This window comes from Corvus moneduloides, chromosome 4 (genome assembly GCF_009650955.1).
Source record: "Corvus moneduloides isolate bCorMon1 chromosome 4, bCorMon1.pri, whole genome shotgun sequence".
Classification (NCBI taxonomy): domain Eukaryota; kingdom Metazoa; phylum Chordata; class Aves; order Passeriformes; family Corvidae; genus Corvus; species Corvus moneduloides.
In genome coordinates, this window is record NC_045479.1 from 60,051,067 (window position 1) to 60,331,653 (window position 280,587).

Sequence of the window (280,587 nt, forward strand, 5' to 3'; positions counted from 1 at the left end):
CCTCACTCTCCCACTGCTCTGTAGTCCTTCTTGATACTCTTGTTACAGCATTAACTTGATACCCCTGTTACTCGTTCTGTTACAGAAGCCTTTCATGAAGTCATCCTGAAGGCTTCAACATGCAAGGTGATTCTAAAAACTATCAAAAACTAAAGTGAAGAGCAAATAATTGTCAGACAAGCACATGAATAGATGGAGATCACCTGCCTGAAAATCAGTGCTGCTCCAGTCAGAAGAAGAGGTAACTGATTATCATTATAGGCACAGAACAAATACACAGGGAATATTTGTTGATATTTGTTCTTCCTATTTACTTTTTTCAGCTTAGATCTGCTCAGTCAAATTCCTCAGTTAGGTTGATACAGCAGTAATTCAGATTTTTTTCTGGGAACTTGTTACAGGTACTGTTGGTGCTCCTCGCTGACAAAGCAAAGTGCAATAAACCCAGCCTGCTGCCCAAGTGGTGGTTAGCTCTGGTGCTACATGGGGCAGGATACAAAGAAGCCCCCAGAGTATTACAGAGTATTTCAACACTAGTCCCTTTCACAGGGTTAAGGTTTTTAGACTGAAGACCCAAAACCAGTCTTTGTGCTCTGAATTACTCTATTTAGCTGGTAAAACAGTGACCACATTTTGCTGCTTGACAAACTGTGGGACAAAATTCCAGCTCATTTCTCTTTTTGCTCAAGCATGAAGTGCATGGTGTACATGCAGGCCTAGAAGAGTGTTCCACTGATCTCTGACATCCCTGTCACAAGATACATTCAGACCAAAATGCCCAGTGATACTCAGAAGAGACCAAAGTTTTCCTGTGTCCTTGGTGAGGTGCTCCTTGGATGTACAGCTGATGAGTGGTGCTGGTGGCCTGTACTTTGCCATGTTAATTACCAATGATAATTACCAATAAATAAAACCTTCACATACCAAAGTCCAAGCCACACTGTGAATAACTGGGGTTACAGCAAACTAGCACTATGGGCAAATTTTTATCTAATTGTCCACTATGGGTACATGTTCATACAGCTTCCAAACTGTCTTTCAAATTAAGCTAAGCCACTCAGACATGTGGCAGCACATTCACCTGCAAACCCTCTCGAGACCCACAGAAAGTTTGGTCTGAATTTCAGTTACAACCAAAGGAACTGATGCAATGCTACTTTTAAGAGGCAATTCCTGCCTCCCTTTGGCTAGGCAGCAATGTGTGCAGCCACGTCATTAGAAAGACAGGACTTGTCATTAAAGACTTCATGCTCCCTTTTTCTCTAAGCCGTAAGTTAGGAGGCAGAAAGAATAATCAACAAGCTGTGCTTAAGGCCAGTAAGCCCAGAATCCTTCTACATAGTAATACAACTCAGTATTCATCACTACCTATATTGCCATTCAGTCTTTAGCATAACTGCATGTATTTCTCCAGAATGCTCAATAAAGCATTCTTAATTATACAGGCTTTCCTGTATATTTTCTAACTGAACTACTACTTACAGTATTTCTTTTTAACCTGTGGGTCGTGTTCTTTGAAATGAATCTGAACTTCAACCTGTTACTGTCATCAGCCACCTGCTGAGCTATCTTCTATTACCCAACAAGTTTTTGTGTTGAAAACACTCTGATTTATGTACTATAATACAACCCCCTTTTTAGTTACACATAAAATCTTGTGAAATCTTTTCTGGGAAGACTGAAATTTTCCTGGCTTGACCCAGTTTAAAAGTATACACATAAAATAAAAATAAAATAATCTTGGCTTGTTTTGTTATATGGCATAAAGACAAAGGGTTTTTAAAAATGTTGTAGTTGGGCTATATCTTGTCATGTTATCTCGTTGTTAAGTGTTTCAAAGATGTGATGTTTTCCATAAAGGCCAAACTCCTGCACACTTATAGTTATGCAAGAATAAAATATTTCCAGATTAATAGGAAAGTATCCAGCACTCATATTCAGAAAGAAAATACAAAAATTCAGATTAGCCATATACTGAAGGCTCAAAAGTCAGAAATGTTAAGATAACAACAATCCAGTATTTGTTGTTTTCTAAAAATATCCCTATTTTTAAGAAAAACTGCTCAAGGTGTGGCATTAACAAACATGAAACCTTGTTCCATTTTTCTTCATGGTATCAGAAATGTTTGAACTCTGCATTGGAAACAGATTGTGCAAGCCATCCCCAGCATGTAGAACCTAGTTTTGAAGCATGAAGAAACAGGTTTTGAATCACCAGGGAAACGGTACTGAAATATCTCTAGGTAAGTACAGATGGGGAAACATTTCATCATGTTCCATAACTCACAGGTCCAGCTGTTTGTGGCACGTGCAGCAGCACTCATATGGAAACCTATTTTCCACGTTTATTTACACAATGCATGTGGCCTGCCATGACAGTCATATCAAGGCAGCATCTACTGGATGCAGAGGAAAAACTATGCAGAAAAGGCACAAGCACCATAAAATTTTGCCCACATATTTCCCAGGCTGCAGCAAGCAGCAGGTTAGAAACATTCCAGTCTTGTCATCATGTTCAGGACACAACTGATAATCACCAGGAAACACACCTAAAGATATGCATGGGTGTAGGTCTGTCCTGGCAGCATTGAGCGGTGCTGCATCTGCACGAAGCACATCAATAGCTCTCATAAATCTTGATTACAGTGGAAACAAAGAGTAACTTCACATCCACGTGGGCTGGTTGGCAATCCACCAACAGCTTTCATGCACTGCTTTGTGTCCCACCCACACAAGAGTCACCAGTTCAGCTGTTCTCCTACTCTGGGGACAGAGTCCCCTCCTCTGGGCGATGAGGAGCTGGCTGCTGTGGGTACTTGTGTCAGCATATGCCACACACAAAGCACTAGGTGGACCTTGCAGTCTGTCCCTGTGCCCCACACGCTCTTCATGTTTATCACTGGACCCAGCGGGTGGCCTGGGATGAGTATCTTCCAGCATGACAGGAGGATGCTGGAAGTGCTGCTGTTCAGACAGAGAAACCATAGCATGGCAGTAAGGCCATGGTCATGGCTGGATGTGACCAGACATTCCCAAAGGCATCCAGTGTCCCATAAGGACCAGGGGTTCAAAGAAGTTCTACAAATGGGTTGAAAAAGAAGCATTAAAATTTTCTTTGGCCCATGCAATACTGGCTGAAGGGGTTGAAGGGAGCCTGGCTCTAATGATTTGCTGTGGGCAGGCTCTTCTGGAGTGGGAATGAGGGCCCTCTGCAGTGGAAAGAGTGGTTTTCCAGCTGCTCCACCTAACCCTGTCAGATGGTGAGGGATGGGTCCCTGGCTGGCAGTCCCACCTCCCTGCTCTGGCTGGGGAGTGGCTCCTTCATCTCATTCTTGGTTGACTTCATGGCAGCCCTTGCACAATCCCTGGAACTACTGCCAGGCATCTCTGTTATGTGAACACCCTCAGCTCTCATGTTCTCAGTTTGAAACAGACTTCAAAGATGCGCTGTTTCTAGTCTTCAAAAGAAAGTTCTATTGCCCCCAGAGGGGAAGCATTCCCTGGCTTCCCTCTTGCCCAGCTTTCCCTTTCCTCCACCGCACTGCTGGCTTTTTGCTCCACTGAAGTGCAGCTGCCCTTGCAGCCTTCGAGCCTTTAACCTCACCCAATCGGCATGAGATAGGAGTAATGTTTCCTCCTTCCGCTCTCACTTCTCCCAGGGCAGGGCCTTAGGCAGAGCAGCAGGGTGCATTGGAAGGTGTCTTTGCTCAGGAGCCCTGCAGAAGGACACCCTGAGATTGCTGCTGGCCTCGGCTCCGCTCCTTTACTGGGGCCAGAAGGACGTGGTGTTTGGGGAAGCCAGGCTGGCAGCTCTGCTTGCAATACAGAACAAATGCTTAAGCTGGAATAGATCAGAGGAACTAACCTGTTTTCTCAACAAAGCCAATTCTTACCCTTTTTATCACAAATCTCCTGAGAGCTGGGTTTCACCCTGCCCTGGGAATTCCAGTTCTGTGGGAGTAAGTAAAGGAGAAATATACACAGATTTTTTAAAATAAAATAAATGAAAAGGAACCTATTTCTAGTTTCACAGCCAGAGAATAAAGCCTGAAAATATGAACCACAGGCAAGGCCAAATGCAAAGCAGTGCCATGGGTGTGTGTACTGGGTAGGTACTGCCTGTGCTGTGTGGCAGCTCCCTGTTCTGGGACCTTCACTAGCACCTCCTCTTGAGAAAGACATACCAGGGTGTAAACAGTTGTGCTCCAAACTCAGTGAATAAACAGAAGCACAAGAGGAAGAAACACAAAATTCCAAAATTTCCAATTTCCGCAATATATGACCTCCCCTTATTTCACCTATGAAATACAGTGTTGGGAGCATGTCCCTCTGTCTCTTATCTTTAAACTCTGGGCCTGTCAACAGACAGACAGCGTCAGTGATCCCTGCAGTGGAAACCTCTCTGAAAGGGAGCTCTGACAGTCTCAGATCTGCTCTCCCTGGAAGCTCTTCTGGGCTCACCTCTTCAAAGTGCAGGAGGAACACACCATCTGCCTGCTGGATCAGAGGAAGAGTGTATGAGATTTAATTAAGATGATTTTGCCCTCCAGACAGGCTGTTTAAAAATTAATTTTAGTTCTCCTACCCCTTCTCTTAAACTCGTAAACTAGAGGGAGCAACGCACCCTGAAATATTGATTCTGCCTCTCAGATGGCAGTGACCTACATCCATGTGTGCTTAGCCCATGAGCTGATGCCCAGGACTGCTGCTGTCCCATCACTCCGGAGACTGGAGGAATCATCAAGGTGCTGGTTTGGATTAGAGGCAGTGTTTGACATTAATCCTTTAATTTCTTTCAAATGCACCATGATTCATTATCTCAGGCAGGATCCCATATCAGGTGCATTAGGAAAGCTTTGTGAGAGGCAAGCTGAGGTTTTTTGATCAAAGCCATGCCCTAGGCAACATGAGAGTTCTTCCCAGCCTACTACAGCTGGTTTCTGTAAAGGCAGACAGCACCGGTTTGAGTGCTGGAATTGACTGGAAGGAAAGTTAGATGTGTTTAATTTTTTTTCCCAATAATTTTTTTTCCCCTCAGCTTATCAGTCATGTCAGTCCTACTCAAAAAGGAATAACTAAAGGCCAAATTCAATTAATCTTTGATTTGCACCTGCAAAGCTTACATCATCCTCACTTCAGGCTTCCTAAGCCTGGCAGATGAGTACTCAGCTAGGGAAATGTCAGCCTGGAAGAGATAAAGTCATGAAACTCTTGGGAAATGCCATGGTTACGGAGCCCTGCCCACAGCAGTGGTGCTCCACTTAAGTAACTCAGGGTGCAAACAGTGGGGAAAAGAATTTGGGAAGGAATTTAGCGTTTGTGAATCATTTTGACTTCAAATCTCAGCCAATTAAATATGACACAGTGTATTGCATAGTCAGTACTCCCAAGAGCAACTAAGCACCTTAAAATTATATTCACATAAAACAGAACTCTTAAGTGCCTTCACAATGTTAGGGGCCATGAATACAGTCACTATTTTATGTGTTGTGCCTGAAAGTAATGGCAATTTCTTAGCCCACTAATGGCAAAGGTATTTGCACATGTCATCATTGGAACTCACTCACTATCAATAATCTTACACTAAATTACTGTGAAGGAAGCAAGCCTGGATTGGGAGCAAACCTTGGCAATGCTATGCTGATAGGAGTCTGCAAACTCAGCAGTAACGTGGGTTCTTTCAAGTTCCTCTCTAATAATCTAATCAGTGTCATTAAGGAAACCTTTTCAGAACAGCTGAGTGACTGCTGACTGGTGACTCTAAGCTTTATGGTTCAAACATTTGCTTTGTTTTGGCTCCAATGCTCAACAGGGTGTTCAACTCAGGACCACTTTTCTTTCCTGCCAGAAGTCCACTAGACTGGAGTTCTAGCAGCACTTTCCAAACAGCATTCCTGAGGCTTAGCATTACACGTGGAACAGGAAACCCGAGCCTCTAAGACTGCACAAAAGCTTGTGTATTTGTGCCTGAATCTGGAGCTCAGCCAGCTGCAGGACCATTTGATTGAGTTAAAAGAAGCAAGACATAGAAGATGAAGAGCCCTCCCATGTCTGGAGTATTCCTGAATGATCATTTCTGGTGAAACTCTCAGCCTGTAAGCTGTCCATGGCACGCAGCAGAGCTCTTACCTGAGCCACTGTGGGTGAGGACTCATCTTCAAGGGCAACAAAGTGAATGGTTTCTGCTCATACACGCCTCATTCTTCAAGAGAGTGTGTAGCCATGCCTCTTCTGCCTCTACCCACAAGAAATCAAAAAAAACATTGAAAAAACTGTGGCAGTCAGATGGGATTAAAGCACAAACCCAGATAGATTATAGCCAGTCTAAGACCTGTTTGGGCAGGTGGGTGCAGACAGAAGAGGTCTTCTGGCCATGCTCTGGGCTGGCATGGCAGGAGCCTGCTCTGGTCTGGAGGCAGCCCAGCGCTGCATTTCTTGCAGCCCAGCATTGTGTTCTGCCTGTGGCACTGCAGGGCAGCTCCTGAGGGAAGAAGTGAGTGCCTTTCAGGGTGGGCAACGCTGACTAAAAGTGCTTTCATGGGTGCTGGGGCAGGGCAGCTCAGGTCTGTCTGTACTTGCTCCCAACAAACTCAGGAAAAGAGCTGGAGAGACTCGTCCTTCATGGCTCCAGGTTTTCAGTCCTCCAAGCTCACAGTAGCTCACAGTAGCTCTTCTGTGCAGCAGAGTTCAGCAGGGTGGCTGTGCTGTCCATGAAAGCACAGGGTGCTGCAGTCCTGTTGACTCCAGCAGAATGGGAGTTCCCACTTTCCTGCTGGCCAGGAGAGACTGGCTTGGCACCACTTAACCCAAGCCATAGATGCCATCAAACAACACCCTGTGCCAAGCAGCATTTTCTGCTGGAGTATCCCAGCACCCATTGGAAGTAAAACCTGTCCTGGCTTCATCAGAGTCTGAATTTGTCTACTTCCAGCTTCTGCATCCTAGTTATGTCTCTTACAGCAGCATAGGGCTCTGAATTAGCAAAGTAAACACACATCTCCAAGCACAGCTTTAAACAAACTGAACCAAAACGCTTTGAACATGGCCCTACACTCACAGCAGGCTAGGCAGGTATTTGGTGATACAGCCCTAAACTCTGTCCTAGGTAAGAACATGTTTGGGCCCACCTGTTTTGTCTTTAAGGTGCCCCTGAGAACTCCGGACTCCCCTGGAAATTTGGACAGGAAAAATAGGAGTGAAAGTCAAGAGAGTGAGAACATTTTTTTAGGAAATAATCCTTTTTTGGAGGGGAAGGGATTGGGAAGGTTGGGGTTCATGCTGGTGCAATAAGCTCTGGTTTCCCACAGGGGCTCAGAGGGGCAGAGGAGCACCTTGATGGTGGCCCAGCCCTCACAAGATCAGACCGATTAAGGGAACATCTATCAGGATCATTCTTTAGAAACAGACATTTTTTAATACCTTTAAAACTGATGTTGTCACTGGGGTTTTTTTCCTGGTTGTTAATTAAATCCTCTGCCAGACAGAAGCAGTTTTCAGACCATGACTTGAAAGAGAAATGGAACCTCCCTTCAGAAGTCCCTGGAAAGAAGTCCTTGCAAAGGAAGTGCATTCATTCTCCCAGGCCGGATTACCTTGCCTCCACTTTCATCTTGGCATGAAATACATTAATCACTCTTTTTTTCACCCATAATAATTTAAGCAGGAGTCTAATAAACAGAGTTCTCATCCTCTGATGCTCAGCAATGAGCCACATGGCACATACATAAGGGAACATCAGCGATTAGACAGGAGTTGAATTCTCTGTAACATGATTACTGTATAAAAATAGGCCAGCAAGAGACTGCAACAGCACCTCATTGTATGCTCATTTTGCACTAGCAAGGATATGGGGATTTTCAGAGTTTTGTTTCTGTGGCTGCCATTTCATACTGCTTATAAAGGGATTTTGGTTGAATAGCAGAGCTCAGACAAGGCATGTTGTTATTTAAGAACAGATTATATGTATGGGTCACCTAGAAACACTCCAAAGGACACTATAAAATGCAATTGTGTGCTTCTGATGAAAATTGTGGGCTAGGATTAAAAGAGTATTATTTGTTTTTCACAAGTATGAGCTGTCTAAGTTTCAAATCAACCTGGTTTTGCAGGTTTAAAGTGATGCTGGGAAGTGTTTGCTCAGTGCAGGAATGTCCTGCTCCTGTGAGTGTACATCCAACAGACCCCAGCTTTACCAACACCAGTTGTTGCACCTTAGTACCTTGCATTAGTACCTTGCCAGCCGCTGCATTTTAGTCGTGCAGACATTACTCCTTAAGACTTTTCCTCAAAGTGTTTGTATCTATAAAAAAAGCAAATGTATTAGACAGCACCCACCACCCCATTCCCTCTTTTCCAGCACTTGCTATCAAAGGCACCACCCCGGATGTCTCAGTGCTGCACCCATCCCAGTGGGGACAGAAAGTGAGACAAAAGGGTGGGAAGGAAGACTTAGTGCAACCCATACAATAAAGATAGAGATCTCCGAACACACCAGCACAGCAAACACCCACTGACAGAGAAGTATCTCATAAACCTGATGTATTTTTAGCACACTGTGGCTATGATTGAGGAGAAGAACATTTTACCTGAGAACAAGAATATTGGAATTACTGAATGCAATATTTTTGGTTGCTTTAAATATTAAATAAATTTGGTTTGCTTCAGTATCGCATCATTTAAGGTAACAATCATTTCTAATTCCCAAAGACCCAAGTCTTTATGAAAAGTATTATGAATTTGATCTCTTTGAAATGAAACTCTAAAACCCAACAAATATGAACTCTCTTTCAAAGGCATTTCAATCTAAATAACTTTAATTTTCAAATTTTTTTTCATGCTAGAGTTGATAAATAAATAAGTGGTTTTGGGTTTTTGTTTGTGTTATCCTAGAAATGCTGTGTCTTTGTACGTCTGATGACAAGAGAAGAAAACTAATTACTATTGCACAGTTACTTTATTTCCAAGATTGGTTTCATTATTGTCTTTTTCCGATATCTGGCTCCTCCCATGGGCTCTCCTGTACTGTTTTTTTCCAGACCTCATCCCAGCCTGGTGTCTCACTGGGAGCCCAGTCCCAGGACCCAGCTGGCTCCTTACTCCTGCATCAGCCACCATCACAATCTCTTTCTCCCTTTTTTAATTACCTGTTTAAAACCAGATTGTTCAGACACATCAGACTTGCATTGAGTCAGTGCAGTATTTTTGAAAAGTCAATGTTACCCTCTCAGAGATGGTATCACTTACATTAGGTTAAAGACACTAATTTAAAAAATACAAAGCAGGTGCAACAGAATGAACTATAATCAGAAATAAGCCATACAGAGACAACAGTAACATGTTCTTCCAGTTATTCCCCATCTAATAGAAAATTTCACCCATGGGAAGTCCTTGAACACCTTTGCTCAGAATACTTCCTGAGTCCTTTTAGCTCCTATGATGCAAGTCTTGCTGTTCCCTCTCTTCTGGGAATACCACACCCTTGGGCAGAGGGCTATGGCACTTCACATCAAACACACGGCACCAATCCTCCTCATCAGAAAGCAGGAATGCTCTACAAGGAGTGGACACCAAAGCATTTCTTGTCAAAAAAGGTGAAACTGAAGTGCAACCTCAGCTTTCAGCTCACCTTCCCCAGTACCAAAAGCCTGGTCTGATGCATGAACCCCAGCCTGGTCCTACAGCCCGCCCAGAGACCCCCAAAAATTAATTTCTCGTTGCTCATGTCCCAGACTTCACGCTCTGCCAGTGCTCTCCCTCTGAGTGGGTGCAATGACTGGAAGGGAGGCACAGGGGACCGGGCTGCAGTCATCCATAAGAATCTAGTTCTCAAGTGACCACCATCTCCACTGGCTCCCCAACTGCATAATCCAAGTCCTGTGCCACACAGTACCTCACCATCCCCTGCCACACAGCTGGAAAGGGGCTGGACACAAGCCAGCTCTGTGTCAAGGCAGCTAAGGAGCCAACTATTGCCCTCATACTCCCTAAGAAAAAACTCACTCCTCTGCTAGGCCATCGTGAGCACTCGCTTGTTGGTATATGTGACATTGATGCTCTATGCACAACTGTATCTTACAAAAACCCTAACAACAACCTTTGGGAGTGATGCTGCTGAGGCACCTGATGTTGCACTGCTGACACAGTCCTCTGGCTCGCTGCTGGCACAGTCCTCTGGCTCACTGCTTGGTGTAGTTCCCTCGCAGACAGCCCCAGCAAGGGGTGGCAGCTCTTGTCACCTTTGTGTTGTCAATCAGGTACACACCAAGTGGGTGGCACGAGAGATGAGAAACCTCACAGCAGCCTTTGATGCCAGCCTGATCTAGGAATGAAATACTTGTTTTAACTTGAAAACACACAGCATCCACCCCAAGCTTTCCTGCTCCATCACAAAAATGAAGGTTGGGAAAGGACTCTCAGAGCACATGCAGGCAGGTCCTGACTGCTTTGTGAATGACTCATAAGGAACACTGTAAACTGAAAGTAAATGCAACATGTTTTATTTGAGGTTGGAATAAATTACAACTGTAAAGCATATTTTATTGCTTTATAAATTGTCTGCTCTTAAAAGGCATTAATGTCAAACATAAACAAAACAAAGACACATTTGATTAACAGTTCAGTTCTCCTAAGCTTCATGAACAGCTCAGTAGGGGGATTTCTTTATGATTGGCTCAGAAATTTGACTTTGACATGCATTATCACCATTCATAAGTTTGAGTGGACTGCAGATGTGTTCATTTGCCTTTAAGATATAATTTTTCCCTGAATATCCCATTTAATACCCAGGTCCTTCATTCCCTACTCAAATACAAATCCCACTGCTTTTGAAAAATTCCTTAAAAATATGTGGGGCTTTCTGTCCCAGCAGAAGGAGGACTTCCAAGTCCAAACCAGGAATGAGTCTGGCCCCCCGAACTAAATGAAAAACAAACTCTTCCCACATTAAAATACTGAAATCCCATGCACAAAAAATGTGTCCTTCCATTCTGAAGATTCTTGCAAAAACTCTTTGCATTATCTGAACAAACTGATGTGAAGAATTCGTATTTTTGTCATACAGATACTACCTGCCTGAGGCAAGTATGAATTTTGCTCATCACCTGTACTCCTCTAGGTGCAAACAGACCCAGGCAATCCAGTCTGCCCTGAGCCCTGAGGGATGAGAGGGTGCTCACAGGGCTGGGTGTGCTCAGCACAGGGCAGTACCCAGCCCTGAATGCACAGACACCATGACAGGGTCTGGTTAGGTCCAGATAGGTATGACAGGCAGAAAGGAGGCCAAAAAGTCACTTCCTCAGCCTCCTGGGGAGGCACAGCTCCTGAACACCAAAAAGGGAATGAATATTCATAAGCAGCTCTCATTGCACTACAAAAAGCTTCCACCAAGGTATCCTGTTCCACTTTGACCCTCTTGCACTGCCAGGGCCATGTGCTCCCCATGCCCTGGCTCCAGAACAGTGTCTCCTTGAGCTATTCCTGAGCAGGCAGCACACACCTCTGCTAGGCTGGGCCCAAAGCAGCACAAAATGAGCTGGACTATGCCCTGTAAAACTCTCCAGAAACAGAAACAGAGACTGCAGGTTCAATTAGCCCTTGGAACAACAGAGAAAATCTGCAGAAAATATCTCCAGGGCTGTTTCTCTTCCTGCCACAAAACTAACTTGAAAAATAATGAGCCACTAGTACAGAAATTCCTTCTAAAACCAGCTCAGTATCATGCAGAAAGTTCCTGTTTTGAAAAGTGTTTCTTCTCATTGCAGCCTCTAACGTTCTTGCCATGCCTACAGGAACATGAATAGCTGAGTGAGATGCTAGGGTATTTTACAGTATACAGCTGAATAGGAATGGTTGTCTATTACTGGATCCAAGAAATGTATGTTAAACTTCAAAGAAAATACTATTAGATTGATCCTGATGTGATTTCAGTTTTCATCAAAATTTCATCAGTAACATATATTTTTGTATGTTTTATGCATAATTTCATTTAAAAAAACAGTGAACAAACTTTCTTCTACTAAACATGATTTATTCAGAAGAGATTTGTTTTGTGCCATGAGGGATAAGGACAGGGGCAGAGCTTTGGTGGGATATCTGGAGCTGTGCCAAACTGGGCCAATTCTTCACAACTTTTCAGTATCCCACTCATTCAGGGAGTGGACAACCTGGTTTAGTTCCCAGCCACATGTTAAAGTGCTTAATGGAGGGGTGGGGAACAGCAATGCCCCTTCCTCCACCTCAGGTCCTGGCTTGGGAAAGGCTTGTGGGAAGGTGGCTTTGTGGCTGCCTTGCGCTAGCAGGATGCACTGCAGCTGGGACAAGGGCATGTGCATGGTGTGCCTTGATTCACCACATCTTAGAGAAACATCACTCAGAAACCTGCAAGCTTTTACACCCATCAGTCATCTTGGTTATGCTCACTGAGAACAGATTCTTGGGCTGGTTTCTTTTTTTCCTTAGCAGTTCTGAATTGTGCTTGAAGATGAGAAGGGGGAAAGCCTCGCCTTCAGGGAGAGGGATGAGCAGAGACATTTGCAAATTAAAATGCATGCACATGTCAGCCACCCCAGCAGTGGCCTCCAGTCTGCGCTTTACAACACAACATCTTATTATCTCGAACCTTCAGTTTCAGCCCTTTCAAAGGTTCCGAGGAGGCATTCCTTTCTATATCAGTGAGATGTCTCAGGGGGCTCTACAGACAAAAACTAATGAAAGGAACAAAATGTTGTCACCAGGGTAAGTTACAGGGTTACATTCAAGCCACAGACTGTGGAGGGAGCAGACTTACTCCATTTACTGGTGCAAATGCCATACCAAGCAGCAAGCTGGGCACACTGACAAGTAATATGGGCTAATTGTTAGTGCACTTGACTGGGATTTGGCAGATAGATTAATTCGCCTTCCTCTTGTTCTTGAAGTAATCAGAAAAAGGAAAGAGTTTATATTAACTTCAGGGTGCTCAAACATTTCCAGCTCAGCAAATACCCCTAAAATATTTCTCCTCTCCAAACAGCTCTTAGTAGCTTATGCACTACCTCTCTCAGACTAAGAACAGACAAATCTTCTAAGGAATCACTCTTCTGGGAAAAAAAAAAAAAAAACCAACAAACTTCAGGATTGCTACATCCAGGCTAAGGCTCATTTACCCATCTGCAAAGCCTCTCACCCCTCCTGATCTTCACTCCTGAGCTGCTTATTTGCTGTGCACTTACAGCCATAGAGAACAGGAGCTCTTAAATACATTCACATTTTTATTTCTAATTCTCCAGCTTTTTCATCCAGCAAAGCACTCAGGCCAACACTGTCTCAGGCAGTTCTGTTAAAGCACCTTCTGACTGATTGGGGACCACATTCCTACTGAACTGAACAGCTGATGGGACAATCAGTGAGTGCATCTGAAAGCAAGGCTGTTAACCAGTGCATTTGCTCATGGGGAGGGCAGTGTTCAGCCACTCCACCAAAATATGGCAGGCATATTAATTAGTGGTTACCAAATGCTCTAACTTTTCACAGACTTTTGTAAGTGCTGAGCATTTCAACTGGCAGGACAGCCATGCCTGAATATTCAGTGTATTGTTAGAAACTGACATTTCCTTCTCCTACAGTCCTTCCCATCACAAAGTGTCTCATGGAACAAACAAATGTCTATATTGTGATTATGCCAATGGAGAAACTGGGTCAGACATGGATGCCAGCTGGATCAGACCCATAGAGCAGATGAATGATTTAGTCAAGTGAAAACTAAGTCACTTGATGCCAGGCCCAGTGCTCCATCCACACCACCAGAGGTTACTGAATAAGGGACATAAATAATCCCCCGAAGGAACTGACGTATCATGAAGGGCAAAGAGCCTCTGAAGCCACATGTAATGGCATAAAGCACAAGTATATTACATGTTTAGCTCTGTTCCTACTTCTCTGTCATGAGGGCAGTGGGTTGCTCAGACAGTTGTCTTGTGGTCAGCCTATTTCGTTATTTCCTGTGGAAATGCAGGTAAAGGCGTGTATACTGTTCAGTAGTAGAACAGAAGTCTTGCTTTACATGGGCTGAGAGAATGTTTCTTATACCCAAATGAGGTTTTTGCACACATCTGCATACTCACCCAGATACTGTCCCTGCCGTGCTCCATGCCTGAGTGTCATGCCCGGTTGCTCTGCGTAGCAGGCATGTCATACGCACACAGTGACCTGGTACAAGAGCACATTCTGCAGGCCAAGTCTCAGGCAAAAATTCACCTACAAAACCTAAGTGTGTTGGTCATTTCTTGCAGTGAATTGGGCTTTCACTAGGAATTAACATAAGATGTAATGACTAATCTTATACTCTGTGCACTTGCTTATTTTCTTTTCACAGTTCAACCACCTTCCTCCTTAATACTAAAACACTAAACTCTTACATAGCATTCAGAGCATTATTTTCTGCTGGCTGTGTTTTGCTATGCTCTAAGCCTCTGTCACAATGCATGCAAAGGATAATGGCTGAATTTGTAATGCTTTTAACTAAAAAAATACTTTTAAAAACATAAACCATAAATTATTTATTCCTCTTTGTCCATTGTTTTAAGCACTGAATCTTCTCCCAGGATTTTACACAGTTCATTCAGTCTCTGCTGCATTTTAGGAACTCCTGCAAGCTGGGATTCCAGTCTCTGTTTTTCCTCACTCAGTGATAAACGGATAGCGGTGTCCAACTGCTCAAAACGCCAGCCGCCTTGTCCATCAAACTGCAGCAAGTGAGTGTGGTACTTCCTGCAGTAGAAATTAAAGCATTAGTAATGGCTCAGGTGATAAATGGTTCATTTTTGCATGCAAATTTGGATGGATGTGTCTCTTTTCAAAGGTGCCTTTCAGGAATTTGAGAGTTGTCCAGTTCTGGATCACTGGGTAAGAATTTTTTTTCAATGACTCATCATCCCAGGACACTCTTTCCTAAGGGATTTGGGTATTTCAAAGCCTGTCACCAGGACTGCCCCAGGCTAGTAGTGAAATTCAGCAGGTGCCAGCTGGAAGCAACAGCAGTGGTGTGGGCTCCCAGCCGGGCAGTCATCGCCTCAGCAGCCCACATGGCCGGGCTCAGAGCCCCTCACCTGCAGGGATACTGGCAGGAGTGGACAGCAGGGCCATGGAAAGTCCACTCATCACCTGCTGTCCCTGGCCAAGGTGGTGGCCTCCCTCTTACTGCCTCCCTCTTAGAAACATTGTGGCTACAGTTGCCTTCTCTACAACTCCATCAGATGCCTTTTTCCCTGGGGAGCTAGAACAGCAGCATTAGACAAGGTTAATTTCTCCCTCGGGAGTTCTAGTACCAGTTTATTTTATTTACATCCCTTTCTGATAGATGTTTTACCTCCTTAACAGCAAATACCGTGAGGCAGGCATGATGCACCTGATTCTATTGATAAAACCCAAGTTTGTTCAAATTACACCTCAGTTTGTTCCCCTGCATCTTACAAGGTTGACTAAAGGTAACTTTATTCCTAAAACATGGTTCAGTTTGCAAGGGGCCAAAAGAAAAAAAGTCTGTGTAGGAGTCACAGATCTTTCAGTGAGTATCAGGGTGTGTGCACTGAAAATATTCCAAGGTGTACATGTGGAGTTTGTCAAGACCTGACAGAACATTTTTCAGGAGGTGCCAGAGGAGAGCAGAGAGTTCCCTCAGAGCTGCTGGTATGACTGTGTCATTTATCACTATAAACTATAGAAGGTAAAATGCATCATAAAACACTCATTATAAATCCCATCCAGGGAATGTGGCAGTTTTAATAAACTCAATGACTTATGACATGGGACTGGAAAGAGACTCATCTCCAGACTTATATTCACCACTTCTTGCATATTATCCTTTGTGATACCAAATGCTTAACCCATCCTTCTGTTTTTTGCCCACCACACCCCCAAAATATCAAGAAGCTAAATGCAGCAGGTAGAGGACACAACTGAAGTTAAACAAACATACATAGTATTCCCATGGAAGAACAAAGTACAGTTTAACCACTTGCCATGTTTCCCATCTTCTGCCTGCACTGGTAAACTTCCCCAAGACACACCACGTATCTTGTCACCTTTAGAGAATAACCTGGTGATACCTGTTGTGGCTGTGGCATAATTAATTACCTCTTAGACATCTGCATATTAATAACTGAAACATGTTAAAAAAATAAGAGGGATGAATAAATACCTTTCAAAGAACGAAAAAAATCCATGCTAAATTAATTTACATCACTATTGTTGTAGACAATTTATCTTAGAAACTGCAGTAGATACTGACTAAGCAACAGCCCCAGTACAAAGGATAAAGGCCAATCCACTGCTTTTCAGAGAGCTAAAAGCAAGGACCATATAAAGCCCTGAATATACTTACCAAAGAGAAGGTCTGTGTGTTATGGAAAGCAGGGATATCCCAGCAGCTTTTGCAGCTTGGAATATCTTTCCTTCGACATCAATGCTTACAGCACTTGTACATTCATCCAGCAATGCATATTTTGGCCTTTCAAAAGCAGATAAAAACATCACTCGTCCAGGTTTTGGACATTATTCCCATGTACAAGGTTTAATTGAAAGAACAACAGGAAGTAGAGAGCTATTTTTGCCAGACAGCTGTCTCTTATTTACAGCTGGAAGCTGGCTAGCAACAACATAAAGTTTCCATGCATTATTCAGGTGCAAAGACAACTTCCAGGAAACATGGGGTTTATTTCCTGGCCCATTTGAGTACACAGTGATCTAACTTCTATGTCCTTCTATGTCCTGACCTAATATTATTTTGTGCTCTCATCAAGTTATGCAGTCACTAAAGCTGACTTGAAGCTTCCTATCCACTCCTATATAAGGACCGGGCTGCCTTTGTGTGCTTGCAGTCTCCAAAATGAAAAGGCTAAGGAGCTTGGCTTTCAAACTCCAAGAGCTTCTTGCAACAGTCCATCAGACTTTGGCAACATTTGTAGGAGGAAAGATGTTTGTGCCTGAGATGTTAAAGAAAGAAATATCTAAAAAAGATAATGCTATGTTGCCAAAAGCAAAGAAGCATTACCCAAACTAAAGGGAGCGAGCCTGTGTGAATAAAGAAGATTTATGCAGGTCCTATGCTAGACAGTGTTGCATATTGCATGCAGATTATAGTCTACTACTGCTCAAACTGTATCAGAAAACCTGCAAAATTCTTTCTCATTTTCAAATGCTACTTAAGGAACGAATCATAACACACTTACTTGTGGTAAAACATCCGGGCCATGCCCATCCTTTGTTTTTCTCCTCCCGATAAGACATCTTTCCAATCCATGATGGCATCCCAGCCTTTTTAAAAAAATGCAAACAAAATGAGTCAGGACAATATAAGTTTATGAAGGAAATGCAGCTTCACTTGCAACATCTCTGCAATCTATAACCAAAATCATAAAGATCATTTCCACTGCAGAAGAGACAGCTCAGGCTTCTGAACTACATCTTCTGAAATATCTCAACACTTATCCACTGGCAATTAATTGGAAAAATGTCCGTTATATCATGACAATTTTGAAAGTAGAATTTAGACTTCATGGTCATATAGATATTGTAAAAAAAATTGACTTACCATCTCTTTGAAAAAACCTCTTTGACCTGTATATAACTAGCAATTTTATTTTGTCATATTTGCTTCATGGAACAATTATCTATTTTTTCTTGAAAGGCAAGAGTGGAAATTTAAAAGCAAATTAAAATAAATAAAGTATAAAAAATAAAGAGCATGTCAGACTGCACTCACTACTGTAGGCAAAGAAAACTGTCATCAAACCCAACAGAAACACAACTACAGACACAGGGATGTATCTGTGTGCACAGACAGGCAGCAAAACTGAAATCAGACAGAAGAATATTCTCTAAAAATTTCCTACTACCTTGTATTTAAAAATAATCCACAACTGTTATAACATGGGGTATCCTCATTTAATATTCTGCATGGCAGAAAACTGATTTATTTCTTTATCACTTTCAGGTACATGCAACAGGAGCATGAGGCCTTTCATCTGTGAGCTTACAGCAGACTGGTGCTCTGTGAGTACTCAGGCATGATTCATTCCTACTACTGAAAAACTTAAAGTAACAAATTACCTTACCGAAAGTAAGTTTTCAGTCAAACAACCCATATGGATAGAGTAGCAAAATAGACAAGTTTTCAAAAAAAAGAGTGTGGAAGTAGCAAAATGTCTGATAGGACATTTTTCTCAACAGATCTTCTATTCATGAGACAAGCAGCCAAAGCAGGACTGAGAGGAAGAGAACATTTTTTCAGATCAGCCCCAGAAATACTCTAAAAAGTTAATAACACAACCAAAACCCCCTTTTCTGCCACTGCCAAAATTAAAATAAATATTTGCCAGAAAAGACCATAAATGAGATAAAGCAAGGAGGGTGGGCTGTGTTATTTCTGATACCTACACAAATGTGAGACAATGGGGTGCAGGAGGCTGGGTACTGCTCTAACCTGTGCTTGGTGCTATACCAGGGCTTGGCAGGACTGAACAAAACATCAGTGAAACATCTGATGAGGGGCTGTGTGACCAAAAACAGGAATTGATAATGACAGAGACTAAATTTCAAGAATTTGCTCTACATAAAGTTAGAAAATACAATTTAATGATTTTTAAAAAATAAATATTAATAAAGTTAGATTTAAAAACCAGGCATATGCGAGAAAGACATCACTTTTAGTGATCCAATAGTTCTCCCCTATTTTCCTTCCATTCTTGTTTAAGGATGCCAGTGGGTGCCCTCCCAGGAGCACATACAGTGCTTTCTATCAGCAGGCTCTCAGCAAAGATGGAGCTGTGTAGTGATTAACTGAATCACCATTTGGATAAACTCTGGTAAAGGGAACAGATACACACAGAGATACACACAGGCTGCTTTTGCTGAGCAGTCCCAGTGCTGGGACCTCACAGAGAGCTGGAGTGCTGTTCCACCAACAACCTGAGCTTCTAAAAAGCACTGTAAAACACCTGGAATGCTCCCTTTTGGCAAAGGGTTCTAGCAAGGGATGGGAACAGCTCTTCACAAAAGCCATAGAAACAACTATGCTTCTGAAGACAACATACAAGCTGCTGCTTATGTTCTGTTATTTTCAAGCTGAGAATACAGATGAGCTCCAGGACCTGGATCTGAGCTAGGGTGTGGGTGGGTGTGCATGTGTGCACATGTACCCGGAGAAGCAGTGCCTGCATTCATACAGTTTCTTCCTGATCAGCTGGTTTACAAAGGCTTATTAAAAGACAAAAAGGGAATGTAGTTCAAGAAGAAGCATCCTCTTGTCAGCAAAATAATTCTATTATTTTCTCTAAAGGGCTAAGATTTAACCTCTGTTTACCAGGATACAATGGTCATCTCTGTGGTTGCTTCAACTTACATTCTAACTGAACATGACATGTGCATCTTGTCTCTTCCTGCCTAACACTCTCCCTGAACTCTCCTATTTTCCACTTGGAATGCCTCAAACAACAGATAAGGAAGGATGCAATTTTATATTGCCCCTTTAAAAAATTCTTTTCTAATGTCTAAATAATTTTGTCCAAACACTTAGGCATTGTAACTCACACTAAACTGACTCCCCCTGTCTGTGAACAATAGTGCACCTACTTGTCTCCTGTTTCTTCCTGCTGACATGGCACAGGTCAGTGAAGGTACTTAGTATTCTGGAAATATCAGCCAAGTCAGTGGCTTAGGTCACCCATAACTACATTCACTTCACAAATGAAGAAATGAAATGGCTCACCCATGAATGCAGCACAAATCTCTCAGTAGGTGCAAACATAATCCTGGCTTTCAGAGTCCAAATTCCTTGCCCACCTTCTTGTTATGGCTTTTGCAGCCAGTAAGACAAAGAGCATGTTTAATGTGCTGGGGCACAGTAACAGCAGCAGAAATACATACGGCTGCCGGCAAAAACTAGTGATGGCCTCAGGATAGCAGCATTGCATTTTCTTGCTTGGCTTCTTTCATAATTCCTTTAATCTCAGTTTTCTGAAGGAAAATGCAAGCTGTATTTGGCAACAAAAAATGGGTTACTCCTGGGATCTGTAGCCCTCCGTATCCTTCATTCTTGTGAATCGTTGCATTTTCATGCAAGACTGAGCATTCAGCTGCCATGAAAAGATTAAAAAGTTCCTTTTTCAGATCTGCATTCCAATGCACCTTATCAGACATGGACTGAAGGACAGGATAAAGGCTAACACAGCAGACCACAGCCAGAGAGTCCACCCCTGCCAAGCTTTCAGGCATGGAAGCCTCTTTCACAGCATATGCAAAGAGAGCCCGGTGCTTTGCAGGATGAATATGCAAGGACAACCCGGAGCTGAGCAAGGAACAAAGAGACCATCAATTGCATGAGCCCCAGCTCAGCATGACACTGCAGGGATTTGTGTCTCTGGATTTCAGAGCCACTGGAAAAGCTGGCAGAGCTCTCCAGAGTTCCTGATGGTACCAGTAACAAAAGCAAATCCAGGGCTAAAGCGATCAGATGAAAATCTCAGAGAGAGGAAATGGGCTTGTCCATCTGTTTATATGTGGCCTAGCACAGATTCACAGAGCAAGACCCAAAGATACGACAAATGCACAAAATAATGAGGAATAATTACAATGTGGGGTGCTGAGACACCGTAAACAGGTTGAACTTGCTCAGTAATGTCATCAGCCCCAACCAGACAGGCCCGGTCACGCGTGCACTGCGCAGCTACACGTCCTTGTGGCTCCTCTCGTGTGACTGGCTGTCGGCAGCCCAGGGCTGCACCTCGACTGACACTTGCTAAATATACACAGATTTTCAAAGCAGGTCAGAAGGAACTACTTTATGTATATGTACTGCGTATCTCCATGCTTTTAGCTCCCATTTCTGGACATGCTTTTTCATCACACATGTTGAATGCAACCTTCATTTTGTATGAAATTATGGTTCTGGTAGAGCTAACAACTTTGCAGATGCTAATGGGGGCACCTTTCAGATAATAAAAAGGTGAGTAACAAAACAGCATTCCTCTAATGCCCAGCTGGTGAGAAAAACATTTGTGTGGGCCTCAGTGGGAAGGGAGCTCTGCCTCCAGCAGCAAGGGGGGCTAATGCCAACAGCCCCTGGCACAGGGTTCTTTGAGGGTTTGGGCTAAGGACCATCCAGAACAGTGGTTCTTGGGAGGGGGATTGTTGTTTTGGTGGATTTGATATATTCTGTTGATACCTACTGCAAAATGTTTCATGAGGGTAACACGGAAGCTAAATACCAAACTGGGCTATTTATTTTATTTACTTGTAACTGGGTCAAACCTTAATGCTAGAAAAAGAGAGGAATTTCTATCATTGGCAGCAACAGAAACAACATCAGACATAATACTTGGAATGTGGTGACCCTTGTACTGATGCAATGTGGAAGTAACTCAGCCAAAAACAATAACATCACGCCGGAACAAATAATTTGAGTCAAAGTTGTGCACTTCTGGCTTCATCTGGCTTTTTCATAACTGCCCACAAGGAGCAGAACACAAAACTACAAAGCATCAGATTATACACACACTACATTCGTGATCAATTAAAGCACAAGAGGTTTACATGGGATTTTTCATTATTTCAGAAAGAAAAAAGTTCAATTTTTAATAAAAATAATTTTAGTTTAAAAATATGATTTTTAAGATTTTGAAAAAGAATAAAATAAAAATTGGAATTAAAAAATACTAGTCTATGTGTAAACAAAAAAATTCAACAGTTCACTTTCAGCAAGTATTTCTCTGTCTTGCTGGTTCAAAAAACCTCAGAGCATGAGTTTTTGTCCTAGACCAGGGGCAGCTTTAAAAAATATCTAAGCATATGAAATCCATGTAACGTGTCAGATCATATGTCAGAGATTTCCTGCCTTGGCACTTGTCTCCGCAAATGCCCAAGAAGAACAGGGAACAAGTAAGTATATTATGGTCCTAAAAACTTCCTGGTATGTGCTAATCTCTCTCCCTGTTTTCCGGCTTTGCCCAGCTCTGTTGCTTTAGATTACAAAGCATATAAGTCACATTTTTCCCAAACATTTGTTTGTGCAAACTTTTGCACAGTCTGCCCTTATCCTGAGCTTCAATATAGCACCAGTGAACATTAACAGTGTCCTCTAGACTTTGTAATAGATTGTGTGTGTTGTGCACATACAGTCAGACAGGCAGAAGAGCGAGAACAGGGTCAGCAATAAATACTTTCTTTGGCACGGAAAGCAGCGCAAGACTGATCCAAACCTGGGGTTTTGGCTTGGCAACACAGAACAGTGACTGTAGCCAAGGCATCTCGTACGTGGGGCACAGGGACTGCCCCATCACCAGTTACACGATCCAGCTGCAGGGTCAGAAACCACAACCGTGAGCACTCAGAGACTGCTGGGGAGGTGCCTTTGGCCGCCAAGGGTCGTGTGTTGTGCAGTCCAACCACAAGTACCAGCACACAATGAATGCACACACCCCACAGTGACTTCTTGCCACTGACAATTTAACTGCTCCTCCTCTTCCAGCTGCCCATTCCAACATTCCTGCTTGTTCTTCTGCAATCTGGGCACCTCACTTAGTGAAGTAAGTGACTCAGGAATACTAACAAGAATACTAACAGGAATAGTGTCAGTGTAGGAAGGAGAGGCCTTCTCTGCAATTGTTCTGGTCACTGAGTTTAGCTCTGCCCACTTTTTCTTCTGTTATACGATCAGATCTGAATAATAACATGAATCAGAATGATGGCAGATTCTTATTTTCTATTGCAACAGTAATTATTACATTCTTAACAAAGAAGCATTAACCCATGGTGGAGAAGTATCTTTAGGTATACAATCGCCCTTGTAAATGATTACTACTTCCCACTCTAAAATGCGTAGAAAAGACTCAGGAGTGTCCATGCATACTTTAAAAATAAAAGACACCTTCTGCCTCTCTAACAGAACAACAGGCAGCCATCCAGGAATGGGAATTTAAACATTGTACTGGGATTCCCAATGGCTGAAGCACTACTCTCTGTTGTCAGAATGATCCTGAGAGTCACCAAGCACACACATTACAAGGCAATGCACCCAAAGTACCTGATCAAAAAGAAGCACTTACAGCTGGCACAGAAAGGCAGGGTATATTCAGCACACCCTGTAATGGGGTCTGAAGATCCTTTTTCTTCTCTCTACATGTTACCAACTTTGTCCTATGTCTGTTTTAAAAGCATAATTATGGGGAGGAAATTGAAACTAGAGATTAGTGTCTGATAGGAACAAAAGGATAAAAATTATTGCAGTGCTTAGGGAAAAAAGCCATGAAATGCTCCAGTTCCTTAGACACAAAAGAAGCCTTTAGCATCTTGACATTTATAGTGCCAGTATATATATATATACACACAGTCTCCTACTCTGAGAACAAACAATGCTGAGAACACACGGCAACGTAAACAGCAAGAAGTAGATGGCAACACTCTACTGCCAGCCAGTGTCACATGGTTATTTTTAACTTGCTCACTCTGGTAGGGTGGTCTCAGACACTCTTTCTCATGGCACATACTCCTGCTGATCCCACAAACTATGGAGGTGAAAGCAGATCTGACTCTCTCCTCATTCACATGCTTTCAAGTTGATGTAGTCAGTGACATTACAATGTTTTAAGATGGGTTACAGTTCTTATGAAAATCAAGGAAGGTCATTGATCCCACAATACCAGGAAAAGACTGGCCATCACAAGATAATGAGGATGTTCAGCTTGGGCATGGATTTACTGGGGAAGAGAGGAGCACTGAGCTCTTCTCCCTCTGTTAACATCAGAAGCAAAAATCGTGGCTGTGCAGCTCCCACAGCCACAAAGGTCTGGATCCAGTCTTGTCAGTTCAGTTAGTAAAGGTCAGTCACACTAAGACACACATGCAAGGAATGGATTTTACAAAATGTTTTTTACAAAAATACGCGATTTACCTCCTTCTCTTTGAACTATGTGGTACAGATGAACCATATGCAGAATAGACTCCAGATCTTGATCCTGGTAGCCTTTCTCATGCATGTCTTCCACTGAGTCTGGATAGATGACTTGATCTCGTAGTGTTCCAATGGACATGTAGGGCCTGAGGAACAACACACAGAAACTGGTAATCTGAGGCTGGCTTCAAGTGAGCACATCTTGCTGACGCTCTATGAACAGAGTATACTGCTTTATACTGTGTTGCTAAAACTGGATTTATCCAGTGAGTACATTGTGGTGAACATTTTTCTAAACTTACCTTAAGGACAATGTATTGTTTCCATAGCAGCTGATTACAGGGTAACAACAAGGGTAGATTTAGCATGGAAACACAACGACAGATTAGGCAGAGTAAATATCCACTTCATAGCCCATTTGGAGTGCTTTCACTTGGAATTAGCAGAGCTATCCTGTATTCAAGCTTTGGTACTCTAAGAGATTTTAAAATTGATTTAAACACTCACATGTTGAAATCAAGTTGTAACAAAAAGATTGCAGCTCAAACTGGTAAAGAATTCCATGGTGCAGCAGGAGACACACAAGTCAGACAGGAGAGCACTGAAAACCCTCTTTGCACTGAAAACCTTCTTTCTCTACTATTCTGGAGTGCAGAATTGGGACCGAGCATAACTTAGGTGGCTCTGGAAGCCAGTGTACCACTTCTGAATTGCAAAGTAGCACACATTAAAGGGGCTGGTCACCTTAAACCTCCCAGCACCAGCCTCCCTTTACCAAGTACAAGTCTGCTCTGTATGTGAAGCAGCTTCTTGATCACCATATTTCCAGACCAGGTAATACCATCTGTCTTACTAAAACAAGCTGTCTCTAATTTGAAGCCAGAGTCCCCAGTCATGGTTGTGTCCCTGGAAAGGCTATGGACAATTGCCACAATATCATGAGCTGTGCCCAGCCTCTGGTACAGCCCAGGCCTCAAAAATCCTCCTAGTCTCAAAACAAAGTAAACTGAAAGAACAGTTTCACAGCTCTCTAAAAGATATCAGGCCGTTCAGGTTAAGATAGCAAAGGCAACCTAAGACACATCTATTTCACCATTTATTTTGCTGGTCTAAGGATTTCTTGTGAAGAACAAATATCCATCCTATCTCACAGACACTGCTGATAGCTCTTGAACACTGGAAACACCACAGGAATAGTCTGTGGGATTTTGAGCTTGGAAGGGAAAGCCAGAGCCAAAGAACAGTCAGGCTCCAGACTTTTTTCTGTTTTCTGTGCCAGGAGTTCCACTAAGTCCCTCTGGGTTCATCTGCTAAAACAATGCTAGTCTTATTAAAGCTGTAGTGCCAGGGGATGATGATAGAGAGGAGCAGTCAAAACTGGGCCAGCAATGAGGAGGCTTCCAGGCAGCTTTCTCTTGCCACTAGGAACTGCTTCCAACAGCTTCACATTGTATTAAAAAGTGGTCAGTTTTCTTCCCTAAAAAGCTCTGGGCATGCATGGTGGGAAGGTCTCAGCCATGCAGAGGCTTTGCCAGGCAGAGAAGTGTAATACCTCAGATTTCTCCCCTTCTCTTGGAGGTGTCTGCAGAAGGGTGGATCTATCCATTGTTATTCTGAGAGTCCCTAAAATACACCACAGAGTAATGTGAAGGAACTCACAGAGAAACAAATAAAGAATTACAGAACTAAAGCTGCCATATAAACTAAAATTCATATGCAAGCTGGCATCAGCTGCATTGGTTTTAGTGCTGCAAACATCCATGGTGAACTGTCTGTACCCGCCCATAGTTAAACTACTTTTACCACCAGCTGGGTGAGGATGGGAATGGCAGGGGATCTGAACTCTTTGCAAATATTTGGTCATCTCTGTGTTGTGGTGAGCACCCGGATGGAGCAAAACCAGAACCACAAGTCAAATACAAGCACTGCTTGCTCCTCTTTGCTCACTGTTCTGCTGTCTGCTTATTGTGGCAATAGTATTGCTCTGGGCTGCTGCATGAACACTTGCACCAAGTGCAGTGAACCACTTACATTAATTGGGGCATTGCAAAATCTTAACTCTAAACATTAAGTAACTTCATGAAGTAATGAGATATTACATATCCACGACGCTCTCCATCTTAAATCCCAAAGGGCTTGACTTCTTGCATGTGTAGAATCACTTCACTTGCTCCAGACTGCTGCCACCTCTGGGACAGAAGAGCAACTTCAGCCGGGCTTAGAAAGTTTAAAATCAGTGGGTGAGACTGTGTAATTTAGGTGAAGCTGCAGGTAAGGGCAAGGAGGACAGAGTTACCTATCATATAATTTGTCTGGGGTTTAATACCTTACTCTTGTGAAGTATGATCCTGTGATGACTAGCAGCTCTGAGATTTAACCTACGGCAAAACAGGGAAAGCAATGCTCAAACACACTGTGCCAGGACATTTGGTGCCATGCTGTTTACTGAGTCACCAGCCCTGCTTCCTGGCACAGCCGGATTTTCCTTGTGGCCTCCCATCTAAACACACCGGTACTACCAAGCATGCCTCGCTCCACCTAGTTTGTAAAAATTACAGAAAAGCCCAGCCTGCAGTGGAATAACAAACCCCACCAATTCCTAACTAGCAGAAAGAAAGAATAGCTTATTGGTTACAGGTCTGTTCCAGGAGGTGAGCGAGCATGCTCTGCTCCCCTCATCTCATAAAAAGTCACTCATGTCCCTGAGGGGACACTTCATCTTTCTTGGCATGGGATATCTCACTTGGGGCTCCAAATCTTGACAACAAAGAGAGGCACCTCTATGGTTGATTTATTCCATTCATTTAAGGGTGGGGATGGATTGCTACCTGGGGGTGTCTTTTCCCTTGATGGGGGCACAGCCCAGGCAACTAACTAAGATAATTAATTTCTAAAGTGCTGAAGTTAGATGAGATCTCATCTAACTCATACTCTCATAATCTTATACTAAACCAGAATTTTCTAGTCATGCCTTGAAGACAATAACCTCCTTATGCATCATGGGTGCCACAAAGTTAAACACATTAAAACCTCAGGTGTTCTTGTAACTGGGGTTACATAGGCTTAGCAGGTCACTAAGCAATAAGCAGTATGGGTAACTGGATACAGCAACACTGAAATTTTGGCTTTGCCAGTAAGCTCCTTGTTAAAATACTGTTGTCATTAATTTTTTAGCAGTTTGAACAACAAAAAGTCTTTTTGTCCTAAAGTAATACTTGAGTTTAACTGGACTTAATTGATTTCTGATGGAGTTTTTCCTTTCAGCCACAGTGTCTGGGTTCCAGCCTCAAAGAAAGCACTCTTATAGACTCTGAAAGCAACTCCTCTGCCATGCTGAGGTAATGTCTTTGGTGGTAATAGCTCTACAATTGTTTTCTTTCTTTCTCTGCTTTCTGAAAAAAGATTTCTATGCCATTTTTGTGTTACTGGATTTAAGACCATTAATCCTTTTGTAAAGCTTTGGTATCAAGCCTCCAAAAGCTAAGAAAACTTATTCATTCTTGCCTGTTTTTCTGGGATATGAAGGCATTTATTGGATGAGATACTTTCAGTTCTCATAAACTGATAGTTTTGCAGTCAGTTTGACAGCTTTACCGCATGACCAATTTTAGCTTGGTGCACTTAGCACTTCACCTTGCAGCATTGTGACTTCATTCTGCTAGAAACAAGCTTATGGCTTCCTCCTTCCAGTGCAGGCTTTAAAGAAAGATAGTATCAAGAATCTGCCATCTGAAGCCTGTGGTATGGACAATTCCCCAGGGTCCTTGTGACACATGACATTGTGTACAATCCTGGCATAATAATTGAGAAAACACAGGGGGAGGACAAGCTAGTGCTGCTGATGCTACAGTTTCTTCACTGCAGTCAGCTCTGGGAAGAGAAAAGGGGGCAGATGCTACAGAACATTCTGCAGGACATACCAGCCCTTGCGTTTCCAAACAGAGGACTTATGTGCTGGAGATGTTTGCATGGAGAAAAGGCTATCACGCAATTCAAAGGGACTGTAGATCACTGCACATGGTAGCCAGGCTGTACTGACATCTAGTAATTCTCTGATGTCTTGAAGAGCAGAGGACTTCACACTTTGGGGTAGCAAGTTAAGTGAGACAACTTGCTCAGATGTCAAGAAATTTCTGTTCCAAAACCAGAACAAGCCATATCCACTTGAAATATTTCCAGTGCTTCCTGAATGCATTCAAAGGTGTTTTCATCTTCCGTGCAAAATAAATTGTGCTGACAGAACTGATACTCTGTCCTGACATCCATAATTTTGTTTTAAAGAATTACAGCAAGCAATCAATGTGGAATCTGAGAGTCTGTAAAGCAATCTGAATGGTCACAGTCTTAACTACAAGCACCCTGGAATAACAAAGTGACCAAAAATAAACCATAATTAGGTGTCTGGCATCAGAAGTTAAAGGGTATTAGTTCAATGTAAGTACCCAAGGAACTGCCTTCAGGTACGGTCTAAAGCTCACCTTTAGAGGTTTATTATTAACATTTAAATTAACATTTCCTCCATGGCAGGTAAAATCTAAAAATGTGTGGCTTGTGGTTCTGAGACCCATCTGCATGGCCTCGACTGAGCGATTAATACCTGATTTGCCATTTGCTGTCCAAGTGTGTTTGCAGTTATTATTGCAATATTATTCTCACAGATATGCAAAGTTATGTGGAGGAATTATGTACAAGCAACTATAAACACTTGCCTGACCCACATAAAAGCATCTGTCTCTGGCTGACAAGATGCATCTCTAATACATCCAAGTGGGAGAGAAAAAGGGGAACACTACACCTGGGATTCTCCTTTTCAGATGAATTGCAGCTTGGATTTTCAAAGGAGATTGGATGGCTTCAGAATGTAATTCAGCATGCTTTATTTGACAACTAAAATAAAATGTATTTCAAATTTAGGCATCTCTATTTAAAAAGGTGATACTGGAGCCCAAGCCCCAGCCATGGGGATACCTTCCTAAGAAGCTTGAAAGACCTTAAGAAGTCAGTGCTTGCGCTGAAGAATCTCCAGTTCAGAAAGTCAAATGTTGTCTAATTCCTTGGAAGGTTCAGCACAGCATGGAATATTAGAGCAACAGTTTTAAGTCCAACACAAAACCCTGCAGCTACTAGAGATGCAAGAGGAGGACCTGTATGACAAGTTTATGGTTAGCATAGCTCTTCCAAGAACTGGGTTCAGGTTTAGTTCTTCTCAGCTTGCAGCACATCAGATTGCTATTTTTCTAGGCTAGTGTCCTGGCTAAAAAGGAGTCAAACAGAAGGCACCTTCTAATCTTCCCACTGAAGCAAGGAAACTACCGTTAAGAGGCAAGAACCACGTGTCCAAAGAGAGTGTTATTGGAAAGAGCCTAATTATATACTATACTAGTCAGAGTCCTCAACCGGAAGAAGGGAGACTTTAGTACCAGTCTTTTTTTCCCCAATGCTCTTTAAGGTAAAATCCAGTAACTATCCTTATCCTTCAGTAGCACTGTAAGAATACTTAAAGGGGATTCCAATCTTATTTAGGTGCCTGCTCTCAGGAGAGACAAATGGGTTTAACATTTAGCTCTCAGTTTGGCACCTAAGCTGCAGTAAGTGGCAGAAGATCAGACATACTTTTATACTTAGAGATTCCTACAGGTTAACTCTAGGTGGCTCCCTTTACCTACAACATAAATATTTTGGATCATTTTTCAAAAGCTCGACATCTCTGCCCGACCATCTAGGAGATCCCCCCATATTTGAATTCTCCATCACCTTGCTTGCCAAGACTGTAATTTTAGGAGGCGCTCTACTTTGTCTGGAATCACCTCAGCAAAACTCCAGTTATTGCAATGCTCCTGATTTAGATTAATAGTAAAAACTCCAGTTTTCACCAACAGTAATGCTTGATCAACGGTGATCAACAAGAAACAACAGCTTCCACCAATTAAAGTAACTGAATTCCTAGTAATTCTTCGATGACATTAATAAAATAAACAGAAAAAAAAAGATGGCACCACCACTACAAATTTGAGAAAATAAAATGTCTTGAATGAAAGTGAATTAAGTTCTTTTTCAGTAGTGTTGTATCCACTACTCTCACACAGAAGGTGCTATCATCAAAGAGTTAAAAAATAATAAATAATAGCTATCAAAATTTTAAAAAACACAGCAGGCTGTTTATTACATTGTGTCTAGTTCAAGGGATTTTAGGGCCAGCTAAAGTTTCAGTAACCCTTCTAAATATATAAATAATTGATCTGTCTTTAAACTACCCTACACTGAACTTTGCTCTCCACTCATACAGAACTAGCCAGAAACATCCTCTAAATATTTCAGATAGATCAGTTACCTGAGTGGAAAATCCTACCAGAGCACTAAAGACCATAATGCCAAGGAACATAGTTAACAGGAAATGAAATTCACAGTATGAAAGGCTGAATTCTCAATGCATATAATTAGAATCTGGTATCAAAGGCTGAAAAAAATTACATTAATCACTCTGTGGCTTTTTTTTTTTTTTGTGAAAAAGCTGTGCACATTTCTGCAAGAAAACAATCTGGGAGCACACAATAACCAGAAAGGTAAAAGAAGCCTTTAAATTAAAGTGCTATTCATACTCAGGTATCATCTCATCTCTTGATTTTTCACTATTACCAAGATCATGTATAGACAGAATATTACTGGAACTGGCCAGATGGCAAAAAATGTTCGAGGTGAACAATTCGCATAATTATTCAGTTCAGTCTGTTTGTATCTTGTGATCGGCAGAGAAAACACAAAAACACATGTATAATTAAAATCAGACTCCAAACGATTGCTACAAAATTTTAGCAGCTAATGCATTCTGAAATAATTATACCACATGCAATGAATCAATCAAATGAAGGGAAAATACTCTCCTTTTCTTAAACTTCCAGTGTTTGCACACCCAGTCTTTTCATACCTCTGGCAGTACTGATGATAAAAGGATTATCTGGATGGATGATCATGAAGATCAATGAATTGAAGAAAGAACAATGAGCTGTTCTGGATAAGGTTCTAGCCTGCCAGTCCCACCAGGCATACTCTAGCCTAAGAGGTGTTTCTGAGTTTTACCACAGCAATGTAACACAACGAGCAAGTTTCCCCCTTTTAGAATGATCCCAAGTTGTTCATAGTTTTGTAGATGAGAAGTGACAACTTATTTCACAGAGAAGAGGAAGTGTAGACAGCAAAGCCTCTAGAGCAAAGGCTGGTTTTGCTTTGGGTTTCTACAGTGCTTAGTTGTCCATGGCCTAACTTTTTCCATACACAAGTATTCATAGAGCAATAGTGTGTCTGCAGTGAAACACCTGCCAACAAGTGAGAAGCCACACACTGCACTGACTTCCTTCTCTAATCTGCTGTGAAACACTGCATTACACAGGACAGAACGTGACAGAATAGAGACACACCATGTATATGGATACATGGAACATTATTACAGACATTTTATAAGCATTATTGGTATGTGACGCCACTCTGCAAGGGAGCTGTAGTAATAAGCAGAAACAAAGATTGATATGGAATAATTAATGCAAAATGTTAGCCAAATAACCAAGCCTGGGAAAGCCTTCCCTCTTGGGGAGGCCACATTCCCATCTAAGCTAGGTAGGTGCACACATGATGAACTGAACAAAAAATCCCACCTGCTACATTCTCCCACAAGAGATGACATAATTATTGGCATAAGAACAATGAAGTGAAAAATCCAGTATTGTGGGGACTACTCAGCATTGTCAGCAGGAGAGATTCATCTCACCTAGAAGTTACTTATGTAAGTCTGAGTTAGTTACCCCTGGCCATCTTTGTAGTCAATGGTGTCCTCTACTGAACTGGGCCTAGTACACAGGACAAGCAGCTGCAGTGATTCCAGCTGGAAGACTGTTGTGCATTATGGAGTTGGTGATCTGTGGAACAGTTGCCTTGAGTGGGCCTGTGCTATACTTTGCTGCACTGTGTTAAGTTCTGCTGCACCCAGAGCTTGGCCTTCAGGCCTGTGCTGCACTGCACTTATCTCCTGGGTGCAGGATAAACTTTGTCAGCTAATCTTCATAGAGGAGCCTGCAAGCAGCTCCCACCTGGCACCAGCAATTACACTGCCAGCGTGTCCTTGTCTTTATCTTGGAGTGAAGCAGCATGTTCTCATGGCAACATCCTTTGGTCTGACAGTAGAAGTGACAAATGGCATTGTTTACTTCTAAGAGAATCCTACCAGAGCACTCAACACTACAGTGCCAAGGAACCTTAGCACAGATGGGACCAAGTGTAGCATATGCTGCACTGACTAGGTCTGTCTGATGCTGCACAATGCTGGGCTCCTAGCATCTGATGGGATTCAAGTACCACAGAACTGATGAAGGGACTGGATCATCTCTCCTATGAGGAAAGAGACCTGAGGGTGTTCAGCCTGGAGAAGAGAAGGCTCAAGGGGATCTTATCAACTTATATAAATACCTGAAGGGAGGGTGAAAAGCGGACAGAGCTGGGCTCTTTTCACTGGTGTCAAGTGACAGGATCAGAGCAAATGGGCACAAACTGAAACAGGAGATGCCATATGAGCATCTGGAATCAATTTTTCACTGTTACGGTGATCAAGCACTGAAACAAGTTTCCCATAGAGAGGCTGGAGAGTCTATCCTTGGACATATTCAAAATCTGGACATGGTCTTGGGCAAACAGGTTTAGCCTACAGGCAGTCAAACACAGAACTAGAAACTAAGAAATGTGTCAGAGTGAGCAGACCATGGAGAAGCTTGGAGAAGGATGAATGACCTTGGAGCTGGACACAGTTCTGAAGTTCTGGAGCCCAGGACACAGGGGCAGGCAAATGGCAAAGCCTAAAGGGCATGGGAAGAACTACTACCTTCTTTTGAAGGAGGAGGTGTTGGCTATGTCTACTACCTGGATTTTTTAAAACATAGAGCACTGTAATGGAGCTTCTGATTGAAAACTATAGTAGGAAGGAGAAAGGACTTATTCCCAGGGAAGTTGATACCAGTTGTTATTAGAGCTTTCAGCTGTCCTTGCCTTACAAAAGCCAGCATCCTTTCAGTCTTTTCATATTAAGCTTTTTATGTCAGGGAGATTTTGTAGTTTATGCTTCCCAGTGCTTCCCACTGTTAGGTAACCAAATCGTTTCTCATTACTTGATATGCATAAGGCATTTGAAAATGTGCTTTATGACGCTCCTGGGTAAAATATTATTGAAATAGTAAACAGCTGTCATTCTGTTCATCTGTCAAAGATCCTTTGCTGCACAGTTGCAAGGCAGGTGCATTAAGCTGGAGGTAACTGCTCAAGCTGAACAGAGTTCTAATGGGAGCTTAGCGAAGAAACTAGGTCATGTAAATGCAACCACCAGATTACTCCCTAAAATGCAACTTTGTCTGTACCACTGCTAAACTACACAGAGTTCTCAGTTAATCCCTGGGTGAATTTGTTCCCCTGGCACTGCTACTAAAACTAAATTTTAAAGGCAAAAGAAGTTGTGGATACCCCATCCCTCTAAATGTTCAAGGCCAGGCTGGACAGGCCTTTGTGCAACCTCGTCTAGTGGAAGGTGTCCCTGCCCATGGCAGGGGTTTGGAAGTAGATGGTCTTAAAGGTCCCTTTTAACCCAAGGCATGCTATGATTCTATGAGCTGCTTGTATCAGCAAAATGAACCTGACACAGATCAAATAGATTGTCATTGTTTTGCAGGATAGATCCTATGAGTACCAGCCATGTATTCAGTTCTTATAATCTATTAATGACTTGGTAATTATGTTTGTCAAGCCTGACAATGTACTTTAAAAAAGTTCAAAGCTTATTTTTCCTAGTTTTTAAATGAAGTTCCATAAACAGTTTGGCACATACATGGATGCCTGGAGGAAAAGTTGAGTATGTATCAACATATCTCAGTTCCTCACCCACATTTAGTCTTCTTGGTATCTCCCATAGCCACAGCTTGCTCCAGACATGCCCCAGTCTGAAGGCACTGAGGGATCAAAACCCCAAAGAATGCTGAAGTCCTTCACAAATACCAGTTTAGCAGTAGCCCTTAAATGTGGGATTTATGTAAATACGTTTTAAACCCAAACTAAATCCCAATGCAGCAAGTTGACTACATACTTCAATCTGGAATTTATGCAACACTTTCCTTAATAACAGAAAATACCTGTAAACTATGCTTTAATCAGCTGACTCTTGTGTCTGGGCAGTAGAGAAGACACCTGGCATGGCTCGGGGGGAAAAGCAACTAACACACAAAACCATTTCCCACCTCTGACTATCAGCATTGGTCAATTTTGTACATGATGTCCTACCAAGAGGTACTGCCATTACTTGTGAGCAGTCAGCACACAGACCTAATAATAAACATTCAAACTTTACAGCTGTGAGTGAGCCTTCAGAGGAAATGGAGAGGTTTCACAGAGATCCTGGCAGGCAAAGCTTCAGCCAACCTACAGGGCAGCAAGGCAAGAACTTTTCTGTTCTAGCTGAGGAAAGATGGAACTTTCATCAATCAGGAAGGATAAGTGCAAGCATTTCTATAGGAATGCCAAAAAGATGAAATGGAAGAAGCTGTGCCCTGGCCAAGGGGAGAGCCTGACAGCCCTATCAGATGCAAGGCCACAGTTTCTAACAAACAGCAGAACTGAGGTAAGCTGTCTGGAACGGATTAATCTCAAAAGAGGAAAAATAAGATACAAAGTAGCAGGCAATTTTTAAAGCATAACTATATCAAAATAGTATGCAAACTATTGCACACAGTAAGAAGTGTGTTGTGTTACGTTTTCTGTTAATGCTTATCTACCAAAGACCTTTTTCTCATCTGTCAGATAAGTGGTGAACTTTGAAAATAAACACATTGAAAAGGAGCATCATGAACTTGGTAACAGCAAGTCTGACAGACAGATCCAGTGTGCCAGGGAGCAGGTATCTGTAGGGCATGATATGAACCAATGGCAAAGTATCGAAGGAACAAGTCCATGTGGTGCTGCACTATGAGCAAAATGCTGAAGGGCAATGACAATTGCTGGTGCACTGTTGGCATGTGCAATTAGAGTCCAGCTTAACTCCAGCTGACTCAACTAGAAGGATCATAGTTAAAGACAAAGCAGTATTAGCTGACAACAAATTAGGATGTGCAGAATACAACATAGGACAGAGACATCTGAGCCAATCTAAGTGAGATGAGGCAACAGAACTCGTATAGGCATATTTGCACAGCAGTTCATTCAGGCTACTTCTGCAGCAAACCACACACTAATGAGAAAATAGTCTGATACAGAAGAACCATGTAGACACATACTCCATTTGCACAAACTTCCATATGTCATATAGGTTATCTGAAAGTGAAAAACAGCAATTCTGCAAGATTAAATTGTTTACATAATCAAGAACTGTTTCAGGATGAGAGTGGCCACTACTAACTACTCCATGCTTAAGACAACATTTGAGTTGCACTATAATCTTCAAATTTTCATGTGCTTGTAATGTAAAAATTACTTTTATTTCATCACTTTATTATTTATATCACTTAGAACTGGAACATTCTTGCTTGGTTTCATCCACATGATGAATATCCTTGGACTACCTGAGGCAAATCACATCAGACATTTGGATTACTCGATAGATCTAAGGAGAAGAAAAATACCTCTGTAGCTGATGCAATTTTTTTTTAGTATCCAAGGATATTTTTAGAATACAAAAGGAAAAATGCCAGACAGGAAAAGACTTGTAAATGAACTCCAGATAAAATACCAGAAATAAAGCAGATGTATGTGAAACCAAAAAGCCTAGGAGGGCCAGATAAACCTTTAAACTGTTCCATTTCATACTATCCTAGCATTAACAAGAAGGCAGCAAGATATAGGTATATAAATTTTAAATTACAAAGAACAAACAACACTTAATACCAGTTTATCTTTGATTGCCTCCCTTTTAGGATTTGATAACCCTGGTGTTGAAAGAAAGAAATGTTAGAGATCTACTTGAATGAGCAATAGCAGGAGAGAGAGAGAATACAGAACTGGACCATTGCTGTGACTGCTGAGAAATTGGCTAGGTCTTCTACTAGAATGGCACACACAGTAACAGAGAAACTATGCATGCTACTGGAGAAACACACCTCTCCCAAAAATACAATAAAAACAATCTGGAGAGAAAAACCAGTGACAATGGATGAGGAGAAAGTAGTACAATGTATTACTCCAGGCTCTATAGGAATCAGTCCTCAAGAAAGACAGAGAAAATGCTGATGGACATTTTAGATATGTGCTGTGCTAGGAAGACTCATGATCAAAGGTTATGGAACCAACAGAGACTGCATGAGACATGCCTCCATGCAAATAAGACAATATGACACAGCAGGCAGAAAATTATTAACAATTTAGCTCAATAACCCAGTGGTAATTAGAGCTTTACTGCAGCTTTATGGTGTAGAGATATTGAGGAATATTCCTGTGCTGTTGTCAAGGTAACCTGCAAGTATGTAGGTGTGAAATTTTGCTGGCATTTATATCAAACTAAGGAAATGAGCGCCAACATGTGCAGAATCGGTTTCCTTACAACTGAAAAAGCTGAGAATTTTCATTGGAGAGCAAGAAAAGCTGGAGTAAATGCTAGGAGGAATTATGTGCTAGAGCTCTTTAATTCCATGGAGATGGAGTCTCCTCCCAAGTTTAAGACCAACAGAGTAGAAACAGGGCACAGTCTGGAGAAATAGGCTACTTTCAGATAGGCTATGAGAGGCTAATTCCCAAGTGCTTCAGATAAATCTCGTGGTATATCTTTAGCATGTTAGCATATCTTTACTCATGTTACCCACTACATACTTTTGTTAATTATTTATTATTTAAAATGATGTTTCTGGATTCTGATTGGAATCGTGATTCCTTACCAACTAGAGTGCCACAAGTATTTATTTTTTCATTCATGCTACATTCTTGGCCAGCTGATTAAAAGAGCAATGCAAAGAGGTGGTTAACACAAATGAATTTTACTTTGCAAAAGAGGGACAGAAAGAAGTAGAAGAATGGGTAAGAACATATACTCTGCCAGTTACTCAGTCTCCAATGAGATCTGACAACTTGTTGAGGTGTGACCAGTTCCTAGCACTGATACAACAAGCTGCTTCAGGCACCAAATGATGCTGGATTGCTTAAAGGCTCTTAAAGCTTCCCTCTCTTCTGCCTGCCCTCTCTTCTGCCCACTCTCCTCTTGGACAGGCCTATCAGGGACAGTGGCAGAGCCCCTGAAATTCCTGAACTTTTCTCCAAAAGGGCATTTTTTTCTCCCCAAAAGGACAGTTTGTCCTATCAGCATCCACCAGAACTATGACTGATTATAGACAAATTCTGCAAGGCCTAGCCCTATATAAGGGGAGACAAAATGCCCTCACAGTGATTCACAGCAAAAGATAAAAAAAGCAGTATAATTATGCTAAGTAATCTAGAAACCCAAAAAGACAGCGATTCTTAAGGCTCTGTTTTAAAGCCTACAAACCACTAAGTAATGCTAACTACAAAGCACTTGCAGTGTGGATGAAATTTGGAGTATACAATGAGCTAATTCACATTTTAATTAATCAGTTATGTGTGTAGCTTTTGAACTCGACAAAGACACATGATTTCCCACACATTTCTGGAATACAATGCTGGAACATTAAAAAACAGAAATGAAAAAATAATCTTTTCAGTGAGCTCCTATTTACTGTGGAGTATTTTGTTACTCAGTAGTCACTGTATTCTCCACCATTCATGTGTGCAGATGAGGCTTCCCACGTTTGACTCAAAATGGGCTGATGCAGAATTAAATTCAGCCACAGGAATGCAGATGCTTCAATGGTAACTGTGTCCACTAATGGAAAGCCGTCTTCTATGTCTTAGACCAGAGATGTAACGTATACACATAAACACAGGGATGTCATCCTAACTTGCTGCTCTGATAGACATCCACCAATTCAAGAGCCTTCTGCTGTCCCACAGTTTTTACCTATCCACCAAACAAAAGAGTGAGGAAGGCTGATGCCAGGTTGATCCCAACCCACCACCTCCCAGACCCTGTCAGATGGAACATGTTCCAGAACATTTTCCAGATTGACAGGAATAATTTTCACTAAAGTTATGATGAAATATAAACATGATGAAATGTAGGCAGGGCACTCTACTTTTCAGTCTAGAATTCACAGAATTTTATCTAAGAAAAATAAACAAACAGAAGGTAATCCTGATAAAGCAGCAATTTTCACAGGGTTAATAAGCAAAATTAGCACCAGCAGGACCTTACAAAACAAACCTCTTTAATTTGGGGACTTCCGGACAGTTAACAAACCACTACAAAAATCCTAAATATATACTAGAGCCAGGGACAGACAAAAACCTCCAAGTGAATGTGTGATTTATTTAGGCCACAAATAAATGAACTGTTAAAACACTCACAGGTAGATTACAGGTAAAAAAAAAAAAAGCCTGGACCACATAAGACAATCCACACAAAAGCCCTAAAACTTTTGCAGAAGAGTCCTCTCAGTCACTAGTCACTCACTGTTGTCCCATTTACCCAGACACAGCTCTGTCCCTTGGGAAGGGAATCACAGAGCTCAAGAAGAGCCACAGAGCTGAGCTAAGAAAATGTCCCTTGGATTCTGCAAGGACATTGCAGCAGGACCCTTCCTCTTGGGGACTCTACTAGGATGGACTGCATGTGCCAGTCCCTACATGGCTTTGGTCAAGAGGGCTGCAAGATGTCAGGTGAATTCTGACCAAAACTTTTTGAAATGTTTCAAAGAAGAGGTCTGCTGGACAAACTTTTCCAGCACTGCAAAGTTAGAGGAAGCAGCTAACAAAGAACCATGTTTATGGAAAGGAAAACTCAGCAGATGTGATTCAATCCCCTCCACCAGCACCTTGGCAAATACACGTGAATGCAAGGTGAGTCTGTATGCTTTCACAGAATAAAGGGAACAAAAGTAAAGGGAAAGGGGTGTAAGCAAGCCAGCCACAGATGTTGATCTAAGTAGGGGGCTGGGATCACACAGAGGAAGGACAAGGCTGAAACTCAAGATTTTCTTCAAGAAAAAAATCCAGATTAGCTTTTGTTCTGAGTAAACCCATTTTAAGGATGTTCCACAGAATGCGTATTCTGAAATAATGTTTTGAAAAACATTTAATAAAGTGTTTTGCTCAAAACTCCTGAATAAAACTCTTGAGTGAATCAGAAAAATGACATTGGCTAGCAATAAATTACACAGATATTTGAAAAAATTATAGAGCAGTATTCTTTGCTACCTTCACCTGCAGCAAGCAAAATCTACTGATCAGTTACATTTTCCATTCATCTTAATAGCTTGTACCTTTTAAACAAGGCTACAAACTGTTATCATGAATACTTCTTTTGCACATGGGAAGAAATGAACTACAGGAAGCAAAGATTCAGCGTTTGACTTTGCTTTTGCAAAACAACATAGTTAGATGTCTCTAAGGAAATATTCTACAACCAATTGCACAAGAGTATGTACTGAGAGTCCAACAGCATGTCAGAGTATAAAGAAAGCACAACAAAGCCAAGCTTCCATTAGTGAAACGTGCACATATTACTAAAAAGGCAATCTGCAGTTACTGTTGGATTGCATTGTGCTCTTGCAGTGTGAAAGTTAAGTTTTGGTTACTTCAACACTTAAGAATCAAACCACTCTCACTTGTCTTGACCCTTGGTTTTAAAGGAAATCAGATTTGAGATATACTAGGTCTATTTAAAATTTCTTTCAGAGTCCAGTCTGTTCCCATGATCCCAACTATTCAAGTCTTTAGCCATCTGAGGAACACACACATGTGAGCCCTTTCCAATGACTAATGATGTTGCATCACCAATGAGAAAAGATCTCTTTTTTTTTAACACACTTCACACAGCTGAGGTTGTGCTTACCACCTTTTAACTTGGGTGTACACATCACAGATTAAAAACGTGAGAAGGGTCAAAATTCACGTAACCAGGTAGGAGGCATCACCTTCAGCAAGACACATACCTTTGTGGTATATAAAACATGTGTTGTGGAGGAGGCTTGTAGAGAACTCCTTCATAGACAGGCCACAAACCACTTAAAATTCTGAAGAGCGAACTCTTTCCACAGCCATTAGGTCCAGTGATTAAAAGATTCATCCCCTCCTCGACCTGCAAAGGAGGTGAAAATGCAATGATGTTACTATGCAGCCTATGTGGCACAAGAGAGTCTAAGACCCCTAAGAGGGAGTTACATAAGCATTTATATAAAATTATCTACCAATTTCATTGATTAGCTACATGTATTCATGCAACTATTCTGAAAACAGCAGCATTAGATAAAATATGTGGGCTGAGATAATGAAAATAATTTCTATTATGTCTGAGTATCTCTATAAACTAATGCTTACATTAATATATAATAGTAATGCTTATAATAATATATTATGTTATTATATACATGTAATGTAATACGTAATATGATTATATTACAGCATCAATAAATCACAGTCAGAATCAATTGTTCTAAGGCAGATTAGGTCCAAAGGTGCTAACAGTGTATCAAGCAGTACTGTGCCTATCTGTGATATTAATTGCAGGTATGGGAGGCCAATCAAGTGATTTGGAAAATTTATTTCACATTGCCCCTTCCCACTTAATTACCTATGTTAACCTGGCTGTGATGCCAAGTGATTTTTTTTTATTCATTTGACCATTACCCTGTGTATATATGAGCGTAGATTTATGCATAATCACAATGTCATTATCTATGTTTTACAAAAATATACTGACTTCTATATTTTCTTTGTTTCTGTCTCTCAAGACAAATGAATAAATATAAACGTCTGCTTGATCATAGAGTTGTAATTTTACAAATCTGAAATTCCTACACTGAAGTTGTTGCAAGTTTGCCATAGCTAGGACCCTTTCCTCCTAGTTTCTAATTCAGAGGAAAAGAAACACCTTGCTTTAGCTAAATTAAAAGATCTGCTGGAATTGTTCAATTTATTTCTGATAACTTCAACTCTTTTTAAAAAGAACGACATCTGCACTGGAACATCAGATCAGGATACATATGGGAGTAATTCAGTAAAGGTCAGTCATTAAAATTGTGAACAAGTACCAAGAGGTGTCTGGAACAGGTTTTTAAAAACAATACAAGTTTCTACTGAGTAAACGCTCCCCTATTGGGCTTGTGAACTATGCTGTAAGCTGTTAGTCAGCACGGCTCTTTGTGGTGATCAAGCAAAACTATGGATTTGATTTTTTTCACTGTTGCTGTGCCTCAGACTTTCAAAGAAGACTTTGTGAGTAAAGCACCCCAATTTGATTGAAATTAACTAAAGATGGATGCATACTCCCATACACACCTTTAAAAATCTCAGGTTGGCTTTTCACCTGGCAACAGCAACAGAAATCCTCCCTTCTCTTTCTCTGAGCAAACTACGTATGTCTGCCTCTATTGAGCTACTATGCCTACCTTTCTGGACTTCCCCTTTTATCCATATGCTCCTCCAAGTACTTAACATAAGGTATATGAATTCTGTGCTGTTTATGTTAATGTGATGGCAACAATCAGAAGATTCTTGCATATCATCTTACTTTGAAGTTTAGTCTGGAAACCACCACATCGCCATTCGGAGTAATTATAGGAACATTTTCACAAATAATTCCTTGATCAACATCAATTACTTTCCCTAGAAAGAAAAAAAATAAAAATTCGAGTTTGTGAAACCTTTTATTAACCAATCATTTGTGACAGCCTCTGTGCACAACTGAGTATATTTTCAAGTAAGGACTAGTGTTTGAAACTACTCTTTTATGTGCTCCAGGTTCCCCTAGTGGAAAATCTGTATAATAAATCTTAGCTAGTCCAAAAGACACCGTTAACAGTAGGCAAGAATGTGCAATGAATCCTAAATTAGATCCTAAACACAATGCACAGCATGCATCATAAATATGTGATGCACGATAAAGATGTGTTCATTCAAATTCTACCTGTATTTTCTGTATTCTGTTTTAAATAGCTGTTTAATACCAAGCAGTAAAAAAGTTCAAGGACACCCTTAGCCACAGGCAGACCAGTTAAACTTATTTTGAGGATTTAATTAGGAATCACTACCAGCTCTGAAAGTCAGAGTACCTTTCAGTCTCCTCCAGCAACGAAAGCAAAGGAGCAAACATTTAATGGCTTGCTTCCATCTCTTTTTAAAGCCACAGACACTGTAAACGTGCCTTGTATTTGGAGAAACTCATGTACATTTCAGTCAGGTAGGTACACTTGGCATTTGGATTTCTGGAAAATTAAATATACAATCTCTATTGGACATTTGGGTACTCTGCAACACAAGGACTTTGAATTTAACTGTCCTGGAAACAGTAAAAGAATAAAACTAACTAACTTCTCAGTCACCTGTTAATGGCCTTGTCTAACAGAATCTGACTAGCTGGATTCCTAGAAAAATATTAGAAATTACCTTTATAGACAAGATGCAAAGGAAAGACATTTTTCTTTGTATTAGAAAGCTGTTTATTTATAATTTAAACCAATCTGAACAAAGAAAAATGTAACAAAGGCCAAGTTAGTTAGTTAATTATAAAAGGCTTGCATTTCCTTAAGTTAGGGTTAGTCTTACATTTTTCATTTAGAGGTACTTTGTTCAATTGCTTTCAACTTTGCCAAACTATAACAACCCGGGCAGAAATTTTTATGCCAAGTATCAGTCCAAGCACTCTTTTATCCTAAAAGCAATTTTACTTAAAACAATTCTGTGGTGTACAGCATGAGATTATGGGGGAAAAAGTGTTTTTCTGTTAAAAACAAATTACTTTGATACAGTGGAGAGGTTGTAGTTAAAATAAATCTATGATAAAATATACTCAGCTAGTAAGAATTAAGTGAACTTAATTCTCATTTCCTAATCCTAACTTCACAGCATTTGATTGCAACTTTACCATGCTTTTAAAGTATATTTATGTGTAATCACAAACACAATTGGACAGTATTTGTACAAGATGTACAAAATTCTATTTAATTTTTAGAATTCTGAATTATTAGATACACTATAAGGCAGTATTATTATCTGTAAAATACTATTATCATTCTCATATTTTCACACTATTACTGACAACAGTAAATGCAAGGCACAAAACAGACATTGCTTAGTTACAAAGACATACTGGATGATTCAAAAGGAAATTATTATTATGTGTTCAAAGAGCCATTGGGGAAGCTGAATATTAAGATTTTTCTTCTCTAACAATACAGACACATACACGTATGTGAGCACGTGTACTTTTATCCACACACAATCCACTCTTCAGGGATTACTGAAGTATCATGACCCAAAGAAAGGAGGAAAACCAGTATTACAATAGGACTTGTCATAAAATAATGTGGAGCCTGTGGCCTAGATTCATCTGGCCTAAATTCTTCTTAAATCCTTGTGCTCAATGCTTGGTCTTGGCTAGATGCCTCTGAGAGCTACAACTACTCAAGAGCAAATGCTAGTCACCATGGCTTAGGAGGAATTCAGACTGGATGAAAAGTGTGACTGTAGTAGAATGAAATCTTGGGAAAAGGTTGCAGAGAAAAGAGGAGTGGGGTTTAGATATAGTAGACCTAAAGGGAACATGAAGAGCACACTTGCATATCTGAACTGTATTTGGTTTCGATTTTAAACACAGTTATCTAAAAAGACCCCCCAAATTACTTTGTTGCTCCAGGAACTACAAACCTTTTCTCATGTACATAACAAAATGCAACAGTTATAAAATGCCATTTCTTTTAACATCACCCAAGTATTACCAAGATCTACAAGATTAAGACATCAGCTATTTCCACACCTATCCACCATGCTGCATCAGACTTTGTTATGATGAACCTTGTCAGAAGACCTTTGAGAAATATGAGCTGAAGGGCAGCACTGTTGAAATCACTGCAAGAAGTTATGTCACAAAGAGCCCTTTGGGGCCTGTAACTCTACTGACGCTTAACTTTTCAAAAGCTAAAGGGAGAGAATGAGGCTTTTCAACACCACAGACGGCAGCAGCAGAAATGGTATGTTGGGAAAATGAAGAAAAACCCATTGCAAAAGCTGCCTTTAAGTACCTCAGAGAGAAGATGGATGCGAGAGGCAGAGAGGTGGCACGTAATGGAGCACAATAAGAAACAGATGTACAGAGAAAATGCTCCAGGGAGGGTGGAGACAGAAAGACAGTGGCACCAGAAAGACACAGGATGGGGTCAGGAGGGAAAAAGTATATATTGATCAAATCATTTGGGAGGTGAGGAGAAGGGTAAAGTTGTCATTTTCAGTTGAGATTCCCACTAAATTATGAAAAAATAAGCACAAGCTGATCTTTAATAATGGAAAACACAGTATTTTTGGGACAAACTACTGAACCAATCTGTCTTTTTCCTCCTATCTCAAACAAAATAATGTGATGGTTAAAGATGAAAATGCTACAGTCTCAGCTTTCTGAAAAAAATGAACTATCTGAGGAAAACAGGCACTGTCAGTGTAAAAATACTAAGATCACCATCACAAATAATAGTTTAGTTGAAATGCCTTTTCATTGAAAGTTTTTACAGAAAACATTTGAGCCTTTTTGTGTATTGGAAAAGCACACCATAAGGGCAGAGTCATAAGGCAGCAGGGGGTTAAAATAGAAGGCAACATGGTCTCTGGGGCATTAAGGCTGAGAGGATGATTAGTTAAAGAAAAAACCCTCTTTCACCTCCCGTCTCACGGCACCGTGCCTCCCCCACCACCCCTGGGAAATTCATACAAATATGAATTAATTACCTTTGATTTCTAAGGGCCCATCAATGTGCAACTCTGCTTTATCTTCACTCCTGCTGTTGTTTACAGACCCTTGAATAACAGCAGTTCTTTTGTAGATACCTCTTTTCACCTCCTCAAAGACTGAGAACATGTTGTAGACACGGGCAGTGTAGCCTGCTAGCTCAGTGACCTGAGAAACAACAAGCGCCTCATTTCAGTTATACTTCACAAATTCTACAAATGAAATGTCTGGCCAAAGATCAACATGAGCAACAATGTATCCTTCAACACCTATCGATTTGCATTTCTCGAAATTCTGTGCTAACCCATATGCCACCTGTAGCTCCTACCAACCAGCAGGAAGGACAGCTTGAATCAAGACCATGTAAGCTATGATAGCTCCAATAAATGAAGAGGCTGTAGAGACTGCTCATATCTGTAAAGTCTTCAATGAGCAGAGAACAGCTACTAACACATCTGAAAACAAAAAGCCTGGTACACAAGAAACAAAATCTCTGCATTTTCCAGCAAAAACAGAAGTCCAGAGAAGTGAGAAAAAAAAAGGCATCTACAATTATTTATGTTTACTTGCTTGTATTCCTGAAACCTCCTGTGGGAGAAGTGTGCTTTTTCTGTGTAAAAAGAGCGCACCAGGCCACCCTAATCTAAAATACAGTACAAACCAGAAATGAGTCTTCTATCAACTGCATGCTAAATCTGACACCTTAGAATAGAACTGAGCATTTTTAAGACAGTGAGAGCTCTTGGAAGGCTTTCTCAATTTTTTTTTTTGGTCCATTTGTCACAATTTTCACCTGGTGAATACAGAAACAACAGATCCCTGGACCTTGTAACTTCCTATTCATGGGCTATTCAAGAGCTCCTATTCAAGAGCTCCCAAAGAATCGCCTCCATCGGCTGGTAGCAAAGAATTAAGCCAAGGCCTTTTATTTTAAATATGTTACTAGATGGTTTTAAAAGGATACATTTTTTATACAAAATGCAGAGAGGACAAGAATAGCAACAAAATTAGATCAAGATTATAAAACCCTTGGCTTGCTGTGGTTAAATACATACACCCCATGACAGAGTTCACTCACTACGGTGTATATAATTCCAAGATTATTGGAAAGAATTGGAAATAATTCTGCAATTCTTCTGTAAGTTTCACTGTTTGTGCCAGACTCAGAAGTGAGTGCCAGTTCTGGCCACATGGGCATCATTTCACTGGAAGATGATGGAGAGAATCCAGCATGTGATAAATGAAAACTTGAACCAACTGCGCCCCTGGAGAACCATAACTTGAAGTAAGCTTCTCTACCATGACACTAGAAACTCTCTTTGTTCAAACACTAAATACTACCACCTAAACTATTGACTGCAAAGAAAAGTTGAGCCCACCTCATCTGCACAGTGAATTACATTGACTTGAAGGAGGCTGCCTTGGTGGATGAGGTGGGCAGGAACTGGAAATGCACCACCACTTGACGTGGGTTGAAGTACACTGTCCTTTGGAAACTGCCTGAATCATGAAATGAGAATGACAATGTGGTTGGAGTACTGTAGTGTCTCTTGAAGAGAAGCATAAATATAAAATTAAGATGGAAATTCATAGAACTGGTCCTTGGTCTCATGCTGTCTGGATTAGTATCTTACCATGTTATAAACAAAGTGAGTTTGTTCAGTTCCTCTTCTACTGCTTTGTGGGTACTTTTTTTGCCAAAAAATAAACCCATGGTTTTTCTAAGTCCTCATGTACATTATATGAATTACTTAAATGCTGAAAACAAAATAGAAATTACATCAGTGTATAACAGGTTATCTGGCAGTATCTTGAGAGCAGAGACCAAGCAGGGGAATGCTAAAGGAGCATAGGTCAAAAATCACAGCCCATTAGAAGGACTCCTTCTGAAAACAGCTGACTCTGGCTTTGTCAAAGTCTGTATCTCAAGGCGACAAAGTACCCCTCCTCTTCCAATTTACCAAGCTGTAGCTATTATGGCTGGATTCCAAACAACAGAATCCATAGTCTTTGATTAGCTGCCTAGCTAATGTGTCCCTCCTCCCACTGCACTGGGAAAAGGGGTTCCCACCAAAGGGACGAGCAAACACCAATTTAAAAATGAAGAACAAACATTCAGAAGGAAATGTTGAGGAGATTAACAGCAGTGCCTCACTTTTCTTTGGCTTAACAGCTGGCATTTAAAGAAATCCACAAGAGAGAAAACAGATCAAAGCCCAACTCTACTGGAATTTGGGTAAGAACCTGAAACAACATCTCTTGATCTTCCAGATGAACATTCTGTACTTCTAGACTATTTGTAGTCCAAGGTGAACTTTCTCCTGCTAAAAATTCTCTATTTTGCAAAATTACTTATAATTTAACAGGTTCACAAATACTGAAAACAGCCTTATAGTTTAAGTGGCCTGGAAATAAGTATTCAACTCTCCTTGTTTTTCATATGGGAACAGGTTGCCCAGAGAGGTGGAGATACCCCATCCCTGGAAACATTCAAGGCCAGGTTAGATGGGACTCTGAGCAGTCCAGCATAGTTGAAGATGTCCCTGCTTATGGCGGGGGGGGTTAGACTAGAAGAACTTTAAAGACCCTTACAATTAAACTATTCTATTATTTTATGGCACTTACAACAGAAGAGTCCCAGTACATTGAAGGCAGACAGCCTGAATTCAGGTCTGTGCTCCAAACAGAAGAGGAATTTGAACTTTTATCACTCACATTCCAGGAACTTCTATCACTCTCTGATGACACCTGAACACAAGTATTAAAAATGACATCTGCATGTTGCATCATACAGGCACCCATGCACTTTAGACTCTTTGTCGACTTAACCCTAAACATTAAACTACCAGTTCAAAAATCTTCATGGATTTAGTTGCAATAGAATTTGCCTTTAAAAACTGCACTACTTTTTAAAGTATTTGATATTAAATGTAAGTTGTTTTTCTTTTTTGTCCTTCTGTTTCATGCACGCAGAATGTACAGTACCTCTTTGTATGAAGACATAATCCTTTCAATAGCATCTGCTCCAGAGATCAGCAAGTTTCGTGATGTAGTAAAAGCTTCTGTCCTTTCACTAACCATTGCCTGTTTCTGGCCATCTTCCAACTCTGAAAGTAAAAAAAAAGTTTTGTTAAAATATTCTGCTGAAAATTATCTCTACAAATTAAATTATTATTAGAATGTGAGCTATTACAGAGCAGCTTTGTTCTTTTTTTAAGAAAAGTTAACTCTATGAAGACAACTTTTCAAAAAGAACAGGTGAATGTAACTACCATAGCTTGGTAAAAAAGAATAAGTGGGAGCATATGGAATCCATTTTGTTAGGCAAAACATGTTATTATTTTATCTATTTTTACATGGATCACTTTTCCTTTTAATATATCATCATACAACATAAATTTTTCAAAACATGAAAGAAGTGAAACCTAAACAATGATCTGAAACAGATTTTTAGCATAATTTTAAACATTTTTGTAGCTATTAATTTTCAGCCTTACTTATTTACTGACTTCATGTAAAAGGAACCATTCACATTTGTGTAAATAGGGCAACACAATTATATTTCTATAAGAAAGCAGTAAGCTTTTTAAGTATCAAAGGCATGGTTTCAGTAGGATACCTCTCCCTCACAATGAAGTTTCTCTCTTCATCTGACCTCAAAACAAAGTTGTGATGCTTTATTTATGACACTGCACCCTGTTAACAAGAATACTCCTGCTCCAAAGAAAGAAGTTGTCTCATAAGAATGTCAGCAGCATAAGGCAAGGAGAAAACAGCAGCAGAAATTATAGAAGATAACGTGAGATATAAGTATATTTAACATATCTACATATACCATCTTTCTACCATGGGACCTATAGATTCAACTTGCAAGGTTTGGTTCTTGAAGGAAACAAGATTTTAAAAGAAGCAGCTGACTATTTTGAGGCTAAATGTTGTTTCAGTGTTAATAATTGCAACTACAAACTACTGGTGTAGTAAACCACTCTTAAAGATTTTCCACATAAAAGATTTACAATGAAAGATCTCAAGGGTTTTCTTCATCACATAATTTTATATGTATTTCTATATATTGCTAAATCTTTTGCGGAATGGGATCTGGATATTATTTTTTTCCTGAAGTTTTTTTAAAGTTTCGTTTTAAAACTAAGCTGATGCGAGGAATCACGCTAGGCAGAGTAACAGGTGGATACTGTGTCAACTCCCGTACTAGCAATTGTTACTAACATCCATGTTTCCACAGTACTAATGATCAAGAAAATCCAGGAGGAATTCCCTGCAGGTGTAATGCCACTAAATTTCATGGGCTAAGTCAAGCCATGCAAGAGTAGAGCAAACAGTATTTTTTTACTCTCACCTCCCTGACAAGATCAGATTCTAGAAATCTGGTGTGTGAGAATCTACAGGCAGCACCAAAGCCAGATGTGTCTTTCTGTCTTTATTAGGTAAATCTAAATGCTATTTTGTTTTCATTTACACATCCATAAAGGTATTCCTACATAACTAGATCACTGAAATACACTGTATTACAGTGAAATACACTGGGTAATTAATGAAAAACTTTTAAAAATTACTACATCATAACTTTTCATATATATGCGTGTGTGTGTGTATACACACACATACAACATCTATGTTATTTTTTCTGGTTTTAATAATGACTTTTTTTCATTTCAGTTCTATATCAGCACACTGTCAACTAGCTGTATGCAATCTTGCTGAGACACAATGAGAGACATGCTCTAAAAAAAAATACAGAAAAGCTCTCACAAAGGAAAGATTAAAAAATTCTTGCTCATGTTGCTCTCATTTTAAAAAGTTATTTCCACTTCAAGAAGAATAAATTTAGTGAATAGGGATAATTCAGTTAATTCATTAGTAAAAGCTGATTTGAAATCTGTTTACTTCTGAAACAACTGATTTTTGCTGATCTTGTGGGGATTATAGCTCATGCAGCCCCTGCTATGTAGAACCACCGCAATTAAATCATCTAGCAATCAGGTATGGTTTAACTATGTTAATGCAGCATTCCTCCTTAATGTAAATGCAGAATTTACTGATGGCTGCTTCCAGCACCCAGGCCAGCTCATTTAGCAAGAGTTTAAGGATCTCTACAAGCCACTGCATCAGTCAGTTTAGGGGTATTTAAAAAACTGAAATGATATAGAATTTATGAGCATTTCACAGTCCAAAAAGACAAACTCTTACATTATATAACTCACTGATAATACTTTTCTTGAACTTTTTGTCCAAATCATTTTTCATATGGCTGGCTCCTGTGTTTGAAAGCATCCCGTTTTAACAGACACACAGACTGTTTCATACAGAAACTAACATTTCCATTTTCCTCTTCACTTATGTAATTGATAATCATACTTGTTTTATAAACAAAAATAAGTGTTCACTGTGTCTAGAGAAATCAAAGTCTTGCTTTGAAAAATAGTTACTCTCCATAAACTGAGACACATTTGGAACATGAATGGTTTAATACAAAAAGAATGAGAAATGTTATCAAACAGAAATCTTGTCTTTGCCAGCTAATTTCTTCTTTGAAATATACAACAAAATTTTAGAATTTCAGTCAGAAATATCACTGTCAAAGAAGGTTCTTTTTTCTTATTATTGAAGAATTTTTTTTTTTACTTTTTCCTTCTCCTCCTTGAAGAAGTGTACAAAACCTATGGCTTTACACCTGTAGTCTCAAGCCTGGCCATGGTACCAGTTTTGTACATACCCCTGATTATTTTGATTCATCCTAAAGAAATAAATCCACCATCTCTTCCTTCAGATGTGAACAAACTTGTGTCTGATCTGCTGAGGCATGAAGCACTGTTTTCCCAAGCAGGTCAATGGTAATTTCAGGTGTTCTTGATTCTTTGAATACCTGTAATACCTCAAACTGGTCTTGACAGTGCTGCCAGTATTATGTTTGTGAACCATCACTATGGTAAGCCCCAGGACCCAATAATAAACCCCATGTTTTAATAGTTTAGGTTGCTGGTAGCAAATATAATTCTGCTTTACAATGTGAACCACTGCTGCATCTCTGTTTTCTCCCACATTTGAAATGTATTTAACAAAAGAACAAACATGAGTAACAGGAATGTTATTTAGTTTAGCATGAATACAAGTCCTTTTTTATTCTTGCTCTAATACCAAGGAGACATTTACAACATGTGGTTAAACGCTCCTTTTCTTGACTGTACCCATTCCCATCTTAGCAGAAAGACTCTTATCACTTTTTCTGTTGTGATAATAACCTTCACTGTGAGGTGAAATGCCTTTGTACAGCCTCTTCTGTTTGGAACAAGACATCCTGATATTTTTGAAGCTGTTCCCAGGATGCCAGCCAGGGTGCTGATATAGTGCCCTCCTGAGCCACCTGATGGGCAGCAGCTCAGGGAGCTGAGCACTCAGCCATGCACTGGCACAACTGCGAGACAGCTAAACCACATGGGCACTGCACAAAGCCATCCTACAGGTCTACCAAGCTTGTCCACTTGGATAGTCCTGACCTGGAATATAACTACCAAGAAAGAAACAGAACTACAGCACAGAAAAGAATTCACTCATTCCTAATTCCAAGTACACAAATTAGAACTTTGTAGGATTTGTGTTTAAGGGATCTTCCTTAATACCTTTCTTTCTGCTCTTTTCTTCTTTTTCTTTTTTTTCTTTTTTTTTAATAGCATCTGCAGTAACAACATTATTTGAGTCTCATTTCACTTCCAGGAAATTTGTGATAGGATGTCAAAAATGATACCATCCTAGCCTGGAATCTGAATTTTACCTTCTCCCAGGGAGTCAGGGAGAATCTGCTGTTTCCAACAGGTCAACAATAAGAGAAATTACCTATAACTACCTGTAATTACAATATGGTTTACGGAAGAAAAAGAAGATAAGCATTCTAGGAAAGTTTGTAGTATCATTAGGTAAAAGGAGATACTGCAAAAATCAGCCTGCCATTCCAACGGTGACTAGTGAAAAAGGAGATTGCAATAATCATGACAATCTCGTGTGATACAAGGGTCCTTTAAGTCCTGACTTCATACTATTTATCAGGCTTACACTCCAAGTTGGATCATTTGTGTTGCTCTCTGCTCAGCTGACTTGCTATGCTTGCAAGTTATACGTAAGACACAGATGTTGTAAGAAAGTCTGTGAAATACAGATCAATGTGAATGGCACTCAAGGGAACTACAGTCTTTTGAGGACATAACTTTAAGGAAAAGTTTAGAAATTAGGTAAAAGATGGTATTACCGCCATCTGCAAATCCCGTTGCGGTGATGATGGGCACAGCGACCATGACCATACCACAGCTACTCCAGACATACTTCATCAGGAACTGCTCTATCATGACATACCATAAACGTTTGGACAAAATGAGATTCATTTGATCTGTCAAATCCTTGTAGCTTTTTTGCAGTTGTTTCAATTCTACCTATGGTTAACAGAATAAAGTAATTTATACAATGAAACAAAGAAGCACATGTAGCACAAGATATGTTCACATGCGTACATAAAATAATCGGGTACCCAGAGCTGTCACTTCTGAGTCACACCTGCCATGTGGTACTTTATTCTCAATGTGCTGCAGTCTCACAGCAAAAGTGCACAGCTTTATGGAAGTCAGTGGACCTGGTTCTTATTACACCATTGTCCCTCGACAGAACATTGACAGGTTTTCAACTCTTTTAAGATCTCTAATATATACAAGAACAACATAGTAGTCACAACAGCTGATTCTAACAATCAAAATAAGATTGATTTCACATCCTTTTAATAAAGCTGCAGCTGCAGAGTTTCACAGCAACAGAAACTTATATTAGAAAGCATTTGGGGATCAATTATCTCCAGTGACTTAAAGTTGCAGAGTTAATTCCTGAAATGCAATGCTGCTTGTTTTGGCAAGCAGTCTGGGGAAAGAGAGAAGTATCCCAGGAGGTTTAACAAGTCAAAGACAGTTGCAAGTCAATATAATATATATTCAGTTCAAGCCCCTATATGTGGGAATCGAGAAAATGTTTAATTTAGCTGCGCTTAAAACATTATTACAGAGAGCTTTTGAGAACGTTTGTGTCTACAAAAATAAACCATTAATGTTATATAATCATTGCTTGAACTGAAAGAGTAATACTTCAGGCTGGTTTCCAGCTTTCATTTCCACCTTGCATGAAACAACTTTCTCCCAATTGTATTTGAAAGGTATTATGGCCAAAATTCACTTCTAATAAAAATATTAAAGGTCCCTTAATAAGGTGGCTTTAAAACAAGCTACTGGTTTATGTAACTGTGATTGCAGAAGTACTGTACTTAAGCTATTTTAAGACTGATGACTACATCTTTGCTTAGCTATGTGAAAGAGTGTCAAAGGTTGTAGTGTGCTCTGAGCTATCACAGAGTTTCCCCCTAGACTTTCTGGTGTGCCATGGTTGCTATTTCTGCTGAATTAAATACGGTAGTTCATACACGTGGTTGGAAAAAAAGCAGTCTGGAAAAGTTAATCAGAATGGACTGGGTGGGGGAAAAACAGTAATGCAGATGAGTTTTCTAGATAAGCATAAGATCCATCTGCAAAACCACAACATTGCCAGAGTTCAAGGGAACTGTGATCTGCTCCCCCCAGACACTGCTTGTGAGAGAGCATTTCCTAAGAAATGGGAAGTGCCAAGCTGTAAACAAGTTTAAATGTCCGAGGGACCCAAAGTGCTCAAGAAGAGCATCAGGGGAGGCATGGATCCACCCTGGCACTGCAGGAGCGACCCCAATGCTTCCAATTTCTCTCCTCCTTACCTTGTGCCCTCGGTAAAAGGCAATCTCTTCCACGTTGGCAATGATGCGTGAATGTATGAAACGCAGATAGCCCTTCTTGTGAGCCTCCTCAGCCACTAGTTTGCCAAACTTGGGCGAGCAGGCTTTGAGCACGCGGGCCGTGGCATAGACGACGAGACCAGCCAGGACTGTGGGCCCGATGGGGTTGGCTCCCCGGGACCGCGCTGTGCGGATGAGGGTGTAGGAAGTGAGCACAACATCCAGGATGGGCTTGGTGAGGTTGGAGTAGAGATGCGCCACGGACTGCGAGAACATCATGATGTCCTCGGTGAGGGACTGGTCAGGGTTGGCTAGCCGCCCGTCCATGCTGATCACTTTGTAGTAAGTCTGGTTGGCAAAGTAGGTCTCATAGGCGTGATCCACCAGGCGCGTGCGGAAGGCGAGGGCCAGCTTGCATTCCAGGTACCGTATGGTGCTGTTCACGAAAGTGGCTGGGATTGCGATCATCAACCACTTGATTAATTTGAAGACAAAGCTCCTGGGCTTTTTCTCCACAATGCTCTTCACAATTTTTCCATCGAGGGCGGCCACATAGATGGAGAGGAAAGTCCTGGACACCAGAGCAAGCGAGTGGAGGCAGAGTAAGCCCAGCTCGGCACTCACCAGCTTCGGGAAGAACAGTTTGCGGAGTTCAAGCAGCTGCTTGAAAAATTCCGCGTCCACGGCCGGGGAGGCTCTGCCCCGGCTGCCGGTGCAGTGCGGGGCCCCCTGGCCCCCTTCATCCTGCGTGCCGCCTCTGCCACTCGCCCGCTTCACGCGCCCGCGGATGATGGGGTAGAGGATTTTGAGCCCGTATGCCGCGGCCAGCAAGCACGCAGCCCTCTTCGCAGCGCCCGCCCTGCTCCACTGCACCCGCCGGGCCGCCGCATGCAGCATGTGGGCCATCCTGCCCGCCGGGGCACCGCTACGCGCCGCTCCTAGCGCGGGTGGCTCATGCCCGCTGGGAAGGCCGGTCCCGCCGGGTCTTCATCGGGGCGCTGGGCCCGGTCTGCCGCCAGCCGCCCTGCCGTGATAGATGCCGAGTGAGCGCTGCCTCCCAGGGGTGATGGTGCCTTCAAAGCGCGGCGCGTTGCACAACGCAGCCCGGCGCGGCGCAGCCCGCCCCGCCGACCACCATTGGCTGTGCCGCGTGGGGCGGCACCGGCACCGGCACCGGTAGCGGCCCGGCCGCTCAGCACCGCCGCCGCGGCCGCAACCGCTATAGCTCGGGGCGCGGCCGCAGCGGCAGCAGCAGTATCAGCAGCAGCACTCCTGCGCTGCGCTCCGCTCCGTTCGGCCGGGGTTCACGGCGGGTCCCCTGGCGCTCGGCCTCGGGTTCACGGCGGGTCCCCCAGCGCTCGGCTCCGGCCGCACCGTTGATCCCCCGGCGCTCGGCGGGTCCGCGGAGCTCGGCCCTACAGAGCGCCGGCTCGCCCCAGGCTGCGGCCGGCCCTTTCCTTCCGCCTGCCCTGCGGAGCAGGCGCCGCCTCCGGCCCTGGCCTCGCCAGCGGTACGGGGGGAGCGGGACGGGGGCTGGCGGCACCGGAGAGAGCTCGGGTCCCGCGGCAGCCCCGGCGGGGTGGGCAGCGCGTCACCCCCGGCGTCCCCTGAGCCTCCCCGGGGCGGGGGGGCTGTAACGCCGGCGGGGGGGGAGCCCGGTGCGGGAGCGACGCGGGCAGAGGGCGGCGCAGCCCGGCCGGTGGCCTCGGGCAGCCCCGCGTCGGAAATCGGCCGGGCGGCCGCGGGAGAGAGCCGGGCAGCTCGGCGTCTCCGGGGCAGCGCCTGCACTCTGCGCGTTATTTATTTCCTGTCCTCTCGCCGAAAGGAAGCCGGTATTGTGCACTGGCAGCGTTATTAGCCCAAAATAACCCCGACCGAGGCGCGCGGCCCCTGCAGTAAAACCCGGCTCATTTCACACAAAGGAAGCAACAGTAAAGGCAGTTGTCTTGCTGCTTTATTTTTCTCTTTTCTTAATTACTTATTTCTGCTGCTTCAGTTATTTGGAAAACGTACTGTATTTGAAATTGCAGGGGGAGGATCAGAGTACTTACATACTCTGGTCCTTTTACACTTTGAAAATGTAGTACTAAGGTAACTGTAAGATAGTATATAATAAAGCATTAGTTTAGGATGGGTATATAAAATAATGTTTTTAAAATGTGGTACTAGGCGTTTATGGCAGTAGTGAGGAGCCCGGCTTTTCCCTAGAAATGGAGAGTGAGGCCACCTGCCTCACAGTAACTCAGCAAATACTGCATTAAATAAGTCACATTACTGTTATAAAACAACCCCCCATTGAACAGACTGCAGTGATCATCTTTAGATAGCAATACAAGCTTCAGGATGAAGGAATGATATAATTGATTTGAGAGCAAGTGAGGTTTGATTTCAAAAATCAGACACCACTTATCAAAACATCCAGGTGCCTTCTAAAAAGTCCAGTAAGCCAAGACCAGCAGGACAAGAAGGAAGCAAGGAAGATCTATTTCTCATTTCTTCCTAGGAGGTTGCACAAATTCAGCCCACAGCGGTCTGGACAGTTAGGTAGAGAAAATATGGGGTACTCTTTAAGTGTATTGTATTTTTGCCAGTGACCACAGGCCAGAGATCTGGACGAAGGTCCTTCTAGCTTTTTTTTTTCTCCCTAAATGCACAACTTAGGATAAAGCTAGGAAAACGTCAAAATCTGACCTAGTGCAGTGCAGAAGACATTCAGTTAGTAGGTAAGCCTGATTTCACTGCAGATTATTTTGTCAGTAAAATAGGTTTTTCAGTGCACAAAGATACAAGATACACTGGCTGAGAAATTGCTTTGCTTAGGGCTTGTTATTTTTTAATCATGCTCTCTATTGGGTACTTCCCTTACTGGCTTGTGTGTAGCGCAGCATAGTCTTAGATTTTGCCAAACCACAGCTATTTGCAATATTCCATTACTCTAGCGTTTTCTTACCAAAGGGAAAGCTCACAGATCTCTTTCAGTTCTGCGTATCTGCTGACCTTTCACTTCACAGGATCCTGGATGACTGAAATTTCTGGTGATTTGGTGGTTAGTGCAGACGTACACCCCACAGTCAGATCTGTGGGAACATTTAAGTGAAGCAAATCTAACCATACAGTGTTTCAGTCAATAAAAAGAATGCATTTACTTCTTTTGAAAGGATGAAGAAAAGCCTGAACTGTTGTTTTAAATACTCCCTTTCTTCTGTTCTTGCTGTCTCAAAAGTTTTGCTGTGCCACAGTCCTGCTCAGTAATCCATGCACAAACTTCTCTTTGTGGAGCATGGCCTTAGGTGTTAGATTTTTTTTTTTAAACTGCTGAAGGCAGCAATTTTACTACATTTAGTCATAATAAAATTTCTCAGTATTACTGGAAAAATAACTGCCAAAGCTGCAGTAATATTGGTGCAGTGTTCAGTGCCCTGTTGTCTCCATATTTTCTACTGACTTTATAATAAACTTCTGGAGATAAGTGCAATCAAATAAGTTTGAGTAACTGAAGCTGTGGAATTGGAGGGATGTTGATATTAGGTCCAGACTATTTGGGGGTTTATCCTTTCTTATGGAGAAACTAATTTTTTAGTGCAAAGTGATTGGTTTTTAGTCATATGGTTAGTTTTCATCAAATGCATTAAAATAATGTGTGGGCATTTTTAAAATACAGGAACCAATAACTGAGGAGGAAGAATAAATGGCAGCAATGAGTATCAGGATGACTGCAGTCCATGAATGTTTGAATATGTAGGAACTAGAGTGTAATCATGACAACTGATGCTTCTTTTTTACGTTCTATCTTGTGCCCACGGTCTCCCACACCAGCACTTCATCCTTGCACAACTTTGTGGTTGTGATGAAGGTAGTGGAATTGGAACATGCAGGCTATTACACAAGAGATATCAATCAGCCTTACTCAATGATCATTTTTTCTATCATTTTATTTAGTGTTTGAAAAAATAATGTGCAATTTTTTAAGCAAAATACATTAATCTGATGTTTTATATGATCCTAACAGAGGGTTCAATAGCTGTAACATCAGTCTGCAGTAAACTGAAATTTCCTTGCTGCTTATTGAGTTATCCACTGTGCCATAAGGACATACAAAATAAAACATAAAGGTACTGAAAAATAGATATAAGTTCCATGTTTTGAATCATTGCTATTTAGGACCTTTAAGATTTAGATATGTGTAGGTCATGCATATAGTACATAGCGGTTTCCATGTGAATGAATGTATGTGAAACGCATAACATGAATCCACACAGTGCTTGTTTTCAATTACTGATACTCAACTGTAAATAATGTCCAAAATATGATGTACTGTAATATGGTGAGCTAGGAACATCTGGTTTTTTCTTTAATTTTGAGCTGTATGTTTACATAGCAGTGTGGGAATAATAGGATTCCATTTTAGTCAGATTCAATGGAGTGTGAACATAGAAGTCATTATTCAAGTAAATACTTTTCTCTGAAGTACTTCCAAACTTACTATTTACTTTAATGTCATCATACATAAGTACAGAAATACACCAACAGAATTAGTTTGCAACATTAAGGCACACCAATGGCAAATTTGATGTTTTTATCAGAAAAGGGTGATAAGATACCCTGACCTTTGATTTCAAATTTGTATCAGCAGAAATTATCTCTTTATTTAGTCTTGTTTAGAGAAGATGTTGACTATATTCATATACCTCAGTAGAATATTCAGATGCTGTAATTCCTTTAGGATCTGGAGATCTAAGACAAGCAGGAGCTTCAGTTTTAATGTCACAGATGTGGAAGCTTGTTGAAGGAGTGTCAGTGTGGTGAGACTGGCCTGATCCTACCAAGCAGTTGATTCCAACTCTTTTGGTTCTAATGAGACTGTAGGGGTACCCAGACTAGGCAGAGATATGCTATCACAGGAGAAGAGAGGGGAAACAGGAAGATCCTATTCTGTTGCTTGGCTCCTGAGCGTAAGCATCAGAGAGATGGTGTAAATGGGGTGCATTCCTGCACCAGAAGTCCTTTTTCCCTTACTCTGTCTTTAGGGACATACACCTGCTGCTGTACATTTGAAGCTTCCATGACTTGTAAGTTCTGATAATTTATCCATAAGGGATTCGAGTAATCTGTCTGACAGGACAGTCAGTGGCAGACCAATCACTAACAGTTCTGACTTCTGAGAACAGTGGTATTCTAGAGAGAAGACAGCTCTAGAAAGAAATGTAAACAAGTCGTTTTCCCTTTACAAAGTGAGGAGAGGGAAAAAGGCAAGGGTAGAGGCCAATGTCAGCTGCTCCAAGCCCTGTAAATTGTCGAGTTATGTTCTCAGACAAGGAATTTCACTTTTAATATTTAGGCTTTAATCCTTAAACCTTTAATATCTAGATTTCCCTTTCTTGTTAAACTTAATCCATACAGATAATTCAGCTGAACCAGGATATGTCTCTTTTATGCCTTCAAAAGTCTCAAATATACAATATATGTTTTTCAGGTTTTGCTTTAAATCTGTAAATGTTTCTTTCTCAGATCATCTGAAGAAAATTCTAATGCTACCTTATTAAACGTTTTCTCAAGTGCATCGTAAACCCTTTAAACAAGCTACATGCCAAGTGCAATAGTACAGGTATAAGTGGTAAAATCATGTAGCTGGTGTCAGTTAACAGTGGTGATACTGGCACTGCCCACAGCAGAGCCAGTGTTCTACTCTGCAAAAGTGAAGGCAGGAATAAATCCAGAAAAACCATTTCTTTTACTCCTGCACCCAAAGCACAGGATCTGCTGCCATCCTTTTGTCATGCCTCAAAATTTGTTTGAGGGTTTGCAGCTGGTGAGTATGACAACAAAACGATCATCTGCTGCAGTTTATTTATTAACTCTTATTTGGGAAGGCTCTAAATATGAAAAATAAGCAAACAGGCCAGTGCTTCACCAAGCACAGTAGTCTGTCTCTAACAATAGCTCTAAGCAGACACCCAAGGGAAAAAAAAAAGGCAATTTAAAGTGATGGTGCATCCCCTGCTGCAGCTTCATACTCTCCCAATCTCTGGCCATTTTAAGCTGTGAGAATTTTGTGAGGCTGGGAGGTTTTTCTGTATTCCACTCTTAAAATTACTCGTTCAGTCTCTCTTGAAATCATGTAAACGCATACATAAATAGAAAAATCTCTGACAAACAATTCCTCAGATTTACCATCTCATAGGTGAAGAACCACTCCTTTCTGCTTAATTTGACCCTAGCTCCCACAAGCTCCACTTTATGTCCATCTATACCTGTTCTGGAAGAGACATTCAGCAACAGAGCTCACTCTTGCTCACTCTCTTCTCCCTCCCCTAACCCCGCAACTTTCCCATACCACTCAGGAGTTTGTCAGCCTCTATTCTGTATCAGCCCCCAGCTCTTGAGTGCATAAATACAAGAACTAAATCATCTCTTCCCTCCCTTTTGCATTTTAGTCCATGGCAGGGCCTTCCCTTTTATTTCGCAACTTTATTTTCTTAAAACCTTCAGTAACAGATGTTGTCAACAGCCTGAATTAAATCCATCAAGACTCCAGCAATTACTGTTTCCTACATGTTTTCTACAGCAACTTCCATCTATAGAAGCTATGCTGGCTTTTCACATGCTGGCCTGTATTATAATGCCTGCTATTTCTTTGTGTGGAAATAAGCTTTCTGGATTGCCACAAAATTGTTATTTTTAAAATTTTGTCACATTTGCTACCCTCTTGTAGCAAGATGACTCCAAATTCAAGTGGTCCTTTCCACAGTGCTGCATTATAGAACTCTTCATTAAATACGTCCTAGTGCTTTGCTAGTCTTCATTCTGTCTTGGTAAGATCATTTTGACCTTGTCTGCTGTTATTTTCACTTTGCACAGATCCTCACTGAGTTCCCCAGGAAGGATTCCTGCATAAGGTTCTCCCCAGTTTCCTCATCAATGAATACTTACGGAATAAGCCTAACTTACCTTTTCCATAACAACCGTGTCTCTTCTGATGTACCTCTTCATGTTGTACTTTGGCCAACTGTTGTCCCTTTAGACTTTATAGCAAGCTTTTGCTCCTAGCTGATGTGGAGAAGAATGATTTATTAGTTTGGTTACTCTGGCTAGTTGTTTCCCAGTTGTTTCTGGCCTATTGTAATTGTATTTGTATTTTTTTCTGAGTTCATGTTCCCTGCTGTTATCTTCTTTTTGCTATGGTTCAGACTGTCTCTTTACTTCAAGTCTGGTATCCTTCAGCTTTTTCCTAGCCCCTTGTAAGAATTTAATTCTTTTAGCTCCCTCTCCTGATTTGATTTTGATGTTGTTCCCTAACTGGAGTTTGGCACATCTATAGAGGATTCTTGGTCTTTGTTAATCTTTATAGAAATACTGTTTTTACGAAGTGGGGTTTTCAGCACGAGATTCTGTAACAGATCTCATGCATTGTTCTCCATCAAGCCAAGGACTGCACTTTGTCATGAGAGTTCATTCTGTAAAAAATTATTCCATCTAAATAATACCACCTAAGAATGGCATCTACTTCATATAGCAATGTGTCAACCTACTGTTGTCAGTGGTACTGTCCTGGCTGGTGGTTTTCCACGTAGGTCCAATCCCATGTTCTTCCCAGCTGGGCATTGAATTTTGACCTGGGTAGATTAGGTGCTTCTCTCTGAGCAGGCCAGTTTGCTGTGTTTGGAAACTATTTAGCCTCTCTACTATCTACCATCTCTCCACTCTTTAAAGGTCAATAGGGAAAGAACTTTTCATCAAATTAATTGAAAGAGAGATCTGTCTTTCAAGAGAAACTACTTTTAAAAGGGGTAACTTTGTTTTTAAATAGAGCTTTGTCTTCTGTTTTAAACTTCCTCAAACTCTATCATGATTTTGCAATATCACAGCCATCTTTCAAAAAGAACTCTTTTAGGGCAACACCATCAACCAGGTTAGTATAAAACACCACAAGGACAGTGTTGCTTTATTTCTCTATAAGCTGACCTCTCAAGGAAGGGAATGGGCATAGAGTACTGACTGGAAGAAGGCCATACAACTCTGTTAACAAAGTTTAAGCACTGCATTTGCCAAAGAAAAGCTTCCACTTGGAACAGAGTCAGGCATTTTTTAGTCATGCATTCCTAGCACTAGATAATTAGGTCAATATTTAGGGATCTAAGTAAGTGTATCCTGGTATTTAAAAGTGCCAGAAATTCTCACCCTAGATAGAGATAGAAAAGCACTTTAGTTTCCCTGCATCTTTTATGCAGTTTTCTACAGATGGATTTAGTTACCTAATGCTAAGTATCAAGATAAAACAAAAAACCAAAGTTAAAATATGTTAAATTGACATTTTAAAAATCAGTAATGTTGTAAAATATTTAAACCCAACTGTGAGATTCACGAGTTTGTGTTTTTCACTTCACATTCATCTCTTTAGTAATGCCTTCCTTTATTATAATGAGTGCTAGAGTAGGACACTTGCTGGAAAGGGGAAGATTCATTTAAGCAACATGAGAACTATTTGCAGTTAGTTCTAAGAAACTGCTTGGAAACTCGTCTCTCTGTTTCTCTCTCTCTGTCTCTGGTGAGTATAAGATTTTACATAAGCAGTGTCTGTTCACTCAAGGGAACGTGCTTAGGGGAAGAAGCGTGCAAACCTTCAGGGTAGAATAATGCTGCAGACAGAGTTGGCACACACTTTGAATTCACACAGTTTCATTGTCCAAATTAGCTGCTTCCTATCTGGGTGTGTCGGGACATAGAGTAGGGGCCTAACTTAAAGTGCTTGAGCCACCCATCAGAAGACCTCCCTCTCTCTTGTTTGATTATACAGGAGTTCTTTAAGGACCTACTCAGAGCTGGGTGCCAAAAGTTGCACAGTCAACATTTCAACACCAGTGTCCCTGGAGAAATGCTTTCTTAGGCTACTTTGGGCTGTTTTAATATGTCTCATATCTAGAGCTGATCTGATAATGAAGGAACATGTCAGAGAGGAAAACTCAGGTGCTGAAGGTTGGAAAGCTGTTCTGAAGAAGATCCTGTATAATACTTCCTTAACAAAGGAACAAGAGATAGAGTTATTCTGAAGAGTGGCTGTAAAAGTTAGAAAAAAGGGAAATCTTTAAACTGCAGTTTCTGACAGATAGAGGAAGCCTCTTTGTTCTGTACTTACTTCACTTCCCAGCGAATCAACTAACCTCCATGAAACTCATTTTCATGACCTTTTAAAAATTAATAATAATGTCCTGAAGCTCTTTGAAATTTTGGCATCACTCAGAAATTCAGATCAATTATTTCAAATTTTTAAAATGTTGACAATCAAGGCAAAATATACAAACACTGGAAATATAGTCATATGCATCTCAGGTCTTATTTCATTTTTTACTTCGCCCTCCTCAAAAAATAACTGATTTTTTATTTTATGACTGTTTGAAAAGTCATTAGCTTTCTCTGCAAGAAGTAATTCGAGGAGAAGAAGATTTCTTATGTTGAAAAATAATTAATTGAAACTGCTATGTCACTTTTCCTGGATTCTACAAATAACGTCTAACTACCAGATAAAATAAGGCAAACATAAAGAAAAGTCCACTCTTTTCCTTTAAATCTAGACAATACTGTGAAAAAGGAAGAGTAAGGGTGATACAAAAAATATCATATATTAGAAAAACAAGAGTAAAAGGGATTTGATTGTGTTATACAAGAAACTACATCTTAGACATAGTATTAACAAGTTAAACATTTAAACTAGATGGAATTGAAAATAAAACTTAATAGTCGAAGTGATGAAATTAAATAAATTTTCAGTCTGTCATCTGTCATATTAACTGTAGAAACACATAGACTTAAAATATAGATATAATTTATTATGAAGATTTTAATCTAGTGTTGTTACAAGAAACAATTATGCATACTTATCAGATACTATAAACGCCCTAGACAAATTAGAAGTATTAGAAAGAAAAACATCTTGGCTGATTTTTAATTTTAGACTCCTAATATCTGCTCTGAACATTCTTCACACTGTTGCACTAAAGCTGATCAAACTTTAGTACCCTGAAAAATGTTAGACTAAAGATAACTCAGTAAAGAAACACCACAGGAAAAGATTCATACAGAATTTTGATGATTGTTTTGTAAATGGGTGCCTTCACTTGCTGAGACAATGGCAGTGAGTTACAGGGAAGGGAGTGAGTGGAGCTGTGTTGCTGCCAAGATTCCTTGGGTGGTTCTGTATCCCTCCTCGAGGGTTTGTCACATTTACACGCAACAGCTCTTCATGCAGCACCAAAGGCAACAACATCTACTGGTAGAAAATGCTTATCAGTTCTTCTGTTACCTCTAAAATACCTGAAAAAGAGCAGGATGGAGAGGAAAGTGCTCTCTTGCCCCAAACTTACAGTGGTTGTAGCAGAGACAAGCTGCACCTGAAAGACAAATTGATTCACTTGGGACAACAAGACACTCATGACTCCCTTGGGAAAGGGCGATGGCTTTGGCAGCAGCCTGTATGGAAACACCGGGGTAGAGGAAGGGCGGCAGCAAGCAGAGCATCGCCTTTTCCCCATCAGCTGCCTCGCTTGGCTTTCTGCATCCTTCTCCTTTGTCAGTCCCTCTACCACCCTTTCCTTCTCAGCCAGCCTGGAGGCGTGGAGAGCAGCTGCCCCGGTGCTCCCAGGGAGGAGGAGGCCCCTCAGACCGGCCCAGTGGCCCTGCTGGGAGGCTGCAAACCATCCCTGGGGTAGCCATCGCCTCCACCTACACTGCAAGCAGCACACAGGGCAGCCCTCCCTGCCTGCCTCCTCAGCAACAGAAAATGAACTGGGTCGGTGGCAGTCGGTGAGTGAAACTCTTCAAAGCCAGCAGAAACAGCTCCATGCTGTGTCAGTGTCCCTCACAGACTGGGCACCGCCATGGTGGGTTTAACAAGCCTGATGTCCTCTCACAAACCAGGCACTGCCGCGCTGTGTGTGACAGCCGTGGTGTCACCTCACAAACAGCACAGCCACGGTGTGTGTTTCAGGCCTCATTTCCCCTCACACATTGGGCATAGCCGTGGTGTTTGTGGCTGAACTCGTGTCTCTCCACAGAACAGTAGTGCCACAGTGTGCGTGTTTCAGGCCTGGTGTCCCCTCACAGAGCAGCAGGCCATGGTGTGTGACAGCCCCTCCTGAGCCAGACTTTGAGGAGGTGCAGGTGCCCTCCCACCCCAGGCAGGGGGTCACATTTGGGCTCGGTGTCTCTCCACAGACAGGGGCTGGATGAGGCTTTTCCTCACACCCTTGTGAACAGCAGTGGTTACCATTTGGGGAAAAGAAGGTATAGGTATTGAGATTCAATGAAATAGTAAAACATAGCAAACTGAGTTGTAATGATTAAAAAAAAAAAAGGATAATGTTCAGTTTCTTTAGGTGCTGTGCCCTCTGCCAATCTACTAAAAATGTAAACCCCACAGATTTTATCAGCCGTTGGGAAGCAGCATTGCTGAACACAGCTTTGTAATCATCCAGACTCTATGCAGAATCAAACTAAAAGAACACCCTACCCATCTGGAAGTCTTCCCAGCAAACTGGGTTTTCTGAATGTTGCCTCTGTGAAGCCAAAGAAAGGGAGAGTTTTAGTTGGAAAAAACCCCAAAACACGAACACCAACTTTGTCCTAAATGCCTGTCTGCCATACTCTCTGTAAGAAAACACAGTGTGTAGGAGTATTGAACACATTTAGCAAATACAAATTAACCTGCTGCTTGCTGCTGCTGGTAGTATCTGTCAGGGTTCCTTGGGTGAATCTGGGATTTGCATTTTAGGTGTCAGAAAAACTGCTCATCACTAGGGTTTCTCCCCACTGAAAAGGTGAATGTTATATGCATATGTTTGGAAAGTTTGCTCTAACTTTTAGCCGAAGTTAATTCCAAGGGAATACTCCATATTCCTAACCCTCACAAAAAGTCCTAATCTAACTGACCTAAGGACTGCAGCCATACTCACTCTGCTCATGTAACAGTGACCCTGAATTCCAATTTTATGCACCATGTCCTGTAGGCATTTCACTTAAGACTATGTTTTAGAGGTGAGAAAGTAGTTGGAGGTATAACTGTCTCCTATATTGCACAAACAGGAACTTGTAGGGTCAATCCATTTTTCTTTCCTGTTTTACAAAAGGACCCTAGTATTCTGTAAAATCCCAAAAGGTAAAAGCTCATTTAGTGCTCCTTTGGTTTGTTTGCTAATATAGTTTTGTAGCTATGTTGCAGCATGACAAAGAAAATTAGGAGAAAATAATATATTGACAAAGATTTCTTAAGGTTAAAGAAATTATAAATTGATGAAATGTTGCATTACAAGTCAAATGACTAAAAGCTTTTTCTGTTTTCTTTTTTCATGTTAAATGCATTTGGTAGCCTAATATAGAATATGGCCCTATCCTTACTGGAGTAAACTAGGATCAGTCAAAATTACTTCAACAGAGATATGTTGACTTTGCTACCTGAAGGTTTGATCCATTGTAACATAACATACAACATAACATAACATTAACATATTTGTGTCCTAAAATCTCAGAACCATCGATGAAAAATTCAAGCCATGACTCAAGATTATACTTCTGCAATTAAAATAATAATTATTTGCATTTTTCAGAAGCAGAATCATATTAAAGCAGGAAAGGAGAAAACAAAAGGTAAACAGTTTCAGCCATATTGGATTATATATTGTTATATAAAAGCTTTAGTGGGTTCACTTAGGTAAAACTTTCAAAGCATTTGGAGTGAGATTCAAAACAGTAGCTTAACAGTTACAATGTGTTTGCCTGACTTTAAGGGCGAAAGTCTTGTTCTAGATTTACTACACTGAATTCCAACAGGAAGAGGAGGGAGCCAGAGAAGGTGTGACTGACTGACTGACTGACTGAATGAATGAATGAATGAATGCCTGTGCCCTGTTTTGGTTTTCCTGGATTACTTCTGTTACCATATTGTGTTGGTATGTGCAGGCACATGGGATTGCTTGCCTCAGAGTGATAACCCCGTGGTCAGCAGGCCTAACACACACATACACAGCCACTTTTCTGGGCCCTGTAAAAGGATGTTAGGCTCATTGAAGTCCTTTATTTGGCATTAACAAAAGGAGGACAGCTTATTTGTATTTTGAATCTGAAAGTGAAATTAAAGAATCAAACTTATCCCTGGCATAGCAGAAGACATTTCAAAAAGGAAAGAGAAAGAAAACAGTAAGAGAAAATGGCTATGACTATAATAAGTAGAGTCAGTTTCCTCCTCAGCAGCAGGAAAGAAAGAGGCAGTATAGGGAAGCTCCACCACTGAAGCTGATACCCCCAATGCCCAGAGCAGGTGCACAGACATATAGAGGTAGAGGAAAAACAGGCTGACTGTATAGAGACAATTACTCAAATTAAAACATTTACTTATGGGAATGCGGGACCAGTCAGCAGCTTGTCCTCATCGCTTTCCCAGTTTCCTGGAGGCCTGTGAGTTCTCAACAGGTCTGTTTTCTCAGGGATTACTGGTCTAAGCCACATAATTTATATTACAACTATGTAATTTTCTTCAGTGGAGAGGGAAAACAGGAGATGATCCAAGACAGGATTGTTCTTAGTAAGGCAGTACTAAATTACTAAACACTGTGGTAGTTTTCTAATTGCCACTATACAATTATTAGTAATTTAGAGGTGATGGGAAAAAAATATCTGGGACACTGAAGGGAGTGGGATATATTTTGGGGGTGTGGACCCCAAAGTGACATGAATTTTGAAGTGTTGATTTGTACACAGGCTGATTTTACCTGACTGAAGATACTCACCTTAACTGAAGAACAGATATTTTCCATAACTAATATCATTCTGGAAAGCTAAAGAAAATAATAAATTATACTAAAAATTAGTTACCAATGAATGTGTTAGGTATATTAGTTACATATAACCTGAAATCATGAGAGGAATTACATTTCAGAAGAAAAGCAATTTTTTGCTTTGGCATAGCCTTTAGTTTTCAATATCCTTCTTTTGGTTAGAAAAAAATAAATCTTAATGGGTTTATTGATTCATGATTGATAATGTTGATGATTTTAGGTTGTTAATAGTCTGCAAAATGGAGGAGTTTGTTTCCTATATTATTGTCCTGATATATTCAAACTTTCAGTCATATGTCTTTCTATTCCTTGTAACAAAAATTCTTTCTGAATTCCCAATCTTAGAGACTTTTCTTTTTTACTTTTTTCTCTCTTTTTTTTTTTTTTTTTTTTTTGGTCAGAAGACTATTTTCTTTGTCCAGAAAGACAAATTTGGAGAACAATAAACCCTTGGTGTCATTACAGATGACACATCTGGTGTATGTAATCTTGCTGATTTATTTGCTTATTTTATATGCCCCATAAAAAGCCCAAGTTTAAATTTTTTTAAGACTTTATCCTTGCCACATTTGGTATCTTTTATTTTAAAGAAACATTTTTAGTGATTGTAAACAAAATTTGAGAAATTAGCATTTAAGGACTAAATATTTGGCATCAAGATAACAATGATTTATTTTGAATACGACCAAATTATACTTGCTTTCTTCTTCAAGGTAATAAAAATAAATTAACAGCAAACAGGGCATGAGAATTCAGAGATGCTTCACCATGTGCTTTTATTAGAAATAGTTCACTAAGTCTTGCTTGCTAGTTTCAAAAGGATTAGCTATACTGGTAATGTGTTGTTGAAGCTTCTGTCAAAAATTTATTCTCTCCTTTAAAAAAATTAAGGAATACTTTGAAAGAAAGAAACTTAAGTCAAAGATGAAGCTTCTGGAAGTATCATCTCCTAAAAGTTCAGCAGTCAGTTTGGATCTTCTTAATCTTTATGTGGTTAATCAGATATCAACCAAAAAAGACAACACTGGTGAGTTTTGGGTATTCTGACTTCTCATAATTAGTTATTCTTAACTATTATTGCTGTTATTTTAGTTCTTTTTCTTCCATTTACAACTTAACCCTCAAGTAAGTGTTGTTTTATTTTAAAATAAAAAAAATTGTACATAAATACAAGAATTATGACTGAATAAAATGTCAGGGTGTAAGAGGAATCAAATAACCTTGGCTCCTGCCTACTTCACCTTTAAAGCCTTGTGCAGTGTCCTGGTGCCAGGCCACATTAATGTTTGCAGTAGCCAGGAGAGGCATGGCCAGGACCCTGAGGTTGTTCTGCACCTCCTCACATCATGCACAGGGGAAGGAGTCCCATCCGGTGGGGTAGCAGGAAGAGGGTGCCTGGGGAAGGCTGTGCTCCCTGTGGTGAGCACCTGCCTGTGAATCATCACTCTGTTATTAATGTCGTTTCTTATTTCATTGCTGTTTGCAGTCAATTGTGCTTATCTCGACCCATGATCTTTACCTTTTTTGCCTCTAATTCTCCTCTCCATCCTGCTGCAGAGTTAGGGGGAGAGAGAGAAGGAAAGGGAGAGGGAGACGGAAAAGAGGGAGAGGGAGATGGAAAAGAGGGAGAGGGAGTGAGTGGCACATGGTTTGGAGTGTTTCAGTGGGAACACTAAACTGGAGAATACCATTTCTAAACCACTACACACACTTATTACCTTCCTCATTCTATTCATTATTTTAACCCTATATCCATTTCTTTTTCTCTTTGCTGTAGAATCGGTCTATTTCTCATCCACTAACTTTTTCAGAACTTTGGGGGCTTTTGGAATAGTCTTGTCAGTTCTACTCATTTTCTCTCTTAAAATCTATTATTAAACTTCTTGAGAAACATCACTAAAACTCGAGTCCTAGCTCTTTAAATGTAGATGTGGTGCTTAGGGATATGGTTTAGTGGTAGACTTGGCAATGCTGGGTTAATGGTTGGATTCAATGATCTAAACAGTCTTCTTCAACCTAAATGATTCTATGATTCTATGACTGTTATCATCTGTGACATATTAATAAACCAGATTATGGAAAATTTTTTGTCCTATGCTCAGAAGAGTAGAAGGTGACTGAGGAACGTAACAGAGCCTGTACACACACAGTGGCTGACTAAATAATTTTATACTATCATGCCATTTAGAATAGAGTTTTTGTATTGTTAGTAGCAAAGAAAGCAATAAATACAGCTTTAAATGGATTAAGAAATCTAGAACAACAGCTTTTGTACTCTAATGAAAGTTCAGGAACCTCAAAACTTTCTCTAAGCCCAGCACTGACATACCAAATACTTTCTTTGCAGAGAACATGAGGAAGCCAGTCCACATTGATATCACTGAAGATGAAAAAAAACCTATTAGGAGACATAACTTAGAGCTTCCCATGTCACCCCAATGTACACAACATAAATCAAACTTAGATGATCTCCAGAGCAGGTACTTGTATAAAATAGGCAATAGTTACACAATGGTGAGGTTCTGGAAGAGGCATTTCATGATAGTCATAACGTTTGGGGTATTAAGAAAACTTAAACATACCATTGTTTAAACACATTGTGTAAACAGGGAAGTTTCACAACCACTCTTGTCCTTCCAGTGATACTTTTATTGTGAGAGAGTACTTAATAAATTCTGAATACAAAACTGCACATGAAGCTGAGAGATTTTTAAAGGTAATGTGTCTGTTCTCATGTCAGGTACGTGCACTAAGTTTATCTCAAGGAGCAAGTTATTCAAACAGCATTACCCAGTTATACTGTTTTTCCATTCAGCTTCAGATACCCTAAAGTGACCAGCTCACAGACAGGCTGCTCAAAACTGCTTAAGAATCAGGCTGCTTTAAGATGTGTGGAAAAATATTCCTAAATTATTTTGAAATTAATACTCAGAATACTTTAATCTTTTGGATCTTGTATTTTGTATTTCATAAGCTTTTAAAATTCATTTTATTCATTTACAAGGTTACAAAAGCAAGTATTGGCCAGCAGAAGACAGCATCTCTCAGAAAAAGTAAAATATCAGCATAATGTAAGTTTATTGTTCTTACGATATAAGACTAAAAATGTGCAGTAACTACTGTATTTTTAAGTGATTTTTCGAAGAGTGACCAAATTTCATGGATACTGAAACACATAAAGTCTTCTTCTTTAAGACTGTATCAATACATTATTTTCCTTATTGCCTTAAGTTTTTCATGAAAAAGTCACATCAGAATATATGAAAATTTTCTCTTCTTTGTGTTTTATGTGCAGAGATGTAAAAGATATAGAAAGGCTTGATTACTTTGAACTTTATGCTTAAACCAAAACAGTTTTAGATAAATAAAATGTCTCTTTGTTATGTTTTGTCTAGCTGTCACAAGTAACAGAACTAGGCTATGTTGATTCTAGTATGGAAAATGAAGACAACATGGCAAGAGTTTTTAGTGCTTGTCCGTTGTCCTCTGGTTTTCAGTTCTCTAACCATACACAGCTTTCAGAAGAAAATTTCAACACAAAACTAATGGGCAACATTTGGGAACAGACCAATGAAAAGAAGCTGCAAAACCAGGTTTGGTTAATATTTTACTTCCACAGAATTATTTTAAACTAACTTGCATTTATTTGGTGTGTAAAATTAGGGTAATGGTGAAGACAATTATGAATGATCAACATTTCTTGTAGGCTGGTGGCAATGAATATTCTGTATATACAAATATATTTCTTTTATTGTTCTGAAATAAGCTCAGCTTGAGTGTTTGTTCACTGAGCTCTCAGTATTGCTGATATCTGCAGAAAGAGAATTAGTCATACACTGCTGGCTTTCTTTTGTTTCTGGCTTGTAAAGTTGGTTAAAGAAAGCTGAAATATATTAGTTATAAATACAGCTTTCTTAAACACACAGTTAGAATAACTGGGTGTTATACGATCCCAGGTGATTCCATGACCTAATTTTTTATCTTTTAATGTCTCAGTGAGTAACACAGTTCTTACAGTGTTCTCAGCACTCTTCTGTTTAACTCTTTACATTTAAGAAACAACTGAAAGTGATTTGTTCTGATGCATGTTACTATTTTTTCTTTTTGTTGACTTCGTGACTCTTAAAAGAACCATCCTTAGAAAAGTGATAGCAAATATAATATGCTTCATTTTAAGCAAATATATTATTCATTGGAAGTAATAAAACAAATTCTATGTGTTTCACTTGAGGTAAGTGAGCAATAAATGCTCCAGGAGTTTCAGAAGGGGAGATGATGGGTTGTTCAGGGAATGAGTAGGCCAGAACCCCACAGAAAGCTGACCTGAAGAACAAAGAAGTCCAAGAATGATGTTTTCTAAACACAAGGACAGTCCACCTCTATGTGCAAGAGAATTATTAGATTCTGGAGACCAGTTTGGCTGAATCAGGGAACTCCTGACTGACTTCAAATGCAAAGAGGAAGTGTGTAAGGACGGATGGGCAAACCAGGAAGAAGATCAGAGCATCCCCCTAGCTTGGAGGGCTGGCATTTGGGTGGTCAGAGCTGAAAATCACAATGGGTGAGAAGAACAGCAAGGAGGACTTCTTGTCATCAAAGGTGCGTCATCAAGGAAAGGAAACCAAGGAAAATGCTGTCCACTACTAAAAAGAGTTGAGACCTAGTGACAAAGGGCGTGGAAAAGCCCAAGGTACTCAAAAACTACTTTTCTTCAAGTTTTTCAGACAAGTTCTGCTCTCTGGCTCATCTTAAAATGCAGTCAGGAGTTGGGGGAGAGTTGTACAAAACAGTAGGGAAGGAACAAGGTAGAAAATCCACTGTAACCTGGACATACAGAAATATATGAGACTGGACAGAGTCCATCCAGGTATATTCAGGTTGTTGGATGATGTCACTGCAAGGCAGGTATTTATCATCTTTGTAAGGCTGTGGTGATCAGAAAAGCTTCCCAGCAAGAAGAAATATGCAAAGGTTATGTCCATCTGCAAAAATGTGAGCATGATCTGGGGAAGCATCATCTTACCTCTGTCCCTGGAAGGATTAAGGAGCTAAGCTCCCAGAGGCAATTCCAAGGTACAGGAGGAATAAGAAGGTGTCTGCAAACAGCCATCAGATTTTCCAGTGTCATACTCTGCCTGGTGGACCCAATTGCTTTCTGTGATGAAATTAGTAGCTCTGGGAATTAGAGAGAAGATCAGGCATTATTTACCCTGACTTTAGGAAGGCTTTTGACAAGGTTTCCCATGGGATCCTAGTAGCCAAAATGGGCAGCTGTGATCCAGATGAATGGACAATAGGATGAGAAAAAAGTGTCTGTTACTGTCATGCTCAGAGTAGTTGTCTGTTGGCTAAAGTTTACTTGGCAGCAGTTGGGCTTTAAGGAGGTTTGGTCTTCTACTGTAAAGATAAAGAGAAATAAAAATAGTGGGAAAATATGTATATTGTTTGCAAGCCCAACTTGAAAGTTTTAAAGACTATAACAATTATGTATATTCACAGTTTGACAGCTTCTACTGTTTTCTCAGCCAGGAAACAGCTTTGATCAAGACCCTTGGAATACAAAACCTCCAAGCCAGTGTATTTACAGGAAGTCTGATACAGTGCCTCAGGAACTGTTTGAGCCATTTCATAGGTAGGCACTGATTTTACATTAATGAGGGAAATAGCAGTCAAGTTTAATAAAGAAAAATACTAAAATAAGCCAAAGCTTATTGCTACTGTTTTTTTCACTGACTTTTGGTGTTTTTCAAATAGAAATTGGAATCAAATGGAAATACTAAACATACAAAGCTATTTAAATTTGCTGAAAGGCAGCAAAATCTGAATTTTGGGTAGGCACTTGGAAAAATGATCTATTTTTTGCAATGTCACAAACATGACAGTGTTTCTGAATTCACCTTGAATGATAGCACAGATTTACTAAGAGGCTATGAGGAGGGGAAACTGCCCCAAGTGTTATTAGTTCTGGGCACTGTTGCAAGTGCTTTTCTGATGATCTTGATGCAGTAGCAAATCTGCACCTACATTATTTATACTTGGGATTCCATGAAAAAAGCATTTTCTTTCCTTCTCTTTCATATGTGATCCTACTATAGCTTTCTTTATTCCCCATAAATGATTCAGTAATACATCTATGAGAATATACACTTCGTTTTTAAAAGAATGGATAGAAATCAAGAATACATTTCTTTTTGTATGTGCTGATTAAAAATACTTCAAATCACAGGTGGTTTAGGGCCAGACTCATCTGTACTAAACATTTTCATTTTCTTTCCAAAGGGTGTCCCTTGAATCTAGAGGTCTTTCATAGCTAATCTTACTTTACTCCTTCTATTCCATAAGCCTGCCATCTGGTTTAAAGTTCCTGTCCATCTCTAGCTTAGGCTGGATAGAGATATAAAAAGGCCACATAGTATTTAGCTGTTTCTGAAGTGCCTACAGCCTGTTCACTTGGGGAGTCAAGTGACTGATAAACTCACTGACCAAATACTGAAACACATCAGCCACCTTAACTTCCACTCTTCTTGTAGCTTTTCCTGGCTTTCTCCAGCAAAACCTAAAATAAGCATAGCATTCACCTTGCTGTATATCTGTGTGAATTCCCAATTAATATCTTTACATTGAAGCCCTACATAATCTTATCTCACCTACATCTCTCCTTTCATTTCTCCCTCATCTATTCTTAACTTTTACTTTGCATGACAAAATATTCAGCTGGAGTTGAGAGAGAGACTGAATTGCTTCACAAAATGGTTTTACCTTCCTCATGTAGATCTATCCAAGTATCTTTAGGAACATACTCTAGTGTTTTTAGCCTTCTAAAACTGTTCTGGAGAGGTTTCTGTAAGCAGAGAAAACAAGTTTCTCATTTAAGTTCCATAGAACCTTTATCCAGTTCCAAGTATTTCCTGATCACAACACCACAGATGTTTTCTCCAGTAAGAGTTTTCTGTACTACATTTCAGTTTTCAAGTTCTATTGATAGCCTTACTCAGAGCGTTTTAAAGAAAGGGCTTTTTTTGAATGGCCTTCTTTGCCCGATCTCTGTTCTTCAGAAGAATCTCAACTTTTTGCTCAGTTTCTGAAAGGTCAGTCAGCAGATCTAGCCCAGAAAAAAAACAGTGAGAATGTTAGATTAGGAGCCAAGTAAGTGAAAGCATGATAGCTTTCATACCCATGATGCTCATACAATAAAATCTTCAAACCTACTACTCTCAGAAGTGGGGAAGTAGGGGCATAATGAAATATCTGACTGGCCTCCTGACACTGGAACAGAAGAATTCTGTGCTGAATCAGGGTTGCTGATTTCGAGTACAAATGAAAGTCACTTTTTATGGGCTTTCAGAATGGAAAAGAAATATAGTCTTGAACAAACTACTTTTATGAATGGAACAAACTGTCTTCCTCTTTACTTATTTCCCCCCCTTTTCTTTTTCTCCCCGAAGTGGCTGCCTTTGGTCAGTTGGTGGAGCAGCAGTGACATACCGTGGCTGATTTTATAAATCACGGTTTCCTATCCAGGAGGATATGCTCCATGGCTTTGTATATTTGGAGACATTAAGAAACAGAACTCCTTTTAAATCAATCTTACTATATAGTATATATAAAACATAATAAAATACACACTTTTTCAGTTGAAATACTGTACATTTAGGACAAAATCAAGTGTAATGAGCAGTGAAGTTTTTGAGATTTTTATCATCAAGTTATCATAAAATGTTGTGTTCACAGTCAGTATTTTACTTATTTGTGTACTAAGCAAAATGCTTTTTTCTTTTCTACCCCTGTTACACCTCACTGCCAACCCCCAGGCTAGACCATATGGATTTTGCCAGGAAAAATCCAGTGATAATGGCCAGTAATGAATCAGAAAACTGTGAAGGAATAAAAGAACCAGTATTTGATGTTGTGAAAGAAACTGCAGAACTGAAAGATCCCCAAGATGGAAGTGGTTGTTCCTTTCTGGCACTATTTGAAGATGAGAGTCAACCAATCCATAATAATCCGTCCGCAAAGCATTTTAATCCTTTTTCTAACCAAAGCAATACTGACATTTTTTTCACTGTTCCTGATGTTAGAAATCAAATGACCAACAGAAATTATTCTCATGACACTAGAAAGGTTTATCCTGCAATCAATGCAAAAGAAAAGTCTGTAGACAGACACCTTGAAGGCATTTTCACAGCTCCAGAACAGGTTTTCCTTAAAAGCAACAATGCCTCAAGTGCAAGCTACAAGGAAACCAGTGGACTTCCTAAAACCCACCTGCAGAACTGTCATGAGGGACAGAGCTACTTCATACCCCGTGAAAAGAAAGGAAAAAAAGCAAACCTTGAAAAAATTGGTGCGTGTCAATATTTTAAGGACATATATTCTGGGTTTTATTCTCCTTTTAAACACATACATTCTTAGAACCAGAGATGTATCTGCCCCAACAAAACATCATGACTTTTCAAAATGCAGTCACTTAATTTTAAATCCAATTATTTAAATTATTTTAAAAACTTGACAGAAACCTTTCTATTCAAATTGCATTTATTCTATTGCGTTTTAAAGTCAACATTTACTTTTTTTATTTTAGAGACATTTGCTTATCACCATGATCAGCACAATAGCTTAAAGGAGAATGTGCAGAATTATTCAAGAAAAAAAAGGTGAGTGTCATGGAAATTACCAATCTCTTAACCAGTGATAACTGCAGAGACCTTGCTGAACTGGAGAAATCCTGCTAAGAAGACAGGAAGGCAAAATTCTAAACAGTATTACTGAGGACTCTAGTTTTCTCAGTGAAAACAGTAGTGTGTAATGTGAATAACCTTATGCACATGTAAGCCCATTATGCCTCTGTGTCTGCCCATAATAAGTACATATTGAAATACTGCTTCATGGGACAGTTTGGTGTTCCTGAAGTTAAGGTGTTGATCTGGCTTGTCCTCTAAAAGACTTTGTCTCATTCCACTAGCTACAGAGCAAGTAAGTGTCTTCCCTGGGCTATGTGAGTGCCCAGTGTTTTACTAAAGACTTGTTTTTCAAGGACTGATACATAGCACCTTCCATTTTACAAAACAGCACTATTTTCTGTCATTGTTTCAATTCCATTTTGCATTTCAACTGCAATGAAGTTTATGAAAAACATATTCTTGGTGTTAAATCTCAGGTTCAGAGATAAGTCCAAGGATCTCAGTAGTAGAAAGCATTTAATGGTTACTGAAGACAAAATAAAAATTGAAAAGTCACCAGTAAGGACTTTAACTCAGAAAGAAAATAAAAATACAGGGGGAAAATCACTTACCATAGGATTTTGTGTTTGCATTCCTCAGTGATGACAAGTCTGTGAAAGAAACAGCCTGGAGTGAGAACCATCTCTTTGTATTTGAAGAGGTAACTTTTTAAAAATACGTATTTTTTGTCAAACCCACTCTCTGCACAATTCATTTGAGGTGGAGAAGGATTGTCCACAGTTAGAAACTGAATATATCTTCACTGAATCCACTACCACGGAAGATTCTTTCCCATCATGGTTTATATAAGGAATTCAGACAGAACTGCTTGTAGTGACGTGGTTCAGATAGACAGCCCTTTTAGGTCCACAGTTCACATGGTTTGATTCACCTTAGCTGATGCCTGAAAGACATTGTGTAAGTTACCCATCAACACTTAGGATCGGGTTCTGCAGGCAATGCCTAGACATTGTACGCAGGATGCTTCAGTATTATAAGGGAGCTTCATATACATATAAAAGGGAGCCAGTATACATATAAAAAGTGTTTCAGATGCCTTGCCTGTAGAAGCCACATATGGTACTGCTCAGGCGTAAAAATACCTCTTAAAATAATTTGTGGTACAGTGCAGTGACTCCTTTATGTAACACAGAAACTGAGTGTTCCTCTCTTAACCTGAGATGCTGATCTAGCTGAACCCTCACTATGAATATCTTATTATTTTTAACAGTTCACAACAGCACAAGAGGAAGGGTGTAAGTTTGGAGTGAGTTCATACCTTCATGAGATGGAGATGGGTTAGTACAATTTATACATTATCACTTAAAATTTTTTTTCTCTACATGTGAAGCTGAAACATTTACTTTTAAAGCCAGGGAAATGATCTTTTTAGGATATTACCTTTGATGAGGGCTTGTATTTCTCATTCACACAGCACTGTAAAAAGACAACTAGTATTATCAGGTAACTAAGAATTACCTGTGTTTGCTTTTCCTTGAAGAGATATTCTCTTCCACTAGACTATATGTTGTCCAGATGTGGGCAGAGGGAGGGCAGTAAGCTAGGCAGTCCCTTCCTGCTCCCTCAATAGCTGTAGAGTCAACTGTGCTGGCTGCATTTCAGAGCAGAAGATCTCTCAGGAGCCTCCAAGAGAAAAACACGTAACTTGTATGGCAGCCAATGTGCACATGGAGTCTGCTGTGTTCTCGCACAGCCTGCGCTCTGCAGAGTCCCTCTTCCTTTTGGGTAGCACAGTTCTGCTGCTGATTAACAGCACAGCTGAGGCTTTGGGGGACCCATCTCACAACCTCTTTAAGATGTGTTGATCTGAGAAGAGAAGAACTGGCTAAGAACTAGATTGACCTTGCTAACATTTTGTTCTTTAAACAGTATCTTAAAACTGCATCAGAAACAGTAATGTTTAATTCTACGTGCTGTACTTGAGAGTTGGATCTCTGGGGAGTTTTTGGTGAGTAACCTTTCTTTCTTTTTCATCTAACTTTTCAAGATGTGGAGTCACCACTCAGCAGCCAATCTCACTCTCCAAGGCAGACTGAGAGCTATTTGAGCTCTAGTCCTGACACAGTGAGTAAACCCTCGTGGGTTGGCAGGGCTCGATTTGAATCATATCTCTAAGCCTGAGTGCACCTAAGGGTGGATGTAGCTGGAATCTTGTTTCGTTTTGTATGATGTAAATTCATGTGTGATGAGGACAAGAAATTATTAGCTGTGAATTTTCCTAAGTAGTTTGATAGACATGTTCTCTTGATCCTGGCCTTGTGGAATTACAGTAGCATGACTGTGGGAAGATGCTAAACAAACTTCTGTGCTCTTCCTGTATGTATAGCTGCCTTACATTACATGCCTGTAGAGCAGTATGGTTTGACACACTGTGTTTTCAGTCGTTCTCGAACACAAAAATACCATGGTGGAAGAGTATAAATTGCTTGTGAGAATGCAAGTCTGCCTCAGCCACCTTCTCTTCACCAAAAGCCAGAAGTACATCCTTGGAAAAGGAATGAAAAAAAACCCACATTCAACCAAAAGCAGACAGCTCTGGCCTTTCTGTTTATTTCACTAACTTAGTTAGTAGTAAGTCATTATTACTTTAGTCCTTAGTTATTGAACTATTTGAACAGTTACAATGGCACAATTCTGTTCAAACAGTCTGAAGAAGAAGACACAGCCAAAAAGAAGGAATATCTGAATGAGCAGTCCTTGAAGACACACGATGCCAACCTATTCTCAGCCTCAGCACGCAGAGAGGCCCCCAAGAGCTCTCACACCCAAACTGCGGCTATGCAGCCCAGCAGTACTTTGGCTAGAGAAGAAGCAAACAATCGTCAGGAGAAAGACTCTAATTTTTGTGCCACAGAGGAGGAAAATAAAACCGACACAGCCCTGTCTCAGGGCTCGTTACACCGCGCCCTTAAGAGGGAGCATGTCACTCGCAGCACCAGGTGCGATGTTTGGTCGCAGACCGAGCGCTCTGTGACAGAAGTAGAGAAGGTGGATGTGGCCACGCAGTGCAGCACCTTGAGGGTATGCACCTGCGGAGGGTCCCTCCCCGCTGCCCGCAGCCCAGGCGGGGTCCCTCCTCCCAGCACCGCCGGCACCGCAGGAGAGCACGCACGGCCAGTGCAGGAGGTGCCGCAGCCCGCGGGCACCGGCAGCGCGGCCGGGACAGACGCCTTCTCTTCTGAGGTCGAGTACCTGAGTTTGGCTGGCAGGAGGACTCTAGAGGTGCTGAACTACATTGATAAAATGAAGGAGAGAGATAAACAGTGATCAACTATAATGGCATATAACGAACACAAAAGTTTTGTCCTGTTCTCAGTGTGTTCCATTCAGTTGGCATATTTTGACTTTTCTAGCCTGGTTAGACAGAAGATATTTTTACTGTTTGTTTGCTTTAACTATGGATTTCTGTCTGCCTACTGCTGTCTCAAAGTATGGGTTTCCATAGATATCCAACTGTTAACAAAGGATTTTACAATAGCCTAGTAAATACAAACATTAGGAATTAGATTGGCTTCCTCACCATATATCCATATATCCATATATCCATATATCTGTAGTTTGGAATTGATTGACTATGTTTCTTTTAAGATAGTGGAAAGATGTTGTTCTACTTCAAAACATATTTAGTGTAGCTCTAAGTTTAGAGCCATTGTCTGATTCTTACCCATTTTAACAGACAAACTTGCCTTTGCCGTGTGTTCATACTAAACACACAAATAGGAAGCAACAGGAAATGTACATCTGCACACATAGAATGGAAGGTAATTTAAAAAGAACTAATTTATTAATTTTTTTAAATGCTCTCTTTTCCTTCCACAGCAGATCCATTCATTCATTTTCTGGCTGTTAATACTAACAAATCTTTCATGTGTTTCTGTATTCTGTCTGTAAATTGAAAATCTGAATTACTTTCTTCTTCATTTCAGTATTTGTATGGAGCTACAAATCACAACAAATAAAAGTTTCTGATAATATTGTTTCTAGGTTATATTCTTGCCTTGTAAAAAGTTCCTGGTAAAGGTGGCAGGGAGATTCACTGTTTCTAACATCTACTTATAGATCTGTACACCTTCACTTCTAGATAGATATCTCTCTATTTTAACCATGTGTGTGTGTATATATATACATATAAAAGCCTGTGTGTCTGTCTGTGCTGGAATTAGCCAGCTGGCTGCATGGGTTCCTCTTCTTCACAAACTCGGCCTGGGCAAAAGCTTTGCTGGAGACTTCCTTTAACAGAGCAGGAGATTTGCCTTTATAAGGTTAGTATGTTGTACTTTCCCCTTGGAGTCTGATGTTAAAAGATTCACTGGCCTTATTCCCACCAGGTCGGGGGTTTTTCTATGTTTTGTAGAAGGTGTGGGTGACCCAGCCTGGATGAGACTTGTCACCATTCTTTGTCTCTGTTCTCATCATCAAACTAGTGGCTGTGTTTGCTGCTGGGTTTTATTTTTTAAGTGAAGAGCCATTTTTAAAAGAAGGTCTATATTGCTCAATAGTTTGGAGGTTTATGGCTGTGCTATTTTTAAAAATAGCACCTCAGAAATTTCAGTGGACTTTTCTGTACTTGGAAGAAAATAGCATTGTCTTTTATATGTATAAATTGCATACATGGGAAGTGGTTTGCACAGCCAGATTTCTGAACTGTATAACTATCACTTAGCCAATTCACTGCCCACTTCCTAAGGCTTGACATAAGCAGATTTTCTTTTTTAGGTTGCCTCCATTTATTGTCAAACCAAACTCCCTAGTAATTTTTTTTAGTGCAATATTCATCTTCTTCACAGGAGATATAATTTATTTGAATAACAGCTATGATTTTCTGAAAGCTCAGCTGTTACCAGTGGTTTCTAAAGCCCAGCTGTTCACTCAGTGTGACGAAGTCAGTTCAGATTGTGCCACACCAGCAGCGGCCCATGCTGGCTTCAATGAGGACACCTCTGCTTTCCCAACAGTCCCTCACACCTGGTACGTACCTGCCAGTCCTTCCAGTGGTGCGTGTCCAGCTTCCCAGCCTCCCTCACGGCTGAGGTGTCTCCAAGGCCCTTGGCCTGCCAGCCTCCTGCAATACACTGTGCCAGGGGCCAGAGAGTGGCACATCATGGCTAGAAGCTCCAGCACTGTATGCTTTACACTTGGAGGGGTTTTATTACCCCAGCAGATGTAAAACTGCCTTGTGGCCAGAAAGTTCTTCGGTGTCTGGGTTAGAGAGGTGCTGATGACCCAAATAGAGATGAACTGCCATTAACTCGCAGTGGAAGTTCTGCTCCTGATTTCTCTGATGGTGGCATTGTTGCTGGGACTTTTAAACTGTGGTTAGTTTTACACTGAAGTGAGCTACCCAAGTTCAGGCAGATACTCCAGATCTGCAGAGCTGGCCCCTGAGCAGACACATTCCCAGTCTGTGCCTATGAACCTGTGGGACAAAGAATGCAGGTTGTAACTGGGAAAAGAGAGACAGCTGCAGCCTATGGATGTATGTGGCGTTTCAAACGCTCTTTATTAAGTTATCACTCATATTTATCATCATTTAAAGCCTCTCAGTGGGTATTGCTTATTTTCACTTCAGCCACTGATATAGAATCTCTCACAATCTGTCCAGTTCCAGCCAGGTTCCAACCTGGATTGCACCATTTCCCAGTAAGGACTGAAATTCCATTGCTCAGTGCCAGAAACTCACCCTTTGACTGGCTGTAGGTAAGAGCTGCATACATGTCTCTAATGCAATAATTCACCACTTGGGATATGTCAATCACCGTAGATAATCATGTTGCAAAGCCTTTGGATGAGAGTATATAAAATCAAATTACCTTCCCATTTTTACCTGTAATTGCAAAGCAATCAGAAGAAAGAAAACTATCTTTGTAGTGGTTTGTGTGCTGGCAATGATGACAAATAAGGCAGTGTGCTCTTTTTAGCCACTAAAGAAGTATTTGAAGTATTTACATTACTATTATTGCATTAAAAGAGACTTATGCTTTCTCCTTAGCTCAGCACCAGTCTGCCCCTCTGCTGAGGTGCTTTCTTTCCCCTGATTTTTTTGTGACTTCTGGGAAGAGCTGAGTTTGATTTAACAGGAAGTAGTAGACTCAAACTGTGCTTTCTTCAGCTGATAATTCAGCAGCTGATGCTATTAATCCATCAATATTTGCAGCGTACAGCTATGATTGTCATCTCACTATATGCATTCAGGCACCACCAGCTTTCTCTGAGGCAACAGCTTAGGCAGAGGCACTTCTTTTTCATCCATGTCATTCTTCCTGGCAGCATGCTGAGCCTCCAGGGAGGCCATGGAAATATACTTGTTTTTGACTGGGTTTGGAAAGCATCAATTATAAGTAGAGTTTTAGAAGGGAAAAGGACAGAAGGGTACCAAAAAACAGGAGCATTTGTTTATTGGTGGCAGTCAAATGCTTCTAAATACAGATGGAAAGACTCTCACTGAAAATACTACTGTAAGCTTCAGTCAGAATCAGTTTTAATATGCAGCTTGTAAATTTTTTTCCCTCTAAAATCAGCTCTAATTAGAGTAACCTGCAAGGTAAGGTTTTCTGAATGTCACAAAGAAATTTGTTCATTAATGGACAGTTTGTTGCTGGATGTTCCGCCAAGAGTCTCCACAAACTTCGTAGAAATTCTTATTTCATTTTCATGAAGGATTATCATTATAGGAAATGAGAGGCTTTAGTCTTCATACAAGTAATTATTTCTCTGCTAGAAACTGTGAATTGGCTTTTTAAGGGTTTTAGCACATAGCAGATTGAGGAAGGATGAGTTTTCCTGGAAAAAATATTTAACTCTCTGCATTCAGTGCCTAATCTGTCCCCATGAAAGTCAATGACCTTTCTGCAATACTTCTTCAGCCTCTTCTCCCTGACAGCCTCTGTCGGGTTAGAGGTGACAATCCCAGTCACCCAAATCAGAGCTTGCTTCTCCAGGGCTGGTGATGAGGAACTCCAGCCAGGTCTCCCGACTCTGAGCTGAACACTGAACATTTGCCCCCTCTCCAGCCCCACTGCAGTGACTCCACACCCAGATTGTGCTTGCTCCAGGTGCCATGGCCCTCTGGATGTGCAAGCCAACGGGACCAGCTCGCGGTGAGCTCTCACACAGCACGCAGCTGCAGAGGGTGCTGATACACCAGCTCTTGAGTGACGTGTGGGGAATCTTGGGCCCAAAGAAAGAGGGGTGGAGAGTGAGTGAGTCAAGATAAGGCAGGAGGCTGAAAGAGGCCTGTTGAACTATTTAATAGAGCTGAGAGAAAACATGTCCAAATCAACCATTTGTGCACATTTGCAGAGAGAGGGCTGTGATTTACTGCCAGTGTGTCACACTCAGCACATGGGTGCTGGCCTGGCTCAGGGACCCAGAGCTGTGGTTGATCATAGGACAAACCAATATGTCTTATTGCAGAAGATTTATTTCATTTCCTGGGCTGAAGTCATTGTTGGGAAACAGGAGGTCTGTAAGGAGCTTTGCTCTCCAGAGAAGCTGCACTCCCTGCAGAAAAATTAATTTTTTGAGAACCCCAGACCAGCTGAAGCTGGCAGGGATCCCCAAGCTTGCCCAGTGCAAGCCCCACTCATAGCAGGGCCAGCTGGAGCAGGGTACTTTGGGCCATGGCCAGCTGCTATCACCAGACACCCGGACTGGGGCTGAGGGAATAAGCCCTGCCAGGTAGGGGACTCCAGGGAAGCTGTGCCTGCTCACAGCAGCTGCTGCAGATGGAGGCAGCCACTGCCTGAGCCATTTCCTCCCTGTGCTGGGAGCAAGGCAGGAGCCTGGGGCTGGAGGAAGAGGAGCTGTAGGTGTATGCGGAGGGAGGCTGGGGGCTGCAGCTGCCCTGCCCTGCTCCCCCTCCTTGGAGAACAACTCCTGCCTCTCTTGCCTCTCCTCACACACATTTCTGTGCAGTAATGAAGAGCAGCAGCGTTTCACCCCAACAGCAGCTCGTCCCTGAGTGCACAGCCACAGAGCCTCCTCCAGCAGCCCTGCAGCCTCAGGCTGCACTAACTACGGGCACTCATCACTCTCCCACCAGGGACCGCGGGGGTCCCAATGCCCTCAGCATCTCCCTATGAATCCCACCGACCACAAGGAAACTTGACAAATGGAGAGAATACAAAAGCTGTCTCCTCTAGTACCAGGCTGGGGGTGGCAGTCAACCTTCACCCAGTTTACAAAAACTTTGCTTGCTCTTGACTTTTTTCCCATCATTTTTAGCTGCCCATGAGAGGAGAGCAGTGGGCACACCAGCCCCAGCTTAGTTCCAAAGCTGCATGGGGCAGCTGCCTCTCACTGAGCCCCCTCAGCCAACCTGCAGGTTATGGGTACCTCAAACACCAGGGAGAGCATGGGAGAAGCCACATCAATCTGATCCTGGCTGCAGTCACATCTTGTGACAATCCAGTAACAGGGCACACTGTCAGACATCCTGGACAATGAAGGAGCTCACTGGGAGCAGTCAGACAGTTTTGATGCCATCTCACCATGAATATATTAAAACAACTACCAATTTCATGGCAATGCTTATTCCAAGGCACCACTTCTCAGTGGGGACCTGGCCACCTGCTGCAGGCCACAACTGCCACTTTAGGGATGGAGAAGTCATCTGGCACTTGCAGGACAGCTCCTTACGTGACTGCCAACAGCCTCCCCTTTGAAACTACAGCTATGCTGAGTGACCCTGAGCGAAGGCTTCAGGCGGAAAATCTGTTCATGGGATTTTGTGACAGCTGGATGGGGACGTGGGGTCTCAGCAGCCTCAGCTGTGGAAATGGTTTTGAGAAGAAGGAAAAGCTGCGGGGCTGGGAAGGCTGAAAATGCCACATGTTAAGGAGAAGGGCAGGAAGTGCCAACAGAGCAGGGCTTGGCTCACCCTGTTCCTTTTTTACAGATGTGCAAAATTTTAAAAAAATTAAAAATTGAAGACTAAGACAATGAATCTGAGTCCTGGAAAAAAACCCCTATTTTTTAGAGAGAGATTTAGACCTTCAGTCGCTGCAGCCTCAACCCAGTGCCATCTTCTGACTTTGCCTCCCTCTACCCAGGACAGCTTGACACTGTCCCCTGTCATCACGCATTGGTGTGGCCAAGACACCACATCCCCACACTCACACTTCACTAACCAACCTCCATACCTTATGCCCTACTTCCTTCCTCCAGCCTCTGCTCAGGATTTGCTTTGTGTTCTTTCTGCTCATGTTGCCTTGGCAACCTGATCCAGTCTCAGTTCCACATAGCACCTTGATTATGAAATTTAGCTAATCCAGCCCCCTCTGCCCTCAAATTGCTCATGTATTGCAAACCACCTCCCTGATGGGCCCCCAAGCTCTCACTGTTCCTTCAGGCATGGGCCTTCCCCACCTCTTCAGCCCCCTTTCTCCACCTTTAATGATATTTAAGTAACGCTCAGGGGGAATGGACATGTGATTCACTGCTTTTGTGAAAGTGGGGGGCCTTTGGTTTCCCTTCTCATACCTGAGTCCCCTCAAGGGATGTGCTCCCTTGGCACCAGTGCGCTGCAGCTTCTGCACTCCTTACACTGCGCATAACTCCTGCATCTTTGTAAGGATCTGCTTATTCTGATCTTCTGAAGAATGATCCACACAACAGGGCTCATTCGGAAGCCTTTCATTTCCCTGCCCCCTTTTCTACCTGCAATAAAAGGCACCTAAGCCCCTCACATGTGGTGCTGGTGTTAATGTGTTACAAGACAGTACGTAGGTCATTTTGGATGTGTGCTCCTCTTTCTTCCTTCATACAATATATATCTTACTGCTCCATGTATGACCCCCTGCTTTTCTGTTTGGCATTAAGGATTCTATCTGAGCTTTCATGGGATATCACAGCACCCAAAATCAGACTGTGCTAGCGAAGGCAAAGGTTTCACACATCAGAAAAACAGATGGATCCTTGTATCCTCCTGAAACCCAGAACCCAAAATCTCCTATAAAAGTATCCAAACAAATTAACCTCACACAGCCCTCCAGATTTTTCTGTCAAAATCAAGATGCAGAAAATATTCCTGGTAGTTCTCTGGTTAACTCTTAAAAGGCAAAAGCTTTCCAAACTTCAGGTCTATACAGAGCTTCTCAAACACACACACATGCAGGTACTGGGTAGGTCACACATGTTCAACAAGCGGGTGAAAACCTGCCCTGGAGACCAGCTAACAAACAGCCCCAGGACGAGGCTGTAGAACTGCTTATAGCGTGTGACTGGTTCCCACAGCGTTCAGCTGTTTGCGTGATGGGCTGAATGTGTTAGTCTGTCCATCAGGAGCAGAGTTGAGATGCCATTTATTTTGGGTCAAGTGGAAGTGAAACTGCAGCAGCTGAGGCACCCGAGCATGTTTGTGCAGGGAGCTCTGCATGGCTGAGAGGTGACTGGAAGGAAACCAGCTCAGGGGACGATCAGCAGCAGGGCTCTTCAACCAGCCCGGAGCAACTCAGCAGGTGACTGCTGAGATTAGAGAAAAAGAACCTTTTTTTTTAGGCTGGTCTTTAAGTTCCCCACTTACTTCCCACAAACTGTAGGAGCCTTGAAAGAAGCACCTTATGCCTTGCACAAAGCAAAGGCCACACAGCACTGTATGGGTGACTTTAGTTCGGATGGAGCATCACCCAGCCCTCATACCAGGAGGGTCTGATCCTGAAAATGCTCACAAAGATTTGGAGCAACTGCTCTTACTGCCTGTGGTTCAGTTCTACATAAGTGAGGATGCATTTGGCAAAAATCAATCCATCAGTAGTTGCTTTGTGATAGTAGATGGAGCAGAGAGAAATAGCAGAAGGCAAAAAAATAAGAGTGTTTAACAGCAGAGCCCCCAGATTTTCATTATCCCACAAAGATGCCATGTAGTTTTGGTGACAAGTAATATGAAGTGCAGCCACTCATCACCTTTATAAGCACTATCAGCCAGAAACCCAGAAACAGAAGCTGTCAGTGCACAACGATAAGCTGCCTCGCTCCCCTCCTGGAGATAAGCACTGTCACAGATACAGGATTGCCGAGCAGTCTCCCACTGCCAGCATCTCCCCACTGGCTGTAATCTCTCTGCATCCTGGACCAAAAGGCTACAGCTCTGCCAGAGCCAACTTCGGATCTTGCCAGGATTCGATTGAAGTACCTGTGGTAGGTGGAGGTAACAGAACCATTTTCCACTTGTTCTCGTGGGTGTGATCCCTCTGTCGCCCTGGTGAGCGCAGCCAGGGCAGCCCCAGCACAGCACAGTCACAGTCATGCTGCTCTTTGTTAGCCATCAAACTGATTCCAGCAATTTTCTTAATAAAACACACAGAGTTAGGACATTTCCCCATTAGAAAACAGCACCTCCTGCTCTTTTCCCAGTCCATAATCAAGTCTGACGGTGTAAATTGCTGTAAGGAAACGGGTCTGTTTGCACAAAGGACATTGCAAACCCATGGCAGGACATCGGGACAGTTGGCAGCTCTGCATGCTGCATTCAGCTCTTCAAACAAATCCTCCAGAAAGGAAGGAATACTTACCTGGTGTCACAGAACCATTCTCTGATTCAAAACATGTCCTATTAAGATCATATTCAAAGTTATTCTCACCCTTCCCTTATTTCAGGCAAGCCCATGGCCTATCTGAGCTCATTTTGCTGAGCAATGCGAAACTGCCACCCTAAAAGTGGACCCGAATACCCAAACAAATGAAACCTTGAGAAAAATTGTGTAATTAAGTATCTCACTTTTTATTTTGTTCATTTACACTTCTGGCACTGACAATTCTTTGAAGATATTTATTTTTATGTAAAGACCAAACTTCATTAAAGCAATCAGAAGTCAATTAAATAATTTTACATCACTTAAGTTTCAGAAAATGTACAACACTTTCATACATTATAGGCTTGACCGGTTGGAAATTAAAATGGCACATGTTTGATATGGTTAAGAAATGACTTGGACAACCCAGCAAATTGTTTTGCCAAAACCTGTTTTGTACTGAATACCACAGCCCGTGCCCAGGGATTACAGTGTGCCTGATGGCACCATGTGCACATTACTATTCAGCATGGAACTATTACTATCAATTTGGTCCCCAATAATGTCTCAAATATTCTACATGGCATTTGTCACACAAAGATCCAGTTAATCATTTTGTAGAGGAGTGAGATTCACAATGGAAAGCAGAGACATGACTCGTGCCACTTCCCAGCGATGTCCCGGACCAGCAGGACACTGAGCACATGGAGAATATCAAGCACATGAATAATCCTATCAGTTTCATGGGGACTCTTGGAACACTTGAAATCAAACAGAAGGCAGGCGTGCACTAGGCAGGGCCCGCAGTGAACACAGCACCCCAGCACCATGAAACCATCTCGTTTCACACCTGCTGAGGATCCATGAAGTTTCTCCTGCAGAAGTCACGATGATGATCATACATTCAGTCCTCTACAAAGTCTGTGTCATGTTTAAGGCAGCAAGAGAAATTTGCCTTCATTTTAACGCTTCAGAAACAGATGGTTCCTTTAGAAATAGGTGGACAATATTCGTAATTCATCAGTATGCTCCTTATTTATATAAATGTGATGAAAAGCCAAAGCAAATTTTGACAAAATGTTTCTCAACAAAATCAAGGAGTGTAACTGAACTGGAGGTGAAGCTTTAAAATTACATGTGCCAGATCATTCACATGTAACATACTGTCTAGGGACAATGTGAAAAAGCAGGGATTTAGATGAAGTCTTATTCTTGAGGCTTGACTCTTGTCAAACTTCCCCTGGCATGAGTGAGCTCTACTGAAGCCAACGAGTGAGCACCTCTGATGAGAGGTGTGAGTAAGATTAAAAACATGCCGCTGTTCACACTAACAGGTCATTGTGGCTAAAGTATATTCTCATATACAGAATTCTGCAACACTATTAACACCCATTTACAAAACACTACAGTGATGGTTATTGGCACATAAAAAACTCCTTCTCTATATGAAAACATACACAAAATAGATAAGAACTGCCATTTTTTTTTTCAGACTTTTAAAATCTATATATAGTTGCCTTTGAGGAATTTTAACCCCCAGTATCACAAACAACAATATTTCTTTAACAATGTTCACCTAGAATTTTACTGTGCTGACATTTTTAACACTGCCACAATCTAGACCACTTGTGGATTATGCTTAACTGTACTGTACACAAGGTGATGAAGATTGATAGAAAACCACTAAGATTTTTGCACAAAAATATGACTTGTTAAAATCCAGAGAACAATTGAGTCACTTTATAGGCAGCAGCTACATGTAAGCTGTAAATGTTACCCGCAATAAAAACACATTTTGCCATAAAGCACATATTGTGGCATTATCTGCTTCTGGCCTGGTACGCAAAGCTTGATTTTCTTCCCAATGCAGAGGAATGGGTTTGGTTAGCTTGACTCTCTCAGAAAAAAAGTGCACACATATCTTACTCTTTGAAGTGCTTTGCAGAACTGTCTCTTCTGCCATGATTTCTACCCCAAGATCAATCTCTGCTGCAAAGATTCTGCCTCTTCTGCAGTAGTGATGTTCAGCCAACGAAGCCTCTTATGCAAGTAAAATTTCAAGAGCACTGATGTTGAGAAGTTGAAAGCTGGGCAGAAAGCTGAGAAGTACAGGGTCTGTCTTTTCCTTGCCCACTGAATGCCTGTGGGACTGCACCCAGTACTCCCATGGCCTAAGGCAAGACCCTTGCTCAGGGCCTGTAGCAGCGCCTGAAGGTCAGAACTTCTCCCCAGTGCTCAGCCCAAGTGACTACAAATGGCAAAAGAGATTTCACCAGGGGAAAACTTACTAGCTTTGCCAATTCCACTGCCACATCCTCACCTCCACACAGGCATGGGAGAGGAGCACTAGAGTGCTTCTTCTCCTGACAGTCCCACCATTCCTATCCACAGGACCAAGCACAGTCCCTTGCCCCATCATCCTCACCCCACAAGGGAGACAAGCCAGAGACTACTGTTGGCTACAACACCCATCTTTACTGAAACATGAATTTGTGGTGCTTTTGACACATCATTTCCTTCTTCTTCCCTCCCAACCCCAACTCCTACATGAGTGAAATGCTGCATTATCAACCCATGCAAAAATAAGTTAGTGTTGGCACAATGGTCCTTTGTGATTTACCCTTTCTTGCCCCACAATTTCTGCCAGCATTGTCACTGCACCTCCCAAGGAAATGACATCTACGAGAGTGACCAATCCAAGGTGCCCGCACAGCAATGCAACTCCAGCCCTCCAAACGACTCGTGGGCCTTGCTTTGACTCTATCTATTTTCAAAACAGGTTTGGTTCTCTTGTTAAAGGATTATTTTGATCAACAAAGTGACAAGGGGAAGAAAAAAGTGGCAAATTATCTCCTCCCCCCAACACATTTTGAATTTCGGCGTGGTGAACTAACTACTATATGCAAATTAAAGTGAATTAAATTTAAAAATATTAAAAATGCATCAGGACTTGTTTCTTTTATACTTGGTGTTAGCTCACAACATGTAGAGTCAATAGATAATTCAGAATTAAAATATCTCAAATTGTTGTATATAATCAATATGCCTAACTCTACCAGCAGTATTATTCTAGCACTCCTGATGCACAGAATACCTGAATTATGTGTGCAGTCCTTGTGAAGAAACAATTTCACATCTTCTGCAGAAAGCTTTCAATAAAAGAAAATTGTGCTTAGACATATTATTTATGCTACTTCATAATTCAAAGTCTTGTAGTAAGAAATTATTCAGCTACACTGTATTCTTATTCTTCTATCTGGAATGTTACTAAGTCTACCTTTAGCAAAAATCTCTTCAAACTTAAAATACACATAAATATAAAAAATATTTGCAAAATAGAAACATTTTTCTAATTTTCTTCATAAACTCTAAATGTTCACAGATTCTAAAAATAAAGCCCTAACAGCATAAGATTAACTTGAAGTATCTTATTTCATTTTTAATACACATGATGCTTGGTATTATGTTCTGTGTTTCTAAGGTATGGAATGCTGTCTTGGTGTGAAGTAACCCCAAAAGGAAGACTTAAACCCAGCTCTCTGTGGGCACAGAACAGGGAGGGACAATAAAGAAGCCAATATATAGCCAGGAGGCTGTATTTTGTAGCCTCTTGGCCAGTAGCAGTGAAGAATAAAATGCATGTTTCAATCGCTATGTCTTGTGAGAAAGGACAGGGGATACAAACCTTCAGAAAGCTGTTTTCAGTAAGACTGAACCTGTGTGAGAAAATGAGCCCAGCGCTGTACGCGCCGAGCACCCCTTTGAGAATGTCCGTGAAGCAAGGCTGGCAGACAGAGACGGTCTTCTGCTGCTAAAAAGCCCCAGCACTGCCTGCAAAACAGAAGAGGCTGCTGACCCCGTGGCAGTGACCTTTCCAGCATCTTCCCTTCAGTTATGCCCAACACCTGCAGCGGTTCCTCTCCCTGCGGGCACAAGCGCGAGGTCAGCGCTGACACGGGACCGGCACCGGGACGCCGGGTCCCGCCTTGCTCCCGCTCCAACAAAACACATCAAGCAAGGGAACGTTCACAGGTGTGAAGGTGAGTGTGGGCTTGTGCTTTTGGGGTGATCAGAACCCTAACTCCCCATTCCCAGAAGCCAGTAAATACCCACTTAAACCTATCAACTATGTAAGCACAGGCTAGCTGTTACACACCTGTTCACACACTGCACTAGGTAACAAAAGTGCTCCCCACACAGGTCTTCAAACACATACTTCCTGGTTTCAGAAAAAAATTAATTTCTCCTTAAAATGGTTTTGTTCTTGTCTGTGTCAAGCATCTCTTTTTCTCATTTCGGGTACTGCACCTTCAGTGAAGGCTTCAGCAAGGTGACAGCCTAACAGAGACATCCCCAGCGGGGGCATTTGTAGAGAGGTCTGAGGACCTGAGCATTTTCAATAGATAGATCTGGAGATCTCAGCATTTTCTGTAGCTGGTGCTTTCAAGCATAAAAATACTGTGCACTTTAAAGGGAGGCAAGATGGAAGGCATGAGAATCCAGCCCTGTCACCACACAGGAGATGTTCAAGGTCGAGCTGCTCTTTGCAAAGATTCATTTGAAATTCCCTCTGTCCCCTATGTTTTTCCCTTTTAGCCCCAGTCACATCACAGAAGGATTCTTTAAAATGTTTTCTTTCCAAAAATATTTCACTGATTAAAAAAAAAGAAAAAACGAAAACAAAACAAAACAAAACACACCCAATCCCTGAAGGTCAGTACTTGGACAATAAGAACTCCCCCCACAGAAGATTAGATAACATAATGTCAGACTTCTTTACAACAAAATTCCATGTTATCCAATAAAAATAACCTAGTAAAAAATGTCCAGGCTTGGTTTTGATAACAATCCTACATTAAAAATATTTTTTAACCCAAGAAAAACCCACAAACCAAATCTCTAAAAGCTAATGAACCTAATGACTTCTTTAATCTTTACACAATGAAAAATAAACGTATTTTTACCAAATAAATGGGCATCAGCCCACAGGCAGAGGAATTTTTCCACAAAGGCAAATGTTTCAAAGATAAGAATTTGAATTGTTGATGCTTTCAAATTCATATCTTTGAAGACTTAAAGCAATGAGGACAAGACAAGGAAAAAAAAAAAACCATAATATTTTTATGTAGCTGCATAAAATTCAATTTGCCAAGGCAAGTAATCATGACAGGCAAATAAAATACCATTTATATTTTCATTACCATGCTAAAGGTAGCCAATTTAGTTTTGTGCCTGACATTTTCTTGACAAGTCTGCAATGCTTCGGTAAGGCAATTAACATGAGATGCAGGCTTCTGCCCATTGCTAGTATTTCTCTTTAGAACCAGCAAGACACCAGTTGACTAAGGAAATTTTGAAGAAAAATGTGCTGGGAGTCATTTACTCTGCACATATGAAGATAAACTGAAGGCAATAATTACTCACAAGCAAAAGGCACAGGAGGGATGACCACTGCGCATTTAGCAGCACTAAACCCTCTCCCCTCCTTCTCTTTCTTTTAGCGAACAGTATTTTTGTGTTCAAAACTAGGCACAAACCAATATTTTCAAATGCTAAAAAGGAAAACAAACAGAATTTTTTTCTAACTGAAGCCTCTATGTTGTACCTAGCAATATGTACCAGTACATTTGTATGTGTGGCCACATACTGAGCTCTGTTTTCCTGCTGTCAGTAATTAATTTTTCCAGTTTCTCTCACAAACATAAACTCCCAACTGCAGTGTGTACTCAGGAGCAGCAGTGGGTGGATAACCCGGTGTAGCACAGACACACATCACCCTAGTGAACCCCCATCCAGGAGAGTATGGCTCTCTACTTGTTATCTCAAATAAATAATGGAAATTCTCTTTGGGTAAATTTGGGAAATGTCCCTCTGATGGATACAGCTAGTATTTGTATTTTCCCAATCAGCTAAACCTTTTAATTGGTTACTGTTACAGCAGCTTACGCATTCGTCCTTCGTTGTACTGCACAGCAGAGCTTCTTCCTTGGCTCCTATGGGATGGGGATCTGACAGCTGTCAGCTGCTTTCTCATCAGCCAGTCAATTATTTTAGCTTTTGTCAGTATTGGAGATAAGGACAGCCCCTGACCATCTAGAATAGCCTTCTGTATTCATCTGGTACAGTGCACCCTACTAAACACCTGGGGATGCAAGAGTGTCACACACACTTGGTAAAGTCACATAACTGTGGAATTCAATCTCTTTTGGAAGCCATTGCTTTTAGTTATCAAGAAAACGCTAGCATATTGAATTTCCTCCCAAATGGAGCATTTTTGAACATGAAGGCATTTCTAAATACACAGTAGAAAGGAGAACCAGACCAGAAGCAGGGCAGTGAGGTCATCAGAGAGCTGCTTTTCCCCCAGAAGGCTTTTAAACGATTAAATACATCAGCAGCTGAAAATTATTCCACATCAGAAGCATCATTGTCAGAAAGATGGTAATTACTTCCCTTCACCCGAATATACTCAATATACCTCCCTTCATCAGAATCCGACATACCACATGTACATAGCCTGCTTTCAAACAAAGACTCAATTTCCTCCAGTTTTTTCCCTTTAGTCTCAGGAAGGCAGCCGTAGATGAAAACCAGTCCCAAGGCAGCAAACCCTGTGTAGAGGAGGAAGGCTCCTGCAATGTAAAACAATTGTTGAAGTCAGTTACAGAGGCTCCTATCCCTTCTTTGTGACAGAGCAGAGGGAGTGACAGAAGCAGCAGGCTATGGCTTCAAAGGAGAGTGTAAAAGCAAAGGCTGGAGCAGCAGGGTTACAACAATGAGCTGTTGCTGTAGGAGAAAGACTCTTTATTGCCCCATTCCTCAGCAAAGTAAACTGACAAAGGCAATTCCAATGCAAGTGAAAGGTAATAATACACATCCTTTCTGGGCAAGTCACTCTGCTCTTAAAATAAACAGCAATTAGATAATCACATGCCCAATTAAAAAAAAGCAGATGTGAAAGGCAAGAGCTTCCTTAGTTTGTCTTGACAGTGAAGGACACATTAAGACAACTCCTCAAAATGTAAAGCTCTAGCAAAAGAATGAGTCAGGATTAAAATAGTACTTGTAACTCTTACACCTAATTATTATTTTAAAGTGCTTTGTGGTGGCAATTGAGAGAGAGCTTGTTCCGGTCCACAATCCACCATACCCAGAGGGGCAGAGCAGGTACCAAAGAGCCAACAAACATTTACCTCGTGTTGCTAGACTGATGGCTCAAAGGAATAACAAGTAGAGCTGAAAGGCTCTGCACTAGTAAGGATGTGAAGGTCACATCAACTCCCTGGCAGCTTAATGTGATTTAAATGACTTATACTGGTGTGGCTGAGCTGTAACCTGACAAACACTCCACAGGCTCCCACAGACAGCACTTTATCAACAGCTGTATTTCTGCAAGGACCATACGATACTGGCCTTGGATGCTGTCACCTTAAGTGGGAATCAGCATTATTTCACTAAGTCAAAAGTGGTTTTTTTCCCAGCTCTTCTGTTTTAATCAACTGTCTAGATTCTCAGTTAAGGACAGAAAGAAATGTCTGTTACGAAATCTGGACCAAACTCTGTGATCCAAGTGGGTTGCATCAGATCTCTAGTCTTTAAACCACAGTGGTTTGAGAACACGGCTTTGACACTTCATAGCACAACCAGTGGAGAGACCCAGAATCCAGAGAAAATCTCTGTGCCAATGGCAGTACTGCACATATGGACACGTACTGTTACTCACCATAGTATGTCAGATACTCAGCTGTATGCAGAAATGTCAGTGACACGAGCACATTGAAAACCCAGTTGACTCCAGAAGAACACGCGTTTCCTGTACTTCTAGCCCAAAGTGGATAAATTTCAGAATTGACAGTCCAGGGCATAGGACCCATCCCTATGAATTAGGGAAAAAAAGATCGATCTGACTTTAATGGCTGGACTCAAAAAAAAAGTAACATGTAGCCTCACTATTTGACATTTTAAACAAGTATTTTCTTACCAGGTGCAAAGAAAATCAAATACAAGATAAGGCCTAGAAGTGCTGTCCAAGAGTACGGAGTGGGGCAGAAGTTGTATGCCCAAAACAAATCTTCCTTTTTGAATACGGTTTCATTTGAACACCTGAAAATCAACAAAAACCCTTTTTATTAAGGAATATTCAAGGCAATAGTTGACATTGCAATATAAACATGGCAAGTAATGTCTTAATAAAAGCTGGCCAATGTACAAGTAAGATAAAAAAACTTAATCCCTGTTAATTTTTCAAGATCTTTGAGCAAAGTTCTACACTCAGAAACGTGTTTTTTTTCTCAAGCCTGGTCTTAGGAAGAGTAATCAGCACAACATTCATGAATTTAAACACTTGCCTTGTATTTACAGATCTTCAAACAACCAGTCTTTACTACACAAGTGGCAATACCAAAGCCAACAAGACCAATTCACAGGAATATCACACAGTGCAAAACTAGCTGCAGGAGCAGGACTTCTGCTAAAGATGCTGCACACAAAGATTTAAGGTCAGGTGAAAATTAGTCCTTGCATTACTGATGAACCAACTACATGCTGCACACTTCAGGTGTAATCAGCAGTGTCTATGGAGTGTGCCAGGGTTAAGTGAAGTTATGAAGAAAAGAGGTGTGTATTTTCCTTCCTACACAGTGAAATAGTTTAGAAGAAGGTAGCACTTGTAATTAGCTACTGAAAGAAAATATGTCTCTATTTCAAGGACCATGTGGAAATTCCATATTTCAAGGAATAGGTATAAGATCAGATATTTCCCTCTGACTGCCACAGTATAACATTTTTAAAAGGGATACTGGCAACTTCAGTTTTTGTTATGATTTTTTAAAAAAAATAAGCATTTGTTTAAAGGAACAACAAGTCATAAATGTAACTAGTGAAACTTTTCAGCTGCCACCACATCAATTGCTAGAGAGGAAAAACCCTATACTCTTGGGAGAGAAGACTTAAGCAGACACTACTCTTTCATATGAAAACAATATTATTTACTTGCAAAGAAGAAATAACAGAAAGCTGAACATCTGCCTGTGTTATGATTTCCAGATCAGTTGAGCACTTATGTGAAGGATATGACCCTCTTGACAGTAGGGAAACCAGAATGAAGATGCCTAGAAGGGGCAATAGGTGGGCAACGAGTTGTGGAGCAACAGCCACCCTGCAATGCTTCAGAGTAGAACAGCAATGTGCTAAGCACTGATGACCAACCCAGCACCACTCCTGGGCCAAAAATCTTCCTTATGTCATCATTGATGAAAGGACAACATTTAAACCAGGATATCATGGTGAAGTCCCAATGCAATTTCAGGACAGCTGGAAATCCAAAGTTCCAAAACTTTTAAAAGAGAGGGTTTAACCCTACAAATACTGGGAAAATGCACATCTGAAACCTTGGAAAAACCCTAATGCTGCCTTAATGGCAGTAACCTGTAAGATGTGCAGCTCTACTTTGCACTTGAGCAGCAGCTGATCAAGTGGAGAAATGCTGAGCCCTTAATGTGGGGCTGCAATGCAGCCAGTGCTGGTGTGCACCTTTCCACCCTTCCACAGCTCTGCCTGGCCGAGTTCTCCTGGAAAGGCCATCTCATCCAGGACATTGATTCATTTTCACTCTTGAGCTGCAAAACACGTGGAAAACAGGTCAGATGAACACCCCTCTCAAAGACACGTCCTTTGTGCCTGGATACAGACTGCCCCACTGCAAGAACTTAGGAGTGCTCAGTTTCACACTGCTTTAACATCATCACTTTTGCTTCTTCTGCTGTTACTCAAATTTCATTTGCAGGTGTTTGTAATGAATACAAGCTGATGAGCACTTTTAAGCATCTTGATGCTGAGATGAATTTCTCCATTCTGCCCAGCCAGATTGGCAGCTCTGTAGAGAAGGCCTCATGCTTTCTCTCAAACAAAACTGTAAACAAAGACATACTTGGTTTATTATCCTGCATCCTTCTCCATGAGCACAAGCTACCATGCTGATTCATACAGACACAACTGCAGGCAGGTCAGCATGTTTCCTTCCCCTGCCATCTTTCCCCAGTTGTGTCCTACTTTTGACAGAGTGGAACACAAATGATACAAGGGAAAACCAGATGTCTCCAAAACCTCCTGTGACTGAGGCCACTCATCTATTCTCTGCTGTCTGCCCCTAACTGAGAGAAAATTTTGTTGCAAAAAAGCAGATTCAGTGCAATGAAATGGGAAAAACAGCACTTGAGACAAGATTTGATAGAAACCTGGCAGTAATAAACTGTGCTTTGCTTATCCTTTAGTTGTAAACCAACATGGTACACAGAATAAAGGCAAAAACATCTGCATTTGCTGGCATCTTGCAGTGCTGGGAATGTTAAAAAAATAACACTCCTTCATGGCTGGAGATTTGTTCAAGCTCTATTACTGTGTTAATTCTGCTATACCCCTATTTCTATAAGACCTATCATTTTGCTGAAGAACATATATATATATAATTAGCACACAGTGTATTATCAAACAAAATTCTGAATTTTGTCCTGCATGAAGGGACCATATGTGATGGAAGCAGAGGAGCAGCTACCCATTGCTTCATAAGCCGAAATACAGAAGAAAACCAAAGAATCATAGAATGGTGGGAGCTGAAAGGGACCTTAAAGATCATCAAGTTCCAACCCCTGCCTTCCATGCACAGGGACACTTTTCACTATCCCAGGTTACTCAGAGCCCTATCTAAACTGGCCCTGAACAATTCCAGGGATGGGGCACCCACAGCTTCTCTGGACAACCTGTTCCAGTGCCTCACCACACTCACAGTAAAGCATTTCCTTCCAACACCTAATCTAAACCCACCCTCCCTCAGCTTACAGCCACTCTTCCTTGCCCTATCACTACCTGCCCTTATAAAAAGTCCCTCTCCATACTGGAAACCTGTGTAGGGTCTCCCTGGGGCCTTCTTTTGTCCAGGCTGAACAACTCCAGCTCTCTCAACCTGTCTTCATAGAAGAGATGCTCCAGCCCTCTGATGATCTTTGTGTTCTCCTCTGGAATCACTCCAGCAAATCCATGTATTTCTTGTGTTGGGGGACCCAGACCCCAGACAGGGTCTCATGAAAATGGAGCAGAGGGGAAGAATCACCTCCCTCAGCCTGCTGGTCACACACAACCTGGACAGAGTCTAGGACATCACCAGGTTTCTGGGCTGCAAATGCACACTGCCAAGTCATGTTGAGCTTCTTGTGAATCAACATCCACAAATCCTTCTCTGCAGGGCTGCCCTTGACCCATTCTATGCCAGGCCTGTGTTCGTGCTTGGGATTGTCTGGGTCAGGTGCAGGACTTGCACTTGGCCTCGCTGAATTTTAAGATGATGAACTTTATCTATCAGCAGTCCTGGCAAACTGGCGAAGTTCCAGCTGACTAGAAATTAGCAAATGTAATGCTCATCTTTAAGAAGAGTCGGAAGGATGATCCAGGGAACTACAGATCTGTCAGCCTAACCTCAGTTCTAGGTAAGGTTATGGAAAAGATCATCCTGAGTGCCATTACATGTCACATGCAAGACAAAGAGGGGATCAAGCCAGCTAGCATGAATTTATGAAAGGTAGGTCCTGCTTCATCAACCTGATCTCCCTTTATGACAAAGTGACCCACTTAGTAGGTGAGGGAAAAGCTATGCATGTGTCTATCTAGACTTCAGTAAAGTGTTTGACCCATCTCCGACAGCATCCTCAAAAAACTTGATGCTTGTGGCTTGGATGGGTGGACCCTTCAATGGGTAAAAAACTGCTTGGATGGCCAGGCCCAGAGAGTTTTGGTCAGTGGAGCTAAATCCAGTTGGCAGTCGATCCCTAGTAGTGTTCCTCAGGGCTTAGCTGTGGGCCAGTCCTGTTTAACATCCCTATTGATGATCTGAATGTGGGAATTGAGTGCACCCTCAGTAAATTTGCAAAGTTGGGTGGGAGTGTTGATCTGCTTGAGTTTAGGAAAGCTCTGGAGAGAGACCTGGACAAAATTGCAGGAGGTTCAATAAGGCCAAGTGCTGGGTCCTTCACTTGTGTCCCAGCAACCCTATGCAGTGCCACAGGCTGGGGCAGGAGTGGCTCGAGAGCAGTTTGGCAGAAATGCATTGGGGCGTGCTGGTCAACAGTGGGCTCAGTATAAACCAGGGTGTGCCCAGGAGGCCAAGAAGGCCAATGGCATCTTGGCTTGTATCAAGAAAATTGTGGGCAGCAGCACCAGGGCAGTGATCATCCCACTGTAATCAGCACTGGTGAGGCTGCACCTCGAATCCTGTGTTCAGTTCTGGGCTCGTCACTTTAAAAAGGACATTGAGGTGCTGGAGCATGTCCAGCAAAAGGCAGCAAGGCCCGTGAAAGGTTTAGGAAACAAATCTTGTGAGTAACGGCTGAGGGAGCTGGGTTTGTTTAGTCTCGAGAAGAGGAGAGTCAGGGGGCATCTCATCGCTGTCTGCAACTACCCAAAAGGAGGCTGGAGTTAGGCAAAGGCCGGTCTCTTCGCAGTGCCTGAAGTAAGAGGACCAGACGAAATGTCCTTAAGCTGAGACAGGGGAGATTCAGGTAATTTTTTTTAGGGTGGTCAGGCACTGGAATAGGTTGCCCAGAGAGTGCTGGAGTCACCATCCCCGGATGTGTTTAAGAGGTGTCTGGGTCTGGCGCTGGGTGACGTGCTTTAGTAGTTACAGTGGTAGTGCTGGGCTGACGGTCAGACTTGATGATCTTAAAGGTCTCTTCCAACCTTGATGATTCTATGAGGTTCACATGGGTCAACCTCTCAATCCTGTCCAGAACCCTCTGGCATCCCTTTCCTCCAGCATGTTGACAGCAGCACAGAGATTGGTGTTGTCTGCAAACTCCCTGAGGATGTACTCAATCCCTTTGTCCACGTTGTCAACAAAGACCTGAAACAGGACCAGTTCCAGTACTGACCCCTGAGGAATGTCACTGGTGTGCACTTGGTTGTTAAGTTGTTGACTGCAACACTTTGAGTGACCATCCAGGCAATTCCCTGTAAGTGGTACAAATCATGCAGTCAGGTACCAGTGCAAAGGGTTTGTGTGTACCAGTATGCTGGGTAACAGTCACATCAGTACAACCAGTGAAGACACACCACATCACAGCCTCTGAAATTACTGCCAAACCAAAAACACAAAAGTGCTACACTGAAAAAGCCCTTACTGTGAATTTCTTTGGCTATGTGTTTTCTACAGGCTACTTAAGATGCACATCAGTTCTAATCAGTGAAAGCCTGACCTACCAACACTTGATGCAAAAAATTCAACTGACTGGAAATAAGAGAGAAGAGCAGAAGATTTTCAAATTACAAGCATTATATGCTCGGTTTCAAAATCATAGAATCCATCCTCTATCAGATATGGTCTGAAGCTCAAAAGAACTAAAGCTCTGCTCCCCATCTCCTTAAATTACCTTCATATAGCACATAAAAGAAGGTAAGAAAAGAACTGGTGTGAGGGGTCTAAAATACTGCAAATAACAGGAGGATGAAACAGGATAAAACTATTTCCTTGATAATCAATGTAAATTTTCTTAATACTCGAGCCATTTTGGCTTTACAATAATTCTGAAGTGCAACATTTCCCCAGTGTGGGAAATGGTTGGGAAGGACATAACACAGGTACAAGACAGAGACCAATTTGATTTTCTCCTCAAATTTCCATTAGTTTTTGCTTTGCTGTAGAGTGAGGGCTGTCTAGACCTAAAGATACGGTTTTTGCAGGAATTAATTGTTTCATTCTGAACAGTTCATATATTTTTAATAAGAAAGCTGCTGACTTCTCATTGTCTTTTAAGCCCTTCAGAAGCATCTTAAATGGATTTAGATCAAAAGTCTTAAAAGGTCAAAATTCAAATCAAGTCAGGCAAAGGAATTACTTCTGAAGAAAATTGCTAATGTGATTGTCCATCTCTTGTTAGAACAAGCATATTTCAAACTTATACAATCTGCTCTGAGATAAACTTTGACATCAGGTGTTGATGGCACAGAAAGATTTTATAGCTAATTCACAGTTTCACTAATCCCCCACTTCTTTGCTCTAACGCAAGTAAAACTACTTAAGGACTGCTCTTATGCCAGACTTTTGTGCCTGGGTTATCAGGATGATGGTAATCTACAATTTGCCAATTTAAGTCTCGAGTGTAACACAAATATATTTGATTTACTAAAAATCTCCTTTAAAAAGATTTTTAAAGTCTCCTGTGTAGAGTGCTGACTTTTTTATCATGGCAATCCACTGAACAATACAAATTTATGCCAAGTTTATTGACTCATGTTTTCATCTGAAATCTGTCATGGAAAGGACAGAGGACAAAAGAGACATAATTTAGAGTAGCTGCCATTTGGACGGAGGAAGGTTTTTATGGATGATGCTTGGGAACAACTAAGATTATTTATCCACAAGCAATTACTTGTCCTGTAGAAGAATCTAGACCTCAACATTTGGGTTAGTTCTCATAAGTTCAAGCCCATCTTCTACTGCTAAAGGTATTTAGTTGTCTGAACAAACCCCCAACTATGTTAGAGGGCAGAATTTAGCATGGTACCAGATGAACTGTATAATAACTTGGTGGCAGTCAGACACGTAACTAAGGAGAACTATGGAAACCACCTCTACCCTGTCCATCAAGTGGTCTCTCAAATCCACCCATGTACATCCAAAATAGTTACATTAGCACAACCCATAGAAACCTATTAAATCATGAGGTATAGTTTCACTGTAAATCAGCATATTCTGATTTAAAGAAAAATCCTTGCTCCTTTTTTGTACACATGGTAAGATGATGTCTGAAGTATCAAGGGAACTGCAACTCTTGACCTGAAGGCGAACAGATTACTTTAAACCTGACTAATGTCTGAATCAATAATTCCTAAGCTTTCTCACAGTTCCCTAGCTACTGTCATCCATGCCTCAGGAGCTCCACGCCTCTCTGGAGAAGTCTGCATTTATCACTTTGACTTTATAGTTTACATAGAGAAATAATTCATCCATTAAACCAGATGTTGCCTAAAAATATGCAGATGAAGTTTCTTACACCAGATGACAACAACTGAAAAAACAAAACCAAAAAAAAACCCCCAAAAACCAAAACCCCAGACAACCAGAAAAGAACAAACAGATGCAGCATTGAAAAACTATTGCCATAAAACTTCATGGGATTCAGCTACACATTGCTTAACCTGCATTGCATAAAATACAAGCAGAGTTTAGGGGCACTTACTGAAGCCTTTTGCTATGACTGGAGAAGAGTTTTTAAAATACTAGCATATGCTTCAAAAACTTGGAAAAATAGTTTAGTTCACAGCAAAGAAAGCAAACTGCACCTCAGGAGATGACTGGTGCAGCTGCACATGACAGAGAAAGCCTTTATCACACCGACCCCCCCTGCTACAGGATCCATCCATTATACCTACAGACTTGATGATCTTAAGGATCTTTTCCAATCTAAATGATTCCATGATTCCCAGTCATGTCAGAACACATACCTGCAAGAGACCTAGCACACTGTTCTGACTCACCTCTGTCCTGGCCACTTGATCACAGATTACCATAATTTTTCTATATTATTATTTATTTAACAAAAAATCTTTAGATTTGAATTCAAACACTTTCACTTTCCCAAGCTGAGAAATTTCAGCTTTGCAACTGCATCTGAATTTGCCCAAAAAATACATTGCTGGAGCTGTTATTCAGTCTGAATAGACTAAGCAACAGACTGGAAACAGGAGCAATTTTTTCTCATGACAAATAGTTCTCCAAAATCAATCACATCAAAGGGGTTCTTAACTGTTTGCTGATCTGGACATTTCAGTACTTTTGTAACCACCTATTAGTGGATTCTGAAGTGTGGGCAACACAGTTGTTGCGTCTGCTGCCACAGGCAGAAGCTCAACTGTCTGACAGTGCCAGCTGGACACTCCTGAGCTGTGGGGCTGAGCAAGCATGTTCAGTGGGATTGGATAACTCTGATCTCTCAATGAAAGATGTTCAGTTTGGGATTTGCCTTAGACTTCTTTTATCCTGTACAGGCACCTTCCAAGTCCTCGTGGCTACCTCCAAGCTGTCAGCTACAACTCCCCACTCTGCTGTCACACCCCAAGTGTTTCAAGCTTCATTCTTCATTTTATCTACCAGGAGAGGAGAGAGAGAAATCTCAGCTACTGCCAGAACTCTGTCCATCAGGCTTCTCCATCATCTTCTGTGCACTCCTTTCCTTGAGAAATAGACTCAAACCAGGAAAATGAAGAATAATGTTTATACCCAGTGTTAAAGCCCAACCATTTCAGACCTCACAGCACCTGACAGCACACTCCAAAACTGGGAGCAGAAATAAGTATATACCAGGTTTTTGTTACAGGAGACACAATCAGCTTGATCCCACTACACAGAGATCGACTTACGTTTCTTTCCAAGCTTTCTCCTACTCTTCCGAAGTATCAGATGCTAATAAAGTATCAGGGAACATCTGACGTCTCTGTGCTCTACAGTGTCCTATCCTAGTCCTAATTCTGATTCTGACTGGACACGCTTGGTTTACCCCAGTACAAATTAAAATTAACTAGTAATAATTAAACGGCATGATTTCATAATCATAAATAATTCAAATATTATATTAATAGCACATGAACTTGTGAGAGGTCATACAACTATGGAACATAATCAACTTAACAAATACCTAGTAGTCTAAGGTACAGAATTTTAATGGGGAAAATTCAAATTAAAACCTGATCAAAATGCAAAATCTTAATTAGTTTTGAGCATAAGCATCTTAGCTGAACGTCACTGTCCTTCATGCATTTCTGCCTATCATCATTTTAACTACTTCAATCACTAGAAAACAGGTCACAGTTTCAAAATATGGTATTTTGTGTTTCAATGTTGGACACTTTCAGGTACAAAATCAGCTGTTCAGCTGAGGGAAAACAAAAGAAGGAATGTGGCTTCTTTCTTTCTTTTTTTTTTGGTAAAATGCTTCCAAACTGTCCCAATTTTCAACAAAGACATGAAACAGATAACAGAAAAAAAAAAAAGAAAGGATCAGAAAGTCCATATATATTGTGTCTTGATTTTGTTAAAAAAAAGATTAAAAGCTGGTTTTGCACTGTTTTCTGGAAAAGGATTTTAAAATATTTATATATATATATATATATATAAACAAAATTAGCACCTAATAAAATAATTTAAATAAAATCCTCAAATACCTAAATATATTACTGCACAAACTGAGTGCACAGAGATCCCATCTATATCCATTTATATCCAAGTCTAAGAGTACACTCAACAAACAGCTGGCAGAAAACAACTTGGTCAACACCAGCTAAGGGGCTGACAGGTTGAAATATTAGCTGTAAAAATTAGTATTCTCCAGTTAAGAAGGCATGACAAAAATGGGTTTATTATGTACTCCCAAAAGACAACTTTAAGGTTTATAACTGAAAAATTCAGTGATACCAACAGCAGTGGGTGATAATTACAAGATGGAGAATAAAATAACAGTGTATATAATAAATAAACAACAGTACAATCTGGTAGTTATTTCTGGAGAGATTCTTCCTAAAGCTGAGTAAATAGTTTAAAGACGCCTTTTTTTTTTTGTAAAGACAGTGGGGTTTTTAAAATATATATTCTGAAGAATTTTTTCTCAAATTGAAGTATGACTCAGCAGCTTAATATGCTGGTATTTGGTGGCAGAAAATATTTCTCAAAAACATCAGAGAAAGTTTCACTGGAATTTGACATCATACAAGGTTAAAGCTACAGCAAGGTAACATTAAAGGAGCAGCAGAGCCCATAGCTGTGAAATGTTTTCATGAGAAGACACAAGAATATATTTTTGCAACTTCAAACATAATTCTGTGTGTTTACAAGCTTAAAAAGTGTATGAGAAAGCAACAATGAAAGAGTGAACCATTTCAGGTAAGGGTCAGAAGGCAACAGCAGGCAATATAAGATTTCTGCCCTTTTTTCCCCGTCAAGGGCACACTCCAGTGGTTTACTGACAACTTATATCTGTGTACTTTAAAGACTAAGACCTTCAGTAACTTTTCCTGCTTTTTCATCTGTAGAATACACTGATTTCAAAAATTTAAAATAACCATGGAGTGTTTCACAACCACTAAACTGTCTGACAGTTCTTATTGAAATATTCTTAGTATGCATATAAATCTCAGGTTTGTCCCTTCAGCATATCCTGTTGCTAAGGTTTGTGGCTCTACAAGCAATTGCGCCCAGTGGTTCACTGAGATTTCACCTCTCTCTAAAAAATTTTTACTTAGTCATGTCCTCGAACAACTTTACTAACTCTAAATCTTTTATTCTCTTTCAAGACAAATTTTACTATTTCTTGCAGCTTCCAAACTACTGACGTGCATGAGAACCCCAACCACTTTATAAATGCTTTATAAAGAGGTGGGCTCCAGCAGAGTGCCCTCAGCAAGTCATGAAGCCTCTCAGATTCCAGTGTTGGTTTTAAAATGTCTCAGCCAATCCTTACAAAAAGCAAGATCCAGTAAGAGACAAAGAAACACTCTAGTTCAGTCCTAATTCTCAAACTGAAAAATTTCAGTTAAATGCTGCAGTTCTCACTGTTTCTTTCTTTCGGGTATTACCAACTCTTGAAGAACTTCACCAAGGTGCAGATCAGCAAAGAATGTTTAGAAATTTGAGTAAATATGATGGAGATGATACTACTCAACACTTTGAAGCCTTTGTCATGATCAGTAGGTATTTGAGTATGACAGTAATATCAAAAAATATAAGAAACCCACTGCAATCTACCAGATGGAGTGGAAAAAATGTCATGATGTGGTAAAGACCCACAATTTGGGTGCTACAACATTTTTATACTCATGTATTCATGTACTGGTCCTGATGGAGACCTGATGTGTGTGATGGGGCTGTGGCTCAGTGATGTGACTTGCACACAGAGTGGCCAGTGGGACGTGAGAATTCCTGCTCCCACCACCTTGGTGGCTGCCACAAAAGCTCCATCTAATTGTGTTCACTGCAATCAAGCACAAACTGAAAAGAAACAACTCATGCCACGGCAAGGGCACAGGCACACAGAGAACCCTCGCAAGAAATGACATCTGGGAATATTTTACTGCTTGTGAAGTAGATGTCATCTCACAATTTTAAACATAAGCACAAAGCTGTCTCTGCATGACAACCAGCAAAAAGGTATCACAGAGGCATTCTGGAAACAGAATGAGCTATTATTTCCCTCCTGGCAGCCATCATGGTTGAGAAAGGCTTGTGGACTCCCTGTGACCCCAGAATGTGCTTTAAGAATGTTTAGTGGCTTTTCTGTGGTTATACAGAAATAGTTCACTTTTGGAACAATCAGTTCCAAGCGAGCATGCACATTCAGTCTGGCTTCATCCAGTCACTGCCAGCTTCCCCTACTTCTCTGAAAGGAGGAAGCGCTCATTAATGATTTGGCCATTTCTTCTGAAAGACAAACCTTTGGGAAATTTCAGTGATGAGCACTAACTGGAAAGTGTCTATCAGTCACCTTGGGGGCTGCTGGAGCTAACTTGTGCTGCCTGAGGCCTTCCAGCAAAAACCAGACAGATTTGGTCACTCTGTACTCCTGCCTGCAGGCGGGCAGGCTTCATTCTGTTGGAGCTTTCAGGACAAAAATGCTTATAAATGTCAGAGATTCAAGTATTTTTTGTTAGAGACAGACTGGCATTGAACATCTGTGACAGACTAGCTCATTAACAATTTCACTTGTGTGCAGACCCCTCGCTGCATCTCAGTGCTCCTGGTCTTTCCCTGAACTGCAGCTGTTCTGCTGCTCCCAGTGTTTCTGGTGGAAGTTCTGGGTCATCCCTGCTCTGACATGTTTGAGAGCTTATGGATGGAGCATCAGACTGCAGTCAAACTACTGACAGAACTGGGGCAATAGAATGGGAGAACTTCTAGCTTTTCTTTCCAGATTTAAAAGCATTTAGTCTCCCTGATTGTATTTCCTTGCAGCATTGACACTCAATGACAGAATTACTGAAACAAACTGGTCTGAAGATTATGATGTCAAACACAGCATTTTAGAATTTCATGCAGACTTACCATAAAATAAATCTCTACCTGATGTTTAATCTCTTTTCACCTGAATTTACATTTCATTCTCTTAATAATTATAATTTCTAAAGTTCTTTTGGTTGTAACAGAAATATCAACCAGCTGTCTAATCACTGCAGAAATATCAGTCTCCCAGGAGATGCCTCTTTTGTATGGTATATAAAGACACATTGCTCCAATGAATACTGGTGGGAAGGGCTGAGTGTAGGGCTCAATAATAATAAGTATCAATATTTCAATATTAATTGAAGAAATATTAACAGAACAGCATGCAAGAACTGCTAGCATAGCATAAGAAAGTCTATTCTCTAAAACACAGGCAAAGACCAGCTGGAAAGGTGTAGTGGTTTTGATTCAAAATATCCATTATTTACTTATTTTTCTTCTGTGAGATAAGAATTAGGAGAAAAGCAAAGCAGGCACAAACCTTAAACAGTTGCAGTACAATGAAAGAGCTTTATTACTAACAGAATTAAAAGTAAAGAGAAAACAACGAAACAAAATTAAAGTAAATTCCCCCCCCCCCCCCCCCCCTTTCCAGCACTTCTCTCCTTTTATCCAGCTTACACAAGGGATAACAGAACATGGGATGTTAGTCAGTGTTGCAGTTCTTGAAAAGTCTTTCTCTTATGCTTAAGGAAGAAAAGGTTTTCCTTCAGTTGCACGTGGTTCCCAAACTGCCACCAACAGCCCACCCGCCCGGAAACAAACAGTCTGCTGTGTGTAGAACATCTCTCCTATGAAGAATTTCACAGTTCTTTCATACTATAAAACATGGGCCATCACATGGGGTTATTCATCTTTTTAAGGATAAGTTATTTTGGCCTGCACACAGAGGCTTTTCTTCGCCACAAGTCTCTAACAGCCTCTTACTACTTCTATATAGCCTGGCATAGGCATTCTTCACAATCTTCACAGGCACACGAGGATACTCCATCCCCCCATGTTCTTTCATTGGATTAAAGAGACAAACAGTTTGTGGTATTACGGTTTCTTACCACGGCATGCAAGAAGGTTTCTTTTAAGCTGCGCGCCAGAATTGCGGCACCGCCCTCTTCTCTCCTGTCGCCATTTCCAGCTCCGTCCCACGTGACTCACTTCTCTTTCTCTGACTCTGAAACCGCCATGTTGAAGGGTGTTCTTGTTCGGGCTTGACGGTGGGGAAAGCCTCGCTCCCTCTGTGCTGCTGGCTGCACGGTGTCCTCTTCAGTTCAGCACGAAGTGTGCTGGCTGCAGACAGGAGGCTCTGCCGGCTCCCGCTGGCTCCGCCGGCTCCGCATGGAGAGGAGAGGGACCCGCCTGTTCCCAGAAGCCACGCTGGATGGGTTTAGCTGTGAGCAGTCCATGGCTGGTTTTAGCTGCCTGCGGCTCTGGGACAGTCCCCCCCAGCGACCCAGGGTCCGTGCCGTGGTGCTGAGAAAGGGGGAAAGGGGCAGTGGCCCCGGCCCGGCCCAGCGGGGCCGGGAGGCTCGGAGCCCCCCCCCCACCTTCCAGCAGGCGAGCTCCGACCAAAAGGGGAAGTCCCGCCTTTCTGTGCGGTTTAAATATGTAAATTGTGAGAAGCGTAATTGGTCTTAAAGACTGTCCATCAACTCAGGGTCAACCCAACACAAAAGGAATAAAAAGGAGCAGTTTTTACTCCATTAGTCAATACAAGACAGCTCAAGGTCACAATTTTAGACATCTGAACTTGATTTAAACAAATTCCATCCAGACTTCCTATCTTTACTTAAACTTACAAGTAACCTTTATTGATGCTTGTGCTGTTCACCATGTGTCAGTGGTAGTGTCTGAGGAATGTCATCATCTCGAAAGCATCACTTGAGTTACAGTTGACAAAAGGATTTCTAAGACCATGGTAATTAAAGACCAAAGAAATGAAGGTCGTTGTTGCAACTTATCAAGGAATCTCAGCACAAGATACACCTGAGTATCAAGGTAACTCAGCACGAATATTCATTGGAAGTTCACCCTCCAAATGAAATAGGTCCTATGTTACAATCTTTTTTTTCTTCTGAATGCTTCCAAACACTTCAGAAAACGATAAAGAGAAAAAGATGTATTGCTTTTGACTACCCCAAAGTCTTAGACATACAGAGACACTGTAAAAACTGTACTTTCATGTTGAAACCTGGTATGTGAAGTTAGTGAAGAATGGCAAGATTTTATAGTTCAATTGAGGAAAAACAAAGCAAATCCCACCCAAACCCCAAACTCAGACCCCAGACGGGACGTGGTGACACAATTCCGGCACAGCCTGGGTCAGCTCTGTGGCTGCAGGCACACTGTTGAAGCTTTACAGACAGTTTATTGCTTACTCCAGGCAGCAGACCCTGTGCCTCCCAGCCAAACCACCACTGCGCAGAAACAATTTTCCAGAGAGCTGTTAATATCTTAAAGTCTCAGTCAACCACATATTTCAATGGGAAATGAAGAGAGAATAAGGTATCAATCCTTTGGAAATTTCTACTGAAACAAAAGGAAGGGGGGGGAAATAATTTTCTGAATTTGCTTTTTTTTGGTGAATCTGAGGCAAAAAACCACATAAAGACAAGGAGTTGAAAATAGAGATCAATATTACAAGTATTAGCATGCCTTTTTAGCACTTCCTTGCTCTGTTTAATTTCTAGTTATTGACAAACATACAAAGTTTATATTTCAAAAGTTCTAACAATAACATTTTGACCACCTTAACTTTCCATCTAAGTACTGAACTGTGACATTCATTTTCTGTAACTGCAATTCAGACACAAATATTACATTTTAACTACTGCCAGCAGCTGTTCACCACCACACAACTGAAATCTAACCAGACAATACTTGACATCTTGCATTCGTTGTTTTAAATAGATGATGGAACAGTATTTTTTAAACAGAGCTTTTCCCTGATTCCAGCAGGTGGCAATAGCTCTGCCCTGATAAGCTCAGAAAAACCTTTTTCAGAAGGGGAATGATGCACCGCATCCCCACCCATTCCTGCTGTACTGGGGAGGCTCTGAATTAAATCACCCAACAGAGCTCTCCAAAGAAGATTCCTCTGCTGTCAGCCCTAAAGTTCACTGCAAATCATTAATGTCGTAACTGAAAATGGAGCCCTAAGGCTCTAAGAACACTTAAAACAAGGTGTTTATTTCATGCCTGAGTTGTGAGACCGAGCACTTAACAAGAGAGTGTTGCTCTGCTTTCATTTGTGCATGCAGGTGCAATACCTATGCCTAATCTAACGAATTTTATAAAATACATAAATGGTAACTGGTTAAATTATCTCCAGTTTATGAAATTTATGAACTTTGGGTACCAAAGTCTTCATCATTATATGCAACTCAAAAGTCTGGGATCTGACAGCAGAAGAACTCAGCAGAAATCAAATTAACCATCCATCTTCCATGGCCTCTGACATCTAAAAAGAGTTTTACATAAATAAGTGCTTTTTAACAGTAGTTATTTTGCCAAGAAAATAGGCTACATGGGAACACACCCCATCTGAATCACAGGTCTGAAGAACTCAGTAATCATGCAGAGCCTCAAACTCATCCTTTATTATTATTATCTATGCAAAGCTAATGTTGCAGCTGTGGAAAGCTACAGGACAAAACGAAGTCTGTACATCCTGCAAGGAGGAAGAAATGCAGAAAGTGCTGCTGTTGAGAAGTGTGACCTGCCACCTCACAGGCTGCCCACTTCCTAGCCTGTACTAACCAACAAGCTGAGTTAAAGTAGGGTCACAACTTTAAATCAAATGAATCGATAATTTCAGTTCATCTTGCGCCAGTGAGGGATTGATGTTACTGCCTCCATTCTCAAGGAAATGAACCACACATGCAGACAGCACATACAGTAATTTCTATGAATTAAACTTATCAAACTTACAGAATTATTCAACAGTCCTACTGCAGAAATGTGTTGATTTATTTTCCCTTAAAAGTAAAAAAAAATACTCTAAAAATTCCATTATTTTAAGAAGGGAAGATATGAAAATTCTACTGTATCAGATGTTGTGATTATTGAAGAACTACTTATTATGGAATAAAACTACTTATTATGGAATAAAGATGTGGATTAGGGATGCTGTTAAACGTACAAGCTGCTGTACGGAGGTCTGGGTTCGGCCCCGTTGAATGTTCTTTATCAATAAAAATCCCCAACCACATGGGTCTTTCCAAAATATTTTCCACCCTCCAAACAGAGGAAATTTCATTTTAGTAAATCAATTTCATAGTGTAAAAGCCTAAAGGAATCTGCTGAGACAGTTTTCACAAATTATTTTTATTTAAATTCTTCAGAGTCAATATTAAAATAAACTTCAGTCAATAACCAAGTAAATGTGAAAAACAACGACTGGAAATTCTCCCCTCAGAAAAAAACCCCACATGCTCCAAATATGAGTCAGTTCCCTTTCCTTGGCTCCTAGGCAGAAGGGGAAATCCCCATGTCTGTCCCAGCAGTAGCCCCCTGCATGCTCACATTCTGCTCTGTGCCCCTCTCAGATCCCCTCGGATGAGCAGAGCAGGGCCTTGCTCTGCCCCTGCTGCAACACTGCCCCAGGAGTGAGGCACAGATGTCTCTCAATCTGTCCCTAAGAAGATGAGCAGCTGGAGAAGCTAATTAGCAGCAGGCTCCTATGGGCAATAAAAGACTCTCTAATGTACATTTCATATGGAGAGAGAAAAGCTGCAGGAATTATCCGAATACTCTCAGCACACTGATATGAGATTGACAATTTTCTCATACACATTGGCATTTTTTCTCCTTTGCTTTCCTATCTCCTTTGTCAACTAGGAGCAACCATGCTTTTTAAACAGGGAACAAGAGTATTTTCCTTCTAGTTCCCCTTCAGCGGAAATAAGCAGAAAGCTGGCTTCTTGAGCAGATGTATATTTAAATTTTGAACACCATACCATCTTCTTCTTTAGACCACTTTTAAAATGAAGAGCACTGACTCAAACATTCTTCCATTTAAATAACAATTTTTTCAGATACAAACCAGCAATTGATAGATAATGTTTTAGCTCAAGGGCCGCTTTTGTTTTTCTACTCCAGTTACCTCAATGCTGTAAGGATCTGAAGTAGTTGTAACAAGTAACCCAATGTCCTGGGTTGCAGTGTATTCCATTACCATCCTCATGAGCTGTTGAAATCAGGTGGGGCAGTGTTTTCCTTGCCTCCTCCCCCCAGACTATCTTTCTGTTAATGGCCCATCATTGTCCTGCTGCATGACTCAGAGATAACTCCCTCCGGACTATCTTCTGTTAATGAGCCTCATCAACACTTGGCCTCATGACTCATTACCCCATTGTGAGATGCTCCGCCCAGAGGGAGGAACCAAGCATCCCATCGTGGATATAATCTGAGACTGAACACCAGAGACAACCCTTTCCACTGGATTTCCAGAGGACAGGAGCTACACAGCCACCACTGGACTTTCTGAGGAAGAGCAGACTCTCTTTTACTACAGGATCACTGCTTCAGAGGACTGCAGCCACCATTCTACCAGACTGCTACCACCACCCTGACTAACAGGGACTCAGGTTGTATCTTGACTCTGTCAGTTTGAACCAGTGTTTTCTTTTAGGTTTTTTTCTTTCCTTTTCTTTAACTTCCCCATTAAATTGTTATTCTGACTTGGTGCCTCCCACTGGTTTGTTTTCCAACTAGTACACCCAAATAGCAATTGGCATTTCCTACCAGAATGCCTTTTACATAGTAACTCGGAGTAAGATCCAGAAGCATGTTTAGCAGCAAAGTGAAATAAAAGGGAACGGATAGAGAACAAATGTACAAACAATGTTTCAAACTAACCAGTCCAGCTTTAAAATCCTATTTTGTGCTGGGTGTCTCCAACAAATAAATACTATCTTCAGCATATAAACTAAAAATTTCCCAGTCAGAACACATTCACTTCATAACAGGGCTTCTTTTCAAACATCCAGAATTTTCTACTGGTTGAGTAGAAATACTGTCTTAGAGCTATTAATAGTAATTCCTAAGTAATTATCTGAAAGGAGTATAAATAGTTTCAGTTTAGATTATCATGTTGCATTAGACCTAAAATGCAGCTATAATATATAAAGTATCTTATTTGTACAGGCATTAAATTAAAAGTTAATTATGTTATAATAATAATAATTTTAAAATGTCTTCCCCCTTTAGCAAGTTAAACAGTTAAAAAAAAGGACAAGACTAGCGTCTATTAAAGCTACAATGAAATTCCACCCTCAATTATTTAATTACACCCTTACAATATTTCAGTATATATATAGATTTCACCATCTTTATATATGCTTAAAAAGAGCTTGTTATGGTTTTCAGGTCCACCATGAAATAATTTCCTTTTGAAAGAATTTAAAAGTGTGTTGTCTTAAAGATTTGAGCAGGAAGAGTGGCTGAAAGAATCAGAACATTAAAATTCCATTTATTTTACTACCTACTCTGGCATCACCAGTAAGACAGGCTCATCAAGGATTAAGGACACTCTATTCTATATTACTTTATCCTTCTATTCTTCCTCTTTGCTCTTAGTTAGCAGAAATGGCTTTAAAATATGCACACGAGATTTCTTAAGTTTCTCTGCTACATCCTTTTTACAAATCACAGTGGTATGTGCACCCCTTAGACCATGACTACACTGTCTGATAACCTCCTCCCAGGAAAGACCTCGTGCCTTAGAGTTTAGGCTGACAAAGACTGCAATCAGTTTCAGATCTTTTTTTCATTTCTGTTTTCGCACACCTCACTAATATATATTAGATATTATTGTGCTGAAGTATATCCTCCTAATCAAACAGGACAAATAGGATTGCATCTTGCCACCCAGCTGCTCCAGGTTTCCACGCTTACCAGCACTGGGGAAGATAATCAGAATTTAATTCTATTTGAAACCGCATATATTTTGATTTTCTTTTCTAAACAATATTGGGGCTGAGAGGGGGCGCTTTATATTCTGGTTCCTACTGAAGCTATGAATGTTTCAATTTAGCCAACATTTAGCATATTGCCTGTTGGGGAAGATGAAACAGGAAAGCCTTATAAATATGATTGCCCGACAAAAGATTTTGGGAATATGAAAACTACAGGCGACATCGAAATGAAAGCCACCTTTGAATTACCAAGTCTTAGTTACTGAACAACTGGAAAACAATGGTATGGCCGACTGAAGGTAATCCCCTCTTGATGGAACAATACCCTCTGCTTGCAGGCAGGTCCAAGGGTCAGAGCAGACCCTACTAGCTCAGCAGAAGGGGTCCAAAGAGTAGTTTTTAGAAGTTAAGATGTAACACTCTATGGTAATATAAGAACTCTTATAGGCTGTATGTAAATGCTATAGGATTTGTATCTTGTATTAGATTGGTTAGTGACAATTAGAATATTCAGTACAGAAGATGATTTATTGTATTGTAGCCAGGACTTCACACACTCTCTTATTCCACTCTTACCACACTCTTACTCCATTCTCATTCCTCTCTCTCTTTACTTACTCGCTTACACTCTTGCTCTCTTGGGCCTGCTCCGAGCTGCAGCTGGCAGCTCTAAGCAGTGCCCCTGTACCCACGCCCTTTGCAATAAACCGCATGTTCCAACATCTGACTTCAGAGATCTCTCGTCTCCGTCTGTCCCGACCGACCGACCCACCCCAAGCTCCCGCAGTCTGGTGCCCAACGTGATTGCCGACCCCCCAGAGCGCTCACAATTGCCCATCAAGAGATTTCTCTAAGACTACTGGTTATAATCACAACTCACATTCAGGGTGCTGCCAATATACATGCAGATGTGAATATTCTCTTTATCCTGCTACTTTCCTGAATCATTTACTCCCTGTACTACCTTTTTACATGGTAAATATGAGAACCATAATCCTACATATAACCTTCATCTATTGATCTGATGACTTTGTAGGAGAAATACTAGTGTCTCTCTAATTACTGCTGAGTTCAGCATGAATTTTCAATGCAGACCCTTGTAGAAAGATTTCAAATAAACATTTCAGCAGTAAAATCTTCTACCAATGCTTCCTGCATGACAAAACAAGCTATGTCTACCCATGGACAGAAGAGTACTTAATTCCTGAAAAATTGCTCTGGGGCTAGTCTTTCTGTGGTAACAGCAAAGGTCTGTAATGCTGTTTGCCATGATGTACTGAAAACAGATTCTCAGTCTTTAAATGTGTAAATACACACATACATTCTTTCTGCATTAGTAAAGCAGTCACAGGAACTTTTACAAATGTACCTGTCATGATGCAAAACAAGTGTAATGAACTTACATGTCTGTCTTTGTCTCCAAGGGGGAAAAGTAAGGTAGTATTTTTAGAAAAATCTAATGTTCTTACGAAGAAAAAGTATTCTAACAATTTTAAGAGTCTCATCTGCTATGCATTAGACAACAGGCAGTGCTGCATGAACATAAAGCTCCCCAGAACACTCTCAAGGCTGTGACAGACACTGGCATGTCCCCTGTTGGACATAAACCAGTCTGTTGTCTGAGAATCCAGCTAATGAACTCCCATGAATTTATTTTTTCTAACCAGTAGAATCTAGTTAGCATCCAGGCTCAGATGCCAAGGTCATTAGGCAGATTCCTGAGGTGGAAACTCTCCTGAAGCTGGGAAAGAGGGTTTGCCTGCCTGCCTGACCCGCTTCCTCTCACTGCACAGGTAATTTAAACCCACTTTTTCCCCAAACAGGTTTCCAAGATTAAACAGTTAAACCCCTCAGCAAACTGACAAGTATGAGAACAGGCGCACAGTGAAACATAACAGCATTACTGAGCATCTGTAAACATGCCATTAATTTTACATGGAAGGACGATGCTCAGGAGAGCACTGGCTAGAGGAAAACAGAACTTCCCAAAGACAGAGCTCTTCTGCACTCTCGCCTTCGCACTGACTGCCCTTAGAGAGGGGAGTGCTTCTTTATATGGCCAAAAGCAGAATTCTCCATAAAGCATTAAACTCCCGTGGCAGGGAGATGTTCCTCTAACGAAGTTAATAAAAATGGCTGAAAAAAGCAAATCACTCAGCTCCTCTCTCTTTATAGATTTCTGTTCCCAATCACTCTCCTTCAGGGACTGTGGAGACCTGCCAGCTAATTTTGTGGACAGGATAGCTTCTAGGCTTGTCTCTGATCTGCTGCTGATGTTATTATTTCTTCATAATTGTTTACTGTATAAAATTAACATCATTCCCTCCAGAGAAAGATTGCTCAGAGCTGCTCATGAGAGCGTTTTAGCTCAGTTGTGGGCCTGCTGTCGTCTTGACAACATACTCATGTCAAGGTTAATGTCACATCAAGGCACTGTAAGTACCTCCTTCCCTTGCAGTTATTCTTTCAACTGTAAGGGTATTAATGCAATTTAAAGTTTCTTCATTCTTGGCTGACCTTTAGGAATATTGCAATCACACACACAGAAATTTCAATAGAGGAATTTCTCTGAGTACTGTAATTGTGGGAAAAACCCCTAGATTTTGGGTTGTGTTCAGAAAGCACAACACTGAAAGCAATGCCCTCCACATTTTGTCCTGGCTGAGAGATGGACTCTGCCCATGACCTCTGTTGTGCCACCTGAGCTTCATAGTGGAACCTTCCCACTGCATCCCCATCTGTAAAAGTGAGATAATGCTTTTGATTAAGTTCATGGGAATTTCATAATTCAATGTTCATGAAGAACAGAACTGCAAGCCTTTCTGTGCTACTGCTAAGTGCAAAACTTCCCTAAATCTTGGAGAGCAGAGTCCCAACACAGAACCCCCAGACCACACTGAAAGAAAAGATACAGCTCTTCTTCTTTTACTATAAAGTGAATAATTTAAGAATATTCTTGCTCGCTGTCTTGAAACCATCCTTTATGTGTCCCTGGGCAGAGCTGGAGGCAGCAAGATTTGCATGTCAACAGCTACTCTGTTAACTGGTTCAGGAATACCAAGGGCAGCAAAGCACCTGCCTGTGCTGGTGCCCTGGGCAAGACACTCCTCTCTGTGTTATTCTCATACCAGTCGCACTTATGTTAAAAAATACATCTCTGCTGCTTGTGGTACATGTATGATCTTACAGACACACTCGTTGCACATTACTCAAGCTGCTTAAGCTCTGACTTGGACTCAGTCAGATTTATTCTTGCGCAGTCTCTCTCCCCCAGGGCCACTGCCAGCCACTGAGTTCCCTACATTCAAAAGAACTCAAATGCTATACTCTTCTTGAAAAATATGTGGATGCTTTAATTGTCTCCCTGGGTTTCTATGACAACCACAGCAACATAAACAGCCTTGCTGGCAGCCACAGGAGACTGAAGTCTATGCTCTCTCCCCTCGCCTCCCCAGAACTTCTCAATGTAGAAAACACCATAACCAAAAAAATACAATTAACAATAGAGGTGGTGTCTAGTACACCTGGCTGGCACTGGGGAAATGTATTGTGAATAAAATGCACTGACCACTACATCAGTGTTACCAAAGTACCTTGGGAACAACAGTGAAAAACAGTGCAAAGCTATAAATATATAAACAGAAGTTTTCTATGTCAGCCAGCATGGCTGCAGAGAGCTTTAAAAAGTATATGATAAGGCCTTCTCTGTTAATGTTTCTGAGCACTTCTCACCTCGGTGGTAGGTTACACATCAAGAATAGGTAAGCCCCTGAGCAAATGTCAGGACAGTTGGGGTTCAGTTGGCTGCAGACCTATGTGTGTGCACACACATCATATGGTGTGGCCTTAGGCACGTCTCCATGGCTGCAGGAAAATCATAAACAAAATGTGATCACAGCAGCAGTGAAATGCTCTGCATGGCACTGTCAGCCTGAGTCCAGGAGAAGCTTTCTCTAACTCCTGCATCAGCATCGTGAGAGCTGCTGCTTCTGCTAATGCTCAGATATCTGAGCTCCAGTAAGTCCCAAACAAAGAGCGCAGGTCTTTCTTCTCTCCTGAGCAAAATTAATGGCAAAATAGATTTTCCATGAGCCAAGCATAACCCTGGAGGCTTTAAGCCATTTAAACTCATCTATCTAATACCAGATGGCATGAAGCCATCAGGATACACAGGAGTTACAAAAGACGCTGCTGATAATTATGGCTGTCCATAGCTCACAAAATCATCTTTCAAATTATTAAACTACTTTCTGATCACCATCATGCCATGTATTTTTAAAGTAATTGCCCCTGTATGACTACTTTGTGACAAAGTAACTTTGTGAAAGAAAGGGCTGCAATTTCCTTCACCAGTGCTTTTAGTTTGTCTCAGGCACTCGTTCTCCCTGTGCTGCCAGGGAGATACAGACCCCTCTGGCAGCTCTGAGACACAACACAACTGGGGATGTAACTACGCTGTTTTCCCTGCAGCCATCTTCCCTTGGCAGGGAAATCCTACAGCTTTGTGGGACTGATTTTGCTGTAAAACAGACTCAGGATTTGCACAAACAGAGTTGGGGGGTGGTATGTGAATGTGAGCCCTTGGAAACAAAAAGCTATGGGGATTCCCTCTGGGCCAGTAAGCAGAAATACATGTATCTGTGAGGAGGAGGAGGAGAAGGAAAAGGAGAAGGCAAAATGCCTCCCTCTTCCACAGGGCTTGGAAGGCACAGAAAGTGACACCTGACATTTCACAGCTTGAAGGATCAGCTTTTTGAAAACTCCCTGATTACACAGACCAGGTAGAAGCAAGAGAGAAATTAACGAAATAAACACTAGAAATGATGATGAATATTTTCAAAAAGAAATGCGGGTATTTTATTGGTTGTCCATCTTAAGGTGGGATTTTCACTATGGTGACTACCAATATAACAAATTTAAAGTTCTTTCATTTCCTCTTGAAAGATTTTAAGCAAGGTCCTCATGTTGTGGAATTCTTGCACAACATAGAAATACTGCATTTTGCAATATGGAAACAAAGTATTTCTTCTTCCCTATCTAATTTGCTCCAATAGGCTGTGTAGCAAAGAGTCTATGTGAGACTCAATCATGAATATGAAAAAATTGCTTATGCCCACATTTACTACACTAAACAATTACTCTAGCTAATGAAATAAAGTTTAATTTTATCTATCAACTATTCATAACTACTTTTTGCTTCCCTCTATGTCTTCCAGCATTCTAGTGTGATTCTGCTAATTACAGACAAATTACTTAAAACTACAGCATACAGGAAATGAATGTTGACTTGGAATATAAAACTACATCTGTTACCCTGAGATATATGAAAGTCCACGTGCTGCAGATCACATTGGGTATCAGGCAATATGCAAGGTATGTTCCATAATGTGACATTGAAGTTAGTCACAGAACAAGCAGGCCAGATGAGATTTTATAGTTTTCACAGTTATTTAATAGCCCCAAAATGATCACAGTGCTTTTAAACTAGGATCACAAAAAATACAAGCTTCTCTTTTCTGCACCTGGAATGAATTACTAGGCCTAACGGTACTGAAATCAAAATGAAGGCAATTTTAGAGTAATTTTAAATTAATGATTCTACAATTAGTAGATATTTTCATACATTTCAACCTCTGTCCAATATGACTCACTGCCATGAAGACACTTGGGTTTAAATTCTGAGAAATATGTATGAAAGTTAAAAAAAAAGAAAAAATAAAAGGCCCAAACCACCACACAAACCTTTGCCTATTTCCTAAGTATATTCATGGTATTTGGGTGGCTGAGATGAATTATGGTGAGGTGGTTTTATCAGAAGTAATTGCTTAGTTCCCTTGTGACTCTGAACCATTCTAAATTCTAATCCAAGCCCTAATCACTACTGAAGTATTCATAAAGCCTTTACAAGACAATGTTCCAACTCACAAAGCCATTCCTTAGGAATGGTCAGTACTTCAGAAAACATGAAAGTTACTGTGACTTCACAGGAGATCTTTGTGCTGCCTAAGAAAGAGGTGTGATATATTTTGCAGTTGCACCTATGAATGCACATGTTTTTACACTCCAAGTGCAACATACAGCATGACAGCCCTTTCAGGCACAGAACCACAGAAATCTGTGGCCAAAACCCATGCTTTTGACAATTTGAACTTTTCAGATTTTGACTATTTTAGTTTATTCAGCTGAGCTAATTGTTTCTTTAGTAGGCTGTTGTAACCGCTGCACTCTGGCTAGCAGGCTGCTGCTCCCTGAGAGCTCAGTGAGGGTTTCCCAGGGCCATGCCATCAGCCGCATCCCAGAGTCCATTTGGGACAGCCCCGCGATCTGGCTCCGGCAGCAGCAGCGTCACAACGCAGTGGGGGTAAAGGAGGCAGAGAAGGGTCTCTCATGAGGGTGTGAGATGGCTTTAACCACATCTTGTCCCAGCAATGCTCAGAGGTAGAGAGACAGCGTGGGCTGGGTGCAGGGTGGTTTTGTCAGGGGCCCAGGGGCGGTCCCTGGGCAGGGCTGGGGTACAGAACAAATAGGGAGAAACCGAGGGAGTGGCCAAAGCCAGGGAGGGAACAGGGGAACACACAGAATCATGAGGTTAACAGGACACCACATCAGGCCAATATTAAAAGTGTGGTTTAATTAATGCATTCAAAAAGAAAATTAATTCAGGTGGCTTTAAGTATATAACTAGGAAATATGCCACCTCAAATGAATGAAAACATTAAGTAATTTTCCTCATTTCTAGTGTACTTTTGCCATACTTCCTAAGTGGCAGACTACACCAAATGGGCTGCACACATCAGGGTCAAGGTTTTTCTTTATGTTAGAAAGTAATCACCCATTTTTGACAATGCCAAGTTATTTTCTTCTTCCCGAACACCTTAAGAATAACATTTTTTGTAAAAGCAAAACTGTTCTCAACAGCATAAAATACACTCTCTGTAGAGCACAAGGCTAAAAAATCTTGACTGGTTACATACCTGCCCCAAGCTGCTTTCATTGTAGAATCTTTATCAACAGGAATGCATGAGGACTCAACAACACTTGATTTATTCAGTTTGTAGCAGAGACCGCAGTCTGGATCTAACATACATGCACTACAATAACTGAAAGAGAAAAAAAGAAATACTTAAGAACCACTTCATTCATATGTAGATGTCAAAACCAACAGCACCTACTCATCAGTCGTGGAATGCACATAGTTAAGTTGTCAGTGTGGGAGACAAGACAATTAAGTTCTCCAAAAACTATCACATACTGCTTTCACCTTCTTCTGTAACACATTTTGGTAGTCCATCTGCATCCACCCTGTGATACCTGATCAGGCTATAGGAGAATTCATTCATAGAATAAATTTTAATTGAAATTTCATTAAATTACTGCAGAATTTCTATGTTGTCTCCATTTAGAATATAAATCTATTTTCAACATACCTTCCTCTTGCTTAACTGATTGGTCAAATTCCAAACCAAACAGTTTGGTTTTTTTAAATTAGGAAAGCTGCATTAAATCTGCTCTTAGCTGAGATATAAACTAGAGAAAATATTTTTACAATAGAGATGAAACAAAACTTTCAGGTAAGAGCCAATAATTTTATCTAACTGTAGTAAAATTTCTTCTCTTGCAAAAAAAAATTGTAAAATTGTAATTCTGCAATTAGCAATTTTCAAAGGAACAGACAATAACTATTACAGTAGTAAGACTTGGTTACATTTTCTTACATCAATATTAGTACAGCAATGGGCAATAACCAAAAGAGTTGACAGGAATAGAAGACTGCAATTGAATAAAAAACATTTTTATAAATCACAAATCTGTTGAAGTATGCAATAATAATACTAAAAAATGTATAAGATTATAATATTTTCTTACATTGAAAAGAATCCCATGATATCAAACAGGATTGTAACATATGATTTTCAAACTGTAGAACATTTTCCACTCAAATGATGTTATCAAAGTGCCTGTTAACAACATGAATTTATAGAAAGACACAGCGATGAGTGTCATCTTTATGGTGTTGCCAGCAAAGGACAGGACAGGGACTGGACACCTCCTGGTTTTCCTCAGTGTCCTCACAAGCATCAATGCAGAGATGAACAGCAGAGCTGAACTCGCACTGTCTGTTCTGTCCTGCTGGGTAACTCCACGTAACCTCATGGGGTGCTGGGTATCAGTAACCAATTGAGTGGGAAGCACAAGATATCTTATTTATTTCTCCCTCCCATTCGGAAAAAAAATTGAGATATTTGAGTATTGATTCCAGTGTCTGTCTACATGGCTGCTAGTTCAGCTGCTCCTCTGGCTCTATTGGATATCATAGAATAATTTAGGTTGGAAAGGACCTTTAGTATCATGAAATCCAACTGGTCTTCCTGTTGGCATTCAACATAATAAAGGCTGCTGGATTTCATGTCTTACCAAATGTCAGAGGTTTTAGAGAGTTACTCATAACCATTTAAATATCTTTAAATTATTATTTTCCACATCTTTTCTGAAGTGTGTCTTTCAGATTGAACAGTTAAATAACAACTCTTTATAAACCCTTCACCATTGGGCTAGGATTTCCCATCATTACCGACACAGTGAGTTCATACAATCAGACTTTGACTTCAGATTTTAGAGACAAGACCAATTTATGCCAGAGGAAACACAGAAATGCAACATACGAGACATAAAGCCATTTCAAATCTAACTCCCATCAGCCTAAGAGTAGGCAGTTTCTATTCAGAACATTTAGCATTCTTCTGTGCCCTGTTTTATCACTGATATAAAATTTTATGTTGTCTTTGATGAGGTACATGGTCATTGCTTTTTTCCAAGACGAAGACCAATGGTTTTTTCTCCAAAATCCCAGCATATATATATTACAATTGTTTCATAACACAGTAAAGAAACCTCCATCAGTTACTAAGTCTAATGATAACAGAAGATGCAGCATGAAATAAGCAAGGAAGATTTTTTTTTTAAAGAAGCAATTAAAAAACAGTCAGAGACACCATGTGCTGAGGCTGCCTATTCTAGAAATAAAATATATAGTAGTTTCAGGTTTATGCTCTTCTTCCCTCTAGCCCCATTATTATTTGCAAAGCTATTTAAACAGTTTGAAATTGAGCACATAATCTGACATACATGCTCATAGTGATATAAATAATATAGGATATAGAATATACCAGGAAAAGAAATGCACAGTATAATACTGACATGAAACTACTTCTTACAGAGCTCATTCCTGTCCTCAAAAATACCTGCTTATCAGTCATATCAATATATGTACTGAAAAATATGTCAGAGGATGAATCTTTAACAATACTGGTAATTCTTCCACACAGAGATCAGTTATGGCCTTGAAAGCTCTATACAGGAGAACTCTCAGATGTTGAGGTAGGAAAGGAAATTTGCATCCAATTATAAACAGGAGATATGCTTCCTCTACTTATCATGAGATATTTATATTTGCACTAAGTTTATGAGCTAGTGTCTTGAAAACAAGTTCATCCATGAAAAGCCAGGTGAAAATTCCCAGGCAGGATGGTTGTCTGTGAGATTGACAATTCAAGACTGAAATACCTGAGAGAGATCATTTGATTTTGATGAAACCAAAGCAGCATTACAGCAGAAAAGTTTTACAACGTGCCTGTTTGCCTCCCTGCTTGCCAGCTGGGCTCCTAGGCAACCCAACAAGAAGGCAAGTGTCTAGACTTCAGATGCTTCAGCCTATGAGGCAGAATAACAACAACGAGGACTCTGAGGCTCCAGAAGTCCAAAGATGCCCAGCTTCTTTGCAGATCAGTGGCATGAACTCAACGGAACAAAGTAGCCTGGCCTCTCAGTTTATGGAGAACTGCCATGGAATGGGATCTCCGGGTTTCTGCTCCAACATTGCAGCATGTTTACTGAGGAGCTGATGGACTGTTAGCAGACTAGATATCCCCAACCCTGCAATTCCTCACTGATTCTGCCAACACACTCAACACATGTCCCTTCATCCAACCACACAGGAATAACTGATATCTAGAAAGACTGACTGAAAGCATTAATTTTGAGGTCCTTTGACAGCAATTTCTTGCCAGCCTGAGCAGCAACAACTTTCAGAATGCTCTGCTCTGGATCAGCCTGCCCGATTACTGCTCCTGAGATTAGAGGTTGATCACAAAGGCCGCAATGCCATCTTCTCTCACAGAGATCTTACACTATATGGATGAATTACTAATTGACTATCTGTGTACATTTTTCTTTATACCAAAATTACTGTTTTCTTTCTTCCTAGCAGTGCAGTTTACTAGGCTCTAATGCAGTCTCTAAAAATATTGAATAAAATCTCTGACCTGCCAAAGTGACTCTCCAGATGCCAATGAAAGGTCCATAACTGCTTTTTCTCCACTGCTTAGAATACTCCGTACTTATGTTTGTTTCATCGTTACATTTTGCACTTTAAATTTGCAATATGACCTCGTAAGTAATACCTTTCCTACAATTCTCAGCAGTCTTGTAATTTGAGCTGCAAGTTTGACCTTGACACTTTTGTTGAGTGATTTAGCATTAAAGGACCTTTGCCCAGGGCCCTTCCTCTCCAAGTACCATTTCTTTTTCTCACACTATTTTGACTTTTTCAAGCTGAACCTCAATTTCTGAATTGTTTGTTTCACAACATTTCATTGATTTTAATTTTTGCCAGATTTTAAAGACCTTTCAACTTTGCCTTCCATATTCTATTATCCAATTACAAAATGTTCCTAATGTCCAGCTACAGAAATGCAAACTGAACCTGATAATGTATTATGGACTGTGTAGCTGTACAGAATGTAGCACCTGATTTCATAACATTCTACTGCACGAGTAGCAGAACAGCCACTCAGAGAATCTAAACAACCCCAAATACACACTTTTTTGTGGACAGACTCTTTCCACGTCTTTTAGAGTCATCATTCACACTGAGTACATGCTGCAGAATCAGCCTGGGTATGTGAAGAAGGCTCTATATGTGAAAATCTGATAGATCGGCAACATGCAAGTTGGACCTGATGATCCTTACGGGTCCCTTCCAACCTGAGATATTATATGCAAGACATTTTGCTCATATCCTGTCTTGCCCCCAGAGTAAATTCCACTGTTGCGAGCTTGTTTAACCCACTGCTCCTGCTCTGTAGGATACAAATATTCATATTCCTGAAGACAGTTTTCCTCCTAGAACTGCAGAACAATAAAATCTGTCTCAGGCAGGGAAGGCTCAATGTAGGGACAGGAGGGTCTTGCAGTACCTACTAAGGATTAGCACATCCCACCCAGAGAGAACATAAGCTGCAAATCATTGCAGGCTGGAAGGAATGTCACTTTGACTGTGCTGCTTTCTACTATTTCCAGCTTGCTGTTTGCCACACTGGAAGCATGATCCTAGGCCAGGTGGACCTTTCATCCTACTTTCAGGTTACTCTTTGCTCTCAAGGTTGGCTACGTACACAGTCTCTGCCTCCCTTAGCTTGCAGTGTGTAGTTCCTTTCCAGCTCCTTACAGAAGAACAACAAGCTGGGATCAAGCTTTCCTTGCTTCTGTTCTTGTATTCTATCTACAACCAGATGATGTCTCTTCCTCCAGCCTCAACCAAAAGAAAATGGCCAAGACAGCTGAGCTGAGTATCACTGGTCAGGGCACGCCTACTCAGCTGGACTCACCAAGGGACACAGGCAACCGATGAATCCAAACAGCCAAGGTGTTTAGTTCAACAAAAAAAGTACAAGGACTTTTGGACAAATACTGCAGTACTTATTAGCTCTGTTGACATGTCAGGATATTGACACCTTCAGCCAGATACACAACTAAGGATCTTACGGGTTTTTTGATAAATGGCTTACTTCATTTTTATACACAAACTCACTTCAGTTAGGTACTAGGACCATGTTTAAAGCTGCCTGATGCTTGTGCCTGAGGGCTTATGCTATCTGTACATGCTCCACTACACCTCAGGCATGAAATCAAGCCTTTCTTTATACTTCTGAAGGTTACTGTGTTGCTTCCAGAAGTGAAGTGCTAAACTGAGATTAAATACAACTGGACAAGAATATAGGGGATGCTTTAAGCAGTTAAAATGTGTGCTAACTGCAGATGCCACTTCCAGTGGTTGTATCTAGGATGCAGGAAATACAACGTTTAATAAAGAATGAGAAAAATCCACTTGGACTTCCTGCCATTATAACAGACCAAGTGACAGAAGCTTATTTGCTAAACTCTACCAGCACTCTGTTAGGTAACACATATATCTATTTAGTGGTAACCATAAGGAAAAGCTATCATTTATAATCCCAGTACTTGGATGCTAATTGCAGTTCTGTAATTTACCACACAGATATTCCAACAGATCTAAACCATGTTCAAGTATGATCAACCCTTTCTCATCTTCAAATCAGGCTCCTGCTCCATCTATTCCACCGAGATGATTATTTGGTGTCCTCCGTAAAATTCCAGACCAGTCCTGAATCCTTACCCTTCATGACATGCCAGCCACATATAAATACACTAGCTCTCTTCAAACATTCCTTAAACTTTCTTCACAAAGGCTCCCACTCCTCAACTGTGCAACATAATTTATACAACCTCACAGAAATTGTTTTCAGCCTCTTGGTGTTTGCTACTTCTGCTTTAGATGTGGTGAGGATGTGAAGGCTCACCTACTCCTCTCATCTATCACAGTCCTATGAAGATAGTGACTCTACAAACCTTGCCTAGTCCTTAGATCATCAGGGCTATCCCACTACTGCTATAAGCACCTTGGCAGCAGACTGTGCTGGAATGCTGACATCACAAGAGAAGTGTTCTGATCTATTTGCTCATAGGTATCAATTGTTTCTTGTCTTTGATGAATGTTTTTTCTGAATTTATATAGCCTCCAACTATAGAGCTTCTTGATTTATTCCTGGAACTGAGCAACACAGACCATAAAGAACAGGAACAACTGACTTACACATGCCTTTATTTTGGACAAAATCGCTGTCTCTGTAGCATAATTTGTTTTTAAAACTACTTTTCTAAAGAGACCCTACACATAGATACTATATTTCCAGCTTCCAGGCAGATCAGATAGAAGCCCTGTTCAAACTTGATTAAAATCACCCTTGTGTGACGAAAACCTGCAGACCATATAAAGTATAACACCATCACTTTGGAAGATTTTAAAAAATCATTCCCTAAGCAATGTTCTGGTTTTGTTAAACAGCAAAGTCTTAGAAGTACTAGCAGAGATGTGAAGTGTTAATAGGTTCTTATATGAATAACACCTTGTTTCCTCACCAATGCAGAGTTTGAGTCAAAGTATCTGGAAAACTTAACAATGGTTACAGGAACTGCATTGCAGTCACAGACATTATAGTTCAGGTAAGTTACTTTTCAGATCTTTGTGTTTAAATTGATGAGGGGAGTTTTTTCTCATTCCCATTAAAGATGCTTACTAGATAGATTGACATCTTCCTTCCTATCCTTTATAACTTAAAATTAAATTACAAGTTTTGATTGATAGGACCAACATGCCAGCAAAAGGAAAATTGTTACCAAGCAATATATCATTATATTATTTACTTAATAAATTTCAAGTCTATGTTGAGGTCATTTCACAGTTCTGCAACATAAACCATTAGAATTTTAACTACACTTCGTCAGAGCTGGCAAAAGCATCCTCAAACATGTTTATCTCTTTACATATTCATAATTTTCTGACCTCAATGGCCAAAACACATTTATTACTGCAATTCTCAGTTATCAGAAAGACCAATAGCTCAGGCACTTTGACATTAGAAAGAGAAAATGAGAATCATATTTTTAAAAATACTGGTTCCATGATACAGTGACATTATGAAAAATAGCATTGCCTAGTTTGCTGATAAATCAGATTGTCAATGAGTTCTCAATAAAATGAAGTGCAATAGCTAATACACCTACTATATGCATCCTGAGGCTATTAAATACAATAAAACCTGCTCCAGTTACGAGGTTAGCTGAGTTTTTCAGGACTGATCACAATTATATAATCCTGCTACATTCATAGAGAAAAGATATATTTCTGTCCATTAGTTATCTTACTAAATGGCTATGTGGGAGTATTAAATATTGGTGCCTTCATCTCAGTGGTGTGTATTTGTACAATGAGCTAAGGATCATGAACCACATGAGGGTGACTAATTCAAAAATGAACAACAGAGTCCTTGTGTGCCCAGCACAGCTGGCACCACCTCTATTATTTTAATCAGTCTGAAGACAATCTGTTCAGGAAGGATTCTGAGATACTTTGTGTGCACAGGTATCATTTCCCTAAGATATGAGGGTTGACCTAAGCTTAACACAATATTTACCATTTTCATATAGTACCTGGCATGAAAAATATTGTTTAAGCAGAATAGGTTCACATTATGTCTTCTAGAGCTGACCAAGTCTCAAGAAGTGCAGAGAGAGACACATGAATGGAGACAAAACAAGCAAAAATACAAGGCAGCAGGACCACGGTCATTTTACAGAAATGGCTCAATGTCCCAAACAGTCACACCACTGATCCTTTAAAGATTGGGAAAAGGTGGGAGGGTAGCTAATACACATGCCCTAACCTAAACCTCCTTCCAGAACCAGTAAAAATGGGAACATTTATAGAGTTTTGGTAGTCGGAATAATAATAGGAATGGATAGTTCATCTTTTCACTTCTAAGGTGACAAACTTTGGGATGCTGTTGCTTTGTATTCTTAAATTTACCTTTGAGATTTCTGTGACCTTGATGATAAGTAACATCACAGCTGCTGAGGAGATTAAAATCAAATAAAACAGGTGGTCACACTGCAAATATCTACACAACCTTATACAGCTGAGTGTGAAAACGAAATTTGATTAATGGATGGCACAGAAAGGAGCATTCACCCTGCTTCTCCTCAGTGAGACACACACCCACTTCCAACTATATAGAGGCAAAACAAATTTCAGTGTTTGGAGCGCCCTGCTGAATTTGAAGTATTTCCATGATTCAATTTTTTTTTCACAGATTTATGGATTTTTTTTTGGCTGTTCAGCTATAATCTTCTACATCTCTACACCAAATGAAAATACTTTATTTGATTTATTTTATTCACAGCATATCTTACTGGTTTGTTTTCTGCAACCACGTACAAGTAGCTCTATTTGCATGGCATAGCTCTTTGAGAACACAGTATTCAAGCCCTACATGCTTTTTTGAATTAGGACAATGACTGTGCTCTTTATTTGCTAGTCTTTCTATCTTCATTGTTATTCTAGCAGCAGGAATTAGTCTGTGCAGAGGAATATGGATCTGAAGGAACAACAAGCAGACTGTTCGTAGTAGCGCTAAGGGTTCCTTAATGGACACCCACACTCACTATAACCCGATGGATTCAGAATCATAAAATGTATTTTTACTCTGCATAGTATCAGTGAAACTTCTGTCAGCAAAAAAAGTTCTACTGGTGTTTTTGTAACCTATAAATACATTTTGGCACAGACAAATGCAAATTATATTTAGGAAACACCCCCACACTGAAATGCCCAAGCTGCAAACAGGTTTAGACTTTAAGTTTACCTCACCTCAGAGAAGCACTGTGTCCCCATAAGAGGAAGAGGACTATGAGCTGCTTTTGTGCAGGCACATACTTGAAAACAGTTACAGGAGGATGACATTATGTGTTCATCTTCTGAAGTCCCACTGACTTTTGCTTTTCCCAAACTGAGACCTTTTGAAGACTTGCAAGATACAATGCTAAGCAATCTGAGACACCAGCAGTTAGACTGGAACAAGCTAAGATACGGGTTAAAGAGCAAGAGACCACTGCCATGAATTGACTTCCTTTTACTTTGATTGAACATTCTGTTTGTAACTGTCTCTACAGCAACACTTGCTGCCCTACACAGTGCCTATCTGTGCAGTAATGCCATTATTCTTAGAGTAGCAAAGAAAATATGCAAGACTGGTGTGATACAGAGTAGACTTTTACTTGCAAATCCTCAGGTTTAGGAATCTTTTTGATTCAACTTCATAACTGCCATGGGGAATAACTCCAGGGCCAAAAAGGAGAGAGAGGTGAGTCACAATGTAAAGCCCAGCCTTTAGCTTTTCTTTGGTTTGCAGTTCCCATCTCCTCTTCCTTCCAATACCATCCACGTTACGCTCAAGTTCTTCTAACCCAAATGGAATGCTGATAACACCACCTACTGTCTCATGACAAAACCAATATTTTATATTTCATTCAGCTTATTGACAATGTGTATAGAAAGCAGGCATACTCAGATCTTAAACAGCCACTTTTCCAAGTCAAATGTAATGTATTGCATGTCATACTCACCAGAAATAATAAATACTAATATTCATGATACTGAAGGAATATTCTTCCTTTGGCTCTATCTGGATCACAGCTTAGTGATATTTTGAGGCATGAAAATTTATACAGTTGTAGGTATACAAGTGTAAAGGTGTTATTAAGCATATCAATCCCTGTTTCTTTGTATAAACCTTTTAAATACTGGGTGCTACAGCCTAATTATGTGATTTGTGGGCAAATGCATCCATTTATTAGTTTCAGCTCTCCTGGCTTTTGTGTATCTCTATTCCAGTACAGCATAAGATTGAAACAGAAGCACCTAAAGCTTTCTCATATGTTGCTCATTATTTCCCCCCCCTTCACTTCTATCTCTAAACAAAAAGAGCTCCTACTATTTCAAACTACTCTCAAATGAAAATATTTAAATTATTTTATTGCTCTTTTTCCAGAACCTTTGAATTTTTATCATATCTGCTTTTGCCCACTTCACATCAGAAACAGAAATCACAAGAGATTACAAGTACTCCAATAATTCATGAAACAACATGCCTTTACTAGAACTACCTGCTTTAATTTTTCATGCTTTTGCCCAAAAGTGCACACGATGAAAGACATGAAAATTTCCTTCCTGACTGGCTATGGTTAACTGGAACATGAAAATTCTGTTGAATATTTTTCATTGTTTTTTCAGTTGGACTAGCCATATTTCTTGTACATAAATTTTATACCATTTCAGGTTACATTAACTATCTAGCTTCATTAAATAACAAATTATGTGTTCTGCAAAGGGTGCATCTCCTCTCTCCAAACATCCTTTCCAGTTAACTGAAGTACTAAGCAAATCCTTCTCATGTTTTTCTTTTAATGCAGTCTTATTCCAAAAGGAGAGCATCTTCCCCCTTTACCTCTTTTAACCAGCCTACTCGCCATTTTGTAGACAGGCCCATCTCAAAAATTGCAAATTATAGCTGACTCTGCAGTAGAAAACAAGTAAAATACACATTTTCAATATAGGAACCATTATATCTGGTAGTATCCTGTGTTGCAGTTATTCATATCTATTTAGACTCAATGAAGACCTTCAATCCCCTCCCCAGTTTTCTATAAACCTTCAGATCCTCACCATCTTTCACCTAAGACATTGCTCTGGCATAAGAAAAGCCACGAACCGTATTTCTAACCAATATCGCTACAAAACTAGAAGTGTACCTCTCATTTCTTGATATTTATTTCTACTACAAACACATGTAAGATGGATTTTGAACATAATTAAGAACTTCTTTAGCCATTGAACTAGTCTTCTCTGAATACAGAATTTTCTAGTCTGTCAGCTAAATGAACATAAGAGCATATTCATATGAATAAACCCCACAAAATATAGAAAATTACACATTCTTAAAACTCCAGAAGTAATGTTATTTGAAACTATGACTGCATGTGGAAGAAAAATAGGTCAAAACCTGCACATTTATTGTAATTGTTAATGAGTATGCAATTATCTGAACATTACTTTTTCTTGCTCAGGAAAACAATAGGCAAGGAACACATCTTTTGAAGAGTTTACAGCTGCTATACATGACAAATCTACAAGCAGATGAATAACAGCAAGCATTTTTATAAATTCCTTATAAAATATTCCTGACTTTGTGTACACTATAACTTGCAGTAGGTGTGATATATTAGAACAGGTATGTGTGGAATTTGCCACTTAACCACCTTATTTAGCCCAAGAAACTCCAAAGGATTACTCAGAGAATTTAATCAGAGTCTAATTTTCTCTACAGAGGGAAGTTAGGATTTTAAATTTAGCTATCTAGTTTAGTTCCTTGTACTAGGCTTCATGAATAATTGTCTATTACTCAGACTAGGTTGTAAAACTCAATTAATTGGAAGCAATCTTCAGGAAGATCAGATGAATGACCATGAAATCTCACCTGTATTTTGTGCAGGTAGAGTTTTGATGTGAAGGATCTGGTGGATTAATTGTGATTCTTGGCGAGACCTGAGCTGATAGCAAAAATCCCGAAGCTAGGATAATGAGTGCCACAGCAGTACCTAAAAATACAGATAAAGAACAATGTGACACTTTTCTCCAGAGCACATGAAATAATTCTCCATTGAACTGAACTCTGCTTGGGAAAGCAAGGTACCCCATCACTATGCATACAGCATTCCCTAAGGAGTTGTGATGAGAACCTAAGAAAAATACCCTTTGCTACATCCACATCCTAAATTAGGTTAGATATTAAAGTCAAGTGCACCAGCTTTCACGTCCAGATATTAAATTAGTCGGTTGGGAATTTTTTAATCTGTGGAATTGACGCTGCTTGAATGAACAGGTATTATTATTTCTGGTGTTGAAAACAATGTTGTAAAGATTGAATTTCTTAGTGACTTTGAAATCACCATACTTCTCTCCACTCTCACACCCAGACCTGCAGGCTTTTCTGTAAAACAGAAAGTAGCACCAGCTTTTTCATTGACTCTACTCCCATTTGTGAAAGTAGAGAAATTTGACTTTTCATAAGAACACCATCAAAAAGTGCAACACATCTTGTTTCAAAGAGCACACATAACATCAGCTGGGAAAAAAAACCCCTTCCATCTGTTTGCTCCTGTTTCCCCCAACAAATTCCTTGTGCACAAGCTGGGCAAAATGATGACAAGAAAGGTTCATACTCTGTGAAACAGGCCATTACTGGAACATAACTCATAGTTTTCCTACCTTATTTGCCACACACACACAACATACTGTATCATTTTAATGAAAATTGAAAAACCTCACTACTCATGATACTACTCCAACTGCTTCAAACTCACACTTACAAAACCTTGACCTCTTGCTACACAATAACACATTGAGATCTACGTTGTATAAAAGTTTCCTAGCTGGAAAACACACCAAGTATGTGAAAACCTTTCTCTGAGATAAAAATAGTATCTAAAATACCAAGATATGTGTAATAATGTAATCCCTGACTAAGCCTGTGCAGCAGCCACGGCCAATAGGCAGGAATGGTTGGACCACACATTTACCTGAACTGAGGCACGTAAGACCTTAAACTCAGTCACAAACTACATGTGCAGAAAGCACATTCCCACCATAAGATATTCCATACTTGGATCTCTACTGCTGTGGCTGGTAGGTACACTAATAATCCCAGTTTTCTGGGCAGGCTGGATATTGCACTAGATGTCCTGTACATTCAAAATGCCATAAACCAGACAGCAAATATATTTAGACAGGGCCTATAAGCTTACTTATACTCATTTTAAATATGCTTTGTCTGTCTTTTAAGTTAACCAAATACACTAATACTCACTTCCAGTATCTCTGTAAGTACCTTGTTTCTTTGGAAAAGTACTGAATATGTAAACTTGGCAAATGAAGTTTAATATGTTTTCATTCTGTGGGAGGTTTTGCTATGATGAACAAAACCAAACAATCACAGCATATCATTATCTCAGGTGGGAAAAAACAAAAGAAAATATCCTGAAGATATTTTAGATCCTCTCTGTTACAAAAAGAGATACAAATTGTACAATGCCCAAGTACCTTTCAAATTGACAATTTCTGAAGGGAAAGAAGAAAACACAAATAAAATGGATAATGCACTTGTCACAATTCCTGCATGTTTCCCAACTAACAGCTTCAAAGAAAGAAATTAACTGAAGAAAAAGAGCAGAAGAAATAAATGATACCAAGATATCAAATGGACAGGAAACAAAGACAAATCAGTAATTGTAGTAAAGAGAACTAAAAACGTGGGATTTTTTTTTCAGAAGTTTACTATAATTTTTCATAATTTTTTTTTAAATTAAAAATTATTTTTTAATTCAATTTTTAAAAGTTTCTAATATTCTGAGAATGATAAAGACAAATTAAATGAAATCTAAAGCATCTCTTTGCCAACTGTTTTCAGAAAGCAGGAAAAGTTGCACAAGATTCCAAAATTAAATTATAGTACAATGGCTTTTAATCAAAATATTAATGTTACTCTACTGATTATTCTTGTAGGTTTTTATCTAATAAACATCTAATCAATTAGCCTTTATTAAAAAACCAAAGCCCCACATCCTTGCAGCAGCAGGCAAAAGTAGTTGTTTTGTCTTCATTTTATGCAGTGGGAGACTGGGGCATACCTGGCTTCCCCAAAGACCAGAGAAGCTGCCAGTAGTAACTCGGTGTGAATTGTAATGTCCTTAGAAATGCAAACCAAAGTAGAGCAGTAAGATATGTTTACCCCATGAGAAAACTCAATATGGAAAACAAATTCATTGGTAGATTTTGTAATTATCACTCTATTACACAGCCCTCTTGCTAAGGAAAACACACCATATTCATACCTAAATCAAATGTTGCATGAAAAAATTCTAAATAGTACAGAGGGATAATATATGATTTCATGACTGTCATTATTTGTATTTTCCTTAAGGAGGGACCGTAGGATAAAACGGTCTGCAATGCAGCTTGACTCAAGTGCTGCTGCAGACAGACAGACAGCAACTGGCCACAAAAGAAAGACCATTTTTACTACACAATTACTTTGTGTCCAAACATCATTAACAAATAACCCTTTAATGCATTATGCTTCATTGTTAATTCTCTGTCTTATTTCTATATCCTCCTCTGTTCCATGACTAACATGCTTTGTGCAAGACATTTATATCTACATTTCAGATGGACAACCCTTGAATATGTTTAGCAGAGCCAAAAAGCAAAGAGCTCTGATAATATGAAAAGTCTGTGTTGGTTATCACAGCTAGACAGCTGGGTCCAGCAATAAACTCTTGAGGGGGCTGGCCAGACATATGAGATTATTGGGGCCAAATAATAAATAAATAAACAAACAAGCAAATAAATAAATAAATAAATAAATAAATACTCTGTTTCAGTAGACACTAAAGGAGAGGCAGCACCCAAGAACAGAAGTGTCAGTGCAGGGCCTAGAGAGATCCACACCACAGAAAGACAAGGCAACAGACTGCCTGGAGGCATAGAAGGACATTTAGGGGAGATGTATTTTAACTGATCTGGAACAGACTGTGCTAAAAGTAGCAATTTGAGATTTTTGTTCATATCTTTAAATGTGAGAAACATGGTTTGAGTAACTGTGCACCAAACCAGAAGAGTCACTGGGTTATCACTGCTCTATATAAACACTGCCTATATAAACACATTCAAGTACTCGAGTGTAGATTCACTCAGCTGAGAGCTGGGAACTGCACATCCAGTGACATGGCAGCTGGTGCCTCTCTCTGCTGTGTTGCACTAACTAGAAATTTGTATCCTTGACAGCAACAACAGAACAAAATACAAAGACATTAAACCTTCACAGCTAAACACTTGTGAACATTATTTCAGGAGGAGCAGAAACAATTTCTCTTTACAAAACCCTGTTCTTGGAAACTCCAGACATTCAGCCAGAGGCAGCTTTTGGTCACAGATCACTTCAGCCAAAACGAGCACATAAGGCAGGAACAAGCAGGGAATTATTGGCCTAATAACAGGACACACTGAACATAGGAAGGCTGTTTGCTCTGCCTTTCCCTGCTTCCAAGAAAAGACTATGTGATAATTTATGGTGTCTAAATATTTGGACAAAATGTACAAAACCAGAATTCTGTCTTTGAGTATCTCATACAAGAGGTGAATTAAAATCCCATTAATGTATGTAAGGTATTTACTGTACTGTATCTGAGGTAACTATGCAGAGAACCGCACTACTTTTTACCAAGTGCTGCAATGGCTATGCAATATGCTTTCTCTGGTACACCTTCATCAGATGGTTCTGAATTCCAATTAATGAGCCCAAAATTATGTATGAGATTTAAAAACTAACCACCTGTGAAGTCCTAGGCATTTGATTCCTCAAACTGGAAAAAAAGGCTAAATGAAAACATTGTAAAACATGGCTTTAAGGAGAGTGTTACCTGAAAAAATAACAGGTTGTGACTTTTAAATTAGCCTCTAGCTGTGGTATTTTACTAATAGTCTTGAAAACCTTCAGGGAGAAGATTAACACTGTAATTTTGAAGAGGACTACTTTGAAAAAAATTGCACTTGAAATTTTATTTTCCTTTCATTAATAATTACGAGGAAAATACAATACACTAATGGAACACTCACCTGTTAAGCTACCAAGTGTAAGCTTCCGGCGACCCATTCTTTCCACAAGCCAGACTCCCACAAGAGTAAAAATAAAGTTTATAAATGCTGTCAGTGCAGCCAGCCAGATTGCAAGTCTGTCGTCTTCCACTCCGGACATCTGCAAAATGGTAGCACTGTAGTACCTGTGAAGGGAGGGAGAGACACCGTTTATTTCAATTTGGCTCATGTTATAGTTTCTGTTTTAATTTGAAAAAGATCATAACAAATATCAAGTGGGACCTCCCGGATAATGCGGTTGAAGACTGAGACACAATCACCCCGGGAAATCAGGCATAACCAAGGCATAACTTGCACCTGACTAAAGTTTTGACTAGAGGATATCAAGAGATGAATTGCCATTCTCTTCTTGGCTGTTTATATTTTTAATGGTCAATCATATTCTGCTAGAAATGGGGTTTGCATTTTTAATTTAAATGAATCTTGCTTCTCATATCCATCCATTGCTTTATGCTCTTTTTGGGGTTTTAGCACTCTGTGTGTTGTCTAGGGAAAGATAGCTCAAAATCAAATAGATTTTCAGTCCTGTTAAAGGTCATACAGAACTAATCTATGGCATCCAGCTTGCTGCAAGTGACACTTGCATCCTCCTGGTTTTAGGTTTTGCAGTTTTACTTCAGTGCCACTGAAGTGCACAAACTCCTCTCTATGGCATTACTTTTGTCTTAACCAGAAAATGGTTGCTTTGAAATGCCCTACCACTAGATTCACTGCAGGGATGTGAATCTGCACCCAACAGGAGCATTTGACAGAATGTTCTACCTCTTTCTAAATGGAATCAATCATTCCACACAAACAATAACTCATAAAAAATTGAACTGAGCAAAATGAAAAGGGGGGGAGAAAGGAAGCCTTCTACCATTTTTCACAGTGATCAAATGAACACAGACTTTGTGCCCATGTTCTCTGCGGGAGCTAAATAAATGCTCAAGGACACACGAGTACTTTTGTTGATGCTGTAAATTCTTCTATTAATTTATGCTGAAATACTGAATATTCAAGCCCTCGAACACTTTGCAGCCAACAGGCTATCACACAGGAATAACCATCAAGAATGTCAAAGCTTATTTTTTTTCATCCCTGGTTAATATGCAGCTTGCTTTAATGTCCCCTTGTTGTCCTAATGCCTGGATGTGCTGGCCTCGGAAATGTTAGTGGTTCCCAAGCACATTCCACCTCTTACTTCAAATCAATAACCCGTGATGGGCAATCTGCTGAGATGCCATTTAAGACACTACCACCCGTAACTGACCGTGACTATGGCTGGATGTTACCCCCTCACCCACAAGGCATTTAGACTCTCCCAGCTCCCTTCCTCAGCTCCTCTTCCCCAGTGCAGCCATTTGTCGTGGTGCAGCAGGACAGGACCTCCAAAGTGAACCTGCTGGGACTGAGGACCCAGTTTGGGTTTGAGCCAGGCTCTGTCTCTGCCCGCCTGTTAGCAACTGCAGTGACTCATCCAGGCTCATCTCCTGTGAAAGAGCAGCACACTCTGAGATCCCAACAAGGGCGTGATTCTTAGGGAGGGAAGATTCACAAAGGAGAGACATCAAAACGTCAACGTTAATGTGTCCTTGCTTCTTAAGGCACTCTATATTAAATTGCTAACTGCCTGTCAAAACTTACATAGTACTGCACTCTTTTAGCCACCAAAGTGATACAGTCTCTGATCTCCCAATACACCTTTCTTTTTCTTCCTAAGCATAGGAAAAATAACAATAAATGTCAAGTGTTGGCCTTCTGACACCTACTGTGAAACTCCTATTTACTTCCACCAGACAAGGCTTCAGGAAGCCACATTTAACTCCACACATCTAAATCGTCTCAAAATCCAATTCTACTGGGAAGCCAGAAATTGCCAGTTGTCAGCAGCAATGGATAATGTAGTGTCTATAAAGTCAAAAAGAGCAAATAATAAAGAATCACATAAAAGTATGTAAATGTCTACTGCCTAATCCATACAAACAGGCACCTTTTGCCCCCCTCATTCCTTTTGGTTGCTTATTGCACTCACAGGTTATATATTTTCAAATAGAAGCTTACTGTTTATCCATAAATAAATAACATATTTCATTTCTATGGAAAACAAACCAGGGAAATTTAGATTCTGCAAATCCAAATGCTAAGCTACCAAAGCTTGGGTGTTGGGCAACGATGTTCATAGTTATTATGGCATAGCAACCTAATTTCAAAAATTTAAAAGGGCACTAACATAGATTGTGACAACTACTAAATATATTTGCTTATGTTCACCTATTTTAGTATGCCCATTTTTTATACCAGTCTGTGCAGCCCTGCCTGTATATCCATATAACATGAATCTTTTCAAGTTCTTCCTGACAATGGAATAAACCTACATGGCAGAAAAAAGTTAAGTTGTGATATTATACAATCACAGCGAATACTGCAAGTCCTGCAGGGAATACCATTTCAGTGACAAAGTTGTGCAATTCTAGCTTATTTTCTAAAATGTCAAGAAAATTTAAAACACATGTGCATCTTTGGAATTTTTAAGCAAGTACTGTATCTTAGAAAGCAAATAAATACATGCAATTACAAAGCCACACAAAGTAACTGAATTGCATATATATAGAAAGATTTTTAATATTGTTCATTTCAAGTTTCCTAGGTTAGCATCTTCAGCAGCAGAGAAGCAGCCCACCACACCAGGCTTTGTAGCTCTCAGGGAAAATAAATGCCTGTTGATAAGGTGCCATCACTGCTCTGAGTGTCCCCATCTTTCACAAGATGCTGCTCCAGCCCACCTGTCATACTAAGTCCACTCCAACAAAGTTTCTGTCTAAGGATTTCAGCCTTTTTGGACACAATTTATAATTCCTGTAAAATTAATGAATAAATCTAAGGCTCTCTTTACAGAGATCTGAAACGGAATTAATATAATAGTACTATTGTCATTAACTGTTTTTAATCTGCAGATGTACACACCTTCCTCTTTAGTCTTTTGTTTGCAGCTTGAACTCATCAACTGTACCACATCTGGCATTTCTGAGAATTCAGAGGCACTGAAGAAACAAGAAGCACAGGAAACTCCTGTTGTTATTACCACTGCTGAAAAGTGGCCAGGCACATTAGGTTAACTTCAGTTTACCAAAAGATAGACTACACAAGCTTGAGAACACATTCTAGAGCCAAGTGGGCTTGTAGACAGAGCAAGTTTGCTTCTGCCTGTCCCACACATCTACAGCTACGTTAAGAAAGGGATTTAATCATGAAAGTCTACGTTGACACTTTCATCACTAAGGTCCTGTAGAATTACCGTGGCTTCACCGATACGCTAAAATGTGGCAACCCATCCATGCAGATGAACCTACAGAAACAGCAGGAGGGAGCAAGAGCATCGTGGGAAATTAGATGCCAAAGTACTGGAATAGAAAACAAATGGGAAGAAGTTGATATATCTGGAATGAGCCACAGATGCAGGTGCTCCAAGTGTGGAGGGTCTCTGGTGGGAGGGATACTATGGCCCTGCTAAGCACCACATGAAGCCCAGGGAAGGGGAACAGGGACAGTGGCAAGGTACTGTAGGAGCAGCAAAGAGAAAATATCCCTTGGTTAGACTTGTTTGAAATAAGCATTGCAGAGCAATGTAGCAGCACCGGCTCATATAATCAGGGTGTTGGATAATGTGGTTCAACTTCTCAGCTTCATGTTCTGCACACAACACTCTGAAAGAAGAGCTGCACTCTGCCTTTCCACTCTCAAATGCTGCATTCAGAGCAACCATGGACGCCAGTCTGGAGAACCAGGCATTTTTGAAACTCTGCTGCTTCCTTGTCTACATCTCTAATCATGTCTGCCTAATCTCTTACCTTGCTTTTTAACATCCCCTGCTCGAGTAGCTAGATTGGCCCAGATGACCTTTAAAGGTCCCTTCCAACCTTAACCAGGCTGTGATTTTTTGAAACACAAATTTGATTGTCACCTTTATGAACTCCTGTAATATAAAATAATAACTGTGGCATTGATATTATGAAACACCTGACCATAGATCTCCTTTTCAAAGGGAATTGCTTTTGCTGGAAAAAACTTTGTAGATGCTAAATCTCTGTTAGCTATGGATAATGAAAATGAAAGGTCAGAGCAAGGATAACAACAAACCTTACCTTTGACATTAGACAAGTTAATCACAAAAGCTGTAAAAATCCATTTCATCACTATGATTCAGCACCAGTCCCAGGACTACCACATTAGTCAGCTTATGGCCTTTAGATTCCTTAGAAAATTAAAATCCTAGAAAAACACCTGTTAAGGTGACAAAGGGAGAACCGAAGTACCTCAGCCACCCTCTGTAAGCTCATATAGTGACAGGGCAAACTTGTCCTGCCAAACTAGTTCTGTCAGGTCTTGTGCCGCTCCTTCACAATCTCTGCTCTCCTCCAATTCAACTTGATTGTAAACTTTTTATTCACTAAAAATCTATTCACTGACTTAACTTCTTAAAATTTTGCACACTCTTGTTTAAAACTGCATGACCCTTTAGCACATATACCACTGTCCTTCAATTTTTGTTTTGAAAATGTACCTCATGACCTAACTTGTGCCATTTTGCAGACTGGCAGTGCCCAAACCAACACTATTAGCTTGTCTCAAGGCTCTGCTCTGTTTCTGTGCAGTCCCTCCAGCAGGACATCCTGCTGGTCACTAAAATAGTAACAGCTATTATGTCTCACAAATATTACTAAGCCTAGCTCCATCTTCTGCATTTAAAAATCACAGAGAATGTGAGCATGATATTTACACCAAAAAAAGAAGTATATTTAAATACCTTACTCCATGCATTATTATTTACTCATACAAGGGAGTATCAAAGAAACTCTTCCACCCTCTAAAAGCCCATATAGTGACAGACATATACACACACCAACTTTGTGGCTGATATCATTCCATTAAACACAGTTCATCATTTATTTCAGGATGAATCACTTCAGCAGGGCAGCAGGCAACACTTTGTCATATCTATTGTTGTCTTCCAAGAAATTTAAAAAATATTTTTAATCAGTTATAAAATGCTGCTGTTTGTGCACATCATCTGCACCTCTCCCAACAGGGATGAGATGTGCCTGTATGACAATGTACACACACATCTTTTATTCTCTATGCACTGGATATCAATAAGACTCTTCCTGCTCATTAGTTCTTACCAAGCAACCAGCTTCTGATATGAAACAGGTCAATTTGGACACAAATACCTTTACTTTCAGGTTAAGAAGATAAAATATCTAAGGAGTAGATCTTGGAATCTTACTGAAGCCTGCCAATTCAGTTTGATGTTTTATAGGATTCCAATTTAAGATCAACAGTTGAATATTCTTTCCTGTACTTCTACTTTTGAAGTCCTGTGGAGCTTTTCAAGGAAAAGGCTGCTGAATCACCTCTTAGTCTGTAACGGATTTTTCAAAATCAGTACCTGAGAGGCAACCTGGGGAGCTGCCACTATACCCTTATCTACTGTAATTAAACCTTCAAATTCCCTGTTTAGCAGTAATGATGTATTGTGTTATAAATGCTTTCAGCACAGACTGAAATGACATAGTGAATGGCACTTATTACAATCAATATATTATGTTAACAAAACCACTCAGAATTTAGTACTGACAGATAACTATATACATCCAATAGGTTCTCTCATCCAGCATGTGTTATCCATGTGCAAGGTACGTGAAAAGGATTTAAGAATTACCAAATAATTATGGTAATTAAGAAAACATGGGATTTTTTTAGTGTTCAAGCAGACTAAACTCTATAGCTATTAAGCAAAGTACATGTACCAGTGTTTGTCAGGGATTAAAAATACCTTTAGAGGATTAAGATCACCAAGATACACAAAGAAATTCACTTCCCTAAGTTACCAAAGTACTGTCACACACCTGTTGGGTCATGTGGAAATACTGTTGCAAGTATCTGCTGTGACATTGAAAAAATTTCTTTTTTTTTTTTTTTCAACTTATTTGCTCTGCACCAGATACCTCTTTGCCAACAGCCAGTGTGCTTTTCACATTCAGTTATTTGACCTACTTATGTGGGTCCTTCACAGGTCTCACATGAAATTATGGGGGAGGGAAATTGTTTTCTTTTTCATAATAGAAAAATGGTAAAAGAGCTGGATCTATTCATGAAAAGAAAAAAAGTGTCAGGCAAAAAAATAATACCAAACTTCTATATCAGTCTGCAAAAAATATTCTGTAAATTTTTCAGACAGAACCCTGTAGTTAATTCCATTGAAGAGGTAGGTTGAATTTACTGGAGAGGTAAACTGAAAAGTAATAGGCAGAGCTGAAAACTAAATGAAAGCACTGGAAGGAAAAAAGTCTTTATCATCCTCCTCCTCTTCCCCAAACAGAGATCAGTTTCCAGCACAGACAAAATAGGTTCAAGTCTGTAACACCTGTATGTTTTGCACTGCAACAAAAAGCAGAGTAATGTCAACGTTTTCACCTTGTCTTTAGTGCCTTTACTCAATATATAAGTGCCTACCTCTTCATCAGAACTTTTATGAAAGAAAATCACCACTGCCATCCCTGTTTTATAAGTGGAGACCACTGGGGCTTTTGGGAAGAGGAGGAAGAAGAATGACTATTTGCAGTTATCCACCAGTACTACCTGCAGCAGAATAATGACACTCCAGAGTCTCCATGCAGGTAAGTGCTGTCTGCAAATTAGTAAGTATAAAAGCAGGGAAAGAAAATCCCCCAGGTGTTTCACAAAGCATACCTTGTTCAATTATTCATTTATTCTGACAATTTCAGTTAAATTTAAATTAGGTTTAATATTCCAGGGTATTCTAATGCCTGACGTAAGTTCTCTGGGATCCCAAAAAATGAAATCAGTCCGCATTAAAATCAAGAGACCTGCAAAATGTATGTAGCATTAAAAAAAAAATTAAAAGATCAAGCTAGCCCCTGTGTTTAAGCCAAGGTCAGCAGCAAACAATGGGACTATAGACACAATAGTCTCACAAGAGCCAGAAGCCAGCATGCTTAGAATAATGAGATCTTGAAAGGTAGTTTTAGATTAGATATTAGGATCAAATTCCTTCCTGTGAGGGCAGTGAGGCACTGGGACAATTTCTCAGAGAAGCTGTGGACACCCTATCCGTGAAAGTGTTCAAGGCCAGATTGGGTGGGGCTTTGAGCAACCTGGTCTAGTGGAAGGTGTACCTGCCCATGGCAGAGGGTTGGAATTAGATGGCCTTTATGGTCCCTTCCAACCCAAACCATTCTGTGCTTTTCAATTTTAATTAGAAGATGTTGCATTAAAAATGTTTTTCTTGCACAGCTTAACAGCCTAGAGAATGGGTCGCACTTCTGGAAAGGCAAGATGATGCACAAAAGACAAAACTAATTTAACCACAAGTTAAGCTACTGAGATGACCAGCTGTCAAGGGATCCAGCAACGAAAAGAAAAGAAATGGAAAAAGATATAACCAATATCAGACTTTATTGCTGGGGACACAGGGTTGGACAAAGGGCAGCAGAGATGAGAAAGCCCACAGTTAAAGACTCAGTGAGAAAAAACTCTTCTGCAAGTTAAGTGAGGCTGGGAAAGGCCCTGGCACATGGGGCAGCGTGGAAGTGCCCAAACACAGAGCAAGACAGCCACAGCAGCCTCTGGCACTGCTTCACTGTTAGGGAGGAGCTCTCAAAGCCCCTGTGATGACCCCAACAGATACACCCAATGTTGGAATAAATGGTGGAAGCCTTCTTTAACAATGTTGCATTAAATATACACTTTCTTCTCATTCTTAATTAGCCTGTTACAGCACCAGAAACACACACACACACACACACACAAATCTTAAAAACCTATTGGCACCAATCCCACATTCATTCAGGGAAAACTCCATGATGAGCAATGAGGAATAGCAGCGTGCATATGTGCATATGAGTACACTCTAGCTGCAGTCACTGCTGGGCACAATGCCCTTACTAGTAACAATTTTAAGCACATGCCCTATGTAAAAAAAAAAAAAAAAAAAAAAAAAAAGTGTTTCTGGGAAATAAGTGGCATAAAAGTCTTCCCTGGACTTACATGCACAGATGTACCCACATTACCAAAAGTCATCTCAGGACTGCTTACAAAACAAACCCAAAAGGGTAATTCTGATGTGACTCCATCTGAGCTTTTATTTGTGGTAGCAGATGAGATCCTATTTAAGGAGTACTGGTTTTGGCAAAAAGTATTTTAATTTCACAACCTCAACTGTCCATTCTAAATCTGCATTCAAGAGTTCATATTTTTAGATTTTTCTGGAGCCAAATTAAAAGAAATGGCAGGTGTTCAGAGTCTTTCAAATCCATGCCACTCACTTGTGGTGCTTTAATTGAAATTTCTAAATCCAATCTCAGGTTTTAATATTCATATAATCAAATATTACCCTTGTGATATATTTCGGACATCACTGCACGTAGTATAGATCTCAACAGACTTGTATATTCTCCTTGCTTAGAAAACAAAAGTAATTGCACAGCAAACTTAAACGTGTGCAGTGTGAATATTAATTCAGCAGTGTCTGCTTTTATTACATGGTCTTTTTTTGTTGTCTTTTGTTCTGTCTGTAGAGAAAGGAAAAAATCATGGCAGACCCAAAAAATTTCTTATGGTGGAATCACCAGTGAAGACATTTTTTTCATTTCATTACAGGATGGGTAAAATTATAGGATTTATATCAACATAGTATATAAATTACAATCAAAAAACCCAAAACATTTAATTTCTGATGTTTGAATGATTAATCTACCTGAATGCAGCACCTAAATGCTGCTTTTGAAATCTCCTCTTCAGTTTCAACAGTAGAAGTTGTCAGAATAGCCTCATTCTTTCCCTCTCACTTACTAAAAATGAATCTGCAAGCATCTCAACTATGCATTTCTGCTTTTCTGCCAACAAACGAAGCATCAGTCTCAAGTTTTGATGGTCCAACCTGAGAATTCCATTCCCACCCATGCTGCTTCACTCCGTGCCCTGACTATGCTTTGCAGAGATGCTCTGCTCACAGCAGAGGTGAGAACTGGACTATAATTCCCAGTCCAAAAAGCTTAATAGAAAAATGTAACACCATCAGCTGTAAAGACCCAGAACAAGCTTTTAGTACTAAATCTAGAGAACCATTGGAGAAGCTGAGCTTCTTTCAGCAATTTTACCAGAGGAAAGTGAATTCACTCACTCCTCCAAGGATTTAGCTTTTAGCTTGCACTTTGTTATGAGTGCAAAAATGTTTCGCCAGTGCTGAGAAGTTGGTGACTTCTGCACCGGTTGCCATCCATAAATGGTAAGGACAATTATCATTAAAGCAGCTATGAAACAGACCTTTGGCAGAGGGCTACAATACATTTCTAATGTACTCTGAGAAATGTATGGTACAACATAGCCTGCATGATGGAAGCAAAGCATGTGCTGTGAATGTGGTACCTATTGAAAGGGACAATCCCATTGCTCTTCTCTTCAATACAAAATGTAGCAATTAAGCACCACATCAAAATTGCTACAGCCATATAAAGCACTGCAAGGACTAACATAATACAGAGCTAAAGGCTAATGTAATAAGAGTTAGATTCCCTACAGTGCAGAATAGTAACCTTTTAATCTGTGAACCATATGCTGGACAACAGATTTGTTCAATAATCCCTGGAGTATGTTACATGCTACATACTTCTATTCAACAGGGAAATTCCATTCTAAATTTATATAGACAGTATACAGTGTTCTTTAAAAGTTATATATGACTTAACCACATAGGAGAGAACTTGCTGCCACCACTTACTGCTATATGTTATGTATAGTATTTACATATACTTTGCATTTAAAATTCAGTGAAGCTACTAGAAAACACATATAAAACAAAATTTAAGATAAAGTTGAATGAAAATTTCAACACAAAGTCAATTAACAGGTGAAAAGATTCTATGCTAGGTATTTTTAAGAGTCCCTTTTGAAAATATATTTTACCTTGTCTCTGAAATAAATCACTGTTACTTGGAAACACCTAATAAAGGATAGACACAGAACAGTCTTTGTGTTTAACTGCTTTGAGCAAATACTTTCCACATCCACAGTCTTCCTTTGTTATCTCCAGGTGAAGATTGCTTTCATGTTTATCACTTCCTTGTTGCAACTAATTAAGCTGCCAAGTTTTTAATCCCTGGTATCTTATACATTTCAGACCAATTATTCTATGTGCAAGGACATCTTGACTACATTAAATTTATGTTCTCTGTCCTTCAGAATTCATCATGGGAGCTCAAAGCCAAGATCAAAAATCTAAGTATTACTCTCTGTTCTATGAATTTGTAACCTTAGAGATGTAACTTAATTTCTTCATCTTTCTTTCTTTTCTGCAAAGTTTTAAATACTTTTTCCCTGCTTCTCAGGAGAAGATTCATATGTGGATAATACTTGAAAACAACCAGAAAAAAAAAGGGAGACAAAGGTAGGTGTTGATCAGTTCTCCTTATGCTCACCACAAGTACAGCTGGACAGAGGGAAATGTCCAAAGGCAGGAGATGAAGACTCAGGTTACTCTTCAGGGCAATGAAAATGAAATTTAGATCTTTTTCCTAAAGTGGTAAGAAGCTGAAATTGTCTTTTGCTACCTTTCAGACTCTGATTGAGAAAGTGCTGTCAAGGTCATCCTCCTCTCCATATGAGGAGCCTCTTCTGGAAAGAATGACTGGACAGACTGTCTCTGCTTTGAAGATAACATGCAACAATTCTCAACACAACTTCAGCATTCAAGTGCTCAGGTGACAAGTACTTGAAAAATGCTTCAAAGGGCTACAGTAATAGCATCAGCACTAAGCCCTGCACTTGGCAAACAGTCATCACAAAAGCAAAGTGAAGAAAAACTACGGTATTCTTTTTTAATTAAAGAAATTGAGACAAAGTATAAGGAAGAATAATTACATTTCTTTGGTTGTGTACTAATGCTAGAACTTCGTGAAAATTTAATCTAATCATAACCACGCTACACAATCCGTTTTATACCACCTTCTCTTGGACTAAAGCTAAACCAAAAAATCAAAATGTTCCAGATAAAAGAAATTTTCAACATTTTCTTGTTCTATCAAAACCAGTTACTTGTTCAATGAATAAATATCTGGTTGTTCTACAGCTTGATTTTGCTTTATTAAATCATTGCACTGTATCCTATTTATCCCATCTTACTTTATTTATTCTTCACACTTCAATTAATTTTTCTTTTTTTGCTTGCACTCCTGTAGTCAATTATTTCTAACTGTAATCTCTTGAATCAAGAGCTGTTCTGCTCTACATTTCTACATCACTTAGTGCAGCACTATCCTGCTTCACAAATAAGCCTTTAAAATGCAATAGTTACACAAATACCTTTTATTGGCCTTGAGGCCAGCTACCACAAAATTACTCATTTAATGAAACAGCTTTATGTTTTCCTGTATTCATATGCCAATAGTAATGCTTGCTGTTAATGGATATAATGGTCTTTCTTCCTGAAACTTCCTGTTATTCAGAATATTCAGGAATATTCCTGTATTCCTGGATTGGGGAAGGAAAAAGAAGTGTACTTTCAAGACTTTGATAACACACTATTGTATTTTTTCTTTTTTTTTTTTTTTTAACAATAGCAAGTATATACAATACAACATAATGTATACAGAAGTCAAACATTCAAATTCATGGAATCAGAAAAGAGAGAGACTGTGCCATTACCTCATTCGTGAGATGAATTGTGTTTTACACAGTAATTGTTTTTCTACACATTTTTCAACACTCAGCCACTCTCAGTAGGTAAAAACAAATGGCAACCAATGCAAGGTTTGTTTAGAACAATCTTCTGGGTTTTATGTTAATAATGTAGTAAATAGAAAACAGCATAATGTTGCCTGTGGCAAACATAATTCAGCCCTGGTGCATTTAAAAGAGTAATTACTCCACCTGGTTTTGAGTATAATCTAAAAAAAAAAAACCAGCAAAAAGGTATTGGCAAAAATGCATAGAATAACTTTGATTTTTTTCTTCTGCACTTTGTTTCTTTCTTTGATGATAATGGTGATTATGTGTTCACTGCTTGTAGACTGCAATGTTTGTTAACTCCTTTCGGTTTATATTCACAGTTCATCCAGTAGGTTCTTCTGAAATGCTTATCTGGTAAATTCCTTACACTTCTGATTAGACAGGTTACTTGGAAATCATGAATGAAATTTTTATTGAGATAAAGAAATAGAGATAAAGAAATATGGATGCCTTGTCAAGGTCTCTAGTGAAAGCCAGTCTTCTTGACAGCTTTAACTCAAATCCCGCAACGGGGATTTTGCTCTAAAATGTCACATTGAACAAAAGTTTACTTTACAGTTGAGAATTTCCATGTCAGGTATCTAGAGAACTTAGGGGCATACAAGAATTGAAACTGAAATATTTTAATGAAGTAGCAATTACAGGACAACAGGCATCAGTTTTCAGACAGTCAATCCTTCCCAGAGGTCGTTTTAGAAATAGCAACCTTAGCTAAAAACAGCATCTCAACCTGACAGCCCAGTGACAGAAGACAACTGCCTTCATGGCATGCAAGACAGATGATTTACTGTTTCACAAAGTATTCTGCATCAGGCCGTTGAGCACTGTGACTGTGTATCCTCACTGCACTGGCTTTGTTGGTCTCCTAAGGAGGACTCCAGAAATAACATTGGAATAAAAGTCCTTTTCTTCTCAAAGTGGCCAAGATAAATTAAACCCAGAGGGGCAAGAACAGTGAAGCCAAGAGGAGCAAGCCCATCACATAAATGAAATTTCTATGAGTTTCACTGGCACAAAGGAAAGGCCTTCTTGCCTGAGGAAATTACAATTAGCAGTCCTGAGCAAGATTTCATCTACAAGAGGAGAACTAAAAGGCAAACTGAAGATGGAGATCTACAAAAATATGAAGCAGTAGCAGTTCACTGAGCAGACACACTTGACTTCTGAGGCAAGGGAAGAGTAAAAAATCTCCTCAAGCAAAGCTTTTCCCCTTTTTAGAGCAAAAAATCCTGACTGAAGGTAATTCACCTAAATGCTGGGAGAATGTTTCCACATTTTGCACCAATTGTTCTGGCCCTATTAACTTCCTCAGATATGGCCTAAAATGTTTGGAGCAAATTCCTTATGAAACTATTTATTTTATATATATGCGTATATATATAACCATATATTTATTATTTTCTTTATTTACTTAAGAGCTAACAGACCTATTTTATGAACTAGGATCAAATAATTTAGCTTCTCATCTACTTTTTTCCTCTCTCTTTTTTTAAGGTCAGACAGAGCTAAATTTGTCAGCAAGTGACTGTGAATGACTAGCAGGATGATACTGCCTTTGTTCTGCTCATTCCCACTCAGAGTAAAGCATCTCTGCATGTAGGAAATGTGGGTCTTTTTGTTGTCTCTATCCCCAGCCATTAAATATGAATGCTGTTGTTTTGACAGAATCCACCTTTTGTGATTTGGAAGGGCTCACAAGATTTTAAAATGTACAATCAGATGGATGGCAACAGATTAGTCATGCACAAGGTTAGCCAAACAGCGACTGGCTCACAATAAAAGAGCAAAAGAGTTTAAAAATGTAGGATACAAAATAATCCCACAAAAATTCAGTGGTGTATTACTATCTGATACAAAGAAAAATTTAATAAAATACAATATTATTTGTTAAATATTTCCCAGGCCAAGATAAGAGGAGTTAACAGACACACCAGTGCACTAAAACCCCACTATTCTTCTGACTTCCTGCTTGTGTTTCTGCCTTGTTTTCCCTCCTGACTGCTACCTTTGTCTTCACTCTTCTTTGCTTTTTATTTGGGCATAATTCCTTCTCAGGATCTACTTTCTGCATCAAGAACAACACCCAGAATCAACCCAAGTAAGCTGAGTCTAAGAGGCAGAACATTGACTTTCTCAAATTGAAGCATGTTTGGGGATGCTTGTCAAGGGAACAACAACATGTGCATATGCAGGACTCTCCACACATGCAGATTCACTGTTCCTCCAAACTTGTTTCCAATAACATCACATACCTGCAACAATATATTTTATTTCCGTATTTTAATGTGCAGAGAAGCGAACACATCTTCTTGAAACAAAACTTCTGCTACAGTAATCTCTTAAAGCTAAGTTGCTGTTTTCTAGTTCTACAAAACACATACTAAATGGGCATTCTTTTCCTTAAGATTTTACGTTCTCCTCTCAGTCTGACCTCAAGCCTCAGCCTTGGACTCTCCACACCTCTCTAGAGCATGCAAAACTCCATGACCACTGGGGCTTCAGCAGGCCCACGGCTCCTGACCAGGGGAGAGCCTGGCACTCTTTGCAGAAGATAAATATTTCACTCTAAAATACAGCATGCTGCAATATAAAATACAAATATTCTGGGGTTAGAAAGTAAAGTTCTGATAAGTATTGTACCCTCAAACACCAACCCTGACATTGCAAATGACAGACTTTACTTGCACTGGCAAGAAAGGGGTGACATCTAGCCTTTTCTCACAAAGAAGTTAAAATCTCAGCTTAATTTATTAAAAATGCTGTCATATATAATCAGTAAAGCTCGTTTCTCTCATTGCAATAAATAGAAAGGATTATCTATGTGGGCTTTTTTTTTTTTCCTTTAAATGGAAAGGCTACCTTTGTTAGAGAAATGAGACTCTTAGGGCCAGTGCAGAAGCTGTTGTCTGTGACATTTGGCAGTGCAAGACTACAACCTTCCTTCTGGAAGGAAAGCCTGAATAGGGGCAGAGCAAGCTTTCCATTGGTGGGCATCAGGGGGAAAGAGGAGGGGAGAAATCAGATCATTAGATTGTTGGAAGCAAAACATCACATAGCTTCATTCCTAAAGGTTGACTACATTACTGAAATATCTGTCTCCGGCACTGGGAAGGACTCAGCGTGCTAAGTGCAGTTCAAATACAGAACCATTAAATCACCTCTCCCAAAAAGCTTGCCATATAAACACAAGGCAAAAAAACAAATGGATGCTGACAGATGGGAAGAGATGAGATAATGAGGAAGTACCACTAATCCCTGACTTTAGACCATGTCAGCACATTGACACCATGAACCTCTACTGCTCACAGAGACTTTGCTTTGAGAAGGTCGCCTTTTTTTAAGAATCAGGTTCAGGAACAAAACTTGCATTACAAAAAGGAAATTAAAGATTGAGAGCTTACAGTAGATAACACAGGTGGGAGGCCTGGACTGGGGACATACAAGATTGGTACCACAGAGAAAGGAAACATCAGTTTTCCTGAGTGGTCAATTATACAACTGCACAGTATATCTACCTGTCAGCTCTGTCCTTTACAGAGAACAAAGTACAAAAAACCCTAAAGCTGTTAAGCTCTTTACACCTAGCCCAGTGGCTACAGAAAGCTGTGCTGTCCACAGGGACACTTCTAGCTGGCAGAGACCTGCATGTTGAATAAGCCAAAACTCAACATATTGTTCTTAATCAAAATACACTGGAGCAGCCTAGTTCAGGATGCTGAAAGCTTGGATCGTTGTGGCATCATCGTGTTGGAAGGAAGTAAGCACCATCTCTCACCTTCTCACAACAATTTTTATTAGGAATACTGAGAGAAGCCAAAAGGGTATGTGCTTTGTCCTTGAATGCTGGAGATTTGGGCACCCCTTGAAGGTTAAGGCTGACTTGCTGCTCTTGCTTTAGATGCTGCTGCTGCCTTACCAGACACAGTAACATTTTCTCCAGACACAAACCTTATGCCAGCTGCCTTTTCATTCAAGTCCTTATCTCAGACTGGCACTCAGAAATCTGAGTGACGTAACAGTCTGCATTTGATGGAAATAACTGTTAAGCTGGGAGTTGTCAGCATTTATTATAGGCATAAAGAGCACCACATAACAGGAGACCAGAGAAAAACAGAACTTACACAGTTTTGAGAAGAGGCAAAAGTGTATGATACAAAAGTAGTCTCTGAAGAAGGAATACTGACAGAATGTTAGCTTTTGCTAGTCATGTTCTCACATGGGGAAGCATGGGAAAAAAAAGAGACAACATATATGAAAAATACCTTGAAAAGAATTTAATAATACTTATCTGGCAGACCAGTCTATGTGGGTTGCTAAGTTCAAAAATTTCACATTTAAAATGTATCAAATAGTAGTATGCACACAGCAAATAACTGTGCCTTGTAGCCTCTCTTCATTGTTCTTCACAGATATCAGCAGGTACATCATGGAAGAAATCTTCTTCAATAGCTGTGTCACAAGAACATCAAATGAATGACTGCACAATCCACCAAAAAATTAGCTGACTTTGTTGGGCAAGTAGCCTTTATGGCTACTATTTGACACATTGCTCTTTGGTGTCTGATACGTTGCCAGAGGATTAGAAACCAGAAGAAGCCTTTCTTAACACTGCTGGGGAAATCTGATCCCCCAGGTAAGGTAGCATCTCCTGAAGCAATGATCACACTCTTCCAGCCAAGTCAGACTTCAAGCATGATGGACAGAAGATGGGGGTTTAGAAAACTGCACAGTCAAAACCTGATGGATAGATAAATATTTGCTCTATGCCTTCTCACCACCGGGTCACACACTGCTCAATCTTCTCCAAAAGCTAGTAAATCTATGCCTTTGATATTGGTCATCACTGTGATCACCCTGATTTCTTGAATGAAGACAGTGCCATACTACCGTCAATGGGTTCCATTTGACTCAGAATATACAGTGGTCACTAAGACTACTGTGTGTAATCCCCCTGATGTCCAGCCTGAACCTCTTCAGAGCCTTCCTACCCTCTAGCAGATAATATCCCTCAACTTGATAACTGTGAATTTATAGAGGGTGCACTCAATCCCCTCATCCACATCAGTTATTAGATTAATACATATAAACAGTAATTATTTATGCACACAACATAATTAGGTATTTTTTTTCCTCAAAAGAATTACAAAGTGCCTTTTCTTAAAAACCTGGAAAAACAGTATAGGTACCTAAACAGAGGCAGGTAATCTGTTTTGAGGGAAAACCACAGGGCCACAATGAAACAGCAGCAGAATCAGTGCTACGTGTTGTTCTCCTTTAATGAGGAAAGCAACTAAATTTTAGCATTACATTTTGCTCCCATTCTCCCCCTTTTGCTCCTCTCTCATCATAATACCTATAATTTCACATAAGTGAAGATCTCCCTTACAGAGAGGCTTCTGCCTGTCCATTTCCTTCTACAAACCCAGGTTTTGCTGGGTTTAAATTCCTCTGTGCAGCTGAAGCAAGATTATGTCAGGCAGCAGCATACTTTTTCTGACTTTAGTGCCAACATGAGAAAGCTGCTTGTTTAAAATCTTGCACAAAACCAAACATTCAGAAAATAGCTGATACCTTGAATTTTTGAGAAAGCTGACTGACACAACAAAACAGCCAAGCCATGTCATATTGCTGTACTTAATCATTAATTAGTCTAATGAACACTGAAACCCTACCAGATAGGATGAAGTTGTGACTCAAAGCAGCAGATGTGATTCTGGTCTGAAACCTCTGGGGAGTATCTGTGACAGCAACTGCAGCAGTCAGTCTGAAGAGCAGTGCCCCAGAGGAAGAAATTTCTGACATGGAGGAAGAGATTAGTCCTTGAACAGCAGTTAATTTGTTTCAGACAGAGAATTTTGCTGTTAGGAAAAGAAAATGTCTTTTATAAAACCAGAATAAATCCCCAAATGGGTTCTCTACAGAGAACATCTAGTTTAGAAAGGTGTCATAAACAGTGGTTGCTTATAAGCTCTTCATAATGTTATTTAGAGAGCACAAGAAGCAAGAAGCTAATACACAGAACCTAAGACACGCTTACAAAAATAAAAGTTTTAAAAGGTGTATGGCAAATACACTTCAATGTTCCAGTACACGATGCTTTACTGTGCAGCAAGCATGGAATCACTGCAAGATTATGTTGTTAGCAAAAAACAAAAGTTGATTTATTGAAAAGATTAGCTTTGATACTGCAAGAGAAGACAGAAGACAGACTGCCCAGGCCATTGACACTCATAAAGCTCTAGCCACTCTGTACGACCCTGCACATACCACCTGGAACACTACGAGACTCAGGGAGATCAAGAGCTGTACAGGAGCTGAACTACAATTTTTTCCCAAGGTAATAGTCCAGATGAGTCTCTTGTCTGAGTTAGAAAAACGCAAAAGTATGAAATGTATCTCTGTGCGAATACTATCATAATATGCACACTACAGGAAGCTAAAACGTGTCAAAGGCAGTAAATTGGAAGCCTGAGTTAGAAAACGTGTTAAAGATTCTTGCAAGCATATAGTGCAGGGTTTCAAAGTCATTATAAGAACGATTAGAGGCAAGTAACATGTTCTTTGCAGGCATCTACTGGTTTCATATGTCCCTTGACTAAACAAGTTTCAGGAATAACATTTCCCCGGAAAAACAAAAAAAAAATTCTTTTACTACATGGTCAATAGAATAAGCACAGCATTTAGAGCAACCTGCAAAAAAAAAAAAAAAAATCATCTTTTTCTTTACACAACAATTTGCTTCAGCATATCCTAAGAAGACATAGCAAAAACGAGGGCTCAAGTGCGGTCACGGCTGTCCAAGAGCTACTTGCTCAGTTTTCAAAAGGCAAAAAACCTAGGCAGGGCTCTTAGATTCTGCTGAGAGGATGGGCAATTGAGCCAAGCTCCTAACCATAGAATTAATTTCTTTTATTGCCAGTACCTTTACAGGACATTTTAAAGCACTGTTCATCCCAGCTGTTTTTCTTCTTTCTGGACTTCCTTTTTAAAATTTCCCTCCCTAGCATTGCCTAGTCTTCCTCTAACACCAGCTGTCTGCAGTAGCATATTGCACTATTAAGGGAATTAAGATTTCCAAAACTGGGCAGAAGTCCACAATCTCAAACTGCTTACCCATATTTATTGCCTGGTTATGTGCATTTCTGCATTGAACAGTTTGCAGAGATGGTGGCATCATTTACATCTATGCAAGGAAAAGTCACTGGAGCTGCTCAAGCATAACTGAAGACACAGTAGGGCAGCAGAATCTTCTTCAGAAATGCTTAAAGAGGAGGTGACCAGACCAGAGTTTGCAAAGGAGAAGGAATTTGGCAATATGGGCATGTGTTTAAATTATTTTCTAGCTGTTTTAAATTAAAAAATATGATAAATCAATAAATAGTGAGATACAAACACCTGTGGAGATCTGACCAGTATCTTGCAGATCTTGCAGACGCTGTGTTCCAGGTCTCAGTGCAGTTAATTATGATACATATATATTGGGGGGTGGGGGGGGGGGGGGCGGGGCGCGGGAGGGTGGTTTGGTTTTTTTCTTTAACTATGATACATCCTGATTCTGTGTCTGCTCAGAATATGGCAGTGCTTGAGTTAGTTTACCACAATGTGACAAAAATCAAAAATTTGGGCTTTCCAGTAAGATATAAATATTTAAAATAGGACTATATGCCCTGAAAAATACAATGAGCTAAGCCTGACTAATTTTACTTACTCAAAACTCTAATAAAGCATGTAAGATAGAGAGGACTACTGTAATATATTTGACAATATTCAAACCACAAATGTGATAACACAATTATTATTTCTCTACTATTATATGAAATAGAAAAGGAAGAAAGATTACTTGGAATGAGTAGGTTTTTCCCTTGAGAGCTGTTCTATTTCACTAATAAGTCACTCTCCATTCCTACATGCACCAGAAAAAAATATGAGCTGTATCTTGTCTTTTATTTCCACTGTAAATTAGTGACATTATAGGCATGTGTGACAATCTGAAACAAAATTTAAACTTGGTTCTCAAATATTAAGATGGTTGAAAAACCTAAAATTCCTGGAATATGCCATCACTAACAAGCATAATTTACACTTCTCATTCTGATAAACTCCCCTTTCTTCCCTCATTCACGTGCAAATGGGACAGACCCGCTGGCTCAGTGCAGTGCTAAGATTTCTTTTAGTTTGTATCTCATCTGGACCAAATTCATCTATCATGTATTGCATTGTGGTTACACAGTTTCAGTTCTTACTTTCATTAAGGGCTCAAAGAACAAGGTTTTAAAAGGTTACATTCAAAACTTTGTTTAAAAACAGCCAAATTGATCCAAGTTTTAGCGAGATCTTCTCTGATTCCTTTCATGCCAACGTGTTCCTTACAGCACCAAAGTCCTTCAGGACTTTCCCCAGTACTTTCACCTGCTTCCCTCTCTCACCAATATGCAGGGGCAATAAGTATTCCTTTAGTAACAGAAGGCTTTAGCTTTTGTCCACTTTTGTTTTCAAGAACCAATTTCAGTACTTTCATTTAAATCTATTCTTTAAAGAACCTGAAGTTGAAAACATTAAAGTTTAACTGCTCATTTTCTCTTCTCCTTCCCCAGTCTATAAACATACAAGAGAAATTATATAACTGAGGAAGTAAGACGAAGGAGTAGATGAAGAAAGCCCAAATTGTCTTAACTGCTTGTTTTTGCTGTGCTTTTTTTTCCTCCCCTGGCTTCTAATAGGGCTCTCCCTATTTCTTCTAAAAGAAAAGACTCTTCCATTCATAACTGACCAAAAGATTCAAGTCTAAGTGAGAAAGGGGCCTCCAGCAAGCAGAAGTTTTAATCAGCAGTCCAGTATATCCCTGTTCCACTTCTCCCTTGTGAAACATATGAAATTTTGCTGATAATAATCCGGTCTCACATCCTTTTTCTTTTTCAAGATGTCTGTAAAACATGCTTTGGGCGAGTGCAGTACACAAGTTACTATTAAAAAGTAATAAAATATCACAAGAGGATTTTACTCTTTCATGAAAATATTTCAAAATCATTCTCTGAAGTATTATTACCTCTCATAGACTCTGGAGAAAAAAATCCCCTAACATTTTAAGCAGTCATAAGGGAGACCCCTCTCACCTGCAGAGGCTTAGAATCAACTCGTACCCCTCCAGCTCTGACACCACCTGATTTCTGGAAGACACTCCAGGAAAGAACCAGCTCCTCCAAAAGATGAGAATCCAAGTGTTGTTTAGTTCCCCCATCCTGATATCCCCCTCCCTCCCTGGACTCTCCTCCTCGCTGGCCTTACAGATATTACTCCTTCTCACCACACTGAGGAATTAAGAGTTTCATCAGTGATTTCTTATTTTCTTTTGATTTGGTGACTGTGCTTCATATCACACCTTCTGCATGGCCTATTTTCACCACAGCAATATCTTTGTTTTGCAGACTGCTCACAATAACAAGGTCTGGATTAGCTTTTAGATGCCGCCATGTTTTATTTATGGTTCATTTCTGGACTATTTTCATTTATACCAAATCTTTGCAATGCACATAACCTTTCAACTTTTTTTTTTTGGTGTCTCCAACTCTGTGGCACAAGGCATATTGACTAGCCTGCGGCAGCTTAACTCTTATTGACAGACTCCAAAGAATCCAATTTACAGAACCAGTTCCTACGCCCTTAAAGTAAAGGTGAATAAACAGATCTAAAGGGCATCATATCTCTTACTCTGCATTTGAATGGCATCAGTAATGTATTTCACTAAGGTTGTTCATGTTGTTGTATCAGGCAGCACCTAACCAGGTGACCTTTTACACTTTAATTTTGTGTCTTCTCAAGATTGATTACATTGTGAGCTTTGAATTGTTTCACATTTCTGTATTCCTTGTCTTTCACCTAGGAAGAAGACACTTCCTTATTGCTACAAATACAGTCCAGTATCTGAATAGTATGTGCCCTCTAGGTTTTCCAAAGGGAGCAAACCCACTACACAAAGCCCTCCCCTTACTATTCTATTGTGCTTTATAGAAAAAAAAAAAGGTCATTGATTGGTATCTGATTTCCTGCTAGGTCTCAAAATAAATGCTAGAGACAACAAAAATGTACAGTTCAACAGAATGATGCATATTAAACATTAACAGTTGCATAAAAAAGGAATTTTTACAAGATTATTAGAAATGTTTAACAGAAGTGAAACTGTTGAGACCAAACTGTGCTCCAGGAGCTGTTTAGGCAAATAACACATAAAACAAACAAGCCAGTAGTGCTATTTAGGGAACTTCCTCCAGCGATCATTCATGAATGATTTAAAAACAGCATCACTGCTCTGACTTAATTTCATTACTTGGCTTTACATATGAACAAACTGAATGAGATGCATTTATCCAACTTAACAGCTACACTGTGTATGTACTACATGTAAGGCAAAGCCATTTTCACACAATTCTTCCTGCATGGCCCTGCAGTGAAATTAACACTGGATTGGTGACCTGAAAGTTATTACCAAGGCAACAGATAGAAATCAAACAGTGGTATGACTTCACTACAGGCAAAAGAGAGAATAAAAATCAAAAGCAGAAAAATGTGGAAAAAATTCTATTAAATACACAAACACTTCAATAACATCAAGAGAAACATTAGAAAATACTGGTTCGAATATATTTCTTCTTTAAATAAATACTTTCATTTAACTTTTAACAATAAAAACTTTGGTTTTGAGTTACCTCCAAGTGGCAGTCCTTCTTTAAATATGCTTTCACAGCCTGAAGAACTATAGGAACAGATTTTATCACTTACCATTAAGAAAACCACAGTAAGGTAAAACAAAACAAAACAAAACAAAGAGTACAATCAGCAAGTCTGTGAGTCGATTTTCAATGTTTTAGTACAAATGTCCAACCTTCTGACTGGTTTTCCACTGAAGATTTCATTCATGAAAAACTGGGGGTAAAGTTGTGCACTGGTGCACATCGTCCCTGCTGATCAGGCTACATTAAAAATAAAACATGTTCCAAATGAGAAGATAGATAGCAGGATTTCTAATAACGTAATTTGGTGTGTTAACTCCTATACAGCTCTTTCACTATGTGTTTTTGAACATGTTATAAAAATAAACATTGATTTCCAAATCAAGATATTACAAACCTTTGTATTATTAACAGTCAACACAAAACTTATAGGGAGTTTATTTCTGTGAAAGCATTACACTGAAAAATGCCAATTTATTAAAGGCCTTTAACGTAGGTTTTTGGGTTTTGGGGTTTTTTTTAATTTTACTATCAGTTAATACACAGAAGAATCCTTTTTAATACATCTGCAACATGTTAAAAGTAATTAACCAAACCATCAGCAGATGGGTCCAGACTGTGGCAAATCATTTGCAGCTGTCACACCATGAGGTTTACTTTTATTCATGCTAGTCCATTCTTTAGTATACATTCTTCTAACCAATAACCCAAGATAGACCTCAAAAAAGACAGTAAATAAGAAAAATATTTCATGTGGTCATTCTTCAACAATTTAAAGGTCCAGATTTGGGGGAAAAAACCCAACAAATAAAAAAAAAAACCCAAACAACACAAAACTCCCACAACTAAGCAGATGTTTAGCACCTGACAAATAAGGAAAACACTAATACTTAAAATATTTATGAAATGAAAAAAAATCCAGTGCTTCAAAATAGAATGACAGCCTATAGTTAGGAGCCCATTACAATACCTCACATCAGCATCCCGAACCTGCCTCCTCTGCAATTTCAGGTTTTGTCATTGTTTATTTTTTAACCTGATGAAAAATATAATGAAAATAAACATCCACCTCAATATAATTTAATGGGTTTGGCAGTCTAGGATTTTTTAAGTTTTCCTAGGTTTTAGGTGGGAGCTGTGTTTAGTTTTCTACTTTTTTAACAATAAATGGACAGATTATGAGAATTATCAGAAGACGTGGGATATAAAAGTTTAATTTAAAGGAAATTAGTCTTCACTTTTAAACTTACTGCTATTGTATATCTACTAATTTCAACACCAAAACCCTCAACCATGTTATTTCTAATACTTTCTCTATTGTTGTAACAGTTCAAGCAATTAGAAACTATGATTGTTTCCTACTTCCCTTGTGACACTCAATCTAGTACCTCTAAGCACTGAACTATGTTCCAATCATCATTTTAGATTTTACTTTATTTCATCCCATTAGTCCCATTATAGAGCATCTTGAAATACTTCCTTGATCTTCCAATACTCAAGCCTTTAAAACTCTTATATCTGAATTACCTATCCTTTGATCTCCAACAGGTAGGACAAGGATGTACCTGTAAAAACCATCTTCCAAAAACTCTGGTTAGTTTGATCAACAAGGCAAGCAGCCTAAATAGGATGTATATTTTATAGCTTTAATCTAGTTAACTACTCCATCGTGATTCACTTCTTTGTTTTGCATCGTTTTTTTGCTTTTAAGTGGCATAAAGCTGTGATTTTCCTTTTCTATTTCAAAAGGAATAAGAACACAAAATGCACAGAGAAATGGCATTAGCGGTGAGAAGCTTCAGCCTGAGAGGTAATCTTGAAGATTGATGTATGGCATTGGCTAAATAACCCAAATTTCAAGTTTTAATTTCTTTGGTTTATGATGAACTACAAATCTATACTTTTAAACTGTCTCTGATAAATTAACTTTTACACTATCAGGTCAGCACAACAGGAGAAAACAGCTTTGTTTTCTTACTTTATTTTTAAATGGAAATTTGTGTGGATTTAGTACTAGTGACGCTGACACATAGGTGATTTGTTTTAAATACAGATATAGTTTCTTACCTGTATCCTAACTACCCTCTCACAATTATTTCAACTGATAAATTACAGCCTTTGGAGCTAAATCATTAAACCCCTAAGCTGTTCAGGGTTTTGTAGGCCACCCAATAAGCACACACAAGAATATTTAAGAAAAACACTTGAATTTTTTAACAAAAATTCTAAAACATGTGAGTTATACTTAAAACACAGTAAACAATACATAAACTTTAGCCTTAAAAATATTCAAGTTCACTGAACTGCTTTCTGGGGCCTACATCCATCTCAGTCACTCAGTCTTGCATTTCGTTGGCTAAGTACAAAACCAAAATGAAGGCTAAGGCCTAACTACTCCTCCTAGTTCTTGCACAGGTGTAGAGCCATATCAGATGCCCAGCAATATGACCCAGCTATTTTCTCTCCCCACTCCTCTCCATGACTCTGAATACCAAGTCACTACTACCTGCACCTGCATCCTGCCTATGGAACAAAGAGCTATTTCTTTTTTCTCAGACCTGCTGCAGTGTTCCTTAACCAACTGATCTTGTGTTGGCTTGTTTGGTTTTAGTTCATGAATAAAGCTAGCATCCTGTCATCAACAGATTTATGTTTCAGCCACCTCCTAGCAGATTTACTAAGACACACTCCCCTTACTAGGTGGTACTCCCCTCCCACATCAGTATTTACTAACAACTAAGAATGAACATCATCAGGGCAGGGACCAGAGAAACTGTGGCCAGGCTCCGCCCTGACCTGCACTGACTGGGAGGTGAAGGCAAACGCAGAGTGAAGGGAAAGGATTGGCTCTGCCAATTAACAGCTGCTGTAAATACTGCCCAGGGTTCTTGCTGAGAGCATGTGATGAAAGAGTTTCACATGTTTTGTTAACTACCCAACCACCATCTCAACAAGAACTGCTTCCACCCAGCCTAAGGCTCTGTACTTCAAGCCACACTTTCACCTCCAAATCTGAGTTTGGCCTTGGCCACAGTTCCAAAGCCACTGCTTCTCTCTACAGATTGTGTGATAATTTTTCAAATTAATGGACAGATTTTCACAAACAAACCTAATTGTTCAGTTCAGATTTACCATTTTACTGGGGGAAAAATAATTAAAATTTAATCATCATCATCTATGTTCCAGGCCTTGGAAAAAATACTGTATAAGCTGGTTTCTACACAATAAACCTGTATCCAATATGTACAACTTGGTGACCACCAGATGTTTGAAGTTGGGGTTTTTTTAATATATTTTATTTTCAATGCACTCTTTAAAAGAAACAAGTTCAGCTGTGATAACAGAACACTGCCTATGGAAAAGTGGTTGCTGAACACACAAAATTTTCAAAAAACTGAGTTAGGGGGTTTAATTTTCCTTTTCAAGTACTATGAAACTGATACAGGCAGTTTCCATAAATTCTCATTCAGAATGTTTTACAGTGATTAATATGAAAGGATTTTGCTTATTAACTACAATTTATTCCTCTCAAGAGCTGTTACAAGTTAATCACATTATTTCTGTATAGCACATACAACAGAGACGGTGTAACAGGAGACTTGGCTCACCTACTGTGTTTGACTAGACTAGTCAAACTGTTTTGTTTGGTTCTGTTTAGTTGTTCTTCCAAAAATATCTGCAGTCTATATAAAAAGCACCTATATGCCACTGAAGTGTTTTACATGATGAGTTTGCACACAGTACTACCTAAAATATCTTGCAATACGAAGGAAGGCTAAAATGGTAAAATAAGGGGTCACTTCTCAAAAAAAAAGTTATTGAAAGATTTTATGAAAACCTAATAAAAAATCTCTAATGGATTATTATCTGAAAAGCAAATGGACATGGCAACACAGAGGTTAGTTTTGTTTTATTAAACATCTCCTAAAGCCTAAGAGGAAAATGTAAAAATTAAAAGTAAGATATAAACTGGACAGTTTACCCACAAGAAAATACTGAATGATGAAAAACCTAACCAGGCAGCAACCTTAATGTTATGGAGTCATCAGAGAAATCAGACTTGTCAATTACCAAATCTTCTCAATTATCCTGACAATACTACAAAGTTTGTATCTGGAAAGAATATTAATGTAACAGTCCCACCTTCAGTCAGACTTAAAGCCCAGCTGGGTCTGAGAATACTCAAGAAAAACTGAGGCAACAAGTTACTGGCCATCCAAAAATAAATGCCACATGGCAGTCTGCTTGGGAGTTACTGTGCCCAATTTGAATTTAAATCAAGAGTACAATAAAAAATATTCTCCTTCAGCAACTGCTGGGCAACTTGGATGACATTTAGCATTGTGTCAGCTTGGGGTTTTGTTTTGTTTGTTGGGGGGTTTTTGTTTGGTTGGTTTTTTTAAATACAGTATGCTACTTTCCAGATTTTGTTTTAAAATGCACAGCCAGAAAACACAATAGAAACCTATACAACATTAAAAGTCAATGCTTGAATACAAATCACAAGAAAAATGTGAATCACCATTACTTTTTGCCAGTGGAAATTCTGTTTACAGATCTCAACAACTATTTTCCAATATCCAAATCAACAACCAATGCTCTAGGAAAATCTCATTTCAATGACCAGCTTATTCATTATAAATCTGTCATAACCTGTAAACACATTCAGCCATTAATTATAGATCTCTATATGGCTGCTGATGCTGAAAGAGTAGAGAACGTTGCTACTACTTGAGCTGTAATTCACAAAAGTAGGTACTTATTCAATGATCTTCAAAAAATGAAAAGTTTATCGGCAGTCAGATATGTCAGATATTGCCCTATGTTCCCTATTCAATATTTCATTTCAAAGAAGTTAAAGAACTGGAATTTAAAGACAAGTTTCTGAGTCTTGCCTTTCACCAGCCCTCTGGGGATTCAGCTGCACACCCATGTTAAGCAGAAGTACCAAGAGCTTGGTTCTGAGGCTACAGCTGAGGTGCTCATGGGTTTCAGCTCTGCAATTGCTGCACAACAGACCTGGAGATTAAACTTGCCAAGAAATGTGCTTTGCTTCCATTAAACTCCTCTCTAGCCTCTATTAAACTCCAGAAGTATCCTGGCTTCTTCTTAGTCCCACTCCTATTTTCTTTCATTCTCTCATTTACATTCAATGCAATATTTTTTCACTAATTGTTCTAATATTCTTAACCTATCTTCAAACCTTCAAGTTCTACTTGTTACATAACCTCCTCTTGTCCTCTTTTGTATTTTTCTTCTTTTATCCAGCTTCTTTTTTCTCTCTCATTATTCTGAGCTTTTTTCCTTCTCCATATAGTATTTTATTGCCCTCCCTATTTCTTGCCAGCTGAAAAAATATGCTTCTTTTTATCACCCTTTTTTTGGTTCTTTTATTTGCTTGCATAAATTAAAAAAGCAAGACTGTTAGAGCTCAAAAGCATCTGAGGAAAAATCCAAACCCCAATACATTTTATATGTGGATTCACTTAATTTTCAGGAGATGCAAAGATATCTCAGAAATAAAAAACTATTTTATTAAATAGTAATAACAGATCATATACACCTGCAAATAACTTATCAAAAATGCTGAAGGCCATATGCTCTCCCTGTTGACACATTATACCACTTTCCTGTTGCAGAAAGATTTTTTAACACAATGTGAAAAGATAATGGCAAATTACAATATCAGCACCACATCAAACTTAGTGTTTCAACTGCAGAACGAAGTATTTTGTTTGGCTTTCATCAAGTCCACTTAAAGTTTTGCGAGAGTAAGAATAATCAAGATGATACAGCTGTCTCTTCAGTCTTATCTCAGATTTATAGTCTTGAGGGCACAGGCAGTCCTTGAGAACAGACAACAAACCTCTCAAAGAGCAGCAGAATCTCCAGCGCAGGTCATACCACCTATGTGCAATTCTGACAAGACAATACTGAACTCCCTCCAATTAAGGCTAAATTACTGCCTAGTATTCAAGATAACTTGGGATTTTTTCCAAATCCTTCCTTCCCCATGTTTTGGAGGTCTTTTTACTGCCACGAGGCTGCACATTACTGGAAATGTTTTCAGAAGTCCTGTTCTGCAGGAACATGAGCATAGACATAAAACATCCATTGATGGTTTTCACTATACAATGTGAAATAGTTCAAATCCTTCAAGTCCCCTCCTCTTCCACCCAACCCCCCAAAAATGGAACATCTTCCTTTTTTAAACTTTTTTTTTTCCCCTAGGAAACTGATAGGAAAAATTAATTTCAAGTTTTATCTCAAAATGGTCCTCTTCCCCCAAGTTTTAACTATGGGCCACTTTGGGCTTGAAAGTATCTTAACACCACTGTTTAAACCAAATTCTGGGATATATTACTATTAAAAAGCTAATTTGTAGTAACTGCTCCCCTGGAATATAACTTCCTTCACAAGGCCTTTCTCAGTCTCCTGTCAGCCAGATTTGGGCTCCAAGCTTGAAACAGTGAGCTTCTGTTTTCGAGATGAGAAAACTCTAGAATGATAAGAAACTGAGAAGTTAAACCATTTCAGACCTGCTCACACCAGTGTGAGAGATGCTTGTCTAAAATTGTATGACTTTAACAGGTCAGTTAATCTGGCAAAAGCCAGGACAAAAAGGAAACATTTGATCTGCGTCAGGCACTCCATCAAACAGCAGCGATGCTCTCCATCAAACACTTGTTCTTAGGGGAAAAGAAGGAATCAAAGCAATAGGTCACTGAGCTTTACTCCTTTGCTGACTAAATTTATCATGCTAGAATTTGTTCCTGTGACAGTCACAATCTCCTTAGCCTATTTTTACATTTTGCTTCTCTTTTAGATCCACCTCCTCAATGCAGAGGTTGCTCCACATACTGTTCTCACCAATTCAGTAACATCCTGTTCGTGATGAGTTTCTGGTTCCTCACAGCTGGATGTTATACACATACATGGCTGATTCAAATATGATGTGAAACTTTCTCTGTGCAAAAACCAGACCAGTTTATTGCATAATGAGAAGGGCTGAGCACAGCCCTCAACAATTCTCACAATTCTTCTGGTTTTCCTTTCCCCATCTCCAACTACACATGAACTTCATTGCTCTCATTGGCTTCTTCACCACTGATATCCAGTTTTTAACCAGAAAATTTATACCAGATTACTGAATTATTAAGCATGGAAGCTCTAGATTTTTACTGCCATCTCCATGTGTTTCTTGCAGGTATTTTTTTGCTTTTTAGCATCTCTTCTTCTACTGGGTACACTCAGTGACTGTTTTTAGACCCCTGCAAAATTCTTCTAATACCCATAATTTTGATTCAAGCTTTTCTTTTCTAAAATTGGCAAGTTACTCAGTAAAGCATACACAAATTGCAGAAGTATTAAATCATTCCACTATTGTGTTGTTCTTTATATTTTCATGTCCCTTTGCGATTTGGTTATGGGGGTTTAAATGAGCTTTTCAGACACACAAAAATGTACTCCGATGGCCTCACTTTCTTACAGTAAACCACAAGATTTTAAGAATTATTCTATAGCAGAAAGAGTGGAAAACCTCAAGACGTAAGATTATGGCAAGTCAGGGCCCATCATAGATGTTGCCACGTTGAGTTAACTGGTCAGAGGGCAACCAGAGGCTAAATTCTCTGCCACGGAAAGCCAGGCAACTGCAAGTTGGAGTCATCGGCCTCTTCTTCTAGGGCCTAGAAAGGGCCAATAAACAAGGATTTACAGTAGCACCAAAGGTACAGTGAACATCCAGTGTCAAAATACTCTTCATGACTGTTTTTGAGAAACCACTGAAGGGAAGTCCACACAATACTAGACCCTCCAACCATAACCAATGCCTGCTTGCCTGCCGCAAGAGAACAGCAATCCCAGAATGACACAACTGAACATTATGAAGAGAAAACTAGTGCTTAGAGAGTAAATACAATCTGACAGCTCCTTAAGGTACCATCTGATTACAACATTAATAAGCAATCACCAACTTCTATATAAGCAAACCATCAACAGACAGCTGCTTACTTGCATTTGAAAAATGTCCTTTCACAGGAGAATGTTTGTCTTGCATACCTGATCACTAAAAATTTAGTTATACTGGAATATTAAAAGAGACTGGATCTTGCAAATGGTTTACAATCCAGTCCTTTAACAGCAGTGCCTTCATGTGTTTATTATAGGCATTTTATTATTTTAAAGCTAAGATTCAACTGTGTTTTATAGTTGTAATTCTGTCCTCCTACACATCCACAAGCAAATTAGGTCAATTCCAAACTATTTGTAAAACCTCCTACATACAAAGGAGTTTGAGATTTTAAAACATAGTAAGTTTAAAATAAACAAAGTCAACCTACCAGTGTCATAAGCCATGTGAACTGTTAATTTTTCATCCTAACCTAATAAGCATCCTAAAGTAGTAAGAACCAAATTGTGAGAATGACTGTCCTTGGCCAGAGATTGCATGCACACCACATTTCATAACATTTTAATAATGTTTATTATGTAAGTTTCCCTAATTAACTTCTAAACATATTTCTACATTTGGCATCTGTAACATCCTGTGGCAATGAGCTCCAATACGTAATTATGTGTTGCATGAAAAAATGCTTATTTTAAACCTACTGCTGGGTAAGAGCTAGGAGTCATCAAAAACGTGTTAGAAGAAATGATGAATAATCATGCCCTCCCCATCCTCTCCATAACATTAGTAGCTTTATATACCTCTTGGATTTCTTCTGACCTCATTTCTTTTCCAAGCTGCAGAGTTCTAATCATCCTGTTCAAACAGAGGTATCTCTTTCCCCACACATAACCTGGTTTGTTCTTATTAAATGAATGGACATCTGCAACTGTTTGTACTATTCCAGATTGGCCATGGATGTCGTCATGATGTTTGTACAGAACGACAATGCAACTGGAAGCACTCTTTTTTGAGTAGTAACAATTTAGACTGTCATGCATGTTAGTTACCCAGTTCCCTCCTGCAGGCATTATTGAATAACACTGTATAGTTAATGCTCTTGCCATTCCACTGATTTGTTATCCTGCATTATCTTCCCACAACTCTTCATGTTCACAGATTTGGGGGATCTTTATATTGTGAATGCTGTATGAATACAAGCTGTTATTTTGTTACTTAGCCGCTTTCACAGATTTATTAAAGCGGCAAAGATCTTCATATAGATCCTTGTAGGAGTCTATTCTTGGTTTGTGATAACTGATCTTCTATTCTCATCCTTTTATTTTCCTATCTTAAATAGTTATATACCTGACAGGACTTCTCACTTACTTTTGTGACTGTATGATTCTTCCAGAAACTTTGGCTGCAGCTGTCATGGTTGCTTAGGATAGTTAGTTCATGTGGGATTTACAGCTCTAACATGACCATGAACTCACATCCAAGCTAGCTACCATCTGTATACAACAATCATGTTGGCTCTTCTTTGTTATTTTATATTCTACATGTACATGTTCATTTTTCATATTTATAAACACACATCTTATTTGATTCTATGAAGTTTTAATTAATTTTTATAAAGACAGAAATAGAACTTTCTGGGCTGTAGCTTCATGTAAATTATGCTACATTTCCAAATTCAGTAATTATATATGCAATTTACTCCAGACCTGTTGAGTGTACGCTGATTAATTTGGTATTTTTTCATTTTAATCAGCAAAGTTCTTCCCATAATACTTGAGCATCAAGCAGACCACCTGAGACATGTTAAGTAAGCTCTAGTGCAAAAAGCTTCATATACCCTCTATAATTAACACAAATGCAAAAAGAGTCTTTGTGAGATTTGGTGCTAAACACTTATCTCCTGCTAGTGTACTCCCAACATCTTGATCCCTACTGGGCCTGGAGGCTACTGGGTCTGTTGTTTCTGATGTGTCTGAAGAATTTATCAAAGCTCTTTCTGGGCCTGTCTTCTGGCTTTCATACATAACTTACCGGTTTTGTGTCCAAGTGTTTCCCACACTGGGTTACAATTTCTACTTTATGAAGTCTTTGTTTACCTGTTGCAGATTTCCCTCCTCTGCAGTTTAGTAATACTGAGTCTGGGGGACTTTTTCTTCCAGTATGACAGATGGTAGTGTTTACTCTAACATTTAATATGGTAGCTCTTGATACCATTAAAAGCCTTATCTTTTTAGCTGCTCCTTTTAACAATTTCCTAAAAAGCATGCTCCCTTAGGCATAGTTTTCTCTGTAAAATGTTATGACAACATATTTTATATTTGCTCTTAAAACAATACAGCAACCATATTCATTATGATTAGTCCTGTAGGGCAGCCCAACAATAATTTCATCTTAAACAAGGTTCTGCACATTGCACATTTGTTAAGAGCTATTCCTGTTGTGAGCTGACAGCTTGTCAGAAAACCCAATACATCATTCTTCACTTCCACATTTACTGAGTCTTCATACACATAACAAAACCATGTAAAAGCAGGAAATGTTTCTTCCTCAGCATCCTTTAGCACTTCACAGTAATGTTCCACCTCATTAACATGGTTAGTCTAACCCTCATCTTATTGTGATCTATTTGCACACAAATTCAAACCATAAATGTGCTCTCTTGTCCAGACATACACAGCTTTGACCATAAACCCTAACACAATAATGCATCTCGCAGAATACAGTTTGCATTCTCATGTCTATATAAATGTTTACCCCTATACTAACATCTTCTTGTATCAATTTTCTGTGATGCCAAATGTGTCAACATCTGGATTTCAAACCAGCATTCCAGCTCTCAAACTCAATTTTTCACCCTTCAGACTTTGTCCAGAAGACCATCTATAACTGCTAATGGTCTAATTGATTTTTTTCTAACACTTTATAAAAAGAAGCAATTGGGAAATACATACATGACGGTGTTAATCCCTGACAGTTGTTGAAACATTTGCAGACCACAACCCACAATTAAGGCTCTTCGAGTTGGAGGGTATGTTAGCATTCTGCAGATCACAGGTCCAGCTTAAAAAAAAAACAAGACAACAACAAAAGAATACATAATAGTTCTTAAGTGATCGCTATCAAGACAATGTTGCCAGGCATAGCAGACTTTGCACCTTAGTTTCAAACAAACTTGGATAATTTCAATCATTTTGGAACAATTTGGTCATTTCAGTTCTGCTTTTCTGCACTGTACTACAAAGAGGATTTTCAGGAAGCCCAAGCAAAAAAATGAAACCATTTTTCTACAGTATCTACTACTGGTGTCAAACATACAGCTCTCCTTATATCATACTAACAGATTGCACATCAGCTGCAACTGAATGTACTCAAAAGTTACCACAAAATATCACTGTTGTTTCCTTTCTAAAAGCTTCCATTGTTATTGGGAGGTTATTTCAGAAATGCTACTACTCACTGCTCAGATCTGGATATTGGAGATAAAGTTTTCTCCTTAGTCTCCAAAAGACCTGATTTCCACAAATCAGTTGCAAGTGAGGGTACTTTGAAGGTACAGGATAGATCTACTCTGCACAGCTCTAAGACCAGCAGAGGGAGCAGAAATTAATTACATTTATTCCATACCTTTGGTAGCAATGGCATGAGGCTGCATTTAAGATGCAGAACACAGTTTATCAATGAAGAAAAAAAACACACGAAAATTTCTGGCTAACAGAGAAAGTTTTATTCTCTAAGACTTTCAAAGTATCCTCTTAAAAAAAAAAAAAGGAATACAGAAAGCTATGGGATAATAGGCAAAAATTCAAAATCCATAACTCCAGTATTTACTTGAACTTGTCTCTGCCCAGAGTAGTGCTTTTAGCTCTTCTTCACCAGTATACTCTGGTGAAAAATTCTGTGCTTTATACATATTGTCACATCTAGTATATTCACTCAGAACATCTAATCACAATACGAATAAGCCAAAACAGTTGCCATCAAAGGAAAAAGAAAAAGAGAGAGGTAAAGAGGGTCTACACTTTTGTATTTTCAAAGTCTTTCCTGAACATAGAGAAAATATTTTAAGTACTGATTCAGTAAAAAAGCCTATATGAGTCTGTTAGAAAAGCAATTCACATGCAGAATTTCAGCTTCAGAAAGCTGGCAAGCTATGAAGAGTTTCAAGAGTTGGACTCAAAAAGGGGGTTTACATAACATTCTCTTCATTGAAAGATAATCAGACCTGCCTAAGAAAAACCTATTTTCATTTAAAATTACGGTATTTCTAATTCATATCTCAATTGTATCATCATTTAACTTCATTTCTTTAATACTAATAGCAGAATACAGCCTGACAAATTTTCTAGCTGGTTTCCAAGTAACTCTAACATTCCGACAGTACACAGTCCCACATGTCCTGCCACTTAGCTACATCATTACCTCGAAAAGTCTCCAACGAAAATCAAGTGACAGAAAAAGTCAATCTATAGATCTCGTAAGATAGTCTCAGGCAAGACACATGCCATCATTGGGCTGACAAGGGTTCCATACTCAAAGTCAGTGGAAAAACAACAAAGCCAGCACTTGCTGCTAGCTAGGAGGAGTCCAGAGTTCAAATTTCACAAATAAAAAAGTTTTACTAATAAATGTACCCACAAAGTTTAACTCTCAAACAACAGCCCTAAGGTTCTCAGACTCTGCGCCACACCTGAGCATGGAGGCTTTGGACTTAAAAACCTTATCTGGCAACTGATTCTGCAGCATCTGCTGTAAAGCCAGGCTGCTGAACAGCTATGAGAGATCTTCTATTCTTCATAAATTTTGTATAAGGTCCTTAACTGAGTTCAAAATCTCTGTATCTTCAAGGGACATTTTAGACAACCTACATCTTGAAGTCCACTATCAATGATCCTGCTCATTGAATAAGCTGGAACTCTACAGCAGGGACTGTTAGGAAAGGAGGCAGAAATGTCCTAAGGAACTGATGCAAGGTTTTTAATAATTCCTGATCCACTCAGCTATTTGATAGAAGTTTATAAAACTTTATTCACAATATGGCATTGTACAAAACAATTGGGAATAAGGCACTAAATGAATAGTGAGAAATTAAAGCAGCTGTTCTCAGACAATGGTTTGCAACTCAGAAGGAGTCGCGACATCTCAACAAAACTCCATCACACAAATCAGTTTGTGCATCTGAAGCGCAGCCATGCAGAAATTTTAAAACTACATAGTGAAATTTAGACCTTTATGTCAGAAATTTACACTTTAGACCTTTAGAACATTCAGTGAGCTAAATTCAGTAAGTACTTGGAGTTTTTCAGATTTCTGATTAATTGTATCAGAAAAATTATGCTAAAAATTATCATACTCATTCAAGTCAGTGTTTAAAAAGTTTCACTCCAAATATGCACCATGGCAACCACCACATATCAATAGGCATACACAAAATTAAAGGATTTTCTTTCATAAAATTCACAGCCTTCAGGTTTACAAACCAATAAACAGAATGAAAGAAATAAAGAAACTGCTAATCTCTATATTAAAGGAGCTTACAAACTCAACTAAAAAGCCCAAAGGACTTTGACTGTGAGCTGACTGGTTTTAAAACAGGAAATGAGTGTGAAACTTTTTATTAAAACTATCTAGCTCTGAAACTAGCTATACTATATTTGCATTTTCTTATCAGCAATCCTTCAATCCATATTGTTGAGTTAATACGTTAACATGTTCTTAAAAATAAACAACTCTAGCCAAAATATGGATTTTAAGAACAGAAAATGAGTTTAAAGTAAAAAATGAAAACCAAAACAAGTTTTCAGAATTAAATACATTTTTCTTCTGAAAATAAATCTGAAAAATAAAATGGTACTTCAGTAGTTTCTGATAACCCTTAAATATGCTGTTAGTTATGACAATAGATGAACAATAAAACCATTACACCTTTAAAAAATGGAACAACTTAATTGCTCATAGAACTAGACGGAAACATAATTTAAACATACATCACAGAAAAAAAAGTATTTTGCAATTTTTACAAAGGACAAAAAAGGTATTTATCACCAAAATGACAATTTTTTTTAGTGATACTTCTGCCTTAATTTTTGTTGTTTTCTTCTTATCTAAGAGATTTAGACATATTCCTGCATCAGAATCACTTCATTTGAACTTGAAAAAACACCAATATGTTTGTTTTCCTTCTTCTAATCTATGAAAAAAAATTAAGTCAGAACTATGAGACCTCCTAATGTCTTGATGAATTTAATGATAATAGATCTGGTTGGACTTTTTGTGCTGTTGTTTCTGATAATTACTTTAACTGAAGTAAATTTCTTTAACACAATGTTTACAAGGGTTCAAAACATGCTACGGTAAAGGACAGCTGGAGCTTGCTCTATGCAAAATGACAACACAAGATAAAGAGCAATGGAAAAACAAGGATACTGCTGAAGGTGACATTACTTGAAGTGGTGATACACAAAGTGGATTGCTGTGATCCAAGTAGATATTTTGTAGCTTAATCTAAACTGTCTACCAAAATAGACATTCACCCTTATAAGCAAAAAGCAAAAATAGAATTTGGAAGTTTGGCTTCACATCCAAAAAAAAACTTATTAGGTTACACTGTGCTAAACAGGGGAGGAGAAGCTGTTCTTGTAAAAACATTACTTCTGAAAGTGAAACAGTTCTCCAAACATTACATTTTATGACTGGTTATCTGAAACTTTTAATGCCAGCTTCCTATATTTTAGCAGTTATCCTTGTTATTAGGCATAACCCACAAGTTAGGCTCAGAAATTATTAATCACCTGATAAGGCATTTTGATTTTCATCTGTATGAGCAAAAGGGATTGTATGGCAATCATAGGAGCTTGGGTATGATCCACAACCAACTAAAAAATGAGCTAATTTTCAAAGGCAACATAACAAAACCCCTAGCTCTAAAAGGAGTATATAATGGAAGCTAAAAAGCAGAAAAATGGGTATTAATGAAGTCTTAATACCTCCTTCCAAAAATAAACTGCATTTCCTTCCAGGGAAATGAAAATTTTGTAGGATAGACATAAAGCCAACCTAAAAATCCCACAGCAAATGAAGGCAGACATCTGGTGCTTGGAAAATTTGTGATTCCCCATCTCTCAAATTATTAGTAGAATAACTGGACAAATTTCACAGCCAGGAAACTATGGTTAGAGACTGGGCTCTGCCAAAGTCATTTGCAGGTTCAAACATTCTCTTGCCAGCTAATCTAGGTAACAGCTTGTAGCAACAGCTTAAAACCATATAGGGCTCCTGCCAGCAATTTGTGCTCTTGCGTAGAGGATTGTTTCCAAAAAGGCAGGTTTAGCCAAGCAACAGGACAGTCACTTATCAGTTTAGCATCAATTAAGCTCAAGATTCAGATTAGTTTTCTGGATCTTTCTTGTTCTAATGCCCTCTCTTCCACTCAGATAAATCTTCAAGGAACTGGTCTTCAGCAGGGGCCAAAAAAAGAAAGTTTGGGCTGGTGATCTCAGTAACAGAGGACACCCATGGGAATCATTTCTGTTTTTCCTTTCCTTACAAAATGACAGCTTCTAGTACAGCTTTCTCTGCATCACCTGCAGAACTTTTCCTGAAGAATCTTCCTTCACCTAGGACTCTTCCCCTAAAGCACTACTATTTCCTGTGTATGAATAATGTACTAAAACAAGCATCCTTTTCCTCCCCTTGCCTATTATATGATTATTTTCTTAAAGTATCAACTTCATTCATTTTTCCTTTCTGTAAAATTTAACAAATCAAATGAAAATAGAATCAGCTTTAAGATCAAAACTGCATTAATTATCCTGTGAAGATACGAAACAATTTTACTTAAGTACCATGCTCTTCGTCACCATCTTATAATGTTTCCAGTAACACTGGAAGAACTACTCCCAGCACTAGAAGAAACTTCCCACCTCATATAGTTTCTTAACCCTTTGAGAAAGCTTGAGATTTTTTTCCTTTTTTTTTTTTACAGCACAGATCCCCATCACCCAAGAAGGAAAAAAGACTGTCAGCTTGCCTAACAGCTGAGTCTTAGCATTTTTCAGCTTTCTACAGCAAAAACATCAAATGGTATGCATACAGACTGGAGGAAGTATTCATTGGGAACAGCCCTGCCAAGAAGGACTCTGGGATTCTCCTGGATGAAAAGCTGGATGTGACCTGGCAATATGTGCACACAGCCCAGAAAGTCAAAGGTGTCCCAGGCTGCATCCAAAGTAGCGTGGGCAGCAGGGAGAAGGAGGGGATTCTGCCTTTCCACTCTACCCTCATGAGACCCCACCCGAAGTGTTGTATCCAGCTCTGGGGTCCCCAGCACAAGACAAATACTGAAGCACAGCAGGTCCAAAGGAGCAGGATGGCACTAAGATGATCAGAGCTGGAGCACCTCTCCTGCAGACAGGCAAAGAGAGATGGGGTTGTTCAGCCTAGAGAAGAGACAACTCTGGGGAGATGTTATTGCAATCTTTCAGTATCTAAAAGCTTATAAAAAAAGAGGGAGAGGGATTTTTTGCATGAGCACATAGCGATAGGACTAGGAGGAATGGTTTTAAACTACAAGGGGAGACATTTAGATTAGATACTAGGAAGAAATATTTTACTGTGAGGGTGGTCAGACACTGGAATGGGGTGACCAGAGAAGGTGTGGATGCCTGATCCCTGGAAATGTGCAAGGCCAGGTTGGATGGGGCTTTGAGCAACCTGGTCTAGTGAAGATTCCCTGCCAGTGGCAGAGGGGTTGGAACTAAATGATCTTTAAAGCTCCTTCCAACTCAAACCATTCTATGATTCTATTCTAACCAGACAGCCTGCTCTAAAAGCAAATAAAAGCTAATTAGACATAACCACTTAGATTCTAGAGAATTAAGTAGTGCAAGGAGGTTTTCCATGCCTAGATGAACTGGAAGGGGGTTTTTATTTGCTCGGGAAACCTGGGTTTCAAATAAATGGTCTCTCCAAAAAATCTTTTTAATCCACACATTGTGAAAAGAAATCCTAGTAAGATTTTTTTTTGTTTTGACACCAAGTTGAGTTGGTCTTTGGGAGTTCTGAAAACAAAGACATTTTCTTTTATCTGTAAAAGGAAAAAAATTTTCTTTGATACCACATTCTTTGATATAAAGCTTTGGTGATGGAAAATCTGTATGACTGAGAACTTGCACAAAGGCAGCAGCAGTTAATAACACCTCTGAATAGGACAAGAAGCAGCAGCAAGTAAGGAAGCAAAAAAAAAGAAGTGCATTTTGGCTCTGTATGACTTGTTCTCTACAGAAAACAGAATCTGCTGTAATGAAGTCCTTTAAAACCAGAGAAACCACAACAAAACAGACAACAAAGAGTGGCCATTTACATGATGCCAGAGAGAGTTAAGTAGCCACAATGACCAACTAGAATCTGCACTGGGGAAAAGGGACCCCACAGTAATACCTTCAGACCTGTGGAGTCGGAATGAGCGAGGGGGAGGTTTCCCTGTTTCATTGACATGAAAACTGGGCTGGGGACAGAGAAAATCACAAAGAAATTGTGATTTCTTTCTAGCTGTAGAAAGTACCTTAGAAATAATGCAACAGGTACTAGGGCAGACTTGTGCATACCTGAAGCCTACAAATCAGTATTTTTTTCCAGGGCCTGCTCCAGAACTGCCTTACATAGGAAACAGTTACGTGACCCTCACTTAAAGCTGCAGAAAGCAGAGGAGGAAAGATAAGATGATGTAGGAGCATTACGCAGGCACAACCAAAATAAGCCAAGTGTTGCAACAGGCTGAAGAGCTTTCCACCCCTCTCTCTCATCAAGTAGTGAAGTGCAGGGCAGAACATTTAGCAATCTGGAATTAGAAGGCTTTTTTCTTTCATTTTAAGTTGAGGAAAGGGACTTAATGGAAAACAGCAGTCAAGGCAGTTTCAGGAGTGCTATTTTTTGAGGGTGTGTGTTGCTGCTGCTGTTCTTTTTCAATTAAAAGAGCACTAAAAAACCTGATGACTCAAGAGTTCCCTCCCAGTCGGTAGTCTACTCTCAAGCTGATCTTCCCAGCTGTTACTGTATTAACACCTATATAGATATTGTACTTTATTTTCTGGACAACACACTTCAAGCCTTACATTTTTTGCAATTTGTTTCTGCCAAAAATCTTGGTTTAGTGATATAATTTTACTCCCTCTCTCCCTTGTTTCAAAATGAAACATCTTTATTTCTGCCCTAAGCCAGTAGTTTAACAGTAAAAACATATTCCTCTTCTTGCCCTTCAAAAGAATGAGACACAGGAACCTATTCCCACGAGGGAAGGGGAAAAAAGGAAAATTTAATAGAACTGAAAAAGGAACTTGGAGGTCAATGAAAGTCTCCATGGAAATTTATGAATACAATCAGTTGTCCACTCATTTTTTGCTTTATTAATAGCACATTTAGCTTAGAACATCTCCTTAAAAATGTTTAAAAAACCCAATTTATCTAGGGGCCTAAAAAATTCCTCTCACATTTTAAAAATCAGATGCCATTAGCATAAGAGCTTCATTAAAAATAAAAGGAAAAAGTTAAAATAGAGATGAAGTCCACATTTAAACAGACTATAAAAACCTGCTTTGACATCAATATAATTTTAGCACAGCTCGGCTGGATTCCAAAATCCAGAGAGAAGAAAAATCAAAAGGTCACTATAGGTTAAAGTGCTTTAACTTTGGCTTCCTAAGAACAGGACAGCACCATCAATGGATATATAGTTGACAGCCCAGCAAAACAGTGTGTAGCTAAAAATAGTACGTCTTAAGAAACTGCTTCAACTTTCTTATTTTAAGGGAAGCATTTGAACATGAGCACAAAGTTGAGTTTCACTGAAGACAGAAGGACAGATACACACCTAAATATTTCACCAAACTGCAGCCTAAGTCACACCTTATCTCAAGCTACTAGTTAATTCACTACGTTTCAGTATTAACCATCTTTTATCAGAAACACAAAGAGCTCTAAGGCAACCATTATCACTCAGTATGTTTTTCAAAAGAGAAGGCCAACCACATCCTGGTAGGAGGAGCAGGAGCACTGTCAGCAGGTCAGGGAACTATTTCTTCCTCCCTACCCAGCAGCTGCAAGCCCCACAGCAGGAGCAGCACATCACAGCGCCGCCTGAGCCTGGAACGGAACCACCAAGGTGGATGGGCTGGAGCACGCGACATACAAGCAGGTGCTGAATCAACTGGGATTGTTCCACTTCAAAAGAGAAGGTAAAGGGGAAAGACTCTGCTGCCTACAGATACCTAGCGGAGGGGCAAGGAGAAAACAGACCCAGGCTCCTCAGAGGTGTGCAAGGGTAGGACAAAAGGCAACAGGTAAGCTGGGATGCAGAAAATTTGGACTAGGTGTGAAGTCTGTTTATTTTGTACCATGGAAATGAACAAATACAGAAAGAGAGACAGGTCACAGTCAAAAACTTCACTGATAAAGTTCTGCACAACCTGCTCTAATTTATTCTGTTTTGACTAGAGATTGGATTAGAGAACCTTCAGCGGTCATCCACAAGATTCTTACATGAAACATACAGCATTCTTAAGATCTGTGATGGTACTAGTTATTACAACCAGTACTAACGAAAAAGCCAGTTTGGCACTTTCCATGGTTATCTTAAACAACAGTGACTGAAAAGCATCCTTACATACAAATCCTGTAAAACTCAGCCATCTCCATACTGCCAAGAGCTGATGTACTCCTTTTTGCAATTTCAGTACTAGGCTTCATTAATCAAGAACCTGTCAGTCATACTTGACTGACAGCTTTTACTCTGAATTTATAAGCTCTGCAGAAGATACAGATCAATATTGAAAACAGAAAGTGTAGAATACTAAACTGACGACTTCCATGACTGGTATGAAATACGACAAAGAAATAAAGGAGAGCTTATTTCATCTTTTCAATATATAAAAGGGGCTTATGAGATAGATGGGGAGAGACACTGTACCAGTGCCTGCAGTGAAAGGACAAGAGGTAATGGTTTTAAACTAAAAGAGGGTAAATTCTATTGGATATAAGAAATAAATTGTTTACTATTAGGGTGGTGAGGCACCGGAACAGGCTGCCCAGAAAAGCTGTGGATAATCCATCCCTGGAAGTTTTCAAGGACAGGTTGGATGTGGGGTTGAACAATCTGGTCTAGTGGAAGGTGTCCTTGCCTATGGCAGGGGTTTGGAACTTGACCATCTCTAAAGGTCCCTTTCAACCCAAACCATTCTATGATTGTTAAGTGCTGTACAGAGGAAGTTCTGGTCCCCTTTCTCACCCTCATCTCAAAAGGAGGAATACGGTAGAAATAGAGAAAGATCATTAATAAACACTCCATAACAGACAGTTCGAGGTCTCTCGTGTACTAAGGAATAAATCTGCAAGCAATCTTCATGTAAGGCAAACTCTCACATGAAGTGGAAAGCTTTTTCACCATTTTCAGCATAATGAAGACAGAATGGCATTGCATAAATGCCATGTTTATTAGAAGTTTCCTTACAAGTCTAAAATATTTTAAAAGGCACTTCTTTAAAGAGCTGCTGGAAGTCCAGCAGAGTGTAAGATAATGCTCAATCTATTTCCCCAATTAAGTATGCACTACAAGGTAGACGCATGCAGGGCAAAGGCCTTTTCATTGCTTCTCTGCAGCGTCACAGACCTAGCAGATAGAAAGGAAGATCATAAAGACTGTATTATATTATTTAGAGATTTGAAACCTATTTTTCAAGAAGATACAGGAATTCTGAGACATTTCCTCATAACTTCAGTGAAGCAGATTTTTATGCTGCTTTTAAACCCTTTTCGAGTTAAGCATTATCTAAAAGAAATTAAGACTACCTGAAGTCAAACATGGTGCAGACAAACTTCAAACAACGCTTTTCAACATCCCAGTTTAGGAAGCAGTATGACCCTGTGCATCTCAGCAAGTAAGGCAGTGCAGTAGCAGGGATCACCAGGTCAAAGTTGTTTGAAGCTGAGGCCCCTAGAGGTCCATGACGTATCATTTGTAGGTCTTATGCCTAACTAGATTTAGCCCAGTCCCCTAAGCAGAACATTGCCACACATGGACTATTAGAAGCTGCCCTGAGGCTCCATCATTGATTTAAACCTTCACATCTCCAAAAGAGTCCAAGCACATTGAATGAATCCCTGGAGCACACAGACCTGTGGTTTAACATCCCCCAAAGGAAGTTACTCCATGGGCACTGACAGCACTTTTTGATCTGATCAAAAAGTACGTGGGGATGACAATAGGAGATGAGAACAGACCCACTGCAGAGCTATGCTGCTGCTCACAGCCAAAATGCTAATGCAGATGCAGTCAATGAATCTTCTACTGACAGCAGCTGGAATGATTCTGTACAAACCACACTAGGAAAAAAGCAATTATAATCTGCTCATATGAACTATTACATTTTAATTAAAACTAATTTAGAAGAAATATAGGACAAAATTAATTCAGTATTTTGTAACATTAGCACGCTGTATTCAATTGTGCAGCAGCTCCCTGGAGGTCTGAGTTTTATTTTTTTTTCCTGTCATTTTTTAGTTTCCTCCTCATTACTAGTTTTACATATTTAGGGTAAAACCTGAGAGCCACTTCATGTCCTCCACCGTTACTGCTGATAGCTTTTGACAAGAAACAGAAGAATATGTTTTTTCTGCAGAATAATCTTTTTTCACAAAAGAATTGCAAGGCCCTATACATCTTTTCAAACAAGCCTAGTTAATACTGATAGAAAACATGGGGGTTGGGGGAGCACCAGCAGAAAAATAAAGGCAAGTTCTGAGAGCTGGTTATGTTCTATGCCCTCTTCTTTCATCCCTGACTTTCAGGGACAACCAACATCCAACTAGGGAAAAATAGTTTATAATTTTAGTATAGGTCCCTCAGAAGAGGTGTGGCAAGGTTGAATAGATTGGCTTTTACTTTTTAAAATCAGTTTAAGTAAGTGTTTACCATGTTGCTACTGAAAGCTTTTGGAAACCAAAAGTGTGTTTTCAATTGAAAGAAAAAATCCTTTCCAATGGGACACATTTAGGTACACATTACTGTTACAAAGCCAACAGCAATGTGAACACTGAAGAGATTAGCATATCAGTGTTACTTCAGTGTGTCTTGATAGTCCCAGCTCCAGGGAAGACCGCTATTTTAGTTCATTTAAATGTAATAGTTTAAGATACAAGCCTTCACATCAAATACAAATTATTCTACTTTCTCCTTCTCAGTGACAACACCAGATTTTCTTCTGTCAGACCTGCATACACCTTCTGACTAAATGTAAGTCTCAAGGCAGGCATCCCATCCTCGCTGTCCCCTGCAGCATCCCAGCTTCATTCCAGTTCACCTCCCCCTTCCCAGCTGCACCCTGCAGACCACTGGCCATTTCACAGCAGCTTATGAGGCCTCAGTTCCCGTGTGTCTCATGCTTCCCTCACCAGGCAGTGTTTAGAAACACCACAGGAAAAGAGATTCTCTATTGGCTTTAGATAATGATAACCTCAACTGACAACTGACTGAAGATGGCATTCTTGTAAGTTTTTCCATTTTGCAAACCATCCTTTGCAGAATCAAGAAAATCCCACAAAACTTCTAAAGTAGCTGAGCAAGAGCCAGGACTGAATTGGGACAAAACAAAGCAGAAACTTGTGCTTTCAACAGGTATTTTTGAAGAAAATTATTTGCTGCTGTCACATGAGAGGGATTATGAGAAAGTTGTTTATTTGTGCCACAAAAATAAAACTGATTCTCCCACATTGACTCAAAGTGTATTGGAGCATTTACAGCTGCTGCTTCCAGGTGGACTGCAGACCTTTGAAGATGACATGCTGGTTCTTTCACTTCTAGACCAGATGTGGTAGCATCCAGCAGCAGACTGGGTCACTCTGTGTATTGAGGGCAGCAGCTGGCAGACAAGGTTATGCAGGTGACAGTGAAACCTGTGTGACTGAATGGAGCATTTTACAAAAACACAACACACAAAATTCTACATGTTTAAAGTAACATGTGAAAATGGAAGCGGTCCAATATCACTTATGATTAAAGAGAAGCACACACGTTTCCCATGAAAAATACTGAGGTTAGGCTATGACCACTCACAATGGACAATGGGAGACACAGGAAAGATGTGGGATCCAGCAACATTTCTATCAGCAAGAAACACCTAAAATTCATAGGAACAACAACAGCCTCTACAAAAGAATCTGGGGAGGCAGCAGCTTGTGGGAGGAGAGTGATCCAGAGGCATAATCCCACACACACACCAGCAAAGGGTATCAGCACATGTTGCCCTTACTGGAAAAGGACACAGAAGGGTAGATCTGGCTCCAGCACCTGGAAGCTTTGCAGCTGAGTCAGGCAACTGCTCTTTCCTCTGTGCTTTCTACAGATGGCCTGCAGTGACAGTGCCATCCTATGCCGCTGCCAAGCCAAGTGTTTACCTCAAAACCACCCAACAACCCTCTGCCATACGCCTCACTCACATGTGCTCAAATCTTCCACGTGTATCCATCACAGATACCACAGGATTTTATGGATGAAGTGCAGGCCTCTAAAGATGGGATACATTATGCTATTTATTATAAGAGAGTCTGAGTATTTTTTTTACACTGATTCTTCCAGATAATTCACTCTGTAAACTAACCGGTGAGCATACAGCTAGAAGAAATTGAAGTAATGTCATCTCCCTGTACAACAATAAAAGAATTCAGATTTTGAACAAGTGACCTTCCTCAGTGAAGGACAGGAACTCGATTCTGTGATTGAAAGAGCAGTATTTCACTTCACCATTCATGTCTGATAGATGTTATTGCAATGACATTGATTTAAAATGGGAGGCTTTTCTATTCTCAGTGGACAAAGACAATCATCACAAATGTCACCTACATGACATGCTTCTTCCCAGGCCTCAGGTAGAGAGAAGCTCTCAAAAGTGGCCGATAAGACATTAACAACAGCAAAAACATATAATTCTGTCTAGAAAAGAGTCATCAACACTTGAGTAGTCATTTCAGACTGCCAGTATACCCTTGCATTTGTACAAGGTGACACTGAACCATCCTAACTCTTCAGCCAAGGAAGATCTTCTAACACATACTGCTATAGGAGAACAATCCCCTGACTCAGCATTTGTTACCCAATTTCAACATGTAAACCAGCTCTCTTAGCACCCTTCCTAACACTACACTCTCTACTCACAGTAAACTCCTCCAAAAGTCCAGGTATTTGCTTTATAATCTCAAAGTTCATCAATGACACTAAGTCCCTGTGACATTACACAACAAGGACCAACTGCAAAGATTGTATAGATTACAAATTTTCTACAAATGCACTGTACAGCTTTAAACAAGAAAAGTCTTTACACTAAAAACAAAATAAGTTACTCCAGTCTCAATCACTGTGATACAGATCTAACATCTGCATCTCCAACATCTTCCTTTATTTTACAAGGATGGGAAGAAATACTTAAAGTAATAAAGACATTAATCTGTCACTGAAACAGTGAATTTTGACTGTTCACATTTGGTATATGCTGGAAGGTAAGTCTCAAAGACATGCAGACAATAAAGAGCAGAAAATCGAAACGAATCACAGCATGACAATACATTGTCAGTTAATAAGAGGAGCACAAATGTTTATTTCTTTTTTGCTTGCTCTTGCTTTCTCAAAGAGCACCACTGTGATAACAGTGGTTTGGCACCAAAGAAAAAAGTAAATTACATAAATGCAAGACTTTTCAGAATGAACTATACAAATAATTCAGTTACTTCTTGAAGTGCACTTCATATTTTATATATATAAGAGGGGGAAAAATCCATATACTGTATTTTAAAAGCATTTTCCTTGTGGACATATTAAGTTTCAAGAATTGAAGAAAAGTAAATTTTACCTTTAAATGTATACAAGTATGTACTCAGAATTAACATTTCAGCCATCCCTCCTAGGTATACCAAAGAAGAGCATCTGATGGTCTTGCTTGCCCCAGAAGTAATAAATCTTTCTGGACATGGATAGACCAAAAAAGGTTTGAACAGAATTAAATAACTTAACTCATTAAATAACTTAACCTTGTGAGAGGGAAAGAAAAACAGTGCCATTAAAACTATACTTTTAACATGTGAGAAAGCACTTCCCTTCTCCCTGCTCTTTTTCAGAGCCTGGTTATTCATACTTAGTGATTACTGAGAGTCTCAGAGTTACTTGGGAAACTTCAGATGTGGCTTCTAGCTTCTACAAGCCCAAATTTTTTCTTCCATTATGACAACACACTGTCATAGCATGTGCAAAGTGCCCAGACTGATCCTTTGGGAAGTACATTAACTCAGGGTAGGACATTGTTGAGATGCACCCCCACATCACTCATGCACAAACTGTGCACTCCACTAAATGGAAACTGTTTTACTGAAAATGTTACCCAATGGCACAATGCCATCACAGTAAGCATCAAATAACCAGCACAGAGGTGATCACTACCTCCTGCTAACATGGGGCAAAGTTTAGGACGTTGTTCCCAATGACTAATGCACAAGACTCTGTACCCTTCTGGATGAGACGTCCCTAGTAAACAAGCTATAGAAGAAAAGAAAATTCATCTAAGGTAGGCTGACATGACAGATACAGACCAAAAGTAAGCGTAGGCAAATTTGGAGTTCTGATTTCCCTAAGGTACAGCCAAACCTGCAGTTGTGAGAAGCAAGTCTCAGTTCAATTTTTCCTAAGCGTGCCTTGCAGATACCAATTCATTAGTCATTGTTACTGAAACAGTAGAAGAAACAAGCAATACCTATCCTGACAAGGTATCACAAGAATTAGAGAAATCAAAAGCCAATGGCAGATCTCAAGAAGTAATAAAAACAGGTTAAAGCAATGAAGAAAATATGAACCAACTAAAAGTGATAGGGCAAAGAGCATTCCCTAGAGCTCATCATTCAGTAGGCCTGTACTTCAAACACACATCAGGGATTAATTTGTGACTCCCCGTTTTGACTAGAAAGCCTTTAATACAAATTACGTTTCACCTCAGAACCAGTCAAGATGTAATGCAAGTGATTGTCTGCATCTGTCTTTGGGGATGCATTGACCTCCTTACCTCTCTAATGCAATTTTTGGCAACTGCTTCTTAAGTTTTTTTTCTTTGTGTTGTTTAGTACTAATTTTTAAAAAGACTGTAAGAGTGTTACTGCGTCTGTGCATGGCAGCTCAGCTGACACAAAGAGAGCACAGGACCAGGCCCCACTGATGGTGCTGGGTTTCTAAAACACTTGAGAAAAGCATTACAGCACCCTAAGCTTGTGAAAGAGCACACGTCAAGCACCAGCTACATATGCAACAGTAAAGCCAACTGAGGCAGATGTCTGAGACAGCCTCTGTCCCATGCCATCTGTTTGTTTCAGACTTGTGTGAGACCTACAGACCACAGAGTAATCCCCCCCATAGGCATCTAAGATCCAACCACAACACTGAGACAATCTGTTACCGTTTCACCTGCACAGAGATTACCCAAACTAGCCTCCCAACAAGGATGTACAAGAGAATGCCACCCAAATGAATTGGGACTCTATTCAAGAACCATGGAATAACAGCCTGAACACAGCTTAGTTTAGCAGCACCCACTTGGGTACATTCGACAGAAGTGTCAGTATGAAGCCAGCTCTGTCAACAACCACGCTTGGAGCTTCTGAAGAGCTTCCACCCACGGCTGGCACACACCCACTGCTCTCCCCTCACAGTGCACACAGTATGCTCATGTACTTCAGCTTAAAAGTTTGAGGATGGTCTAGTATTGCCAGGGGTATTTGTGGGAATCCCATCACAAGCTTCAGGCAACAGTTAGAAACTTCCTTTGGTGCCAGGCACTTGTTTGTTCCCTCTCTGTAAAGTGGGATTAGTAGAACATCACTGCATTAAGGATTTTGAAAATGCAGTCATTCAGAAATCAAGAGATGCATAATTTTTATATAGTGGCATTTCCTAATCATATTGCAAAACAACAAATGCTTTTTCTGAAACAGACTGAAGAACCTTGTTAAGAGGAGACAAATCTTACAAAAAAAAAATCTGTTCAAAAAACCCAGATGAGTTGCTGTAAACTTTTGGAAAACTTAGTTACTACCCTACAAAAATCCAACCAGAATAAATGTGTAAGAACACCTGAAAAGATAAAAAACCCTCAGATTAAAAAAAAAAGGTATAGAATGAAATGCTTTCATTCCATACTGGAGTTAATCTACAGTTAGTACTTAAACACTCATAATGTACTAAAAGTCTACATGTGACCAAAGAGTTTCATGGCTAATAAATCCAAAATCACCAGAAACTAGGATATATACACATCTCTTCTATGATATTTACTTAGGTAAAATATCATACATGCTCCAGTTGTACTCTTTCCTAGACACTTGCTGTTGACTCCTGCTGAATCAAGATACAGCTAATGGGACTACAGAAGCAAACACGTGGGCAGAATTACAGACAATTTAATGATTTTATTTCCCTAAAAATGTGAATGTTTCTCTTCACTTCTGCATGTCCTTCTCACATTTCTGCTGAATGCTCTTTTGATGCTACCAACACATGCATTTTGTTAATTAAAAAAAGCCAAATGTGCAACTATCTGCCTGCAGTCACTTGAGTCCCTACATCATCTGTAGCAAATGAGAAAAGAACAGTCATCTAGCAGCACATTCATTGCCAGTAGAAGATGCCATGTAACAGTGAACAGTAAATGGTGTAGGCACATTTCATAGGTGACACCTACAGTATGTGAACTATATCATGTCTCAGAAATGTGCTGAAGTCAGAGGACTTGATACCTTGAGTCTGTTCTCAATTCTACCAGAAATTGAATCACACCGCCTCAACTATTTATCCTGTAAAACAGCAAGCTGATCTTGATCTCTCACCAATAAAGCTGGGTAAGAACTACTACCTACAAGAACTATCCAGTACCTAGTGCAAGAGTTGCAAGAGGAACTGAAGCCTTTACTTCCAGCCCATTTTATATACCCCCTGTCCAAAACACTTCCAATGAAAGAAAATAGGAGAAAGTGGTTTGCTTGAGATACTAAGGAGTTTGGTTCCATGCTGTGCTTCCCAACAGTTCACCATCACAGTGCAATTTTTAAAGTTCAACAAGAAATGCTTTTTTTAAAAAGAGAAGAAAGGGCACAATCTTCCTGTTTTAAGACCCACTAGTAGCTCTCAGTTACAGGTTACTTTACCAAACAAAAAAAACTTTGCTGATGTATTATCACAGTAGTGGTTCAGTTACTGTAGTAACAGATGATTTTACACATTGTTACTAAGAAATATAACATAGAAAAATACACACAGCCCTTACAGGCCACACCAAACATTCTCTGCCCTGATTACACAGAAAAATGAATCACTGAAAAAAACCCACACAGACACTTCCTAAAGAAAAACAAAGAGTCTGTACTTCATGTAATTCAATCTTTTAAGTAAACCACTTGCAATTTTTTTCTCCCAATTGAACAAGTAAATTTAAAACCCTCCTGAACGAATTTAAATGTCAAATCCAAGTTTATTCTACAGGTAAAGTTTAGCTATAATGCACTACTACTACCACTAAATTCAGGCCCTAAAGGCACATTCTACTATAAAAAGAGTTTATATGTCATTCAAGGCTTATATTCTCAATGGAACTCAAGTTGTAGATAACACTTTTCCCTTTGCAGCTACTTCAACTATTATAAGCTGCTACAAAAAACTTGAAAAGAACTACTGTGCTTATCACCATGGCAACAAAATATTACAATTTTTTGTATATCATACAGGATTTACACAAAATTGGGGAATACGTACCTATTGTTATGTCTTACAATTAAAACTCATAAATTTTGTCTAACATAACAATAATGTCTCAATATCATTATTATAAAATATAAGTAAAAATTGGTTCTAATACTGATTTCAACACAAAACGATATTCAAGTTTGCAAAAACATTAAGAACATAGAGGGAAAGTTTTATCACCAAATAAAATTAATACATTTAAGAAGAACTGGAGGAGGAAAAGAAGACTTTTGAAATTATCCAAGTCATGATAAAAGAAATATGCTTTGAAACTGCTCAGCTAAAATTCAACACTTCTCTTCTGATTCATTTGGTTCCAAAATGTATCCAGGGAAAAAGTATATACAGGTTTTGCAGGTTAATTTTTCTGTACTGAAATTAGGGAAGAAAATAACATAAGTTTATCATCCAGGCAGAAGACTTCAAGCTTATTAAATCTACATTTAAAAAAAACCTCTCAGCTGGATTTGAAAACCAGTTTCAGCTGGTAAGAAAAAAAATTATAAAATCAAAACATATTAGAAGAACTTACTTTAAAATATTTTTGCGATGCAGCATCTCTTAACACACCTATTATAAATTGCAGTCTAGTAAAATGCATCTACATCGATCAAAGACCCATGAAGGTTTTTCAGCATTCTTGTCTTTAATGGATCTGCCCGCACCTGAACAGAGAATATCTTGGCCTCCATCAGCCACATTTGGGAGGAATTGTCAAAAACAGAGCTATACAGACCAGACAATATTTTGTATTTTGAGCCAGGCTCTCACAGCACAAAAGACCAGGCTGCAGACAGTAGGGAATGTTTCCTGGATCAGAACAGAATGCTAAACTGTACAATAATATCTCAAATTTGTAAAATACAAACAATTTGCCTCAAAACAACTAAATAACAAAAAAATAAACTCTATCTCCTCTGTAATACTGCTGGATTACACTACAGTTGCATTCAATGTAGAATAAATGAAGCTACATTTTAAAATATGTCTTTCTGTTTATTTCCAGGATTTACAACAAATACTGCGTGTCAACGTATCATGATGCAGCCTTGGAGCACATACGTTATTTCTAGGCTTACAAAATTTTCCATCAACCATAACTTGGTGCATTTATTCACAGAGTTATATAATATAAAACTGCCTGGTTTTCCCTGATAAAGTATTCAACACCAACAGCTTCTTTGGCTCCTGGCAGCTCAGATATCCAAAGCCCTTTCCTTAGGTCTTGATTCTTCCTGCTGAATGGGTAACTCAAACCCGTCACCCCAGTACCACAGGCAGCAATCAGGTGACACCAACCCTATGTCTTTTCAAGATTTATTCTATTTGAGTAGTTAACACCAATTATTTGAATTATCAAGGACAGCCACGTGAGCACCCACTGTGATGAAGGCAATCAGTGTGCACCTCATAGATAATACCAGAATCTCTGCAAATTTAAGTTGATATTTTCACACAAAATATTCTCAGGCTGTAACTTCAAGAAAATCTTGACTGTTGTTGCAAAAGACGACTTTATGAAATCTGACATTAATACCAACTGAAAGACCCAGTTTCAACCTCGGACTAGTACCATATGTTCCCATCCTGCTAAATGAATTTGAGTTCCTGCACAGTTCTGTCAGGGTATGGCAAAAAAAATCAAATTGTATGAGTGACCAAAAAGATACCATTTCTATTTTATGCATGCATGCGATGCTTAAATAACAAGAAATTTTGGCTGCAAAATATAATCTTTAATGTACGAATTAGGATATCCACACTCCCTTCTTAGAAAGACAAAATCCCACAGATATTGAATCTTGAGTCCTCTGAAGTCTAGCCTATGGATTTGGGGAAGATTTGGGGAAGAAGAAAAAAAGCAAAGAGCTTGAATGATACGACAGATAGGGCAGGATGATTAATTGGAGGCAACTCACTCATGAATAGGTGGTAATTGGGTATTCTATAATGGATCATTCTTCTAAGAATGTGCTTCAATGGATGGGAAGCTCTGAACGATCTAATCTAGAATGAAATGATGTCTCCATTGTTATCCTGAACTCTAATTAGAGTAGGATAAACACTTCTTATTCTGTTCTACCCTATTCATTTGCAACCTGTTAACCCCTACCCACCCCACCAACCTCCTGTTCTTTGGTAAATACTGCTCTAATTTTATCTTCTGATGAAAGACTCTCATGCATCTTATCTCTTGAGTACTACTAAAAATAATCATCACTTCACAAGCATTAAAAATTTGAAGTCTCAACAAATTATGAAAGATGCAAAGGAAATAAGTATCACCATTTAAATCTACTTAATAAAATCTACTTGATAAAAGATTTGCATATATGCAGATTATATATATATATATATCTTTGCTATGCACAGTGGAAAAAAGGAGAAATTAAAGGAGGGGGAAAATATATGTCAAAAAGAGCTTACAATTCAAAAACTTTAAAAATTAAGTATAGGGCAATATAGATGTATTTTTCTTAAATAAAAATCTTGGATTTTTTTGGATATGAAATGTACTATTCTGCAACTGCCACCTTTATTTTAGACTAGCAACAGTCAGAACCACCTACATTTTACATTTGCCTTTATTGCCATAGAAACGTATGTTTGCTTTATCTCAAAAGGAAGTCTTCTGGCTCAATCGCCTACTTTCTATATCATACACTAGAGAAGACATAATTTATTCATTTACGCATCCATACTTGCATACTTTTAACATGAGCTGCATCCATCTCAGCTACTATGAAAAATCCCATGTGGTTTGTGTCAGATAATTATAGAACATTTATATTAAAGTAAAAATAAATTACCTCAATCTACTCTACATAAATTCAAAAGGCTAGAATTACTTTAAAATTGTTTATGTTTTTAAATCAATCCAATTTCAAGTATACTTTTGCTGACTTTTACTTCAATAGTAATGCAATGTTTAGCGCAGTCATGCACCATTTTATGAAATAATTGTAATTAAACTTTTCCATTTCAATAAGAGATGGGGAACAGGTCAAAACGCATAGAAGAAAATGCTGGTTTTGTTCTCTTTAAAGCCACTGACAACAAGAATGCACACAAAAAATTTAAGACGTTTAGTGCTAATAAAAAACCAAATATAGTCATGCAGTTTTAGTACAAAAAGAAAGATCTAAACTACTTCTGCAAAGTACTAAAGTACTGTTCTACAAGGGAAAGAAGTTCCTTGAAGTCCTCACAGCCCCTAGCTCACATGGGTTTGGGCACACAGACACCCCACGACCAGCAGTGGGTTCCCACCAGCTCCTGCCCACCTCTGCAAACCCACCAACAGAACAAGGCTAGTATGTGTTACAGCAGAGATGATTGCTTTGTAACCCACTACAATAAAAGTAATGGGAAAACTCGTCATTTCACTAGGAAAGGCAGAAGAAACATGCAGCATGTTCAACTGAACATATTTAAGCTGTTACATGCAGGACAGCAACTTGAGCTCTCAGCAATTTCTTAGCAGTTCTACAAGCTCCTTGCAACAGAAGTGGGGGAAAATAACAGTATGTAAGGTTCACCAATGCTAAATTTTGGCCTGAAGTCCACTCTCCAAGGCAGGAATTCAATACTCACTCAAAATGGCAGGGAAAAGAAAAAAAATTTTCAAGTTCCCCCAACATTAAGTTACAGAACAGTTTTAAATATAATTCACAATACTGGAGAAAAAAAATTCTTTTTTCATTCATAAATCACCATGGCCGCACTGCAGATAACTTATTTTGACTAGATAACAACATTTTCCTTCTGACTTTCGGTAAGTATTTGAATATCCACAGACATTAAATTATACTGGCTTAGAAAACATTATTTCTTAAACAGAAATACTCAAGTATTTGAACAAAAATGTTCAAAACACCATTATCCATAAATGCGATATTTATCTCTGATTATTCTAACCATTCAAAGGGAAAAAAAACATACACAAACTGACCACTACAAGGAACAGTGGAGTGATCCTCTCCTCATAGGAAAAAGACACTCAACAGAATAGTAGTTTCCTAAGGGGGAAAAGAAAAGTGCTAAAAAATGACCAACGGTTTTTGGTGAAGGAATTGCTGATGGTAGGGGTGGGTTTTTTGTTGTGGGGAAGTTGGTTTGGGTTTTTTTCAGGAAAAGGAAAACCTGAAAACAGGGGTAGAGACGGACCGGTCTTACTGATTCTTTTTAAATTTTCTTTAATCGTTTTCTCAATTGTTAACTGACCTGATCATAGCTCTATTTGTGCAGGTATTTCTGGAACATGATTGAAATACTGTTATATATTTGTAAAAGCCACAATTTCCGAAGAGTTCATAGCAAAAATGGCAAGAAGAAAGCCTAAATTAACTAGGAAAATTATTCATTGTGAATCATTCATGCAGCAGTAGTTATCTTGTGCACACACACACACGCTTCAACCATAAAAACCCCCTCTAATCTAGATGGACACTTTCCAGGAGACTTGTAGTATTTTAGTATACAAAACAGTGTAAAAAATTCCTAGAAAATACTTCACTTATAGAAACACCCCAAAAAAGAGTAAGCCCCCAGACACATTCATTCAGATGGTAAAAGGAAGAGGTTGTGCTCACCCTTCCTGTTCTGGAGTGAAATAACACAAAGTGAAAGCTCTTTCCTAGGGATTTGGCTCAATAGCAAGGCCAGCACATTACTACACAGTTGTTGAGCATCTCAATGGCTTAGGGGATACTGCTAAAAAAAACCCAAACAAGCAACACACGACCAAAAAGGAAAGCAGAATTCTAACTTTTTCTTGTCCAAAACATCATGAATAAAACACAATTCTGAAACACTTCAGCATTTGTAAAAACTACAGTCAAACAGAATCAATGTAAAAAAAGAACCTGTTTCTTATCTCCTAGATGAAAGCACTAGGCCCAAATATATATTCTAGTCAAATAGCCAACATGGAAGTACCATACCATTTTTCATTTTTTTTCCAAAGGAAGAAATCTCAACAATTTGCTTTCTTAACATAGGGAAAGCTCAAGAATATTTGTGGAAAAGAAGATGGGTAGTTGGGAGATCACAGCAGCAACATACGCAGCAACAAACTACATTAAAGCTTTTGTTTGTTTTTTTCCAAATTCATCTTCAGTCAAACAAAATGCAATCCACGTATAGCAGCAGGCCAGTTATGGTAGATGTCACATTGCTTGACAAGATTTGCTGCAATGTTCAGTGCATGAATACTTTAGATTAACTATCAGGCAGTGTGCAAAGATGGCTGCTTATTCTAAACCAAACCCTTCAGGTTCACTAGAAGAACAAAGTGTCTGGAAAGCAGGAGAGAGAGAGCAAAAAAACACCCAATGCTGTTATTTTAAAAGACAAGAGAAAAGATAAGGATGGACAAAAATCAGGCAGACAATACCTTGACGAAGGTCTCCAGAAAGAACAAAGCCTTATTATATTGCAGAAGCAGAACATGGCCTTATGTAAAAGGAATAAGTGCAAACACTGTTTATAACCCTTTTCTCTCTCTAATGGTTTCTTCCTATTAACAAAATACTTCAATTTAAACAGGCTGTATAAACACTGTGCTCACCTGACTACTGAATCAAAGCAAAACTACTGCTATTGAAGAATCATTAACATCTGCTAGATGGACCAAGCCCTACCCTTGTGCAAAGCCTGTCACATAAAAGGCTACAGAGGAAGAGTCAGCTCTGCACTGATGCAGGTCATACAACACTGCAAAACAGCGTTATCTAAAAATCTTTTTTTAATTTTAATGATTATACTGAAAAGGCTAAAGTGGGACCAATAGATAAAGACTGCCCAGCTACCTGTCTTCAGCATCTACATATAAATATTGTTATTAAAAATCCTAAATCCATTTTAGAGTTTCTACTCATCTTCACAAGGTCTGAGAGCAAAGAAGCTGCAACATTATCTCCAACTTTTCCACAGAACCTACTCTAAGAGCTAACTCAAAGAACCATATTACTAAGCTTAGCAAAGTGTTAAAAATATTCCTCAGCAGTCTATAAAAAAAATTCCCCCATATCCATTAACATTTTCACACATCACTGTATAATTTGTCTGAATCCCTGCTGCATGCAAACAGGAGACTCAAGTGGGAGAATTCGACTTAGAATTGTGTATCCAGTGCAGATGCTGGATTCAGCAGAGAAATGATGAAGAACTAGGCCTTTTTTTTTTCCTTCCTCCCTTTTCTAATTAACTGAGCTCTTGAATACCATTTGCAGCTCTAGAGGCACCATAATTTTATTACTCCTTAAGAAAGATATACATAAATAGAAAAAGTAGATCTACAATTTCAGATGAGAAACAAGTACATCAGTGTAACCATGTCAAAAAAACCCCAAGTCCCAAAGCACAAATGTGCTGTGAAGGCAGTGTGTGCCCACCTCTCTCACAAGAGTACACAGGAAATTCAAAACCATGTTTCCCGTTTCTAAACACAACCGAGCTACCACACTGCTGGCACCCCAACTCACACCCAAGCTGCCCTTCAGCACACTGCTTTTAATTTTTTCTGTTTCTTTTACTATTAATCATGTTATACACATCCATTTTTCTTTTTGTTGACCAAGAATATTCCCCCCAAGCCCTTCAATTTCACTTTTGCAGGAATCTTTTGTCCAGCTTTCCCAAAATCTCATCACACGCCGCACTATTTTTGGGGTTTTCCCCTGACTGAGAAGGAACTATTGCAAATGTAACGAATGTTGTTTAAAGTTTATACTATTATATAGAAGACTTTTAATAACAGGCCAAGTCATACAACTAAGCACTAATTCTCAAAAATCCAAGAAATATGTCTAGCTTATCACTTTCCAGCACTGAACTGAGCTCTGAGAAGACACGGAAATTGGGGCCAAAAGCCATTAGCTTCTAGCAACTCATCTAGGTCAACGCAGTTAGAATAATTTAAGTCCAAAAACAAGTAGGTTTTGTGTTAAAAGAAATAGGTATTTTTCTATAAATTTGAATTTCTGTAGCTATCCCTAAGAGACAATAAACAAGAAACAGAGTGTAGTGGTTTGGTTTAAAACATCCATTACTTAACTTATTTTCCTTCTGTGAGATAAGAATTAGGAGAAAGCAAAGCAGCCTATATATACTTAAAAGAATATAAAGAAGTTTATTAACAGACCTAAAAGAAGGAAAAAAAGTCAGACTAAACCTTCAGAATACTTCTCTTCCCCCCACCTTTCTCCCTTCTCCCACTGACAACCTAAAAAGACAATCCTTGAGATTCCCAGTCAGTTTACCACCTCTGTAATAATCTTTTTCAGTTCACTTAGGGAGACGAGTCTCTCTTGCTCATGCCATGGAGACATCTCCACAAGAAACAGTTCTCTCATGGATTCAATGTCACAGCGAGACAGCTGCCCAGGATGGTTCTCTGCTCGCATGTGAAAGTCCCTTCCCTTGACTTACAGCTTTCCCCACAACTGTTTTCGAGGGTCCAATCTTGAGCTACTGGGGTACCATTTTAAGGTTGAGCTGCTCAGAAACAAAGGTTCTCTTCACCTATCTCTGGGAGTATCTTCAGCTCCAAGAACAGAGGCCCTCCTCCTGCCCTGGGAGCAAGGGTCCTCATCACTTTCATCTCTCTCTGTTCAAGCTTCTCATCAAATCACAGCTACTTCAACATGTGCTTATTTCAGCACAGGTACTTTCGCTCACAATTGGGAGTTTGAATGCTCCACCCCCCCATGCTTTCATGAAATTACAACGGGTACTCTGATGTATCATAGTCCATCACCACCATAGCTTTACAACAGAATTTCAGCTTCTAGGCTTGAAGCATCTCCTCTTTCTCCTCCCTCAGGGTCTCAGCTCTTCCTTCTTCATTAACTTTAGTGTCTTTATGGTGTTTTCTTCACTTGCCTCCACCTTTCCTCTGACTCAGGAGAGGATTGACGTCTGCAGGCTTCATTTGTTCTGGAGGGAACTTACAACACTAGAAGGCTTGATCTCACCTGGGCCCCGCAGCTGGAATTCGCCTCTCACTGTTGATCACCTCATCTTCGCCGGGCGGCAGCCGCAGATGAATTTTGGCTCCACTGGAGGGGGCCGCCTGCATGGAGCAGGGCTGGGGGGCTGGGGGGGCCGGCCTGCGCGGAGCAGGGCCGCGGGTGGAGCAGGGCCGCGGGTGGAGCAGGGCTGCGGGTGGAGCAGGGCCGCGGGTGGAACAGGGCTGCACGGCTCCGGGGTGGCTGTGTCCCGGCCGGCCCGGCCCGCACGGAGCAGGGCCGCGGCTGGAGCAGGGCTGCACGGCTCCCGGGGTGGCTGTGTCCCGGCCGGCCCGGCCCGCACGGAGCGGGGCCGCGGCTGGAGCAGGGCTGCACGGCTCCGGGGTGGCTGTGTCCCGGCCGGCCCGGCCCGCACGGAGCGGGGCCGCGGCTGGAGCAGGGCTGCACGGCTCCGGGGTGGCTGTGTCCCGGCCGGCCCGCACGGAGCAGGGCCGCGGCTGGAGCAGGGCTGCACGGCTCCGGGGTGGCTGTGTCCCGGCCGGCCCGGCCCGCACAGAGGGGGCTGTGCCGGGTGTCCAGTGAAGCAGAAGCGGCTGAGATCTCAGCCAAGCCGCGCCGCGGCCGACCCGAGCAGGGCTCGGCCTGGCCCCGCTGAGCCACGCCGTGAGCCCCCAGTTACCTGTCCGAAAGCCAGCAGCAAGAGAGCTTTCCTGGGCTTTGTTCATTCTCAAATGTGGATCACAGAGGCGTGTCGAGCTTCTTAAGTGGCTTTAAAAAGTTGCCAATGTTCAAACTAGCCGGTTGATTGGTTCTGTTGGGTCTAGAGGAAGCTGTAAGCACCTCTTTGCAAAAGAATCACTTCCGTGGCTGATGGAGCCCTCTTTAACCAAAAACCCAAACTATGCTAAACCATGACACAGAGATAATTATAACACCTGAGAGCCAGCCAAAACCGTCTAATTCTGGCTGCTCATATTATGAAAGAAAAATAAACTATTCCATTTTAAATTGTCCAGAGGGGAGGGGGAGGAAGCATAGGGATTTGTTTTTCTAGCACAAGTTGCAAATTCCTATTTCCTGGGACATGACTGAAACAAAACACACTATCCTTTATTCCCAGCCTCTTCTTTAGACAGTTTTTGATTTAGAAGAAATTCTCTCTCACAGAAGGATGTCAATTAGTAGTCTTACTCTTCTAACACTTTTTCACCCTGAAACCTAATTTTGTTCACAAAACAGATACCTGTTCCTAAACAAAGCATGGGGAGCAGCTGAATATTCAGTGATGCATTCCAATAGTGTTTCCAGACATGTAGTCCCACAAGCAACCTCAGAAGAGTAGCAGTTCTGAACTATACAAACATCAGCAAATTTGGGTTCAATCTGTGAATGTCATTTGGCTTAAAGCAAATTCATTATGCTCAAATCTGTTGTTGAACTGATAAGAGATGAAGTATTTTAAATTTTATTTTACAGACTTGTAATTTGAATTTTTTTGTAGGCTTCAGAAGCTGTGAACTAATAAAATGCTTATGAATACTGTCAATAAAAAGCTAAGTGTACTTCCAGAAATTTCATGGTGGATATGAAGTGGGGCAAAGAAACAAAACTAAACCGAAGTGTCCTGCCTTTCAGTGCTTCCCTATACCTAGAGGAAGTTTTACCAAGTTTTACTTTTCCTGTCCTTCAGGACTACCATACAAGAAATCTGTCTGGAATTCAGGCAAAGCACACAACTGATCTGTGATCTTCAGACTGGCCATTAACCACCATTTCCAGATAAACATTCACTTTCTGTCAGTATATTGAAAACCAAGGTGAAAGATTAAGGGATTGGTTTTGGTTAGAAGCCACTGAAGCAAGACCAACTTGAAACACCCTGCCAGGTAAACACACTAACAGCAGGATCCTTAAAGTATAAGCAGAGCTCCGAGATACCAGAAACAACCTATTATTTTTAAAATATAGCAGTCATATTTCTGGACAAGGCAAAAAACAATAATGTTTTTTATAAACTGTATGTCTCAAAGGTCATATCTGCAAGAATAAGTTACCCTTTTAAAAGACTTTAAGGATGAAAGAGAACCAAAAATTTTATCTCTCTCTATTAATAGTTTCATATAGTAATCCATACTTTCAATACTCCTTGCCAAGTTCTGTAGAAAGCTTTTTCTTGCTATCTGATTGCACACTAAATATAGTTAGCATACTTTGTCTCCATGTTTCATTTGCTTACACTGTATGAATTTTAATTATCCAGGAGTGCCTTTTTTATGGGTTCAACTCAAAACAAATTCCCATGGAGACATATACAGAAATAATTTATGTTCTTAAGGGAACAAAGTAACACTTCTATATAAAAAATGGTTAAAGTACAAGAATGAAACGAAGACATTCCTCTCAGGTACCTCTTGCATCAGCCAAGTGTCCCACAAAACCTAAAGGCAAAACCCACTTGGAACTGAGCCTGGCATTCGGTTTGCCAGAAGCAAGAATTTCAGGCTGACATGTCTACCACCCATATTGTATTTGGGGACTTCTTCAACAAATCCTTAACGTAAATCCTTTGTTTCCTTTTGCCCCAAAGTCTTCCACCTAATTTCATGGTTACAGATAACAAAAGCCACTAATTATCATAAAAGAAAAATTAACTTCAAATAAGGTTTTTAGTGTCTGGAAGTGGAACTATTCAGAGATCTGCACAGTCCTACCAGAGCATCACAGTATTACCACGTTTCATTAAAGATTCCAGCTGATATCCAATAATAATAAGCATGACCATCTCTTTTTCAACATCAAGCATGTCGGGCAAAGGCCTTGGGATAAAAAGGACTCCCAGAAGCAAGGAGAGAATCATGATTAAGAATGAAAACAGTGCAAGCTTCTAAATATCCCCCTAGAAAGATGCATATCAAATGGTTCCAGCCAAAGCCATAGCCAGGAATACTAACAAGTTAAAATACTACTTAAGAAGAAAAGGTACAAGAACTAGAAATACTGGAACCAGGAAAGACTAAGGGTCCAGATCTCCTGCCTGATCATGTTGTATTTTAACTCTCTCTTTAAGTTAAATGGATAAAATTGCAAGCTGAAACCTAATAGCAATGAGGTGGTTTTACCTTTCTGTCATAACACATTTATCTCCAACAGGGAAATACAAAACATTAAAATGGAGACTGACTCACTGATGCAATAAGAAATACAGCAAACAAAGTTACGTGAGTCAAGCCTACAACACTTGAAAGAGTGGCATCTTTCCTGGTGTCACAAAAAAAGCTTGGCTATTACAAAAAAGCGCACTGAAATAATGAAAACACAGGAAAATGTGTAATCTAGAAGCAGTGCCCACCACATACCATTCTGGTACAGATGCAGAATGCAAGGTGAAACAATATTACATTGTAATGATCAATTTTAGAAATGTCTCACTGAATTTCACAGAAGCAGTGCGGTTCCATGCACCACCGAGACCCAGTAGTTACATGGCAAAATTAGTACGTACAACACGTGCAAAGAAGACATCTTCACGATCAGACTGACACACATACATGGATAACAACAGATAACAAAAGGCAAAGGTCCACATGCATAACAGATAAGGACAAGAATCTCAACCCTAATTCATAAATTAGAGAAATGTGGGATAAATAGAGCTGGGGGAGATTACACTGCTCTCCTAATTACCATTCATAGTTACACGTCCTTCATCTACACAAAAATAAATGTCTAGTCTTAATGCAAATGACGTTCATTTCATCAAGATGCTAAGTTAGTCCCAAACACATCACTTCTGATTTTGTGTGAAATACCATCCATGCATCCTGGCACATCCTGAGTACAGCTACACAGAAGAGTGTGAGGAAAAGGCATGCAGTTTGCAGACACTTTTCACCCAGAAAGACAGTATAAAATGATGCTTTTCTCCAATCTGCATTGAACATTGTAGTACTGTCAGGCATATGGAAAATTAACAATCTGTTTTACATGTCTCCATTGGATGCTATAATGATTTCTTTCCAGTCAGAAATGAGTACTATATTGGCAGCCAGTAAAACTTTTACAAAAGGTGTGCTAGACAGCTTTATTTTTACGCACAAACTACCACATTAAATTCACTCCCAAGTGCTCGCTCCACAACTAACATCACAAATCCCACACTTTAATTTGCTTAGGAGCACAGGATTCTTCATCTATACCCATGGCCTGACAAATTTTGTGGCCTTCTACGATGGGGTTACAGCAGTGGTGGATAAGGGAAGGGCAACAGATATCAACCACCTAGACTTGTATAAAGCATTTGACATTGTCCGGCATGACATCCTTGTTCCAAAACTGGAGAGATGTGGATTTGATGGATGGACCACTCAGTGGATAAAAAATTGGCTGGATGGTCACACTCAAAGACTTGCAGTCTCAGCATCCAAGTGGAGAGAAGTAACGAGTGACAATCATCAGGGGTCAGTATGGTGACACCTTTGTGAGCAACATGGACAGTGGGATCAAGTGCACCCTCAGCAAGTTTGCTGATCAAGCTGTGTGGTGCAGTTGACACACTGGAGGGAAGGAATATCATCCAGAGGGATCCTGACAAGCTTGAGAGGTGAGTGTGTGAGAGCCTCATGAAGTTCAACAAGGCCAAGTGCAAAGTGCTACAGCAGGGCCATGGCAATCTCAAGCACAAATACAGGATGAAGAATGGACCAAAAGCAGCCCTGAAGAGGACTTCAGGGTGCTGGTGGACAAAAAGCTGGACATAAACCACCAGTGCGTGCTGGCAGCCCAGAAAGCCAACCACATCTTGGGCTGCGTCAAAGAGATGTGACCAGCAGGTCATGGGAGGTGATTCTCCCGATCTACTCTGCTCTCACGAGACCCCCACCTGGAGTACCACATCCAGCTCTGGGGCCCCCAGCACAAGACAGATGTGGACCTGGAATAAATCCAGAGAAGGGCCAATAAGTTGATCACACAGCTGGTGCATCTCTCCTACAAACACAGAATGAGAGAGTTGGGGCTGTTCAGCCTGGAGAAGGCTCCAGAGAGCTCTAAGAGCAGCCTTCCAGTATGCAGAGGGGGCTTACAAGAAGGCTGGAGAGGGACTTTTTACAACGGCATGGAGGGACAGGACAGGGGGAATGGCCCTAAAATGAAGGAGTGTAAGTTTAGATTAGATATTAAGAGGAAATTCTTTACTGTGAGGATGGTGAGGCACCGGATCAGGTTGCCCAGAGAGGTTTTGGATTCCCCATCCCTGAAGGTGTTCAAGACTGGGCTAGATAAGGCTCTGAGTAACCTGGTGTAGAAGGTGGTTTCCTGCCCTTGGCAGGGGGATTGTAATTAGATGATCTTTAAGGTCCTTTACAGCCCTAACCATTCCATGATTCTGTGATTAAGCCCCTGTGCCAGCACTTACCTGCATTGCTATGACTTGATTGCCTATTTTTAACTAAGGTGCAGTACAGAACCTCTGCCTTAACTGTACTAAAAACTACAATTCAGCAGCAGTGTGAGTCAGACTTGTTTTGCCAGGAAGAGTTGTGCCAGAATGCTCTCCCAGCAATGTCTTTGATCCTCCTCTCAACTGCAAACCCCTTCAGACCGCTCTCTCCCTTTTCTCTCCATAAGGCTTCAGAACCTAAGCTAAGCTCTAGGGAATCTGTGAGATCCACAGCATATTTGAAGGGGAAGGCCACTCTGCGCCTATAAATTACTCTTTGCACAACTCTTGGGGAACACTTTCTAAAATCTTCCTCATTCCAATTTTCCTATCAACAGCTTGATTTTGTGCTACAGCATCTGAGAGTGGGATGATGTCAACAGATGATGATTACCTGGACTTGACCAAGATTTGACTTGTCTTGCAATGTTACTGCAGAATACAGTGCCCTCCCCTCCACTTCTCAAACTGCATGGTTACAGCACCAGAAGTCACACTGCAAGTACAGAACACAGCATGCAAAAGCAGTATCCATGACTGCCAGAAAAATGTCATTTGCATAACCAGTCATGAGGAAAGTATTTGTCAAAAAGGTACATTATTTTCCTGATGCCAATCTCAAAATGCTAAAATATAAGGTGCTAAGCAATATCAGCAGCACTAATTTGACTGAATATATTGGAAAGGATACAGAAATGTGAATCATTCACTTAATAGGTATCCCATAACTGTACAGAAGACTTCTGAAGCAGAAGTTTCTTGCTGAAGGCATTTTTTGCCATTTTGAAGACAGAAGCTGCTTGATGACCATGTGAAAAACGCAATTAAGTTCTCCAGTTTTATGACACACATAAAAAACAAACTTTAAAGTAGCTTAAACAATACAGATGAAGTTTCCCTATGATTCATTCTTCCATTATGAGAACAGCTGATGAAACAGTTACAAAAGGCATTACAGTTTTTTAGTGTGGGACTGGAGAATGTGTTATGGCTACATTGTGTTACTCCCTTGCAGAGAAGGAGTCAAACACAGCCTTAGTTTCACTTAGAAAGTGATGCCCTAAGGAACTGGCAAAGATGCTCGTGTACCAGTCAATGAAAAACAGCATCTGCCCTTTTTCAAGAAATAAAAAGACAGGAAAGGAAAAGGCAATTCTACCTAAAAGTAAGCCAGATGATTTTCAATCTGCAAAGTCATCTTTCCTTGAATGTCATGTACACATACTGTCAGTTTAGGTTTACTAAAGTTTTTTGTGAAACTGGAATGAGGTTCAAAATGTCTGATAGGAATTACAGTCATTTGTCATTGCTATTTACTAGCATTTTAAAACACTGTCTACCACAAATAGGAGAAATTAATAAAAGAAGTTTTACAGTAGTATATATAAAAAACCCCAAACAAACAAAAAACCCCCACAACTAATATACCCATTGCAAAAAAATAAAAATGCAAAGCCTTTGCAGAAGCACACACTTAAGTTGTCAATACCTGAAAACCTGCCAATGAAACCATGAACAGAAAGTTGCTTTTGCACTACACAAGCAAAATCCAATACTGGGGATCCAGACAACTCCTCAAAAAATGAAAGCAATTACAATTTAACACCACCTGCAAATACTGCCTGTAAGTCATCGAAAGGTAACAAAAGCAACCTATGTCTTGATGCTGACACAACATACCTCTTTATAACAATGAAGATCTTGAGTTAAATGAGATGAAGTACAATTATAATCAAAATAAAAAGTGACCATAGCTGTCTAATGCCTGTCTGCTAGGCATTTATAACAAATGGGACAGCATATACTTGTAACTACCCTCATTTTTTTAATGCCCTTGGGTGACAACTCTGAATCTGTAGATTACCTGAGAGGAAAACACTGATTCTCTGTAACCAAGATTTCTCCTAGGAATGTGCTTGATTTAACTAAACTCCAAGAATACAGTAAGTTTTTGGGGAAGTGTGTGGGGGAAACGAAAAGACCTGCATATCCCTGACGGCAATTGTAATTAGTGCCCCAGTCCAAGTTACAAATGTATAGAGGACTGATTTAACAGTGGAGCAGTCCTACTGCACCTACACCACCACATGTGATTCACAACTGTGAAAAAGCATCATGACAAAAGATTTAAGAGTGACAAGCAAGGTCATACCTTATGGTCCAGTGATGGAAAACAAGGGACTGAGTAGGCCTGTTCCTTTTATTTCTACAAAGCGTTAAACTTTAATACTAGACATTAAGTGGTTTTCCACAGAACTGAATAGCCCAATCCCTAATTACAATGAAGAACCTCAGTACATGACTATTAAGCCCAAGCTATTCTATGAATATCCACTTCATCTTTTTAAGAAATTAGCTTCAGTGAACTTCATTTCCCAACCCCAAAGAACTGGGAAAAAAAAGTATCCAAAGCCTCAAAAACATAACGTGAGGAAAAATCCCCAGCCCTGGTTCACACTAGTGATGAATATTTAGAAAATCCTTCAACTATATGTCAAATAACTTTTTCTAGACACATAATTATTTATTGTAAGGTTCAAAGGCAAACTCAGTGAGGCAGTGAGAATAGATATTATAAGATGCTGAATCTCAATTTACACAAATGTAAAGTAACATCCATTTTTCTTTCCACCAGCTCTGAGAAGTTACAGTATTTTCCTATCAATGATAACTCTTAAGTAAGAGCCTTACTTGACATTCCCAGGTTTACATTTCCAGCAGAAAGCAAAGAAAAAATATTCAGAGTACAGAAAGTCAATCGAAAGGTAATCTTATTTTATAAGTACATACATGAACACAAAGTTTTGAGCAAATATGGCATAAAGATTCAAGAGAGTGAAAAAAAGGATTTGATTTAGGTGCCTTATTCTCTTGAGGGCAGATCAAAAGGACTTTCAGAAGCTGCTTTTACAGAAAAAGAATCTCTGTATGACAGGCCTAGTTTTGTACAGCTTTCCAAAGGCTTCTTGTCTAGAATGCAGTTTGCTGGGAAGGGGCCTCTGGATAATTGAGGCCTTCGGACCTCTCTGGTGTCAGTTTGGCCTTTTCCACTGATGAAAGAAACCAAACTTTATTATTTCCACTCTTGGAGATGTCCATTCTTAAATAGATCAATTTTCTGAAATCAATTCTCACACAAGCATAGGTGGTATAAACTTAGAATCCTACACAACTTTACTTTTCCCTCACTTAAGAAATCAGAACCTAATTTAAAAGTGCAGAATCATAGAAATATCTTCATTTTTAAAGCTACCAGTACATGAAATACTTCAAAGAGCAAAACAGACAAGAAAAAGCAAAACATCAAGTTCCCAGAGGCTACAGCTTCAACATTTCTTCTGATTTTTATCTCCTCATTGACAGAGTGGCCAACTAGTACTCAGCATACCTGCTCCAACTTCTTTTTCTTCTTCTTCAATGTTGTTTTTGATACTGTCGTACTCCTCATCAATCGCCTGGTTGCCACGCATTTGAGACAGAATTCTCCTTGCTCTCTGAGTCTGGCCTTTCTGAATGAGCCAGCGGGGACTTTCAGGAAGAAACAGGAACCCAAGAAACTGTATGACTGCTGGTACAGCCGACAGGCCCAGCATGTACCTGGAAATAAATAAGCAAATAGATAAATACCTAATATTTGCCTACAAAACCACACTATGAGAAGATTCACTTGCACCTATTCGAACTCTATTTACAGATGAAATCTTCCACTCCTCGAATTCTTTCTCACTGTAAGTTAAGGGGGCAAGAATCATATTCTGCAGGTATTTTAGAAAACATGACCCTTTCCTTCATTTTCAGGAAATCTCAAGGACATGTTGACTGTTCTGCCACCACTGACTCTACTGCCCCTGGTCCTGATGACACTAAGTTAGACTAAATAAAAATCCTGAAATATTCTACTAGTTTGGAAACTGATAAGCCCTTCAGTGACAATAATCAACAGAAAGAAAAAGCAAATGCATGGAGAAAACTGGGTACTGTTGAAGTCAAAAATGAGATTGAAATCCTGCTAATTGTTTCACTGACATACTAAAAACAAACAAAAAAATAGCCAGAGAAAAATGCATAATTTAGTCAGTAGTACATGTACACAGACACATGTGCCAGTTTTACTTTTGAAGATTTCTGACTATAAGCAGAAACACTGCAAAAAGTTCATTTCACCAGCACAGCAATTTACACCAGATCATTTAGAGAGTCTGCTTTTAAATCTTCAGCCAGATGCAGTGTTAGGTTTTAAATCAAAAGTATTTTGATGCCCAAGGGTAACTATTTACAGCATTACGGCTAGTTCTCTACTCAACAGAGAATTACCACTGGTAAACGCACATTTATGCTTCCAAAGATCAGCACTGACACCTGTGGCAACACCCAGAAAGGGCTATTTGCTCCATCCAAAGTGGGGGAAAAGGCTGTGGAAGACAAGCACACCACCAATTTTCATGGGTGGCTCTGGTCTATACATATAACATTTTTATATTTCTTCAATAAAACAATAAAAGGATAAAAAGAATTGCAGAACAATGTATAATTTTCTTCTGCTTTTTAAATCTGACCTTTTCCCATTTACACTTCACCAAGATTCTTTTCCCTTTCATTAAAGACTTTAAACAGTGCTGGTGCCACCTGTACATTATTGCTGTTACCATGGGTTTCACATCAGTGGGTATAATCATTAAAACACCTCCAGAAACCAGTACCTCTGAATACTGAGGTAGCCTGTATTCATAAACAGATTCACACCGTGACATCAGTCAGGAGATGAAGGAGATTTGCTAATCTCTCCTCTAGCTCCTCTCTCCACACCCCAGGATGCATGCTTTCACAGGTGATTCTGCAGTCTCTCACCTGGATCTTTTTATAAAGCATGCATGAGATTGCTAATTGAGTAGGAAGGACAGAACAACCATTACTGAAAACCTTATGTTAGGGCAATGAATCAAATGTATTTGTCAAGTCCAAATGCATTTTGAGTAAAAATGGAAAAATACTTTCTTAGAGGCAGTGGTGGATTTAACAAAGGAAAACATGGGCAGTATAACAGGCAGAAAACTAGAGAATGGTAAAAAGAATACCCAAAAGGCAATGCAAAGAGGATGGCCATCCCAGACAATGTGCATGCACACCAGTTTTCCCACCCCCAAGCTAAGCCCTCAGGTTCTTAACACCAGCCAAAATTTCCAAAGGTGATACAAGCAAATCTTACTCTAGAAAGAGCTCGATGAGCAGCTCTCCTTTTTTTTTTTTTTTTTTGGTAACACCTTAAAAATTATATAGCTCATCATTAGTTAAAAAAGAAAAGAATATGAAAGAAAATAAATTCAAACCACAAAGTTTGTGGAAGGCTTATTAGTTGAGTCATTTTTGGTCAACATATCTAACAGTGTTCACTAATTCACTAATGTTCTCATTCATTAACAGCCTCATTTCTTCCTACGCTTTTCCTTCTCCATAAACATTTTGGTAGCTGTATACAAAATACATAGACCATTGAAGCTCACCAAATTGTAGATTTGATATCTTCACTGGAGTGATATTTAGAAAGCCTTTCTTATTTCAAATGAAGAGTAAAACAAATTCATAGACATTAAAAATAACTGCTGTATCCTGTCAAAGTGCACACAAAAGTATGTTTTAATGCATCTAAGTAAGCAGATTTAGTCCTTCAGACTCCTATTACTTAAATTTCTGCTCCTCCAAAGCCCTTCAGTCACTTAAATGCAGCAGAGCCTCCAGAACTAAGCAGTTGGGTGCCTGCAATCATCTTAGGAGGCAAAATCAATCAAGGCTCCAGAAAGCTTGATCCAGCCTGTTAAAGCTACCAGCTGGACTCTATGGACTCTATTGGATTGTTTATCACAGGCAAGGTAAGAAAGAAATGTATAGACAGTGCTCCCTCACTAAAGTTAGTTTCCAATCTACAAAATTCTGGTCAAAGATGAGTAAAAGGAGCAGGCCAGAAAGAAAATGTTTAATTGAGAGAGACCATCCACTGCAAGTTCTAGAGTTGTACTTTTCAGAACAAGCCATTTTGATATAATCAATTTAGAGTAAAAGCAGGCAATTTTAGACATTTCATGCAGTGAGCCAGCTTTCAGAAATCTAATACTGTTCTTTCCTATACAGATTACGAGACTTTGTGTTTGAAGCCAGATGTCTAGCAGACCTGAAAAAATCCAGCATGAAATTTAATAAGTCTGCTGTAACATTTCTCCTTCTCTGACATACTGCTGCAATACTATTAAGATGGCATTAGCAGGGTTTATAAAGCTAACCTGACATAAGGGTCACATTAAATATTTGTTTTCTTTGGCTTATTTTTAATTTAATATTCAGCATTTCCAAGAACAAGCAGAACCAAGAAAAATTAAAGTTCCTTATTGTTTGTTGCAGCACTCCAGTGCTTAGCCACTTAGTAAGAGATACAATAACTGCTGTACTGTTCCTTCTTATATGTAATGACTCAGGAGTAAACATTTGTGATTTCTCTCCACGCATTTGCTGGTGACTCCTTCCAGGTGACAGACCATCTGTACTCTTTCCTGCTCAGCCTTAGGTTGCAATAAACTAGCTGAGGACAGTACACCATCCCCAATTAACAGCTCCAGGATTGCAGCTGAGAATACTTGGATACCTCATTACTGAGGTGACAGTCTGTTTCTTCACAGAAAATTTTGACTTCACTTCGCTCCAACTCAATCCAGCAGAGCAGTAGTTGGTACATACATGAAACTCAGCATTACTGCCTTAGCAAAAGCCACGCAGCACATGCCAGCAGGCTGCAGAAACAATTGCTCTTCATTACTCAACACACCATGCTGCACTTGGAAGACTGAGACTACGAATGTAAGAGAAAGCTGCAAACCAGGAACAACAACGGATCACTAAGATGGTCATACAACTGGAGCATGTGACATAAAAGAAGAGGCTGAGAGAACTGGGTTTGTGCTGGCCAAACAATAGATTTTTATTATTCTATAACAAACTTTTAACTATAAATTTATGCTACAATATCCTTCAGTTCTGATAGATTACCACTGCTCAGACTAAGAATATTCAAAATTCACCTCTATTTTGCACATACAGTGTATTACTTACTGGAAATTTGCCTTTTGAAAAATCAGCATGTGATTATTCTAAATGCAAAAGGCAAGCTACCTTTATAAACATCATGACAATCATTCGAGCTTGTGACGCATATTTATTGCTCTTCCATGTTAAAGTTTAGTTAAGTCAAAAAGCTGTGCATACTGTGAATATTAAGCTTAAGTGAAAGCAGTATGGATCTATTTTGGCAAGATTTAATTACTGAAGATCCATTTTAGTATACAGTTTTACCACTTCCTCTGTAAATTCTGTTTTACCAACACGAATTATAATAGCTGTCAACCAAATCATGACTACACCAGCTTGCTTTTAGCAAGGAAGGCTCACAAACCTCCATCCATCCTTCGCGAGGTAGCTGAAGATTCCATCGACGACACTCGCAAAAAACTGCCCTCCAGTGATGAAGAGACTGTTAATGGTGACTAATCTGCCTCGTAAGTGCGGTGGAGCCACTTCTGCGATGTACACTGGCACAGTCATAGATGCTACACCTACAAGAATAAATTCAGTTACAGTTATAAAATCAAAAGAGATACTACACCACTTTTTCATCATAAAATACTATTTTGTGCTGGGTTTGGCTGAGACAGTTAATTTTCTTCATAGTAGCTAGTATAGGGCCATATTTTACATTTGTGCTGGAAACAGTGTTAATGATTCAGGGATGTTTTCTATGCTCCTTACACAAAGTCATGGCCTGTTCTCCCTCTCACCCTCCCCCACCAGCAAGGAGGCTGGGGCTACACAAGTTGTGAAAGGACACAGCCAGACAGCTGATCCCAACTGATCCAAGGGATATTCCAGACTACATGGTATCATGGTCAGCATATAGAGCTGGGAGAAAAAAAGAGGAAAGGGGGGGCACTCAGAGTTGTGGAGTTTATCTTCCCCAGTAGCCATAACACATGATGGAGCCCTGCTCTCCTGCAAATGGCTGAACCTGCCTGCCCGTGGGAAGTGGTGAATGAATTCCTTGTTTTGCTTTGCTTGTGTGTGTGGCTTTTGCTTTACCTACTAAACTGTCTTTATCCCAACCCACGAGTTTTTTCACTTTTATTCTTCCAATTCCCTCCCCCATCCTACCAGCAGGGAGTGAGCAAGCGGCTGCACGGGGCTGAGTTGCTGACCATGGGTGGGCATGACAAGCAGTGACCCAAACTGAGCTGGCTTTGGTGCCCTGTAACTCCACAGAAAACACCAACCACTCCTGCCCTGAGTGACCACCCTAACAGATGGAGCCCAAAGTCATGGACTAAAGAAACTCAATGGACATTTATGGACACTTTACAGACATTTCACGGGGTGATCCATAGACTATGGGAATGATATCTGTGTATTATATCAAAGGATGGGAAGGAGGTTCATGGGTAAGAAGAATGCACTGCATCTAGATGGAATAAGGGGTGGAGAATGTGCTGGTTTCAGCTGGGTTAGAGTTAATATTCTTCATAGCAGCCAGTATGGGCTGTATTTTGGATTTAAACTTAAGACTTAGCTTTAAAATTTAACTCTATTCCAGTCAAAATCTGCACAGATTTAAATGGAATAAGCTGGACAAATTTGATTTCTGAGTTCCAAAGGATGAAAACAAAGAAAATGCAACTAACAAACTCTAGAAGCACACCCAGAGCAAATGGTTGCTAGGGGCTGTATTGGAATTTCGAGGTTTGATGTAATGATACAAAGAATAACTTTCCTTAATTCACATTGCACGTATACTGAGAGTAAATAAAAGGATAGATATAACTATAGTTTTGAAAGAGAGAAGCTATGATCCAAGTAAGCACGCAAAAGTCAAAATAACTAACTGAAGACATCAGGTGTTCACAAAACTCTGTTTATAAAGACCTTTAGCATGGTTTCCACAGCCAAAAACAAAAACAAGGCCATGCATTATTATTATTGTGTAATTTCATTACTGTTATTGAACAAATTGTTTCTTGACTTAGTTTAAAAATATTCCATGTGCTATTTCAAGGACAGGTTGGCTGGGCCCTGAGCAACCTAATCTAGAGAGTGGCATCCCTGACCAAGCAGGGGAATTGGAACTAGATGATCTTTAAGGTTCCTTCTAATCCAAGACATTCTATAATTCAATGCTAAAAACTCTATCACCATAAGGAAACAAGGACTGATGCTAAACCACAGCTGCTTTTTATTCTGTCTTAACACTGGTAGTATTTCCTACTAACTGTGAGATCAGTCATTTGTGCAAAACAGAAATGTCCACAAGGAACACATACAAACTGTAAAAACAAAGTTCCACAGTGTATAAAGAACACATCTGGGTGCAGCACATGCTTTGGTGACCCAAATCCCTATTTCCTTACAATAACCAATACTGACAAGTAAAAGTGATTCTTTTGTAGTTATAACGGGAAGTACATTGGCAGCAGCCACCCAAAACCACATTTTGACTGAAGTCAGCTGAGATACAACTTGAGCACAGTGAGCACAGCCAAGCACCATCAGAGACACCACATCTTCCAGCCTGGGGCAGCTCCACCAGGTCCATACGGACAGCCCCACACCAGCACAGGCCAGTGCCAAGGCCCAGGAAGAAATGGGGTCACCTAAAAGCATGCATGTGACTCCTGAAGCACAGCTACGGTCTCTGGCTTGTGTCACAGTAGAAGGGCTTCATCGTGGGATGGCAGAGGCTTCGGCCAACGCCCCACTGCCTGGCTGACTTACCAAACTAAGAGCACAAAATCATCTTCAGCAATAAGGTTAGCCTGACAGGACCGCTGGGAGCCTTCACAAGCTCAAGCAAGGAATACATGTTGTTTAATAATAAAATGGCATGAGAAGATCCTTTGTTGCAATAGGTAAACCCTCACAGCAGCCTCTCAGCATGATAACCCAGTTCCCGGCAGAGCCTCCCAGGATATGCCAGTGCCTCCTCCTCCTATTGACTGAGCAACCAGCACAGAATAAAAAACCCAAATAAAAATGTCAGGGAAAAAAAAAAAAGAGCATTAAAAATTTATTCAACCAATTTTCAATGCCAACCAGAATGCACCATGGAAAGAAGCATTCAAATAGCCCTTTGTATACTTGACAGAGAACTTTCAAACCCAGCCCACTATTAGGGATATTTCTCTCCCATCTTTCATGTCAGTATTTGAAGTGATTGAGATTAAAGTGATAACAATTAAAGTAATGGAGACAGCACACACAAAAGAGGAAGTCCTTTATGGGAAAGCACAGGAATGTGTCCACTTGCTGCAAACAAAATCCACTGAGGACCCACATGAGGCAGTGGCTGCCACCAGAGGAGAGGGGAAGGGCGCTACAGCCCTGGCCTAGTGAGGCTGAGCCTTACTGCACCCCCAGCCACCCCCATGCCTTGGGCACGTCACTTCTAATGCCCATGCTCATTCCCCCACTGCAGTGTGGCCATCTTCCCATAGGCTTCTTGGGGACTGTATGTTAAGATGTATCTTTGATATAATCATGTAGTGAAGCTAATTTGAGAAGTAAAGATGGCAACATCCATATGTGGTTTTTACTGGAAAGCAGTTAGAAAGATGTGCACAACCAAAACCAATATATGCTGTGTAAAAAAAGCTACCTTTTACCTCCTTTCAGCTCTTAATGAAGACTGGTTTTACACAGGACCTGCAGAGGAATCTTGTTCAAAACATGCCAGCCAAAAACACTCCTCATGCATCCAAAAGAGCCACACCATTGGCCAGACCAGCAGCTCTCACTAATGTTCAGTGCACACCATCAGCCCTGAGATGCTGCTAGAACCACTGGTAGCCCCAGCAACACCACTTGCCTCTTACAGGTGAAACTAAAACCTGTTGCATAACATAGAGGTGGCATGAAAGTTAACACCTGTTTGTAGGAAGTCTTGAACAAGAGGCATCATGACAACAGATTTATTGTTTCTGCTGCATTCTTCTCACAAGTTAATGACTACAGGAATAAACAGAGAAAAGGAAGCTTGCACACCTCAACAGTCCTATCACAAGCTAGCCGGTGATACCAGCTATTCAACTGGCATTAATACAATACTTGAAATTATTTATTATCAAACCCGCAATAAATAACACAAGATTTCTTAGGGAAACCTAAGGATTTAGAGTATTAGTTCAAAATCACACAGAATTGCTTAGATTGCCAGAAACATTTGAAGATCTAGTCTACCCTCTGTTCAAGCAGGGGCAGCTACAGCAGGCCACCCACCCAGAACCATGCTCACTTAGGCCTTGACCATCTCAACATGTGGATCTCCAGCCAAAATGACTCGGTAATTCTGCAACTTCCATGCCAGCTTTCTCACCCTGAGAAATGTGTTCACAATGTTGCTGTCTAAAACAGCCTTTCTGGATTTCTACTCAGACCTTACTTCCTCTACTGTGTGTCCCAAAACCTTACAGGTTCAAAAGATTCAAGCAAAAATCTCAATTCAGAAGACACATTTGTTACATACTTTCAATTATCATTTCAATATCAAAATATATGCTTTGCCACTCTGAGTCTGAAAGAGTGCAGCAAGAGGTTTTGGGGAACAGGAGGAGGCAATTAGGAAAGCCTTCTTAGTTTATCTGACTGTCATGCAGCAAGGATTCACACACAAAAGCAAAGTTCTTCCTGAAAAAAAACCACCAGGAGTAAAAATGGCTATTCTGAAACAGATCAAAATAAGGGGAAAAAATCATATCACTTTAAAGAAATAATGTTTTAGAGTCTCTAGTGTTATTTACATTACTCATTTACTTTTAGTTGCCTTAGAATGCACTAACGTTCTCCAGACTTTCCTCCTCTGATTTCCATTTAAGACACACTAGAACATAGGAGAGTAAGTTCTTCTGAAAAGGCATAGTCAGAAGCAAGACATTAAGTATTAGTCAAGTATAAAAACCTCTAAAATACATAACCAGTATTTGTTATGTAATTATTTTAATAGCTAAATATTAAAGAAATTTGAAAACAAAGAACAGCTTTCCTAGCAAAACAAATACAGCTGCAATGGAATCTTTCCTTAATCTTTTCTATGAGAATGCTTTCATTTACACTTAGATGACATTTTCTAATATGCTCTCACTGTTAAACTGCTCACACCAAATAAAAGATTCTTGCTGCAGGCAAGTATATTACTACCTAACTAATAGAGCTGGTAACTGACAAGACATGAGAAAAAGAAAATGAAAACAATTAACTGGAAATCTGTCAGAGAAGGCAGAAGCTCTACACTGTGCACCACAGCTATGAAATATGAGAAAAGAGAGCAGGCAAGTCTAGTCTTTATCCACTTGAGTAACCAAGGCATGAACTTTCTGTCCTCATTAAAGGATATAGCTTAGAAAAAACGTAACAGAAGGTTCCTTAAATTTTGACCAGAAGATGCATCTAATTATTATACAGGAAGTGTCAGATTACACAATGGGCTGAAATCATCATATTAAATGTTTTTTCATTCCTAAAATCACTTAGGAGACTAATTACTAGGGCTCCTAATATAATCTGCAGACTTACCATTAGAAAGCAGAGACAAGTCTGCACACAGCTCAATTTTAAAACAATCAATAGAACAGAGGTGTGAAAAGACACCTTAGAATCACTTTATCATCCAGAAAGGTATTTCCAGTATTTACCTGTAAGCATCATAAAGAATTCATTAAAAAGTTCAGAAATGAAGTTACAAACCTACTGACAATAGAAATAAAAAGGTCAGTCAAGGAGAGCTCCTATGAAAATTAGAATTGTAAGTATATTTTAAGAAATGAGATTATGGTAGAAAATGCAAGGACTACCAAAGGAATCCAGTTATTGTTTCTAAAATGCATTTGAGCATAAATGCTAAGGAGATGGAATCATTTTAAAGACTTTTTTTTGCAAGATTAGACAGATATAAATGTCCCCTGTCCAGATCAGGACTTCCACTACAGCTCCTGTCATGTCTCCTGCAGATAGGAGGGAAGGTGCGTCATAGAAACAACAGATGAGCAACAAAAGCTGGAGGCAGGATATTGGATGAGAGGCACTTTTACTCCCAGCACAATAAAAAAGCTCTACAGTAGTAGGAATGTGTCAGTCTTTTCACTGGCGTCAGCCAGTAACCAGTGTCTGGAGCAGCAAAAACATAGGGAAGGATTCCTGACGAACTTTTGTTGTTGCTGCATCTCAATTAGTCTTTCATGCTTAGTAATAAAGAGGACTGATGGTTAACTAGCAGTACTGAGGAGGCACATCCAGGAACTGGTGTCTCTTTGTATCATGGTTCTGTCCCTCCTGTCCAGCTTGTGCTGACCCTTTGCAGGAAAACCAAGCAAACCAGGGAACATAACCAGCTAGAAGGATATCCACCTGCCTCTCAAGGGGTTTGTACCACTTATCTCCTTTAAACAGTTCACAATGACATCAAAAGACTGTACCGGCCCACAGGCAGGGCTAGTAATGACAATGGGGTGACCTGAACCAGCATGGGACTCCAGACTGTTCAGCTGGAAACTAAAATTAGGATGCAAAATAATCATGAAAAAGGCACAAAGAAATCTCTGATCCTATTTCAGAGTCCAGCAACTCAGCCATTAATCTCTATTAAGAAAAAAGAACATACACACCTTATTACAAAAATTTGTGTTGTTAGGACCTCCAAATGAACAGGCAGAAACTAAAACATTTCCTTTCAGAACATCCTTCACTAACATATAAAGCTGCATTGAGGTACTTATCCGAGGTAAAATACTTCACGTATCTTACAATGAACTTGAAAGAGCAAGTTTTCATTAAAATGTTAAACTTTAACACTACCAACTTTAAAATTCACTTAATTAAGAAGCATCTCATAATGGTTTGTGTTAATTGTAAGGATTCCAAGCAGCAAGTGGTTCCACAGACAGAAGATTTATGGAGGCAACCTGATGAAGAAGCAAGTTTATGGCAAAGAGAATCTGGAATTAAATATTAGCAATTAAATATTGCTACAAGAAAGTTTGAATACAAGTCAAGGTGAGCTTTTTGCGGGGGTGCAAGGGGAGTATAAGTAAACAGCAAATTCCTAAGGTGACAAGAAACTTGCCAACCTACAGCTGAGCTAATGTTTTCTTCCAGCAACTTTGCAGGAAATCTGGTAAACTTCCTACATCTTGGATACTGGACATGCAATCTAAATTTACTGCCTTGGAAATATGATTGATCCCAGAAGTATGTCAGATTATACAGACAAAGAGACTTTCATCAAGTATTTTCTTTCAGTTTGTGTTCCCACCAAATTATACTTTAAGGTTCTTGCTTTACTCTGACAAAATCAGTTTTCTTGCCAGCTGATAAATTTAGAATATCGCTCACATCTGAGTAGTAAAATTCAGGAGGACAGGGGCAACATGCTGGTTAACTTGCTGAAAGAACTGAAAAGTTCTACAATAACTGCATAATCTTTACCATCAGAAGAATCGATTTAAAACAGTTTGTGGAGAAAAGAAATTCACCACTGACAAAAGGGATCCATTTTAACTGCAAAGGATACTTATTTTAAAAGACCATTAGCTTTCACAAACACTCATAACAGGAGCTGTCAACAATCAGCCACCTCGTAGTCTACAGACAGCTCCAAAACATATTACAATTATATTGCTCAACCTAAACAGAAATTAAGCCCTTTTATAGTCTCAGAGACCTTTTGTGCTGTTACAGTTAACACTTCAGCTTTCAGTAATGACAGTCAACCTAAGGGGATAACAGAGTAATTATTAAACATGCTAATAGGAAATACTTGAGAAAGCAGTGCATTTGAATGCTGTTCTAGTACACTAACCATTTCCCTAGAAGATAAAGCTAAAATATTCATTGCACAGCTTGTATTTGAGTGTGAACATCTGGGAAAGCTCGAGTCCCCTCTAATATCTAGGCTTCCCACCCACTGCACATATCTAGTAAAGGCATTATCAATACTTTATAACTGATTACTGAAATTTATTTCAAGGATGATTGGCAGCACACTTTCCCATTTAGTATCTCCCCTACGTCAGATTAGTAGAAGTCAATTTCTTAGCTGTGGTACAATTGTACTTGGCTACAGCAGAGCACTGAAATGCACAAGGGCAGTGGGACAAACCAGTAGCACTAAAACCACACGAGAACACAAATCACAGTAATGGACAGACTTAGGTGCATCTCTTCTAGAATGCGAGTCCAACATCAGCAGCCTTCATTTAAGTCTAGTATTTTAATACTAATTTATTTAATTGTAGAGAGCTGGTTCATCACAGCTAAAGAACCTGTACTGTTGAACATCTAATAGACTAAGTAGGGACATAAAGGTCTGGAATTATCTAGCCACTAGCCCAAAACAGGGTGACCAATATTGTAATTATAACCAAAAACCTACGTTACTATGTGGCATCCAACTGTGAAGGAGTCAAGGACCACAGCAATCCGAAGAAATGCAAATGAAGCTCCTCAATAGTTGGTATTGTCTCAGATTTATAGAACAATCATATCTTAATGAGCCTGGATAAATAATTCTTTCTGTTGACCACAAGAAGGCTTTTTCACTGTTCTGTGTTATCTATATGGATCAAACCCACAAAATCGTTCTTCACTTAAGAAAACCTTAAATTGTATCCAGTAGAAACAACCCCAACTATCATACAGTAAATGCAATCCCCCAAGAAGATAGCATTAGCCTTTCACAAGACTAATTTCAAGTTTCAAGCTCTCCCTTGTTCAAAAGAAACAGAAGTAAACCCAGCTCATAAAAAAATTAACATGCCAATACAGAATACAATTTCTCCATAATTAAAGTGTTAAGGACTTTCTGTTGCATCTCCAGGACAGTTATCTCAGAAGAACAGCCTAGGATAATCACATACAGTAAAGAGACATGAATATTCAACAAAGCATAATCAAGGAGGGACTATTTATCACAGTACTGATTTTGCTACACTGAAATTCTTTATAGTCAAGGAATATTTTTAACCTGGAAACTGCGGGTTATGAAATGGAAAAAAGTGAGTCATGATACCTGAGGGAAGACAGACAAGAACCACCAACAGGCTAGAGTGTGAAAGTTTATTAAAATAAAGCTTCATTTGCTCACTTCATTAAAAGAAAACAGTTTAGCAGTTACAAAAAGAATGCAGTAATCTTTAATAACAATCAGGTAGTAATTTAAAATATACTGAGTATATTCTACGATTCTAAGCATTGGAACCACTTCATCTGTGGGGCCCTGTTCAATTCAGCCTCAACATTAGCACTATCTGTGGAACAGACATTTTGGGAAGAAACTATTCTTAAACAACTTTTTCTATCCAAAATTATTTTGAGATTATTCACAGTTATAATAATCAAAAAATAACTATGTTAAGAGGAAATTTATCTTGAGTGACAAAGTCAGAAAGAGTGAGATTCAATTAACCAGAGGCAAAGTAATCAAGAAAAGTATCCAGAAAATGCAAAGCAAAGGTCTTTGCAACTGTCCAAGCCTCTGACCACACCTAGCACTACAGATGTCAGTTTACACTTCCCAGCAACCCGGAATTAGTTACTCATATTCAGTCATTCTTTATGGCTACCATCTGTTCCTATTAATCCAGGCTGTGAAACTCCCAGCCAGACCCCACTCAGCTGCCCGAGTTCCCAACTATTCCACTGAGAATGCCATACTGGGAACCTGTGCCTGTAGCTCATAGCTGTAAGATCTCATTTCAGAAAGACAGAAGAAATAATGAAGAAATGCATTTCTGAATCATTATAGCAATACTAGAATAACAATCAAGTCCAGGAGTAAAAGCTACCAAAAGCAACTAGTAAAAAGTCCTAATTTGTTCTGTTTCTGAATTAACTTTGATCAAGAACTGTTTGCAAAAATCTGTAACCTGTAAGATGCAAACCTTTCATTGTGAAGGAGTAAAGCAGCCTAGATGTTTATACTACTCAACACTTTTATTTTTACCACATTGCAAAAACTTCTCGCTTCAGAAAATAAGAGCTTTTTTTTTATTTTCACTTGAAAATTATGAATACAACATAGTTTTCTTTATGACAGCTTGTATCAACACGTAAGTCAAGCACTACTTGATCTACTTCAAGAATAGTTTCAGTTTAAATAAATAGTAATTGAGATAAGCAGTGCTTTGCTGTAGACATTCTTTAGCACCGGCAGACTGCAGTGCATGTGCTGCCCACACCTAGGAAGAACTGGCATTTGAAGGTGGTCAGGTTCTGACAGAGCCCCAGCCACAGATAAGGAGTGGCTACTCCTCGTCCAGTGAGGCAGGGGATCAGATGTGCATCCACATCTCAGCAACCCCATTTGCCATTTGAGGCTTTTGATCTGGTGGCTGGCACAGACTTGTGCTGAGGCACAGATCACCACAAGCAGTAACTGAGAGGCTGGGGGTGGCAATCTGGCTCTTTCTGCTGACTTAACCATGCAAACTGCAATTCCCAGCAGGGAAGTATGGTTTTATAATGACCCAGAAAGAGTCGTCAGGGCTCATCTGCATAGCCATTCATATATGCCAGAAAGTCAGCATTATGAACACAATCTTTACATTGTTAAAAAAAACTAATCCTACATCAAAAACCCAAGAACAGTGGTTGAATGCTTCAAGGATTAGCACATATTTTCTGTGCAAAGAAATTTTATTTTCAGAGGACAAGGGTAACTATTTGAAAGCTGTACAGAAAATGAATGCTCCTTTATAACTTTGCACTTTTGCTTATATACCATTTGCCCCTAATTCTACTACAGTGATGCTTTACCCAGCTTACAAGAATTCTAAGAGAAGTGACATCTATACAAACATGAACGAGCTTTAGAAGCTGAGCTACACCTCAGCCAAAAGCATGCCTCCAAACTATACCTGAAAGCTATAGTTATACTCTTCAACTAAGACCTAAATTGTTTTTAACAATGCCTCTTTCTACAAGTGCAGCTCTTAAAACAGTGAAACTGGTTCATTTCTCTGTAAACTGCTTTAGGTTTCACTGGGTTAGAAGTCTAGAAACTGTCTCCAAACATGAAGCTTCAGATGAAGATGAGCATAAAATGCATTTTCTTACCTACCACTTGTAATTAATTAAAAGAAAAATAAAAATTAGAAAGAGTAATCTCATTGCAAACTTAGTATTTTAGAGAAACAAGCTAACATTTTAGAAAAAAGTAGCATTGAATGAATTCATTCCCTATTCAGGAAAGCCATTCAAAACATACTGTCTGTCTAATGTATATTCCTAGTAATTTTGTGCTTGCCATGGGTAAATACATTGCAAACATCTACACAGAGAATTATATTTTTATATGAATACATTTATTTATCCACTTGTGAAGAAAACAGCATGATTCGTAGGAAAACAGGTACCAGTTACACAGTTTTATAACTATTGTTCTAAAAAATAAACAAAAGCCTTGTAAGCCTTTTACAGCCAAAGGCTTGATTTTAAAAACTAAGTTTCAATTATAGCTTTACAATGCAAGTAGCACTCATGAAAGTAAGTATAACTACACTTATAATGAAAATATAGGAATCACAGCAATTGCTCAGTTTCTTTCTACACTAGCAGATTCATATATACAACCAAGCTTGTGTCTACAAACACAAGTGATCCATGTAGAGATAATGAAACATCTTTTTGACCATATGGGAAAATATTTGCAGTATTGGAGGGTGAGGACTGGTAGAAATCAGTACAGTACTTCTTCCTCAAGATACCTTCTGCAGCACGCACGTTTTGTGTGCTAGGGAGAGTAAAGCCTTTCCCAGTGCACATAGGTTAAGCCAACCAGTGCTGCACACTTCTTTGCTTTATGGGAAGCAGCTCAGCTTAAATATCTAGCTACCATGAGTCCTTCTCCTGAGGATCCGGAGTTTTCCCGCTACCAATTCAATAACAGCTGCTCAGTGCCAGTGCAATGCAACTCTAACAACATCCTATGGAGGAATCCCAAGTAAAGATCTCTCAAGTGGTTAAGTCTCAGAGAGGGTTTTAACTATTAAGACAAGGATCTTGCATTAGAGTGTCCTTAGCAGTTTCTGAATTTCTTCATGTCACACAGGTTTACACAACGAAATTACTTGTGACTGCTCTCCTAGACTACCACAAATGCAGCACTCATGGTGTAATACTCAAGCTGTAAAGGGACACAGGTTACTTTAAACTATTTTGATGTGCATTTAAGAAAAAAAGCTACAGGTGAAGAATGAAGCTGCTGCACTCGAGGGGGAAAAAAAGCAAAACAGTAGTGTCAAGTGCTAAGAGGAAAAAAAGGAACAGATCAACTACTCCATTATCAACATCTAAGGGACAAAAAGCTGAGGAAGCCTCAGCTAACCAGGAGTGCATGGATGCTGCAGGTGGGAAGAAATTACTGCTAAATTTTTTCAGGGAAATGGACTGCCAAGCAGCTTTCTGGGAAATGTTGCTCTCATGACTTTCAATTTTTGACAACTTGCAGTTCTCTAGGTGCATTGTGATGGACAGTCATCTTCCAAACAACAGATGTAATTCTGGTAACAGTTGCTTTACTTCACCGTTTACTTTGCACTTTGTTAAGTCCCTGCTCAGAGCATTGAGCACAACTCCTGAGGTCCCCCTGCAGAGCAGTTCTTTCCTACCCTATTTTCATTCTCCAGGCATATTAGCAGGGGAGGATTCAGGCAGAGCTCCAAGTCAGCCTACAGAGAAAGCTGGGCAAACACTGCATTGTTCTTGGTAAATCTCATTAAGTTATACAAGACTGTGGTAACTCTAGATAACCTAAAGATTAGGAGGAAATAAAGATGGGTATCTAAAGTGCCTTTCTGCAACTCAGGGCACTGCACTGATTCTCCTATCTTTGCCCCTATCCAGTGAACGAAAACATTGTAAGAAAAACTAGGAGTTGCAATTTTAAAAAGCATATCTGACAGTCCCATTCCAATTAACACAGATACAGCAAGTACCTCTAAAATAAAAATCTGCTTTTCCTGTGACTTGCACTACACAAGTTGCAATAAATCAGTGTAAGCTGTCAGATAAGCTGGGCAATGAAATACTCCACTGCTTCAGCTTGCTGTCTGCCAGCTTCTAAGTGACCCAGCTTTTTGTACTTGAGGCACAGCTACTACAGAGTAGTAGATTTTAACTCCTTCATACCTGCTCCCACTTAGAAGTGGAATCCATCCTTAAAACTTAAAGATTTACAGTTAGAAGCCACATTCTCCTTCAAAGTGACAAGACATTCTCATTGAAGGTTCAGCTTGAAGTGAAAAGATTCATGCACAAGCTACCACTGAGAAAAATACCTAAATCCAGGATCTCTGGAAAACAAACTTTGCAAGTTCTGTGATTACAGCATTACTCCACTTTCACAGAGAAAAATTTACGAAGAAATTTCCATATTTGAGAAAATTGAAAACTGGTAAGACCAGAGCAGGGAAGGGTCTCTGAATCCTCACAGGACTCTTTCCAAAGAAACTCTCTCAAGTAATTACTGTCTCCCATCTTGATTTTCCCTATGTCACATTTCACCTGATCTTTTAATTAAGTTTTCATAAAGCAAGATTTAACTGAAACACCAATTACAGTAAAACCTAGCTACATATAATTGAATTTTCACTCAAAAGTAAAAATTACTTTATTTACATTTTAAAACATTTTTGGTCTACTTTCTCTTTCTTATTTCCCAAAACAAAAGGTAGGGACTGCTGACAATACTGCAGGAGAGCAACATCAGAAAGCAGAATTAATTACCCACTGGGAAAGAATCATTAAACTGAGCACTAATAAAGTAACTGGGAGTAGGAAAGGAACTAGTTGTGATGTCTTCTAATAAAGCACCAAGAACTGGCAATGAAGCGCAAAACAGCTCATAGGAGACTGGATCTCTGAATTAGTCACTCACTACCCACTCCTACCTGCCCAGTTAGAATTATTAATACTTGCATGCAGTAAGAAAATAATAAAACCACAGTGTTTTCCCCATAAAATTTTACAATCCATTGCAAAGCACATGTTGATAACAGGCTTTTGTCAATGAGGCTGGGAAGAGGACTCTACTCTAGCAGAATGCTACTCTTCCTGCCTCCTTAAGAACAGAATCCTCTTCCTTAACACTTGTAACCTACTACAACAATATAACAGCTAGAAAAACTCCCCATGGACTATGCTTCCAATGCAGTGTGTTCTTTCAGCACTTTATATCTCTACTGCTCATCATCTGGAGATCTACCTTTCAAATACTGTCCAGTTCACATGCACATGCTCATTCTGAGTTTACACTGTTGTCTTTTCTTAGTTTAAAGGACTTCTTAATTGCTAATATGTACAGACCTTTTGAGTACTGTTTCAATATACCATATCAGAAAACTCAAGCTTAGGTATGACTTACCAAAAGCATTTAGTGGCAGTCCTCTAATGACTCTTGTGCCAATTGCTTGTAAGGCACAGAATAGGAAGAAACTGAAGAATAAGCATGGTCAGTGATACAGCATGTCAGATTACATTCTGGAACTTAAGTCTATATTACTACACTGAGATACATCTTAGAATGCTTTTTAGAGGCGGATAGATTTTTGGCAATCTTCTTCTCCTCAATGACAAGTATGTGACAATTTGTATATATCTGTATCTATCAGTTTGCACTTCCAGTTAAGTAAAATTACCTACAGTTACAAAGTCATTTGGGAATTATATAATAAACTTAAAAATTAATTAAACAGTCATTAAGTGCAATTTGTAACAAATAATTTACCTGCATTTCAGTTAAGACTGAATGTCAGGCTGTCCTGAGACCAGACCTCTCCAAGTAGTACCACCAACAGTACTGCCTGTCTAAAGGCCAAACACACACCAAGGAGGGACAGAGAAGAGATCTGACTATAGAGGAAATTACCTGAGAAATTGAAAATCAGACTATAAAGTCCATTAACAGAAATTGCAGTGTTGAACAGGTTACGACTGATAGAAAAAATGATTACTATTTTTTTTTAAATAAGTCCAAGAATATTTTTGAAGATGCAAACATCAGTTCCACCTTACAGAAAGAAATATGGAGGCATAAAGCACCACAGTCACTTGATGATCCAAATGCCAGAAAGTGAAAAATCCAAGAATTACAGATTGGTCTTATGTTCATTAAGCAAAAGACTGCATCAGACACTTGGGGTTTCATTGTGCAGGCCAGGGCTTTCAACAGTACAGCAGATATTTTCTTATTCATAGAATGGTTTGGGTTGGAGAAGACCTTAAATATTATCTAGTTCCAACTGCCCTGCCACAGGATGGGCAGGGACACCTTCCACTAGACCAACTTACTCTGACCCTCTTCCAGGGTGGATTCACAATTTCTCTGGGCAATCTGTTCCAGTGCCTCAGCCCTCCCACTGCAGTATTTCAAGTGAGTGGCAAAGTAAAACAACCACATGCATGTATTAACTTATTAACTTATTTTAACATAAGACTGTAATTCAGGGTTGTGCTTGTGCCTTACACAAAAAACTTCATGTTATGGAAAGATGAGCTTGAGGCTTTGTGTCTGTAGCTCTTTGTATCAGCATGAAATCATTTTTTTTTCTTGCAATAGTGTTCTTGCTACAACTGCTTCTACAGCACACAAGCAAACAAAATGGGTTCCAGGTTGTAGAACAGGCAACCCCCTCTGGTACATGCACTGGCAAAGTTTGACTGTGACTTAGAAAACCGATGGCTACAGACCCTGTAACAAGACAAATTTCCAGAGTACAGAACACACACAGCAAGAGTGAAAGTGAAATGCAGCAGACCAGACACTTCTTGGCATATTATTGCTTCAGGGATGTTATGTATTTTAGTGGCTGATAATGCATGACAAATAGAAATCCAAACCAAAGAACGCTCAGAACAACTGTGAAAAGGAGACAGAGTAAAGCAAACACTTCTCAACCTATTACTGCTTTAGGGATACAAGTATTTTAGTCCTGATAATGCAGGACAAACAGAAATCCAAAGAAAGAGCCATACATTGCTTCTGGATGATTCAGCTGCATTGGGAACATATTTGTGTGAGACTGAGAAGCATGCACACAGGCATTTTTATGTTTGACTACAACTAGCTGAATCATTTGCTTCATGCAAGAAACAGAGCATTGCTGTAAGCAAAATACCATAGAAGATTAATATAAGCACTTACAAGTAAATACTCTATGTGTTATCTTCAAATATCAGTTTAAAAGTCTCACAAACTTCTCTAGAAAATCTGCCTAAAGCTATACTTTTCAGTTGTAGCTCAGTATGACATCCATATCTATCTTACAGACTTAATTTTATATGAACCTACAACTACCTCATGAACAGATTTGTATATCCTGTAAAGTACTGTAATAATTAGTAGTTTATCAAGATCATGAGGTAAAGAAATCAATTTTGCTGGGAGTGTGCCAAGTCGGGCCTCTTGAACTTCTTCCTCTTGCTCACTGCTACAGCACAGATGAAAACTAGTTACCCTGTGCAGGTGTTAAAACATACAAATCCATATTATCTAAGTCAAGAAACACATCCCTACTTGATAAAAATTTAACAAAAAAGAAAGGACTGAGAGAAGAACTATATGTCCACACTTGATAAAAACATTTAAAGAAGCAGAAAGAATGGCCCCATACCCCAAAGCCATTCTTTGTTTTTTCTCTTGCGCTCCACAGCACAGCTGTGGAATCTGTTTCAAACACACTAATCCTGAAAATCTGTACACTTGGTTTACAGTATCGTCTCGCATAACCATCTTTAATCCCCTTTTTTCTCACCCCAAAAATACAATCAACCCCTAATTAAAACCTCCAGCAATATAATTTTATTTCATAACTCTATTCTTTCTGTGCATAGAGGCACATGTGGAATTCTCCAGATATCTGCACTCCTTCCTACTTCCCAATGTGGCTGTCTAGAAGGCCAGGATCAGACATTGTTTCTCACCAAATGGGCCAGGAAAGACAAGTATGGCAGATGAATTACTGAAGTTCAAATAGTGCTACTTCAGCACTCACACTTCCAGTTCCTCCTTCTATGCACCAGTGCAAGGACTGTGATTTCCCGATTTCCCTACATCCCAGTCTAAATTAAATTCCCTAGGGAAACTTGGGGGTAAGAAGCCATTGCAGCTAGAAAAACTGAAACACTGACTAGTTTGACTGCAGCAAAGTAGCTCGTAAGAAGTCCCCATCACACAAGCACAGTTTCACTCCATGTATGCCAGCCAGATGAGTCTCCAGGAAGAAAAGCAGAATGAATACCAAAGCTTTAGACAGCAGGCTAACAGGCAGCCCAGGCTTGTCCTCGTCCAACCAGCACACTGCCATAGAGATTTATGCCTCAGCAACCCATCTAAAACAGTCACACACACAAATCCATACTCAGGGATCAACCATAAGCAGAGGCTCAATTAAGTCAGCCAGAAACATGTTAAGATGCTACATAAGGAACACCAGAAAACATGCACACAGTGCCTTAGAAGTTTCACCACTACAGGGTGAATTACTGAGAATTAGCTTCTGAATAGATTAAACACAACTGCTCTAAACAGGTGGCTCAGATCTTGCTAAAGATCCAACTGGTACTACAGGACTGCTGGTCTTGAGCTATGAGGAAAAGCCTTCTCCACACTCCTGCATAACAAGCTCAGAGTACTGTTTCTTCCTGTGCAAGGAGACACTCCACATCTAAGAGGATAATGATTAATAGCCCAGATAGTACTTGGGTGTCAGGCAAAGCAATTAACTTTGAATCAGCGAGAGGCCTGCAGACTGATACAAGACAGCTTTTGAAGGAAGGGAAGGAGTAGGTGGGGACAGAGTAGGCAGAATCAAAGCCAAAACACAAACAGTATCTCTTCTTGTTCTAAAGTCTCCATCAGAGACACAACAGAAGGTAAAACAACAAAGCACGACCTAAAAAAATATGCCATGAAACTCCAGCTTTTTCAGAAGCACTCAGGCTGTTGAACATGATAATATTTTGTGTAGCTTAGCTAGTAAACCTGCAGACTGGGGTCAGGAGAAGCCCTAAGCCTGCAGGGCGCTAAGATGCACAGACAAAATCACATAGAGCACACAGGTGCAAACAACTATTGTGCCCTACCCAATGTTAGATTTTATGATAAATCATATCTTCTCATCCAAATTGTAAAAGATTTAGTAAAGTACATTCCCACTCACTAAAAAGGAAGTTAACATTATTTGTGTAATGTTCTACTCAATGTGTGCCCACATTTCTGCTATATCACCAATGATTTTTTCCAAGAACATGACAGTCAATCATTACAAGAGGAAGGATCTGTGCTTTATTTCTCCTCCTACCCAAGCACAACATACAGCACAAAACCAGACCCAAGTACTAGCTCAAAATATTCTCACGGTGATTGAATTTTTGGGCTAAAACATCATGAATGCCTATGTATAACATTTAGCCTTTTCCACCTCTATCTTCAAGATCCTAAAATTGCCCAGGTGGCTTTGGATTTCATTCATACCAAGTTGTTCCAAGGTGAATTGGACTGGTGAGGTCAGCAGCACCTATGATTAATGCAGAAGCAGGAGTTCTACCAGGCAAAAGAGTTAGCTGAACTCCATAGCAAATAAAACCAGACTTACCTTTTCCCTCAGGCAGATTCCCCATTCCTGTGCTGACATAGCTACTACTGACCTCAACAGTCCAATAATCAAGGACCTGTGAACAAACAAAAAAGGTCACTTGTATGCAAACATCTGCTGAAGTGCATGCTTAAAGTACACACAGCTTTGGACTTAACCACTACTTCCTCCATACTCAGCACAGCCTGTTTCATACATTACCACACTGCCTTCATCAGATGTTAGACTGTCCACACTCTCCATCAGAGCTCCAACCAACAATTCTAAAAAAATCAACTAACCAAATCAGAGAGCAAGTACTTAGTGGTGGGTCCCTATGATTTTTATCTCCTTAACATCATAAATAAAGTGTCCTAGGTAGGCAGCTACAAGCAGAACAGTAAGTTCAAAAGTTTTGAATAGGCAGAGCAGGTCCTCATACAACTAGGACAGCAAACAAAGCACACTGACCTGAACCTTAGGCACATAAAAAATGCCATAAGGAGGAGTATTTCTTTCCTACTATCATCTGTTGAACAAGTAGATTCCAAAGGAGTACTAGCTCTGACTTGAGTCCTCTGACTTTGGGATTCTGATATACCATCCTCCATCAGCTATACAAGAATTTAGGTTCCCAGCTCTCCCTGTTCCCAACTGCACTCCAGTTAGATGTTCAAACAGGAAGCAAAAATATTCCATCTCTATAACACCTCATGTAGGCTCTGTGCTTCTGCTATCTTTCTAGATTGCTGAAGTTGCTCCAGACTTCTTGTCATGGCTTTCATCATAATTTATTTAGTTATCTACCACTTTTCCTATAAAAATCTTGTAAGTGCTTTATTAAGTACATTTATTAGCTTCAATAAAGAGGTTTTGCTTCCAAATTTCTACAGGCACCCTTGAGATAGTAGCTTCTTTTTTTCCTTTCATAACTCCTGATAATTTTTACAATTGGAATGTTTACAATTTTTACAGCTGGAATGTGAAACCTATGCTACAACAGCATGAGAAAAAATTGCAACATGCTCAGAAGTTAGCTGTCTTCAGCATCAAGATCATCTGACTCTTTTTTAAAGAAATTATTGAATCCTGACTGCCTGTTCATTTCTGTGAGCTAAATCAACAACTCTATTTTCTCCAGGTTAAGTACTGCAAGTTCCTCGAAGACTAGAGCTGTAAAACCTAATGGGTCATACTGTTTGAATTTTCATAATATTAGTTAAAAACCCACAGAATCACTGATAACTACCAAGTATTGTAGTACCATTACAGGTACTACCGGGCTTTGAACAAGAATCAATGGTAATTTAAGGAAGGAAATCAGAGGGATTCAAACAGGAACTGCCAATTTCCACCAGCTGGTCTGGTCTTGTTTTGGAGGCTAAACTGCACCACAAGGAATGAGAACAGGATAGCACTAGTGCTCCTTCTCCCTTCCTGCTCCTCTGGGTACAGCAGTTCTGCTCTGATACTGCACCAGGAAAAAGGAGGAGTACTTCTAGATCTGGTCATCTCTCACCCTTGGAAATGAGAGACATGCAAAAGCAAGATCTGATGAACTGCAGGAGACAGCTCAGAGAAGATAGTTTTCAAATGCTACCAATACCTAACTTTTCTTTTCTATTAGAAAAAATGCAATTGATGGCTTATGAATGATGGCACTACTCTGACAGCAACATATCAGTCCTAACAACATGAAGTTACTTAATGACACTAAGGTCACCATGTTTTTATAACTGTCAACTTAAAGGAAAGAAGACAGTCAGACAAGAACAACCAACCCAATGCAAAACTTCAACATCCACCCATTTATTAGGGATGTGGTGAGTTCAAGATGGATTAAAGTTCCAATTATTGGTGCCTTCAAGTAGGCCTAATTTCAAAGTTCTTATCTGGTGAACCAAGAGTAGAAGTACTAAAACTACAAAAACATACCTAGAGAACTATCCAGTGTTACCATGAAAGGGAGATTGGTCAAGTCTTTGTAGGGTTTCCATGTTGTTCTAGCACGGAATATTTAGGAGAAGGAACAGGAGAGAATTTCTTACGAGCAAACAGAAATTAAAAACCTTCCATTGGCACATGCCAGCAACCAATTCAGTAGATGTTTCTCAGAGCAGAGCTCACCATAACACATTCCCTATTTACAAGACCACACACCCCACAGCATGGGCAAGACAACCTGTGTAACCCCAGGCAGGTTCTTTTGCTCTTTCCAACTAGAATACATTCCCCTGTATTTCCAGAGAAAGGCAGCAAAACACAAACACATACCTAATACTTTCAGCTGCTGGAAAACAATCTTTTTCCAAAGTGATTATGTGCGTAGACACATTAAAACCACAATTACTGGTTTTGCTTCCCTTCCATGGGAAGCAATAGTGGAGAAAACCATGTACATGAGGCTCCTAAACAAATGAGAAGGGAAACAAAAGCGCTGCTACTTCTTGTTTCTGCAGGTTAGCCTGCAGAAACTCCCATTTCTGAGAACAGGCTTGAAAACTCTTGCCATAGGACTCCCACTTATGGTACAAGTTTCTAGAGCTATTTAATTTTGTCTAGACTGTGAAAATAAGGGTGATGGCAAGGTGACTCTAATTTTAGATACACATTTTTGTTTACATAGCAGGTTCTCCACCAATTCTGGCATCTCCTGGTTTTGTGTCTATCATCTGGAGATTGACAACCACTTCACTCCTGCCTCAGAGACAACTGAGCATGCAGCTGTATGTGCTTGGCTGGCTGTCCATTAGATTAGAGAGCTCCTCAATGCTACCAATTGAGATGAGACCTGTGGAACTCAGACCTTCCCAAATACTCAGTGTTGAAAAGTTCTAGAATTGAGGCCTGAAGCAATTGCCTCCCTGAAGACTGTTCAGCCTTGCAGTGTCTGTCAGCCCATCTGCTAAAAGCATCAGGTATCACTGGGGTTCTCCACACTGCCTGGAAAATTGTTTTGCCTTGAAATTGTCTTGTCACTCAGGAGTAGGAAAAAATATGCTTGTTGCTGTAAAACACTCACAAAGGATGAACCTCAAGGTCAGCACCAGGTGGTCCTGGAAAACATCAGCTCTAATGAGAGCCAAGAAGTCTTTCAGATTAGCCACAGAGTACAAACCTCCTCCAGAGGTATCTCCTCCTTTGCTGAATTACACTGGAAAAATCAAGGAGGGGGGTGGAAAAAAAGTTCAGGCAGAGAAGTTGGGTTGACAGCTCCTGAATACACACACCTAAAAATCCATCTCCAGAGGAAGGGGGGAAAGATCCCGGAGTGACAACTACAGTACAAGCCCAAGGTAAACGCAAACAGTTGCATTTATCAATAAACATACACCTCTTTTTTTTTTTTTTTTTAATTTACACAACTACTTCAGTGTCTGAGCTCACTAGCAGATAGCCACACAAAATGATGGCAGAACTCCAAGGAAAGTCAAGCCAGGTGCCATCCCTAGGGCACATATGGGGACTTCAAACAAGAATCTGCTGTTTGAAGGGGAGGAACACAAAAGGAAGTCTGCACCCAGTTGCAGAAGAGGCAGACACCCTTGCTATTTAGCCAAATAAGAGACCAAACCTAGGAGGGACTGGGAACACATTGGCCAACCCCATGGCTGAAAGCGTGCTGTGGCCCATCCACAGCCAGCTAGGTGTGTGGGGGGCTCTGGGGTCACAGTGTGGCATTTTATCCATGTCAGCAGCACATCTGGAAGAGACTTGTGAAGAAAGAAGGGACAGACTGTCTGAGCTAAGAAACCTAAGTTCAGTGAATGGGTATATAAACAGCCAAAATAAGAAACCACCTATGAAAAAATCCCCTTCAGAACATGCATTTGCTTTGAATAAACCCTTTATGAAACCAGTCTAAATCTGACAACAAATCAGAGGAAGATCAGAAACTGAAAGAACAGAAATGTGTGATTTTAAACCTTCATTTCTACAATTATCATGCACAAAATGTATTTTAGAAGAGTTTGCACTCAAGTTGCATCAAAAGACTTACAGAGAGTTTAGCTGAAGTAATTAGATGACAACACACTCATCCAGAGCCGTGTTACACAAGATCTCTGCAACAGAATTAACAACTGCTTCTCTTGATACTTGTTCACAGGCATAATCATTGCAAATAAAAAGCCCAAAGGTAAAACTCTGCTCTCCTGATTTTCATCAGTCACTGGTTTCAGGCTTCCAGCAGCTCAATGCAGACTCAGGCTCCTCACAAACTTCACACCAGAAACACTGATTGGACCAGTCAGTTGTGAAAACCCACCAGTGAAGACCCATAAAACAATTTTGCAAACAAAGCTATCCATCAGGCCCGTTATACCTCTGTGGTGCCAGCATGTAGCACAGCCACAGTTGTTCACTTTGAGCCCAACCACCTTGAGTAGAAAACATCAATTTTCAGGACTTCTGCACTTAGGAACACACTGCAAGCTTCCTTCAAGTTGCCTTTTTATCAGGAGTAAGAAGACCATAATTTCAGTTTTATGTCACCTATGAAATTGATGCTTTTTATTTTTTTCCAAAATAAACAAAGATACTTAAAATCTGACAGGAATTGTGTTTTGATAAAACAGTTTGACCAAGTACAGGGAAAATTATTTTAGAAAAATTCCCATGCTTTGAAGATAGAAAAAAAAATTCAAGTTTTATGAACTATGAGAATTAATTTCTTTTTAAAGTTAAATAAAAACAATAACAAGAAGGCCAAAACACCTCCCTTGTGACTTTAAAGAGTTTCCAGAAGAATCAAAAATCCAAAAATTCTCTTAGATAGAATTCTGTGTACCTAATACTTTATTCTGAAATGGTCACTAAATATAAGGTAACAACATTCATGTGCAAATTGCCAATTTTTGTATTGTACCATCGGACAAAACAAAAAGGGAGGCAGTGCTTGTTGACGTGACAGTGAACTGAGCATAGCACTGTGTATGCTGTCCAAGGCACAATAAATTAGTGGACTCCAAAATATACAGCTTTTCATCTTAAAGTAATCCTGGTACCCTGAAAGATTTCGGCTCCAGTCAGAAGCTAATGTATCCTTGCAGAAGCTTTTGCACAAGAACAGATTAAGCTCTTAAAATACAGAGACCCAATCCTGAGCACACACAGTAATGTCAGTAGCTTCAGATCCTGGAAGCTTGGGTGACCATCTCTGGGCAGTGACAGCGTAAGAGTCAATTGCAACAACCCAGAAATTTGTCTCTCCATCCCCCTCCATCCCTACTGCCAGCTTATATGAACAAACCACTGTCTCCAGAGGAAAAAATAACCTATGAACCTCTGGACTGAAAATTACAAGCATCTGTCAGAAGCAGCACAGCATATTTGGGGGTTGAAGGTGACTCCAGAACGTACGGAGGTGTAAACTCCTTTAAAAAAACCTGCTGGACATTCAGTTATAAAACCAGACTTTAGCTTTAGAGCTTCCCATATCAGGTTGTCGAGGGAGGATGAGAAGATTAATCTGGTTTTCCAAGATAAAAATACATATCACCTGAAAAAGCTCAATCATATTCAGAAAAAAAATATGTATATATATATATGTATATATAAAACCCAGCACACACATCCTCATATTTCATAGGCAACATGTCATACCAGTTATTTTCTAGTATTTACACAGCATATCTGGTATTCCAGATGATAGGGTGGACCTTTATTTAACTACTTCAGAGTAGTAACACAGAGTTTGTACTACATGACGCAAGTCCTTTGGATAAATTTAGTTATTTTTGTCATTTGGTATTGAACCTCACTGTCAGTAAAAGCCAACCCCACCAGGGGAGCCATGACCATATGCCAGCGCTTTTCACTCCTGCCTAATTCTGTGTACAATCTTGTTTCCTCTGCTCAGAAAATGACCTACATATGTAGTCAAAAGATGCTACCAGGAGCACTACATATGTCAGATTCAAATATAGCCTTAAAAAAAAATACTACAGACATTTTGAGCACAAAGCAAGCACTGAGCAGTAGGCTTACTGTGAAGATACATCATGCACGAAAGACTGGGATCAAGGAGAAAATAAGGCACCTAACCAGGCAGGTTTGCACTGCAGACTCAGTAACGTGCATATACTGTAGTCCTAAGTAACTCTGCTCTCATGAGAGCTTGGCTAGTGTGTACATTAAGTAATGCCTAAGCCCCACATTCAGCAAGAAAACAAAACCCTGAAAAGCTGATCATGAATTGAGCACCATTTATTCTGCATGCCAAACAAGACAGGAGTATCTAATAATCCAGCTAATGACTGTACATCAAGACAGAGATCAACTTTGGAGGAGCAAGCTTAATGCTGTCACTTCCTGAACTCTGCTCAAACTGCTTTCCTTCCACAGCTGGTATGTAAGTGTTCTTGAAAAAGTAATCTGAACAGCTTACTACCTTAAGCACCATGCAAACACCCACCTACATCAGCTGTAAACATTAAAACATTCAGTACCCTCAGATGACAGAAGGATAAACTACTCCCATTGTAGACATGTGAGCTGTTGGCAAATCATGGCCAATGGGTTCAGGCAAATTGGGACATTGGACTGATTACAGCCTAAGAAAGAAGTGATTTTGCAAACATGGCTGTTTATTACCATCCTTTCTAGTCTCTACTATGTTTGTCCCAGTGATTACTCTTCTCACTCTCCACCTTCCTTCTCAAGGCAGCAGGTTTTCAGTAGAAGTAACTCTCATCTCCAGTCACGCCTTGTTCTTGCTTTTAGTGTTTCAGTTCTGGCCTGACCTCAGGCTTTGGGACAGACCAAAGATGAGCCAAGTGAAGGGACCCAGATTTCCTGTCAAGCACACAAACTACAGCAGCCAACACAATACAATAGGCTGAGGCCTTCACCATTATCAGATGCCATAGATCCAAACATGCTTTGTACCAATGACTTTTTGTCCTGGCTAAGCTCATGCAAAGTGTTACCAAGCACACGCAATCCAATTTCCCAAACGTTTGGATTTTGCCTGCATTTGCTGTAATGGGTATCTGTCCAAGTGTTGCATTCCTGAGATCTGGCTCAGACAAATTCCTAAAGAGTCTGGGATACCAGAACTGCTTGGAAATGGGCAGGTGGGAGGGAATAATGGCCATAACCTTGTTCTTAAGCCATTTAGCCTGGAACTGTCATGAACTATGTATTTAGAAATTCAGATCTGAAAAGATCTAAGGATGATCTAAGCTCATGCTGAACATGTTTTCCCTTTTTATGCATTCCCTGTATTTCGTATGTACATCGAGGGGAGGACAGAGGGAAAGGGAATGTAACTGTTTCCACCATAAAAATCTATTCAACATTTACAATAAAAAAGGGTTTAGGCTTGTCCTTGAGAGAAAGACTTTATTTCCAGAAACATCTCTTTCTGTAATGGCTGTATAAAAAAGGAGAGTTTTTCCATTGCAAAGCAGCTCTAAGGCAAATGGTAAAAAATGGACAAGACAGACAAATGAGAGATGTTCCTCATTTTAGCATCTATCCTGTGGTTTTCATCCTTGAAAGTTCAACTGTATTCCTTTATAAATCACAGTCACAAGAAAAATAGCCATTTTCTCACACAGACAAAATTAACATTGATCCACCCTGCACCAGCAAGGGCAGAAGGAACATCACCACATCTGCTTTTACAGCACCACAGTACTGCTCATAACACAGTAATTCATTTAGTAAATGCAAGCAAACACATATATCCGGAGTAGATCTCTTGATGGGCAATTTGCAGAGAGCTACAGGAAAGAAACCTAAGAAATGTACAAAACTACACACAGTTAAGAAGTTTTTACTGGTTTTCAGGTAGGAGAGCATTCGTAACACTACACCCCTGCACCCTCACATTTTAGCAGTTCGTAATATCATTGAAATGTCACATTAGTGAACAGACTTCTTATACCAACATTAGGAAGTTCTGGCTCACTTTGGGCAGTAAAGTGATAATCAGAAGTCTCCAAGAGATGAAAGGAAAGAAAAAAGTTCTACCAATTTCTAATGCCTTGATGAAATTATCCAGGCTCCCTCTGGTGGGAGATTTAATGTAGAGACTGTTCCAGTTTGCTATATGAGAACAGCTTTGAACCACAACAGTTTTTTTCTTTTGTAAAATAAACTGCGTTAGGATTGGACTCTGCAATTCCTGGAGTCTCGTCACGCTTCAGTCACAGTAATCTGAGGTAAAGTTTTGTTTCTGGCCCTAAGCTACATCACATAAAGAAGAGCAATTCGTGATTAAAAAAAAAAAATAAATAAAACATCACATTTTTAAAATATAAATTAGTGTCTTTGTGCTCCAAAATCCTCAGAACGTCTCACTTCAGCTCTCCAGAGTCCCAGCAGAACCACCACCTCTGCCCCTGATGTGGACAGAGGCCAAAGAGAGATCACTCTCCCCAGGGCACACAAGAGATCTAGGGCTCCTAGTTTTCTTTTCTGTGGTTTATGTATTGATTATATTAAGTCCCAAGTGTCGTATCTCTCCGACAACTCGAATATCATTTATTTGCACCACTGTAAGACAATTCCAGCATGCCTATGTATCTCTCTACAAAACACACACACAGAGGAGTCAAGCAAGCCATCCATCCATTTCATTTCTCTACACCCCCTGAAGTTGTCATTGTAACCAGCTACGGTCAAGGAACATGACAAGCTTTACAAACACAAAAAGACATCACATTTGGTATTTTTAGTATCTCCCACTAAATATATGTACCACATATTGCTATTAAAATTCCTGTTATGCATGCAATCTCATAGTCAAATTCAGTTTTGCCTCCTGAACTTCATGACCAATGTTATCAACATTTTGCAGTCTGAAGTCTTGATTAAACAAAAAACATGCAGAGAGGTAGTATTAAAAAAAAAAAAAAAATTAGAAGAACCATCCAGCTTGGGGTAGGAAAACCGCAACCTGAAGATGTTGCTGTACGGGAAGACCAGCATGAGCGCCTACATGGATGGAGTCAATTTTATTTCTGACAGCCTTTATTATGACTCACTAATTTTTCTTCCTTAATAAGGCCACGATTTGCATCAGAGAAAGTGTGTCTACAACAAGCCTGAGGACTCAGAAAATTATCCAATGGCTAAGAAACATAACTTTGCTACACAGAGGAAAACAAGTTTAGTTCTCAATTTGTCCTTGTGCTTTCAAATAGAAAAGGTTGCAAGATTATACCTACTATAGCCCAAGGATTCTGATTAACCTCATACAGCCCATCTTAGATGATGAGTATAATTCAATTACTGCCAGACAGGATGGCAGCTGAAGTTGAAGAGTAACCGAAATTTTGGGGACATTTAGGATATAGTCGGCATAGAAACCAGTCTCATAGGTTAGAGGAAACAGTCCTCATCACCACAAGTTCTTTGGGACAACTATAAAGTTTTACGAGAATCCACTGCTTGTAACCCATATAGGAAGGCAAACAAAGAGCAACAATTCACATTCAGGATGTCATTAATGAAATTCAAAGCCTTCAAGGCAAGCCTTAACTTATTCAGACCAGGGAAATTACTACCTACCTCATTTTGTCCCAGAGGCATTTCTCTTGTGCCCAAGTAAAGCTATGCGGGGAACCAGTAGAGAGGTATTTACAGCTCAGAAAGACGTGCGTGATCTCCTCGCCCCTGACTTCCCAGAACCCCCTCAAATGCAAAGCCTGCGGTGTGCGCTGTTGACACTGTCAGACCACCCTAAAGATAAAACTGCAGAAAGGATGCGAGACCGTTCTCCTCGTACGGAAACCAGACAACTCTCCCAGCAACGGGGCAGGACTACACCAGCTCTAAGTAAAATCGAAGAGGGCAAGCACACACACAGTTCCCTTGCACACCGCGCTGCGATGGCCGTGGGACCCCGCCCCGGACCTCGCTCAGCCAAGCGTTCCCCTCGCCAGCTCCCCAGCCTTGCACACCCCGGGGCCAGTTCGCCTTCTGCCTCACCGCAAGGGGCTGCGGGCGCGCAGGGACGGCCGACTCCCGGCTCGGTTAAAACTGCCCCGGGGGAGCGCTGACCGCGCCGGGCAAGAGCCGGGTCCCCGCAGAGGAGGGAGCCCGGCGGGGCGGCGCGGCACTCACCAATGCCCAGCCCCACCACCACGCGTCCCGCCAGCAGCGTCTCCTTGTCGCGGGCGGCGGCCAGCACGCCGGACCCCGCCGTGAAGAGGCCGCTGGCCAGCAGGATGCAGGGCCGCCGGCCACACAGACCGTTCAGGACGCCGCCGGCCAGGGCGGACAGGGCGGCGGCGCCCACCGTGCTGGAGACGAGAAGCTCCTGCCAGAGCGCGTCCAGGTTGAGTTCCCTCTTGAGGAGGAGCAGCGCCCCCGACACCACACCGGTGTCGTAGCCGAAGAGGAAGCCCCCCAGAGCGGAGAAGACCGACACCACGTAGACGAAGCCGGGGGTCTCGTCCTGCTGGAACTGACGCCGCGCCGCCCGCTCCAGCTCTCCGCCCGACGCCGCGCTGTTGAGGCTGGAACAGGACTCGGCGGCGATGAGGCTCCGCTCGCCCGCCGCCGCGCCCGAGCCGGCGGACCCGTCCGCCTGTCGCCGCCGCTTCTCGCCCATCAGGTTGCTCAGGCTCCGCAGCGTGTACTCCACATTATCGCTGGCCTTGCGGGACATGGGACGGCCGCGGCAGCTCCCGCCCCGAACGGGGGAGGGCAGGGGGCTGAGGCGGGCGGCTGCCGGGCTACTCAGACTAGGGCGGCGGGGCTGCCGCTGCTGCCGACGCTACCCGTCCTCGGCGCGCCCGCCCGCCCCTCTCGGGCCGCGCTCAGCTGGATCGCATCGTCCCCCCGCCGCCGGGTGGACTTGAGGGGAAGTTGCCGCCGCTCTCAGCGCCCGGGCGGAGCTGGAGGCGGAGGCGGGCGGGGACAGCGGCGAGCGCGGCCCGGCGGGCGCAGGGGGCGGGCCCCGCGCCGTGCGCGGTACGGGGCAGGCGCGGTCCGGAGCGCCTGCGCACCGAGTGTCGCCGCTGCGCTCCCTCGCAGGCGGTACGGGCGGGCGGTGAGACTGGTGGCGTGTGTTCGGACCAGGAAGGAAGTCAGGATGGAAGCCAGGAAGGAAGCCCTGGGCGGGTGGGCGCCACGCAAGCCCGGGGACCGGTCCCCGAGCGCGGGGAACTGCTCCTGCTGGCAGCCCCTGCCTGCACGAGATGGAAGGGGCCGCTGGCCGGGGCTGCCCGCCCGTCCCACTGCCCAGGTGCCTGGCGCACGTAAGGATCGTGATTGACTTAATAACTGGATTGTTTCAACGGAGGCAGCGTTCAGCGTCTGCGTTTGTCATTTTCTGAAGTGCTCGGTGACACTGGGTTTGCTGCTGAGCACGGAAGTAGCTGGTTTTCGCTGCTGGAGTCTCCCAGCTCTCTTGGTTCAAACTCAGTTGAGGGGACCATTTCAGATCATTAGTGTCGATTGATTGTCCTGACCTCCCCTGCTTTCCCTCTTTCCAGAGTGTTGAACAGGAAAAGCCCTGAGGCTGCACAGCTCCACAAAGCCCTTTGGCGCTGTGCCTTTGCAGTCGCTGGCTGTCACTGCAGCGGTTCTGAGCGAGCCTGCCCGCCCCCGGCCCTGCCAGCTGCGCGGGGAGCTGTAGCAAGCGCTGCGCTGCTACCGCGGGGCGTGGCAAGAGCACTGGAACAGGCTGCCCAGGGACGACTCGCTCTCTGCGGACGCTGAAAACCCACCTGGACGTGTTCCCGTGTAACCTGCTCTAGGTAACCCTGTCTTGGCAGGGGGGTTGAATGATCTCCAGAGGTCCCTTCCAACCCTAACGGTTCTGTGATTCTGTTACCAAAAAAAGGGGACATTTCCAGCAGTTGTTCAGAGAGGGACAGGTTTCTTACCACGTAGGAGCAGAGTTTGGAACTTGTTCTCGTGTTTATGCTTGAAGTAGAACATCGCGTTTTGCTAATTCCACCTTTAAACAGTCTTTTTGGGGATTTTTCACCGGGATGCAGAGCCTGGCGAATCCTGTCAGCAGGAAGAGGTGCCCGGCTCCATGGGGACCCAGGCAACCTTTGCCTCTGGTGCACATGGAAGGGCCTTCCAGGTGCAATGCAGACTTTGGGGAAAAAGAATATATCATAATATCACAATATTATCATTTGTACTTCTTGTATATGTATATTGACAGATACATGGATAAAACAAAATTTTCCTTCTGACTTGACTGTCTTCTGTAGAGATTCTCATAATGAGGCCAGCCACTAGCCGGAGAATTTTGGTAATTAATTGGATCAGTTGCCAGCCCACACCTTGTGAGCAGAACTAGTCATAACCATGTGATTTTAAAAAATAGAAGAGGGAGCAAAGTCCAACACAGCCTCCTTGGTGGCCTCTGCCTCAAAGCAAGCTGTGGCATACTAATACTGGTCCAGATAATACCAACTAGATAAAATAGTGAGCTGTAGTTACTAAAATGAGTTATAGTAACAGTATAATAATGTCTATATAGTTAATTCAGTTAGAGACAGAAGTGGCAGTGGATTTCTAAATACAATAGGTCAACTTGCATGTTTGAGCATGGGAGAAGCCTGAACTAGATAATAATTAAATGCATGTTAACATTCAGTTATTTTTAGTCAATATACGGGTAACAGAGTATGATTGGCACAGGCCATTCCTTATTCTGATAAAGACCAATAGGGGCCAACCCAGTACTAAAGCAAGAAACAGTTCTAGGTTCTAGCATCAGGAATAAAGTTATCACAGAGTATGCTGAGTTGGAAGGGACCCACCAGGATAATCAAGTCCAACTCCCAGCCCTGCACAGCACCATTTCCAAGAGTCATGCCATGTGCCCAAGAGCATTGTCCAAACGCTTCTTGAACTCTGTCAGGCTGGTGCTGTGACCGCTGTCCTGGAGAGCTGTTCCAGTGCCCAACCACTCTCTGGGGGAAGAACCTTTTTCTAATATCCAACCTAAACCTCCCCTGACACAACTTCAGGATGCTCCCTCCGGTACTGTCACACTGGTCACCACAGAGAAGAGATCAGTTCCTGCCCCTCCTCTTCCCTCAAGAGGAAGTTTAACTGCAATGAGGTCTCCCCTCAGTCTCCTCCAAGCTGAACAGACCAAGTGACCTCAGTCATTCCTCATATGGCTTCTCCTCAAGGCCCTTCACTGTCTTTGTTGCCCTCCTTTGGACACTCTCTAACAGTTTAATGTCTTTTTTATATTGTGGTGCTCAAAACTGCCCCCAGCACTCGAGGTGAGGCTGCCCCAGAGCAGAGCCAGCCAATCCCCTCTCTTGCCCAGCTGGTAATGCTGTGTCTGATGCCCACAGGACACAGGTGGTCCTCTGTTACGATCCAGTTTAAGCCCAGAAAAGCAAAGAAAGCTAAGTCTCTGTGATAAACCAGAAGGAACTTAGAAGGTTCAAAATATTCCCAGAAACGAGATTAAAACCAAACGAGATTAAATGTTGATGCCAAAAAATTCATGTATTTTATTTAATAGTAAAAGAGGCAAAGAGAAAGGAAGAGAAAAGAAAGAAAGAAATGGAAAAGTGTGCATGGGGGGGTGGGGTGACAGGGAGAGGGGACAGGGGTTAGGTAAGCATATCACCTATCTGAAGGTCCCAGTGATGTGTCGTTGCTCCCCTCCATCTGGTCTTCTGGCGGTGAGGGTCCACCATCACTGCTGTGGTCACGCTGCCACACGCTACGCCACGCTGCCACAAGCCACCGCACTACACACTATGCCATGCCAGAGTGCAGAATCCCATAGATTAATATACACTTTGGGTCAGGTGGGAATGCCCACGTGTCTCCCCTTGCAGGGCCTGGCTTGACACACTGTCCCTTGCAACACTGAGGGTCTGTTGCATCATCTCTGGTGCTCTGGTGCAGGGTCTGGGGACCCCTTTGAGGGGGGCCCCTGTGATGGGCCATGTCACCCCCTTCTGCTGTGGATAAGCTTCCCCCACCCCAGTGAGGACCCCTCAGCTGGGCTCCTCTGCACAGTGGAGGATGGGCAGTCACTGGGCTTCTGATCACAGGCTTTTTTCCCAGATACCCAAAGCCTCTCCTCCTTCCACCCCTTGGTTCGAGGGTCTGTTCGAGCCTGGCAGCTGATAGCTCTGGGGCTGTGGTCTCCACCTTGGAGGTGTTCAGCCTGTGCTTTGTGAATGTCCCCAGCCCTGAGCTGTTACTTTATCTTATCTTCATCAGCGAGCAGTGTAAGGCCTCAGTCAGGGCCCCATTCAGGGTGCAGTGGTCTCCTCTGCAGCTTTTGTAATACAGTTTTAATAGTCCTTTAAGAAAATGTTTAAGTCATAAATTATAGTATTTCAGTCTCTGACACCCTCTTGGCTGCCAGGGCACTGCTGAGTCAGGTTCAACTTTCCACTGACCAGGACCCCCAGGTCCCTTTCCGTGGCACTGCTTTCCAGCCTCTCATTCCCCAGTCTGTCCGTACATGCAGGGATGGCCTGGATGTTCCAGGTGCAGAATCTGGCACTTTCCCTGGCTGAACTACTGAATGCTGGACATTTTGTCCAGAAGGATACTACGAGAGACAGTATCAAAAGCTTTACCGAAATCCAAAAATATTACATCAACTGGCTTCCCTTGATCAAATAGGTGGGTTACCAGGAACTGTCCCCTCGGGTCCAGCAGCTCTCCATGAGCAGATTTCTACAGCACCAGCAGGAGAGAAGCTGTAATCTTCCAGAAGTCTCCAGACTTGCCTGACAAACACAACACTCACTAGTTTTTATATGTAAGCCCCAAATAAAAATGTGGGACACAGTGCATGAAACAAAAAGCATTCGCACCAAATCCCTAGCCAGCTAGAAGGAATGCTTTTACAGAACAGTGTCACAACAGCTGGCTGTCACAAAAACAACCTGTCTTTTTAACAGCCATCTCAGATGCTGGAGGCATTCTGTATGTTGCAGTTAATAGAGACTCGAGAGAGCTAACAAAAAGCTTTTATTTTTTCCACTGATGGCCCAACACAATCACAGACATAATTTCTCATCAGATCATGCTGTCAAGCTTATCTCTTAAAAGGATTCCCTGAAGAAACGCAACAAAAAGTTCAGCTCTGAGATGCACTACACTGAAAACTGACTTCCTGAGAAAGATGGAGATTTGGTTTGGTTTGTAGATTTTCATTATTGTGATCATCTCTCCATAGTACTGGATTTCATGATAAAAGCTGGTTTATAAATGATTTCACATTAATGCAAAATGCAGTAGGTATGATTAGTAATCTAAGACAGGGTGTCAGATCCAAAGAAGGATTTGCATGGATTTTAGGTATGACATTACGCTTTCAAGAGATTGAATGTTTAATTGAAACACTGTTTAGATTCACAGCACTTTCTCATTCTCTCCTTCAAGGTGTGTTTGCACAATTGTTTGCCAGGATGTTGTGAACTAGATCAAAGAACTGGTCTAGCTTTAAAAAACTGAAGTTTTTGTGTTTCACAGAGAGCAGGAATAATCATAGGATTTTACTGCTTTTATGTTGTTGATACATGGCATACATCAGAAAATGTCTTCCAGAAAATTACTGAGCACTTTGTACATGTGCCCAGAATTCTGCCAGACCAGAACAGGAGAGTAAGCTCCTGTCTTTGCTGACACTCAGAAGTGGGTGGATGAGTGCCGAAATCTCCTGGGGACTTCAGACCAGCCAAAATTCACAGAGAGATGCTGTAGATGTGTTGGTGTAACAGTCTGATGGTCAACAGCCTCACCCAGTTAGTGTGAGGCTAGAGTTGCTTCAGCCCAGGCAGACTGAAATCTCTTTCTCACCTCTCAAGAGAATGGTACGTTCAATAGGGAAAAGATGGATTCTTAAAGGAAATTGGGTTGATGTGCAGGCAAGAATGTAAGAGCCATGGAGCTAGACAGACAGTGAGGCAGAAAAGGATGTTATTCTGTGGAAAAAGAAGGTCAGCCTTATCAATGAGGGTTACATTCTTTACATAAAACTGGTTGCACTAAAAAAAAAAGGGAGTAATACAACAAGCAAATCCTCAAATCACGAATTCTTCCCATCTCAGCTGGGGCTGTGGGGTTGGGCATGAGGGCTTTAGCCTCATGTGGGTTTCAGCAATACAGTGTCCAACCCCTTGTGTTTTTAAGCTCATAAACTAATCTCATTTGTTACTGTTTTGATGCTTTAAACTCTGATACTCTGATATCCTTTGATAATCAATGGATTTTGCAACAGTATTTTGGCAAACGGTTACTATGTGAGTTGAGAAATACACTATCCTGGGCTGAGGTAAATCACCTAGCTGAACATGCAAAAAAAGATCAGCAAATGCAGTTTATAACAGCAGCTTATATAATGTCTGAAACCTTGGAAAAGGAATTATAGTCATGACAGAACCTTTTTTTACAAATTAAGTTTACTTGCAGGTCTCAAGGTTCAGAAATCTTTTCTGTACACAGATTTTTACATTATCAGTGTGCCATGGTGGGGTACAACTTTTTACGAAAAGTATTTCTTCCTGCTGAGAAGACACAAACCCCGAGCCATGACCACGCCAGTTTGCTGAGTTTGCAGATATGTATGGGTAATATAAAGTTGTGACTGTAAGGAATTCTCTAAAAGAGAAGAACAGAATCTGAAAATAGGAATTTAGAAACTATTTGAAATAAGCAGTGTATTGCCATCAAACTTCCTTTTATTCCAAAGGTCATCCTATTACAATGTTGTTAGGTCTCTTTGGAAAGAAGACACTTTCAGATATATTCTTTAGTTTTCTGGTCCCCATATAACATTCCTTCTCCAGCCATTTTTTCTTAACATTCATTTATCTGAATGTGCCTATCTCTGGGCTCTCAATACAGTTTTAGTTATTTCTAATCCTTCCAGTGTTTGATTTGGGTTCTCCTTTATATGTACAGATCCTGATTAGATCCTACTCCAATATCTCAACAAAAGTCACCTCTCGTATACACAACCTCTCCTTGATTGGATGCTGCTATATAGTACTCTTATTCCAGAGTGTCCTGGTCTGCAGTGAGACTTTTAGCCTATTACTTACCTTCTGCTGCAGTTATCTGAAGCTGTAAACTGGGACATCACTATTGACCTCCATGTAAAATCCTTTTGAAATGAAAGTAGCATCAGAATTTATTGATAGGGAATGTACTGGCACCGTGCATTTAATCCTACTGGTCAAGTGTTAAGAGATAAATTGCTTAAAAAGTAGGAAGAGTTACAGTCTTAGCACTGGAGAAGGGTGTGGATGATGGTGATGGCAGAAAGAAGCTGACAAACTGTGAGATGAAGCATTCCTTTCCTTACAGGAAGACTGGAAGCAGTACAGCTAAGGTTTCTAAGACATCACATCACAGGCAGTTTCAATCCCATTACTAATGGTTACTAATGTAACCATTTGAGCTCACATTTTGCATAATTTGACTCTCATTCTATATATATGAATTCCAGCAAACCCACTGCAGTCCTATTGAAAATGCAATTTTAAGAAACACTTTTTTTGAAGTTAAATTTTTCTCTCTATTTTTAAAATCTACAACTTTTTTATGCTTTAGAGCAGGGACTCAGTTTTTGGCAGGAGAACAGCTCCTTTCTGGTTTTCCTTTGGCTGTCAAAATGAAGATCTAACAAGATTTGACTGAAACAGACTCTGGTAGAGTCAGCAGCAACATATGTGAAAGAAAACGTGCTGCTAAATCCAGTGTGCCCCAATGGCTGCGTCTGCAGCCATGAAATAGAGGGTTGTGCCCTGACCTCTGTGCAGGTGCAGGAGTGAGGGTCAGGCAACACATTTAAATGCATTGTTCTAAAATTCAGGGCCCAGCACATGCTAAAAGCCAGTGGCAGTGCAAAATGGGGAGCAGAGGGGGAAAGAAGACTTTTATTATTGCACCATTTGGATTTTTTACATTTGTGTACTTGCAAAGATGCTTTTCCAGGTTACAGTCCTTATGAAGTCCTTGTTACCCTTAAAAGTTATAATCAGTTGGTTACAACATCTGGCAGCATGAAAATCAAGGACTTGGCACAACACTACCCATGACATTCCAGGGATACCAGGGATGCTCTTCATACACTGTATCTTCAAACAAATGTATGCCAATGCAGAGCTGTTTGTCTGTCTGCCAAACAGAAACCTCCTCAAGTGCTGCAGGTAAGCCCAGAGTAACAACAGGCTATCCCTCAGTCAGTTCAGATTTCTGGAATCAGAGTAATGCTCTCTTCCAGCACGCACCTAGCATGTGGTGTACATGGAAGACATATAGAGGAAGAGGAGACCCATCAATTTCAGTCCAAACCTCCTTCATTCTATTGCTCACTTAACAAATTTGATTTATGAGAGTCCATTTCCCTAAAAGGTGGGCAGTACTTCTAAACCAAATCCTTCTACAGATTATATAAGACCAGAACAGCAGTTGTCTATCATTTAATGAAAAATAAATCAGAAAGGCTTTCAGGCTTACTTATGACTACATGCTATTCTCCATCCCTGGAAAAGTAGCAGCTGACCTGGCATGAAATCACTACTTTATAAACTCTCACCTCATCAATGCAAAATATTTCCATCAAATTAAAGTTCCAAGAAGTGGAAGCCATATGCTGTAAGCAGCAGGTTAAAAGCTGGCTTTGCTGTCAGCCCTGACACTGCATTGCCTCAGAGCAGAGCACTGTACAGAAGTGCTTTTTCCGAGTTTGCAAATGAAACTGCAAACAGACCAGGAAGAATCCAGTTGCTGACTCATTAAGTTGGTCAACCCTTTGGATCTGACAGACTATGAATCTGTTAAAATTTGTTTGGTGGGATTTTTTCTGACAGGACTGTACCATGAGGAATGGGCAACTTTGAGAAGGAAATTGGGCCACATTAATTCCCTGTGCAATGGCAAAATACGCTCAGAGAGTGCCTGAAGTTGACTGACACAACATGCCAAGCATGTGGAAGTTGAAAATCAGCACTTTCCATTGCTGGGAAAGAGGATGTAGCCGCAGCACGCTGCCATTTGTATTTGCTTCCTTGCTTATTTCTTTCTGTATCTGTTCTTCAAAAGTCCTACATCCACCCATGTAGATGGATGGGGTTTTCTAAATCTATTTTGTTCTGCTGTATATTAAAATCTGCTGCATTTTAAAATTGATCCTCTGTGAAATGTTTTCTAGAGCTTCCTCTAGAAATTTTTGCAATTCCCTGACAAGCAGCATACTGGCCAGGGTGATAATATAAAACATTAAACGCTCTTGAAAATTGCATTAATAGTGATTTTTGACCCCTTCAAAACATTTGATATGTGGATGTGCTAATCCCTTGGGAAGGTTAAGACTATCAGTAGGAAGTGTTGAACGGTCACTAATACCCATCACAAAGTAATGCCACTGACTTTTAAAAGGCATCTGTAAGTTCAGTGAGGACTTTGCTTTCAATATGACATTAACAACACATGGCCCTGGACATAACTAGGAGGCACTTCTGATAGTGCTCTGGGTGGAAGAATGGGAGTTAAACACACAGGATCTCTTTCTAGCAGCTTTCCAAGGTACCAGGCTATACTAGTGATAGAAAATGTCTGCACCTGCTTCTCTCTACAGCTGCAAATTACATGCCTAAATAAGGCAGATTTGAGCCCATCCCATTTTTTGCTTGCATCAAAAGGCAGGCATTCAGAGGCTTCCTTCAGGTGCCCTCAGTGGTGCACAGTGCTTGGCAATCAGGAGGAGCAGCTGTGCTGCCAGGCACAGTTGCAGAGGCTCTGCCATCAGGGACACAGAGACTTTGTGGTGTGCTGCACACAGCTGGAGTGTGGTCATGGATGGATACACAATATTTAGAAAAGACAGGTGGAGAAGAGCTGGAGGTATCCTGCTTTACATTAAAGAGCTCCTTGACAAATGCAGTGCCCCAGTAGCAAACTGGAGACGAGACCTGCTGAGAGCTGCTGGGTCAAACTCACGGCAAGGAGCAACTGGGGGATGTTGTGGTCGATGAGTACTACAGACTGCATGTTATGAGGAGGCCAGGGGCTGAAGCCTCTGATGTGGAGCCCTAGTCCTCACTGGGGATTTCAGCCTCCTGGTTGTCTGCTGGAAGGGCAGCACAGCACTGGGCAGGCAATCCAGGACGTTATTAGAGTGCAATGGTAACATTTGCCTAACACAAACACAAGAGCAGGGCAGTCATGATTGACTCCTTCATGCTGGCTTGGTTTTGTGCTGAGAAGCAAGGAAGAAGTGGGGGTGAGAGGGGTCACAGAGCACTGCTCAGGCTGTGGGTGGGTTGTCACAGGCTGCAGCAGCCATGAGGTGACAGATGTAGCAGAGCTAGGAAGGTGAGCCACGGAGCTGAGACTCTGGATGAGCAGATTGACTTATTCAGGAAATAGCCTGTGGGAAGCAGCTGTGAAGGGGGAAAGTCCCCAGACAAGCTAATTGGTTTTTAAAGAGAGCTTACTGAGAGTTCATGCATGAACTATACCACTGCGCAGGAGCACAGGAAGCTTCAGCTGACAGCCCATGGGCTGGGCAAGGACCATCCAGGCGAACTACAATACAGGCAGGGAATATGCAGGAAGCAGAAACAAAAAGCACTGCTTAGGAACTGAGGAGTAAAATCAGAGAATGTACAGCCCAGCTGGAACTAAAATTAGTGAGGAACATAAAGGGTAGTAAGGTAAAAAGACATAGCCACAGGTATAACATGGGTCCACAGGTGGATGCGAGAGACAACACAGTGAAGGCTGAAGTAATCAGTAGCTTTTTTCACACTAGTTGGCACATGTGAATTGTGCTGTCTGATCTTTGCACATATCAGCACAGGCTGGGAACAGAAGGGCAGTGGGGAAGAAGCAGTTAGGGAGCACTGAGACGTCTTGTGTGCATTCAAAACCATGGGGCAGGTGGTGGTCACTCAAGTGCATCAATATTGCTGGCCAATGTCATGGCAAGGTCCCTGTCTATCATCCACAGAAAATCATGGCAAGCAGGAGAGGATCCTGCTGACTGCAAGAAGGTTAATTTTACATTTATTTTTAAAGGCAAGACAGGATACAGGGAACTGTAGGTCAGCCTGAGTGATTCCTGAACAGGTCATTCCTTGTTACTCCTGGGACATTTACCTGAGGGAGTGCAGGGGTGCCCTGGATAACATGACAGCTTTGCCCTCTGTGCAAATGGTGTTTGTTCATCACCAAGTGCACACGTGGCACGAGTAGTGCTGGGACCACACTGGAGGACTGTGCGAGACAGAAAGCCACAACTGGTGTGGCCACGTTCATGCTGCCTGCTGGGAGTGGTCCCGGGAGCAACCCATCCCCAGCCACTCCCAGGCTTTGTCTCAGGTCCTGTTGGTTGCTCCAAAACAGAGGCTGAAATAAGCTAAAATTTTGCACTTATACCTTTTATGGATCAGTACTCAACTTCGCTCACTAGTGCTACTTTATTTAGCAGAGCAGAAGAGTCTCTCTGCTGACCATGTAGGCAGCTGTAGCTCCTGCCTCAAACACTTCTGCTTACATGCTTAAAGCAGATGCTGTGAATACCCACCTCGATGTAGGCAACTGGGCATGCTGCCTGTGCTAAGCATTTACTACAGAAAACAATGTCCCTGAGTGGTGCAGTTCCACATGTAATACAGACATAAATGTGAGGTCTTGGCTTACAGAAAGCAACATATGGTATTGTCAATAGAGACTAAAGCAATATGCACTTTATGTATAATGTGTTAATATAAAATATATGAGGTAAAAAAAGGATGGTGCAGTATTCAGTCTCCTCTACAACATTAACAATGCAGTTTAGGATACGTGGAGCTTCTAGCTCTGACAGTAACACATGTAGGTGACTCTAGGTGAACACCTAACACAGAAATGGCAGGTACCTACTGTTAATCAATAGTAGAGGTATCCTCAATATGTCCAAGGGGAGCACAGCCAAACACCTCACAGGGATGTTTGTGTACATGTTTGGGGAAGGTAACAGGATACATTAAGGACTGCATCTTGAGTTGTGCGGTGACACTGGTATTTTTTACAAGACCGTGAGAATGTAAAATACATTAAGAAAGTGTGAAAAGTTTGGCTACACTGAAATGTGTGTGCTCACTCTCAACACTGAAGACTATTAAACTGACATTTTTGTTGCAAATCTGTAGCTGTATGCTAATCTTTGTGATAACTGTGATTTCAGATGGAAACACCTAATAAGTGGAAAGTTAAGTGGTCTGTATTTTTCTAATGGTAAATGGGTGGACTTTCTCTAAGTGAACAAGAACTATTCAAGGAACACAGTTTGGTGAATATATTTACAACTGTTATCAAAGATACAGTTCTGTGAATAATGGGGTGGTTATTTCTTAGGACCAATAGCAAGTGAAGAAGAGTCATAATTGTATTGCCATTTGTCTTATATTCGTCTCTCCAAAACTGGCAATTAGAGAAGTTTGCATTGATAGCACTATTGTAGATAACATAATGTAAGAGTGAGAGAGGAAAAAAAAACCAAAAAGAAACAGAAGAGGTTAAAAATGGCAGAGGAAAAAAAAAAAAATCTTTGAAGTACAGTAGGAAGAAGTCGGAATCAAAAATAACCAAATAGGCCTATGGGCTTTTGGAAACTTTAAAGTAGTGAAGATGGAAAAAAAGAGAGAGATGGGGAAAAGACATGGTGAGTAAACAGGAGGAAATCTAAGTTTTAGACACTTTCCAGCTGAGTTGGGTTAGATCAAGAGAATCAATCAACAAGCAGCAGCTCCTGAGGCAAAAAAGTCTGAACATCAATGGTATTTGAAGAAAAAGAAGAGAAGTAAATAAGCAATTGTTTGTGGCACAATCCCTCCCTCTACTCCCTCTTGCTGTTGGGATTGACATTGCTTTAAAAGCCCAACAGCATGTGTTGTAATCTGATGGTGAAGCTGTGTATCAAAGAGCTTCCAGACTGGTATTTGTTAAGAAAAACTGCTGTGGAAGCACAGGACAGACCTTTTCTAGGTTTCTTTGCAGAGACACACAGTCCAGATGGGTGTTTTTCAGATCTGTCTCCAAGTGTCAACAGTAGGATCTGTCCCAAGCCTTTATGTGAGTTGGGCCCTTTGCAAGGCACGATACAGTTGGTTTTTTCTCTCTAGAGTTGTACCCCAGCCCTGTCTTTCTATGAGGCAGGGACAAGGGAATGGAACCTTCTACTTGGAATCTTCTTTCTCCAAGCATCACCAGCCTTCACCAACTCAGATAATAGCTTGCCTCAGAAACAGCAAGTGCCCTGCCAGCTTGAGAGTTCAACCCATGCCTGAAGGCTACAATTGCTGGAGGATACAGGCTGGCCCAGCACCCACATGCCTTTTTCTTGGAGCCAGTGCAGAGCACATGGGAGCAGATCAACATGGGACCTGTGGCCATTTGTAGGTAAAGACTTACATGCTCTTGCACCAGCCCTTAATGTGGGTGCAAGGTTCAGAGCCCATTGCAGACGGGCAGCCCACCTGGCCTGTTCACATGATGCAAGTCCCTCCTTGGCCTCCCACCTGCCCTTTCCAGCCCTCCCCTGCTGCTGGAAGAGGGTAGGGGACCACCAAACCAGGCTTGGGTTTCTGCAACCATTGTCATTGGACACAGAGATGAAACCAGGATGGGCTTGTTTCTCATGAAGACAGCTGCGAACTGGCCTCTGACTCCTCTACAGGGATCAGCCTCCTCATGAGAAATGGCTTCCCTCGGCTGCAGCTTCCTTCCAGCCAGATGCACTTTGGTCCCCACAGACTGGGCTGTCTGCTGCTCTCCACACAGAAATGACCTCTCCAACAATGCCATTCCTCCTATTCCTCCAAGAGGCACATTTTGCACAAACCGGTGTGCTGACAAATTCTGTTTGAACAGGAAATATTACTTCAGCATCACAATGATCTTTCCATTTTCCCTAATAAGCTTGCTGCGTTTATTACATTGTGTTTTGGGGCCAGCAGAGCCTCAAAACACTGTTAGGTTTTTGAGCAAATAGCAATATTAAAAAACAGATCCTGGTCTGAAAATTTATCATTTAAACAAAAACAGAGATAGGGAAAGTGGAATTTGCAGTTATGTTAGCTAAACTGTCCTTCTTATTCCCCACCAGGGAAATAGAAGGGAAAGTAGATAGGCTGTGGGATGGATTATTTTTTACAGGCATGCTGATTCCTCAAATTCATTCATGAAAAATGGTCAGGGAAGAGAGGCACAGCACTGAAGTACTGCAAAGTACACTGGAACTTTCTGTAGTACTAATGCATCAGTGCCTGTCATTTGAAATTTCTGCATCAGTTATTTGGGAGTTACATGAATGGACAAAAAGGTCATGTTTAGTCATCAAATTCTCGTAATTGATTTGGGTAATAGGGTTCATCAACAGACATCAAAGAAAGTATCTGAGACCTAGGATAAGAGAGGAGATGAGAGGATCCCCATGGATGTGGGAAATCTTCAAAAAAACCCAATTACTGATGAAAGGAAATGAACCTTTTAAAGTAGACCACTGATTTGTTGTATGGGGGAGGACTTCAAATGAGCGATGTTCTTTCCTCACAGGTATTACGTTGTCTGTGGCCATCAAGGCTGCCACTGTCAGCCTCTTCCTGACTGTGATCCTCAGAACACCACTCATTAGACTCAGAGATGTTTGGGACTGGTGCCCTGGGATGGGACCTGACACTATCCCCTATTACACTGGATGTCCGGCTGAAACTCTTCTGGGGATGATTCTAGGTGCTGAGATGCCTGTGTGGGTACGCTGCCCTCTAGAAATCTCTGTTCCCCCTCCCTTTCTGATGCAACATTAAGAACCAATATCCTGTTCTAGCTTTATTTTCTAATTGGTCACCATGGTGTGTTGAACCATTGATTTACAGTCTCTTCATTGATGAAAGGGATGAACTCTCCATTCTAGAGAGACTTTGACCCACCCCTTGAGAAAACAAAGGAATTTATGAAAAGCACCAAAGCAGATCTGTTGCTCAGGAGCAGTATAAATGCCTACTTGAGGGCACACTTCCTGAACTAGGGTGTACTCACACCAGGTTCGTCTTCTGAGCAGCTGAGAATCTCTCACCAGTCTCTGTTAAAATCTTTTTTCTCAACCATTTTTCCCTCCTGAAAGATTTTGTCTCTTTTTAAAAATCTCAAAACAGACAGCTGATTGGCCTGAAGTTGTGTCAGGGGAGGTTTAGGTTGGATATTAGAAAAAGGTTCTTCCCCCAGACGGTGGTTGGGCACTGGAACAGCTCCCCAGGGCAGCGGTCACAGCACCAGCCTGACAGAGCTTTACCTGAACAAAATGATACAGGCCAAATATAAACTTAACTATCCTCCAGCATCCTATGCTAGTAAAACAAACACAAAAGTGTGCCAGCAGTGTTATTAGCTGAGTTTGAGGAACTGTGTTATAAGAGGTTTTGAATGTGTAAACTGCTATAGATCCTGTGTGTTGACTCCATTACATTCAAGGCTTGAAAAACAGCAACACCAATTTGAAGAAAAGTGGTTAGGAAGTTTTGACTGTGAGAGGTAACATCTTTCTGACTAATAATGTTGACACTAAAGTATTACTAATCCTCAACAACATTTTCCTTCTTGATTCATGTAAGAATGTGGTGTTACAGCTGCTATTTTGATATCAACATCTGCCATATGGAGATAACCTAGTGTATGCCAGATACTGGCATGAATGGAAAAGCATTAAAAGCTGATTTAAAATTACAATATATGAAGAAAAAGTGTCAGGTGATATAATTAGCTAAAAAAAAAAAAAGCCATGAAATTCTGACATTTTATTTAAGCATAATGAATTCGTAATGCAAAGCCCCATGACCTTCAATTCAAGTTCAAGTTATGCAAGCCATGTGCAGGTGTGGTGGGTAAACTGAGCATTTTTAGTTACAGAACACACAGACAAATGCCAGAGGAGGCAATTCTGCTCTTTTAGGCTTCCTTGCACTGAGCAGTCAAAGGAATTTTAAAATGGATAAAATACAGTAATTTTTTAGAAAGCTGCCTGATCTCATTTTAAGTCCCTAGACAGTGCATGCATGTCAGAAAATTTACCACACATATGGAAATCTTCATCTATTAGATTGCAGTTTCCAGCTGGAAACTTCACCTGCCAGCTTATGCTTTTGTCTAAAACACAGAGAAGTTGTCATTCCTCATTCTCACATGTAAGCATTTATACAACATTATCCATCACCTTCAAAGGTGAAGAAATTACACTACTTACATTTCATATTGAAAGATTTATTTTAAAGTTTCGTATTTTTTCTGGCTTTAATTATTTCTGGCAATGACACAATTTTCAGTCCATACACATGGATGTATTTCTTACGTATAAATGTTTTTCCACTGTTTACATTTCTGTCTGAAGATGACACTGAAAACATGTTGGGAATCAGTATAGCCAAGAAATTGTGAATAGGTATGTAGCTTTAGCAGCATTTTAAGATAATATTTAGCTGTGAAGTAAAGTAGTGAAAACATGAGGACCAAGCAGCTCTAAACAGGTATTCTTGAGCATCTATCCAGCAGTTTAAATGTCCTATGGAAAAACAGGGCATGCTTATGACACTGGATATCTCACTGTCATGCCCCGTAAGAGGTACCTTACTGTAAACCTTTCTCCTGTGTGCTTCATTTCACCATTTAAAAGTGTTGTTTTGAATGAAAGGCTAAAAAAAGGAATCAGCACTAAGATTTGAAGCCCGGAACCTCTACCTTCACAACTGACAGCCTTCAAAACCCACTGTGCTGGCTGGTTGTTATCACAGGGACTCAGTATGGAGCCCTAGCTACTCCCAGGGGCTGGCAGTAGACTCAAGATAGTGCCCAAGGGCAGTCAGACAACAGACTTAGAGCCTACTCCTAAGTCTGGCTTGGCTTTGGGGGTTAGAAGGAAGTGCTACACCTACAATCTATACCCTTTTCCTTAAAGAAGATCCCTACCACAGCATATCATTTTCCTTTACCTCGTGCAGTACAGCTGTTGTGGCTGGCAGGCTGGGAACCAGGGATGCTGAGCTCTTGTGTGAATTGCAGCATTCCTATGCAGTTGCTAAAATTATCATAAGGACAGAAAGGAAGAGAATGGAAATAGCAATTGACAGCTTACAGTTCCCCAAATGCCGATCAGAATTCTGTGCAACGCAGAAGAACACTCCTGAAGCCCAGTGCATTTCCCTTGCTGGACATCAAAACCCTGTTACAAACTGAAGAATTATGAGGGTTTCTGAAAGAAAAGGCAGCAACAGCCCTTGGAACTTAAATCTATTGCTGGTACTGATCTTCCCATCTTCACTCCTCTTCCTCCACCTTCCTTAATAAATGCTTTAAAGCATTCAGTGTTTGAACACACAAAGCATTACATTTATACTGAAGTCACTAGGATTATCTTCTTTACAGCCAGAACTGCGGCAAGGGCTCTGTGGAAGCAAGCTTTCAGACACCGGAGAACATTACCCACAGGATGCCAACAAAAGCACCTTCATGGTACATAAACCCTCCTCCTAACCTCCTAAAGGAGACTTCACAGTGTGTTCATAAAGGAGAGATCTGGCTCTTGCAGACAAGCTGAGGGATCTATTTCAAATCATAGGACTTCTGTATGATGACCTGCTGTTTCAATCTCTTTTATAGAAGGTAATTTCTAACTCACTACTTTGAAGCATGTTTATCAAACAACTCAAACAAGGTGATTTCACAGAGGAACACCCTCTGTCTGGTTTGCATTCTCTCCAGCTATTCAGAGCTAGCACTTTGCTGAACTTACAGTTTACATGCTTTGTAATCTTGTTCAGCTTCTTTCAGGCAGCTATTAGTGACAATTAGTCCTTGTCAGCCTCAGGCATAAACCCAACACCTGCTATGCATCCAGATGCTTCCTTGTGCCTTCATAGGCATTTCTGCCTTCCACATTGGGCTGACACCAATACTGTTCACATCACGTAGCTACAAAAATACCTCAGGAAATAAAATAGGCTTTCAAGTAATATGTTTGCAAGGAACAAAGAGAAAAGCCAAGTATAAAAAAAAAGCCATGTTTCTTCTCCCATTTTTGAATTAATGTTTTTCTTCAAGGGAGAAAAGTATTGATAGGAAAACTTTGTGAACATTGCTTGCTCTTAAGTATGCCCACCAAGATATGGATTGTGTATTCCATCCCAAAATCATACACTGCCTTCTAAGTGCCTCACCTTCTGAACATTGGGAGCACAGAGAAATAGAGGCAATAAGGTGCAAGTGCCTTATGTCCCAGCCTCCTGGAAACCCAGGAAGACTTCTGGTGAGAGGAAGGGATGGCCTGAAGGTCTTATAGGAGCCAGTGGCTGATCCCCTATGGGCAAATGTCCTGTGGAGGCATTGCTGATGACACATGAAGTACATCAGCCAGGCATCTTCAGCCCAGGGCTTCAGGGCCTGGGCCTCCCACTGGACTCTCCTATATGCTTCTCCTTTGCAGTACACCTTCCAAGACCCAATACTGCCTGGTCTTTTGCCATTTGCTGTATTAATAGGATCATTTCTGTGGAAGGGACCCTGTGAAAGCAAAGGCTGGTTTGATGTGGGGTTGGAAATGTCTGTGCAAAGAAGTGTATATTCTAGCTTTGCAGTAATATAGCTCTAGGAATTAGATGTTTTTCAGAATAAAATATCCATAGTTATTTGTGGATAAATGGTAATGAAAATCTTGCAGCAGTGACTGAGTATCTTTAGGTTTCAGTTTCTGTTTACGTAAACTATTTCAGCCTTACTAGTTGCTTCTCAAAATCTGACAATTTCAAAAGCAATTGATATTGAAGTGAATTTCTAATGTAGAAAACAGCCCATGATGCAAAGGAATTAAACATTTCATGAAAGAAAAATGTGGAAATCAAAATAAATGGTGGGATTTGATGTACAGTCAAATATTCATTGCCAGAAATAAAAAATTCCCTCCCTACCCAGCAGTGTGAACAAACACCAGGCAAGAGCCACCACAAGCAGGATTCTGGGGAGTCTTTCCTTGCACCCCTGTGACTTTGCCAACATAATCCATGGGGAACCATTATGGTCATCAACCCCCTCTTGGGAAACAGTGGTCAGCCTCTGATTGGCAGGAGTAAATCCTATTTGTGACTTTCTGAAAGGAGCATGAATTCATATGCTGGAGTCAGGGCATTCCAGGGGTCTTTGCTTATTTCACTTCTGGGGAGTGCCATAAAGACATGGCCTCAAGATCAGGAAGATGCCAAAGGAAAATGGCTGGGACAGGGGTTTGCACCCTGCAGCACTGAACAGCTGATGATGCAGTTTATCTTCTGAACGCAGAAGGGCAGTAAAGCAAGACACGGGGCACCATTCTGCCTCCATGCAAAACCTTGCTGAGCTCTCATCTCAACCACAATTTGCAGCCCCACTCTCCACACATCAGGAAAGAAATAGCAGAGAGAGGGAAGAAGTACAGAAGGGCAACCAGAATGATGAAAGGGAGAGATCAGATGCTGTGCAAGGAGAACTAAAAATGCTGAGAGGGCATACAAGCAAAGCTTACAAAATCATGAAGCAGAGGAAAAGTAACATGCATAATTTTTCCACCAAATTCTTCAAGTATCAGAACTATAGATCACTCACTGAAAATGGAAGAGGATCAATTTAAAATGTAGAAACCATTTTTTTTTCCCCCATGGGTTATAGTGAACTTATGGAATCTGTTGCCATAGGAAGCTCTAGAGGCAAAACGTTCAAGCAGGTGTAAACAGATGCTGAAGGAACAGACCAGGACTTTCCCCTCCAGCATCCCTCACACAATGAACGTGGATAGTAGAGGTGTATAAGTAGAATGGATGGTAGAAAGCAGCTAGATTTGTGTGTTCTTAAACAGCATTTTCGATTTTCACCATCAGAGATTGGTCTGACACCACAGGGCATATCTTGAACTCTGGGAAACCCAATGAAATTTGCAACAGGCTTCAACTGATTCCTACACAGCATCCAATAACAGCACTTGTTTTACAAAACTTTACTTTTTGGTTTTTTTAGTACCTGAGAAAATACTGTATTAGGGCAGAGAGAAAGTCCTCAAAAAGTTGTTTGTGGCTTTCTTAAGCTCAACAGTTTTTGAAGTTATTACACCAAGAAAAGTTCATCTGTATAAGAAAAAAAACAGACTCAGATGACATTCAGGGTTGCCTACTCTGCTCAAGACAAATCAATGGTGGAAAGTATGTTAATCCCATTGTGAACTATATAATAGCAACATCACCCCAAATCCACTATCTGGCATTGCCCTCTCCTCATCTCAGTTTGCTGCACCAGTTTCTCTTTCACCTCTTTTTTTTTAAGAAAGTGGCTACATGATCTTTCAACCAAGTCTGCTCCTTTGTAAGTAAAGACTTAGAGACAAAGTGAACCTTATGTTCTCAGTCCTATGCCATGCAATTGTTTTTCTGTTAGTTCTTTCATCATCCAGCAGGGTTTCATTTGGTTTTATTTTTTGTTATTTTAAAATTATTTCTCTTACTCTGGTTTTTAGTAGTTGTTTCTCCTTTTCCAGCCGTGGTAGGCACAGGTCCCAGGCTTGTCAATCTCAAATAACTAGACTATACCACTACAGAAACTCCTTCACTTTGTCCTTTCCTTCTGATCCTGCCGTGATGCTTTTTCATAGCCCTCTCCCAGCTACATGTCTCCCTGGATGAACCACAGGATGGCCAGAAGTTTCTATTAGTATTCCAGGTCTGGTACTCATTTGCCTCAGCAGTGATTAGCTTAGCCTAATGCAACCATATTTGCAAGTTTATAAGGACAGCTCACACTCTGATACATTTCCTTTGTGCCCAGAGACTTGCCTGGCTTTTCGACTGAATGTAGACTAAGTGAAATATGTTTGTAAACAATGTAGTATATTATAAGTGTATTTTATATTGAACTGAATTTATATTTTACTCACATACTGTGATGTTTATCAAACACTAACTTTTATAAATATCATAAAATACACATGACATAAAAGATAATAAAAAGAGAGACAAAGGAAAATTAATCTCTCAAATAAAATTTAAAGACACAGAATGCAGATCCCTAATTCAATCTCATTATTTGTTTCAAACTGCCCAAGAGGTCCACCCAAATTGCCTAGATTACTAGTCATCGCTGAAAAAGTTGTTTTCTGTTGGTACTTTGGTGGCCACATCTGGAAACCCAGCTTTGGAGTGAACATTAATAATCATTGTGAAAGCAAGGGATCTTAGTCATTCTCAGAGCTACCTGGAACTGTGGAGATTAAATACGGAATTTACTAAAGAAGTATGTTTTTATTTTCTTTAAGCTGTGTGTCAGAAGAAAAGTTTAATTCTACTGTTGACTTGCCTCATTAGAACATTATTAAAATTTCATAGTAGGTGAACCAAGAAATGGACCCAAGTCCTGACAGAGCAATGCTTGGTGTTATGAGCAGTCTGGTTCTCAATAATTGGAGCCCCATGTGCTTTCCATACTATGAAACCAACCCAGTAAATGATACAACTTTGGCAAGATTTTTTTGGTAATAACAGTCTCTTAATCAAATCATTTTACATTTACACACTGCAATACTATTTGTCAGATGTTAGGAACTGGCTATCAGAAAGGCTTTATTTTATGCTTTATTTTAATCACATGACATTTAAGAATAGCAGACATAAACTAGTAACTTAAAGCAAGAGAAATTGCCATGCAGGAGAGCAAACCCTTTTTAAAAAGCTAGCTGCCTAGTGAGAGAGTGATCAGCTTTTCAGAAGTTTACGTTAAAATGACAAACTTAAGAAACCCAAAAACCAGAACATTGCCTACTTTAATGCACAGTCATAGCCTGAGCTAGTTTAAGTGCTCAGGAATTATACTTCCATCTCATTCCAGGCCAATAAATGGAAAAAAAAAAATCATTTTCTAATCAAGACGGCAAGATTATTCAATATCAGGTTTCACACTTCTGGTATACCAACTGATGTGGGTAACATTTAGCCTAAGATAGCTCTTAGATTTTCTCTTGCTGTTGTTTAATAGGTTTTCTTCTCCCACTGACAGATATTTTAGATTACTTTAATTTTAAGCCTTTGCAGTATGCTATTAAGAAATAAGTCTGAGAGCAGCACTAGCAAAGAAAAGATATGACAAAGTTATTGTACACGTTAATGGAAATTGATCTAAAGTCACTCCTTATTTTTGTGCTCTTGTGCCTCTCAATGGAGTGGTTTAGGAACACTGAAAGTAGCAAAACTGAAGGAAAAGAAAAGAATAGGGAATATGAAATGCAGGTCATGGTAGGATAGTTCATCTGGGCTTTTTTCTCACCTTCATAACTACTCCAGCCATTTTTCTGCCAGGTCTCCATCTATTACAGAACAGATATAATTCACCAAGAGAAAAAGGGCTGTATGCTGCCTGTTAAGATGGAAGAAAAGACACAAGAGCCATGTTTGCATGGCTGTAAATCACAGGGCTTTGATAGGAACTGTACAAGTCCTATCAAAACCTATGCTAGAAACCATCTGCATAGGAAAGGAAACAGGAGGAAGAAAGGAATGAAAAAACTAGAACCTAAATTTCAGTGCTCTCAATTACATTTTTGTTTTAATATTTCCTCTTGTATGTCCAGTCAAGCATATTTTGTAATACAAGAACAGAATTCTAAAATTGGGTAGTTTTCTTTCTACAGTAAGAGGGTGACAATAAGAATATTGAATATCTAACTGGATTGTTCAAGGTAACTTGTACATCAGCAAAAGAAATTTTGTGTAATTAATATGAGGAATAACAACAGCTGCACTCCATGTTCTAGCAATACAATTCATTTAGCAAATTTACAATCTGTTGATCACACCTGAACCTAACAGCAATAACCAAAAATCCAAGTGACTATTAATGATTTGAATCTGACCTGGCAAGAATAGTACTTACATAGCATGCAAGTGACTATTAGTTAAATCATACAATCCAAATATTACCTGACAGAAATAGTGTATTTCAGAATACATTGTGTTAATGCATGGTAAACATCTTGCTGTTCTGTGTCCAACAAGTCCTGTGCAAAAGTACAGGCTTCAATATCTGAGGTCTTGTCTTGTATGCAACTGAAGCTCCATTAGTTTATGAACTTTGAATACCCCTGAACTAGACCTTAAATTAAGCAAAACACCTCAAATGGAAAAGTCTAGCTTTCCTTTTAGTACTTAATCCATCAATCTCTCCATGAAAAACTTAAAATTTTCACAAGTACTGGAGTCTTTCACAATAAAAGGTTGATCCTTCACTTTATTTCCATTCACTTAATCAAAAGTCATGCCTGGGAACGGATTCACCAGAAACATTTCAAGTGGCTATAGGAGCCAGAAAAAGTCCTGAACAAATGCAAATAGGGGTGAGTGTAATGAAGCAGATACCCAAATTTAGGAATTTTATCATTATATCTGCTTGGGTTGCTTTTATAATGTCAGCAGTCAATCACAATTCAAACAGAAAGACTGTAAAGACATTTAGAGTGGTGACAGCTTCAGATTCAACAGATACAGGAATTCAATGTCTGTTTGAGATATATGGTTCCAATTTCAGCTGTGATTATTGATGCAGATAAGACTATTGCAAGCCAAATGACATCTTAAAAAAATTATGTCCAAGTAGGCTTCAAAATATCTCAGTTCACTCACCCAAACTGAACAATATCCTCTATGCAAATAGTGCAATTAGTAATGATGATGCTTTCATCAGCTCATTGCTAAGGCAGCATACTTCTGTGCTCTACATCACATTACAATCTGCCTTTTAACCCTACATTAAGAAGACTCTTAAGTTTTCTTCACTGTCCTGGTGAAGCCAGATTAACAAACAAAGCCTTGCTTTTCAGACAGTCAGCTCTTCTATCCATGATAAATATGTTGTTTCATTACAGATTATTTTGGCAAGTAAAGGAATCCTCCTTTGACATACACGGCCCTAAACACTAACATCAGACAGAAATGGCTCAGAGACAAAGGCTCTTAATGTGCCATCTCTGGAGTAACCTGAAAAGTAGATGCTTTGTCTTCTCGCTGTGTTTCCAGGATTGGGTAATTCTGCTCAATTTTGAGCTCCTTTCAAAGACTAGGAGGGACTCAGTGCCTCACAAAGGTAGAAGAAGAGGTATCATTCAAAGGTGAAGGCTTAAATTCCCGTTTTTTATCTCCCTACATAAGCAGTTTTATCACAGAAACATAGCAACCCTACCTTCTAGGTGGGCACAATGCTTCTTCAGCAGCAAGGAAAATCACAGGCTCTGAAAACAGGTTGCCTGCTTTAGTGCCACAAGCACAGTCCTTGCACTGCACAAACTGTCCAAGTGGTCTGTGAGACCACTTTAATACTGAGCTGAAATATTGGGAAAGTCAATCTTCATTCCGTGCATACTTCCAGCACCATGTGCTGCATCACTTGACAGCTGGTACGGCACTCATTAGTGTGATCTACTATTGTCCTAATGAGTCCACTGGCTTGTCAAGAGCCCTGGATTCTCTGTCATCTCAAGCATAAAATAATTGCGTGCTTTCTAAAAACTGCTCTCTCAAGAGCACAGGAAAGTAGAAAAGCACGGTTCAAGATGATTAATCCACAGTGAAAATGTTTGAGAAGTACATCTAATTACCTAGACATTCTGAATTTATACCTACAAAGAGATAAAACCATAGTCAACACTTCCAGGAAGCAAAAACTTTTACAGGTTTTTGAGGGTTTTTATCTCCTTCTAGTGGATTTCAACTGCCAAAATATCCCAGTTTCCCAAAGCTGGCTAGTTCCATCACACTGTCAGCCAAAGTACCCAATGCAATGCCAGTTTTTTTGATCAAGCTCAAGAATAGTTCAGCTGACACATATCAAGACTTTCACCAGCTTTAAGCCCACAATGTTACTTCACTAAAACAGAATTTTGCATCAGTCTAAAAGCAGTTACTGCTGGCTTTTGGCAACAGCGTGATTTTAACATGAGCAAAGTCAGTAACTACCTGTCCCCTAGCTTGACACAGAACAAGTGGAACTTCTCAACCTAAATTTGCCATTATGCTTCAACTATGTCATAGAAATTTTTAGTATACTTCATAGAATCAAAGCTTGGGTTGGAATTTGTTGCTGTTGTACCGGGGACGGCGAAAAAAGCGGCATACTGCAGTCCAGGAAGGGAATGGAATTATTGATTAATTTCCAAACTCGTTTATGTAACCTGGTTCACTTGAATGGCATAAGGTTATTAGTCCTTTGACCATCCACCTCTTAGAATGATTGGTTAAACCCTACAACACCCCTTTCAAAATATTTCTCCAGTCAGTAACATAACAAGATGCATAACAAGCTTGCAGGTGCAAGATGAAAGTATTACTTTACAAAAACCTCTCACTGTTTACAACTAGCATGCATGTGAAAGCGAGGCTTTCACATGGATGCTGGCAGAAAGCTGGAAAATTTCTCTGCATCAAGCTTTCAGCATCCACAGGAAATTACCTTAAAGGTATCTAGTTCCATCCCCTCTGCTGTGGACAGGGACACTTTTCACTAGACCAGGTTGCTCAGAGCTCCATTGAGCCTGGCCTTGAACAGTTCCGGGGATGGGGCAGCCACAACTTCTCTGGGCAACTTGCTCCAGTGCCTCACCATGCTCACAGTAAAGAATTTCTTCCTAATATCTAATCTAAACCTACTCTCAGTTTGAACCATTCCCCCTTGTCCTGTCACTACATGCCCTTGTAAAAAGTCCCTCTCCATCTTTCTTGTAGGCTCCCTTCAGGTATTGGAAGGCTGCAATTAGGTCATCCCTAAACTTTCTCTTGTCTTTTCAAGGCTATATAAATATTATAGTTATATATATTATGGTAAATATTAATATTGTTCTATTTCAAAAGTACTACTTAGCATTTATATGTCTTTGCTATAGTAAAATTTTCCTTTACAAAGGAATTCAGAGTTCAGGAAGAATAATGTAAAATAAAATAGGCTAGAAGAATTCCCTCTGATTTATTGACGTACAAAGCTTAGGCTCTAACCACAATTAGCTAGCTAATATCCTTTAGAGTATACATTTGTTTTGAAAATATAAGATAAACAGAAAATAATTACACATGCTGATGGGTAATTTCAAACAGTCTCATCATGAAAATTCACAGGTTTATCCAGCTCTCCTAGTTGTCTTGTCTGGCTCTAATAAACCAAAGATGTAACTGTTTTCCCCAGCAGCAGTACCACAAACAAGTACTCTAAAATCTGTTTATATAAGAGAGAGAGATTAAAAGGAAAAGGGAATAGCTCTTAAGGGAAAGCTTTCCAATCATTTTCCAGTTAAAATCCTAGCCTTGAAACAGTTCAGAACTTAGATAATGAGAACACTAATGCAAGCTGTTAATTACTTTTTATTTCTGTGAAAATTGCAAGATATTTTGAGTGTAATTGGTACAGCTCCTCTACAATATTATGCCAAAGGCACTAGGAGGAGCTCTAAATGTTCCCCAAAAGAGACTAATTTCCACCTAATAGCTATTAAAGTAGGCCCAGTTTATTGGGTTTGTTAATGCAGATTTTGCATAAAAAGTTAAAAATACATCCATAGCACAGAAACGCAACTTAACTACTAGAGCTAAAAAGGACCTCTTACAGAACAAATGTTTCTTGTTACTGTGGTCTTTCTCTGTACATATTTATTTTTCTCTATGTCTCTTAACACTGTTCATCCTGTACACATACATTATGTGTTCCCTTCACAAGCTGAGTGATGATGGCTTCAGGTGACTTGGCCTCCCAGGCTGGTAACACATGCCTGAGTGGATATATAATAACGTACATATATACAAACTTTTTTTGGTTTGGAAGAACACTGTGCTGTCCAGAGGTAAAAGGCAACACTTTGTAGAAACCTGGTTTTAAATAGACATTTAATGCCTTTAGCTCATTAGACACACATATTTAAGTTGGATGTGGTTAGGTACCAAGAACTGCACTACAGTTACCTTAGGTTACATCTACATGACCACAGATGTCTCCCCAGGTCGCAGTTTCCTCCTTGCAGCCCAAAGAGCACCATACAGACCACATGTGCCCTGTCACATCCACTCTGCAATTGCCATGCTCACTATCTATGTTATCATCTTAGGTGTCTTCTTACCTGTGCACTTCCTTAATACAGTACATGCACTGCGTGTGCCATTTGCCTGCTCATGGCACAGAAACAGACACCTTAAGGATGGCTCCTACCTTTGTGCAGCACTCTCTGCAATGATACCTGCTCTCACTGATGTTACTCACTGATCATTTACTCCTTGTACTCCTGCCAGAGAGCTTCTGACGTCTTCTCTTCCCAGTTTGTGGGTCTGGCTTTTTCCTGCAGGTGGGATCACAAGAATTGCTCCACAGATCCTGGGTTTTACTCCTGGTTAAGGACCTGAGCTGCCCATTCAGGTGTATGGGACTGCTGTGGTAGGCCAGCTCACCTGAGCCATCACCATTCTGTTTCTGATAGGAATGACTAATACATACACACAGGATGAACAACGGTGGGACCACAACTTTCTGGATATCAAGGAGCCTAACATTTGCTATTTAGCACTAACACACCTCTCAGGACACTATACTGCCCTCCAGAGCTGTGCCATCACTAACTCATAAAAGAGAGTTAGAGAGAGGAACCCGTGCATGTCCACAATGAACAAGTTTGGTGGGGAAGACTGCATAATGTGAATGTTGGTTTCCCAATATATATATAACATAAGGTTGGTCAGGCCCTACCAGCCAGGGGCCCCTCAGCTGCATTGGGGCCATCAACAAGAACTAAATCCCATTTGTTATCTCCCATGAGGTTGCTATCAAGAAATCAATTGCAAAGGTTCCATCACCCTTGGAAGGCTGCTGAGAAAGATGAACACAGCAGCTGCACTTGTGACACCAAGTCATTGAGAATTCCTCTCTTTGCCAGAAAGGTAAAGCCAAGATCCTTTTCCCAGGCACAGACACACCAGCCTACCCAAGGTTCAAATACCACCCTAGGGCTTGGCAGACACTGTGTGTTTCCTTCTAACATAATCATACAAGCACTCACTGATGCACTTCCACTAGCCTTGACCACCTCAACACCTTGACCAGTGTGTGCATTTGTCAACTGACCACATGATGGCAAACCTTAAGGGGCTGGATGAATACCAACAGGTCCAATCCCAGGAGAGTCTGCTTCCCCAAATATGCAAAAGTTCTGCAGTAGTCCCTGGGATAGTTTTCTAAAGGAAATTATTACAATTTCAAATAGAAAGGTCAGTGCCATGAAGACAAGACCCATTTGCACACAACTCTAATGCTGAAAGAAGCAGTTGTCACAAGGAGAAATAACCAGTTTCAGATGCCCAGCTCCAGATATAATTTGTTGAAGATTAAAAACTCTGCAGCTGGCATTAGTAACAGTCTGGCAGCCATGGAAGCTGTAGAGAATCCTGGCAGTCCTGAGGAGATGATATTTCTGCCTACATACAGAGGCAGAAGACATTGCTATACAGATCTGTGGTTAAGGAAACTGAATTTTAAAGACAGCCTAGGCAGGCTGAGAGATCAGTGAGGCCAACATCTACCCATGCAGTTTGAACAGGGCATCCCAGACAACAACTCTAATTCTGAAAAAGATTCTCCTCTCCAGTTGTTGTAGCATCCATTATTGGAATTTACAGGACAGATCAAATCACCTCTACCTCAAAAGATGGGCTCTAAGCACAGATACAGTCACCTCTACCTCAAAAGACGGGCTCTAAGGCGTTCCATCCTGCATTGAAGAGAAGCCTATAAGGGCAATGAAACGCCAACATCAGTGCCTGAAATGGCTGTATCATTCTTGGTGTATCCATTCAAAAGCCCGAGATATAAATATTTTCTTTCTTGGGTCCAGTTGATGATCACTAAATGCTACTCGCGTAACAGTGCAGCTTTCCTGCATTCTACCTTCATCTTGGTGTCAGGTAATTCACCTCTGTATCTACCTTCAGTATCCAGAAGGAATCTTCTAATGCATAAGTGACTTGGATATTTTGTCCAATTCTATGTTATCTTTATGTTTTTCTAATTCTAGCCTCTGCTTTGGCTGGATAAGGCTGTAGAGAGACCATGGCTTCTTCTTCCACTAGCTTGAGCATCTTTGTCAAGCTCAACATTCCCAAAAATAAAGCTGCTTACATGCCACCTTGTCATACATCAAGGCAGCATTCTCCTCCTCCTTCACTACAAATCCTTAAAGTAGTTAATCTGGTGAATGTCTACAAATTCAAGCTTAACTATATTCAGTAGACACTGCCCAAGCTACACTCCTCCAATAATCCTGAAAATATATGCGCAGGAGAAGTTAGTCCTTTAAGGCAAGTAAGCCTTTCCCTACATCCCTCGGAATCAGTGGATATACTCCAATTCTTACAGCCTACTGATTTCACTCTTGTAGATCTGTGTTTGCAGCATCTGGAAGAACAAGGCCATTATCAGAAGTCAGGAGTTAGCACAGTCAGTGGGTGATGCAAATTTTTATTTTGTCAGCTGAACTGTCATCTGTGGTAGCACAAGATAAAGCTGAGAAAGCAGAGAAGCAATACTTCTCTAAAGAAATATTGCAGATGTATTGGATGCTTGTGACACTGAGCAAGAGCTGGAGGAAGGCAGTTAGAATAACTTTGTGGCGTCAGAGCTGTCACACAAAACTGAATTTCAGGTAGGGGAACTTAGGAATGGGAAAGATAAAGTGAGCTGTTTGTGGGCAGGTCAAACAGAATAACACTCAGAATAGCAACAGTATGAAATTGTATAAAATGACAGCCTTTGCCTCCATCTGTCCAAACAGATTACTCTGTTGAGTTTGGTTTTGGCAGGGAATAAGGATTGAAGAGCTTGGACAGGGACTCTAGTATTAAAACCTTTTCTCTTAAGTCCAGAGCTGCACTTGAAGTCTGTTGATGAGCAGAAGAGGGTAGCTGCTCCCTCCAGAGTGTCATTGTGCTGTCCTTCGAAGCCAAAACTTGCTGCAGCTGGCAGTAACACAATTCATGCATAAAAGTCAAGCTAAAAAGGCCAATTGAATGAGTTTTCTGTATTGACTACCCATGACTCTAGCTGCTGAACTACTGATGGTTTTGACGCTATTTATTAACTTCAGTAGTGGTTTTAGCATAAGCATCACACTTACTAACTCCAGGTTGAAGTAATTCCAACTTGTTACGTGTCAGTAATTTTCAACCACTAGAAATAATCTTCCACTTCTTAGACTTGCTTCAGTGTTGCTTGTTTCCTGCTTCAACTTACCAGACAGAGCTGCTTCTAGACTTCCCTTTCAGGTATTGGATGGCCCAAATATCATGGAGTTCTTCCTGGGGATGGATGATGAACCTGAGGGAACTGGCTGATGCCATTGTAAGGCTACTCTATAATCCTTGATTCACCACCAAAATTGGGAGGAGTGCCTGAAGACTAGAAGAAAGCAAATGTAATGCGATCTTCAAGAAGGAGGACCCAGGGGACTACAGGCTAGTCAGACTCAGCTTGATCCCTTGGAAGTTGATGGAGTAGCTAATCCTGGAAATCATTTCTAAGCACATGAAAGACAAGAATCATACAGAAGAGTCAGCATGGATTCACCAAATGCAAGTTATGCTTAACAAACTTAACAACCTTCTATGATGAAATGACTGTCCCGGTAGAAAAGCGGACAGCAGTGGATATTTAGTAAGGCTTTCCAACACTGTCTGCCACAAGATTCTCACAGGGAAGGTGCTGAAGTATAGGCTGGATGAGCAGACAGGGAGATGAACCAAAAACTGGCTGAATGGCCAGGCCCAGAGGGTGGTGATCAGTGGCATGAAGTCCAGCTGGAAGCCAGTAACTGGCAATGTACCCCAGGGGTCAATACTAGGTTTAATCCTGTTTACCACCTTCATTAGGTGGTGGTGCAGAGTGTACACTCAGCCAGTTTGCAGATGAAACAAAACTGAGAGTAGGGGCCAGAGAGCCATGCTGCTATCCCAAGGCAGCTCAACAGGCTGGAGAAACAGGCCTACAGGAGCCCCACAAAGTTGAATAAGAAGTGCAAAGTCCTGCAGCTGGAGAACAATCCCATGCATCAGGATATCAGAGGCCACCCAACTAAGAAAGCAGCTTTCAGAAAATGACCAGAAAGGAGTGTATAAAGAGGACAGAGTCAGAGTCTTTTCAGATGTGCCCATTGACAGGACCAGAGGCAAGGGTCACAAACTGAAACATAGATGATGTTGTTTGAACATCAGGAAACACTTCTGCACTATAAAGATGACGGAGCACTGGCACAGGTTGCCTGGAGAGGTGCAGGAATTTCCCTCCTTGGATACAGGGTCACAGTGCTAGGCAACCATTTCTAAGTGGCCCTGCTTGAAAAGGGTGGATGGATCAGAAGACTTCCAGAAGTTCCTCCCAATCTCAACCATTTTGTGATATTTTTTGCTTCCCCGTCAGCTTCACTGAGCCATTGGGACTTTTTCTCACTGTGGTGATACCTTTCATTTCTTCAGCTGCACTGACATTTTGGGACAAGTTTCTCCCTGGCATTTGCACAGTAGAGCCCGAGGTGTCAGATTACGTAACCACACAAAGGATTAAGAACAGACCTGCCAGACGGTAAGGTTTGATCTGAGCAGTCCAAGCTTCAGCACTGCTTCCAGGACTCATCATCTCAGAGACTTCCTGAGTCACAAGTGAAGCTTTCTACTTAATAGTCATTGACATATTTTTCTTCAATGAATTATCCAAGCGGTTTTGGAACACATTCAAATCTTTAGCTTCCACATTGTCCTGTGATGACCAGTTCCATAGCTGAATAGCATGTTATGATCAATTATATTTTGCTCCCTACCATGGGCTAGGTGGCTTTGACACCCAGTAACTCTTGCACAGAATGAGGGTGGAAGAAGTTCCCTATACAGTTTGTGCCATTCACAGCTTTACATACACATAAACCAGTTCTCTCTTTAAGACCAAAGAGCCTGGATGAGGATTCAGCAAACTGTCCCCCATGCAGGAATCATTTGATTCCTTGATTACAAAATCAGCCACATATTAGATAGAATGTTTCCAGTTTTACTATATTCTTCTTGACATAACAGGACAAATTATAAAATGTTCAAGATGTCAGTACACCACAGATTTATACAGCAATATATCCATCTAGTACTGAACAGTTCAAGAAAGAAGAGCATGAGCAGAGGATGTTGCTGAGAGAGGATGATGTTAATTGCATCTAAGCTTCACAATGGAGCATGATGGCTTTAGAGCTGTGAATAAGCCTGCGAAATGCAGCATTTCTACACAAGGCAGTGAAAAGGATCCTTAGGACAGAAACAGCAGCTGCAAAGACAGGAACAAGCAGCATCGACAGGATTTAACTATTCATGAGGTAAGTCATAGCCACAGCGTTGATGTTCAAGACCATAGAAACAAAAGTTACAGCTGAAACATGCAATGACTTTTCAACTGTGTGTACAATAAAATACAAACATAAAAAGACCAAGTGAATTTTTGGTGGACTGTGTAGAAAAAAAAATTATTGCAGTCCTTTTTCGTCAGCAAATATATCAAACAAGATGCCAAGAAACTTTGTTTCTCAGTTACATGCTTTCCTAAACAAGAAGGCAGAAAGGCTTCAGTTTTTTGTGAAGACATTCATAAAACATCCCTGACTCTACCAGAGCACACAGGCATATCCCACTTACAAAAATGCTGGCTTACTTTGGTCTGTAGCAGTATTATGTTTGCTTAAAATTTGGCAACCACTCAAATTTGGTTATTCTAACTCCAGAAGAACAGCTCTTGTCACAAAATTCACACATTTCTTTTATTTTCAGACTGCAATCTTCATCCGCTTTATGCTTCCACTGTTTGCCAGAGCAATTGAAGCCTGTAAAATATCATGTCAGCATGGAATGGCAGCAGTCACTAGATTTTCACGGTAACTATCTCCAAAACAAGTTCATATTATTCAAAGATGTATTCATCAGCAGACCTGTCATCAAATATATGGTGCATGAAGCTCTTGAAAATAAACAATTATTTTAATTTGCTAAAGATAGTTCAACATATTCATGTGGCAATATCACAAAGCAATACTCTGATTATTTTCAGCAGCTTCTGCAAGCAATGAGCACACTGAGCATTTTTGCCCTAATAAACACTTTCAGGTCTAACACAAGAAGTAGAATAGAAAATGAAGATCTCAGAACCATGCTTAAAATAAAACCTCAGGTCCACCGCTGATGTTTACATAGGAAGTGAAAAAACTATGCAAGATTGAACAATAAATACAAAGCTAAATACAGGGATTATTGCAGCAACTGTAGTGAGGCTGATAAATGAGGATGAATTGCATGAACTTTTTGTTAACCCTCTCAGCACTAAGAGGATAATATGGATATGCTAACATGGCACATTTAAGTCTCATCTGTGAATTTTTCAATTAGCAAAATAAAAGGAAGAAACAGTAATAATTTTGGCATCAAAAGCAGATTACATATTTTTTTTTAATTCCTAAAGAAAAGCAATCTGACAGAAACAATGATAACATCAAATGACTGTCATCATAGATATTCTATTAAACTCTTCTTGCAGCCCTAACCTTGAAAAACCTTATATTTGAATATTGATTAGATTACCTTTTTTTTTTTTTTGTGATATTGACCAAATTTAGTATTTATATGATTGTTACAGAGATTTGGACAATCTAGACTGTTAGTCCATAGCCCACCAGTCATGCATACAAGTGGTGCTCTGCTAAGTTTCATTTGCAGCAAAGGAATCTTTTGTACATTGGTTTCATCTTAGCAAGTTAGAGCATATTTGTTTTCTGTGATTTCTGACTTCATAAAGGGCAAATAGTGCCTGACTAACCTAGTGGCCTTCTACAATGGAATGACTGGATCAGTGGACAAGGGAAAAGCAACTTATGTATCTACCTTGACTTCTGAAAGGCTTTTGACACAGGAAAATGATCGATATTTACATGTGCCACAATTCAGATTTGGATATTTCTGTAGTATATGTTACAGTACAAATAATTTGTCCTATATACTTAATTTTCAAAAAATTCCATTTGTGATAGAACACTGAAAAAGATAGCTAATTACAGTTTCTTAAATTAAATTAGCTCTGTAACAGATATTTTGGATGATTTGACTGTGATACAAAGTGCTTCACCATCTCTCTTTATGGCTCTGTCCAAAGTCAAAATCTGATTAATTGTACAGTAAAAACCTTAAACAATCTCCGGACAACCAGAAAATAGGATATGCCAAAAATGGTTAAATCCAAAATCTTCCAGTGCACATACTTCAAAATAGCTCAAAGCACAATTTTTTACCAATAAAAAGACTAAATCAAAGCATAATTGATCAAATCGATCAAATAAGAACATCTACAGCAATTTGTAACTAATGTGATCAAAGGCAGAAGAGTAAAGCTATAGTACCAGTAAAAGGAATTTTAACATTATTTTACTGCAGCAAGCAATACAGTCACATCAAGAAATGTATTTGTAGTAAGAGTGAAATAATTTCAGCTCATGAGTATTAAAATGAACTCTCAGCTTCAAAGACTTCTTAGTGATTTCCAGTTCATTGACATAGTATATTCTATCCACTGTTTTGTGGGAAAAGGTTAGCAAAATAAAACTGCAAGAAGCTGCACAAAACAAGGATTTAATTTAATATATGACAAAAAATGAGCAAAACAGTCTTCCAGCCAAAAATTAATAACTTAAAGAAAGTGCAATATATTTGGAAACCTCTGACAGATTGAAAAGCAATGCCAATCAGCAAGACCAGACCAGGATATTGGATATTGTTGCCTGGCTGCTGATCCTGCAATTTGGGTGACTGGCACAAAATCACACAGAAATAAGAAGTAATACTAAATCTTTGAGTATAACATAAGTGGAGATTAAGACTTACTGAAATTTGTCAGCCACTAATACACACAAAGTCAGTGTAAAGGAGGAATTTTTTTCTGTTCAGTGATTTTCATAAATATTTTAATAGCTTATAAAACTTGAACTGGTTTTGCTTCACTGATACTTTAAAAAGAGTCCTAACAATAATAATTTATACTAATCATCTAGGTTCAAAATTTTGCTCATGTCCATTTTGTCCCAGTTTTTCATGAAACAAAACTGTTTTGCGCATGGACTGGACACAAGCCCTACTGTACATGAATGCTGAGAGATCAGAAATGAAATGCAAATAATTAATGAAAGACCAAGAATTTTTAATCTACAATTTAGGGATGAGATTATCCAGCTGGAGTTTGGGACTGACCTCCTTTAATAGAATGGATGTATTTGGGATTTGGGCTTTGCAAATGAGCCATAACTGAAGAAAGGACATTTTTGCTGTGAGAGAGCTATGGTGAGGTGGCTGATGTCAATGAGACTCTCTCCAGCACCGGACAAATTTTATTGGGACTAAATTATTCTGTGCAGAAGAAATAAGTTATTGTCTGAGAGTATTTATGAAGGTTTTTCTTATGGAAAGTACAACTATTGACAACACAGGCATTTCTGGAATACTCTAGCAGTCTCCAAATACTCACTTCTGTCGCTATACTCTAAACTCATGCATCTAAATATGGCCTAATTTTAGCTTTGTAATAGACATGTGGGGACAGTATTCATCAAAAGGTTGAGGCTATACATCAACAGTAAGTCCTACTTCACTGATTACAAAAAGTTATAAAAGAAATTGAAAGTCTTATTGCAGATTATATTTGCAGGAACCAAATCTCACTTTTTGCCATAGAGGGAGGAGGATGTCAGACCTCTTGAAAGTGTTAAACACCAAGATCAAATACCCATCTAGCAACTCGTCAGGGAAATGACCATGCTTTGAATAGTAACAGAAGTCTGTGAGTCTTTAGTATTAGACTCTCGCACACAGCAGACAAAGTCAACTCAAATAGTACTGTTAAACAGTACTTGTGACTGAGAAATTAACTGCTGTTTTGTATTGTGTGGTCCTTTTGGCTGACTATCCAAGAGAAGGCAATGTTGCATTCTTCTATACCAGTACACACCTTCTAAAACCAGTGGTATTTAAAGACACTGGCTGCATCAAAACTGTGGCTGATTCTTCAAGCAAGTTCAAAGAAATTTGCCAAGTAGTCTACAGATGGATTTCATGACTTAATTTTGTGCATTAGGGAAAGAAAAAAAAAAATAAAAGAAAATAGATCAAATGCAGGCTTGCTATTTTGGGGGATAGCAGGAGCAGGAAGGAATAGCTCTGCTTTCCTCCTAGTCTTTAGGGGAAGAAAAGAAAAATAACTGCAAGGTACTTTGTCACTCACAGCCTCATTCACATTGAATAAGACACATGAGATTCTCACATGAATAGCTGCAAACTTTCCAAACCAGCAGCAGCTGAGTGTCACTTTGCATACAATTGCAAGACTCATATGTACCGCCCACTGATTAAACCATTCTCCCATAGGAAACAGCAAAAAGTCCTTACAAGCTGTGTTCATGTTACAAAATAATCCTAAGAAGCAAGCCTGGGAGTAGCCAGACACCTCATCTACATATTAAATCCCCCAGCAATTCAAGTGGCTCAGTCTAGAATGAAACCCCAGAGTGATTGGGGTAAGATAATAGCAGGGATTGCTTTTCAGAGGTTACATGGGCAAGATCTTGCTGATATCACATCACCTTGTCTGTGCCAATAGATTTGTGGCTTCCCAAGCTCTGACACACCTCAACACCATACTCTACGGTATCCTATATTCATCCTTTCCTTCTTGCCACAGTCACCAACTTAGCAAACTGCAAAGGGCCTTACCCATTACTTTGGGGCAGAGCCTGTCTCTGCAACCACAGCAGGGGAATACTAGAGCCCAGTGCTGCAGCCCAAACCAGCATCACACAGAAGAAAATGAATAGTGAGCTACTAACACAACAGGAGGGATGGTCAGATGCCTTTCCCTGCTGTGATGAGCTGTTTCAGCTGCAAGCAGCTGCAGCAGCATTTGACTGTGCATGGCCACCAGTCTAAGTCAGGCCCGCCTCCCTCTCCTCAATGCAAAGCCTCTGAGTTTCCACAGTGCCGAACTTCTTTGGTCCTCACACCTCTTTGTCGGCCATCCACACATATCCATGCAGGCCAGGACTTGAGCAGTGGCTTGGGAACAGTCATTCCTGAGGCATCACAATGCTTAGGTGGACAGGGCAATGATCAACACATGTAAAGGCCTCATTTCCCTTTCTGTTTAAGAACTTCTCTGGGACAAAGCTTATTTAAATTAATATTTTTCCATAGTGAACATCTGGCTAATTTTTTTCTCCGTTAACAACATGGCTAAAAAAGGGCCACTCATTTATTCCATGTTTTGTTCCCTGTGATCTTGCAGAGCCTATTGCACAGTTCCCCTTCTAGCAGGTCCTACTGAGAGCTGGTGGACAGGCCCACAACTACTGTAGGTAACCAGGCCCTGCTGTGACTTAGAGTGCTGTTCAGTGGCTGAAGGGAATGCCAAATCAATTCTGAGAGAGACCTAATTACACTGGCGATACTGAGTAGAACAATACGGACTTTGTACTCAGTACTCTTGGTAACAGACCTCAAAGGAAAGAAATAAAATTGTATCCTTTCATTTCCAGAGTTGGAACATCACCCACTGATGTGGTAGGAAGCCTGCCAGAAAGCCAACCACAGCCAGTATTGATAACACCAAGATAAATGCACATTACAGCAAGCAGCTGTGTTACTGGGAGCACTTGGTGTTGCACCCTTGGTGCCAAAGGCTCTGTTGCCTTTCTCATGAGCACTTTGATACACAAACCTTCTTTGGAAAGAGGCAAAAGCACGGAGGACTTGGCACACTTGTGATGAACATTAACTGAGATATTTGACTGACTTTGTTGTGGCTCATGGTTTTTATCTTACTGCTAAGATAAGAACAGCCAGTGTAAATAGACTTTGTAGTCTATCACCACAAGTACAGGAACTACATAAGTGTGCTATGTTTACATGCTCAGTGTCAGTGACAGCAGGCTGAATATCACAATATACTGCTCACACAGCAATGCATTTACTGAAGCAATTTAAGTAGTTTTCTAGCAACTGCAGTGTAATTTCAACACTACAGTCATTTACAAGCAGTAGATAGATTGTACCATTAGGAAGTTTGTACACCTTAGTGCTTTTCAAGTTAGTATAATAATGCTATATGACAGTATTTGACAGTGCTGCTATAATTTTTTTGTATCAGCATTGTGGAAGATCCAAGACAATCACTAGTAGGAGCAGCAACAGGGATGACAAGCACCTGGCCAAGCGGGAAGAGGGAGGGCACTGATGCTGCAGCCAGACATGGCAGCAGGACTTGACCCTCTTGCCACATGGATGCCTGGCACGAGTCCTGGCATTGGGGCAGGCACCACTTGCGCCTGCAGCAGTCTGATGAAGGACCATAGGGAACAAACATGCCAAAGCCAAGAAATGTCTTAGGGAGTAAGAGCAGTCCTCTGAGAGACAAGAATAGAAGTAGAGAATAAAGAGGAGAATCTGCCAGAAGTTGGACTGAGAATATGCAGAGTCTATCTTTGAAGAAAAGAAGGGTGCTAACTTAACCTTGGAAAATTATGGACTGGGGTTAAACCAGAGGAATATTCCCTTCCAGTCCTGTTATTTGCTTCACCCTTGATTTGCTATTGGTGATAGAAATAAAGAATTACTGTGAAATTAGAAAAATGATATTGCTTGATCTGAGCAGCATACTGGTACACAAAACCTTGCAAAAATAATTAGTGTGTCTGGTACAGTAGGTAATTTGTCAAAAGATTCCTGCAGTATAACTTATTGGTACTAAAGCTGTTCCAATTATCATGACAGAAAATATTGATTAGAAGCCCCTTGCAGTGACAAGAAACAAGTTTGAAGCACTTAAATTCTCAATTTCCCAAGAAAATAAATGAAGTTAACACTAGTCCTGCTACTTTAACTGAGGAAATAATGAGGACAGGCATTACCACTGTCATTGACGACAAAGGCTAAACCAGTTTCAATACTTTAAGGAAAGTACTTGGCTAATTAAGATCGTTACCAACTAGTACTCATTTTTTTTACTTTAAGAATGTTAGTAGATTGAAATTTTTTTCTAGTTTGAAAAAGGCAATAAATAGATAAGCAACTAATTCAGAAAGATGTCCTCTTAGTAAAGGGAATGGGAAGTTTTATGCTATTTCAGTGGTAGGACCTGCTATGAGATAGCTTAGCTATCATGTATCAGTTACTTGATACAGCACCAGAATGCTTGGACAGACATACAAACACAGATTGTCTGATTGTCTAGTTGTCAATCATTTTAGCTACTTGCAAATCCAGTGAGTGCTGCTTAGAACAATTTTTACATTCAGACTAATGAAATAGGCTGTTGGAAAGAATCATATATTCAAAGAATGACTTGGGTTGGAAAGAGACCTTAAAAACCATCTAATTCCAACCTCCCTGCTGTAGGCAGGGACACCTTCCACTAGACCAGGTTGCTCAGAGCCCCGTCCAGCGTGGCCTTGAACACTTCCAGGGGTGGGGCATCCACAGCTTCTCTGGGCAACCTGTTTCTGTGCCTCACCACACTCACAGTAAAAAATGTCCTCCTAATATCTAATTTAAACATATGCTCTCTTTCAATTTGAAGCCATTCTCCCTGCCCTGTCACTACATACTCTTTTAAATAATATCTCTGCAGCTTTCTTGTAGGCTCCCCTCAGGTTACTGGAAGGCTGCAATTAGGTCACCCTGAAACCTTCTCTTTGTTCATATAAAGAAAATTACTTTGCTTTATAACAGTGCAAAAACATGTACTGGACAACAATGCATTCTCCAGCAGAGCTAAAAAACATCTAGTAAACCTAAAAAGGTTTGTAGAAATTAGAAAGTTTATATTTTATCACTGGTAAACCCAATAAGAATTTTTTTCTATAAATTGCCGAAGTAAATACTTAAACCATATGAATAACTGTCCATATAAGAGCCAAGAACCTTCTTCCCTACTAAAACCAGTGTGATCTATCCACTAATAACTGAAAAGACAGAGAGGGTGAAAATTACAATGCTGGATTATAATTTACCCTGGTGCCACATTCTTGAATTCTGCTTCAGGGATTTACACTCATTTGCATCCCCATCTTTATTTGTACTCTTTATAAAAGCTGATAACAGATAGACATTATGGTACAATGAAAGAGACCCATAAAAATTAAATTAGAAAAGATATACAAAACCCTAGACACTGGCAAAATGCATCATACATGGCCCTATAAACCCACTAGTGCTGTATAGTGTTAGCTACAGTTATTAAAAAAATACTTTAAAGTGAAATAAGTAAGAAGTAAAATAATCCCAAGATGAGCAGTACTACCTAGGTCAGACACAGTGTTGGCCTCTATCTGGTGAGGAACATCACTTCTGTAGGTATTGTAGTGTCTATGCTATGAGAAAGTAGCATAAGTAGAGGCAGTACCTTCTGGTGGACCAAACATTATGAAGTTCACCACGCTGCATAAACCAACGTCCCTATTATATCCAAGGTCCATACATTTCAGCCCCTCTGAAAGTGCTGATTGTTTCTTACTCTTGTTTTAAAGCAGTCAGTGCTGTTTTATCCTTAGGTGTGGGAACTTCATTTTTAAACCTACATCACTTTGCTAGTTATCGTGGCCAAGTGCTACATACTCTGGATCAGGTGGCCCTTAACTCTCCTCCTCCCAGCTCTCTTTAAGACAACCTTGAAGCCAGTGATCCAGAAATTTAGGCTTTTTACCTCCTTAGAAACCAGCTATAAGTCCACTTAATTTTTCAGTTGAAGTTTTTTCTCTCTTTAAAGGCCTTATCAACTTCAGGAAAGTAAACTCAATTTCTTCAAGAAACTCATCAATACAATCCCCTGGGAAGCTTTCTTCAGGGACAAGGGAGCAGAACAGAGCTGGCAAATTTTTAAGGACATCTTCCTGGAGCACAAGAATTAGTGATCCCCAGGCACAAGAAATTCGGCAAGGAAAGCAAGAGACAGGAATCGCTGAATCCGGACCTGCTGGTCAAGTTAAAGGGCAAGAAGTATGTGCACAGGCAAAGGAACCAAGGACAGGTAACCTGGGAAGAGTATAGGACACAGTCCAGTTGTATGGGGATAGGGTGGGGAAAGCCAAGGTGAAGTTGGAGCTGGACTTGGCAACGGGTGCAAAGAATAACTAGAAGGGGTTCTACACGTGTGTAGGGACTTTTTACAAGAGCATGTAGTGACAGAACAAGGGGGAATGGCTTCAAACTGAAAGAGGGCAGGTTTAGATTAGACATTAGGAAGAAATTCTTTACTGTGAGGGTGGTGAGGCACTGGAATGTTGCCCAGAGAAGCGGTGGATGCCCCATCCCTGGAAGTGTGCAAGCTGGATAGGGGTCTGAGCAACCTGGTCTAGTGGAAGTTCTCCCTTGCCCATGGCCAAGGGGGTTGGAACTTGATGGTGTTTAAGGTTCCTTCCAACACAAACTATTCCATGATTCTGTGAAATGAAAGCTTTGTCCCTTTAACAGAAGCTGTTTAATCAGCTGGATACTGGCAGAAAACATCCTGAACATCTTCAGTTTCTAATTTAGAACCACGAAGTGCATCATCAGCTCTTCAGCAGGAAACAGCAGGAAAACTTACTCGGGCTTTGAAGTACTCATCTGCTCTGTAAATATATAGACCAAATAGAGTATACAGCAATGCAGTATAACCCAAAGGATGATGAGAAGTGAAAAGCAGGCAGAGGGAAGATGAGTTTTAGGAAAGATAAAGGGCAGGGACAGCCCTCCTTTTGAGGAAATTCAGGTCTTCTCTGGCCTCCCCTAAGAAAAACATAGTTTCAAGCTGCCTTTAACTTAAAGGACCCACAGAACCAAAGGATCCATAAACTGTGTACTACTGTATTAGAAGTATTCCCACCACTAGGTGTCAGCCCAATTTAACATATGCACAAATTTCTTTAACGAAAATTTCACTTTTGTTATACTTTAATCTTTTAACTACACAATGGAAATATTCATACCTATTATATAATCCATACATACACTTATAACACTCAAGCTGACTTTAAGGAACATACCTGATGACAATTCAGAAAAGCATGTCAAATACCTAAAATCTACTTGAAACTCTAGTAGAGCACCTGCTTTCAGAAAGGTATATTTCATAGAATCATTTAGAGTGGAAAAGTCCTTTAAAACCATCTATTTCAATCATTAAGCCAGCCCTGCTAAGTCCACCACTAAACCATGTCCCTAAGGGTCACTTCAACATGTCTTTTAAATATCTCCAGAGATGGTGAATCAACCACTTCCCCGGACTGCCTGTTCCAGGGCTTGACAACCCTTTCAGGGAAGAAATTGTTCTCAATTTCCCATCTCAACCTCCCCTCACACAACTCGAGGCCATTTCCTCTTGTTCTATTCACTTGCTGCTTGGGAGAAGACATTGACCCCCATTCGGCTACAGCCTCCTTTCAGGCAGTTGTAGAGACTGGTAAGGTCTCCCCTGAGCCTCCTTTTCTCCAGGCTAAACATCCCCAGGTCCCTCATCTGCTCCTCATCAGACTTGTGCTCCAGACCCTTCCCCAGCTCCACTGCCCTTCTCTGGACATGCTCCAGCACCTCAATGTCTTTCTTGCAGTAAGAGGCCCAGAACTGAACACAGGATTTGAGATGTGGCCTCACCAGTGTCAAGTACAGGGGGACAATCACTGCCCTGGTCCTGCTGGCCACAACATTTCTGATCCAAGCCAGGATGGCCTTCTTGGCCATCTGGGCACACACTGGCTCACATTCAGCTGCTGTCGACCCAGCACCCCAGGTCCTTTTCCACTGGGTAGATTTCCAACCACTCTGCCCCAGTCTTCAGTATTCCATTGTTGAAGGGTTGTCGAGACCAAGGTGCAGGACTCAGCACTTGACCTTGTAGAACCTCACGCAATTGGCCTTGGCCCATCAATCCTGCCCAGCCTGGCCAGTTTCCTCCACAGAGCCTTCCTACCCTCCAGCAGATCAACACTTCCACTTTGGTGCCAACTGGTTGTAAACAGACAGGGAGCACTTGATCCCCTCATCGACATAATTGATAAAGATATTAGACAGGGTTGGTCCAAGTACTGAGCCCTGGGGAACATCAGTTGTGACCAGCCACCACCTGGATGTATCACCATTCCGTACCACTCTCTGGAGCCAGCCATCAGCCAGTTTCCTACCCAGCTGTAGTGGTTTGTAGTGCCTGTCCAAGTCCATCCATTTGGAGGC

General features: G+C 40.2%; 4 protein-coding genes and 1 long non-coding RNA gene across 5 annotated transcripts; 2 read left to right on the forward strand and 3 right to left on the reverse strand.

Annotated features, from left to right (window-relative positions):
• Positions 1 to 10,474: 10,474 nt before the first annotated feature.
• On the reverse strand, positions 10,475 to 54,435 carry ABCD2 (ATP binding cassette subfamily D member 2). Its single transcript, XM_032105946.1, has 10 exons — positions 53,512 to 54,435; positions 51,979 to 52,159; positions 47,703 to 47,824; positions 44,717 to 44,885; positions 41,511 to 41,605; positions 39,934 to 40,079; positions 23,921 to 24,066; positions 17,205 to 17,289; positions 16,358 to 16,483; positions 10,475 to 14,745 (listed from the first exon to the last, which is right to left on the reverse strand). Exons 1-10 carry the CDS (start codon positions 54,433 to 54,435, stop codon positions 14,535 to 14,537), a joined length of 2,205 nt encoding a protein of 734 aa, XP_031961837.1. The 3' UTR covers positions 10,475 to 14,534.
• A 13,296-nt stretch (positions 54,436 to 67,731) lies between these two features.
• On the forward strand, positions 67,732 to 80,058 carry C4H12orf40 (chromosome 4 C12orf40 homolog). Its single transcript, XM_032107677.1, has 11 exons — positions 67,732 to 68,379; positions 69,700 to 69,832; positions 70,357 to 70,423; positions 70,850 to 70,945; positions 72,878 to 72,983; positions 75,139 to 75,696; positions 75,934 to 76,006; positions 76,673 to 76,733; positions 77,304 to 77,370; positions 78,081 to 78,157; positions 78,740 to 80,058. Exons 1-11 carry the CDS (start codon positions 68,277 to 68,279, stop codon positions 79,358 to 79,360), a joined length of 1,962 nt encoding a protein of 653 aa, XP_031963568.1. The 5' UTR covers positions 67,732 to 68,276; the 3' UTR covers positions 79,361 to 80,058.
• A 7,730-nt stretch (positions 80,059 to 87,788) lies between these two features.
• SLC2A13 (solute carrier family 2 member 13) lies at positions 87,789 to 238,187 on the reverse strand. Its single transcript, XM_032105536.1, has 10 exons — positions 237,377 to 238,187; positions 209,095 to 209,254; positions 205,045 to 205,253; positions 170,386 to 170,494; positions 136,973 to 137,136; positions 132,777 to 132,897; positions 121,521 to 121,646; positions 95,585 to 95,706; positions 95,327 to 95,479; positions 87,789 to 94,235 (listed from the first exon to the last, which is right to left on the reverse strand). The coding sequence occupies exons 1-10, from the start codon at positions 237,921 to 237,923 to the stop codon at positions 94,009 to 94,011; spliced, it is 1,938 nt and encodes a 645-aa protein (XP_031961427.1). The 5' UTR covers positions 237,924 to 238,187; the 3' UTR covers positions 87,789 to 94,008.
• LOC116443120 (formin-like protein 5) lies at positions 238,032 to 239,200 on the reverse strand. The gene is made up of 2 exons (XM_032107012.1): positions 239,146 to 239,200; positions 238,032 to 238,540 (listed from the first exon to the last, which is right to left on the reverse strand). Exons 1-2 carry the CDS (start codon positions 239,198 to 239,200, stop codon positions 238,032 to 238,034), a joined length of 564 nt encoding a protein of 187 aa, XP_031962903.1.
• Positions 239,201 to 241,647: 2,447 nt separating this feature from the next.
• LOC116443539 lies at positions 241,648 to 246,510 on the forward strand. Its single transcript, XR_004239957.1, has 2 exons — positions 241,648 to 245,421; positions 246,085 to 246,510. It is a non-coding gene; the product is annotated as an uncharacterized LOC116443539 (long non-coding RNA).
• Positions 246,511 to 280,587: the final 34,077 nt, after the last annotated feature.

Bases quoted from the DNA above. Each gene is read 5' to 3' on its own strand.
- SLC2A13 (XM_032105536.1), bottom strand. From the start codon at position 237,923: ATGTCCCGCAAGGCCAGCGATAATGTGGAGTACACGCTGCGGAGCCTG. The intron at 170,495-205,044 runs GTATGCTGAGTA...TTTTTTTTTAAG, and splicing joins AGAAAAAGAAGTTGGAGCAG to CTGGACCTGTGATCTGCAGA. The intron at 94,236-95,326 runs GTGAGTAACAGT...TTTACATTGCAG, and splicing joins TGAGTATCTGACATACTATG to GAGCCTTCCTCCTCTACACA.
- LOC116443120 (XM_032107012.1), bottom strand. From the start codon at position 239,200: ATGTTCTACTTCAAGCATAAACACGAGAACAAGTTCCAAACTCTGCTC. The intron at 238,541-239,145 runs GTAAGAAACCTG...GAAACAATCCAG, and splicing joins CCAAACTCTGCTCCTACGTG to TTATTAAGTCAATCACGATC.
- ABCD2 (XM_032105946.1), bottom strand. From the start codon at position 54,435: ATGGCCCACATGCTGCATGCGGCGGCCCGGCGGGTGCAGTGGAGCAGG. The intron at 41,606-44,716 runs GTAATTAATTCA...TTTTCTTTCTAG, and splicing joins TGGGCCCTTAGAAATCAAAG to GGAAAGTAATTGATGTTGAT. The intron at 14,746-16,357 runs GTAAGTATATTC...TTTCTACTGCAG, and splicing joins ACACACAGACCTTCTCTTTG to GAAGTACCACACTCACTTGC.
- C4H12orf40 (XM_032107677.1), top strand. From the start codon at position 68,277: ATGAAGCTTCTGGAAGTATCATCTCCTAAAAGTTCAGCAGTCAGTTTG. The intron at 75,697-75,933 runs GTGCGTGTCAAT...TTTTTATTTTAG, and splicing joins AGCAAACCTTGAAAAAATTG to AGACATTTGCTTATCACCAT. The intron at 76,734-77,303 runs GTAACTTTTTAA...TATTTTTAACAG, and splicing joins ATCTCTTTGTATTTGAAGAG to TTCACAACAGCACAAGAGGA.